Source organism: Dromiciops gliroides, chromosome 5 (assembly GCF_019393635.1).
Source record: "Dromiciops gliroides isolate mDroGli1 chromosome 5, mDroGli1.pri, whole genome shotgun sequence".
Lineage (NCBI taxonomy): Eukaryota > Metazoa > Chordata > Mammalia > Microbiotheria > Microbiotheriidae > Dromiciops > Dromiciops gliroides.
The window spans coordinates 226,258,904-226,519,390 of record NC_057865.1 but is presented as its reverse complement, the minus strand read 5'-3'; the positions used below and the strand labels follow the sequence as shown (position 1 = coordinate 226,519,390).

Here is a 260,487-nt window from a genome sequence, read left to right as displayed (position 1 = left end):
TTTTATAACAGGGTTTTTATGGAAGCACCCTTTTCATAGACTACTTCCTGACTCCTTACATTATTAATGTTTGTTATCCCTAGTTCTAGGGCAATCCAGAGTATGTTTGGATCTGTTAGCTTAATCAATAAAATTGCAACCTTTCTCATTGATTAAATCCATTAACTCAGAGTTATTCACTTAATAACCTGGAGAAACCTCTTTCCCAATAAGCAGTGGTTATATCTCTATATGTCAAAATCTCTAATTTCCTTGAGAAAAAAAAATGTTACTGACTTTATTAACAATGTAATCAATAACGACAAATATAGATTAACTACCATATTTTAGCTGTGAAAAAGATCATCTTTAAACATTACTGAAAGCTAAGATGACTTCTGAGAAACAGTTTCACCATAATAGTTTACTCAGGATACCAAACAAAGTCTCTTCTCAAGGTTTCTTTCCACCCCTTTCTCATATCTGTCCTTTTCCAATTTCTCTGAAACCATCTCCATTAATTCTCTTCTTAGTCTCCCCTAAAACCTGCCAAAATAAAATTCTCATAGGATGACAGCTAAAAAAAAAAAATATTACTTTCCAAATTTCCCTACCATTTAAAGAGACAGTAACCATAAAGATAGCCATTACAAGAGGGGTTTTTAAAAAACAGATATTACATTTCTCCCTGAGGCCAAAATATTTTGATTCCCTGAAAATTACCTGGGAGTGTACATTAAATCCTTTGATAATATCAATACAATGCACATATATGCAAAGCACCACTTTAAATTGGTTTTCTTCTCTAAGGGGGAAACCAATACAACACTAGTAATAATGATAAGCTAAAAGGAATAGTAACAATACATTAAAATTACATATAATTTAAAAAATGAATTACATGCATCTGAAGAGTAACAAATCCTGCAACATCATAATTTAAAGTATTTTATAAATTGGGTGGTTCCATTTCTTTACATTCTAAAACAAAATAATGGGGGAAAGACTCTTTAATTTAATAAGAACTTTTGAGAAAGCTAATGATAATCTATCAGAAAATTTCTTTAGACTACCATCTCACACCATAAAGCACAGCAAGTTTCCAAATAGATAAACCAGCTAAATACAAAACATTTTACTATTAAAGAGATAAAAGGGAATAATGGTAACATCCTCTCACAAGCATAGAAACAGCATGAATTTGTAATCAGCTGTTACACAGAGGATAGCATAAACGTCAAAATAGTCTACACTGGTTATACAAACATAAGAAACTTTTGCACAAATACAATAGACTGTTCTGGGGACAATGCTAAGTCTCTGATGGGAAGGCCATATTTGAAGTTCACATGGTCCTCCTCTGGCAAAGGTGGGGGAATGGGGCAGGCAGAGGGTAAGGCCCAAATTGAGCCTCTCCCCTCTCCCTCCAGATTCTTCCTCTGGGTCTTGCTCCAAGGGTTCTACTCTAAGTTTCTTTATGTTTGACTCTCCAGCCCAGAAAGTCATGCTATTTTATAGACAGTCCAAGCAAATATGACCAATTTCTTCAACCAACTGGAATGCATTTTCCTAAGTAACACTATTCTAGTTCTCCCAGTGACTTTCAGAAGCCTTTTGTACTTAGTCTAGTCTTTGAGTGAGTGAGATATGTTACTACCTGGTGAAGGTATCTTGTCACTTACTTAAAGTGAGGTATCACGTGAGAGAATAGCATCTGACTACTTACCTAAAATGGGATGGGGTGATTGAATTTTCTTGGGGAGGCAATGGGATTAAGTGATTTGCCCAGGATCACACAGCTAGTAAGTATCAAGTGTCTGAAGTCACATTTGAACTCAGGTCCTCCTGAATCCGGGGCCTGTGCTCCATCCACTGTGCCACCTAGCTACCCCACAAGGGGTGGGGTAATTGAGAGACAAACTCAAAGTCCTCCTTACCCTTATGTACAAGCATGTATTGGTAAATGTTTAAGAACAGGATCTGGGGGAAGGAGGGGCACGAAATACTAGACAAACTTTTAAGTTTAATCTGCTAATTACCATTTTCTCCATCACCTTCTTGAGTCTAGACAATCGTCAAAACAATAAATCAAGCCCTGATTTGTGGGTTTGCTGATTTCCAAGGTATAACTACTCATGGTGAAAATTTAACAATCAATGGGGCAGCTGGGTGGTGTAGTGGGTAAAGCACCGATCCCGGATTCAGGAGGATCTGAATTCAAATCCAGCCTCAGATACTTGACACTAGCTGTGTGACCCTGAGCAAGTCATTTAACCCTCATTGCCCAGTCCCCCCCCAAAAAAAATTAGCAATCAGCTCTCCTGAACCAGCTTGATCTGGTTCCAGCATACTCCTTCCTATTATATGTATACGCCTCCCTTAGATTGTAAATGAGCAGAGAATGTTTCACTTTTGTCTTTGTATCCCTAGCACCTAGCACAGTGCTACGCTATGTATCTATCTATGTACCTAAATTGATTGATGGTGTAGGTTTACTCTCAGTATCCTAAAGTCTTTGGCTTCTCTTTGTCCCAGAAGGGACTGGGAAACAAGCTGAACTTGATTTACTGTTTCTATGTAGCAGTTTCCTTTTGAACATCTTTGAGTAGTAATTTTGTAACAAATTGACACATTGTTTCTTTCTTATAAATTATAAGCCTTTGATCTACCTCACTTCCTCATTCTCTCACATTCAAGGTTTTATATCTGGTTATCAAATTTATTGAATGTCTGTTTCAAATCTGTTCAATATTATTTGTACATCAAAGTCTTTAAGCAAAACTTTATCATCTTGCTTCAATCCTTGATAACAAACTCTGGCCTCCAGCCTCAAAACATCATTTGCTTCTTAATACTGGCTCTTTGGAGGTCAGTTCTCTCTGAACAAAATGAAAATTCTCTTCCCAAATGACTTGACATATTTATGGCCATACAGTTGATTATAACAGAAAAGAGTTCTACTTTTCTAGCTATATCCTGGCAGTGGTATTCTTGTATCAGATTGATGGAACCCACTGATAATGAGATCATTCTTGATATTTTGGAGATGAAAGACTGCTTCCATATCAGGCTCCATCACTGTTTTCTTTTTTTTTTTTTTAATCCTGAGAATGACCTGTTTATTATAAACAAATTAGCATAGCACAGACAACAGGATCCATCTTTAGGTGGATAGACCAAATAGCTGTACACAGTCCAGTAAAATGGCAGTCACTGATGGTCAAAGTAATCCCTGAATCATGGAGATCCATAGATATAATTTAGTCCAACTTGATGAGGCCAATGTCTCGCATAGTGATGAAAGCACTGGCAGCACACGTTTAGACTGTAATTTCAGATCAGGCCATGCAGGTTCGAACACACTCAGCACGACCGAGACCCCTGGCCAAATTTGCGAAGGTGGCTCCAGTAGAGCTGCTGGTAACCCATGGCACTGCTGGCAAAGACTTGAGAAGAGAGCTCCATCATTGTTTTCTGAAGATGATTCTTTGGAACTTGGTTTCTCACACACCAACTAGGTATTCCTCTTTTGAATGCATTCATCACTCTTATGTTCATCCAGGTCACAGTTGTAATAGAAAATAATTCTGACAACCACATAAAAATGGTCCAAATAACTATTAACAAGAGAAATGCTAATTAAACAACCCTGAGAATAGACCAACACCTTACACAGCATACCAAAATAAGGTCAAGATGGGAGCATAATTTAGATGTAAAGGGTGATACCATAGGCAAATTAGGAGGGGGAAGGAATAGTTTTTACCTGTCAGTCTATGGAGAAGGGAAGAATTTATAACCAAACAAGAGATAGAGAACATTATGAAATGCAAACTGGATCCATTTTATTACACTAAATCAAAAAGGGTTTGCACAAACAAAACGAAATCAATGCAACAAAGATGAGAAGGAAAGCAATAAGCTGGGAAACAATGTTCATAGTCAATATTTCTAATAAAGGCCTCATTTCTAAAATATATAGAGAACTGGGGCAGCTAGGTAGCACAGTGGATAGAGCACTGGCCCTGGATTCAGGAGGACCTGAGTTCAAATACAGCCTCAGACACTTGACACTTACAAGCTGTGTGACTCTGGGCAAGTCACTTAATCCCAATTGCCTCACCAAAAAAACAAACAAACATATATATGTGCATATATATATATATATATACATATATATATGTATATATATATATATATACATAGAGAGAGAGAGGGAGAGAGAGAGAGAACTGAATCAAATTTATTAGAATGAAAGTCATTCCCCAATCGATAATTGGTAAATATATATATTATATGAACCGACAGTTTTCAGATGAAGAAATTAAAGCTATATTATCATTAGAGAAAGGCAAATTAAAACAACTCTGAGGAGCCACCTCACACCTATCAGATTGGCTAATGTGACAAAAAAGGAAAATGATAAATGTTGGAGAAATGTGGGAAAATTGAAAACACTAATACATTTTTGGTGGAGTTGTGAACTGATCCAACCATTTCTGGAGAACAATTTGGAACTATGCCAAAGGGCTATAAAATTGTGCATACCCTTTGACCCAGCAATACCACTACTAGGTCTGTATCTCAAAGATATCATAAAAAAGGGGAAAAAGGACCCGCATGTACAAAAATATTTATAACTCCTCTTTTTGTGGTGGCAAAGAATTGGAAATTGAAGAGATGCCCCTTCAATTGCAGAATGGCTGAACAAGTTGTGGTATATGAATGTAATAGAATTCTATTGTGCTATAAGAAATGATGAGAAGGCAGATTTCAGAAAAACCTGGGAAGATTTACATGAACTAATGCTGAGTGAAGTGAGCAGAACCAGGAGAACATTGTACACAGTAAAAGCAATATTGTATGATGATTAACTGTGAAAGGCTTAGCTCTTCTCAGCAATGCAATGATCCAAGGCAATTCCAAAAGACTTAGAAGGAAAATGCTCTCCACATCAAGAGAACGAACTGTGGAGTCTCCAATGCAGATCAAGTATACTATTTTTCACTTTATTGTTATTATTTTTTCTTTTCTCATGTTTTTTCCCCTTTTGTTCTGATTCTTCTTTTACATCAGGACTAATATGGAAAATATGTATAACATGATTGTATAACCTATATCTGATTGCTTGCCCTCTTGGAGAGGGCAGAGAGGCAGAAGGGAGAGAGGGAAAAAAAAATTGGAACTCAAAATCTTGCAAAATGAATGTTGAAAACAATTTTTACATGTGATGGGGGAAAAAAACACACTCCCATATCCTACAAACTGACAAAATGACAAAAAATGGCAAACAGTCAATGTTGAAGGGTTGTGAAAGATAGGCACACTAATATATTGCGTTGGAATTGTGGAATATTACATTTCAAAAAGCAATTTAGAATTATGCAATAAAGTGACTCAAATGTCCAATACTCTTTGAAGAAGAGATTCCTTTATTGGGTTTAACCCCCAGGGAACACATTGATAAGAAAAAGTCCTGAGGCGGCTAGATGGCACAATGGATAAAGCAAGGCCCTGGATTCAGGAGGACCTGAGTTCAAATTCAGGCCCTCAGACACTTGACACTTACTAGCTGTGTGACCCTGGGCAAGTCACTTAACCCCCATTGCCCTGCAAAAGAAAAAGAAAAAGAAAAAGTCTCCATATACTCCAAAATGTTTATAGCAAACTTTTATGACGCCAAGAATTGGAGCTTTCCTCAAAAAAATGCTGCTATGAAATACTTTGTAATAGCTAAGAATTGGAAGGGTAGCTAGGTGGTGAAGTAGATAGAATACCAGGCCTAGAATCAAGAAGACTCATTTTCCTGAGTTCAAATGTGGCCTCAAGACACTATTACTGTGTGCAAGTCTCTTAATTCATTTTGCCTCGGTTCTCTCATCTATAAAATAAACTGGAGAAGGAAATGACAAACCACTCTAATATCTTTGCTAGGATAATTCCAAACAGAGGCACAAAGAGTTGGACACAACTGAAACAGATGAACAACAAAAGAATTGGAAACAAAGTATATCCCATCAACTGGGGGAATGACTAAACAAATGGCTGTGCTGTAAGTATGATATACATGATGAATACAGAGAAACATGGATCTATGTGAACTCATATAGAGTAAAGTAAGCAGAGCAAGATATATAGTAACTAGGAAAAACATAAATGGAAAGAACAACACACCAAAGGAAAAAAAATCAAAAGTAAATGTAACGAGTTAGGGGTGGTACAGTGGATAGAGCACCGCACTGGAGTCAGAAGTCCTAAAGTTCAAATCTGGCCTCAGACACTTGGCATGTACTAGCTGTGTGACCCTAGGTAAGTCACTTAACCACCAATTGCCTCAAAATAAAAAGTCAATGTAACAAAACTATAAAGATCAAACAGGACAAGCAAGATAAGAATGGGGGGGGGCAGCTAGGTGGCACAGTGGATAAAGCACAGGTCTTGGATTCAGGAGGACCTGAGTTCAAATCCAGCCTCAGACACTTGACACTTACTAGCTGTGTGACCCTGGGCAAGGTCACTTAACCCCAAATGCTCACCAAAAAAAAAAAAAGAAGAAAGAAAAAAGGAAAGAGAACATTTTTTCCTTTCTTTGTATCCTTGGCAATTAGACAGTGCCTGGCACCTGGTAAGCACTTAATAAATGGGTTTTTGATTGCTTGACACTTAAGAAATGATGTTCTAGAGTAAGGGTTCTTAACCTAGGGTCCATGGACAATCTGAAATGTCAGTCCATGAATTTGGATCAGAAAAAAATATTTATCTTTATTGCTATATGATTGGTTTCTTTTGCAATCCTGTGTATTTCATTTTATTTTATTAAAATTCATTTAACATTTAAAACACTAGTCTGACAAGGGGTCTATAGGCTTTAGCAGGCTGACAAAGGCATCTAAGACACAAAAAGGTTAAGAAACCTAGCTCTAGAAGGGTCCCTCCATTGGTAATCCTTTTCAGGAATAAACCTATACTTAGATTCTTCTACAAGTAGTACTTTTCTGTCCTACTCTGATGATCTAGCACTTGCCTTACCCCCAGATAAATCCTCTCCTTTTGCTTCTTTCTGTTCTCTCTCAACTGAGCTTTCCATTTCTGACTCACATCTTTTTTCAGCCTCCTTTGCTATTAGGCCTTCTTTCCTCAGTAGGGCCTCTATTTTCTTGACCAACTCTTCCTCTGTCTCAAAAGGAGGTGTGAAAATCAGCTTCAGGTTTGATTCTCTACTGCCAGTGTATCTGGTATTATTGAATAATCCAACAGATTGGGAAAGGCAAAGAGTACTTAAAGAAGTAGATCTACCTTACTAAGAATTACCTTGCAATCTCCCAATCCTTTGACCTTGTTCTACACCCCACTCCCTGGAATATTCTTACTATGTTTTTCTTTTTATCCTCTGGATTCACTCCAAAAATTAAAGGATTCCTATTAATTTCCATGGCAGCTAGGTAGCACAGTGGATAGAGCACCAGGCCTGGGGTCAGGAAGACCCAAGTTCAAATCCAGCCTCAGCTGGATTTACTAGTAGTGTGACCCTGGGCAAATCACTTAACCCTATTGGCCTCAATTTCCTCATCTGTAAAGTGAGCTGGAGAAAGAAATGGCAAACTACTACTGTATCTTTGCCAAGAAAATCCCAAATAGGGTCACAGAGTCAAACACAGTTGAAATGACTAAATAACAACAAATGATTACCTAGTGCAAAAAATTCACCATGTATACAAAATATAACATTTCTATTTTTAAAGTAGTGATAATATAAAATTTATATTTAGTCAATGTTGTAATACTAATCTTGACATGTGAAGTCAATGTAGTAATAAACAATGAAGCCATTATATAAAATTAATATATATCAAACGAAATAGTAAAACATGCAGGCTAATGTTATTAATCATCAGGAATACTGTTCAATACTTCAAATTATAGATTCTAGGATAAAATACTTATAGGAAAGAAGGGAAAATTCAAAAGTCTTCAGACATGGGCTGCCCATATCATTTTCTCATTTTTAAAAAATTTCATGTTTCCAATGAACAAAAATCTATCATCTCTCCCTACCACCTTCCTATACTCCCTGAAAATGAAAGAAAAGTAAAAACACTTATAACAAATATGCATAGTCAAACAAAAAAAATTCCCTACAGTCACAATTTTCAAAAATATTTGTCCTCAAACGCACCCCTGATTCTATTTTCTCTGTTGGGAGGTAGATAGTATGCTTTTTCATAGGTTCTCTAGAATCATGATTGGTCATGGCATGGATCACAGTTCTTTGAGCATTTAAAGTTGTTTAATGTTGTTATTGGTTTTTTTGTAAAAGTAATTAATTTATTTAAGTTTTCAACCTTGTTTAGATAAGATTTCCAATTTCAAATTTTTTCTCCCTCCCTCCCCTCACCTAGACAGCAGGTAATCTGATATATAACATTAAACATATTTCTGCATTAATCATGTTATAACAAGAAGAATCAGAGCTAAGAAGAAAACCTCAAAGAAGAAAAACAACAGCACCAAAAACAAAAGAGATAGTATGGTCCAATCAGCGCCCATATCCACAGTTCTTTTTTTTTAATCTGGATTTGGAGAGCCTTTCCATCATGAGTCCTTTGGAACCTTTCATGTACCATTGGATTGGTGAGAAGAAATCTGTTCTATCATAGTTGATCAACACACAGTGTTGATGATACTGTGCCACAATGTTCTCCTGGTTCTGCTTGTCATGGGGTGCAGAGCACCCCAGAAGTTCTCTGGGGCACATCAAGGAATCTTCTCCTTGAGAAACTAAACCAGAGGACAGATACGTCTTAGAGAGATAAGCGGAACCAAATCGGACTGAGCTAGCTTCGGAATCTCCACCTTCATTCCGGTCTCCCTTGCCCTGGGGAGATAAATTTGGGATGTGGCTTCGGCCTAGTGTCCGGAAAAAGAGATCCGGTAGCCACCCCTCACCCAAATTCCACAGTCCACTACCAGTGGGGGATGGTCCTCCCTCACTAAAGGAACTTTCCACAGGCATATGGTCCACCCCCATCAGTCCTCTATAAAAGTACCTGCCCAGTCTCCTGCTTGAGGAGACTGGTACTTCTGAGCCACGTGCCTTTGTGCCTATCTCCCCATGAGAAGTCCAAGGATTTCTTTCATGGTTTTCCCTCTCCCCCCCCCTTCCCTTCCCTTGCCCCTAAATAACTACCATCTTATTTTAACTACTTTTGTGTGCAAGAGGTGTAATTCTTTTAAAGAGGAATTCCTAAGAACCCCAACCCCTAACCCAAACCCGTACCCCATTACCCCCCATTACATGCTCATCTCACTTATCATCTGCCCATGGCAAGATCCTCAGGTTTCTCTGAACTCCTCCTCGTCATCTAACGTTGTTATTGTGGAAATTGACCTTTTTGTTCAAAGATGATTGTGCACTCATTATACATTGATCAAAGCTAATTGGTTAGCATCATTCAATTCCATTGGTTGATGTGACGAGTACATTAAAATGAACTCTACAAGTGAGATCAAGGAGAAGAATTTAAAAGACCCTCGAAATAGAGTAAAGATAAAGTCCATTATCTAGGTGTGGTTTGATTCCCTCAGTCCTTCAATGAGGTAAACAAAATATCTCCATTTTCTTTGTTCCCTTGGGCTCTTCCCAAATAAGGTTTGCTGAAATTTCTCCAGAACTGGACTTTCTGAGTGGGGACTGGGTGTGAAGGTGGGGAGAAAGGACTGAGAAACTGATCTCTGGGTCCCCCCACCGCTTGAAAAAAAATTCATTATCAATTTTTTTTTTCCCACAGCCCAACTTGTGGTAGAGCTTTTTAAGCTCATATTAGTCTGATCAGCCACAGTTGGACACACTGTACATTGACCCTGAAATCATGATGTCATTATGGTCTTCTTAAAGCATGAAGGTCAAACAATATTGTGTAAACTGTTCTCCTGATTCTGTTCACTTCGTTCTGTTTCAATTCATCCAAGTCTTCCTAGGTTTCTCTGAAACTGTTCCCTTCATAATTTTCTTTCTTTCTTTCTTTCTTTCTTTCTTTCTTTCTTTCTTTCTTTCTTTCTTTCTTTCTTTCTTTCTTTCTTTCTTTCTTTTTTTGTCAGGGCAATGAGAGTTAAGTTACTTGCCCAGGGTCACACAGCTACTAAGTGTCAAGTGTTTGAGGCCAGATTTGAACTCAGCTCTTCCTGAATCTAGGGCCAGAGCTTTATCCACCATGCCACCTAGCTGCCCCACCCCTTCACTGTTTCTTAGATGTTCCACTATATCCCTATCCCATGAATTTGTTCAACCATTCCCCAACCCTTTTAGTTCTCAGTTATTTGCCACCACAAAAAAAGAAAAAAGAAAAAAAAGTAACAGGGTTTTTGTGTATGTTCATCTCACTTTGTAAATTACCCCTCAGCCTGACATTTGATTTGTTACCATATTCTCATCAACCCTATTTCTAGTATAATCCAGGAGTATATATGGTTTGTTGTTGTTCAGTCATGTCTTCATGCTTGGTCCTTTTATCTTCCCCTATCTCTCAGTTTGTCCAAGTTCATTTTCATTGCTTCCATGACACTATCTATTTATTTATTTAGAATTTCTCCCACCATACATGTAAAAACAAATTGTAACATCGATTTTTAAAACTTTGTGTTCCAGATTCTCATCCTTCCTCCCTAATCTTCCCTTAAGAACTCAAGCAATTCGATATGTTATACATGTGCAGTTGTGCAAAACATAGCAGACAAAAAAACATTAGAAAAAGGAACTAACAGCCACAACAAAATATACTTCCACCTGTATTCAGGTACCATCAGTTCTTTCTCTGTAGATGGATTGCATTTTCCATAAGTCCTTCAGAGTTGTTCCATGACACTATCTATCCCTCTCATCCTCTGCCATCCCCTTTTCCTTCTGCCTTCAGTCTTTCCCAACATCAGAGTCTTTTCCCAATGAGTCCCATCTTCTCATTATGTGGCCAAAGTATTTAAGCTTCAGCTTCAGTATTTGACCTTCCAACTAATAACCTGAATTAATTTATTTAAGTATCGTTTCAAGTAAATTAGTAAAGTTTCAACCTCTCAATCATTAATTAATTAACCAACTTGAAGTCCCCACCCCAGTGAGGCAGCTAGGTGGTGCAGTGGATAAAATACCCGCCCTGGATTCAGGAGGACCTGAGTTCAAATTTGGACTGACACTTGACACTAGCTGTTGTGACCCTGGGCAAATCACTTAACCCTCATTGCCCCAACCCCCCAAAAAAGTTGGAAAACTTTTATAAATAATAAATTACAAGGGGCAGCTAGGTGGTGCAGTGGATAAAGCACCAGCCCTGGATTCAGGAGGACCTGAGTTCAAATCCAGCCTCAGACACTTGATACTTACTAGCTATGTGACCCCGGGCAAGTCACTTAACTCTCATTGCCCTGCAAATAATAATAACAATAAATTACAATATTTTGGCTGTGAGAGTGATCACAGCTAAAACATATTTATCTTTATGTTATAATTGTTTACATGGTTAATAAATTGTATAGTTAGTAACAAATATGTATTTATGTCTAGGAGAATAGGGGTTTTGATTTACAGAGAAATATGTGTATATGGGAAAATGTTTCTCTTTTTTATTAATTATAATTATGTAAATTGTGGAATAAAATAGAGGTGATGACTTGGAGCTAGTTGATTAATGTGATGTTAATTAATTAATTAATAAGATGTTACTATTTTAGTCATGAATAAGGAAATATCCAAACATACCCCCTGGATTATCCTGTAATTCTGGACAAGGATGAATGATAATGGGTCAAGTAACAGACAGATAGGTGACCCCTCTAAATTTGAAAGAGGATCAGAAAAAGCCTCCTGTAATTTGTTGGCCCCTGAGATGGGCCTTGAAGGAAGTCAGAGATTCTAAGAGGCAGAACCAAGAAGAGAAAGCATTCCTGGTATCATAGACAGCTTGTACAATTAGTAGTCCCGTTCGTCTAGAATTTAAGAGATGTTGATGGGGAGTGATAGACTGTCATGTCATTGTGCCAGATCACAAATATGCCTCAGCTTCATCTCATTTGCAAAGAAGGGCAATCTCTAGGGTCCCTTTCAGCTCTATATCCCATGATCCCATAAAAGAAACCCAAGTTGGGGCAGCTAGGTGTCGAAGTGGATAGAGCACCGGTCCTGGAGTCAGGAGTACCTGTGTTCGAATCCAGCCTCAGACACTTGACACTTACTAGCTGTGTGACCCTGGGCAAGTCACTTAACCCTCATTGCCCTGCCCCCCCCCCCAAAAAAGAGGCCCGAGTCATGGTTTGTTAAAAGCACGGCTAGGATTTCAACCAAAGTCCAACTCTAGTGTACTTTCTACCACTGCAAAAAAGATTCAGTTAGAAATTAGGTATAGTCAGGGACAGCTAGGTGGTAAAGTGGATAGAGAGCACCAGTCCTGGATTCAGGAGGACCTGAGCTCAAATCCAGCTTCAGACACTTCACACTTACTAACTGTGTAATCTTGGGCAAGTCACTTAACCCTCATTGCCCTCCTCCAAAAAAGAAATTAGGTATAGTCAGAAGTACCACCAGAAAGAAGGTAACTAAAGCAATTAGTTTAATTTGATTAATTAAAAGAATTTAATTGATTAATAGAACTTTAATCTCATACTAGGATGGGGGAGGGGGGTTGGAGGGAGGAAGAGATCTTATTGCATTTAGTTAACAAGCTATTTCTCTAGGCTGGAACAACTTAACCAAACACAAGGTAGGGAGGGGAGATGGAGAAAAACAAGGCACAGAGATGAGGAACATTGAGAAGGGAAGGAAGTGGGAATCAAATGAATATCATGCAAATATATTATGCAAATAACCTCTCTTCCTTTGGATCCCAAGCTGATTCCCAAAAGAGATAGAGAGGATTGGGGGGAAAGGTTGCCCCAATTTTATAAGTGGAAATAACTAAGGGTCAATAATGATTCAGCCAGTTGATGTAGAATCCTAGAGACCTAGCCCAGCCCTCTGGTCACATGGTGGGGGAAGGGAGTGGATTATCTGATGTCACAGCCGGTGGGGACCTTGGTCACCTCCTCATACAACCAGGCTGTAAATCTAAGACGGTGTAGAGGAAGCCGAGACAAAAAAGGGGAAAAAAGGAGTAGGCCAGGTAAGGAGGGGGAAGAAAAAGCAGACTATAGATTTGGGTTAAAGCATATCAAAAGTGCAGGTTGTGCCAGAGAGAAAGCTATCTTTCTCCTTTGGGGGATTTTGAGGAATACATTCTTTTACTTTGTATAAGTCAGATGCTGGCTCCCTGATAATCTACTGGGGACTGAGAGTCCTAGAAAGGTTTCTCAGTCCAAGAAACCATATTCTGAGAGAATCTGGAACCCCTGTCTCTATATGCTTCTGTAGTTTTCTCGCAGTCTCTCTAGCCTTTTTTTTTTTAAATCTATTTCTCTGTCTCTAAAATTCAAAGGCAGCACAGGAAACAGGCAGCCTTAAGTATGAAATGATCAGTGGGGGAAAAAAAACAACACTTCAATGTATGTATGTCTTTAGCTCAGTCATTTTCTCTTTATTTCCTGGTACCTCTCTGTTTGACCTCTGACCCGATCCAGACCTTTTCTCCTTCTCTCCCCAGTGCAGGCTGTGGGAACCAAGGATCAATGACTCTTCAATACTGGATACAATGGGCCCTGAAAGATACACAAGGGAAGAAATAACAGCTAAGGTTGCTCCTATGATTTCCTGTCCCTGTCAGTCACTCAGGCCCTGACCCAGCCCTCTGACCACATCCTCTCTCACCTCAGGCATATACTCCTCTGACACACACATCAGTCAACTGGTCTTGGGCTTAGAAGTTCTCTACCAAGAACCTCTCACAAAATCCCATCATCCTTTCATACTCTGAGAACTACCATGGTATAAGAGAGCTGTTATCAGCTCTTCACCCTCATTCCCTGACCTTCTATCCTGCAATTTTTGGTCTCTACCTCACTCTTAGGTATCTGATGCCTCCTCCCCTCCACAGGTGACCAGGGGCTTCTAATTGCCATGTTCTCTGGCAAATGGTGGCCAGGGACCAGGGCCCCCTTGGGGGTAGGGACCCAGGGTCCATCCCGGGGAGCCCACCTCCACATCTTATATGGCTTCACCTACATGGGAGCAGATGGCCAGCAAGTGTCTCTGGCTGAAGGTGACCGATTCCTCCTGCTTCGGAAGACCAACCCAGACTGGTGGTTGGTAAGGCCTCTGGGAGCACCTCGAAACACTCGACCCCTTTTTGTCCCTGCTGCATATGTGGCTGAGGAGTCCACACCCACTCGGAGGGCTTCTGCCACTGTGACTAGCCAATCCCTCTGTGTCCCTAGTAAGTGAAACCCTTTTCTCACTCAGCCCTACCTCCTCTCAATAAGTCCCTATCCATTACCCATATTGCCCATCTCCCTTGTTTCTTGTCATGCCCCTAATTATTAATGAATGATCCTTACTTCAACTGGCCTTTCATGGGTTTTTAGCAATACCTTTCCCCAAATGATCCCCATATCTCTAATAAACTGCTCCAACTTTCCCCATTAATCTCTCTCTCCCCAGGCCTCTAGCATTTCAAATCCCATCAATCCTAATTTACCACCGTGTTCCCTCTCTGTCTTCTGCCTTTCCATTGCCCATCCCCAGTTAATTGGATTCCCAGAATAATGAGGCCACCCAAAATTTAGGAGGCTACATATCTATTTTCCCTCCTCCATTCTCTGTCACCAGAACCAAATCGGTTTCACTCCTCCCTGGAAGAATTGTCCGTGCCTCAGTCATTACAGGGTAAACCCCCAAGCCTGTCTTGGCAGCCTCCTCTTCCACCAAGAATGCGAAGAAGTCTAAGTGCAACTGGGCTGAGTCCTAGCCCATTGCAAACCCCTCCTCAGATGGACTGACTGGCAGTTGCACTTTCAAGGAGACCTGAGAAACCGGACCATACCAACACAGTGAGAAATTCCCCTTTTTCTCCCAAATCATTCCAATTAACTGAGTCTTGTTCTGAACAAGCTCCTTCCTTACCTTTTCTGTGCACTCCTGAAAGAACAAATAGCCCAGTTCCCTTGCAACATCCCCCCACCCTAAAGCCTCAGGTCATTGGAATATCCCGTCTTCTCTGAGGTCTACACCTCTCACCTCCCACTGGAGGCTCAGTCTCTCCGCACTCACTCCGTCCTCTTTGGGAACCGAAAATGTCCCTTCTTTTTAGAACTCGAAGTTAGGGAGTTCTGTTTAAATTTTCTCTTCTATGAGAGTAGGCGGGATGTGTGGGCGGAGCCCCAAGCTCCTCCCCACCCCGCCCCACCCCCCCAAGCAGGCAGCATGTTCCCCTTTCCTTTAGCCTTGGGGTTAGGGTTGTGTATTGGGGGGGAAGTTGGCAACAGGAAGCCAGTAGGAGTAAAGTTAAGAGGAGGGGAGCAAGAGGATTAGAAACGGCTGAAGACAGCTCTACCAGCACCTGGGGCACCCCAATCAGGGGCTGGTGGTAAGAAGGGAGTTGGGGATTGGAGTGGGGAAACGCTGTGAGTGGCCCGGGGCAAGGAGGAAAGAGCTATCGGGGTTGTGGAGAAGAGGAAACAAAATTAAGGAGGCGTTTGGGTTAGCATCCTGTTATCGTTCCCCCCCACTTCCCAGCAGTCGGGACCCTGGCCCCCCATGTCCGAGCCCCCTCTGTACTGTAACCTGGTGGACCTGCGCCGCTCCTCCCAGACACCACCCCCAGGCCCCACTCGGCCCCCACTACAGCGGCTGGACTGCTGGGAACAGCATCTGGACCTCGACTCTGGTCGCTGTTTCTACGTGCACTCATTGACTGGACAGGCGTCCTGGAAGCCTCCCCGAAGAGCTCGTGAAAAGGTGAGACCTTTCATCTGTGAAAAGGGAAGGCCTTCCTCTTTGGAGTCCAATGCTACCCCTTCTCTCGTTCCCGACACCTCATTCACTCATCTTCGCCCCTCCCCCTTCTAGTCTCCGAGGTATTCCCACATCCCTCCCAATTGTGGGATGGAGAGCTTGAGGGTCTGTGGAGGACCCTCTAAAGCAGAAGGGTTCTAAAGATTTATTGTGTCATTGTTCCCGTCAGCAATCTGGGGAAACCTATGGGCCTCTTCTCAGATCACGTTTTCAGATGCAGAAAATAAACGACATAAGATGACAAGGGAAACAATTATAAATCACATAGCAAAAAAGTTATCAAAATTAAAAAGAATAAGTTCCTGGGGCGCGGGTTAAGAACCCCTTCTTTAAAGTGAAGAGATTGGGGAGGCTGTTTCGTAAAGTCATTTAGTTTCGGTTGTTCCCCTTGCTTTCACACGACCAGACTCCGGACTCCATGGAAGGGACTCCGCACCTGGGGAGAGATGCCCAAGCCCCGAAGGCTGAGAAGGGTGCGGGACCCTACAATCAGGTGTCAGAGACCAAGGAGACACTCGCCACTCAAGTGAGATCTTTGATTCCCTCATCTGCACACCAGAAAAGATGCTTAGTCCTCTCTTTGCTCTGGGAGCCTACCCCACCCAAGAAACTCCCCTACTGCCCCCAAAACACTCACCCCACCTTGGTTGCCCCCGCGGTTGATCTCTCCTTTCTAGTTCGCGGTTTCCTTTGTTCCCCGCCCACCGCCTGTTTCTCAGAGGTACTCTCTCCTTTCCCCTTCCGCGGGACTCCGGCGTAGAGTTGGGAAGGCTTCTATGCCCACGGTTCCCATCTCTTCTCCCAGTCCTCACTTCTTACCGGCTCCTGCTCCCAGACTTCCAGTTCGGACAACTCCCGAGGATCCCTGGCCCCTAGATCCCAGCCTCAGCTCCTAGATGACCCTCACGTGAGTCTTTCTTTTCCCCCTTAACTATCCTGTGTCCTCGGGGTTTCCGGAATCCTGTCCAATCTTTTCTCTAAAACCCTCTCTCCACTTCCACTTCTGGGGGAGAAAGTGTTCTCTCCCTCCTTGAATACTCGAATTATTCATAGAGCACTTTGTTGGGCCTCGCTAAAGTCTTCAAAAGATACTTATCAGTCTGTCTTTTTGTCATACTCAGCCACTCCCCCTACCCCTTAGTAGAAAATAAGCCGGGACTGTGCTATTTGCCGGTCCCCACATCCCTCCCGCCCCCAAGCATAATAAATGTTTGCTCACTTGAATACGGACCCACCCTCCCCTTCTCCCAAAATATCCACCCATCCCGTCTTCTCGAGACGGTTCCTGGGCTTCAGGAATGTCTAAGCAAATAAACCGAACCTTCTTGGGATAACTCCTGAGCCCCTGGAACACACCTCTCTGGGGTCTAATGCTAACTTTTCTATCTTCCCTCACACAGGAGGTGGAGAAGTCTGGCATGCTGAACAAAACAAAGATCGCTGAGGGGGGACGGAAGCTCAGGTGAGGACTGTGGAGTAGGTCACGGGAAATGGGAACTGAAAGATAAGGGCAGATCTGAGACCCTCTTTTGGTTCCTGGAGCCCTTGACAGTGTGGTGAAGCCTATGAACCCTTTCTCACAATCACGCTTTTAAATGCTTAAAATGAAATACATAGGATTACAAAAGGAACCGAAGGTCAGTGAAAAAGATAGAATGTGGGGTGGGTTCTTTTCTCCTCAATCATGTTCATGGATTCCCAAAATCTATCGTTAAGAATGATCTAGGAGGGGCCCCTAGATGGCGCAGTGGTTAAAGCACCGGCCCTGGATTCAGGAGTACCTGAGTTCAAATCCGGCCTCACACTTGACACTTACTAGCTGTGTGACCGTGGGCAAGTCACTTAACCCCCATTGCCTAAAAAAAAAAAAAAAAAAAAAAAAGAATGATCTAGGAGAGGGGGCAGCTAGATGGCGCAGTGGTTAAAGCGCTGGCCCTGGATTCAGGAGTACCTGAGTTCAAGTCAGGCCTCAGACACTTGACACTTGCTAGCTGTGTGACCCTAGGCAAGTCACTTAACCCCCATTGCCCCGCAAAACAAAACAAAACAAAAAAGAATGATCTAGGAGATAGGGTGTTGATAAGGAGAATTATCTCCCTGGGGTGTGATGATCTTCCAAATGTTCCCTACAGGAAGAACTGGGGTTCATCCTGGGTGGTATTGGCAGGAAATAGCTTGGTGTTCTACAAAGTTCCTCCAACTTCAATTCCTGCTGGATGGGTGAGAGTTCTGTGTGCTGGGGAAAGGGGTGTTGCAGTAGAGGGTCTGCATAGTGAGGAAGGGAGGAGAGGGATGTCCAGTGGGGAATATATTTCTCTCCCTATTTGTCCATTGGTTTGGAGAACTGAGAGGGGTGGCTTAGTGGTGAAGATAGTCAGGAGGTCAGGGAGAAAGTATAAGGGGAGTTGGGAGGAGCCTACTACCATTCCACCTTTCCCATGCTCTTAGGTGGGGAAGTAGTAATGGCCCCAATATTCTCTCCTGACCCTACCCCCATGCAGGGTCCAGCTGGCAGCCGGCCAGAGAGTAGTGTGGACTTAAGAGGGGCAGCTCTAGCCCATGGTAGACATCTGTCCAGTCGCCAGAATGTCCTGCATGTGAGTGACCATCCATCCCACTCCCTTCCCAGGCAACATACATTACTGTCCTGGTCCTCTGCTTGCTGTCTCTGCCCAGCATCTCTCCACTTCCAGAAGCCAGACCCCACATATTTCCCAAATATCTGCCCTTCCCCAAGTCACATCTTCCCTCCACTAAACCTTTCCCTTGGGACTGACCCTTAGGTGCGTACTGTCCCTGGACACGAGTTCCTGCTGCAATCTGATGATGAGACAGAGTTCCGAGCCTGGCACCGGGCACTTCGGGAGGTCATCGACCGACTGGTCAGAGAGCCAAGACCCCAGGGTGAAGGGCCTGGGAGGGAAATCCAGGGATAAGTTTGGGCAGAGGGGCTTGGTCAAACAAAAAGGTTTTGAGGAGTGAGGGTATGGGGGAAAGTGTGAGACTAACATTGGAGCCAAGGGGTTAAATGAGAACATGACAAAAGCCTGGGATCTCTGCATCAGGGTTGGGGACTAAGGAAAACCAGCAGTCTCTCCCTCCCTCTCCACTCCCTATCTCCCCCCGAGCAGTATAGTTCATGGACCCCCTCTGCACCCCAATACCAAACTCTGCCTGATTCCAGGAGCGTGAGAACCCTCTGGAACTGCGACTATCTGGGTCTGGGCCAGCCGAGCTTGAGGAATTGAGCCAGGGCGAAGAAGATGAGGAGCCAGAGCCGAAGTCTCTGCTAGGGCGCCGAGGAGGAAGCCGAAGGATCTCTTGTAAGAAACTGGATTTAATGGGACAGCCTGAGGTAGGAGGCAGAGCGAGGCCCAGATGGAAGGGAATGAGTTGAGTTGGGCCAGAACCACTGTGACTAAGGCTCAATTAGGGATGGGTCCCAGGATGCTCAAGGAAGTCTTAGGTCTCTCTCAGCTTCCTCCCCAGCTTTCTACCCAAACCCTACACTTACTTCCTCAGGTCGGGGGCCTGAAGAACAGAATCGAGTGAGGAACAAGCTGAAGCGGCTGATAGCAAAGAGACCTCCCTTGCAGAGTCTACAGGAGCGGGGACTGCTTCGAGGTGAGGGGTGGGAGAAAAGGCATATTAGATCTGAGTTCAGTGGGTAAAGGCTTCTCCAAGATCTACGTGGTTTGGAGGAGGCTGCTCACTTCAAGTTGAGGGGTGGGGGAAGGAACAGAGGAGATTTATATTTAGGATCAACTTCCCGGACTAATAGGAACCTCTTCTTTTCTCCTGCCCCTCCCAGACCAGGTGTTTGGCTGCCACTTGGAGTCTCTGTGTGAGAGGGAAGGGAGTACTGTGCCGAATTTTTTCAGGCTCTGCATAGATACTGTGGACAAGAGAGGTGACTTTCTTATAGAGTCCCAGCCTCCCTCCCTTCTCTACTCTACCATCATACACTAACTTCCTTTAACTCCTAATTCTTCCCCAAATCCTCTCTGTAGCCTTTGTTCCCAACCACCTAAACTGTCCAGCCTTCTGCCCACCCACCCCAGGCCCTTCACATGCTTCCCAGACACATTTCCTAGATTCTTTTTTACACTTTCCCAGTAGTGAAGGAGGGAAAGGCAAATAGTACTTCCTGATGGAAAGTGACACTTGAGTTGGGCCTTGAAGGAAAAAAGCAAGTTCAACTGAGGGCAAAGGAATGGAGTCATCTATTGTAATTATGAACCACAGCTTGAACAACGACCCAAGACAGAAGGCAGAACAAAATGGAGGGGACAATATTTTAATTTGACTGTGACTTGGACATGTGAAAGAGAGTAACATAAGGTTGGAATAGGAGGCAGACTTTAGGAGAATTTGGATGACAGGCTCAGGAATTTATACTTTTAGGAGGTAGATATTGAAAGTCTCTGAAGGGTTTTGAATACTGAAATTATATGATTGGAACAGTAGATGTGGGCAGCTATGTGAAGACTGTATTGGAGAAAGGGTAATGATCTTCACTCCTTGCCTTGTGTTATCCCCCCTTTAGGTCTGGATGTGGATGGTATTTACAGAGTCAGTGGGAATTTGGCTATAATCCAGAAACTCCGGTTCCTGGTGGACAGAGGTAGGAGGGATGAAAGTTAAATATTGGTGCTGATATGTGAGGGATTGGGGAGGGATAGCAGGACCCAGTTGGAAAGTTTGAGGGATGGAGAAATATCCTGACTCTGATTAGGAGGAATGATTGTTGGCAACCTGGATATTGGCACTGACCTTTCTCTCCCCCTGTATCTGGCAGAACGAGCAGTCACCTCTGATGGAAGATACCTGTTCCCTGAGCAGCCAGGACAAGGTACTTACATGGGGCTTCGATTCCCTCAATTTTTCCACATCTTCTGAGTGTTCCATATTCTCCCTGCTTCACCCCTCCCCCAGAAAGCAATCTAAACCTGAATGGGTTGTCTCCAACCTCTTTACTCCATGTGTTAAGCTCCAGGATACCCTATGCTTGTGTCCTCCTCCTAATCCCTAAACTCCTCATCTATTCTGTGCCCTTCCCAATCTATCCTGTGTCCTTCTCTGCACACCTACATCCTTCTACCCACAGAGGGCCGCCTGGATCTGGACAGTGCAGAATGGGATGATATCCACGTCATTACTGGAGCATTGAAGCTTTTTCTTCGGGAACTTCCTCAGCCCCTGGTCCCTCCATCACTGCTGCCACCCCTTCGAGAAGCCCTTGGTAGGGGGTGGGGATTTAGAAGGACTTTTGATTTGAGGGTAAATGGGAGGTAAGAAACAGGGGACCTTAGCTCCTGGGTAGGAGAAGGAGATTATGCCCTTTAGTGTGGGAAAGAAATGCCAAATTTCAAATTACTGAGCAGAAGGCTCAGAAAGGTCTTTCCCTAAGTCGACCCCATCCTAAACATAGGTTTCTAGTACTTCTCCATCCCTACTTCTATTACCCTCTCTCTCTAGCACTTCCTGAATCAGAGCAGCGCTTATCCCGGGTACAGGAGCTCATAGGCTCAATGCCAAAACCTAATCAAGACACACTTCGGTGCCTCTTGGAACATCTATGCAGGTAATGTTGGAGGAACACCTGTGTGAGAGGGAAGGGGCTAGGGGGAAAACTCCTTGCAAATGGAGAGGTCCAGGTAAAAGCTGGCCTAGGGTGAAGACATATGTCCTTCAGGAAGGAGCATCTGTGTTTGTAGGAAAAGGAAAAATGACAATTAGAGCTATACTTAGGGTCTGATTATTAGGGAAGGGAAGAAGCATTTATTAAAATGTACTAAATTCTGGCTGTGTGACCCTGGGCAAGTCACTTAACCCCAATTGCCTCACTTAAAAAAAGTACTAAGTGCTTTATAATTTATCTCTTTTATTTGTTTCATTAGCAAAAGTCACTAGGGGTCAAGGACAAGAGAAAAATGGTGGCAAGATAGGGGAGGCTGGGCTAGGGACCTAAGGAAAGTCATAGCTTTCCTTTCTTTTTCCTCCTTCCTTTCTTCCTTCCTTCTGCTCTCCCACCCCAAAGTGGCTTGTGCTTATATAATATGGAGAGTAATACACATTATCCCTCTGACTTTGATCCCCAGGGTGATAGCACATGCAGACAAGAACCGAATGACCCCACACAACTTGGGTATTGTGTTTGGACCAACATTGCTACGACCAGAGCAAGAGACCTCTGACCCAACAGCCCATGTCTTCTATCCTGGACAGCTGGTTCAGTTACTGCTGAATGACTTCAACAGTCTCTTCCCTAACCCATAAATCCTGGACTCTGCCCTGCACAAGGTTGTTGAGCTGCCCTCAACTTTGAAAAGGGGACAGGAGGGACCTCTATGTGTTAGCCATAACATTTGGGTAAAACCTCCATTTGTTAAACGCCTTTTTTTTTTTTTTTTTTGCGGGGCAATGGGGGTTAAGTGACTTGCCCAGGGTCACACAGCTAGTAAGTGTTAAGTGTCTGAGGCTGGATTTGAACTCAGGTACTCCTGAATCCAGGGCCAGCGCTTTAACCACTGCGCCATCTAGCTGCCCCCCCTGTTAAATGCCTTTTAAGAAGAATGTGTTTCAATGGGTGATTTCCATTTTAAAGATTTCCCCAAATAGGGGAACCTGTGATCTTTTTTTTTTAGTAAGGAAGGAGGTTCTTTGTTGGGGGAGTCTATTTGGAATGTTATACCCTTTAAATTTTGTATCACTTTATGTATTAGGGAGGGTTATCAGAGTTACTTTCAATAAGGAAGGACTCACATAGAGCCGAGATTCATCCTGGGGGTGCCCTGACCCCAAAGAAAGGAGATCACATTTCCTTCATCACTCTGACTCATTGTGCCCCCATCAAGGACTAGAACTCTGAGGAAATCTATTAAATAAAGCTTAAGTTTGGCTCCCCCAAAGTTGAGCAAGAGAGTCCCTTCCAGAAAAGGTACTTAATTTACAAAATAGGTAGCAGGTATAGGACAGCTATTTCTTTTCACTTGAGTAGCTACTGAAGTTGCTGTTACAGTTAAAATACAAAAGACTCATGATGTATTAACAAATGCTTAAAAAATAAAGCAATGACATACCACAGCTGTTATAGAATCCCCAAGAGGTAAAGGCATTTTATAGGACTACTGCTGCTGAACAAATATTTCACATTCAACTTGGAACTGTATTATCCAAGCAATTGAAAAGGCTCTAATCTTCTGGGCCAACCAGGTATGGCTCTTTATTCCTAGTTTCAGGATGAATCCTGTGATCATCTCTTTTTTTTTTTCCTGGAGAAGCTATGTTAGTTGCTGGAAACATCTTGCATCAGTCAACCATCACCAACTCAAAAACTCAGGAACTTCTAAACTTGTGAAGCAGTCACCAAGGTTGGAAAGGATCAATCTCAGGATCTATGGTTGTGGGTAGCAGACCTGCACTCAAGGAAGAAAGACAAAACAGTAGAGACAACAAGGCATTTAAAGTTCAGTCTCAGGTTCAAGTTGCTGCCATGTACTTACATAGCCACCATTGCCACTACAGGTGAAGATGGGAGAGAAATCCACTTCCCTCTTCATTGAAAGTTCAAGGTAGAGCTGTCAAAGTCCCAAAGCAATATACTCAAAAGAGAGAGTCGGGGCAGCTAGGTGGCACAGTGGATAAAGCACTGGCCCTGGATTCAGGAGGACCTGAGTTCAAATCTGGTCTCAGACACTTAACACTTACTGGCTGTGTGACCCTGGGCAAGTCGCTTAACCCCAATTGCCTCACCAAAAAAAAAAGAGAGAGAGAGAGACTGAGAGTGAAGCCTTTCTACCACCTGCTGAGGGAGAACTTCCTCCTGACTCAATTGGCAGTCATCTTCAGCAACACTCTAAGGAACCAATAAGGAGTTTCTGGTTGGGCATGTCCCTTAGGAAGAGAGAGTGGCTTAAGTTTATGCCCCACAAAAAAGGGCTAGAGAAGTTCCTTGGTCCAGCAGATTTGTGGGCTTCCTTGTTTATTCCTCTTATATTCATTTCTGTGATTCTGGATTGAAAGGCCAGGGCACAGCCTTAGATGGTAGTGTAACGATTGGAATGACGCCACCTCCTGGAGACTTACTGTAGAAGAGTTCCACCCATGAAGTGAAGGTCTTTGAGGGCAAGACCAGGAGTCTTTTCTTTGGAAAAGGAAGTGACGCGGGCTAGTGGGAGGAGGAAGGAAGAGACTGGCGCTCAGTCTTGCGCTCTTCCCTTTGGACTCTGGTGGAGAGCGGAGCTAGAAATGTGCTCTCCCTTTAATAGATAGGAATCTAGGCCTTTCTCTCTCTTTACCAAAATTCTTATTCTCCTTAATAAATGCTTAAAACTCTAACTCTTGCTAAAGCTTATAATTTATTGGCGACCACTCACTAGATATTTTAGACAGACTAGCTAGAATTTTAGCCCTTAACAGTAGAGTAGAATCAACCACCCATATTTACTTTCCCAACATTCCCCTCCAGACAACTTTAAAATAATACTTCAAATCGAATTCTAGAATGGTAGAGCCAACAAAAGGTCAAGGAGAGACATTTTTCCAGCCTAAGACAATTTAGGAGATTGGCAGGAGAGATCTATGATGCTGGGGTGGGACCCAACCTGAAGCATACTCAACGGCAACCCCAACAACAGCAGTGGACCTTGGAGCCTGCTACAACAGCAACAGCAGGAGTTTTGGGAGCTCTCAGCCCAGAGATGGTAAGAGGGTCAAACAACTGGTCACAAAGAGATTAAAGTTCCAGGGCAGAGAAGAGCATTTGTGGTAAGTCACAAAAGAGAAGGGGGCCTGTCATAGTTCCAGGACCAAAAGGAGTGCTAGTACTCATGGCTACAGGCTAAAAGGGCCCTTCCTAGGGAAAGACCAGAGCTCAGACTAGGAGAGCAGTGACTACACCTTTTCCCAGATCATACCACCTTGTGTTAAGGGCTAAAATTCTAGCTAGTCTGTCTAAAATATCTAATGAGTGGTCGCCAATAAATTATAAGCTTTAGCAAGAGTTAGGCTTTTAAGCATTTATTAAAGAAAACAAGAGTTTGGTAAAGAGAGAAGAAAAAGGCCTAGATTCCTATCTATTAAAGGGAGAGCACATTTCTAGCTCCGCTCTCCACCAGAGTCCAAAGGAAAGAGAGCGAGAATGAGCGCCAGTCTCTTCCTTCCTCCTCCCACTAGTCCGCGTCACTTCCTGACGCCAAAGAAAAGACTCCTGGTCTTGCCCTCAAAGACCTTTGTTTCATGGGCGGAACTCTTCTACAGTAAGTCTCCAGCAGGTGGCATCATTCCAATCATTACACTTGGAACCACCAAAAACTCATAGACTCCCCTCCCCAGAACTGCTCTGAAAATAGTAGTACAAAAAAACCTGAAGCTTGGGACAGTGCTATCCTACCCCCAAGTGAACAGAACTCAACTTTAACATAAAGTCCAAAGTCAAGAAATAGGCTGAGGAAAATGAGAAACAACAAAAAAGAAGCTGACCATAAAAAGCTACTATGGTGACAGAGAAGATAAAGACACAAACTCAGAAGAAGAAAACAATAAGAAAACAGTTACAACCAAAGTCTCCAAGAAAAAAAATGCTAATTAGACAAAAGCCCAATAAGGATTTCCAGAAAAGTTAAAGAGAGATGAGTAGTAGAAGAAAAAATGGGGAAAGGAATGAGAGTGATGTAAGACAATTATGAAAAGAGAATTAACATCTTGGTAAAAGAGAATAACACCTTAAAAAACATAATTGGCCTAATGGTAAAAAAGGCACAACAATTCACTTAAGAGAAGAATTCCTTAAAAAGCAGACTAGGGGGGGCAGCTAGGTGGCAAAGTGGATAGAGCACCGGCCCTGGATTCAGGAGGACCTGAGTTCAAATCTGGCCTCAGACACTTAACACTTACTAGCTGTGTGACCCTGGGCAAGTCACTTAACCCTCATTGCCCTGAAAAAAAAAAAGAAAAGAAAAGAAAAAACAAACATTAGCATTAAAATGTAAACATGAAAGAATAATCATGAGACTCAATAAAGCTAAACTGTTTATATTCCTATATGAGAAGATAATTCCTATAACTCCTAATAACTTTATCATTATTAGGGTAGTCAGGAGTCTACATAGACAGAGGACACAGGTTTGAGTTGGTTATGTTGGGGTGATCTAATAAAAGGGGTGAGAAAAAGGAATGTACTGGGAAAAGGAGGAAAGGAGAGGTAGAATGGGGGAAATTATCTCACAAAAAGAGGTACACAAGGAAGAACTTTTATAGTGAAGGGGGAAATGGAGGGGTGTTAAGCAGGCAATGCTTGAATCTCACTTTCATTAGAATGGGTTCAAAGAGGGAAGACTATATATTGGGTATAGAAATCATACCCAACAGGGAAATAAACTTTTGAAGAGATACAGGTTAAAAAGAGAAGAAAAAAGGATGAAAGGAAAAGCACAGTAATTATAACTGTGAATGGGAATGGAATGAGCTCACCTGTGAAATGGAAGTAGAAGAATGGATTAGAAATTTGTTGGATTAGAATTCAAGAATTTGTTGTTTACAAAAGACACACTTGAAACAGAAAGACATACAGAGTTGAAATAAGGGGCCAGAGCAGAATCTATTATGCTTCAGTTGAAGTAAAAAAGACAGGACTAACCATCATGATCTCACACAAAGCAAAAACAAAAATAGACTGAATTAAAAGAAATAATCAGGGAAACTACATTTTACTAAAAGGTAATATAGCCAATGAGTAATATCAATTTTCTATAGCTAATTTCTCTGATAAAGGCCTTGTTTCTCAAATATGTAGGGAACTGGGTCAAATTTATAAAAATAAGAGCCATTCCCCAATTGATAAATGGTCAAAGGATATGAACAGGTATTTTTCAGATGAAGAAATCAAAGCTATCTATGGCCATATGAAAAAATGTTCTAAATCAACATTGATTAGAGAAAGGCAAATTAAAACAACTCTGAGGTACCACCTCATGCCTATCAGAAATAATAAATGCTAGAGGGGATGAGAGGAAATAGGTACATTAATGAACTGTTGTGGAGCTGAGAACTTGTCCAACCATTCAGGAGAACAATTTGGAATTGTGCCTGAAGGACTATAAAATTGTGCATACCTTTTGACCCAGCAATGTCACTACTAGGTCTATACCCCAAAAAGATCAAAGAAAAAGGAAAACAGGAGACACAGTAGTAAATGACACTAGTAATGTAGTGTTTGATAAACCCAAAGACTCCAGCTTCTGGGATAGGAACTCAGTATTTGACAAAAACTGCTGGGAAAACTGGAAGATAGTATGGCAAAAATTAGGCATAGACCAACATCTTACACCTTATACTAAAACAAGGTCAAAATGGGTACATGATTTAGACATAAGAGGTGATACCATAGGTAAATTAGGAGAGGAAGGAATAGTCTGCCTTTCAGATCTTTGGAAAGGAGAACAGTTTATGACCAAAGAAGAGATAGAGAATATTATGAAATGAAAAATGGATGATTTTTATTACATTAAATTTAAAAGGTTTTGTACAAACAGAAGCAATGCATCCAAAATTAGAAGGGATGCAGAAAGCTGGGAAACAATTTTTATGGCCAGTACTTCTGATAAAGGCTTCATTTCTAAAATGTATAGGGAACTAAATCAAATTTATAAGAACCCAAGTCATTCCCCAATTGAGAAATGGTCAAAGGATATGAACGGGCAGTTTTCTGATGAAGAAATCAAAGCTATCTATTCCCATATGAAAAAATGCTCTAAATCATTATTGATTAGAGAGATGCAAATTAAAACAATTCTGAGGAACCACCTGGTACCTATCAGATTGTCTAAAATGACAAAAAAGGAAAATAATAAATGTTGGAGAAGCTGTGGAAAAATTGGAACACTAATGCATTGTTGGTGGAGCTGTGAACTGATCCAACCATTCTGGAAAGCAATTTGGAATTATGCCCAAAGGGCTATAAAGCTGTGCATACCCTTTGGCCCAGCAATACCACTTTTGGTCTTTTTCCCAAGGAGATCATAGAAAAGGGAAAAGAACCTACATGTTCAAAAATATTTATAGCTGCTCTTTTTGTGGTGGCAAGGAATTGGAAATTGAGGGGTTGCTCATCAGTTGGGGAACGGCTGAACAAGTTGTGCTATATGAATGTAATGGAATTCTATTGTGCTGTAAGAAACAATGAGCAGGAGGAGTTCAGAGAAACCTGGAAGGACTTGCATGCACTGATGATGAGTGAGATGAGCAGAACCAGAAGAACATTATACACAGTATCACATTATGTGTTGATCAGCTGTGATAGACTGGATTCTTCTCACCAATCCAGTGGTACAAGAAAGTTCCAGGGGACTCATAATGGAAAAGGCTCTCTAAATCCAGAAAAAACACTGTGGAATGTGGATGCTGATTGAACCATACTATTTCTTTTGTTTTTGTTGCTGTTGTTTTTCTATTTTGAGGTTTTTCCTTATTGCTCTGATTCTTCTCTTATAGCATGACTGATGCAGAAATATGTTTAATGTTGTTATGTATATGTAGGTGTATATATATGTGTGTGTATACACACACACATATATGTATGTATATATGTATATATATGTGTGTGTGTGTATATATATATATATATATATATATATTTATGATCACCTGCTGTCTAGGGGAGGGGAAGAGGGAGGGGAGGGAGGGAGAAAAATTTGAAATTGGAAATCTTACATAAACAAATGCTGAAAACTATCTCTACATGAAACTGGAAAATAATAAAATACTTCTATTTTTAAAAAAAAAGAAAAAAGGAAAAGGAAAAGCACTAGTGTGTACAAAAACTATTTTTTTTTTTTGTTGGCAAAGAATTAGGAATCGAGGGGATGCCCATCAATTGGGGAATGGCTGAACAAATTGTGATATATGATTGTGATGGAGAACTATTGTGCTATAAGAAAGGACAAGGAGGATGGTCTCAGAAAAGCATTGCAAGATCTTTATGAACTGATGCAAAGTGAAATAAGCAGAACCAGATCATTGTACACAGTAACAGCAATATTGTAATGGGGATTAACTGTGAAAGACTGAGATACTCTGATCAACACAATGATCTGACATAATTCCAAAGAACTCAAGATGAAGAATGCTATCTACTTCCAGAAAGAGAACTTACAAACTCTGAGTGTGAATTGAACTATAATTTTCTCATTTTCTTTTTTTTCCTTGCTTTTCTTGTGATATGGCTATTATGAATGTTTTGCATGATTTCACATGTATCATATTGCTTGCCTTCTCAGTGGGTAAGGAAGAGATGAGAGAGAGAGAGAGAGAGAGAGAATTTGGAACTCATTTTTTTTTAATTGCTAAAAATAAATAAATAATACAGTTGAAAAAAAGAAAGGAAAAAGAAAAGAGAAAGGCTAGGACAAGCCACCCTCCAACTCTTGTCTCCCACAGGTATTATTCTGTCACTCCCCTACTCAAGAAGCCCCAGTGGCCCTATTGCCTCTAAGATAAAACTCCTCCATTTGGCATTTAATGTCCTTTGCAATCTTGTTCCAACCTATTTTCCTAGACTGATTCATGCTACTTCCCCTAATTCCTTCCACATTCCAGACAATCCGGCCTTTTGACTATTCCCCATCCTCAGCATTCCATGTTCTATGTCTGCATCTTTGTACAGGCTGCCCGCCATTTCTTCCTCCTCCCTGCCTCACAGAATCCTTCGTTTTCTTCCAAGCCCAGCTCAAATACCTCCTACAGGGAGCCTTTTCATATTCCTCTTCCCCAACCTCTTCCCATCATGGTCCACCTTCCTGGAGCCCATGTTACTTCGGATTTCACTTGCAGAAACTTAGCACTTCTTTGTGAACATATTATTTCTCCCCTATGGAATGGAAGCACCTTCAGAGGAGGGACTCTTCTTTTTCTTTGTAACCCCCAGCACCTAGCATGATACCTGCTGGATAACAAGAACATAATCGATGCCTATGAAATCGAATTGAATTCTCCATATCACCCTGCTCCTCCTCTTCCCTACAATAACACTGGAGGCCCAGGATCCTTCTTAAACAGTTTCTTTATTATCAGGAAATTGTAGCGTTATTCAATTCAAGGAGAATCCTCCCTAAAATATATACAGACTTTATACAGTCTTCCAGTCCAGTTCTCTGTGCTGGCATCTTCTAATAGAAAAGGAATGTAGCCTCCAGATTCTCTATAACAGAGACCCTTTTAAGAATAGAGGCCTCTTAGGCAGTAGAATTGAGGAACTGCGTCTCTCCAGGCAAGGACCCCAATAATACACTCATGTTACCCACAGTCATGTTGGGAAGCACAGTGGAATGTGGGGGGTGAGGGGTACTACCCTCAGGATGGGGAGATAAATGGTTCAGACCCTCGGTCTCATCCAGAATGGCCACAAAGTCCAGTTGTGTGTTATCCAGGTCAAGGGAGTCGAGAGGGTTGCATAGCTGTCCCTCTGGAGGAGGGCACAAGGTGGGACCCCCATCTAATCCCCCTACCTCTGGGTGACCACAGCTGGGGTTGCTGGTCCCTGCTTTCAGGGACCCATAGCAAGTGGGCAGAGGAGGCAGAAATCGAGGCGGTACTGCCTTCTGGGGACTCCTCTCCCCTGCCACCCCAAAATTCCCCTGGCATGAGGGGAAAGTAGAATATGCTCCTGATTTGTGAGGGAGCAAGGTAGGAGTCAAGCCAGAAGTGTACATGTTCATTGAGTGCTTGGCATGATCTGAACTAACTTGGGGCCTCCCAAGGAATTTGGGGCTCCAATAAGGAAGGTCCTGGTCTGAGGTGTCTTCTCTCCTTCCACCCTCCCACAGAAGTGCCTGTTGAGATTGTACATAGCTACAGACAAGCTGAGTCTTGAGTTGCCCCGTGGAGCTGGGGGAGGTCACAAAATCAAGGTCAGCCTGGGATTCTGAAGAATTAATAGGGGGTGCTTGGGCATAGGAAGATGGTTGGGTGTAGTTGGAGAGAGGGAGCTGGGAGAATGAGGAATGTGGGAGTGAGGGACTTCGAGCAGAGTGAACATTGAGACAAGGGGACAAGCCTGGGGGGACAGTGTCCATCGGGCACTCCTGCTCCGGCTTGACATGAACTTGTCCAAAAGGTCCAAGCTGTGGGCACTGATTGTACTCCCCTCCACTGCCTAATGTGGCTTTGGGGGCTGGGTAGAGCCTTGTCGGGGAGGTGAACTCACCCCATGTTCCTGGGGGAGGGTTGGAGTAGGGCATAGATTGAGGGCAAGAGCTAGAAGCATAATCATCAGGGGGACCAAGACCCCTGGGTCCATAAGATTCAGATGTCATCCCCTCAAGTGCCCCATAACCTAGGGGGTCAGCTGGGGAGAAGTCCACATAGGGCTGTAAGCCACTGCTCATCAGAGGATGCCCATTTTCTGGTTGCTCACTCATCCCTAGAGTTTCCATGACAACATTCTCCGTGATGCTAGGAGGTCTAGGGGAGTAGACTGAGGAGGACTGGTGCAGTTCAAAGTTATGTCCCATGCTAGCCCCAGAGGCTGGGGTATGAACACAGCCCAAGCTTTTGAATCGCTGTACTCTGGCTGGCATTGGTGGCCCAGCAGATCTGGCAGGGTCACTGGCTCTCCGAGTCATCCCTGCACCAGGGCCATAACCAGGATATTCAGCACCAATCCTCCATGAGGGACCTGGGAGCCCCCCTCCCCTCTCCAAACTGGGAGTCGAGGACAGCAGCGCACTCCCTCCTCTGGATGGGCCATATCGAGCATGGAGCAGGTAGTTCTGGGCAGGAGGAAGGCCTTGGCGAGGCACAGGATGCTCTGGGGGTGATGCAGGAGGAAAGGTGGAGGAGTGGTGGTTGACAGAGTAGGCAGGACTGATGCTGCTGGAGTTACTGCTTCTGTAATCAGAAGAGCATGGGGGGCCCAGGCGACCAGCCATGGAAGAGCCTAGGGTAAAAGAGAAAAAAAATGGGAACAATAAAGGGGTCTCCTCCATTTCTCTTTGCCCATCAGCCCCAAAGACTGCCTTTGCTAATTCTAACAAGAAGCCTTGTTTCTAGGAATGAATTCTGGGAAAACCCCCCTCGCCCAACCCAAACAATCTCCTCTCCAAGAATCAGAAGGGACCTCTCCCCCCATCCAGATTTCCTCCCTCACCCCAGGGGTCTCACCAGTGGCTGTCAGGCTGGGCAGTTTAAGACCACGAGATGCTGACCGGAGCTGATCCAACCTCAGATTCTCTAGCCGTCGAAGGGTCGATAGGCTGGGAGGTCCAGGCTCCAAACCCCCAGCCCCACCAGCGCCACTTGCCCCTGGGCCTTCATCCAAGCTATACAGGTCTTCAGTGCTGCCCCCCAGAGTTCCAGCCATATCCACACCACTATCTGTGTTGGTCACACTACCTAGTGGGGAATGATCACTGCTACAAGATGACTGTGCTCCTGGACTTGGCTGTGGCTTCTGAAGGGAACATAAGAGGTAGATAGAGGGTCACTGCCTATTCCCTTCCCTTCCTTTATCTCTATAAACTGGTACCTTTTCTATGAGAGACACAGGAGGCCCTGTGTCCACTTCAGCATCTAGGAATCTTGAGGATGGGGTTAGGGAAGACCTAGGGATGAAAAGGATGCTGGGATAGCTGGAAGAACTGAGGAAAGTTCTGGAAAGGAAAAAAAACCCTCATCTAATTAGAGTTCCTAGCTGCTAGGGTGGGAGGTGGAGGTGAGTCTGAAAGGGGGGATCTGAAGGAAAAATCTTTAAACTCTAAAATCCATTCCTATCCCTAGGGGAGAAGGAATAAGGGAGAAGACAAAGGGCTGAAACTGCATCAGGAGGGGAGGAAGAAAAATACCTAGAAACCTTCCTAGCGACTTCTTTGGGGGGGGGCAATGAGGGTTAAGTGACTTGCCCAGGGTCATACAGCTAGTTAGTGTCAAGTGTCTGAGGCTGGATTTGAACTCAGGTTCTCCTGAATCCAGGGCTGGTGCTTCATCCACTGCACCACCTAGCTGCCCCGCCCCCCCCCCCCCCGCAGTGAATTCTTGTTGTTCATTCATGTCCGACTCTTCATGACCCCATTTGGCAAAGATACTGGAGTGGCTTGCCATTTCCTTCTCCAGCTCATTTTATAAATGAGGAAACTGAGGCAAATAGGGTTAAGGTACTTGCCCAGGGTTCTTCCTGACTCGAGGCCTGGCACTTTATCCACTGCAATACCTAGTTGCCTCAAATGATCAAGTATAAACAAAAAATGGTAGATCTCCGGATTTGGAAAAGTCATGGGGATCTCATCTTTTCACTTCTTTTTTTTTTTTTTTTTGGCATGGCGCAATGAGTGTTAAGTGACTTGCCCAGAGTCACACAGCTAGTAAGTGTCAAGTGTCTGAGGCTGGATTTGAACTCAGATTCTCCTGAATCCAGGGCCAGTGCTTTATCCACTGCACCACGTAGCTGCCCCTCATCTTTTCACTTCTTAATAATGGGGGTTATGTATGCATGGGATGGGGATGATATATAGGAAGAAGGAAGAGAGATGAATTGGGTCCTACTCATGTATGCATGTGATTGGGTGGGAGAGAATGGCAGGAAAAGGTTGCCAGTAATGATTCCCATCCCAGTGGATCCCAGTTACAGAAGCAGAGGAACAACCAACGTGGCTCACCAGAGCAGCATCAGGCACTGTTAATTTGCCCTCATCCCAGACAGGACCCCCTTCTCTCTCCCTTTTGAGATCCAAGCTTGTAAGAGCCAGCACCCGGGGTGGGGGACCATCTCCTCGGTGCCTCTTGGTCACGTGTGCATCTGGGCCATGTACTGTCTTGACGTGTTTTCGGAGGGAGCTGGGATCTGTGTAACGCTTGGTGCAGCCGGGTAATTTACAAACATACGGCTTCTGGTGGGTTGAAAAATGAAGAATGAGAAGTGTGATAGGGATGGAGTGGAAATATGGTGTAGTAGAAGAGGAACATGGGCGGAGGAAGAGGTAGAAAACACACAGGGAGATGAAGAAAACCTGGAGGAATACATTACGGGTCAGGAATCAAGTTGGGGAACACACAGGTATGGGAAAATGCAGAAGAAATAGAGGTCAGCCTGAGTCATAGGAGGCATGAAGGAATAAATGGTCATGGAGAAGACATAATAAGTCCCTAGGAGTAAAAGGGGAGGTGAGAGTAACAGGAGTGACATGAATTTTAGGAGAGACAGAGGGAAGACAGGGATCGGGAGGGCAGAAAAATCATTTGTTGTTGTTCAGTTGTTCAGTCGTGTCCTATTTTCTGTGACCCCCATCTGGGGTTTTCTTGGCAAAGATACTGGGGTGGTTTGCCATTTTCTTCTCCAGTTCATTTCACAAATGAGGAAACTGAGGCAAAGAGGGTGAAGTGACTTGCCCAGGGTCACACAGATAAGTAAGTGTCTGAGGCTGGATTTGAATTTGGGAAAATGAGTCTTTCTGACTACAGGCTGGGCACTCTATCCATTGTGCCACCTAGCTGTCCAGAAAAACCATAGGGCAGTGTTTGGTCAGAGCAAATAAGGGACATAAGGAAATATGGGTGTTGAGGTACACAGAAGAGGCATGTGGGAGGTGGAGGGTGACAGAAAAAGAAGTAAAGAACTTGATTTCTGGGCCTGCCCCATTTTGACCATTGCTCCAACTTACTCATCCCCTATGTCATAAAGGATGGTGGTTGGGGCAGCACAATAACTTTTGCTGCCAAGATGGGGTTGGACAGCTCTGACCAGTGTGAAACTTCAATATGTGGAGAAGCCGGAGAAACTGAAGAGGAGCATGAAAGTTTCCCTAGGGTGGGGAGACCTCTGGGGAGGGTCTCATTTGTGTGCTTAGCTATTTGACTTTGTGGCCTGCAGGGATTGGTGAGGTGTGGGAACAATTGTCATTGTGGGGCATATTCCTGCATAGGGAGAATAGCTGATATATATGTGTATATATATATATATATATATATATATATATATATATATATATATATATATATATATATATAGTGCTTTTACCAAGTATGTCTGCTTGGGTGAGGGGGAGGATTGGTAGGGTCTCTCTGGGTTGGGTTGGGTGGGACTGTATGTGTCATGGGGAAGGGGTCTTCTGAACTGGGAGTGAAGAGATGCCCTAGGATTGGGATGGGGGCACTAGCTCCAAGTGACCCAGATAAGAAAATCCTCTGTATGTTTGTATTGGAAGAGTTTTGCCTGGGTTGGGAGTTAGCAGGGTCTCACCTCACTAGAATGGGTCCGGTTTTGGTGTTTGGCCCGGTCACTGGCATTGCTGAAGGCCTTGCTGCAGCCTTCATGCTCGCACATGTATGGCTTCTCGCCTGTGTGTGAACGAAGGTGGGTCTTCAAGTTCTCAAGCCTCGAATAGGACTTCCGACACCCCTCAAACTGAGAGGATATAAAGGGTCAGAGTGTGCTCTCAAATTGGAGGGACAGGGAGGCTTTTAAACTAGGGACATATAAGAAAGCCCCTCTAAGGGGAACATGGATCAGGAAGCATTTTTTGGGGGTAGGAAGCATTTCTTAAAATGAGATAAGATAACAGGGGAATCGAGGGAGTCCCCCAAATTGGGAATATGTGATAGCAACAGTTAGGGAGGAAATATGGGGCTTGGGCGATGGTCTCAGTTTGAATAGACATGGCTATGAAGAAGAGAATGCCTCTCAAGTGTTTCAGAGGGGGAGGTCTGGGGGATTTCCAGTTTGGAAGATGGTCTTGTGGGTGGGATTGCTGAAGGGGATTCTTTCATTGTGTCTCCATGTGGGATTGGAGAGCCCTGGATAAAGGCTATAACCCTGAGTTGTGGTATGCTCCATGGTTATGAGCAGGAGTGGCATCTCACCGTGCATTTATGGGGCTTTTCCCCTGTATGTCTTCGCATGTGAACCACCAGCATATACTGTGCCTTAAATGGTCTCTGTTCTCGGGAGCATCCTCCCCAGTGACAGACAAATTCCTTTCTTTCGCCATGGATGTGCTCACTATTGATGTGCTGGGGACGGAGGCAGGACAAGTTTCAAGGGAGAAATATGAGGAAGAGTAAACTTCTTCCCCTCCTGAGAACCCAACTCAGATCTTACTTCACTAAAACTCCCTATCCCAGACCTCCCCTTTCCTTGCCCCCTTTCCCCCCACCTCAGAAGCACCACTCCCATTTCTCATGGTGGAGGGTAGGGTGTGAGAAGCAGAGCTGGAGGAAAATCATGCTATACTTCTCAGATTTCCACTCCCTTAATATTCTTATCAATATTTAGGTCTTGCTCCTCTTGTCTTCCTTCCCTTATCCCTTACTACACTTAAAAAATATTTAATTAATTAATTAATTAATTTTTTTTTTTTGGTGGGGCAATGAGGGCTAAGTGACTTGCCCAGGGTCATACAACTGGTAAGTGCCAAGGGTCTGAGATCAGATTCAAACTCAGGTCCTCCTGAATTCAAGGCTGGTGCTTAATCCACTGCGCCACCTAGCTGCACCCCTTACTCCACTTTTTTTTTTTTTTACGGGGCAATGGGGCTAAGTGACTTGCCCAGGGTCACACAGCTAGTAAGTGTCAAGTGTCTGAGTCCAGACCCGAACTCAGGAACTCCTGAATCCAGGGCCGGTGCTTCATCCACTGCGCCACCTAGCCACCCCCCTTACTCCACTTTTAAACCCTTGTCCTGGAATAAAAATAACTGTCCCCTGACACCTTCCACCATTTGCCCCACTCCCTCTCCCATGAGCCTCCACAAGCTCAGGAGAGAAGTCTCCCCCAAACCACCTGAACACTCCTATCTCCCCAAATCATCACTCACATGAACCAGCTGCTCCTGTGATTCAAATTCAAGGTTGCAGCCATTCCAACGACAATCAGTCTCATACACACATTCAGGCTCTGGCTTTTCCTCTTTCTCCAGTTCTTCTCTCCCATCCAATAATCCCAAGAGAGCATCCTGGAGCAAGGGAGGCAAAGGATCCACCACTCCTAAGCCCTCTAGCATGAGTCCCCAGCCCTTCCCTTCATTTTTTCCCCCTTAAACCGAGGAACAATAGGATGAAGAGAATCTAATCCAAAGCCTTCATTTGACAAGTGAGGCAATAGAGGCCCAGAGAGATGGGATTTGCCCTAGGTCGTACAGCCGGGGACAAAGCTGGGAACTAGGACCTAGGTCTTCTGACTCCAAGTCCAGAATTCTTTCTACTATGTCATCAACCTCACTGCCCCAGATACAGGGCAAAGGTTATGGGGGCGGAGGAGATGGACATTCATTCCCATGACACTACCACTCCTCCTCCCCCTTTACCTGTGTGCCAGTGGAGTTGGGACTGGAGACATTGCCATCAGATGGCTCCTCAGTACGTTTGCTGACCAGCATGTTCAGTTCAGATTTCAGCTTCCCCATTGAGGAAAGAATAACAAGAATGAGAGCGCTCCAAGGGAAGAGCCTCCTCTGTTTCCCAGAGACTGTTGACCTCTCTCCCCAAATATTCAATAAGTAACTTGAAGTTATCCATGTGGAGGCCAACCTCCTTCTCAGGTACTTCTTCCCAGCATCACTGGGGGTCATGGTGTTGGTAGGAACAGAGGTTGTGGTGGAGTAAGGGTTCACAGACACAACTAGGGGTGCCTCATTCACTTCCCAAAGAACAACGACTTCAAAATTCCATACTTCTCTTCTCCCCTTCTGGACTAACATCATTTTACATTCTCTTTCTTTTTTTTCACCTTCTCCTTCTGCTCTTCTGAAGGAGGGGTTTAGGCTGAGAGAGGGTGAGTTGGAGGAATAAGATGAAGGCTCTTACCTGGTAGTTCTGGAGGGGCCCCCTGGATTGGAGAGGTGGCCTCAGCCTGCCCTGGGTGGGGTCATGAGGGCCACAGGGTGGGGCCATGAAGGATGGAGCAGCCCTTTTTTGGTGATTCATCGGGGGTGGGAATCCCAGAGATGGGCTGTGGAAGGGGGAGGGGTTAGGGTTAAGATCTCAGGACACCTCTAGGGAGTTTGGAGGGGCTGTTTGGAGGGGTCTCTGGGAGTCTTAGGGAAGGCCAGGAGAGTTGGAAGGGTATTTGGGGAACTGTTGAGGGAGTTGTCAAATGCCTTTGGAATGGTTCAAATCAGGATCTTGGAGGGGAGGGTTGGCAATTTTTGGTGGGAATCAGTGGGGCCCCTTGCCCCAGAGCTGCCTGCACCTGATGGTGCCGATGGAGAGGTGCCCATAGGACCCCCCCTGGGGGGCACAGCTTGAGTTGATGAAGGCAACAAGGGAGCTGGGTGAAGTTCGAATGACGGTCTGCAGGTCCAGGCTGGCGTCTGACAGTGGTGAGATGGACAGTGCCCTCTTCTTGGTCAGCTTGACTGCATTCCGGGTTGGGGGAAAGATGGGGGCTGGGGCAGGGGACATTGAGGGGGGATGGGTATAGCAGAGTGGGGTGAGGTGGGGTTTGGGGTATCTTCCCCTGTCCCCAACCCAAGGGTCTCAACTCTCTAGAAAAATCACCCACTGACCCTACTCTGACCCTCCAGTCACCCCTTCCCCACTCTTGACCTCCTGATTCCATCTTTAACCCAATCATCCCATTTGGAATTTCCTAAACCCACCTCTGACCCCGCCTAACCCACCCTCATCAGATCAGGACTTTAGCCCTTATGTTCTCTCCTGGGACTGGGATGGGTGAGTTTGTCCTTTAGGGAAGAACATGTGTAGGGCCTCACCCTCAGTACTGCTGCTGATCTCTCGAGCTGGCCCATAGCTGTGGGGACTAGACATGAAACTGGTTTGATGGCAGAAGGAGAGGCCAGTCAGTCCTGGAGAAGAATGCCAGGTGAGAGCAAAGAGGTGGTGAACGAGGCCATACTTCTCCCCCACCCCAAAATCTTCCTCCTTCTGGGGTAAAAACCTCCTTTAACACCATATAATACCTTCCACATATTAAGTGCTTAATAAATGCTTCATTCATTGATTCATATATTTGAACATGTGCAGCAGTTTTCAACAAGCTTTCACAATGTCTTATTTCATCATCTCAACAACCTTGTGAGGCAGTTAGGGTAAACATCATTTCTGTTTGATCGATGAAGAGACTGAAGTTGAGAGAAGCAAAGAGCATAGCCCAGGGTACAGAGTTATGGTCCCTCCAACCAAAATTACAGCTCAAGACCATGGCCAACCTAGTGAGTACCCTTACACATAGGAAAACAGAGGCCTGGCATGGCAGTGGCTTCAATCCAGATCTCTGGGTCTGGATTGGGTGTGTTTTCCAACTAGCTATAGATCTAAGGTGTTTTGCACTGACCTTCTGAGCCCATGCTCTGGGCACCCTGACTAGGGAGCGATGGTAGACAGCAAGACTCTCCATAGCTACTGATGGCAGAAGGGGTAATGGAGTTGAACATGGTGCCTCAGGTGAAGAGCAGGTGAAGGAAAGCTGAGGGGAGAGAGACCTGCAAAACATAAAGAAGGAAAGGGAACCAGATGTCCCTAGTAACTATAGGGCTCTGGGCAAACTACCCAGTATGACCACTTTGCAAAAGAGAATCCTTGCCAGTAAAAATCAGGATCAAATGAAAACCAAGGATGTATAGGAAAGATATAGCTGATATCCATATAGCATTTTTTTTTTAGTGAGGCAATTGGGGTTAAGTGACTTGCCCAGGGTCACACAGCTAGTAAGTGTTAAGTGTCTGAGGCTGGATTTGAACTCAGGTACTCCTGACTCCAGGGCTGGTCCTCTATCCACTGAGCCACATAGTTGCCCCATCCATATAGCATTTTGCTAAATGTTTTCATTTCACACTAAAGACCTATGTGGTAGGTATTATTAGACTTATTTTACTGTTAAGAAAACAGAGGGAAAAAGAAAAGAAAACAGAGGCACAGACAGGTTAGGAGATTTGTCCATGGTCAGCTGTAAGTGTCTGAGACAGGATTAAAATCCCCTTAGATTCTCTTTGACACTCTTTCTACTGTCCCACTTTGCCCCTAACTAGGAAAGTCAGAACACAGGAATGAAGAGAACCACGAAGGAGTGTGCGTGGAAGCAAGTTGTCATAGTGCCACTCGATTTCCAGAGGTGATTAAGTGAGGGGCATCTGGGTGATGCAGTGGCTAGAGTCCTCCTGATTCTCACTCAGAAGGACTTGAATTCAAATCCTGTTTCATACACTTCCTAGCTTGGTACCTTTGGGAAAATCTCTTAGCCTGTTTCCTCATTTGAAAATGTGTATTATAATAGCACCTACCTCACAGGATTGTTGTGAGGTTCGTATGAGATGAAACAAAGCTTACAGCGCCCTATCAATACTATTGTTGTTTATATACGTAGATACACACAGACATATGGATAATTGTTCTTAGCACCACATGTCGAAGTCACCGAAGTCCTTCTTTCTCACGCACTTGCCTGCTTTCTCAAACACTAGCAGCGATAGAGTAAATAGGAGGGTACGAAACTGTATGATTTTTCCCCAATTTAATGGACCCCAACTTTTCTCTCCCAAATTTTTCTCCCGTTCTCCCCCTCCTTGGTCCCCTGCTGAGCAGATTGCAGTAGTTCTAGTGCTCAGCAGAGGGAGCCCTCGCGATCGTCCCGGAGAACAGACTGTTTGTTGGTCCACAGTGGGAGGCGCAGCTGCTCCCCCTCTTTCTTTCCCTACCGCCTGGCTCCGGGGCGGCGGGACGGAGGGGGACAGAGAAGACAATCTCAGGGGAGTCAGACACTGCCGGGAGGCAGGGGTAAAGGAAGAAGAGGCGGAGCCACAGGAGTTTTTACTTAGGTAGTGTGCTGCCTGCCTGGGAGAAATAGAGATCCTTTTTACCCCTACCTCCCCACTCACCCCTTGTCTCGGGGTAGGGAGAGGAGAGAAGGAGAAGGGATAAGAGATATAGAGTTAAAAGCGAAAGGGGAGGAGAGGAAGGGACAGAGAGACAGACGGCGGAGAGAGACAGAGACAGAGATAGGGAGAAGGAGGACTGGGGGAAGGAAGAAAGAGAAAGAGAAATACTGAGAACCAATTTCCCTTCGCAAATTACTCCACTCACAGATTCGGTTCCATTTGGAATCCACTCCACGTTTCTCAGACTCCCGGGGAATGAGGGTGGGGTGTGGTAGGGTGGGAAGGGGAGCTGGAGGCATCGCGGTGGGTGATCCCGGGATGTTGGGATTTAGACTGAGGGAGGGAGAAGACGAGGCGGGGAGCACGAACCCCACAACTCAACTCTAGCTCCCCTATCCATTATGGATCATGGCCCCTCCCTTTCCAGCCCCATTTCTGCTTGCAAGACCCCCCACTTGACCCTGGCATTCAGTCGAGGTGGGTGGTGGGCACAGCTGGCTGGCAGCTGGCTGGGGTGGGGTAGGGGGCTCTTTTCCTGACTCCTCCCTCTGTGACTCACCCGGTTGAAGGAAGCAGTTTCACAGCTCCTCCCTCCCCCGGCACCCCATCCCTCCAGACTGGAGACAGCAGCCCTCCCTGCCAAAACTGCATCCCATCCATTCTGTTGTCATTCCTCTTTTGGTGCCCTCTGCCTGGGACCTGGAAGCCATGTGGAGATGGAGGGTACCTCTCCCTTCAACCTTGGGCTATCCCTGTTCCCTCTTCACATGAGTGTAGGGAAAAGTTCCCCAACTTTTTTAACTTCAGCAAAGTTTGCCTGGACGAAGAAGAAGTTCCTGAACTTCGGATCCCCACTCCCTTGATGTCCCTAATTTCCCACTCCCTTTCCTCAACTCCAGGGAGTAAGCGCCGCCCCCTCCTCCGGACCCGCCTTCCCAGGGCTTCAGTCCCTCCTCGGCCCACCCAAGTTGAGGCCGCCCGACTCTAGCTGCAGACGGCTCAGCTCCCTCCTGCCACCCCCCTCCCCTCCCAGAGATCCCGGCCAAGAGGCTGGGAGGGGGTTGGGGAGGAGGAAAGGGAGGGCGTTGAGGGGCGGGGCGCATTCCACCCTCCTCACTGCTTCTCCGCCAGAAACCGGGCGGCAGAGCCCCTGGTTGCAATGGGGGTGTCTAAATATAGAAGCCGGGGGTCCTGTGGCAAGTGAGAAATCTCGTCAGCTGGAGGGGTGATATGGGAAGCTCACTCAGAAAGGAGAGGGACAGGGAACTACTTGAGTTCTAGGAAAAGGAAGATGGGAGCAATAACTAGAGGAGTGGGATCAGATGTGGGGGAGCAGGGAATCCCAAGGTCCCCGGTTTCCCCGTTTGGTGTCCTAAGGGTTAAACCCTCCCCCCCCGGGAACCCCCAAGTGACGTAAGGGGCGGGGCTTGGCATCTTGGCGGGGATGCCGGACCGTAAGGTAGTGTTGGTGGGGGGCTCCGAGTCCCACCTCTTAGGGAAAACCACCCGCCGCCTCTCCCCATCCACACGGGAAAATCGCCCCCGGCCTCGTCCTTTAGCAAAAGAATAGTGACCCTGGGACCTCTGCTTCACATTCCATTGTAGAGACCCCAGCCCCCCAAAACCCTAGTTCCTCTTCCAGCCCCCTACGGGGCCCTAATCCGGACCAAGGAGCCAGCTGCGGGCTGAAAGATTGTTTCGGGGTCATGGGACCTGAAAGAGGCTACAGGGCAGGCAGGGTGGTCTGGGCAGAAGGAGGGGGCTTTATAGTCCCCGGGCCTTCTTTGGGCGGGGAACTGGACGGAAGGGATGAGGAATAGGTCCAAGACCAGCCCCACAGGGGTCTCCCCGGTCTATCCTCAGCGCCCTGGTGGTCCTGAGGTCAGAGGGTAGAGGGAAAGTCTCCCTGGAGATTCTCTCTCCCCTCCCCCGACCCCTCCCCACCTCCACGCATTTTGGAAGCCAGGAGAATAACCTGGGGATAAGGTCACCAGAGGTGTGGGGCCTAAAGCCGACATTAGGAGCTAAAGGGACAACCCCACAGTCCTACCTGTCCAATCTAGGAGACATTAATTACCCCCATCCCAAACCAAGCAAAGAAATTAATTTCTCATACACAGACTGGGGTACAAACTCAGACAACACTTCCCTCTTTTCACATATGCCCAACCCCTGAAGTTCTGGGGTTATGAGGAACCAAGCCGCTGCCCTCGGATTCGGGACATCAAGACACCTGAGACTCCTTTCCAACTGTCTAAACCTTTCACCTAAGATCTCTCCAACGCTACCAAATGAATGATAGGAAATATTTCTAATATACACGGACGACAGAGACAAAGAGACAAAGTGATGACTGAAACAGAAAGGGACAGAAGCAGACGAAGACAGAGGAGCTACAAACTTTCTCATCTCTCCACAGAGAGCTCCCCCACACTTTGCCCTGTTCCCGAGATTTCTATCACGGCGTGGGTGGTTTGAGGTGAGAGTGTCGGGGAATCCCTCTAAACCAGTGCCCCCCTCCTCAACCCCCTCCCCCATGGCTCCCAGGTGGTCCTTGACCTGGCCCCTTTCTCACCTCCATCGGGGCTCGGGACGCGGGATGCGCAGTCCAGGGCTGGAGTCGGGGCTGGGGGGTGTGCAGTGGGGAGCTGGGGGGGGAGGGGGGGACGGGCAGGGCCACAGCGGCGCAGCCTCAGTGCCGCCCCCGCCCCCCCAACCCGGCCCCCCCGCCCCGCCTGCCGGGCCGGGAGCCTGGACCACCCGCAAGACGCGCAAACTTTTTTTTCCTTTTTGCAAAAACTTTTTCTCCTTCTAGCGCTGTTGGCGCGCTGTCCCCCTCACACCTCCCCTCCCCTCCCATTACCCTCCCTCGTGCTGTTCTGGTGAACTAGGCTTGGGGGCTACAGGAAGGAAAGAGGGGGATGTCAGACTTGTTGTACCCCCGGACTACTGGAATCCTCCCCTTTTTAGGAGGGACCCTTTCCCCTAACCCTCAACTACAGCTCTAGGACTGAGCACGCTGCCCTCGGCTAGCGGAAAATCCCGGCCTGGAAATTCGGGATCGTCTCTCAGTGACAGAGAGGTAGCCAGAGACAGAAAACCCTAGAAGCCGAGAAAGACAATAAAGTCCGAAGTGGAGAGAATTCGTGGGGTGGGGGTGTGTGCTCAGGGGGAGGAGGGTATCTTAAGCAAAACTAGAACTCAGTTCTCTCCCTTTTTATGTGGATACCGCCCTCCTCTGGCCATGCAGGAATTGGGATGGGGTAAAGGACCCCGGGAACTAGGGTAGCAAAAAAGCAAGGCAAGTACTTGGGGGTGTTAAGAAGAAGAGAAGCCGACCAAGGCTGTGGAACCGTGGGAATGGGGGACTGAAAGGCAATAGCAAACGAGAGAGACAAAAGCTGGCAGCTTTGGGGTAGGTTGTCTGGGTTTGGAAGGCCCAGTTTGGGTATATAGAACCCTAGGACGGCAACACTGATCCTCTTCAACCGTCCCGCCCTGCTTTTCCTATGTCCATAGGTTTTGGAGATGTCAGCCATCCTGCGATAGTACCTTTCCCCTCTCCCCTCTCTCTTCTTCGTTGCTCCTTGCTCCCTCTGCTGGCCCCCCCGATGAACATCACCTTAGCCTGAACCTGTCTAAAGACACAGATGTATGATTATGGTGGTAGTGGGGACCTTGGGAGGAAGGGACAATGAAAGAAGCTCTCTGTACTCCCAAACGCCAGTATTGTGAGAGCCAAGAGAGTGTGAGTATACCAAGAGAAAGTGAGAGATGGAGATATAAATGGATACACGGACTCGGGGGAAATGCAGTCAGAAACAGGTAAAGGGTTCTGTGTATAGAAAGGAAGACTGCTCTTGTCCCCTGTCCCTCAGTGTCCTGTTGGCTCTCTTGTTGCCATGGAGACAGGATGCAGGGGAAGGGTCAACTATTTCAGTCTCTGATGGGGGAGGGGAAAAGAATGATGTGGGGGGGTGTAGAGGGTTGGGGAACAAGGTCATGACCAGGAACCTGAAGAATGCCCCTTTCTAATTATCTTTGTTACTTCTCTTTTACCTCCTCCACAAGCCCCCAATTTCCCTCCCTTCGTTATATCTTGGAACATGCTCCAAAGTATTTCTTGGGAAGTCAGGGAGAAGGGTCAGTGGATCAACTGCTTGTTTGGGGGGAAACACAGGACAAAGGTAGAGCTAGTGAAAAGTTGGGCACAGCATACCCCCCAACTTAAATTACTAAGGGACAAAAGGAGATAAGGAGCCAGGGTGAAGATCCTCCTCCTCCTCCTCCTCCTCCTCCTCCTCCTCCTCCCTCCCCCACTTGGCATCGACCACTTCCAGAGGGTCAGGGACATAGATCAGCCTGGTCAGACTGATAGTCACCTGGTACAAAGAAACTCCACACGTGGTTCTTTTCCAGACCCATCCACATGTCATTGTCCTGCAGAGCATTTTACCTTTAGGACATGCTCCCCCTTCCCATCCCAGTCCTTGAGTCTCCCCCAAACCCTATAGCAAGACACACACACGCACCTGTGACTTTTTCTTCTCATTTTTATTAGGAAAATATAAAAATGTCTCTGTCTCCCCAGCAGGGCCTCACCCCTGCCAAAAGTAGAGGGTGATCCTCTCTGAGGCTCATCAGCTTCTCCAAGCTCCTATCTCTAAGTCCCTCCCAGACTCCTTCCCTGGGCCCATCTCCCTCTTAGCAGTTCCCACAAAGCACTTCACTAACCCCTTTTCCTATTATATATCTCCCCTACACGACACTCTCCCATGCCCTAATTAACTACCCTTTCCTCTATTTGCCGGGAAGTTCTCTCTCTGAAGGCATGAGCAACTTTTCTGACCCCTCCCTCCCCACCCCTTAACCATCTCTTCTATGGAGTGTTTAGGGTAGGAATCTTCTTCTATCAAGAACCATTTAGAGGAATGCCCTACCCATCTCCCCATTCTCCAACCAGCCTGAAACTGACTGGACACTAAAGTCCCAGGTCAGACTCATCAGGGTTAGCCCATGGGGCCAGACTACCAGGTCAACTGGGGAGGGGATGTCAGGAATTAGACAGTCTCAGCCATTGACCTGCTGACCCCCTTCTTCTGTGGACCAACACTATTCACACTCTCCCTAGCTCTTAATCCCTTGAACCCCCTTGCTAACTGCAGCCACAGGCTTCTACTACCATATCAGGTACATCAGTCTTGACTACATTGCCATTTTGGTCAAGATAGAGGAGGGACAGTGGCCGACGGGCTGTGGGAACACAACAAGAGGGGCCAGACGGCCAGGGACTATTGGCTTTGAGAAGGTTGAAGACAGCAGAATGGAAAGAGGCAGTAATGCCTGGGCTGCCAGCCAGGTGGGGCGGGCACTGTCCACTACAATAATTTAGCTGGTACCCCTCAGGCTGCAAGATCCAATCTTGCCAGCCCAGTTCATGAAAGTCTACATAGTGGTCCCGCTTGCAGCATAGAAGGCTCCCAGGCTCACATGTAGGGGTCCTCCTCTTGGCCCGATCCCCCCCAGGTGCTCTGGCTTGGGTCTTAATCACCAGGAAGGGCTGGTGGTGTCCAGCTGTATCCAGAAGTAAGTGCCTTGCAGCTGTGGCATTGCCTACATGAGGCCTGCAGACCAACTTGAATTTCAGAACACCAGAGCCAGTGCTTTCCAGTGCTTGAGAAGGCAGGGTCAGAGCATTCCATCCTTGAGTGGTCATTCGATGCTCAGCCAGCAGAGTTTGGTTTCCCTGGACCTCTCTCTCCAAACCCCACTGGAAGATTTGAATGGAGGGGGTACCAGCTAGCGTGGGCTGCAAGTGCAGCCAAAGACGGATGTGGTATGGAGGTAGGTGCAAAGGAGTGGAGAGATGGAAGCTGAGGATGGATCCACAGGCTGGAGTGGAGAAGGAGTCTGTGGGAAAAGAGTGGTGGTTCATGAGAATGTGAGAGCACTGGGTTTTCGGTGGGGGAGTTACATTCTTCTCTCATCCCTTTTTCAAATCCCTTTTCTTTTCTACCCTAACTTAAGAGACAAGGGCTTCAGGACATCAGCTCCCAACCCCACCTCTCCCACCTTCTCCCTGCAACCGCATCCCTCTTTGGGCTGTATTCCTCCTGTCTCTGTCTCCCTTTGGGTCTTTCCCTGCTAGGCTTGTCCTCTCTTTCACCTACCTGTTTCTGCCGCAAAGCTGATGGTCTCCACCTGGTTCATCTGAGCCACCTTCTTAGACTGCAGTCTCCTTAAGGCTCTGGCCAGGACTGCAGGGTGGGGAGGATGGGATATGCTTGGACGACTGGTTAGTTGTAGCCCCTCCAAGATCTGTTGCTTGGCCAGCTCCAGGACTAGGGCCCTCTCTTCCTGGGGTTGTAGTGTGGGTAAGCCACATGACGGGCACCGAGGTCCTGCTCTCTGAGCCCCTGCTAGTGCCCATAGCAGTACCAGTAGGAGCCAGGCATCTGGGTACCCCATTCTCCCTGTGGCTATCCTAGGTGCAGGCCAGGGGGAAAATAGGGTCTACTAGGCACAGGCTACAAACTTACCCCCTGCAGAAGGGAGAGGCAGGTATCTCCTGTTCTCGTACCCTGGAAACAAAAACAACAACAAAAAACCCCAAAACAAAAACAAAAAAACTGTCCGATGAAAAGTGGGGTATGCAGAGTTGTCTCCCTGGTCGATCCACTCAGCTTACTGACCCAGGGCCTCTTTTGAGCTGTCAGCCTGGGGCTCCCCGACCCAGTGGTCAATAGGCAGACCCACCTCCTGAGCACCAGGATTGGCCAGTTCTCCTGTCAATCAGGTCCCTGGTGGGGGGGAGTGGAAGATCCCCCACCCCTCCCAGAGCTCAAGTTTCACCAAGCTGGCTGTGGTGACAGGCTTGGGGAAGGGGTATGTGGGGGTGGGGGTTGGGGGGAGACGTGGACAAGAATGATGCAAGAAAGAGGATGATTTCACAGACTCCGATCCCAGGGTCCAGGAGAGGGGGAGGGGATACCATGTGAGCCAGGTAAAGGAGTGGTGCTCGTCATACAGTTCTCCCCAATACCTTCCACTTTCAGCTTTTCTAGTTTCCCCTAAAGCAGTTAGACTTAACAGAGAGTAGACTGTTGAGACTTTAGTGCCTCCTGCTTTGGAGGGGCCAGGCCAGAAAGGGAATCCAAGACTTCATCCCCCTAACAGTGAACAGGGTGGCTGAAAGTGCAGCAGCAACAGAGTTCTCAAGGCCAAGCCTAGGTGGCAGGTGCCACGGGGTACCTAGAAGTCACCCCTTGTCCCCTACGTGTGCTGGCTGCCCAGAGTCCAGTTGGACATGAGCACATTGTGGGGGAGGGAGAGGACTGGTGGTGAGGTGGAGAGGTGTGTGACTGGGATGAATGGGGAAACCCAGAGGTAAGGGAGGTGGGAAGGGTGATGCAATTGTGGAGCTCGGGCAGAGTCCATCACAGCTGGCAGAAGGGCATGGCACTTAGGAGGGCCCGGTGCCCAGCTCTTGGATTGGGCACTGCCACTTGATCTAATCTCCTTTATGGTGATGAGAAGAGCATAGAATTGTTAGCGTACTAAAAGCAGGCCTGCTTTGCTAACACCTCTCTTTTTTCAGGTTGTGGTATGAGGGAGGAAGACTGGGACTTTGGAGTGCAATGGCTCAGCTCCTCCAATCACTTTCCCTCTAGCTCTGGACAGGTCGGGCTTAGTAGGAGAGGAGTAAGCATTTGGCCCAGTCTCCTCTCAATCTACTATAACAATTTCCCAACAATTTGGACCTCCAGAGTAGAGGCTTCAGGGGGCAGCTAGGTGGCACAGTGGATAAAGCACCGGCCCTGGATTCAGGAGGACCTGAGTTCAAATCCAGCCTCAGACACTTTGTACTTACTAGCTGTGTGACCCTGGGCAAGTCACTTAACCCTCATTGCCCTGAAAAAAAAAATGCTACCTGCAGAGTAGAGGCTTCTATGGCCCAGGACATCTCAACTTCCCAGCCTAATGACACTAGCTATTGTCTATTTGCTGCTTTAAGCAAATGTATATTATCTGATTCAAGCCTCCTAACAGCCCTTGTAAAGTAGGTGCTATTGTTATTCCATTTCACACACTGAACTGAAGCTAAGGAAGGTTAGGCGGTTTGCCCAGGGCTACAGTAACAGCTAATTAGCCTAGAAGCAAGATCAGAATATTGTACTGATGAGTACAGCTCTCTATGCCTTGGTTTCCCCACAAAATGATGGTATGGGGGTGGTGAGGATAGAAAGAGCTGTTACTCAGAGTAGCTTTGACTTTTTGGCAACCCATGACATTTTTTTTTTTTACCCTGAAGCCCCATGACCCACCTTAACGCTCTCCTTATTAGGCCCTGCACTGGGTATGCACTGCATATGGGTACTACTGTCACCAACTAGGAGGCATGTAATCCTACCCCATCCTCCTCATGCACAGTGGTTAAGCCACAATACCCTTGGCCACCACCATGTGGCAGTACAAGGCCACTGGACAACATGTGGTCCAGAGATGACCAGTTTCCCCCAAGGAAGTGACTTCTCTAGGGAAAGAGAACAGGAAGTGTTTTGTGGAAGACTTTTTTGCTCCTCCTTAGTTACCCAGTACTGGGCTCCTTCACCCAAATGCTCAGTCTGAGCTCTGAAAGATGGTGAGACTAATCTCTTCCTCCCTCCCCCCTCCCCCATAACCCTCTTTGGTAATGATAAAAGAACCAGGGACCTATCTTTGCCACAATGTTGCTACAAGGCTCTGACATCTGTCTTTGTTGGTGCCCAGGGGCACATATTGGTTCCCAAAGCTGGGAGAGGGGCCAGAGAGAGTCATGAGAAGCAGCTGGGGGTGGCCTCTGACCCATATCCCCTCCCCACCCCCAGCAAGTGCCCCCAGTTGCCAGCTCCACCCGCCCCATCTCTCCTGCGCCTGGTCTGGTCCTACCTCCCCATTGACACTTACGTCAGAACTCAGTTAAAAATACTTTCCCAGCATCTTAGTCACTTTTCCCAAGAAGTGCTCCCGGTTTATAAATACCCTAGCCATCTGCCTTGCTGCCTGCCCCTTCACCAACTGAGGGATGGGTTAGACTGGGGAGAAGGGGGAAAGAACTGAAGGAGCTATAATCTAACCACTAGAAAAGAAGACTGTTGGGTGGTGGGGAGGCAGGTATGGAGCCTGGGGTTAGGAAACTGAAGAAGAGTTATATAGAGGAGGAGAACCCATGCTCCACATCCCAGGGAAGAGCTCCAGCCAAAAAGGGAAAGGGCAGACTCTATAAGCAGGAAGGAGAAAAACTCAAACTTAAGGGGAAATTTCAGATAGGAAAAGACACCAGGCTATCTGGATGTTCCAGCTGAGTTCTCATTTCCCCAAATATACCACACCCTAGAGGGCCCCTTTCTATTTCTTCTGGGGTTCCCTCCAATTCCTCCCCTCCACCCCCACTTGCCCAGGAAGTGATTGTTGGCTAAGCAAATACAGACAATTCATTCCCCAAATGGCAACATCTAGCTTTGCGCAAACTCGACCTTGGGCACCAGACTATATCGACCTCTTAGTACAGAGCTATCCAGCCAGGGGGAGGAGTCAGTGGGGGAAGGAGGGCAAGGGTCCAGAGGGGATTGTGACAGGATAAAAGGATCCACCTCGTTGTTCGTCCTTCGTTTCCAAGAGGACCAATGACATCACAGGCTGATGTCTTGACTTGGGCTTCTTTCAGGACTCCCTTTCCTTTCCTTCTTCCAATTCTCAAGTCCACTCACCTGGCTCCTGCCTCCTATCAGGGCTCCAAAATTGTAGATAAGGGAGGAGGGAACAAGACTCAGACCCTTTGATTCTTCCCAGGCTTATGTTGCAGGCGAGTGCTTCTCAACCTGTATGAGCATGAGGACCCCTTTTTAATAGCAAAACATTTCTCAGATCCTCCACTCCAGCCTGATAGTAATTGTGCTACTACCTATTAGCATCTGTGGATTAAGAAAATACATGGGGGGCAGCTAGGTGGCGCAGTAGATAAAGCACCGGCCCTGGATTCAGGAGGACCTGAGTTCAAATCCGGCCTCAGACACTTGATACTTACTAGCTGTGTGACCCTAGGCAAGTCACTTAACCCCCATTGCCCTGCAATAAAAACCAAAAAAACAAACAAACAAACAAAAGAAAATACATGGCAGGGGGCAGCTGGATGGCACAGTAGAAAAAGCACTGGCCCTGGATTCAGGAGGACCTGAGTTCAAATCTGATCTCAGACACTTGACACTAGCTGTGTGACCCTGGACAAGTCAACTAACCCTCATTGCCCTGCAAAAAAAAGAAAGAAAGAAAATACATGACAAAAAGCTACTATGATTTAGTAATATGACATGAATTTCTATTTTATTAATCACCAAGTAGTTACATACATTTGAAAAGAAGTAATACATATGTGTAAGATGAAAATTATTCTGTCTTCACAAGGTATGTTTGCTTATCTATTATTCTGAGTCATTTAATGAGATGGTCCTCTTGCAATAGCTAGGTGATCTTCCAGGGGTCCGCAACCCACATCTTGGTAACCCCCACTCTGAGCCATGTCCAACAGAATGTGAATGCACAATAGGTCATCATTCATTCATTGATCAAGCAATTGATTAACCTGCAAAGTTCTGTATGTTAGGGCAAATCACAAAGGGAAGAAGAGGCAGCAGATACCTGTCTATTAGATATTTCTATTTTAGGGCCTTTCTATTAGGAAGTCTCACCTCCCTCTCACCTTTACTCCTCACAGTTCAAGATAATGGGAAGACAGTTCATTATAAGGATGTGAATTCAGAAGGAAGAGTTAAGCATCAATTAAGGGGCCTCAAAACTTTCACTGTTTCTGCTTTTACTAGTATCCAGCAACAAGATCAGTGATGTCTGAATGGAATAGGGAGAAGGACCCAAGAAAATCATTGGGGAGCAGGTAGAAAGGAAAGAAAGTATGTTGTATGGTAGAAAGCACAAGTAGCTTTTCCCGGGAGAGAGGATTTATATGGGGCAGGAGAGTCACAGATAGGTTGGAAAGCAGGCATGTCAAGGACTTGGCAGGTGGACAGAGAGAAGGAAAAGAGAAAGGAAGGAAGCTAGGGATGTGATGGGCAAGGAAAAGAGAAGAACCTCGACTAGGAGGAATTTTTAGGAGATAGGAGATATCTAGATATCAAAAGGAGTTATAGATAGAACTATGCTTTTCAAGACCCCAGGCCCATCTGTACCTTCTTTCCATCCTCAGAAAGGAGGGAAGAGTCTGGGTCAACTCATTTTGGGGCAGTGGTCCTCTATGAAGCTGCTTAGGCAACCACTGAGTTATGAAGGATAATATAATCTCTGTCTGGAATGGGACTCCCTGGTATGGGAGAGGGAAGTTTCTGAGGTGGGGATGCAGGAGTCGCCTTCTTTAAGATAGGCTGAAAAGTGGAATAGCACTCTAGTTATGGAGACAAATGGATATCCCTATCATTGGATGGACATGATGGGTCTTTTTGGCTGGGTACGTAGGGGAAGAGGGTCTCTTAAATGAGAGTTCTGAGCATGGATGGTGTCTGTGAGTTGAAAATGTGTTAGCATGAGGGTAGAATAGAATAGAAATTGGAATCATTTAGTCCATACCCTAAACTACCCTCTTCTTCTTCTTCTTCTTCTTCTTCTTCTTCTTCTTCTTCTTCTTCTTCTTCTTCTTCTTCTTCTTCTTCTTCTTCTTCTTCTTCTTCTTCTTCTTCTTCTTCTTCTTCTTCTTCTTCTTCTTCTTCTTCGGAGCAATGAGGGTAAAGTGACTTGCCCAAGGTCACATAGCTAGTAAGTATCAAGTGTCTGAAGCCAGATTTGAACTCAGGTACTCCTGACTCCAGGGCCGGTGCTCTATCCACTGTGCCACCTAGCTGCCCCCCCCCCAGCTATCTTCTGAAGAAGGTAATGAATTGATTTTCAAGGGGTGATAATGTGAGTGAATAGGGAAGGGAAAAGGAAAGAATATGCATTTTTATAGCTCCTACTATGTGTCAAGTATTATGCTAAACACTTTTTACAAACATCTCATCTGATCCTCACAAGAACCCTATGAGATAGGTACTATTATTATCCCCATTTTATAGTTGAGGAACCCCAGAAAGATTAAGTAATTTGCTCAGTCACACAGATAGTAAGTGTCTGAGGCCAGATTTGAACTCAGTCTTCCTGACTCAAGGTCTAGTGCTCTATGCACTGTACCACCAGCTGCCTCAATAGAATACCCAGGGTGAGAGTGGAAAGATTTCCAGGATTGTTTTGGGAAAGATGAATCTCCATCTTGGGTTGGGGCAGGAATTTGTGAGCAACCTGCCTGAGGTAAGAAGGGAATCTTTATGTGAGTACTCCCTTCTCCATGTCCTCCTCCCCCTTCATCCACATTAACTACAGCCACAGGCCTCCACCACCATATCGGGGATGTCGGTCTTGACAATGTTGCTATCACGGTCATAGTAGAGAAGGGACAAAGGGCGGCGGGCAGTAGGCACACAGCATGAGCCTCCTCCAGCTGTTCCTGAAGCCCCATTAGCCTTGAGCAAGTTGAGCACAGCAGTGTGAAAAGAGGCAGCGATTCCTGGCATACCTGCCACGTGTAGTGGGCACTGTCCTGTACAGAAGTTCATAGCATAACCTTCAGGCTGAATGATCCAGTCGTGCCAGCCAATCTCCCGGAAATCTACAAAGAACTCTTGTCGACAACACATCTGGGACCCATCTTGGCACTCAATGCCTCGACGACGAATTCGGTGTTTTTCTCCTGTTCTCACCTGAGCTATTATAAAGGGCTGATGGACATCCTTGTCCAAGACAATGGGGCTTTGGGCTCCCCAGCCTTTGGGTTCCAACTCTAGGGTTAGGTGTCCCTTACTATAAGCAGCTTGGGCCTCAGGCCCCAGGAGGAACTGGTACCAGCCACTGGAATCCACTTCTAATTGATGCCAGGTGGTCAAAGTGAGGTTGGTGTCCTGTAACCCAGGCATGAGGACCCTCACATGCATACTCCATGTGCCATTGGGAGGAATCTGCAAAAAGAAACCCAGCCTGGCTTGGAGGACCTTCAAGCTAGCACTGGTTTGATCCGGGGAGAGTTGGAAGTCCAGCACCGTCCTGTTGGCAATGGAATGCCCTATAGACATAGAGAACAGAAGTCATCATGGTTGTCCTACTAACTCATTAAAGAATGAGCGCTTTCTTTCTGACCATGCTTTCTGTGTGTTTCCCTCCTTCACTTATTCCAGGTAAGGAACAAGTGAGATAATGGCAAAGAGCTTTATAAATGCTAAAGCTTTCTATATGTGTCAGCTATTTCAGAATAGCCCATTTCTTCCCAGTCTTTTCTTCAGTAGTTTTGATCTCTCTACTTCCCCTTCCCTCTCTTATTGTCTACAAGTCTCCCCAATCAGATGACATTTTCTCCTGAGGTCTAACCGAAGTCTTTTTGCTATAGGCTCACCTTTTATTCTCTTCTTTGAGGGGGCAGCTAGATGGCGCAGTGGTTAAAGCACTGGCCCTGGATTCAGGAGGACCTGAGTTCAAAGTCAGCCTCAGGCACTTGACACTTGCTAGCTGTGTGACCCTGGGCAAGTCACTTAACCCCCATTGCCCCGCCAAAAAAAAAATAAATAAATATTCTCTTCTTTGTGGGGGATGGGACACCCATCCTTTTCTTAAAAAACAAAACAAAACAAAAAACTTCAAGTTTATCTAGTCCAACCAAATCATTTAACACAGAAATTGCCTTGCAAAGTCCTGACCTTTTGTCCAACACCTTGCTGGACAGATATCACTGCCATGACAAATGCTATCACCAAAGTCCCTTCATTGTGCTGTTCCTACCCTGGAGAATTATCACTCAGTTTTGGTCTGAGCTATTCTGAATGGTGGGTGAGTGAAAACTTACTTAACTTACTATATCTAGCTGGTCCCACACCATTTACATCCCATCCAATTGTCTACTCGGAAACCTGGGCCTGCGTAGTGCAAGTATCTTGCCATCTCTCCCTCTTCCCACCTCCAACTCTTGCTCTTGTGGACCGAACCTTAGGCTCAATGAAAGGAACTGACCTGCTGGATCAAGATGCTCCCCTTCTACCCTTGACCCTGACTTCGGAAAGGGGCTGGAGGGAATAAGAAGCAGGAAAGCCAGCCCAAGCTGATAAATGTCAGCAAATGGCCTTGGGGAGCAGTTGCTAAAAGATAAGTCATGAGGACCTGCTGGAAAATCGGTCTAGCATGAAGGGGAGCCATGGCTAGAAGGATCACAGATAGTGGGGACTGGATTGATCCTGGCCTGGGAGTGGGTAATTCCTTCTTCTCCTGGAGAAAGTTGCCTATCCCCTTTCTAGTTACCTATTTTGTATTTATAAACATATATATAAATATTTCTATTTATAGGTATTTCTATACCTATATATTTCTTTTTTTTTTTTCAGGGCAATGGGGGTTAAGTGACTTGCCCAGGGTCACACAGCTAGTGTCAAGTGTCTGAGGCTGGATTTGAACTCAGGTACTCCTGAATCCAGGCCCAGTGCTATATCCACTGTGCCACCTAGCTGCCCCTCTACATATTTCTATACCTGTATTATCTGGGCATGTATAAGTTAGTTAGTTCCTTACCTGTTGCTTTCAATTTAGATTTTTTTTTTAATGTGCTTCTCATAAAATGCACTAAACAGTGGTCTAAATTATTGAAATTTTTGTAAACTTAATTTGGAGTTCGCTATGGCAAACTGGCTGGGAGTTCGGAGCCACACACTTAATAGAGATTTATTTATTTGGTTTCTTAGACTGTCTTAATGTCTAGAATGAAACAAAAGAGGCTATCACCAGAGGATACTGCTCATAAATTCAAGCTAGTATAGTCCTAGAGGTAGGGTGGGGGAGAAACAGATGGGTGGGCAGCAATTCTTCTTCCCCTAGAAGGCACAGTGAGTTTGAAAGGAAAGCCATGCCCCAGAAGAGGAGTGAGTTCTCAGGTAAGCCCTGTCCACACAAGGGGATGGGGGAGGAGTTTCCCTGCTAGGCCAAACTATACCCTAAGCTCATTGGTGTTTGACAGCTCAACCTGTTTTACCTGGTCATACTCGTGTTCTAGGAAAAGGAAAAGGATAATCACATTAATACCACCAATATGTCTTTTCTAGTAAAAGGGATGTGACTGTTGACTGCCCTTTGGCTCAACTAATAATTGTCACTTCCCAAACCAAATTCTTTTCCCTGGCTCCTGCTCCCTTTTTCTTTCTTAGGATTCTTTTTCCTCTGTCTCCACACTCCACACCTTGATTCTGAAAGAGGAAGAAGGACAGTGGTTTTCCCCAATTCTTATATTCCAAAGTCTCCTAAAACCTGCCTGTTTAGCCAATAGTTGGTTACCTGAGGTAACCTGAGGCTCATTTTAGGCTACAGAGTGGGCTAACCCATACATGAGTTACCAGACCTATTTCATAGGAATTCATAGGATTTAGAATTGTAAGAGACTTTAATAAGCATGGAGTCAAACTCCTTAATTTTTTTTTTTTGGCAGGGCAATGAGGGTTAAGTGACTTGCCCAGGGTCACACAGCTAGTAAATGTCAAGTGTCTGAGTCCGGATTTGAACTCAAGTCCTCCTGAATCCAGGGCCAGTGCTTTATCCACTGCGCCACTTAGCTGCCCCCCAACCTCCTTAATTTTAAAGATTTGGAATCTGAGATCCAGAAAAGTGAAGTGATTTTCCCCAAGGCTAGATAGATACTAAGTATCAGGGCTGAGATTTCCACCTAGATCTTCTAACACCAAATCTAGTGGTTTTTATTTCATTGCCATCCCAATTCTCAAGCCTAAAGTTCAGCCTGGTATTACAATAACCTCCTTTAACAGCAGGCAGCTAGAGAGAGCATCACTGGGGTCTCTGTCTCCTGGATCCTAGATAGACTCCTAAAATCACTAAGGTATGGGAGTGACTCTACCCTCTCCTCTTCTGGTTTCTTTGTCTCTTCTCAAAGGGTCCTATCATACCACCCAAAGAGATTTAACACCCCTAGCTTTCTGCCTGTTCAAGTTCTCCTAGGAACTGGAGGCTGAGGGTCCAGGACTGTCAAGGGGTCCAGGGATTAGGACATGGAGTGGGCAGAGTAAGGATGGAGCAGATGAAGTAGAGAGAATTCTGGGTGTTGACCTCTCCCTCTTTTTTTTTTTTTTTGGCCAGATTTGGGAGTGGCAGGTAGGTTGTATTAAATGAGGTTCCCCACAGGAAAAAGGAAAGGGTTGGTGAAGGTGAGATGGCTGAATTGTTAGAGGGACTATTCTCTACAAGAGATTGTATATCTTGGTTCCCACACCTACCTGTCTCAGCAAAGCTGATGATCTCATACTCCTGTTCCTCAACTCCAATCCCAGAACCCCCTAACCTGCTACCAGACAGAATCTTTCCTCGGGGACCTTGGAGGCGCCGGAGTGCAGTCCTCAGGGTGGCTCTGGACACAGGCTGGATCAATGTCGGGCGCTGAGTTAAGTGCAGTTTATCCAGGATACTTTGCTTTGCCAGATTGAGTAGCAGTTCCCGCTGCCCGTCAAGATCTGAACCGGGCACTCCACATGCTGGACATTGACTACCACCCCATTTCGTGCCTGTTGTAGTTGGAATCAGGAACAGGAGACCCAGGAACAGAGTGGAGGCCATTGTCTTCTGGGGCCTTCCAGAAGAAACACCTTAAATCTGGGTCTCAGGGCTTCAGCAACAGTGAAACTTGAGTTTTAAATGCTAGGGTCCACAGCAAAGGGTGTGTGTCCAGCTGGCATGACTCTTTGCTGCAGAGGAGACAGTGGCCACACATCTGGCTTGAGAAGGAAAAGATCAACACTAGGACCTGTCAGATGTTGCCAACTGATAAGTTGCTAAAGTACAAAGCAGGGACTGGGGGTGGTGGTGGGGGGGTTAGTTTGTTTGGGAAGAATGAAAGTTCCATCAGCCAATTTTGGAAGGCAGACAATTTCCATTTATGTCAGCTGCCTGCTCTGGGAGCAAAGGTTAGAGGTGAAATTCTCCTCTATTGCAAAGTACTCAGAGAAATGAGAAAGGGAGGTTGGATCCAAGCCCTCTAGTGATAGATTACTTTAAGGATTGACCCTCAAATAAAAAATTCTAATTCAATTTAACAAGCATTTAGATATTTTTTCTCAATTACACTTAAAAAATTTAACATTCATTTAAAAAAAATTGTTGAGTTCCAAATTCTCTTCCTTCCCTTGAGAAAGCAAAGAATTTGATATAGATTGTACATGTGAAGTCATGGAAAACATTTCCATATCAGTCATGTTGCAAAAGGAAACAGACCAAAAACAAACAAGAAAAATAAAGTTTAAAAAATAATGCTTCAGGGACAGCCAGGTGGTGCAGTGGATAGAGCACCGGCCCTGGATTCAGGAGGACCTGAGTTTAAATCCAGCCTCAGACTTTAACATTTACTCGATTTGTGAACCTGGGCAAGTCATTTAACCCCAATTGCCTCACCAAAACAAACAAGCAAACAAAACTACGCTTCAATCTGAATTCAGACTCCTTCAATTCTTTTCCTGGAGGTGGATAGCATTTTTCATCATTAGTCCTTTGGAATTGTCTTGGATCATTGTATTGATGAGAATAACTAAGTCATTCAGAGTTGATCACTGCTCAAAATTGCTGTTACTATGTACACTATTCTTTTGGTTCTGCTCACTTCACTCTGCATCAGTTCATGTAAGTTTTCCCAGGTTTTTCTGCTCATCATTTCATATCCTGCTCATCATTTCTTACTGTAGGAGTATCTCCCACTGTGCAGCCAACAGTGAATGGTGAATCCAGGAGTGGCTCATTTCTTGAACTCAAAAGACTGCCTCTAACTCTGGAAATGTCCATCTCAGGATGGATGTTCTGTGGCTTATGCTCAAGAAAGAAATGCAAGACAGGAGAGGAAGCTAGGGCTTTGAGATCTCAAGCTCACCTGGGTCAATTTGTATATTAGTTGCCATGTGAAAGTATTTTAAGACACCCGAGGTGAGGAGTGGGGCAGGAAGAGTGAGACAAAGACATCAGAGCACCAGGGGGCAAAGTCCCTTCTTGAGTTGGTGGCTCTTACTGGTTCAATCCTTTCTGAGAAATATTTGAATTCTCTCCTTTTAACTTTCAAATGAGAATATCGACTGAGGAGTTAGAACTGGGGAAAGATGGGGGTGGGGAAACCAATCAGGGTTTGCTGCATCATTCCAATGTACGGAGCCTTTTAGCACTGAGCCACACATGTCTCTGGAAGTTGCCAGGAGGGCTCATTGAATAATGATGATGATAATGATGATGGTAGCTGACATTTATGTGGTGCTTACTATGTTTCAGGTATTGTGCTAAGTGCTTTATTATCTCATTTGATACTTAAAACAACCCTGGGAAGTAGGTGCTGCTATTACCCCAATTTTACATATGAGGCAACTGAGACAAACAGATTTTTAAATGACTTGCCCAGGGTCATACATCTGGTAAGTATCTGAGGCTGGATGGGAAATCAGGATTGCCTGACTTCATGCCCAGTGTTCTATCCACTGTGCCACCTTGCTGTCCAAGTGATGGTCTGCCCATTCTCACACATGCTCCTTCAGGTGAAAGACAATAATTCAAACCAACCCCTGCTACACATTTCAGTATTTACATGTTGTTTCCACTGACAGCTCCTTGAGGATGGGAAGTATTTAGTCTTTGTCTTTCTATCCCCAGTGCCTGGCGCATAGTAGGCACTTTGTAAATGCTTTTCGAATGATTAATGGATTTATTGTGAAAGAGAATGAAATAACTATGGCAAGATAGAGGCTTCACACGTCAAGCTGAGGAATTTCTATTTCATCCTAGAAGTGATAGGGAGCTACTAAGCAGCCAGGTGGCACAGTGGATGGAGGGTTGGGCTTTGGAGGCAGGAAAACTCATCTTTGTGAGTTCAAATCTTGCCCCAGACAATAGCTGTGTGACCCTGGGCAAGTTACCTGACCCTGTTTGCTTCAGTTTCCTCATTTGTAAAATGAGTTGGAGAAGGAAATGGCAAACCACTCCAGTATCTTCGCCAAGAAAACACCAAATGGGGTCACAAAGAGTTGAACATGACTGAAAATGACAGAATGCGGTAGAAGGCAGTTAATAAATGTTTGTTTATTTGACTTGTGATTTAATATAAGGTGTGATGCAGTGGATAGAGTGACAGGCCTGGGGTCAGGAAGACCTGAATCAAATCTGGCCTCAGAAACTTACTGGCTGTGTTACTGTGGACAAGTTACTTAACCCTATTTACCTCAATTTCCTCATCTGTAAAATGAGCTGGAGAAGGAAATGAGAAGCCACCCCAAATGGGATCACAAAGAATTGAACACCACCACCAACAAAGTTTCCTAAGCAGAGGAATAACTTGATCAGACCTATGATTTAGGACGATTATTTTGTCAGTTTATAAGAATCATCCACACAAGTATTAATGACATCCTCAGTGCAGGTATTCCATCTTTACCATAAAACAATCGACTGAAAGATATAGAGAATACAAGATCCCACAGTGCTTATTATTTTTTAATTATGAAAATATCCATTTGATTTTGAATTCAATAGAGTAAAACACTGCCCTAAAGGTTCTCTTTCTTTCTTTTCTTTTTTTTTTTAGTGAGGCAATTGGGGTTAAGTGACTTGCCCAGGGTCACACAGCTAGTAAGTGTTAAGTGTCTGAGGCCGGATTTGAACCCAGGTACTCCTGACTCCAGGGCCGGTGCTCTATCCACTGCACCACCTAGCTGCCCCAAAGGTTCTCTTTCAATACAATGGCTTCTACCCTATAATTCAAGATTTCTTGAAAGGTATAACAGATATAACCATGTTCAGTGACCCACTGATGATAAACATGAGGCAAGGCATAAAACAGGAAGATATATGTGCATAGTATTTGGCACTGTGAAGGAGGAGATACAGTGTAGAGTCCAAGGTGAAGAGAACTCTCAATGGATGGTGAAGTCCTCTATATTTCCCTTTTTGTCTCATTTTCCTCATCTGTAGAATGGGGATGATAATAATAGTACCTACTTCTCAGAGTTGTTGTGAATATCAAATGACATAATCATGAAGTACTTGGCACATAGTAAATGCTATATAAATTTTATCTATCATAATTAAAACTAATCATCATCATTATTATTTGTGGATGACGTTATACCATTTGCATCAGGATTCAGGTTATTGAAGAGCCTCTTGTAGGAATTCTGTAATCATTCAAAAGAGTTTGGCCTGATCATCAATACAGGAAAGACCAAGTGGATGAAGAATGTCTTTTGCTCAAATTATGGCAAAAAGTTGGATAGACAATCCAATGACTTTGTCCGTCAGTATTTATATCTAGGATAGACGGTACAAATAGTAGATAAATTGGGCCCAGAACTAAACAGGAAGAAAAGACCAGGCTGGATTGCCTTTAGGAGAACATAAAGCTCTTTTAATGACCCCAAACTTCTCCTAGAATCAAAGATCACCTTTTAAATATTAATATTCTACCTGCTATTGTATAGGTATAAGATGTGGAACAACAGTATCTGAAGTATAAAAATGAATATCACACAGAAGGCAATGGAGGTCATAATGGGTATGAGTTGTCTTCAATAGAGAATAAATGAGAAAATTTGGAGAATAGAAGTAAGAGGCATCAAAGAAGAAAGGATATGTAAGATGTTATTAAGGAAATAAAAGAAGTTGGGGGGCAGCTAGGTGGCACAGTGGATAAAGCACTGGCCTTGGATTCAGGAGTACCTGAGTTCAAATCCAGCCTCAGACACTTGACAGTTACTAGCTGTGTGAGCCTAGGCAAGTCACTTAACCCTCATTGCCCCTCCAAAAAAAAAAAAAGAAGAAGTTGGATTAGTCACATGTTAAGGGTGAGAGAAAGAAAAACCTGAGTTTGACATCCTCTCAATGTTAGGACAAAGTGAATAAAATTTCCAGAATGCTGGGTGGGCTCTCTGTGCCTATTTGTGAGAAGACTTGTACAAAGGTCCCATAGGATGGGCCTACATGGACGGGTCTACAATGCTGCACCAGTGGAGGAGACATCCAAATCACTGGGATCACTGATCCATTTGGGTATTTTGAATATTTGAGTGGAAGATGGATTGGAGACAGGAGAGCCTGAAACAGGGAAATCAATTAGAAAACAATTGTAATAGGCCATAAGAGAAGCATTTCTTTACTTTTAATGAACTGTTAAAATGTTTCCTTATCACTTCTCATCTTTGCTTCTCTTCCCCATCCTTTAACCCTATCCTCTCACTCTGACTCATTCTCCAAGTATTCCTAATCTCTGTTGTAGTTTGAGCTTTTCTGGAAAGAATACTTAAGCACTGGTCAGGTGTTTCTGAAGTGGGCTAGTTTTCAAAAGCATCGGAGAAGAGAGAAGGCTAAGCAGCAAATGTCTCAGGTAAGGCATCTGTGTGCTAGGAAAGAGGTTTTTACGTTGGGGATGGCTCACACTTAGGGATTACCCTGCTTAGGTTACAGGACTACTAGCAATGAGATTTATTCTTCTCTTACCTTCCTACACACACACAAACACACACACACACACACACACACACACGCACACTCAAGCACAGCCAGAGCTGTAACTAGAATGGTCTGACTGAGATTTAGCTTCAGGGAACCAAAATGGGGTGAGGATTCATTGGACCCACTGGTCCTTTACCATGAGGGATATGCTCAAGCCTCCTCCCTTGCAGATTGCCTGGCAAAAGAGAGCAGACTTTCCTCTGTACTCCTCCCCTGTCTGCCTCTCATTCAATTGAATTTTTTTTTCTGGACTTAGAATTCCTCACTACTTAACAAGTTTAGAGAAGCCTTCCCACTTCTAATGTCTATTGAACTTGACCACAACCCAGCAACATAGGCAAAGATAGGTCATTTTACAGGTGAGAAAGCTACAGCTGAAAGATGAAGACTTGCCCAAGGTCACACAACTAGTAAGCAGTAGAAAAGGCAGAGTAGGGGCATGGGTGAGTTAGAATCTAGGTCTTGTTCCTTTGGTACAATTTTGTATTATTTCATCCTGCCGTCTCTCAAGAGAAATGAAAATAGTGGAGGTAGAGACAGCGGGGGACCTGTTCCTACCACACAGGATCAATAGAGATCATGCAAGGAAAGCATTTTGCAAACCAAAAAGCCTATGCTGGTCCCCATGACTGTTAATGCCCTCCCTCTGAGCTTATCTCCAAGTTATCTTGTATGCAACTTGTTTCTACACAGGTGTTTGAATGTTGCTTCCTTAATTAGTCTGTGAGCTCCTTTAGGGCAGGGGCACTTTTTGCCTATCTTTTTATCTTCTTGCAATAAACACAGTGCCTAGGACACAGTACATGCTTAATAAATATTTGTTGACTTAACTTAAAGATATATATATATACATATATATATGTACATATATAGTTATATAAAGTCAAGTAATATTATTTCTTTTTTTAAAGTAGTATTTTTTTCAATTACATGTAAAGATACTTTCAACATTCATTTTTGTGAGATTTTGAGTTCCAAATTTTTCTTCCTCCCTCCCTTCCCTCCCCCCTCCTGAAGCCAGCAAGCAATCTAATCAAGGTTATACATTACAATAGTGTTAAACACATTTCCACATTAGTCATGTTTGAGAGAAGAATCAGAAATGGGAAAAACCATAAGAAAGAAGAAACAAAACAACAACAGCAAAAGTGAAAATAGTCTGCTTTGATCTGCATTCAGATCCCGCAGTTCTTTTTCTGAATGTCGAGAGCATTTTCTATCATAAGTCTTGGAATTGTCTTGGATCATCGTATTGCTGAAAAAAGCTGTCTATTACAGATGATCACACAACGTTGCTGTTACTGTGTACAATGTTCTCTTGGTTCAGCATCCGTTCATGCTTGTCTTTCCAGGTTTTTCTGCTCATCAGGTTTTCTGCACATTTCTTACAACACAATAATATTCCATTACATTAATATACCACAATTTGTTCAGCCACTTGGTACTATTATTTCTACTATTCTACAGCAGTATTTTTCCTATTCATTCCTTCCTCCATTGGAAGGCATTGGATTTGGAGGAGTTAAGGCAAAAAGTAAGAGACGAGTCAACAAGTCAAATCAACAGGCATTTATTAATGACTACAGTGTGCCAAGCCCAGTCCAGGCAAAACCCAATCCCTGTCCTCAAGGAACTCACATTCTAATGGGAGAGACGATAAATATATGCGAATATGATAAACATAGGATAAGTAGGAGGTAAACTCTAAGGAGGGGCACCAAGATTAAAGAGGACTGGAAAAGGTTTTTAACAGAAGGTGGGATTTTAGCTGAGACTCGAAGTGAGTTAGCCAATAAACTTTTATTGAGCGCCTCGTATGTGCTAAGAGATGGGAATACAAAGAAAAGAGAAAAGACAGTGCTAGCGTTCAAGGAGTTGACAATCCAGTGGAGGAGATAACGTGCGAACAAGTAATGTATAAACGAGTTATATACGGGATAAATAGGAGACAATCGAAAGAAGTGGGCACTAGAATTAAAGGAGATCGGGAAAGGCTTTCAGTAGGTGGGAGTTTAGCTGGGACTTGAAGGCGGAGACTTGAAGGGAGTCAGGGGAGTACGGAGAGAAAGCCAAGAGTACCAGGGCCAAAGGAGCATCAGTCTTTATGGGGCAGACCTTGGACGGACGGATCTTGGTGGGAAAAGGACCACGGCTTTGGAAGAGAGGGGAATAAACGTGGAGCCAAAGAGCCTGGCGATCCAGGGGTCCTTGTGGGTTTAAGTGCTTGGGAGGTCCCTGGGACCCCAGTGCACTTATTAAAGTGGAGCAAGGGAGCTTCGCCTGACTCCCACCGTTCCCAAGGCAACGCCTGGGTAGGAAAAGGGGTCGGCGCCGTGGAGGCTGGAGCAGGTGTGCTAATGTGAGCATGGTGCCTGGGGGGGGGCGCCGAAAGGAGGGATACGCAGGCCGCGGTGACGCGCGGACCGCAGGCCGCGGTGACGAGGACGCACAGCGCGGTGACGTAGCGCGCAGGCCGCAGCGGGGGGGAGGGGGCGGACTCTGGGCCTTTCTTCCCCTTCTGGTTTTTCCCCCCCCTTTTCTCCCCTTTCCGGGTTTGGTTTCTCCCCTTTTCTCCCCCTTCTTCCCCTCCCCCCTTTTCCCCCAGCCCCTTCCCCCTCCCCCCCTCCCCGGCCGGGCCTGGCCCGGCCCCCTCCCCCCGCCCCGGGCCCCGGGGGAAACCCCGCTAAGAAGAACCCGCCCCCGGGAGCGCGCCGCCCGGACGGGCCGGAGCCGGAGCCCGGTGAGGAGGCAGGCAGGGCCGGGGCCCGAGTGAGGGGAGGGACGAGGAGGGGACCTGAGCGGGGCGAAGGGGAGGGAGCAGACAGGAGGAGTGGGGAGGGGGGCGGCGCAGCGCATTCCCCTCCCCCAGGGGAGAGTGAGTAAGCGTGAGGGGTAGCGCGCGCGGCCCCTGGGGCCACAACAGTGAGGGAGGGGGTCCCCGAGGGAGGGCAGGGCACAGGCGGAGCCCGAGGGGGCACGGGGGGGGGCTGGACCCTCGAGAGGGGCAGATGAGGACAGGGACACCCGAAGGGGACAGACCCTGGCACCCGGGAGGGGGCACAGGAGGTCGGCCGCGAGTAGGGGGCGCCCCTCGGGTTGGAAGGAGGCCTCGGGTACCAGGTCTCTCTCGTGTGTGTGTGTGTGTGTGTGTGTGTGTGTGTGTGTGTGTGTGTGTGTGTGAGAGAGAGAGAGAGAGAGAGAGGGGTACCAGGTCGTGTGTGTGTGTGTGTGTGTGTGTGTGTGTGTGTGTGTGTGTGTGTGTGTGTGTGTGTGTGTGTGTGAGTGTGTGAGAGAGAGAGAGAGAGAGAGAGAGAGAGCGAGCGAGCGAGAGCGAGCCACCTGTGGCTGGACATGCGGGTTTGGAAAAGTGTCTTTCCCTCGTGAATAGCTATGATAGGGGTGGGGGGAGGGGGTCGTGGACATGCTGTCTGGGGTTCTTTTTTCCTTGTCTTGTTCCCACTCGGGCAGAGCTTAGGAAAAATCTCGAGTGAGAGGGGGTGAACTGTTTTAAACTCCACCAATGTCAGTGAGTTTCTAAACTGGTGTTTTCAGATAGGCAGGGTGGCATTTCCAGGGTAGAAAAAGCTGCATCTACGCTTGCCCAGTGATTCCGGGTTGGTCTTGATAATCGAAAAGGCCCCTTCCAGCTTGGTGAATTCACTTTTGGGCCCCTGAAAACATTTCTTTGCCCTCCAGGGTCAAAAGTGAGTTAAGTATTCACCACAAGTTATTTCTACAGCTTAAGTCAATGTAATAGTAATATGGTATAAGTTACAGAGAGAAATCGCTAACTTCTGAGGTATAATAAAGACATTGTAACTCTGAAGATATTTTAAAATTCATATCTAAATTGGATTAAAGCTAGTGTTTTCTTCCTGTAGATCTGATTAAAGATTGGGGAAATCTCTCTGATTCTTGACTGATGATAGTAGGCAACAAGAAAACGATGGAGGCGAGAGATGACACATTAAGCTTTAATAAAATGTAGGGGATCCCAGAGTCTATATCCCTTTTATTGAGACTTGTGGAGTCCCAGTAAAATTTCGAGTAGTTTGGTTATTTTGATAGCATATATGTGGGATAGGCAGCTCGTGGTACTACTGGTGCCACAAAATATAATTGTTGGTGACTTTTCATTACTTCTCATCATGTACTCTTCATCCCTCCCTGTGTCTTAGACCCATTAATGGCACTTGTGGTGTGCAAAAGATTAAAAAGGTTGTGGTGGAAACTGGTTGTATTAATACATGTTTCAGTTGCATTTTTCCCTTTTTGCTGTCCTCAGTGGATGGGGAGGACGGAATCTTTAGTTACTAGACTGATATCCCAACTGCTTGTGTTTGACAATAAGAGCCATTCATATATGTGTTCAGTAAACATTTATTAATGCTTACTATGCATAGTGGAGGTGAATCCACAAACTTTTTTCCCTTAGGAGTAAGCAGTTTTGAAAATTTTACCTAAGTCCATATGTAGGTTTGCTGCTGTTATGTAGGAATCTAACAACAAAAGACAAATTGATCCAAATGTATAAAAATGAGTTCTCTTCAACTCTAGTCATGAGATTGAAATCTTGGGCTGCTAGTGTAAAGAATAGGTTACCAGTATTAGTGTTACAGGTGCTTTCAGATCCTTGAATGAAGTCTACTTTAAAGGAGCTGGAATGATGGGTCAAAGAAGTATGAAAGTGGTGGTGTTCTTAGGGGCAGAATGCTTTCCATCACTCAAGGTCTGGAACTGTACTCCTAGTTTCAGGGTCTTAACTTGAACCTTGCTGGATTCTCTAATAAGAAAAATGAGTTTCTTCTACTTCCTGGTGGGGGAAGGGTATGGGGTGATGGTGGTAGTGATGATGATGGTGGTGTTTGGTGAATACTGTTCAGTAAGGCTGATTTGATTTCTAGAACTTGGGTTTTCTAATAGAAGGAAAGTGTGTAAGTTTCTAGTGCACCATGTAATATGTTAGTCCTTTTAAGGCTCATTTGGAGGCAATTGCTCACAAACTCTTAAGCTTCCTCCCTCATTTCCCCTAGCCCCTTATCTCTTGAGGACAGCTTTCCCTAAAAGTACCAGGATGAATGGATTTCGAGCAATTTTGGCTTTTCTCTCATTTTCCCACTCTCCTCTTCCCCCCTTTTTTATGTTTTATAAACACCTTCCATTCAGTTTATATTTAAAAGTGGAAAGAAGAGGCTTCCAGAGTACTGTGGGTTATCCTGAATTTAGTTTTTTATTTCTTGGCTCTCGTTTAGGACCTCTGTTACCTTTTATTGGACCTGACTAGAGTGGAGTTAATGGGATAGTTCTTGGGGACAGTCATTACCTTAACCATTCCTCCTTCAGCTGAAGGAAGCAGCTTTTGTTACTTTGTAGAGATGCTGGGAGTGGAGTTGAGACTATTGCAGTAACTTCTTCGGGACATGGAAGACTGTTTGTGATATGAGAATAGGATTTGTGGGATGTAATGAGAATTGGCCATTTAAAGAGTTTTCAGGAGAAAGTATGTTTTAAGGAAGAGCAAGGAAAGTTGTATATTAGAGACCACATAGTCCAAACAATTTTGAGATCACTGATTTTTTTTGGATTAAGTCTATCCTAGGATAGTGATGAGATATGATATTCCCATGGAAGGTGAAATAAGACCATGAACTTTAATTCTTATATTTTTGTCGATTCAGTTCAGCCATCTTTTTTTTTTTTTTTTTTTGGCAGGGCAATAAGGGTTAAGTGACTTGCCCAGGGTCACACAGCTAGTTAAGTGTCAACTGTCTGAGGCTGGATTTGAACTCAGGTCCTCCTGAATCCAAGGCCAGTGCTTTATCCACTGCGCCACCTAGCTGCCCTGTGTATAGTTTTATTTTTGATAAATAATTTTACCATTCTCTTGACTGTGTGACCCTGGGCAAGTCACTAGAGAGTCAGTGCTAGAATCAGTCTCCAAGGCTTTAAGTTGAAGACGAGATTGTTTGTAGCATTTATCCAGGAATTCCCTGTCGGTAAAATGACATATGTAGATCCTGTCTTTGTTGTAAAGAGGAGGCATGTGTTGTCAAGTGGTTAGAGTACTGGGCTTGGGGTCAGGTGTGTTCATTTTCAGATTTCATGCCGTGGAAATGTGGGTAAGTCATTTAATCATTCTGTGAACTTCTTTTCTTTTCTGTAAAATGGGGATAATCATGATTCCAGCACCTCATAGGGCTGTTTTGAGGCTCAAGTGAGCTGAGTGTGTGTGGTGCCTTGTAGACTTTAAAGTGGTTTATTTATTTATTTAAGTGGTTTATTTATAAGCATTATTACCATGTGCAGATTTTCTTTTAATATAGAGCAAGTGATAACCAGTAGATAATCTTTATGGGTCATTGTTATCTGTGTAATGTCTGGTGAACTAAAAGATGGTCCGAAGCATGTTGAGTGGATCTCCCCTATAGAGGATATGAATAAAAGTCAAAGAGAATTAGAAAACATAGATTGTGATCTGCATCTTTTTAGAGAATATCCCTATTGGCGAAATAATAAATTCATTTAAATACTAAAGTGATGTAAGAGAACATCAGCACATTGTTATAATTCCTAAGAATGTTTTAATTAACTAATTAATTGATGAAAATGAATGGGAATTTCTTTCTAGCTTGCTTTCCATTGGAACTAAGCGTTAGGGGTTGGTTAAAGTACCTTAAAGTACCACATCATATGCAATTTAATTTCTTTACTCCATAATCAAATTTGCTTAAAAAGACATTTCTGTTCTTTTTAGTACAGATAGTACTTTTTGGCCTGTTTTCATTTAGCCCTTGCTTATCCAAACCAGAAGTGAAAGGTTGTGTAAGTGTTCAAGGTAAAGTCTGAAGATGTTATGGGAAAGGTACCCAGTAACTCTGTACTTAGAGTCAGTTTGAGTCTTGGCTTTCTCATTTATTAGTAGCTATATGACTTTATGCTTCCTGTGTACCTCAGTTTTCTCATTTGTAGAGTGGGTTGGAAGAGTTTGTAACTGGTGGTATCTGTAATCTGGGGAGTAATACCATTTGTGTTGTATACCAATTGTTGGGAAAGGGAAGAGTAGTGGAGTTGTGTGTAATATGTGCAAAAACAGTTGGTGAGTCTAATTTTAGAAACTCTCCTCATACCCATTGGTTTTGGTGTGTTCCTTCAACTACCTCTTCAACACCCATTTAAAAAAATTCCCCTTAAATTCCATTAGTGACTAGCCTTAATTCTTGCCGTTGTTGCCAACTCAGTCTTATGGCACCTATTCTGAGATTTTTATTCTTTTCTTCATCAGAGGTCCTTTGTGAGTTAATTTATTTCTTTTTAAAAATATTATATATAATATATTTTTTTTCAGTGAGCAAAAATCTGCCTTTTCTACCTCTCACCTCAACTCCCCACCCAAATTGAGGGCACTCTTATTTTGCACTCTGCATCCTTTACCTTCCTCTCAGGAGGTGGGTGGGCAGCATGTTTCATTATTAGTCTTCTGGAATTATGGATGGTCATTACACCAAACAGAATTCTTAATTTTTTCAAAGTAGTTTGTCTTTACCATGTTATTGTAATTGTATAATCTGTTCTCTTTCTGTTCATTTCCCTTTGCATCAATTCATATGTCTTCGCAGGTTTCTTTGAAACCATCCCCTTTATTATTTCTTATATCCGCAATAGTATTCCCTCACATTTCCGTACCATAACTTGTTCATTAGTTCCTCATTTGATGGGTATCTCTTCATATTCCCATTCTTTCTACCTACAAAAGAGCTAGAAATGCTTTTTGTACATTCTTAGAATTTGCTTTTAGGACTAATTCCTCCCTTAATTTGCCTTTCCTCTAATTCTGATTTCCCTTTCTTTTTTGTCCCATTTCCCTCTTATTTCTCCGTTGCATGAAATGTATTTCTGTACCCAACTCTATATGTGTATGTGTATTTTTCCCTACTTTGACTTATTCATATGAGAGGAAAGTTCAAGTGTCACCTGCTGCCTTCTGCCCCTTCTTGTTGTGCACCCTGATCACTTGGGATAATTTCCCGTAACATTCCTTGCCCATCCTCCCATCCCAGTGTATTCTTTTTTTTTTTTTTTAAGTGAGGCAATTGGGGTTAAGTGACTTACCCAGGGTCACACAGCTAGTAAGTGTTAAGTGTCTGAGGCCGGATTTGAACTCAGGTACTCCTGACTCCAGGGCTGGTGCTCTATCCACTGCACCATCTAGCTGCCCCCCCCCCCCCCCCCCCCAGTGTATTCTTCCTTCCTTTCCATTATTCTCTTAAGACCATGAAGACATAAAACCTTTCCCAGGCCTTTTCTAATTTGATTCCCTTTGTCACCTTGATGTTCAAACTACTCTTGTATGTGTGTCTACAGATTCCTTGGTATGGATCTGGGGATAGCCAGACCCCATCCCCAGCATTCACAGACTTCTCTGTCTTCTTGTGTTGACCTGGGCTAGAAGAATGACTCACTGCCTTTTTCTTGGATTTCTTCACTAGAATTCGATGTGGTGTATTTTCTTCCCTCCCTCTGTCCCTCCCTTCCTCCCTCCCTTCCTTCCTTCCTTGTTAAGTGACTTACCCAGGGTCACACAACCAGTAAATGTCTGTAGCTGAATCTGAACTTAAGTCCTCCTGACTCCAGGGCCTGTGTTCTATCCACTGTGCCATCTAACTACTTCTCTATGGTGCATTTTCTAAGTGTGTTGGTGAAGTTTGGGGGTGAATCTTTGTTGCTTCCTGCTTGACTCTGCTTCCCAATTCCTTAAAACAGCTTTGGACAGAAAAGATCCTTTACATCCTAATTCTTTCTTTCTTTTTCTTTTTCTTTTTTTTTTTTTTGGTGAGGCAATTGGGATTAAGTGACTTGCCTAGGGTCACACAGCTAGTAAGTGTTAAGTGTCTGAGGTCGGCTTTGAACTCAGGTCCTCCTGACTCCAGGGCTGGTGCTCTATCCACTGCGCCACCTAGCTGCCCCTCTTTACATCCTAATTCAATCAGTTTTGACATCTTTTTGAGTTGTTAGATTTTCTCAGCATTCATCTTTCCTCCAACACTTAAAACCTTTCACATTGATAGCCCTTAACTAAAAAAACCTCCTGAGGTCTTTTTAGCTCCTCTTCTTGAGGTTATGCTTATAAAAGGGAAAATTGTGGATTCTACCTAAATCCAGATGTACTTTGTGTATCTCTGCATCTCATCTCTAAAGTCTCTTGTGTTGTTGTCTGGGCCATTTGAAATTTTCCAGATGGTTATCCCAGCTCTGTGTTTCTTCTGGTCTCTTTGCTGGTGTCTTTCCCCATGCTTTTGAAGGAACTTAGGAGCCTGGGAACCTGAACTCAAAGAGAAAGGCTATGGTTGACCATTGATGCCTCAAGCTAGTGATTTGCAGTAGTCACACTAGCTTCACCTGGATTTAAATCATACAGGTAGGTATCCAGATTTGGGACTGTTGTGTACTGGAACAAGTGCTAGACCAAGAGACAGAATGCAGTTCAGTTGTTGCTGCTCTCATTTATTTCTGTTGTGACGTTGGGCTGCCTATTTCCTCAGCTATGAAATGAGGGGACTGGATTTAGATTATTTTTTAATTTTAACAATTCTGAACTTAATAAATAAAATGTACATATCCATATACATTGTAGCACAAAAGTAGGACATTGTACATACCACTGAATTTCTTTTCTGTTTAAGTACATAATACATTTGTCATGTAAAACTTTCAAAGCTGTCCTGCTTGTCTGTGATTCCTCTTGGCTTTCCTTCTGTTTTCTCCTCATTTTTCTTTTTTTGAAACACTGTTGTGATGGAATGCTATTCAGGTCTTTTTATTTCATCCCGAGGGCTTGGTAAAGGAGCAAGACTGCCAAAAGAATTGGGAACTGAGGGGATGCCCATCAATTGGGAAATGGCTGAACAAGTTATAGTACATAATTGCGACAGAGTACTATTATGCTGTAAGAAATGATGAAGGTAATGGTTTCAGAAAAACTTGGGAATTTTTATATGAACTGATGAAGAGTGAAGTGAGTAGAACTAGGACAACAATATACATAGTAACAGCAACATTGTAATGTTAATCAACTGTGAAAAACTTAGTCATTCTGACCCGTACAGTGACCTGTGACAGTTCCGAAGGACTGATGATGAAAAAGTTTGCCCACCTTGAAACCCAGAACTGATGGACTCAGAGTGTAGATTAAAGCATTTTTCCCCCCTCTTTATTTCCCTTGCCTTTTTCCCCCTCAACTTGGCTGATGTGCAAATACGTATTTCATGACTTCATATTTACACATATGGTATTATATGTCTTTCCTCAATGGGTGGGGGAGAGGTGGAGGGAGGGAGAAAATTTGAAAATAAAATTTTTTTTAAAATGAAAGGAATAAGGTTGCCTCTTTATGTGAGGTAAGAGTGAACCATCATAATAGTTATGTGATTTTTTTCTCTCCCTATGATCAGCAGCATGTGTATAGAAGTGAAGGTGTCAAATGGTGGGAGCCATCCAAGGCTGATGCTTGACCTAGCACAATCAGGAATATCATAAGGGGTCCAGAGATTGAGAAGAGAACAGTGTAGAATTAAAAAAATTTTTTTTTTGGTGAGGCAATTGGGGTTAAGTGACTTGCCCAGGGTCACACAGCTAGTAAGTGTTAAGTGTCTGAGGCCGGATTTGAACTCAGGTTCTCCTGAATCCAGGGCCGGTGCTCTATCCACTGCGCCACCTAGCTGCCCCCAACAGTGTAGAATTGAACTGATTCACTGAGGGCTCAGGATGTGGAAAAGAGGAGAGAGTGCGTGGTGCAGGCTAGATGGCCTGGGAGAGAACTGACTAGAGGGCAAAGGAAAGCAGAGAGAGGTGGAAAACAAACAGATTATGGTCAAGTCTGGGGATTTGGAAATGCTTGAACTTGGGGGTGTGATACATTTGTGGATGAAGGTGAGATCAAGGGTGTGACCATCTTTGTGTGTGGCTAAGGTCGGGTGGAGGAGTCATTTTGGGGAACTTTAGTGATTTTTGGCACGCTAGTCCAGACTACTTTTCAGAATGGCTAGATTGAGTCACAGCTTCATTCAGAGGTGGGTTAATGTTCCTGTTTTCCCACAACCCCTCCATTTATCACATTCCTTTGTTATCATCTTTGCCAATCTGATGCTGTAAAGTAGAATTTTAGAATTATTTAGTCTGCATTTCTTTAATTATAAGGGATTTGAAGCATTTTTTTCACATTGCTATTGATTGATAGCTTATATTTCTTCCTTTGAATACTTACAGAATTCATGTCCTGTAACCATTTATTAATTGCGGAAGTATTAGGTAGATTGTTTCTAAGACCCATTTCTTGCTCCAAATCTGTGATCCTAGATCATGACATTTTAGATTTCAGTTTTAAAAACCATTTGCACCAGCCTCCAAAATTTTCCAGATGAGGAAATAGAGAGACTGAGACTTTTCCTCAGGTTATGATCTGTTAGTGAAGGAGCCAAATCTTTTTCGACTCCTAATCTAGTGATCTTTTCACTCTACCATACTCTATTATGTCTTTTTTTTTTTTTTTTGTGAGTCAATTGGGGTTAAGTGACTTGCCCAGGGTAACACAGCTAGTGTTAAGTGTCTGAGGCCGGATTGATGTTCTTAATTTTTAGATTTCATAAATCTTTGCTTACCTGTCAGGCTATGACCCTTCTGAAGTGTAGAATTCTTACATTCTCTTGAAACAATTTTCAATAGCAAAATGTTACTGAAAATGTAAAATGAAACTAGCTGTTTAATGCTTCAGGAATGTCCAAATCCAAAATCCTTACAGGTTTTTTTAAAAAATAAAATTTTATTGATATCTTTTCATTTAGCTTTACCTATATCACCCACATTTTATACTATATCTCTCCTCCAGCCCCTCCCAGACAACCATCCCCTTATTTATTTATTTCTCTCTCTCTCTCTCTCTTTCTCTCTCTCTCTTTTTTTTTTTTTGGTGGGGCAATGGGAGTTAAGTGACTTGCCCAGGGTCACACAGCTAGTAAGTGTCAAGTGTCTGAGGTGGCATTTGAACTCAGGTACTCCTGAATCCAGGGCCGGTGCTTTATCCACTGTGCCACCCAGCTGCCTCCCAACCATCCCTTTATAATAATGAATAAAGAAGAAGAAAAAATTTCAGCAAAACTGTTAGTTTTGCTGAAAAAAATTTGCTGTCATAGACAGTACTCCCACATGGTTCCCCTGCAGATTTTAATATTAGGAATTTAGTTTCTTTCATGATTTCTGGCTCTATTTTATTAGCTGGGTAGGGTCTAGATCTCTCAGCTCATGATCTTACTGCCCACAGCCTTTTAAGAAGGAAAGATCAGAGACTTAAAAGAACTTGGTTATTTGCCTATTGTGTGTTGATGAATGAGTTTGTGATGGTGAGGAAAAGAAGAATTTTATCAATATTCCACTTGGTCAGGACACCACTTGAACGATACTGTTTTGACTGGAAGTTGGCTACTACCATACAATTTTCTTCTAATTTACAGAATGGAGAGAGATTGAAAAGAAAGGAAATTAACTGAGCTCCTCAACCACATCATCATAATTTCATTGTAATGTTTAAAAATAATATATCTCAATCATATTTTTCATTTACAGAGCACTTTTGCTTTTTTCCCCTTAAGATAGTACAATTGATCCTATTAGATGATTAGCTTTTCCAGGTCCAAAAGTTAGTTTTTTTCTACTTTTCTGACAACTGAAGATTAACTGTGGAAGGAGATATAATTTGGTTGTGTTATGTTTTGTTTTATTTTGTTTTTTTGACCTGCAGATAACAGTTCTGTTATGGGTGAGTTTTACTTGGTGGAGGCATGTGAGAATTGTTGAGCAACGTAGTGGCAGCCTTCAGTTCCACATGTCAAGGAAAATCAACTCATTTAATTTTGGACTACTATGCCATAGTTTGCTGTTTTTTCTCTAGGAGCTATCTTTATTTTTGTCTCTTGTGCGTCTCTCTTGTTTTCGGAGTTCTTTTATTCTGGGTTCTACCTTTGTATTTCCATTCCCATCATATTTCCTTCTGTTTATTTTGTTCCAAGTTAAAATTTCATTCTGAAATAAACTTTACTAAGATTATGGTCTCTTCACTGAGAAACGACAGTACCCTGGTATCTCTGATTCTTCCCAAATTCCTCTATTAGTAGTAAGGAGAAAAGAATGAAAGGAAAGAAAAGTAAAGACTTTCTTGAAGACAGTGCTCCACATAATGATTCTGCAACTTATGTTTTGCTTTTTGACTAACCCTATACCTACCATAAATTTCTACTTTGGATTAGGGGCAGTGAGGTGGTATAGTGGATGTAGTGCAAGGCCTGTAGTCAGGAGTTCAAATATGGCTTCTCACAATTACTAGCTATGGGACCCTGGGCAAGTCACTTAACCTCTTTCTGCCTCAGTTTTCTTATCTGTAAAATGGGGAAAACATCATCTACTTCCCAGGGTTATTGTGAGGATCAAATGAGATAATACAAGTACTTTGCATATTTTAAAGTGTTATATAAATGTTAGCTATTATTATTCCTTATTTGAGCTTAATTTTCATTAGGCCAGTAACAATTTCTGGACTATAAGAAGTCACTTTTGGACCTATCCTGTCTCATATATTTTAATATAAAATATGTAATACGAATATTTAATATGTTATATATTCCCATCTATTATGTTATTTTGTACCTTTAAAAACTGTACAGCTAAGATTGCGTGTCTCCCTCTATGGAAAATCCAGTTAACACTAAAAGATGGGATACAGTCAGGATAGCACAAAATGCTTTTATCTTCTCAGTCCTTTCTCTTCTCAGTTCCTTTGATTTCCCTTGAGAGTGTTCTAACTCCTGATGCCTGATGCTCTAGCCCTAGGCTCTTGTCAAGATTTCTGGCCATGAAGAAATGGTGACAGTTTTCCTTGGGGAACAGGCTGAGAGGCTTGGCTAATTGTTTAATTGCCCCAAGTCATAGTGATGTTGGGTGAGTGCATGGTTGCCTTTCTTTTCCTTCCCTCCACATCTGACTGTTGAGGTCAGAGTTTGCTTCTAGGAGCACTAACCCTTGTTGAGGAGGTAAATTCAAAGCTCAGAACTGGGAAATCTCAGTGTACTAATCTTTCCCGTGCTGAATTCACTATTGCCCAAGTTCATAGGATAATCTAACTTCTCTGGATCAATTCTTCCATCCATAAAATGGAGGGAGTACCATTTATCTTGTCTTTTGTTCCCATCTGTATTGTGAGGGCTTGATTAACATACAGCAGAACTTCTCAAAGAGATACAGTATGGCAGCAGGCTAAATATAGAAGTGTTTCTTGAAACATCTATTGATTTTCAATGTAAACACTTTATATTTGAAGTTGCACGTAATGGATTCTTAGATTGGATCCAGTATTTTGTTTTGGCTGTTTTTTAGCAGAAGTAATTCAGAAAAGTATAATCCTCTCCCTTCTCCCTAGATATTTGCAGATATTGAGTACAGTTTCCATGTCACTGGACTGCATTTACATCTGTTTTGTGGATGCTACTCCAAGAAGAACATCCTATATTACACATTCTCAGATTACTCGTCCCCTTTAATAATGTTCTGTCGCACTGAATGCAGCTTCATAATTAATGTTAGCTATAGAGAGATGGAAGTGCTTTATTTCTCTCTGTTCTACTTTACCCCCACCCCCTACCCTTTTTTCCCTTTTCAATAAATGTTGCTCTTGGTAACCATTTTCTATCTCTTAGTTTTCCATAAGTTAGAAAATGGAGATCATTTTCTCTTTTTCCTTTTTCCTTTTACTCTCTTTGGTGGGCTGGGGAGATTTAGCTAGTGATTTGGTTAATTTGTATTTTATTGGTTATAGAACTGAATATGAATGTTTTTATGCCCTTTTTTGCATCCAGTTTTATAAATATTGATTCACTTTTTTTTGTTTTTAGTGAGGCAATGGGGGTTAAGTGACTTGCCCAGGGTCACACAACTAGTAAGTGTTAAGTGTCTGAGGCCGGATTTGAACTCAGGTACTCCTGACTCCAGGGCCGGTGCTCTATCCACTGCGCCATCTAGCTGCCCCCCAGTATTGATTCACTTTTCAGGAGTGGGGGACATACAAACATAGCTGTTCAGTTTAAAAATCATTTCATATTTTTATTGATACCTTTTTAAATATCACATTCATTTTGGAATACATCTCCTCCCTCTCCTATCCAGCAAGACATACCTTGTAACAAAGATTAAAAAAAAAAAAGATTGAAAAAGCAGTTCAGTAAAAAACCAACCAATCACATAAGCCATGCCTGTCAATATATGCCACAACCAAAGTCTTCTACATCTCCAGAGAAGGCCGAAAAGTTCAGCTGTACAGTTTTACTGGTGTCCCGTGCCATGAGTCTGCCAGGTGAGGCCCACGTTAAGATTCTTGATTTTGGGGGGGTTAGGTATTGAATCTACCTACTTACTCTTAGTTCTTCACCTGCTCAGCTGTATTTACATAATACTGTTAAGGCCGGTGACACCTGTGACTAATCTCTGGTGCATCTTCCCACTAGTTTCCAAGATATTGTCCTCTTATTTTTAATCTTAGCTGTTTCAAGGTTCAGCATTACAGTGGAAAGTGTCAGCAGTTGTTTTTCCCATTGACATGTCTCTGTTAGAAGATCCTATTAGTTTTGTCATGTATTTTTCTTGGCTCAATAGAAAAAGCAAGATTTTTCAAGTCACATAATAAAACCACTTCCAGAGGGACTCTTGCGTGGGAGGGCAAGTAGGGATGGGGGAGGAGGGAGGAATGACTATGGGATTACTGAACTTTAGTAGGGGACACAGAATGATAGAGTGGAGAGGGTACTGACCTTGCAGTCAGGAGAGACTTAAATTGGAACCCCATCTTTAACACAATATTGGCTGTGTGACCCAACCTCTCTGATTCTGTTTCCTCTTTTTATAAAATAGGCATAATAATACTTGTACCTCTATCATAGGGAAGTTAATTGTGAATGTCAGATAAGTTATATGGTGTATGATAGAAAGAATTTAGATTTAGAATTGGATTTAGAGTCAAAAGACCAGTTGTTTAGATCCTAGCCCTACATTTACTACCTATTAATACCACAGTCGAGTCACTTCATCTATTTGGGTCTCAGTTTCCTCATAAGTAAAATAATGAGGTTGAATAGCCTCTGAGATACCTTCAGGCTCTAAATCAATCTATGATCCTATTGTATATAAAATGCTTTGAAAACTTTACTGTTGTAAAAATATCAGCTTTTCCTAGTACTAGGAAAGTCAATTTTTGAAGTTGATGACACCCAGCATGGTAACCTGAAAAGTGGCCTTGGATTTAATGTATGTTATTTTCTTTCTTTTAAATAGTATTTTATTTTTTCCAATTACTTGTAAAGACAATTTTTAACATTCTTGGGGGGGGGGCAATGAGCGTTAAGTGACTTGCCCAGGGTCACACAGCTAGTAAGTGTCTGAGGGCAGATTTGAAGTCAGATCCTCCTGAATCTAGGGCTGGTGCTTTATCCATTGTGCCACCTAGCTGCCCCCGCTTGTCTTTTCTTATAGCACAATAGTATTCCATTTTAATGTATATGATTTTTTAAAAAAAGTATTATCGATGCCTTTCGCTTTTCACATTATATTAATTTCTGAATATATAGCTCCTTCTTCCCCTGGCCTGAGGGAGAACCTTTCTTTTTGACAAAGATTAAAAATGAAATAAAACAATTCTCCCTATCCAAAACCAGTTCAGTAAAATTAATCAATGTATCTACCATGTATATATAGTCCTGTATATATGTATATATAGTCTTGTATATATGTATATGCAGGATTCTATACCTATAGTTTCCCACCTCTTCAGTGAATGGAAGTACCTTTTCTGTTTAGGGCCAGGTGTCTCTTACGTAGCAATTAGTTTTGTTCTTGTGTTCTTTCCATTTATATTGTATATTATTCTCCTTACTTTGTATCAGTTCAGAAAAAACCTTCCCATTTTTTCTTTGTATACTTTTTTTTGATGTAGGGATTCCCAGGTGAGGAACTTCCTCTACCAATACATAGAAGCTCCTTTGCAATATATGGTCTTACACTGTTGTCTGGGAGATTGTCTCTTGCCCTGGATGGTGGAGCTAGTATGGGTCAGAGGTGCTGCTTGTCATCTTTCTTTGGATTTCTCATATTTGCTGTATCTTATAACACAGTTATAACATTCACATTCCATAATATGTTTAGCTATCACACATTTGATGGCTAAAAGTTGTTTGCTACAATACTGATGTTATGAATATTTTGGTATATATGGGGCCTTTCGTAATGCATATGATTTCAAAGAGAAAAGTAAAGCCATGAGACACTGGTAGGTTTAAGGAAAGGGCAAATATAAGCCAGAGAGCTTTTTCATCCACTGTTTAAACTACATTGTAGACTGAGTGGTGTTTTCTAAACTTTTTTGTTCATGCACCCCTAGCAATAAAAAGTGTTTGAGCATAAATACTCCAACATGTGTACATTACTTATTTGTTAATTATACTGTATTACCATACTAATACTTGTATATATTATAAAACTGACACAAAAATAGACATTAAAAGATGAGAATAGGATTAGAGATATTTTGTTGTTTGTTCTGTGTTTTGAAGAGGACCCCATGACATAAAGGGGTGATGTCTTGACTTGTGTGTGAATTGGATTTAAGTGAGGGAGAGTTGCACTAAGTCATTAGCCTCACTCTCTTTTCCTGAGTCAGTGAAGTCCAGTGGCAAGACAAAAGGCAAGATGACTGATGATGGCCCAGGATGCAGCGGATGACCATGGCATCTTAGATGTCTGACTAAGCTCTAAGCACTCCACAACACTTGCTTCAACTGCCTTGATGGTTGTTGGAACAAATTGTTCTCATCCACCCATTCCTCTGGGGGATATCTTCATATGTTTGGCTGTAGACATCCCTCTAACTCACCAACAGGTTTGAGGCCTGCTAGTTACCACTGGAGTTTGCTGAGTAGAAGTGATGTGGTCAGAGCTGAACTTTCAGAAACGTGCTTTGGCTTTATGAAGATAGGAAAATCAGAACATATACCTGTGATTGATTTGATAGAGTGGTGATTTCTTCAATGAAGTCTATGTTTTAGGGCCTAGAAGCGCCATCTATCAAAATTGATCAGCAGCTTGGCCATACTTAGCTCTTTCTCTCTCTCATCTAGGCTGAATAAATTAATTATAAAATGTTGTGTAAATAGGTTTTCATAGCTATATAAAAAGGACACTCCCAGGATTCTAGGATTCTAAAACCCTCAGCTCCTTCAGGGAGGCAGGGGGTGGCAGGCAGAGGTGTGACTCCTGAAAACCAAACCATTTTACTCACAGAGTAAACATCCTGAATGTCAGAGCATCTCCATTGAGAGAGTCAGCAGTGCTCACCAAAGGCTTTGGGACCATATTCTCTGATCCTGCTTTCAGCATAATTAAGTAGTAATTTGTTGCTTCTGGTCTCTGAGCTGTGTCAGAAATGTATAGCTAGAAGGGACCTCAGGCCATCTAATCTGACCCCTACAGATGTTGAAACTGAGGTCCAGGAAATGGAAGTGACTTTCCCAAGGTCATATATTTAAGATCAGAAGTGGGATTTGAATCTCATTCCCCTAACTTGAGTCAGTGCTTTTTCCTCTGTATTTCACTGCCTTTTTATAAAGGTTAAATAATATTTGGTCTTATAGTCAATGGGAAGCCATAAGATTTTAGCTAGAGAAGTGACGTGGTTAGACCTTGCATTTTAGAAAGATTACTGTAGCAGCTGAATGAATGATGTATTGGTTTTGGGAGAGGCTTCAGGCGGTGAGATCAGTTAGAGAACTATTGAATTATTTCACGTGAAAGATGATAAGGACGTGAACTAGGGTGGTGACTCTGAGTGTAGAGGAAAGGATATAGAGAGATATTGTGGAGATAGAAACAACAAGAGGTGAAGGAGAGTGAGGAGTTGAAGATGACACTGAAATTGCTCACCAGGATGACTGGAAGGATAATGTTGCCCTGGATAGTAACAGGGTAGTTTCAAAGAGGGTTGGGTTTGAGAGGAAAGATTATAGGAATGAGATATGTGATGAGTATCATAACTCTTGTGTGCAACTCACTGTCTCACCCAAAACAAAACAAAACAGAAAAGAAGGGAAGTGAGCTTTTAAGTCAGCAAGCATTTATTAAGTACCTACTATGTGGCAGTGAGCTTAAATCTAATGAATGAGACAGCCTGCAAACATCTTTGTACAAGCAATCTATATACAGGATAAATTAGAAATAATCGGTAGAGGAAAGTACTGGCTTTAAAGGGTATGGGGACAGACTTCTTGCAAAGGCTGGGTTTTAGCTGAGACTCGAAGGAAGCCACAGATGCCAGGAGTTGAAGACAAGGAGGAAAGCATTTTGAGCATGAGGGATAGCAACAAGGTGATCTAATTCATTAATCATTGTTCCCGAGCAAAGAGCCCACTTTCTGAGGGATACTTGTTATATGCGTTGGGGTATGGGTTGGAAGAAGAAGGAATTTTCCCATTTGTACCCGCACAGTTGCAATTGTTATAACTACCCTGAGGAGCCAGCACCAGGCCCAGAAGAGAAAACTGGGACAACTGAGGGAAGGAGTGTTGTGAAAATAAGAATTGAGTTGTAGATGAGCCCCATATCTATCTTATCTTAGTTGTAGACAAGCCCCTCCCCCCCAGGGGTCCATGGCCTCTACTTAGTAGACTGCTGTTATAGAATATGGTTGATTAAATGTTAAATGTGTTAACATCTAGTTAAATGTGCTGATAGAGTAATAGGGTAAATAATCCAAAAATAATTTTATTTGGCTTTGGAACACGTTTTTGTTTAACATATCTGTGTTGAGTAATGTGGTTAGCGGTGTGGAGTAAAGCATAAATAACTGGCTTGGGAATCAGGAAGACCTGGTTTTAAGTCCCACTTATGACCCTGGGTAATTCACTTGACCTCTCAGTACCTCTGGGAACTCTCTAAAACTATATATTACATAGTGTTTTCTGCAAGGTCTCTGTTAGTAGAGATAGTTTATCTACTAGAAATTACCTATACCAGATATGTCAAACTCATGTGCAGTCCCAACCAGATTAATATGTAATTAGGAAATGTTTAACAACAACAAAAAACCCGGTACTATATAGATAATGCAAATTTGTGGTTTTCTAAGTCAGTATATAGCCTGGAGGAATTCGTTTCCATTTGAGTTTCACACCGCTGATAAGACCATTGAAATCATAGCTCTAGTCCAAAAAACATTTGATATTTCTATCCTTTGAGAGGAAGTGATGTCACAAGGAAGTTGAAAGCATTATTTACAGTATATGGGCAAAAGTTGGCTGTATTTAGGTTCATGTTGCCTTTCTTGTGTTATCTTGGTGGCATCCACTCCAGTTTTAAAAACGCGGCAAATACCCATCTGGTTTCTTCCCGCATTTGAGTCATCATCCTATTTTCCCCTGTTTACTTTGACTTCTGTATTATCTGTGTAGTAGAATAGCAGGAAAAAGAGAAAGAAAGAGCAACTTTTTTTTACTGTGTTAGAAACTTTGCTGGCTTGCCACACAGTAGGTCCTATGTTAAGCTGGGAGGGACTTTGTGCTGATTTTCCGTATCCCTTCACTCACTTGCACTTGCAGACTGGGGTCTCCTAGAGGTTCTAGGGATGCCTGCTAACTCAGCTTATAAGAGAAACCCTTGTGGATGACTACCCTTTTAAACCTATAGCTCCTGGGCCCCTACTAGTGTGCAGTATAGTTTTCATTAACATTCAGCCAGTAGACTCAATTCTTATTTTTTAAAATGAGAATTTTTTTTTAATCAATCGTTTTTGTTTTTACATCATAAAAATTTCCCCTGTGTATCTCTCCTTGTTCTCCTCCTGGCCCTAATGTCTCTGCTCAGGAGGAGAGGGAGGTGTCTTATGTTTTTCTTTGGGGCCAGGATTATTCTTAGTATTTGCTTTCCATTGTTTTTTTTTTCCTTTTGCAACATACATTGATTTTATTTTTACCAGTTACATGTAAGGGTAGGTGTTGTTTTTTTTTTGTTTTTTTTAGTGAGGCAGCTAGTAAGTGTTAAGTGTCTGAGGTCGGATTTGAACTCAGGTACTCCTGAATCCAGAGCCGGTACTCTATCCACTGTGCCACCTAGCTGCCCCCCCTAGTAAGGGTAGTTTTTAACATTCATTTTCATAAGATTTGGAGTTCCAAATTTTTCTCCCTCCCTTTCCTTCCCCCTCTACAAGACATCAACCAATTTGATATAGGTTATATATGTATACTCCACAAGTGCTCTTTTTATCAGTTCTTTCTATGGGGGTGGATAGTATGTTTCATCGTTAGTGCCTTGGGATTGTCTTGGATCGTTGTATTGCTGAGAGTAGTTAAGTCATTCACAATTGCTTATAGAACAATACTGTTGTCACTATGCACAATGTCCTCCCAGTTCTGCTCACTTCACTATACATCAGTTAATATGAGTCTGTAAGGGCTAAACCATGAAGAGGAAAGGTGAACCTCAGTCTTCTGATCTGCTGGTTGGGTAAGAAATTCCCCCTACCCTGTCCCTTCGTGGTCGCCATCTGTAAGGGCTAAAATTCTAGCTAAACTATCTAAAATCTAATGAGTGGTTGCCAATAAATTATAAGCTTTAGCAAGAGTATTTAAATGTTTAAGTATTTATTAAAGAGCATTAGGATCAGAGAGAAAGGTAAAAATCTAACTATTTCTAAGAGACCCTGTCATCCGACCCACCATGGCGAGATCAGGAACCCCCCCAAAAAAAGAACTCCTCTGCCGGCGTCTGCTTCCTACTTCATGTCCCCCTCCCAGAAATGGGAGGCTCCTCAAGTTGACTGGCTGGTAGCCTTGATAGACAGTACCCACGAGCAAACGTCACTTCCTGATGCTAAGGACCTTGACCCCATGGCTTGCCCTCAGATGCCTTCACCTCATGGCAGAGCTTTTCTACAGTAAGTCTCTAGCAGGTGGCATCATTCCAATCGTTACAGGTTTTTCCAGGTTTTTCTGGGATCATCCTGTTTATCATTTCCTATAGCACAATACCATTCCACTACAATCATATACCACAGCTTCTTCAGTCATTCCTCAATTGATGGACATTCCCTTGATTCCCATTTCTTAGCTACCACAGAGTTGCTATAAATATTTTTGTACAATTTCCCCCCCTTTTTTCTTTTTCATGATTACTGTTGTTAACTGTTTCCCTCCATCCTATTCCCTTCCCCATGATATTTACTCTATTATCTATCTTCTTTCTTTTTTTTTTTTGCGGGGCAATGAGGGTTAAGTGACTTGCCCAGGGTCACACAGCTAGTAAGTGTGAAATGTCTGAGGCCAGATTTGAACTCAGGTCCTCCTGAATCCAGGGCTGGTGCTTTATCCACTGTGCTACCTAGCTGCCCCCATCTATCTTCTTTTACCCTATCCCTCTTCAAAAGGGATTCGCTTCTGTCTGTCCCCTCCCCCAATCTGCCTTCTTTTCTTTTGCCCCTCTCTCTTTATCCCCTTCCCCTCCTATTTTCCTTCAGGGTTAGATAGATTACTCCACCCAATTGAGTGTGTATATTATTCCTTCCTTGAGCCAATTCTGATGAGTGTTAGGCTCATTTACTGCTCAGATTAAATAGATTACTCCACCCAGTTGGGTGTGTGTGTTAATCCCTCCTAGAGCCAACTCTGATGACATTAAGTTCTTTGAGCATATTCTGATGAATGTAAAATTCATTTACTGCCCTGCTCCTCCCCCATCTCTTCCCCCACTCCATAAACCCTTTCCTTGTTTCTTTCTTGTAGGATTTCACTTCATGCTACCTCTGCCCTTCCCCTTCTTCCTCTCCCAGTGCATTCCCCTCACCCCTCAATTTAACCCTAAAGATGTCATCATGGGGCAGCTAGGTGACATAGTGGACAAAGCATCCACCCTGGACTCGGGGATCCCAGCCCAAACTGGTCCTCAGACCCAAGACAGTCACGTACTGCATGACCCCAGGTATGTCCCCCAGCTCCAATTTTTTATGGTTCTCTAGGATCTTGTATTTGAAAGTCAAATTTGCCTTTCAGGTCTTTGCAGTTCAGGTCTTTTCATCACAAATACCTGAAAGTCCCCTTTTTCATCAAAGTCCCATTTTTTTCCTCTGAAAGATTAGGATCAGTTTTGCTGGGTATGTGATTCTTGGTTGTAATCCCAATTCCTTTGCTCTCTGGAATATCATATTCCATGCCCTCTGGTCCTTTAATGTAGAAGCTGCTAGATCTTGTGCTATCCTGACTGGGGTTCCACAGTACTTGAATTCTTTCTTTTTGGCAGCTTGCAATATTTTCTCCTTGACCTGAGAGCTCTGGAATTTGGCTGTAATATTCCTAGGAGTTTTCCTTTTGGGATCTCTTTCAGGAGGTGATTGGTGGATTCTTTCAACTTCTATTTTACCTTCTGCTTCTAGAATATCAGGGCAATTTTTCCTGACAATTTCTTGGAAGATGATATCTAAGCTCTTTCCTTGATCAGATCAATAATTTTCAGGCAGACCAATAATTTTCAAATTATCTCTCCTGGACCTATTTTCCAGGTCATCAGTTTTTCCCAGAAGATATTTCACATTGCCCTCTATTTTTTTTATTCATTTGGATTTGCTTTTTTGTGTCTTGGTTTATCATAAAGTCATTAGCTTCCATTTGTTCAATCCTAATTCTTAGGCAGTTATTTTTGTCAGAGAGCTTTTGTACCTCCTTTTCCATTTGGCCAATTTGACTTTTCAAGCTGTTGACTTTTTTCTCATATCTTTCCTGCATCCCTCTCATTTCTCTTTCCATTTTTTCCTCTACCTCTCTAACTTTATCTTCAGAGTCCTTTTTGAGTACCTCTATGGCCTGAGACCAATTCATATTTTTCTTGGAAGCTTTAGATATAGGGGCCCTGATGTTGACATCTTCCTCTGAGGGTACACCTCAGTTTTCCTTGTCAGTAAAGAAACTTTCTATGGTCCTCACCTTTCTCTGGCTGCTCATCTTGCCTTTCTTTTATTTGACTTTTAGCTCCTTAAAGGGGGGCACTGTTTCCAGGCTGCAGTATCCCAAGCTTCAGAAGGTCCCAGGTGGTATGATTTAAGGAGGATCAGGTTAGTCACTTGCCTAGCCTGTTCCCTGGTCAGTAGATGACCTCAGACCAACTTTCTTTTTCTTTTTTGTGAGGCAATTGGGGTTAAGTGACTTGCCCAGGGTCACACAGCTAGTAAGTGTTAAGTGTCTGAGGCCAGATTTGAACCCAGGTACTCCTGACTCCAGGGCCGGTGCTCTATCCACTGTGCCACCTAGCTGCCCCCTCACTGATGTTTGAGATCTTTTTTGTATAGTTCTTCTTTATATTCTTGCCACCTCTTCTTTTTTTTTTTTCTTTTTTTTGGGGGCAATGAGGGTTAATTGACTTGCCCAGGATCACACAGCTAGTGTCAAGTGTCTGAGGTCAGATTTGAACTCAGGTCCTCCTGAATCCAGGGCCAGTGCTCTATCCACTGCTCCACCTAGCTGCCCCCTCTTGCCACCTCTTCTTAATCTCTTCTACTTTTGTTAAATCCTTACATTTTTGGCTTTTATAATGCCCATTTTTTCATGAAACTTGTAGCTCTAATTTTCTTGAAGAGACCTCTTGTCTTTCCCACTGTAACGATTGGAATGACGCCACCTGCTGGAGACTTACTGTAGAAAAGCTCTGCCATGAGGAGAAGGTCTCTGAGGGCAAGCCATGTGGTCAAGGTCCTTGGCGTCAGGAAGTGACGTTTGCTCGTGGGTACTGTCTATCAAGGCTACCAGCTAATCAACTTGAGGAGCCTCCCATTTCTGGGAGGGGCACACGAAGTAGGAAGCAGACACTGGCAGAGGGATTCTGTCTCTTTTTGGTTTCTGGCCTCGCCATGGTGGGTCGGATGATAGGGTCTCTTAGAAATAGTTAGATTTTTACCTTTCTCTCTGATCCTAATGCTCTTTAATAAATACTTAAACATTTAAATACTCTTGCTAAAGCTTATAATTTATTGGCGACCACTCATTAGATTTTAGATAGTTTAGCTAGAATTTTAGCCCCTTACACCATTATGTTGTTTTCTTCTATTTCTTTGCATTGCATATTTAAGAAAACCTTCTCTCTCCTTGCTGTTCTCTGGAATTCTGCATTCAGTTTGGTATATATTTCCCTTTCTCCTTTATCTTTTGCTTTCCTTCTTTTCCTCAGCTATTTGTAAAACCTCATCAGACAGCCATTTTGCTTTGTTGCTCTTCTTTTTCTTTGATATGTTTTTCATTGCTGCCTCCTTTACAGTATTGCACTGGGGATTAATATTACAAACTGTTTGCAACTCCATTCTCTCTGGACTTAAAAGATCTGATATTTTGGACATTCAGATTGGGGTTTGGGACATTAAAGTTAGATATAGCTTAATAGCTGGAGAATGTACCATCCCCTTCTACAATAATGTATGGCATTTAAGGAGAAATAGGGTAAACCTCCCTGTGTATTCTTTAAATGTGGTAACATGTAAATAATCTGGTAAGGAAGGTGATGTTATACTTTTTTTTTTGTCCAGTTATTTTTGGTTGTTGTTTTTGTTGTTTTTGTTTTTTGTGTAGGGCAATGAGGGTTAAGTGACTTGCCCAGGGTCACACAGCTAGTTAAGTGTCAAATGTCTGAGGCTGGATTTGAACTCAGGTCCTCCTGAATCCAAGGACAGTGCTTTATCCACTGCACCATCTAGCTGCTCCATGCTATACTTATTTTTTTTTTTTTTTTTTTTTTGTTTGTTTTTTTTTTTTTTAGTGAGGCAATTGGGGTTAAGTGACTTGCCCAGGATCACACAGCTAGTAAGTGTTAAGTGTCTGAGGCCGGATTTGAACCCAGGTACTCCTGACTCCAGGGCCGGTGCTCTATCCACTGCGCCACCTAGCTGCCCCCATGCTATACTTATTAAGATAGAGCTGCCTACATGTTTAAAAGCTTGTCTGTTTTTTCCTGTGAAAGAAACTTTGAGTACTGTTTTTTTCCTTTGTGAATGAAAACTCATCATGTCCAGGAGTCATGGATGTCAATCTATCAATTGATTATATCACTTTCATTTATTTATTTATTTTTGTCTATGACAATTCTATAATAACTTCAGCAATTAACTGAGTAGCAACATAAAAGTACAGGTATTAAAATGAATTGAATGCTTTCCAACTATTTCCATTATTTGACTAAATTTAGACCCAAGTAAAGCCCCAGCAGAATTGAGATCTCTGGGGACTTTTTAACAGGCAAGCCTATAATACCCATTGCTCTAGAACAGTGGAAAAGAAAGATTGTCGTCTTAAATTAGCTTTTGCATGTTACCCATATTATTTAATTGAGGTTCAAGGTCCAGAGAAAAGTCAGAACTATACTGTTTCATAAATCTGGTTCTGCAAACTGTCAGGGACCAGGGTAGGATTATGGTGGTGAAAAAGATGGCCTTTCTCTTTTGAATTGCTAGAGGATTAGGGCAGCTGGGTGGCACAATGGATAAAATACTGGCCTTGGAGTCAGGAGGACCTGGGTTCAAATCTCACCTCAGACACTTACTAGCTGTGTGAACCTGGGCAAGTCAGTCAGTTAACCCCAATTGCCTTAAACATTCAGGGCCATCCCTAGTCATCCTGATGTATATCTTGCCACTGGATCCAGATGGCTCTGGAAGAGAGTGAGGTTGGTGACCTTATGCACAGCTCTCCCTCATTTAAATCCAATTCAGTGCAAGTCATGACATTACCCTTATGTCATGGTCCTCTTTGAGAACAAAGGTCAAACCAACCGACTTTTTAAAAAGCATAAAATCAGTTGTTGGGACAACAAGGGAGAATATCCCATTTTCTTATGTTCTAGGTTTCTTCAGAATTAAATTTAGAGTTATTATAAGGTGATTGGTACTCCATGAAGGCTTGAGCTCCATGTTTCAGCCAACAGATATTGAACTCATAGACCATTATACTAAATTTGTGGAGTACAAAAGAAATATAATGGACCCAGTTCATAAGGATCTAGTTAAGTCTAGTTAAGGATGCAGTTATTTAAATGAATAATTAGAGAAGATAATATATGCTTCATTCAGCAAGCATTTTCTGTGTACCAGCTGTGTTCCAGGTTCTGTGATAGGAATTGGGGATACAAAACCAAAAATGAAAGCCCATGCTTTGACGGAAGTTACATTACATTGGGACAAAACATGAACACAGATACATAACAAAATAAAGGTCATCTACAGGAACAGCAAATTGTCCAAATCTCACTGTAACATAGCATGTGATGGGAATGACGAAGAAAGGTGGCCTAGATGCAGATTGTGTAGACCTTTAAATGTGAAATGGAGTTTTATTTGATCCTATAGACAATAAAGCACACCTAGGGCTGATAGAATATGATACTGAGTTGGTATTTGGAGAATAAACTAATTTTGTTTTATAGATAGTACTTGCAAAGCAAGGCAGAAAAAGGATAGGGGATTTTGGAAAGGCTTTATTGGCCTGGGACTTGCTTGAGCTTGATCTTGAAGAATGTTTAGAATGTCAGTGGCCAGTTTATGACAGTGGTTCCCATCTTAAACAGATTTCTTTAGGTGGGCATTATAGTGTATGTCTTTGACATACATTATCAGTGGCAGTATTTAAACTTGGGTCTTTCTGACTCCAAGTCTAACATTCCACTTAACTACCTAACTGCCTTTTTTTTTTTTTTTTTTTTTTTGGTGAGGCAGTTGGGGTTAAGTGACTTGCCCAGGGTCACACAGCTAGTAAGGGTCAAGTGTCTGAGGCAGGATTTGAAGTCAGGTCCTCCTGAATCCAGGGCCGGTGCTCTATCCATTGCGCCACTTAGCTGTCCCTAACTGCCTTTTAAAAATTCTATTTCTTCTTTTGCCTCTCTACTTTTATCCCTATTCTTTGTATTTGTATCCCTAATGTTTATTACAATCACAGTGCTAGCACACAGTTGATACTTAATACTTGTTGATTGATTGATTGACTCTCTGTCCTCACTTTGACCTCAACCCTCCACCTCTTAGTATTTTCTCAGGCTGTCACCTCTGTTCTCTGGCTACTCTTTCCTTCCTGTTCTCTATCCTTGAGCCAACCATCCAACCTCTATACTATTCCTCCACTTTCAGTTTCTTTGTTCTCTTTTCCTTTTGAAGATCATACATTGCCGAACCCCAACCAGTGTTTTTCACACCATCTGCATCCTTCGCACCTATTCGCATGCTGTTCATTGAAACTATGAGAAGTCATGAAACTGCTAACTGGATTTGCTTCAAATTTGTTAACTAATCTCAGTATAATCTTTACCACAGCGAGTCAGTCACTCTCCCTAATCGATTCTCTATCTCATTCACCATGGTAGCTGTTAGAAACCTTTACTTGTCTCTTCAAGCCTCCTGTACCACTTCTTTCCCCTACCCTCTAAGATGAGGACCTTACTTATAGACCATGTGATGAGAGTCCCTTCTTTTCCTCTTCTCATTTCATATCACTCTGACATCATCTTCCACTATCACCTTCATTTCATTCTTTTGATGAAAAGTTGGCTCAAGGGGGCAGCTAAGTGGTGCCAGTGGATAGAGCACCGGCCCTGGATTCAGGAGGACCTGAGTTCAAATCTGGCCTCAGACGCTTGACCCTTACTAGCTGTGTGACCCTGGGCAAGTCACTTAACCCTTATTGCCCTGCAAAAACAAACAAACAAAAAATTCATTAAAAAGAAAAAAGTTGGCTCTTCTTGCCAAGGCCATCCTCCTTAGATGCACGTTTGATCTCATTCCCTACTTTATTCTCCAGCAGGTTTCCCTGACTATCATATCCTCTACCATGTCTATGATCTTTAATTTCTCCATATTTATTGGTTCCTTCCCTTCTGCTTGAAAGTATGACCAAGTCTCCTCCACACTTAGAAAAACCCTCACTAGTTTTTACTAGCAGTGATAACTCTTTTTCTTTTCTCTACCACAGTTAAACTTCTTGAAAAAGCTATGATAAGTGTATTCACTCCTTTTTTAAATTATATTTTATTTTTTCAATCAGCAAGAATCTTCCTTTTCTCTCTCCTGCTTCTTGTCCCCCATGAAAGCAAAAGAAAAGAAGACTCCTTTTAGAAACATAGTCAAGCAAAACAAATGTCAGCATGGATCATGTCCAAAAAAATGTCTAATTCTGCATTCCCAGTCCTTCAGTTCTTTATCAGGAGATGGGTGGAGTGTTTCACCATTAGCTCTCAGTAAAAGTAGTTGGACATTATACTGATCAGAGAGTTGTCAATTCTGCAAATTGTTCTGCTTCTGTTCACTTTATTCTGCATCAATTTATATGACTTTTCTTAGGTTCTCTGATACCATCCTAGTTTTCATTTCTTATTGAACAATAGTAGACATTACATTTGTATTCATTCCTCAATTGATGGCCACCCCTCAGATTCCCATTCTTTGATACCTCAAAAAGAGCTATATACATTTTAAAAATACATCCTTAGAGTTTATTTTGCTTAGAACTCATTATCTTTTCCCCTAAATCCTACCCCTCTCCTACTTTCCCAGTTACTGTAGAGGGAATCACCATCCTCCCAGTCCCTCAGACTTGGAACCTTAGAGTCATCCTGGACTCCTCACCATCCCACTGCCCCATCTGGTTTTTTGGTTTTGTTTTTTTTTGGTGAGGCAATTGGGGTTAAGTGACTTGCCCAGGGTCACACAGCTAGTAAGTGTTAAGTGTCTGAGGCCGGATTTGAACTCAGGTACTCCTGACTCCAGGGCCACCACCTAGCTGCCCCTGCCCCATCTGTTTTTAAGGCCTGTCGATTTCACCTTTGTAGCATCTTTTGAATACAATCCCTTCTGTCTTCTGACTCCACCACCATTCTAATGCAGACCCTTAACACCTCACATCTGGACTATGTGATAACCTGCTGGTGAGTCTGCTGCCTTAAATCTCTCTCCACTCTAGTCCATCTTCCATTCTTCTGTTCAGTCACTAAAGTGGTTTTCCTGAAGTGTAGGTCAGCTCATGTTTTACACACACACACACACACACACACACACACACACACACTCTCTCTCTCTCTCTCTCTCTCACTCTTCCACTCAGTGAACTAACTCCATTTGCCTTCAGGATCAAATAAAAAACGCTCTAGCCCCGCTCCTATCTTTTTAGTTTTCTTATACCTTATTCTCTGACATCTAGTCTTCAATCCAGTGACATTGACCTGGCTGTTCCACAAACAAGACACTCCATCTCTCTCCATTTTGTCTGGCTGTTCCTCTTGCCTGGAATACTCTTCTTGCATATCTCTACTTACTAGTTTCCCTTGCTTCCTTCAAGTCCTAACTAAAATCCTATCTTTTACTAGAATTCTTCCCCAACTGCTCTTTAATTCTATTGCCTTCCTTCTTTTAATATACTCCTTGAGAGCAGGGATTATCTTTTTTTAGTGCTTTAAATATTTTATTAATTTTTTTATGTTTTCTATTTCTTATATCACCACAGTATCCCCTGTATTTCATAGTGTCCCCCATCCCACCGAAGACATTCTATATGACAAATAGTGTTGTTGTTTTTTTGTTGTTGTTTTTGTTTTAGAGAGGAAAAAAAAATCAGCATAACTGAGGGATACATAGAGAAAGTCTGAAACCATGTGCAGTGTGTAATACCTGTGGACCTCCCACCTCCAGTAAGGGGTAGGTTGGGCATGTCTTCTCATATCTATTCATTCCTGTTTGATCTTTATAATTTTGTTACATTTACTTTTGGGGTTTTTTTGGGTTGTAATTGTAGTTACTGTGTATATTGTTTTCTTGGCTCTGCTTATTTCATTCTGTATCAATTCACATAGAGCTTTCCATTTTCTGTAGTCATCATAATACATCATTTCTTACATTGCAGTAGTATGGATAACATATCTACCAGAATTTATTTACCCATTCCCCAGTTGATGGACTCTGTTTTCAATTCTTAGCCATAAGAAAAAGTGCTATTAAAAGTATTCTGGAATATATGGGGACCGTTTCTTTTTCTTTTGTTTTGGTTTTTGTGGGGCAATGAGGGTTAAGTGACTTGCCTAGGGTCACACAGCTAGTAAGTGTCAAGTGTCTGAGGCCAGATTTGAACTCAGTTCCTCCTGAATACAGGGCCAATGCTTTATCCACTGTACCACCTAGCAGTGCTGAGCCCCCCCCCCCCCCCCGACTTTTTCTTATTGATATCTTCCTTGGAGTATAAGCCCAGTTAATAGGGTCTCTGGTGTAGAGAGTATGAACATTTTAGTCTCTTAATTTGCATAATTCCAAATTGATTTCCAAAATGTTTGGATCATTTCACAGCTCCACTAATGTATTAGTGTGCCTGTCTTTCCACAACCTTGCCAATCTTGACTTGACATTTTTGTAATTTTTGGCAATATGTGGGCTTTGAGGTAAAACCTTAGAGTTCTTTTGACTTGTATTTCTCTGCTGCTTAGTGTTTTGGAGCATTTTTTTCATTTAGTTGTGAATGCCTTACAGTTCTTTTGATAACTCTTCATATCCTTTGATTATTTATTGGGGAATGGCTATTTTATTTATATTTATTAATTGTTTATACATTTTGGATAGCCAACCATTATCCAAGAAAATTTGATAGAAAGAATTTTTTTCTCATTGGACCACTTCCCTTCTTATCCTATACATTAATGTTGACTGGGCAGAATCTTTTCAGTTTCATTTTATCAGAGTTATTGATTTTATCTTTTGTAACAGCCTCTATCTCTTGTTTGGTTAAGATTAGATCCCTTATCTGTAGTTGTGAAAGATATATAATCTGTTTCTCTCTTTTTTTATACTATGGTTAATATTTAGGTCACATGTCCATTTAAAATGTATTATGGATTGTCATATTAGATGTTGGTCTAAGCTTAATTTCTGCCAGACTGCTCTCCAGTTTTCCCAGCAGTTTTAAAAAAAATTAAATATGGAGTTTTTGTCCAGGTAACTTAAGTCTTCTACTTTCTCAAACACTGAATAATTGAGTTCTTTTATTTCAGAATCTCCCGTGCCCATTCTGTTACACTGATCTGTCTATCAATTTTTTTAACTAATGCTAGATGGTTTTGATAACTCCCACTTTATAATATAGTATGAAGTCTGGGGGGCTATTTTTTGCCTCTTTTTGTATCTCCAGAACTTAGTAAAGTATCATGCACATAGCAGCCAATTAATAAATATTTATCAGTTGATTATCCATTAATCCATCTTCCCTTGAATTCCTCTTTTTTCTTTCTCCCTTTTCTTTCCTATTTCTCCATTAAGTGAAATGTATTTCTCTATCCAGCCTGTATGTGTGTGTATTTTACCCTCCTTTGACCAGTTTATTTGAGAAAGTCCAAGTGTCACCTGATGTACTCACCCTGTCCTGCTTTGTGTACATGTATAATTCTGTATCCACATAATTTTGTTTTGTTGTTTCATCATTTTTCAGTCGTGTCCAACTCTTTGTGACCCCTTTTGGAATTTTCTTGGCAAAGATACTGGAATAGCTTACCATTTCCTTTTCCAGTTCATTTTACAGATGAGGAAACTGAGGCAAACAAGGTTAAATGCCTTGCCCAGGGTCACACAGCTATTAAATTTCTGAGGTTGGATTTGAACTCAGGTCTTCCTGACTCCAGGACAGGAGCCACCTAGCCTTCTCAGTGCCACCTAGCCTCCCTCAAACCTCTTCCAAGCCTTAATCTGTTTACTCCCTCTGTTTTCTGATAGTTTTCTGAGAGGACACATGTATCATCTCCCCATATTTGAATGTAAGTAACTTATCCTTGTTTAGTTCCTTATGATCATTTGTATTTATCTTTTTATATTTCTCCTTATATGTTTGAACTTCAAAGTTTCTTTCTTTCTTTCTTTTTTTTGGGGTGGGGCAATGAGGGTTAAATGACTTGCCCAGGGTCACACAGCTCGTAAGTGGCAAGTGTCTGAGGCTGGATTTGAACTCAGGTCCTCCTGAATCCAAGGCCAGTGCTTTATCCATTGCGCCACCTAGTTGCCCCCAAACTTCAAAGTTTCTAAATGGCTCTGGTCTTCTTGGAAGGGCCTTTCCCCCTGTTAGGATTATAATCAGTTTTTGAGCAGAACCAGAAGGACATTATACACAGTATCATCAACATTATGTGTTGATCAATTGTGATAGACTGGATTCTTCTCACCAATACGGTGGTATAAGAAAGTTCCAGGGGACTCATGATAGAAAAGGCTCTCCAAATCCAGAAAAAAAACAAAAAACCTATGGAATATGGATGCTGATTGAACCATACTATTTCTTTTGTTTTTGTTGCTGTTGTTTTTCTATTTCGAGGTTTTTCCTTATTGTTCTGATTCTTCTCTTATAGCATGACTGATGCAGAAATAGGTTTAATGTTGTTATGTATATGTATGTGCATATATATGTGTGTGTGTATATATAAAACCTATATCGGATTGCCTGCTCTCTAGGGGAGGGAGGGAGAAAATTTTGAAATTGAAAACTTATCTCTATATGTAACTGGAAAATAATAAAATACTTTTATTTAAAAATAAAGAAAATTTTAAAAAGGATTATAATCAGTTTTGCTGAGTAAATTATTTTTGGCTGTAAGCCTATAACCTTTTTTTTTTTGGTCATACTCAATTCCAAGCTCTCTACTCCTTTATAATGGTGACTGTTAAATTGTGGGTAATCCTGACTGTGGCTCCTCAGTACTTGAATTCTTTCTTTCTGGCTGCTTGCAGTCTTTTTCTTTGATCTGGAACCTCTGGATTTAGGCAGTAATGTTTGTTGGAATTTTCATTTGGGGTTTTTCAGGAGATGACCGATGATTCTTTCTGTTCCCACCTTGCCCTCTTAAGATTTTCTTGAAGTAGGATATCTAGTCCTTTTTTTTTTTTTTGGTCCTGGCCTTCAGGTAGTACAATGATTCTTAATTTTTTCCTGCTTCTATTTTTCAGGTAAGTTCTTTTTATTATGGGTTGACTTCCATTTTCTTCAGTATTTTCATTTCAGTCTTTTGACTTTGTTTTATTATTTCTTGTTGGGTCCATTGGATGTTATTTGATCCATTTGAATTTTCAGGGAGTTTGTTGTTTGGACAAGGTTTTATACCTGTACTGCCAAGCTGTTATCTTGTAGGGTGCAAGCTGATTTAATGTTCTGTATGGAGCCCGGTTTCATTATACATTGAAAATACATATGCCCTGTGTGTGCTGATGAGTCATTGAATCTATTAAATTACTTTCATGTGATTACTGAATGTGGGCATAGGCTGAAGAGCCAATGAAGAATCTTTTTCTATTCCTTAACCCTTTTTTTTTTCAAATTGAAACTTTACGTTATTTAGAAGTGAAAAGTCTATGGAAAGGGGAAAAAAATGTTTTCCTGTTCATCATTGTCCAAAAAACAAAACCCCAACCCCAAACTGCAAAAGAGGAATGGAGGAAGGGGAGAGAGAAGGAAAGGAAGCAATTAAATAAAATTATTCAAAAGCGCACACAATACACAGTGTTCATTATCTGAAGAAGAGTGTAAGGCAACGTTCTTCATAGAAAACAGGGAAGATTAGGAGTCTGTGGTTGTATATACTTTTAAAATATAAAGTTGGAATGTGCTGGAAGAAAGTGTTTTGTTTTGGGGGGCAGGGGAGGCAGGTGTCCTTCCCACTTTCTTTGTGGGTGACTCTTGGATAGGGGCTCTGGAACCATGTCCCAGGTGTTCAGTATGTTGCTGCCATGATGCCCTCAGGTAGGAGGAGGGTATGACAGACCCACAGGAGAGAGGATGGCACAGGGGTATGCATCTCTTTTCTGGCTCCCCTGTCCTGGGCCATGTCAGTGCTGTGGGATGGGGGAGGAGAAAAGAAGGGGACTCACTTGGCTCCTCACGGAGTGAAATTCATGTTTTTCCTTTGGAAATAAAGGTTCCCACTCATCCTGGTTGAGAGTCCTGGTTGAGAACGTCTCGTTGTACATGGCCAATGTTTGGGATCTGGGCCAGGAGGTTATGGTGGAGGGAAGAGGGGCTTTTGTGGCAGCCAAATGGCTTAGGAAGGAGGAAACATGGTTATTGGAGCCCCTCTCTGCAGGGCCTCAGTCAGGGACTAAGGGGGCAGTGAGTCAGCCATGGTGCCTCTTTGACTCTGGGGGCCCCAGGCTGAATTGGAGTTGAATCTGCAGGGCCTCCAATGCCTCCTTAACCCTTTTTGATCTTCCTACCTTAAATCTTTTCTCACTCTAGTTTTTCTTCCACATAGATGCCAAAATGAATTTCCTGAAGTGCTGATCCGACTATATCACCCCTTAGTACCTTTAGAATCAAATCTAAACATTGACATTTAAAGCTCTTTGCAACTTTCTCCCTCCCTCTCTTTTCAGTCTTCTTGAACTTTACTCTTCTTGTACTGTTTGGTCCATTCATACTGTCTTATTTGATCTTCTTCCATCTCCCGTCTCTGTGACTTTGTTGTAGTTGTCTCCATGCCTAGAACGCACTTTCTCTTAGAATTCCTTCTCTAAAGACTCTGCTCAAAGGCCTTTCCTACATGTTTCTTGTATATGCCTATTTTTGTGAACATCTCCTTCTATAGAATGTAAACTCCTCAGGGTCTGTTTTTGCTTTTTCTTTGTTTCTCTGACTTTGCACTGTGTTTGGCTTTGTAGTCAATGCACAATAAATTGATGGGGGGGAAGTCCATGGTCTAGCACTCGATCAGTTCAACCATTTAGATCATGATGTCAGTCAGAAAACAGTCCTCTTGCATACCTTTTTCATGGATTGTTCAAAACAGTGCTCCAGAAACTCTTTGCATACATGTCTAAAGGCTATATTTTATTTATTTATTTATTTGGTAAGGCAATTGGGGTTAAGTGACTTGCCCAGGGTCATACAGCTAGTAAGTGTCAAGTGTCTGAGGCTGGATTTGAACTCAGGTACTCCTGAATCCAGGGCCGGTCCTTTATCCACTGCACCACTTAGCTGCCCCTATATTTATTTATTTATTGTTTTTTTTTGTTTTGTTTTTGTTTTTTTAGTGAGGCAATTGGGGTTAAGTGACTTGCCCAGGGTCACACAGCTAGTAAATGTTAAGTGTCTGAGGCCGGATTTGAACTCAGGTACTCCTGACTCCAGGGCCGGTGCTCTATCCACTGTGCCACCTAGCTGCCCCCCCATATTTATTTTAAAAAGTAAAAAAACAAAAAAGTATCAGAACTCTTCCTGTACACTGATGAGAGGCAACTTAAAAAATTATCTTGGGAGCAGTAAATGAATGAAGAGGGAGAACTTTGTATTTAGTTTTGTCTTAGCTCTACCTAACTAATTTCCTTAAGATTAGCTTTTTAAATTCCTACTTAAACATCACTGTAAGAAAACTTGACCTACTTACAGATCCTAAGATTGTAGGCATAAGTGAGGTGTTCTCTTGTAATGCTAGCTTTCTGGATTTGTGTAGGCTGAATTGAAGAATGAATTGATGGATATTTCTGAGACTTTTACTTTGTCAGAGCTTTGTCTTGTAGGGTGCAAGCTGATTTAATGTTCTGTATGGAGCCCAATTTCATTATGCATTGAAATACACATGCCATGTTTGTGCTGATGAGTCATTGAATCTATTAAATTACTTACATGTGATTAGTGAATGTGGGCATAGGCTGAAGATCCAATGAAGAATCTTTTTCTATTCATTATTATTATTATTATTATTATTCCTCTATTTAAAATTATTAAAAATTCTGAACATAAATAATAATTGCCAGCATTTCTATAGTGCTTTAAGGTCTGTGAAGCTCTTTACAAATATTATCTCATTGTATCAACACAACAATTCTGGGACGCAGGTGCTATAACTATCTCTATTTAACAGATGAAGAAACTGAGGTGGACAGGTTAAGTCATTTCCCATTTTAACAGCTAGTAAGTGTCTGAAATTAGATTTGAACTCAGATCTTCCTGACTCCAGGTCTGTCCACTCTATCCACTATGTCACCTAGCTGCCTCTAGAGGGTAAAAAAGAGCATTTCCACACACATCACAAAATACAAGAGTATTATCTATCAAACCACGAATCGCCATTTCATGTTATTTGCTTTAAAAATAGATAAAATAAATTTCAGAACTGTTCTTGTCTGTGCTTATTCTTCAATTTTCTTCTGATCTGTACATTAAAGAAAATGTTTTAGTCACTCTATTTTGTTTTTTGGCATCTTTAATGTTAACAATTAATAACTGAGAGGAAGAAACAAAAATCTTGTAACAAATAAACATCAGACAAAGAAAATCTGTATAGTTATCAAACATGTATCTCTCTTCAAATACCTGATTTCCATCCTCTTTCTTTGAGGAAGTGGGTAACATACTTCATCATAGGTACTCAGGAAACATGATTGGTCATTGCATTGATCACAGTTCTTTAGTATTTCAAAATTATTTTCATTTACTAGTGTTGATTTCCTGTTATAACTTGTTTGTTTTGTTTTTTTCATTTTGCATCAGTTCATACTACCCAGGATTCTCTGAAATCATTCTTTTTGTCATTTCTTATGGCTCAATAATATTTAAAATTTTTTTCAATAATATTAAATTACATTAATATACCATAATTTGTTCATCCAATCAATTTCCTTTTGTCTCAGAGTCGATATAACCCTCCCACCCCCACCCCAATTTCATTTTTTTTAATTCCTCCTTCAAGATCAGGACATTTCTTTTGCTTGGAGCTATTTCTTCCCTTTTTATAGTCCCATCCCTTCTTTCACATGTGTATATTCTTCTCATTTACCCTAGTTATGAGAAATACCAAGTTCTATCCCCTTCCTTTTACCTTCCCTTTTCTTTCTCCTCTTAAAAACCTCTGAACAGAATTAATCCACCCCCAGGACTTCTTTTTCTTATTTAATTCCCTTCATACCCTTTGAAGATATGAAGGTTTGGAAGGGACACTTGTTTCTTCTCTTGGCTATTAGAATGTTAGCATTATATACAATTCCTTCCAATTGCTTAAATAAATTTTCCTTTATTTTCACTCATATTTGTATTTCAGTAATTATCTAAATCTGGTCTTTTCATCAGAAAATACTTTATTTCATTGTCAAACTCAAGTAGAAAGGGGAGCCACTAAACTGTAAATAAGGATTTCTGTTGGTACACATTGACTTAGAAAACCACATATCTATATATCTGTTTTATTATATTTTATTTATTTTGTTAAATATTTTCCAATCACATTTTAATTTGGTTCAGGCCTTAGGAGATTGGAGGCCACATGTTTGACACCTTTGTTCTATTCCATTATAAACCCATTTTTTCTCTTCTCTATTTATACTTACCTTTACAAGATAAATTATTTTTTGTTGTAAGCCAGCATCTTTTGCCTTTTAAAGTATGGCCTTCCAATATTTTTTCTCATATATGAACCTGCCAGGTCTTGTGTGATCCTTATTGGTCCCTTCATTACTTGGACTGCTTTTCTCTGATGTGTGGAAGCTTTGGATTTTGGCTGTGACATTCCTGGGATTTTTTCTTTGGGAGTTTTTATTTCATGGAGTCATTTATTTTTGTTTGGCCTATTCTTGTTTTGTGAAGTCTGTTGCTTGGGTAAAGTTTAGAATTTTCTGTTCTAAGTGCTTTATTTTACTTCCAGTTTTTTCCTCCAGAACTTTTATTTCATTTTGTATCTCTTCATTTCTTCTAGGTATTCATATACGCTTACTTCTGTAAAGTATTTTTTCTTTTGAGTCTTTGCTTGCAGTTTTTATGTTATTTGTTCCTTCTTTTTGTGGGATCTCCATCTTTTCAATAATTTTTTTATTGATTGTTTTCTTTGATTTACTAATCTCTTCAGCTTTATTTCCTGAATTTAAAAAAAATGGTATTTAATTTTTTTCCAATTACGTGTAAATACAATTTTGGCGGTGGGGTGGGGCAATGAAGGTTAAGTGACTTGCCCAGGGTCACACAGCTAGTAAGTGTCAAGTGTCTAAGGCCAGATTTGAACTCAGGTCCTCCTGAATCCGGGGCTGGTGCTTCATGCACTGTGCCACCTAGCTGCCCCCATAAATACAATTTTAACATTAATTTTTTATAAGATTCTGAGTTCCAAATTTTCTCCCTCCTCCCTAGTACAGTACTTTTATATAGATTATATATGAACAATCGTGTAAGAAATTTCCACATTAGTCATGTTGTGAAGGAAGAAACACAAAAGGAAAAATTTATGAAAAAAATAAAGTGAAAGTAGTATGTATGCTTTGATCTGCATTCAGACTCCATCAGTTCTTTCTCCAGATGTGGAGAGCATTTTCCATCACGAGTCCTTTGGAATTGTCTTGGATCATTGTATTGCTTAGGAGAGCTAATTCTATCTTAGTTGATCATCACACAATGTTGCTGTTACTGTGTACAATATTCTCCTGGTTCTGCTTACTTTATTCAGTATTAGTTCATGGAAGTCTTTCTGGGTTTTTCAGAAATTCACCTGATCATCATTTCTTATAGCACAATAATAGCTCAATAATAGTTTGAATTGAGTTTTATGCAGGCTCTGGCTGTGCTTTTGGGTGAGGTCGTCTACTTTGCATGTTCTCACTCTAGGTTCCTGCACTGACCTCTGACTTCAAGACTCCTTACTATCCTTCATAGCTTCCTATGAATGTTCTACCTTGTCAATACCTTCCTAAAATGTGCTGCTCAGAGCAGCAGTCCTCTACATGGGGTCTGACCAGGGTGGGACTAGAATCTCACTTTTTGGATACAATGCTTCTGTCACCACAGCTCAAAAGTGAATTAGCTTTTTTCACTTCTGCCTCATAGAATCCAAGGGTTGGTTGGTTCCTTCTTTCTTCTTTCTTTCCTTTTTTTTTTTTTTTTTGAGGGGCAATGGGGGTTAAGTGACTTGCCAGGGTCACACAGCTAGTAAGTGTCAAGTGTCTGAGGTCGGATTTGAACTCAGGTCTTCCTGAATCTAGGGCCAGTGCTTTATCCACTTTGCCACCTAGTTGCCCCCCTCTTTCTTTCTATCTTTCTTTCTCTTCCTTAATAATATTTTTTCTTTTTTTTTCCAATTACATGTAAAGTTAGTTTTTAGCATTCATTATAGTAAGATTTTGAGTTCTAGATTTTTCTCTTTTCCTTCTCTCCTCCCTCCTGAAGCCAACAAGCAATCTGATATAGGTTATACATTATAATCATGTTAAACACATTTCAACATTAATCATGTTGTGAGAGAAGAATCAGAACAAAAGGAAAAAAAACACAAGAAAGAAGAAACAACAACAAAAGTGAAAATAGTATGCTTCAATTTGCATTCAGACTCCATTGTTCTTTTTTTGAATGTGAAGAGCATTAGCCATTGATTCTGCTCATTTCACTCAGCATCAATTCATGTGTTTCCAGGTTTTTCTGAAATCTGCTTGCTCATCATTTCTTATAGAACATTCATATTCCATTACATTCATATACCACAACTTGTTTAGCCATTCTCCAGTTGATGAGCATCCCCTCAATTTCCAATTCTTTGCCTCCACAAAAAGAGTGGATGTAAATATTTTTTCACATGTGGGTCCTTTTCCCTTTTTATGATCTCTTTGGGATATAGACCTAGTAGAGTGGTATTGCTTGGGTCAAAGGATATGCACAGTTTTATAGCCTTTTGGGCATGGTTCCAAATTGATCTCCAGCAATGGTTCTTAGTTCTTTAAAAACTAAGCTTAGGTGCCACTAACCATCTGAATCCCCTCAGTTCTAGTGCCCTCCCCTCTGAAATTTGTAGATTCAGTGTATGTATTGTTTTCTCCCATTAGGATGTCAGTTCCTTGAGAACAGGAGCTGTTTTATTTTTGTCTTTTTATCTTTAGTCCTGGCACAGTGCTGGGCACAGGCATAGTGCTTCAGAAATGCTTTCTGAATGGAATCGGCAGTCATGCCCCTCTCTTCCTATAGTTAGGCTATTAGAAAGAAGTTCACTTGATTCAAAAGGGGGGGCGGGCTGGTTGTAGGCACTTGATATTGACCAGTAATAAGCTTTTTAGCATCCTCCCTCCTCAGTGATTTTAGAAGTAATAAGACCAACATGCAGCTGTTCCTACTTCTCCAATAGAAAGATATAAATGGTTCTCTCCCCCCTCCCCCAACTATTTATATAATGGTTTTAAAGTCATAACTCTCTATAAACTGGCCTTTTGAGCTCTTTTCTTTAAGCCTTCCACAGACTTGTTTTATTTATATAGAATTACTAATCTGATTTTAAATGATAAATCACTTGTGAATTGTTTATTGTTGCCAAGGATGGAAAGGAACTACAGCAGGTCAGGGTGTCTTGGTTGCATTTGTTTTGAGTGGACACTAGTTTTAAAATAAATAAGAATCCTTGGGGCAAGGAACACCTGTCAGTAACCTGTCAACTTATCAGGGTGGATCAATAGGAAGCCTTGGTGGAGGTGACATTGTCACCACAGAGAGTCTTTTGCTTTGGATTTATTGGGCCTCTCATTAAGGGAGCTGTCATAACTGTTATCTTAGAGAAAAGTCAGACTAATGGCTTAGGATCTATATAATGTGAAAATTATTTATTTTGGAAGGGGAGTTTCCTTCTTAGCTAAGTGATCCATTGAAAATAATTCTTACTATTTTTAGATTATTGCAGTTGTTAGTATTTTAAAGTTTTGTTCTTTGGGCAACTAGAGGTTCTTGTGTTTCTTTAAGTAAGTTTAATTAATTGTCAATCTCCCCACAGGTTAATTTGTTTTAAAACTAAGGTTTCTATTTTATTTGTTTCTCAAAATGGTTTACTGTTTCAAGATTACAAAGGAAGCAGAAAACTGGGAAAGAATTTTTGAAAAAAATATCTTTGATAAAGGGTTCATTTCTCAAGTATATAGAGAACTGAGTCAAATTTATAAAAATACCAGTCATTCCCCAGTTCATAAATGGCCAAAGGATATGAACAGGCAGTTTTCAGACAAAGAAATCAAAGCTATCTATAATCATATGAAAAAACGCTCTAGATCACTAATTTTTTTGGGGGGGGCAGGGCAATGAGGGTTATGTGACTTGCCCAGGGTCACACAGCTAGTGAGTGTCAAGTGTCTGACGCTGGATTTGAACTCAGGTCCTCCTGAATCCAGGGCCTGTGCTTTATCCACTGTGCCACCTAGCTACCCCTTCTAGATCACTATTGACCAGAGAAATGCAAATTAAAACAACTCTGAAGTATCATCTCACATCTATCAGAGTGGCAAATATAACAAAAAAGAAAAACATTGGATGTTGGAAGGGATGTGGGAAAACTGGAACACTAATCCACTGTTGGAGTTGTGAAAAGACCCAACCATCATGGAGAGCAATTTGGAACTATGCCCAAAGGGCCATAGAACTGTGCATACCCTTTGGTCCAGTAGTGTAGTAGTGTCACTGCTAGGGTTATATCCCAGAGACATCCCCAAAAAGAGAAAAAGACCTATTTGTACAAAAATATTTATAGCAGCTCTTTTTGTGGTGGCTATGAATTGGAAACCAAAAGGAATGCCCATCCATTGGGGAATGGCTAAACAAGCTGTGGTATATGACTGTAATGGAATATTATTGTGCTATAAGAAATGACAAGCAGGATGATTTCATAAAGGCCTGGGAAGACTTATATGAACTGGGATATAGTGAAGAGAGCAGAAACAAGAGAACATTGTGCAGAGACAGCAATATTGTTTGATTAAGAACTGTGAAAGAGTTAACTATTCTCAGCAGTAGAATGATTTAAGACAATCCCAAAGACTGTTGATGAAACATACTATCCATCTTCAAAGAAAGAACTAATATTGATAGAACACAGACTGAAGCATATGCTATTTTCGCTTTCTTTCTTTTTTCTCCTTTTTTAAAGTTTTCTTATACAAAATGACTAATATGGTAATGTTTTACATAATTGCACATGTATAACCTATATCTGATTGCTTGTTGCCTCAGGGAGGAGTAGGGGAGGAAGGGAAGGAGGGATAAAAATTGGAACCCAAAGCTATAAATAAAATGTTTATCACTTGTTTTAAAAAGTGGTTTACTGTTTATAGGAATAAAAACCAGAGGTGTCATTCTGTTGCAAATATTAGTTTGTGAATACTATTGTTTTGTAAGGATAGGGCAAAATATCTATTCTGGGTTGTAGTATGGTTTTGTTGTTGTTGTTGTTGGTGGTGGTGGTGGGTTGTTGTTTTTTTTGGTGTGGGCAGTGAGGGTTAAGTGACTTGCCCAGGGTCACACAGCTAGTAAGTTGTCAAGTGTCTGAGGCCGAATCCGAACTCAGGTCCTCCTGAATCCAGGGCCGGTGCTTTATCCACTGCACCACCTAGCTGCCCCCTGAGTCATAGTTGATTACACCATTAATTAACGTTTTAAAGTCTTTCAGTGTTGTTTTCCTTTACAGTGTTATAGTTGTATAAACTGTTTTGGTTATTCTGACTTTATTCTAAATCAGTTCATATAAACCTTCCTAGGTTTCTTTGAATCCATCCTTTTTGTCATTTCTTACCTCTCAGTAACATTCCATTATATGTATATGCCATAATTTATTCAGTCATTTCCCAGTTGATGGGTCTTTATTTTATTTCAGTTTATTACTCCAATAAATAGTGCTTCTAGAAATATTTTGTACAAAAGGGTCCTTTGCATCTGTCTTTGATTTCTGAAGGGGTATGTATCCAGGAGTGGTATCACTGAATCAAAGGTATAATTACAGTTTAGTGTCTTTTGGAGGGTATAATTCCAAATTACTTTCCAGAACAGTTAGATCAGTTTACATTTCCATGAAATGTGCATTATCATGCTTGACCTCCTACTGCCACTCTAACAATTTAATTTTCTTTTGTTATCATCTTAGCCAACCTCATGGGTGTGAGATGAAACCTTAGAGTTATTTCAATTTGTGTTTAGTGATCAGAGCATTTTTTAAAATATAGGCATTGATAGCTTGAATTTCTTATTTTTTATTTATTTTGAATTTAAACACAGAGCAGAACACCAAGAGAGAACTGAACCTCCCTTTCATACTGCTTAATATATATTAAGTGTGTGTATAATTCCACATGTTACTTTTTAAAATATCCTGCTTATACTTTCATTTGAATCTGTTCCTTTTAATTTTTTTAAATTAAAAATTTTCCAGTGCAAATCCACTTTCTCTGCCTGCCTCCCTCCCACTTGCATTGAGAAAGAAAGAAAAATAAAGTCTCTGTTATAAATGCATAGTTAAGTAAAACAATTTCCCCCATTAATCAAGTAAAAAAAAAGTCTCAATGTGCATTCTAAGTTCATTACCTTTCTCTCTGGAAGTGGCTAACATGTTTAATCTTGAGTGCTCTGGAATCATGATTATTTATTGCATTGATTAAAATTCTAAAGTCTTTCAGAGTCTTTCCAATAATGTTGTTATATAAATTGTTCTGGTTCTGTTCACTTCACTCTTCATCAGTTCATACAAGTCTTCCCAAGTTTTCATGAAATTGCCACCTTCATCACATCTTATAGCACTGTTATGTTTTAATCTCACAATATATTTAACCATTCCCCAATTGATAAGCCTTTCAGTTTACAGTTCTTGGACGTTACAAAAAGAGCTGCTACAAATATTTTTGTATATATGGGTCCTACCTCCTTTCTTTGGAGTATAGACCTAATATTGGTATCACTGGTTGATGGGTATGGACAGTTTATTAACTTTGTTAGGCAAAGTTACAAATTGTTTATTTCTCTAATAATTAGTGATTTAGATTAAAAAAAATATATATATATAGCTAATCTGTACTTAAATGCCATTTTCTCTCAGACAGTGGGTTGTATGTTTCATCCTTGGTGTTCTGACATCCTGGCTGGTCACTGATCTCATCAGAGATCAAAGTTGTTTCTTTTCCAGTATTCTAGTCATTATATGAATTGTTCTCTTGATTCTGCTCATTTAACTCTGCATAGTTCAAACATGTTTCCTTGATTGATCTTGTATGTCATTTTTTACATCACAATAATATTCCATTACATAAATGTACTACATTTTTTTTCAATCATTCTCCAATCGATGGCATCTCCTTAGACTCTAGTTCTGATTTCTGTTTATATTGTTTGACCATTTGTCTACTAAGGAATGGCTCCTGTTCTCATAATATTTATAACAGTTACCTCTATATCTTGAGTATCTGATATTTTTTTCAGTGGAAAATCATGTAAAGATTTTTTTCCCAGTTAACTTTCCCTTCTAATTATAACTGCATTCATTTTGTTTGTGCATAAACTTTTCAGTTTTATGTAATAAAAACTACCCAATTATCCATTGATAGTTCCTCTCTGTCCCTTGTTTACTGAAGAGCTCTTTCCTATTTGCGGTTTTAAAAAGGCTCTTCTGCTTCTTTGTTTTATGATGTTACCTTTTATCTAGGTCTTGTACCCATTTGGAACTTATCGTGCCATACAGAGTGAGTTGAGTTGTTAGTCTAAACCTATTTTCTGCCAAACTACTTTATAGTTTTCCCAGCATTCTTTGTCTTTTAGTGAACTTTTATACTAGAAATTGGAATCTTTGCTTTATCAAATACTCTGCTATTTGTTGGCTTCTTTTTTCCTCCCACTTTTCCCCCCATTTTCCTTAAGATTTCATCACTTTTTCCCCTCTAGATAAATTTTATTATTTCCTTGTTCTATAAAGTAATTCTTTGGTTGTATTATTGGTATGACACTGATTCTGTAAATTAATTTTGTTTGTATTGTCATTGTTTTCATATTGGTAACCAAGGGCAATTTAACAAAGTTGTTCTCTTGATCTCTGAGGCCCTCTTCCATTTGGAATGAAGGTTAGCAAGACCTTTGAAACAGCTGCCTGAGAGAAAATTGGATTTGGGCCCCTTAGATCAAGAGTACAGTGTTGCCAGTTACATTTATCATCCCATTTTCCTGGAGCAAATGTTCAACTGTGGAAAAGGGAAAAAAAAATCCGAGAATATGTGATAAAGTGGTATAGGGAAAAAAATAGGGTCTTAGCTGATGGACATAAGAATAACTGGTGTTTATATAGTACCTGAAGATATATGTTTTTTAGTTGGTTTTTTTTTTTTAAGTTGTGTATTGCTGGGGCAGCTAGGTGGTACAGTGGTTAAAGCACTGGCCCTGGATTCAGGAGGACCTGAGTTCAAATCCGGCCTCAGACACTTGACACTCACTAGCTGTGTGACTTTGGGAAAGTCACTTAACCCTCATTGTCCTGCCAAAAAAAAAAAAAAAGAGTCTGTGTATTACTTGTGTAATAAGTTTTTTTATCATAAATTTTTAAATTATTATTTTCTAGCTACATGTAGATATAGTTTTCAACATTTGTTTTTATAAAATTTCTAGTTCCAAATTTTTCTCCCTCCCTTTTCCCCAAGATAGCAAGCAATCTGATATAGGTTATATATGTACAATCAGATTAACATATTTCTGCATTAGTCATGTTGTGAAAGAAGAATCAGAACAAAAGGTAAAAACATCAAAAAAAGAAAAACAACTCTATCACAGTTTATCCTCACACAATGTTATTGATACTGTGTTCACTGTTCTCTTGGTTCTGCTCACTTCACTCAGCATCAGTCCACTTACTTAAGTCTTTCCAGGTTTTTCTGAAATCTGCCTGCTCATCTTTTCTTACAGCACAGTAGTATTCCATTACATTCATATACCACAACTTGTTTAGCCATTCCCCAACTGATGGGAATCCCCTCAATTTCCAGTTCTTTGCCATAGTGCTTGAAGATTTGCAGAACCCTTTGAATGTTCTCATTTGATCCTCACAATAATCTTGTGAGGTAGGTACTATTTTTATTTTTATTTTTTAAATTTTAAAATTTTATTTATTTATTTATTAGTGAGGCAATTGGGGTTAAGTGACTTGCCCAGGGTCACACAGCTAGTAAGTGTTAAGTGTCTGAGGCTGGATTTGAACCTAGGTACTCTTGACTCCAGGGCCAGTGCTCTATCCACTGCGCCACCTAGCTGCCTCCAGTACTATTTTTATTCTCATGTTACAGACTGAGCAAACTGAGACTGAGAGCTAATATTACTTATCTAGGGTCACACAACCATTAAATTTAGTCCAAGGTGGGATTTGAACAACACACGTCCCGCTGTTAAAGTCCTGTTTCACTACTCCCTGTTCTATCCAGCAACAGCTGCTTTAAGTACTTACTGAAAACAATCCATTTTACTCCAGAAGGAAGCATTCAGCATTCTTTACCACTTCCCTAGCATAATTACTGAGAGAGATGAATAAACAATATGAAGATGAAGATTTCCATGTAGAGTTCTTTATTTGGGGGGGAGGTGGGGTGGGAAGGTGGAAGAAACTTGTTGCTAAGGATTTCTTCCTTTTAGTCTCCATTGTAAAAACACTCTTTTCCTTGATTCTTCTGGATTTCTCCCATGTAACCATTTTTGTTTTTGTTTTGTTTTATTTTTTTTAGGCAATGGGGGTTAAGTGACTTGCCCACAGCCACACAGCTAGTAAGTGTCAAGTGTCTGAGGCCGGATTTGAACTCAGGTACTCCTGAATCCAGGGCCGGTGCTTTAACCACTGCGCCATCTAGCTGCCCCACCATGTAACCATTTTTGATGCTACCCTTTTAAACATTCTTCCTTAGTTTTTCACCTCTCACTTAACGTTCAGAGCTCAAACTGAACATATGACCCTAAAAGAAGACAAAGCTAAGTCCTCACAAAGGATTTTAGCGTGAAAATCTGTTGGCTAAGTTTATAAAACACATAAACTAGAAGTTACTAGTAGCAGGGAGTATGAAGGTGCCTGTTTCTGCCCATTGAAAAACTTAAAAAATATAGTTATGTTATCTCTTAGATTGATTGAAAATTTTAGGAAAAATATGTTATTTCAAACATTTCTTGCTTTACAAAAGGATTTATTGTAGTGTTTCTTATATAAGCCTTTCTTTAGTGTATTTAAGTTTTAATTTTCGGTTCTCTAAGACAGGCATCGTGGTGTGGAAGAAAGAACACAGAACTTAAAAGAACTAGATTCAAGTTTTAGCTACTACTTAGGAGTTATGTAACTTGGGGAAAGTCACGGAACTTATAAACTCTTTATTTGTAAAATGGGGAATAATACTTGCCTTATTTACTTGATAAGGTTGTTAGGTGATTTTGTAGGAAGCTATTTTGTGAACTATAAAATGCTATGTGAATTACTACTGCTGCTGCTTCTGCAGTTCTTCCTTCTCTTCCTCTTTTACTGTTAACTACTACAACAAACATTGGTACATCACAGACTAGAGATCCTAAAAAGATCTTCATAGTCTAGAATGATGTGTTAAATCTAATAGATTAAATTTAATAGGGGTAAATGTAAAAAATTTTACTCCATCCAAAAAAATCAACTACATAAGTAAAAATGAGGGAGGAGTAGTTAACAAGTCATGACAATAGTTTGGTACAATCACAAAGACTGACTAAGTTTTAGAATAGACAAATAGAAATTTAGGGGCTGGAACAAAGAAGATAATTCCATTGTGTTCTGCCCTAATCAGATTACAACTAGAGTATTTTGTCTAATTTAGGTACCACATTTTGGGGGACACGGTAAGCTGGAGTACATTCAGAGGAGATTGACTTGGATAGAAAGTGAATGTTGTTCTACTATGTTGTAGAACTTGTTGAAGGAACCAGGGATTTTTAGCTTGGAAAAAAGACTAGAGCATTCATGATGGCTCTATTCAAATATCTGAAGGATTGTCATATGGAAACAAGGTTAAATTTTTTCTTTTTGGTCCTTGAAGGCATAAATAAGATTGATAGCTCAATGGTGGAGGGTGGCAGGTTTTGTTTTTAAGGCAAAAAACTTCCTTCCACTTAGAGCTGCCCAAAAGTATAGTGAATACTGCTGTAACTTTTGTTTTGAAAATGTGAATTTATTGTAATGGGATTAGTACATTAGGGAACATTTTGCAGATAGTGCTGATTTTGGTTTACTTATGCACAAATGAGAAATAGTGAGAATACAGAAAATTGCACCATTTCACAATAACTCACTAAGTTGTAATCTTTTCAGCACCTACTTCCACAAGCAAACTTCAGGTCTTTGTCAAGGTAAAGGGCAAGTAGATGGTACAGTCTGGAAGACTTGACTTCCCAAGTTTAAATATGGTCTCAGCCACTTAACATCTGTGTGACCCTGGGCAAATCACTTAACACTGTTTGCCTCATTTCCATATCTATAAAATGAGCTGGATAAAGAAATGGAAAACCACTGGAGTATCTTTGCCAAAAAAATCCCAAATAGGGTCACTAAGAGTTGACAATTGAACAACAACTGCAAGGTAAAGTACCATAACTATTTTGTATCTTCTGGTGAAGTAGGATCTGGGAGGGCTCTTCTGCTCCACACTACCATCTTCTGCCATGGCCTCTGGCCCCAAGGCCCAGAGTTGTGGCCTGCCCAACTTGCTTAAGAGATTTTGTCAGCTTGGAACTCAGGCTGAGTAGCAGCATCCTGAGTCTGAGAATACTACCACTGTTATTGTAGTATTTACATATTTCTTAACCATTTAACATGTATAATACTCTTGCCATTTTTATTAGGTTCCTATCTTTTTTTATGTGTTACTGACAAAGTTTTTAAGCATTGTATCTCTAATGCCAAAGCCTTGTGGTTTTTATAGTACAGTTTCCTATAGCATGATTCTTTTTGGGAATGCATATAAACTTATAGCAGAACTGACTGTACTTCATTAAATTACTACTGGCAATAGGGAAACTCCAGAGTGCCCGTCACTGGCCAGTGAAATCTATGAAAAATGAATATAGTATCTGTTATAATGTAAGCTAATGTAAAATAGGATTTGGCTTATGGAAATTTAGATTTCAGATAAATGTTAAAGAATATATTTATAAATAGAGTTAGTTAGGTCATTGGTCTGACTTCCTGAGAGGCCTTAGTATTTCCTGCAAACTCTACAAAAGTAAAGGTACTTTGTGCACCATCTTATCTATGCTTAAGTGGACTCAGCAGAAGTCCAATATAGTATTTTTGCTGTTCTGCTATTTCTAGTGCTTTCTTCTCTGCCCTTTTTCTTTTGTTTTAAAATTTTTCTTTGAAAAATAGCAAAAAATCTCAATGACTGCTGACTATTTTCCTATAGTTCTTTTTATTCTTAGGTGAATGGGAAAAGAAAAAGAAGGAAAAAGGAACTCAGTTCAAAAACAATCATACAGTTGTAGATTAGCACTGGGTGGAACCTTAAAGGCCACCAAGTCTACCTTTCTAATTTTACAGATGAGAAAATTGAGGCAAAGAGAGATTAAGTGCATTTCCTAGGGTCATACTTAAATTGAAACTGAGCCAAGATTTGAACCTATCTCTTCTTGTTTTCACATTCAGTATCCTATATTTCTTTTTTTTTTTTTTAGTGAGGCAATTGGGGTTAAGTGACTTGCCCAGGGTCACACAGCTAGTTAAGTGTTAAGTGTCTGAGGCCGGATTTGAACTCAGGTACTCCTGACTCCAGGGCCGGTGCTCTATCCACTGCGCCATTTAGCTGCCCCGGTTCTTTTTTTTTTTTAATAGAATTTTATTTTCCAAAATATATGTAAAAACAAATTTTAACATCAGTTTTTTTTTTTTTTAGTGAGGCAGTTGGGGTTAAGTGACTTGCCCAGGGTCACACAGCTAGTAAGTGTTAAGTGTGTGAGGCCGGATTTGAACTCAGGTCCTCCTGAATCCAGGGCCGGTGCTCTATCCACTGCGCCACTTAGCTGCCCCCAACATCAGTTTTTTAAAACTTTGTGTTCCAACTTCTCTTCCTCCCTCTATTCCCACCTCCCACCCACAAGAACTCAAGCAATTGAAAATAAGTTATACCTGAGTAGTCATGGGGAAATTCCCATATTAGCTAGTTGTGAGAGAAAACAGTCCAAAAACCCCAAAACTTCAGATTAAGGAATTGTCAAAGAGGAAAAGAAAAAATTTTAAAAAAATGTGTTTCCATCTGTTTTCAGATACTATCAGTTCTTTCTCTGCAGATGGGCTGCAATCTTCATAAGTCCTTCAGGGTTATATTGGATCATTGCCTTGCTGAAAATAACCACATGCTTCCCAGCATTTCACCCCCTACTATTGCTGTTATTTTTGTATACAGTACATTTCACTTTGCTTCAGTTCATGTAGGGGTTCTTTCTTTTTAAAATATGTAATTGTATTATTCTATAAGACAAGGAAAGCATAGGTAAAGAAGAAATGAAGTGACTGATTTTTGCATATAATATGATGGTCCAATGAGATAAAAGGATAAAATGAGATAACATATGTAGCCAGTGCATGTCACACAGTAGGCTCTTAATAAATGCTTATTTCCTCCTTCCTCCAATTTTCTGGTCTACCTAGAGATTAAATTAAAAATTAATTGAAGGGGCAGCTAGGTGGCACAGTGGATAAAGCACTGGCCCTGGATGCAGGAGTACCTGAGTTCAAATCCGGCCTCAGACACTTGACACTCACTAGCTGTGTGACCCTGGGCAAGTCACTTAACCCCCATTGCCCCACCAAAAAGGAAAAAAAAGAAAAAAAAATGAATTGAAACAATAACCAGCAAAATAGCCATTTAAAAAATGAAATGTTTATAAAATCTATTTAAATCATCAGCTTTCCTGTAATCAACAGAATATCAATAAGAGAAAGAAAAATTCCTTCTAGAATAGCTATACAATATATAAAATATTGCAGAGCTCACCTACCAAGAGACACAGGAACATTTAAATATAAATGCATTTTTTTTACTGAGATTAAGACAAACATAAGTAATTAGAAACAATAATTATTCATATTTGGGCTATGCCAATGTAATAAAAATGACAATGCTACCCAAATTAAGTTATTTCATGCCATCCCAATCAAACTACCAAAGGGTTATTTTATAGAACTAGAAAAATAACAAAATTCATCTGGAGGAACAAAAATTCAAGAATCTCAAGAAAATAATGGAAAAAGTGGGAAGGAGACGTAGCCATCATCAAAATTATTTGGTACTGATTCTGAAACAGACAAGTTGATCAGTGGAAAAGATTGGCTAGACAGCATTAAAGTAAAGGAATATGGTAGAATAGGTTTTGATAAACTCTTATCACCAGTCATCAAAAACTGCTGGGAAAATTGGAAAACAATTTGACAAAAATGAGGCCTAACTATTTCATGACAGTATGCTTCATGGCCTAGATGTAAAAGGTAATAGAGGAGCAAAGAAGGAGATACTTTTTTTTTTTTCAGGGTAGAAGGAAATACTTTTGACAGTTATAGATAAGAAAAGAGTTCTTGCCCCAACAAAATCATAGGACATAAAATGGACATTTTGTTACTGCATAAAATTGAAAACTCCTGTAGAAACATAATGCAACCAAAATTCAAAGTGGGCTACTTAATTGGGAGAAATAATTTTTATAATGAGTTTCTCTGATAATGGTTAGATATCCTAGATAGATAGATGGGTGGATGGGTGGGTGGGTAAGTCGGGTAGGTAGGTAGGAAGGTACATATAGATAGATAGGTAGACATATTAGATATAGATATCCAAGGGGTTGTGTATACACACACACATAACAATTCAAATATAAAAGAAAGAACTACTTTTCAGTAGATATATGCTCAAAGCAGATGAACAAGTTGTTATCAAAAGAACAAATGTAAATTATCAGTGGTGTATACAAAGAAAGGCTCCAAGTCACTGATAATTAGAGAAATGCAATGAAAACAATACAGAGATTCCATCATTCCATGAGATGATTTTTTAAAAAATGACAATTCTTAGAGGAGTTCTTAGAGGAGAATATTAATATATTGTTGGTGTTGATGTGAATTGTGCAACTATTCTGTAAAGTGTTTTGGAATTATATCCAAAAAGACTTTGAATTCAATTTATACTGCTTTGTCCCATTGATTCCACTGCTAGGTATATATCCCAAATTGTTTTGATGATTACAAATGTGTATAGTTTGAGATCTGGTACTGCTAGTATCCCTTCTTTTTTTCCCATTTTCCCCCCACGGATTTCTTTTATATTCTTGACCTTTTTTTTCTCCAGCTGAATTATTATTTTTTTCTAACCCAATTAAAGTAATCTGATAGTTGGATTATTGATATGGCACTGAATAAGCAAATTAATTTAAATAGTATTGTCAATTTTATTATATTGGCTCAACCTATCCATGAGCAGTTATTTAGATCTGTCTTTATTTGTGTGAAGAATGTTTTTAATTGTGTTCATAAAATTCCTGTGTGTATTGGCAGGTAGACTCCCAAGTATTTTATATTGGCCACAGTTATTTTAAATGTAATTTCTCTTTTTATCTCTTCTTGTTGGATTTTCTTTGTAACATATAATAAATGCTGATGATTTGCATGGTTTTATTTTCTGTCCTGCAATTTTGCTGCAGGTAATTGTTTCAGTCAGCTTTTTAGTTGAGAGCACCAACTAAATTTAACTTAGTGTTCTCTAAGTAAACCATTATGTCATCTGCAAAAAGTGATAGAAAAAGTTTCCCCATGGCCTATGCCCATGCCTTCGATTTCTTTTTCTTGTCTTATTGATATCATTTGTTGTTGTTGTTTGTCCTTCATTCTCGAAGAAGACCATGACAGATGTCATGACTTGGAATGAATTTGATTTAAGTGAAGAAGGGCTGTGCAAAAAGTCACCAGCCTTACTTTCTCCTCTGGAGCCATGTGGGTCCAGTGGCAAGATATGTTATTAGGACAGCTGGAGATAGCTGGAGATGGCCTCCGATGTTTGAGGCAATTGAGGTTAAGTCACTTGCCCAGGGTCACACAGCTAGTAAGTGTCTGAAGTGAGATTTGAACTCAAGTCCTCCCTACTTCAAGGCCAGTGCTTTAAGCACTGAACCATCTAGCTGCCTCTGTTGTTATAACTAGAATTTTTAATACAATATTAATTAGTAATGGTGATAACAGACATCCTTACTTCACTCCTTATCTTTTTGGAAAGGCTTCTGGCTTATTCTTATTACAGATGATACTTGTTAATGGTTGTATTTTATCAAAACCTTTTCTGCATCTATTGAAATAATCATGGTTTTTTTGGCTTTTATATTAATATGGTCAATTATGTTCATAGTTTACCTAATACTGAATCAGCCTTGCATCCTGGTGTGAATTTATATGTTCTTTCTAATATATGTTGGGGTATGGTCCTTGCTAATATTTTATTTAAAATTTTTGCATCAATATTAATAAGGGAAATTGTCCTATAATTTTCTTTTTCTGTTTTGACTCTCCCTGGTTTAGAGATCGACTTTATTTGTATCATAAAAAGAAGTTGATAGCATCCCCAATTTGCATTTTTTCCAAACTATTAAGTTTTAGAATGAATTGGTCTTTAAATGGTTGGTAAAATTCATATGTAAATCCATTTAGCCAGGGGTTTTTTCTTTGGGAGTTCATTTGTAGTTTATTCAGTTTCCTTCTAAGAAAGGATTATTAAAGGACTCTCTATTCCCTGTTAATCTGGGAAATTTATATTTTTATAAATATTCCACTTAATTCATTTAGATTGTCCATTTATTGACATATAGTTGAGAGAAATAGCCACTAATAATCACCTTTTTCCCCCTTTATTGCTGTGAATTCACATTTTTCATTTTTGGTATATGTCATTTGGGTTTTTTTTTTAAAACCAAACGAACTAATGGCTTATCTTTTTTTTTTTAAACTAGCTCTTAGTTTTATTCTGCTAATTTTCTTTTTTTACTTTACGATTTCTATTTTGTTTAATTGGGGATTTTATATTTGTGGGGTTTTTAGGTTTTTTCCAGTTATATGCCCAATTTGTTGGTCTGTTTTATTGATGTAAAAGTTTAGGAACATAAATTTTCCCCTAAGTACTATTTTGATTCTATCTCCAATTTTTGATGTTATTTCATAACTAGTTAGCAAATATTTATTAAGCACTTACTATATGATAGACATTGTGCTAAGCACTGGGGTTACAAAAAGCCAAAAGACTGTCCCAAGCCCTAAAGGCTTCACAGGCTAATGGAGGAGATAGTAAACAAATATGTACAAACAAGTTATATAAAGAAAAATAATTAAAAGAGGGAAGACATTAAAATTGAGTAGTTGGAAAATGTTTCCTGTAGAAGCTGGGATTATGGTTGGAACTTGAAGGAAGCCAGAAAGATCAGTAGGTGGGAGACCATTCTGGGCCTGGAGGTACAGCCAGAGAAAATGCTGGAAACTGAGAATGGAAAAGTAAAGGAGGGGGGCTTGAACACCAAGCAGAGGATTTTGTGTTTGATCCTGGAGGCAACAGGGAGCCACTGAAGTTCATTGAGTAGGCAAGTGGGACCTGTTCTTTAGGAAAATCACTTTGCCAGCTCAATAGAGGATGAATTGGAGTAGGGAGTGAGATGAGGAAGGCCAACCCACCAGCAGGGTGTGTTTTGTTGGTAGGTGGGGGACACATTTCCAGCTCCTGTTTTCTTTACCTCCTTTCTCCCCATTTCTGCAACTTCCCACTCTTAGAAAAGATATTGATTTACCATAGTCAATATTATTAATATGTATTTTTTTGATTCTTTAAGGTTCCTATAAGCCTTTAGCATTGTAGGACCTTGTTGCCTCTTGTTGATGATGTCATTTTATTCTTTTATCTTATTTTTTTTACCCTGTTCTTTGTCTTTTTTTTTTTCAGTTTTGCTTTGAGAATTCTGATTTCTGATCTGATTTCATTTGTAATAGCTTCTATTTGAAGTTTTATTTTGCTTTTGAATCATATTGGAGTTTATTGCTGCAATTCTATAATCTCTAGGGAGTCTGCAGAATTATCTTTTTTATCAAGGAATTTTGGTCCAAAATGAACCAAACCTCATGAAATGATACTTATTGTACTCTGACCTCTCTGAGTTTTTCCTTACTTTTCCTTCCATCTGTATTAAGGCTCTTTTTGTTTTTCTGCTTTTGAGCTAGACAATGCTTGGGCTTTCTCCTTTGGATTTTTGGTTTTTCTGCTTTTCTCTTGGATTTGTAGTAGTTTGTCTATTGTTTTTCTCTTTACTCTTTGGCCCTCCCCACCTATATCCCGGGTAGGATGCTCTCAACCTTTTTAAGATGGGTGTTGTGTGGGATCTGCCCAAATTCTGACCTAGAGTAAACTCTCAGAGAGGAAAATTGACCTGCAGATTTTTCATTCCCTTTTCTCTAGGGTCCAGAAGTTCTTTCCCTTCTGCCTGGCTCTGTGCTGCCCACACTTTGTTTTCCCTCTCACATTGCTCATTTTTCCTTTGTTTGACTGGACTAAATCACTGTACCACCTCCTCTGGCGTGTGGGTTAGACTGAGTGTCTGCCTTTGTGGGATCAGGTAAGTACTTCTACGGTTGAACACTTGAAGCACCAGCCAGAGAGGATCTTTGTAGTGATTTTATAAGCATCAGAATTTGGAGGGTGGGTATGGTGTAGAATTCTAAATATTTTAAAGTTCCCCCATGTTATTTCATGAGTTATTTTTTTAAACTTTGTGGCTTTCATCTTATTTTGTGGATTCAACTTTAGCTATTATTTATCTGATACAAAATTCTTTTTCTGAGCTTTTAGGGCTTGAAGTTTGGTTGAAAATAACTGTTGCTATCTTACTAATATTATAACCATCTTATTTTTTAGGCAGGAACACAGATTGGCTTGAGAGAAAATTGGATTCAGAAAGACATTTTGAGTCTAAAACAAGTTGTTGGGAGGATTGAGGTAGGGTTATACAACCCAGTGTGAGCTTGTTCTTTAGTAATCAATAGGGTTGAAAAATACAGGAATCCAGTAGTTAAAGAAAACTTACCATGTCCCTTCAGTCTTCTTTTATCTATCGATTCCTATCTTGTTTGGGACTTTTTAGGATTGTAGAATTTAGAGTTGAAAGGGACAGATATTATCGCTTTGATCCTCAAAACAATCCTTCAAGATAGATACTATGATTATTCCCATTTTATAATTAAGGAAGCTGAGGTAAAAAGAGGTTAACTGACTTGCCCAGGGTCACAAATCTGGGTTCTCTGACTCTATATCTAGTGCTTTTTCCACTACATAGAACCCACTTAATGTAAAGTTGCCTTATGAGTCCTCCAAAAGACCTTCCTCTACAAGATTACTTTCCATCTCCTTTTTATATATCTCTTACTTACTTAGTTATTTATATGATGTCTCTCCCTTTATACTGTATGCTGCTGCTGCTGCTTCTTTTTTTTTAGTGAGGCAATTGGGGTTAATTGACTTGCCCAGGGTCACACAGCTAGTAAGTGTTGTGTCAGGTGCCGGATTTGAACTCAGGTATTCTTGACTCCAGGGCCAGTGCTCTATCCACTGTGCCACCTAGCTGCCCCTATACTGTATGCTTCTTGAGGGCAGAGACTGTTTTGCCATACTTTAGCACAGTGCCTGCATATAGTAAGCACTTAATAAATGCTTGTTGACTGATAAACAACTCTTGAAATGAAGCCTACTACCCTGCTGTTTTTGTTATAGGTTTCTTGAAATATTGGGAGGTTGGATTATATAATCTTAGAGAACTGCAGATTTAGAACTGGAAGGGACCTTAGAGGAGGTCATCTAGACTAACCTTTTTATTTTACAGATGAGGAAATCAGTTCTAGAGAGAAGATAAGTAACTTGCTCCAGGTTATACAGTAAGTGGTAGAGCCAAGATCTTGACCAAATCCTTTGGCACCAAACCAGTTAATCTCTAGAGTCCCTTCCTCTAAATCCTCTGATTCTGTGATTATCGTCTTTCCTTTTGCTCTCCTTCTCTGTACTTGCTAAGAGGCAGAAGGATGGTAGTATGTAGGTTTACATTCACAATGGAGGTAAAGTAGTATCTCTTAGGACAAATGGTATAATAGGAATGGGAAATTGGGCTAGTCTGTGTAATTTATTACTGCAGGATCTGCTTAAATGAGTGGATCCACTTGTAAGTGGCCTTTTCTTTGTCATCTTTGAAAGTCTTATTTCATGTCTGTTTCCTGAATCTAGACATATTGGGAGTGAAGAGAGAACAGCAGAAAAAAAAATCTGTAGAGTTTCCCCTTACATCAAATAGATATTCTGGTGAGTGTGTATAAGATCAGGTTGAATGACATTGTGCAGACCCAGCCAAATGTACCATTCATGTTGAGTCTGAGACAGAAACGGTGCTACTTAAAATTGCTTATGTAACAGTTTATGATTTATATAGAGCAAGAATAAATTCTTTTTTCATTCATTTTGTTTGGTCAGAGCAAAGCAAAGTAAGCAAAAACCATGTTGTGATTTCTTTTGAAGTGTATTTTAGACTTTTATGGATAAACAAGACACCATTTGCTTCATAAATTGTTATAGATTTTCATGGCTCAGAAAAATTCTTAACCTGACAAAAATTGAGGGATGAATATGGAGAGACTTCTTGCTTGTAGAATGGTCCATTTTTCTTCATGTGGCTGGTTTTGTTATGAGATTTACTTAGGGTGATACATTTTAGTTCTGTTGATGATAGTCATTCCTTTAGGCCCTACCTCATACTGGTTCCTGAAACTAGGCATTATTGATTGGACTTGTGCATGCGCCTACTGATTCCTAGTAGTCAGATCTCCTATCAGATCTGAATTTCTCTTTGCTATGGGATAAAGTAGCAAGACCTAAATGAACCCAGGGTCCTCAGCAATACTCATGTATTATAAGCAGCTCTGTCAGATAACTTTACAAGTCTAATTTAAATCTGAGAAAGTCTTAGTCACAGCTACTGCTTTGTATCAGAGCCAGCCTTTGTGCTGAAGGATGTAAATCATGTATGTACATGTGCTGTTTCATGAGATGCAGAAAAAATGAACATACAAAATTCTGAGTGCTTATTGTACCCTCAGTGTTAGAGGCACAATACATGAATCAGGGTCTGCATTGAAGCTGGATTTAGAACTGAGTCCTGTGGAAATAGACTCTTAATTCCTTAAATAAAATACCTCCTTGTATCATTTGGGCCTGTTTTCTCTGTGGGATTTGCTCTTACCAACTACAGGACTTGATCATCAGTTCTTTCATTATCAATTAAGGCAGGTTCCTGATGTAGCCCTTTGAGAGCAGGGATGGTTTGATTTTTTTTGTTTTGTTTGTTTTTTACTAAAGCTTGCTGATTGATTGACTGAAGGATTTTTGCTTTTTGTCTAGGTAGATCATAATGCTGGCAACTGGTTTGAGTGGCGATTGCTGTAGTCACCTTGCCTGCAAGGGCTTAGGAATTTATTGACATAAATTTCATTTTCTATTGGGTTCTGATTTCACACCCAGACTCCAGCCTGCAATCTTGTCTTAAATCCTGCTGCTGCGCTCTCTATTGCGGCAGTTCTTTTCTTGAATTATTTATCATTGTTTGGAGCTGAATGGAGCTGCATGCTTTTTCCACCACAGCTCTTAGAACCCACGTGTCTGTCTTCAACTCTGTTGACAGATTTGGTTCATGTCAAATCTCACTGGCCTCTTCTTGGGAAAGTAGCAAGCATTGTGGGAACTGGGCACAGTCTCTAATAATGCAAGAGCTTTCAGACTCTTAGATTATTGTTATTTTGTTTGAGTAACAGTATGTGACTGGCGTGGGAGAGGGTTGGGATAAGAAAGAAGCAGTCATATAATCGGATTGGGAGAAAGTGCAGAAAAAAGGGATGTATCTGTCCTCCAACTCTTCTTAGAGACACATGCTGGACTTTTCAGTGAAGTTTATTTTCTTTTATGATGGCTGATGTTTTAGTGTCTCTTAGGTATATTTTTTGTTTGTTTTTTAGTGAGGCAGTTGGGGTTAAGTGACTTGCCCCCTCAGGTTATATTTTGAAGAGAGAAGGAAATAGCCATTTGATAAGTGTGGCAAAAAACAAAGTTATGGATTCATTTAGTTAGAAACACAATCCTCACTCTGAAATATTCTGAACTTCTCTGATAAAAGTTTGGGTTCTGGAGTTGCTATTCCATTTTATTGAGGGATTCCATTGTCCTTCCTTCCATCACCTTAAAGACTGTGGATCTGTGAGACAGATAATAGAATGTAGAGTTTATGCTATTGTCATTTCTCAACAATTTCTTCCAATCCCCCTCCCACCTTGTAACATAAGAAACAGTTAAGAAGATCATCTGTCATGGAACTGAATTTGCCAGTTTATGCACATTCTTTACTGAGGAGAGGGAAGTTTTGTTTTCTTTTTAGTTCTCTGTATTAAGATTAATCTGGTACATTTTAGTAATGAGTCCTGATTTATTTTAGTGTTGTTGATGTTTGCATGATTTTATTTATTGCTTCTATAATTCTTGATCAGTGGTAGTTTTCCATGTTTTCTCTAAATTTCTCAAGTTGCTTCTTTTCCCACAATATTATTTCATTTTATTCATATATCTAAATTAGTTCAGTCATTCCCTAGTCAAACGGCACTTACTTTATTTCCATGTATTTGTTACTACAAAAAATACTAAAAAAAAAAACCACTCTTCAAAATATTTGGCCTATATCAGACTTTGGCCATCTTGAAATTGTGCCCAATAGGGGATTGCTGGATCAAAGCGTATACACAGTTTAGTAATTTGTATCTCATAATTCTAAGGTTGTTTTCCACAATGATTTGATCAGTTCACAGTTCCACCAACAGTACATTAGTGTGCTGACTTCTCACAGTTCCTTTAACTCTTTCTATATTTTATCACCTTGTCAGCTTGTGATATGAGACTTCAGAGCTGATTTAATTTGTATTTTTCTTATTAGTGAACATTTTCCCCATAGTCTTATTTATAGCTTATGTTTCTTCAGAAAAGTGTTTGGTTTTTTTTTTTTTACCTTGAGTTGTATTTTTAACCTTTTTAGTCTTCATTGGGTTAAACAGTCAACATTTATTAACATATCAAAGCAGCTGCTTTTCTTTTGCTCACATTCTATATTTTTGGGGAAATCTTTATTTCTCACTTATTTCAAATTATTTATATAAAATTTGCTTGCTGTATTAGTAAGGGAAGGTGAGAAGGAAGAAGAAAAATTTGGAACTGTGACATGTAAAATTAAATGTGTGGTCACCTTATTTCTGTCCCAAGTTTAGGGAAAATTAGCAAGGGGTTGCTAATATATTTGTTACTTATAAATTAGAAGCTTTAGCACCAGTTTTGGGCATTAAGCATTTATTAAAGCATACCAAGTATTAGTAAAAAGAGAACACATGGGTAAGAAAGTTAAGAAAAGGCCTATCTAGCCTAGAGCTCCAGCCTGGCCTGGTTCTTCTTCAAGTCATCTTCCACAAGCCTGTCTGCCAGAGAAACTGCAAGTGGAAACTTTCCCTGCATCTGGAGGAGAGGCAGTCCTTACACACTGCTTCAAGCTGATTGGTTTAGCATCACCCAAATCATTGGTTCACTGGACCAATGACCGTGTTGAGGTCAGAATCCACAGCCTCTGAGAACAGACACCCTCTTGAGGGCCAGGCAGGTGTGGTTTTAATTGAATTAACTTTAAGTGAGTTAAGTCAGTCAATCTCAGTCAATCTCAGTCAATCCAATCAGTCCCCTCGAGCTGGGGCCTTTGAGCATCCCAAAACCCATTATTTTCTCACATGACTCAATTTAAAAAATTTAAATTTAAACATAAAATTTTAAAAAATGAATGTTAAAACTTGTTTTTACGTGTAATTGATAATTTTTTTAAAGGAGTTTCCTCACCTGAGAGTCACCTATAACCATTGAAATCACAGGTTCATTCTCTATTCCTATTAAAGAGCCTAGCATGTTTCCTGTGTCAGAAAGCACAGACCTTTCACCCTTAGACTTGCAAAAATTTTGGGGGTTCTTTTATAATTCATTAAATGTAGATCTTAGGCTCTATTGGCCAGGCAAGCTAAACTAAACTTTTCCATACTCTCCTACTTTTTTAATTTGCTCATTTCTTATTCCATGTAACTTATTTAACCTAAATGCTTTTCTTCTTGCCAGTCTTTGGATAACATTTCCAAAATATAGCCCCAAATTAACCTTTTCCAGGAAATTATCTCTAATTGGGGTTTATCAACTTATCACTTCTTTACTTAAGTCAAAGCATAAACATTTATTCAATTCCTACTATGTGCCAGGACTTCTAGGGATTCAAAGAAAGCCTCTTTACCAAGCAAAGCAAACTCAAAATCAAAATAGTCCCTTCTCTCAAGGAGTTCACAGGCTAATAGGGAAGACAGCGTGCATACAACTATGCAACAAAATATATTGAAGATCAACCTGAAAATAATATTTTTGCTACTTAATAGTATTTTTTCCAATTACATATAAGATTGTTTTCAACATTCATTTTTGTAAGATTTTGAGTTCCAAATTTTTCCCTCCTCCCTCCCCAAGACAGCAAGCAATCTGATATAAATTATATGTATAATCATGTTAAACACATGAAAATAATCTTAGAGTGAAGATGCTAGCATTAAAAGGGATCAGAAATGGGTTCTTATAGAATGTGGGATTTTATCTGGGAAGCAAGGGAAACTGGGAGACAGATGAGGAGGGAGAGCATTTCAGGTATGGGGGACAGCCAGTGAAAATACCAGAGTCAGGAGATGAAGTGTCCCATTTGAATGACAGCAAAGAGGCCAGTGTCATTCAATGATAGAGTATGTGGAGAAAAGTAAGGTGTGAGAAGATGGGAAAGGTAGAAAGGGGCAGGTTATGAAGCTCTTTAAAAGTTCCTGGAGGTAATGGAGCACCATTATTACAGTATATAGATACTACTTCGATATTGCTCATTGTTTTGTAAATTTTCTTAATTAATTTCATATGTGTACATTTTGTTTCCCCAAAGTGGAATACAAGATTTTCATGAGCAAGTATTCCGTTTTTTCTATCCTTTTTGATTTCCCTCTCCCTTTTTCCCCCTTTTCTCTAAGTAATACCTTCTGGTTATGCCACATAACAGTTGATTTTGTATTGGGCAGGCTCAATGGGTAACAGATTGTTAGTACAAGTGGGACAAATGCATAGTACAAAGAAATGACAGTCTAGTTTGTAGAGGTCTTTGCTGCTTTAAAGATATCTAAAATCTTAACTTATTTTTATATTAGCATAACAAAAATGGCTGTGGACAGGTTGGCTAAACTCCTTTGAGAGATTATAGATCTCTTCCTACAGTCTTAAGGGGTTTAATGCATTCAACCCAATGTTGCCCACAAAGAAGAGCATCTAGAGAGCCTCATTATTTACTGGGAATCCTACGTTGACCTGACCCCATATTGTAACTCCTTCACAGTACCAATGAGATCTCCCAGTTTTCTTCCTCAGCTGATGTTTATTATCAGAGGGTCATTGAACAAGTTATTTCTATCGTTTCATCTCCCAAGAAATCTTGATGGTCTTGATGTATGGATGGGTGTAGCTTGTTGTAAAAGAACCTGTAAGGTCATATTTTATATCACAGAATCAGGTGCTTTTGTGTAATCTACAAATAGGAAGCACCATGGGCTCTTATATTCTCTGTCATCCAGTTAATTGTGAAATGTTGAAGATGCATTCCATTGTTGATATTGCTTGAGAAAGTCTGGCTTGTTCTCTTCTAATACTTTAATCAAATATGCCTTTAGTACATTATAAATGGCTTTTAAAAGGTTTTGTATAGATAAGAGAGTAGGCATATAAGTAGGTAGTTAGCTATATATATATATATATTTTTTTTTAAGCGATATTCTTTTGCTTACTTTTTCGTATTAGTAAGGTGTCAAAATTTTCCTTCAGATACCTTATATATTGTTCCTTAAAACCCTCACAATATAACATCTCCACAAGGTCTCTATATTACTTGATTCAGTCTCTCTGCTTTTCACATCTTTGTCCTCTTTTTCTTCTATAAGCTTATCTGGAACTATAATGTTAGGGGAAAAAGTGTGGTGGTTCCTTGATAAAGAAAGCAGTTTCTTTAAAAAAAAAAAAAGACAACTTTTTTCCAAATGGATGAATATCTGTTGCCTAGATTTCAATATGCACTTTAATGGGCCTGCTTATGCAGAGCTTGTCCAGTAGTATAGAGCATGTCCAACACAGGACAGACTGGGCAGCTGGACAATAAATTGAACCCCAGTTGAACAGGAGGAAGAGAGTGGGCTGGATTGCTTTCTGGAGATTGTAAAGCTCTTTTACTGTCTTCAAATTTTCATGAAAGCAAAGAAATGTTTTGTTGGGGTTTTTTTTGAACACTAACATTTTGCTGGTGATGCTGTCTAGCTGTGAGATAGGGAACACTACTGAAGGACTAAAAATGGGTATCACATAGAAGGCAATGGAACAGGCAGGTGTAAGGAGGCTGCAGCATATATCAAACAAAGAATTCCAAAGAACAAGTGTAAAGGATGTGACTGTAAAGGCAGCATAGAGTAGTGACTAGAGTATTTGCCTTGGAGTCAGGAAGACTGGGGTTCAAATGCCGACTCAGGCACTTAACATCTGTGTAACTCATAAATCTGAATTCTGAGCAATCTATGTCCTTTGAGATTTTCAGAACCAAGGGCCCATCTGTTTACTGTCTCTTCTAAACCCATGTTACTAGGTATTTGCCTTGTGTCCTTAAACTAGAGCAAGGGTCATCAGCTTTTTGTGAGGGCAGATGAGCCATTTTTAATGTTCTCAAAACTTTGATATTTCAGATGGTATTAGGGGTATAATGACAGGGCAGTTCTGCCAACTCTGCCCTTCTTCCCTACTGAGAATCCTTGCAAATGGTAGGGATGGAGATGTAGTCTTTCTTAGAGATGTAGTGTTAAGTCTTCAGGCTCTTTCAGCAGGTTTAATTTATTGGGTAAGGACTCTTGATTGAGATCCTCCTTTTTTGGTCATTCACTACTGCTCATACTGGTTTTCTAGAATATTGAGATTAATAAGTATATTTTTCTTTGTCCCTTTAGGAGTTTTTTTCCTAATTTATTATACCCAACTCTTTAAATCCTCTACCCTGTATTGTCACTTAACTTCTCTTAGCTTTAGTTTCCTCATAAAATGAGATTACATTAGATGATCCTCAAAGATTACTTTTAGTTCTAAATTCCATGATCCCTTAGTACGTGAGCACTTTATTGAGAGAGTTAGTGAACTTTGACAAAACCCAAAGATCCTTCCCTAAGATTATTATTATTATTTTTTTTGGTGAGGCAATTGGGGTTAAGTGACTTGCCCAGGGTCACACAGCTAGTAAGTGTTAAGTGTCTGAGGCCGGATTTGAACTCAGGTCCTCCTGAATCCAGTGCCCGGTGCTCTATCCACTGCGCCGCCTAGCTGCCCCCTTCCCTAAGAGTTTTAAAGATGGGAGAGACAATATGTCAGTGTGACGCCTAGCTCGAGTGACACCTGAAAGCCTTCACTCGTCCTCCAAGTGAAAACTGACCTTTCTCTCATTTGATTTCCTGTTACTTTATAATCCATTTATGAATTTATGTTGATTATCTGTCTACATATTCTGTGTTCTTCCACTAGGCTATATCTTGAAGTAGGGACTTTATTTTCTATATCTTTGTCTCTTCTCCAATGTATAATTAGCAGTCAGCAAATTTGTGTTGACTATTTGTTGAATGAGTGAATGTGTAGGAAAAGTTCTACCTGGAAGTGATAAGGTAATTAGAAGAATTCTTAAAGTAGATTTTATGATTCTGTGAACCCACAATAGGGCTCCCTAATTTGAGGTATGACAGCTAAGTAGTTCATCTAGTGCTTTGAAGCTATCACCCCTACCTTCTTCCTTAGACTGAGGACATTCACAGTAGAAGTTGCCCCTCCCTTTCCCCAGAGGTTGTCATTACTAATAACTTTCTCATACCCCTCTCCCCAGATAACTTGCATGAACTCATATATACACATTTGTGGTGAATTTAGCTTCTTCAATATTTCAGTGGACTTTAATCTCATCATTGTGGATATTCTTCCAACAGTGGAGATGGTACTCTATTCATGCCCTTTTATTTAGTGTAACCTTGGCCATGGTGCTCCCTAAAATCTTACACAGGGAATCTATAAACATGCTTGGAGCCTTCCTTTAGTTCTCTTGACATTGTTTGAATATCCACTCTATATGTAGCCTATCTTTTAAACTCTCTCACTCTCAGTCCATCATTGGCCCAGCCTCTTTCTATGAATACTGTTTTTGGACAATATATTTTGAGTTGCTTCTACTACACAGTTAGTAGTATGCTGCAGCCCATTGGTTTCTACTCTTTTGTCTCTCCATTGACCTTTGGGTGACTTGTAATTTTGATTCTCTACGGATTGTAGTGATCCTGACTTTGGAGAGCTTCCTGGAAAAGACTGGTGATTCCTGGTCCGGAATACCTTTGTCTCCCACTTAAGGTTTTATTTGAAAGGGAGGTGGGAAAAATCGAATGACCTCAATTGATAGGTACCAAACAACAGTTGATGGCTACGAATGATTAGTATGTGCCTGTAGTTTTTTATGGTGCTTTCCACTATATATTATGGGGATAAAGTAATAGAAGTATGGGCCCTTTCCTTGAGGAATTTACAACCTAATTTATACAAGGCAGGAATGATAGCCTTTATATAGCATTTTAAGGTTTCTTAAGTGCTTTATACATGTTCTCATTTAATCCTTAGAACAACCCTATGACATAGGTGATACCTATAATGCCTAGATCGTTAACTTCATTTCCTTATTTGACAGGATTGCTAAACTAGTAGATGAGGGGAAACCTATGGCTATAGATTACCAGGGTTTAGTGAAGCTTTTCATAAATTATCTGATAGTATTCTTGTGGAGAGGATAGGAGAGATATGGATTACATGATAAGATAATAAGATGGATTGCGGTGTGATGACTGCACTCAGGTTGTAAATGGTTCATTGTCAATATGAATTACCCTAGTGATCTGTGCTTGGCTAGATTAAAAAAAAAAAACCCAAAACATTTAAAAAACATTTTTTGTTAATTGCTTGGATTAAGGCCTACATGACATGTTCATTAAGTTTGCAGAAATACCAGAGCTGGGAAGCACAAGTTAGCCCAGTGAATGGCAGAATCCAAAAGGATTTTCACAGGCAGACTATAAGATGAAATTTAATATGGGTAAATATAAAATATTGCTCTTTGATACAAAAAAAATTAACTTCACCAAGTATAAGATGGGGTTGGCATGGTTAGACAGTTTTGAAAAAAATATCTTCGAGGTTTAGTGGGCTGCAAACTCAATGTAAGTTAACAGTCTAATGTAGCAGTGTCAAAAGTTAGTCAACTTGAACAGTATTAATACAGGGATAGTTTTGAGAATCAGTTTTCAGGATTATAGAAGTGATAGTCCCACTATATGCTTTGTCCTTATCAGACCTCATCTGAAGTATTGTATTCAGGTCTGGGCGTTTTAATTTAAGAAAACTATTAATAAGTTAGAGAGTGTTCCAAAAGAGACAAACAAAATGGTAAAGAGTCACATGAATATCAGTGGAAGGAGCTGATAGTACTTATTTATTTATTTACTCATTCATTCATTTATTTATCTATTTATCTATCTATCTATTTATTTATTTATTTTTAATTAATAAAGTATTTTATTTTTTTCCCGTTACATGTAAAGATAGTTCTCAACTTTTGTTTATACAGGCTTTCCAATTTCAGATTTTTCTCTCTCCCTCCCCTCCCTCCCCCCTCCCCTAGACAGCAGGTAATCTGATATAGGTTTTTATATATATACACACACATACATAAATACATATATATACACATAATAACATTAATCCTATTTCTGCATTAGTCCTGTTATAAGAGAAAAATCAGAGCAATGATGAAAAACCTCAAAATAGAAAAAACAACAGTACCAAAACCAAAAGAAATAGTATGGTTCATTCAGCATCTATACTCCACAGTTCTTGGAGATCTTCTATCATGAGTTGCCTGGAGCTCTTCTGTACCCTTGCATTGGTGAGAAGAATCTAGTCCATCACAGTAGATCAACACTCAATGTTGATGATACTGTGTACAATGTTCTTCTGGTTCTGCTCATCTCACTCATCAGAGCTGATAGTATTTAATCTGGAGAAGAGAAGACTGGGACAGGGTAGGGTTTGAGGGAAAAGAGCATGACAGTTGTCTTTAAGTGATTAGCGTCATTCAAAAGGAGGATGGTCTCAAGTGGTGCTGGGTTCTGCTTCCTTGGAGGTTCCCAAGCAGAGGCTGGACAACCTTTTGTCACATCTATTAAAGTGAAGATTTCCTTTCATACTGAACTTGAACTAGATCCAATTTTCTCATTCTCTGATTTGTTAGGTTGCATAACATAAACAAAATTGATAAAGCAAGGATGCTCTAGGGTTCTCAGTCACTCTCTAGCCTAGGATCCAGTCCAGGAAGCTTAGTACAATCAGGTCCCCCTTTTTGGTTCTTTTGCTTGGCATCTCCAATACCTAGCAGTGACGGGCATTTTTTGGAAAAGCTGCCCTTGCTGCTTTCAGAGGCCCTAATTGTGGGGCATTCTCTTCATTTCATCTTCTTGGTCTTTCAGTAATTATCTTTTTTTTGGATTATCCAAGTACCTGTTTCTCTTCCTTTCCTTTTAGCCATGGCATTTTTTGTTATTATCTCTATCAGAGTTGAGAGGAGGAAAAGGAAAGGTGGTAGAATGCAAATCTGTCAGCTATTTTGTTCCCTATGAGCAGTTCTAGGAAAAGATCTTAGTGGGGGAGGAGGTTGAAACTCTCACCTAAAATAAAATGTTGGAGCTTTTTTCATCTGTGCACTCACAGTCTGCCATGTGCTGAAGAAACCAGCACTGTCCTACATCGCACCTACCAGCTACAGACTTCATACCATTTCCTTTTTTTGCATCTCATGGGTGTGAATGAACACACTGTTACTGCTTTTTTGGATTTACCTTGATAATGGGCTGATTCAGTTGGTTTCTTGTGCAGTGCACAATGTTTTTCTATTTGTCTGTATCATGAGGTGTTTCTAAACTCTAGCATCACTCTTATGATGCCTTATGCATCTGATTTAGTTTTCTTGCATATCAAGGTGTGGAAGAAACATTTATGGACTTAGCTGGTTTCTGAAGCCCTGGCAAAGCTCTCATTTCCTTAATATACAGAACCCTGTCTCAGGGTTGAAGCAAGGTAGGGTACAGAGGAAACATCCTTATGTGGCTTTTCTTCTAAGACTTTGAGTGATGGTTAAATGTATACTTAACCTTTGGATTTGTTTCCTTGTCTGTAAAATGGAGATAATAGGTGTTGTTATAGGCCTTTTTGTGTACCCTTGATTCTTGTAGAGAATCTTTCCTCCCCACTCACCTGAGCTTCTCAAAAATTGAATCTAAAAATCCTGAAATGTTTTTCTTATTCCATGTAAGTAAAGTATTCATCCTAGGGCAACAGATGTACCATTGCACTAGAGTTGTTTGTCATGCAAAACTGGCAGGGCTATTGATTTTATGATTAGAGTAATGATGTTTTGCTTTTGTCCATATCAGTACTTGGTAGCTTGATATGCACCCCAAAACCAAGGGCTTCCTCTGTTCCTTTGAACATATCCTTATTTCCAAAAGTTTGTGAATCAACCGATTCACATTTCATTACTTGCAATAACCCTTCTTCAGTAATAATTCTTTTTATATTTCATTAAGTGCATATTAAGGTTTGAAGAAACTTTTCAGTCCCATATTTTTCGCTTGAATATGTATATAGTTAAATATAATTAGAATAATAAAAGCTAACTTTTATGTATTGCTTTAAGGTTTTCGAAGCACTTTACAGATATTATCTGGTTTTATCCTCATAACAACTTGGAAGGTAGCTGCTGTTATTAAGCCCCATTTTATAGATGAGAAAATTGAGGCAGAATTTAAGTGACTTGTGTAGAGTTTTTAAAAGAAAGATTGACTTTATGCTTTTTTGATCTAGAAACAGTTTGTCTTATGTAGTTACATTTAGATACATACATTCCCTCCCCCACCCACCCACCCTTTTTTGTTTTTTGCTTGATTTGAGGAGTGTTCCTTTAAATTTTAGGTTAGTAAACAGAAGTCTGGATGATCCTCTTGTTATGTGTAAATCTCATTGCAAACAAGAGACACTTTTCTCCAGTTTGGGGAAGGGCATCTTTTGTGTATTTAATTTCAAATGTTCTTAATTCTGACTTTTGAGGCTATTCATTGGAACCCTACTTCAGTCCTCCATGTGTACTACAAAAATAATTTTATGATATTAACAAGGAGTGGTTAGGCCTTGATAGTTTGAAGAACAAAAAAGTATATGGATACTCTGATTCAGAAAAACTGAGCTATTGAAAAATTCATACAAAGTGAAGGTTGTGAAAGGACATTTTAAATTCCTTAAGATGTGAACATATTGGCTTTTTTAACTGCAGGAAATGTATTTCAAATCCGTGTTGGTTTGCGAAATCAGAATCCGCTGTTATATTTAAAGTCTAGTCAGTATATTCACTATATTCGTAAGGGTAGAATTAAATTGTGATTTTAGTTTACTTCCTGTGAGAAAAGTATGAAAGTATGGAAGCTAGGTAGATCCTTATTTCAAGCATTTTTTTTGTTTGTTTGAATATCCCTGTCCCCTTTCTGTAATGAACTTATTTCCTGTCCTAGTTGTGTTTTTATCAGATATCAGCATTACTCTTCAGGTACCTCTCTGGGGCAATCCAAGTGCCGTTGGTGTTCATCCTGTTCATGGTACCTATAGTATTAGTAATTCTAATAGCAACAGCAACAGAATTATTCACTTTCCCTGGCCTGCTTTTAAATTAGGACCTGAATGTTATCTCCAGACTTTCATTCCTAGAGCAGTCATGGGCTCCTATGACTACTACCATTCTTGCTTAGCAGTTCGATTTCCCATTCTGTTTTTCCATTACTCCTTCTTGTACTTTGAACCTTCTCATCTTGAACTCTCCCTTAGGATCAGTACTACCAGTAAGGTCATCAGAATTTATATTCCATTGCTCCTCAGCCACAGCTAGATCATCCCTCGTGCCTGTCGTTTTTCCAGGGCAGATGTGGGAGAAAGAAATGACAGGGCTTCTCCCCTTCTTCTTGCCTTCCACTACCCCTTTTCTAAATGAAAACAAGGATTTTTTTAAACATAGCTGAAAAAATCCCCTGCTGTTTGGATTTAGTAATTGCAGTGTTTCTCAAAGCTTTGAGCAGAGGACTGTTCCACTAGCTCCTGGTGAGGAAAGGTACAGTCGTTTGAAAGGTGACCTTTTAACTCATAGTAATCCCCCCCCCCTTATAGTCCATGAAAATAAATCTTTCATTTTCAGCAAAAAAAGGGGGGGGGTTGTTACTGTGTCTTTAAAAGCCATCTTCAGAGCTCTGTGGAGGCAGACCATACCATTGAAGTATTTGAATGAGATCGAGAGAGAAAGGGGGTGGTGGTGGTATGTGTGTGACTATTGGCAGAGCTCTGGGTGACATCTCTCGGAACAGCTGGGCCATGGTCTGTTTCTGAGCTGCTTGTCAAAGCAATTAGCTTGCTGGAGAGGCAGCAGTGAAGATCACTAACATTTCATTCAAGGGTGAAGGAGGTGGGAAAGGGGGCGGGCGGGCAGGCGGGCCGGGAGGGGGGGGTGGGAGAGAAGAGAGACAGGTTTCCCAGAAGGAATCTCTTCCGGCAAAATTCCAGCAGATCCTTACAATGAGGTCTCCATTAATAATGTGAACTAGCTGGTTGGTCTAAGTGAAGCTCCAAGGTGAGTTTTTTTTTATTTAAATTTTTCTTGTTTTTTAAAGCCATTAAAATTCACAGCTTCTGGAGGGAAGGAACTAGAGTGATTTACAAATTATAATTTTGTAAAAATTTTAGTTAATTAAGCCATCTCAGACAGGGAAAAAATTTAAAATGATTAAATATTATTTTAGGCATATGTAATGGGTTAAACATTTTTTAATAACTTAAAAGCTAGAAATTGTTGCTCTGCTCAGACCCTGCCTCTCTTGTGACCATTTCCAGCACTGCTTCATTCAGATTTTGCTCGTAGAAGCAGTGATGGTTTCTGGTTTGGGTTTTTCTTTTCTGTGGGGTTTTTTTTTTTTTTTTTGGGTGATCCTGTTGACGCACCTTTTCAGAAGGAGGGAATCCCCTGTAAACATCCTCCATGTCATTCCAGAGCTCTCTACACCAAGCAGGTGCCCTGGATATCTTTATGTAACCAGTCTCCAGCTTTTAATTGGGCAGCCAAGAAGAAAGATAGTCAGTCCCTTTGCTACATTTAGGGGGATATTTTGAATTGGAATTTCCCAAGGCATATTCTGTAAGAAATAATTCTTCTAACCATTTTACATTGGGTTCTTTTTGACATTACATTTAGATTGTCCTTTGAGTTCCTTTGGGCTTTATGTTTATTCGGTTATAATTGGCTTGCTTTTTGTTTGCTAGCCTTGGTTTCAGAAGAGTAAAGATGGGATTCCCCTCACCTCCAGTGACGTCGTGATTTTGCTTGCCGTCCTTTTCTTTTCCTGAAAGGGAGGGGGCAAGGAGGAGGCAAAACCCATTCAAAGTGGTACTTTTTGACATTTGTGACTTAATGATGGTAACTGGATGTGAATGGATGGGATTGAAATGAAAACAGAAGGTTTTAATAATAAGGATGCAATTTGATGTTTGCTTCTCTTTTTTGGAAAAAGATCTCTGCAGAGTCAGACCCGCAGAAGCACAGAGCTTGACTAACCCTGTATGTACTATTCGAAAGAATTTACATTTATTTCTTCTTCCAAAACGCTCAGGTGAATTTGAGAGAAGGGAAGGAGATTTTCCCTTAATTTTATATCAACTCATTATTCTTTCTTACCTCCTCCAAAGATTCCTCCTCTTGCACCTCTATTCTTCTGCAAACCTTGGCAATTATATGTAACATCTGAAACCCAGCAGCTATTAAAGTTGGGGTTTAATTTGTGCTTTGGGCGCAAATAATCATAAATTCACTTTTTTGTGTGTGAAGTAATCTCAGGCCCTTAGTGGTAGATGGTTGCATTTATGTCCTGCTATTCCATTTGATAATAGGAAGAATGGGGCTGTGGTGAGGCTAACGAGTGGTCATATTGGATTTTCTTTTAGATGGGGACTAAAGCCATAGTGATTCACCTTGGTTTGGTTGGAGTGCTTGGGTCTCCTGTTATTTTGTGTGCAGCACTGTCTTAACACCACAGATATTTGGGGGATTGCCTACAGAAGTCTATGATAAACTAATCAAGCTCAGGGAATCTTGGATATTGTGAGGGAGAAAGTGCTGGTGAGAGATTTTCAGAGACCTGCTATATTCCCAATTTTCTTTCCCTTCCTATTATTTTACTATTTTTTAGAATAAGACCTTATTCTTGGCCTTTTTCCTAAGATTCTGTACATGTGAGTTTGCAGTTATCTAATATGAAAAAGTATAAAGAGCCATGCACATTTTCTGGCTTCTTTAGTTTGTTAGGAAGAAGAGCTTTAATGCTTTGCAGAGTCTTCAGACAAGTAACTCGGATTGCTTCTTTTGGGAGGAGGAATAAGGGGAAAAAGATGATCTCTAAGCGTAAAGAAGAGCATCCTAGTGGAGAATCCTTGTCATTCTGGGGTTGTAAGGGTTAAGAGAAATTCCACTGCATCTCTGCATCTTGACACTGCAGCAAATACGTGGATAATTTCTTGCTAGCTTTTCAGGAAACCCCTGTGGTGGACAACCCTCATTAATCGTTGCTGGGAGACTGGTCTGACGTCACTGGCAGCAGTTCCCTGTCTGCAAGCAAAGACAGGAATAGCCTGTAAGGGGGAAAAGGAAAATTGCTTTGAAAGACATGAGATGAGAATTTGTTGACTGGTGTGTGTTTTTTCCACTTGGAATTTAGGCAGATAAATCTGAGGTCCTCATTAAATGTTTTGGGTACTATGAAGGAGGAAAGTTCTCTTAAATTTTGGGGCTTTCATTTGTGTTCATTGCCTCTGCATTTCTTACCACCCAAACATAGTTCTTTTTTCAGCCCCTAAAAAAAAGCACCAAGGTTTTTGAAAAGGTCAGTGGGAAGGAAGTCTTTTGTGAGATACTAGAGAAGTAAGATTTCATTTTATTTTTAATAGTATACTAGAATTCATAGAATCATGGGCTATTAGAGCCAGAAAGGACCTTACAGATCCTAGGACACCCTCCTGATTTTACAGATAAGGAAACTGAAGTCCATAGAGGTGAACTTCAAGGTGTCACAAGTAGTTGTAAAGCTAAGATGAAATCCCAGGTTTTCAGCCTCCTAAGTCTAACTATTATCATCATCATCCTCGCTAGCGTTTCTATAGTGTTTTAAGGTTTGCAAAGCATTTTACAAATATTCCCTCATTTGGGAATTACGTGCTACTTTACAGATTCATCCCTTTGAAGATGAGAAAACTGAGTCAGAAAGAGGTTACATGACTTGCCCAGCTAGTACGTGTCCAGGGTTCATCAGCACTTTGCCCACTGTGCCCCGTAACTGCCTCCATGATAGCTAGCATTTCTGTAGTGCTTTAAGGTTTGACCCTCACAATATCCCTGGAATGTAGGTGCTATAATTGTCCAAGCCATCTTGTAGCTTAAGTGAAATTATTTTAGGTGGGAATTCAAAAAAAAATTCAAAAAATTCAAAATCATTGGAGCACAGGTCTCTTCCCCCTCCCCCTCAAAGTGAAATGCATTTTGTCATCCAAACTATTATTTGTATTGGGAGGACCTGCAGAAAAAAACTTGTCCCCTCATTATGTAGTCCTTAAAAGTTGTTAATTCTTCCCTCCCTACTTTTGGTATGCTTCTTTCAGGGTTGTACTTAAGTCCTATAACTTCTCTATAGGAATTAAATAGGAGTGTGTTTGGTGATTTCTCATTATGTTTATGTTTGGGGGACCAGAGGAAAGTCCATATAGATTATTAATTTAAAAAAAAAAGAATTCAAGTATTATCTAAAATTTTAAACTAAAAGTGACACAATATCTCTTTATATACTGGATCTCTTCCAGCTTGATATTACAGTAAGTGCTTAATAAGTTCTTTATTTACCCATGAGTGTCTTGATTTATATTAGAAGTTCTGTCTTTCCATAGCTATCGTTCATTTCCTGGCTCAGCTTTGTATCTATTTTTAAACCATATAGACACCTTGTGTCTCTCTTTTAAAGAATTTTGTTGATTCTTTCTGTCATTACAGTATACTATATTCGTTTCTGAAAATATGCTTTCTTCTTCCCTCAGTGAATATCTTTGTAACAAAAAGTTTGTAAGGAAAGAGGCAAAAAGCAATTCAGCAGAACCAACCAATACATCATCTCTCATAGTCCATATGATATATAGTCAGCTCAGATCTCACTTTCCCAATTCCACTAATGTGAATGTCTTCTATCTACTCTACATATATCTTGTGTATATCTGGTTATTTGCATGTTTCTACCATTAGAATGTGAGCTTTTTGAGGGCAGAGACTGTTTTTGCCCTTTTCTGGTAACCCCCACACTCTGCTCAGTGCTTGGCATGTAATAAGCGCTTAATAGATGTTTGTTGACTGGCCAGCTGACTGCCAGGTACTAGACTAAATATTAGGGCTACAAAGAAAAAAGAAAAAACATTGTTTACCCTCAGACCAATTACAGTTTAATGGAAGAAACAATATGTACATAAAAAGGTACATAAAAGACATACAGAGTAGATAGAATGAATATACTTAGTAGGGAAGACATCAGCCATTTGGGGAAGTAGGAGCGGAAGATAGACAGTTGAACCAGGGAAGGCATGTTGTAAAAAGTAATTTTTGAACTTTCTGAAGTATTATGGAATGCTAAGGATTTTAGGAGGCAGCGATAAAGAAGGGAAAGTGTTTCAACAATAGGGGATAGCCAGTACTAAGGTATAGAAATGGGAGTTGGAGTATGGTTTGTGAAGAAGAGAAAGAAGGTGAGTTTGACTATATCATAGAGTTCCTGGAAGAGAGCAATTTGTAAAAAGACTGGAAAGATAGGTAGGGGCCAGGTTGTGAAGAGTTTGAAATGTCAATCATAACACTTTATATTTGATCCTAGAGATAATAGGGAACTCCTGGAATTTGATTGAGGAGGTGACATGATCAGACCTGCCTTTAGGAAAATCACTTTGAGGCAGGGAGACAAATTAGAACACTATTGCAGTAGTCCCAAGTGAGAGAGGTGATTGAGGGCCTGAACTAGTGTAGTAGTTGTGTGTGAGGTATGTATCTGTGAGATGTTGTGGAGGGTAAAAAAGAAAAATCATAATTTGACAACTGATTAGATAAATGGAGATAAATGGGAAGAATGGGGATTTGAAGATGACTTCAAGTCTGCCAAACTTGGTGACTGGAAAAGTGGTAGTGCCCTTGACAATAATGGTAAAGTTTGGAAGAGAGATAAGTTTTGGTGAAGAAAATAGTGAATTCTTTCTTTTGGGTATGTTAATTTGAGGTGTATATTGGATATCAAGTTTGAAATGTCCGATAAACAATTGACAGTGTAGGACTAGAACCCAGGAAGCTGGGCTGTCTACAAAGGTACAGGAATCATCCATAATGAGATAATGACTGAACTCATGGGTGCTAATGACACTAAGTGAGAGAGTATATAGAGAAAAGAGGGCCCAGAACAGATTCTCAGTTAATACTTAGACTTAGTGGTCATGACAGAGATAAAGAACCAGCAAAGGAAATGAAGAACAATAAGACAGCTACACATAGAATCAGGAGAGAGCAGTGCCATTAACATCTAGAGAGAGAATTCCAGGAGAAAATGTAATCAGCAGTGCCAAATTCTGCCAAGAGGTCAAGAACAGTGAGGGTTGAAAAAAGGCCATGATAATTGATGATTAAGAGATCATTAGTAACTTCAGCTGAAGCATAATATATTCTGCTCCAGCCTTTTACCTTTACTCTGTAAGTATCTGTCTGTGTTTCTTGTGAACAACATGTTGTAGGATTCTGTTTTTTTTAATCCACTCTGCTATCTGCTTCTGTTTTATAGGAGAGTTCATCCCATTCACATTCACAGTTATTATTACTAACTGTGTATTTCCCTGCATCCTATTTTTCCCCTTGTTTGTACTTTTCTCTTTCCTTTCCCCCTGTTCCTTCTCACTAGTGTTTTGTTTCTGGCCACCTCAGTCTATCCTCCCTTCTATCAGCCTGACCTCCCTTTTGTCCTTCCCCCTAGTTTGTTTTTTGTTGTTGTTGTTTGTTTGTTTGTTTGTTTTGCAGGGTAATGAGGGTTAAGTGACTTGCCCAGGGTCAGACAGCTAGTTAAGTGTCAAGTGTTTGAGGCTGGATTTGAACTCAGGTACTCCTGAATCCAGGGCTGGTGCTTTATCCACTGTACTACCTAGCTGCCCCCGCTTTTATATTCTTTTGATTCTGCTTTACTTCTTTCTGTTATTTCATTGAGTCAGTTTCCATCTGCCCAATTCTGATTCTTAAGGAATTATTTTCCCCAGTCAGCTTTTGTACCTCTTCTTCCATTTGTTCAATTGTATTTTTAAGGCATTATTTTCTTTTTCAAGCTATTGACTTTCTCTTGCATAACTCATTTTTTTCCCCAATTTTTCTTCTACCTCTCTTATTTGGTTTCTAAAATCCTTTTTGAGCTCCTCCAAGGGGGCTTTTTGGTCTTGAGACCAATTTTTCCCCTTTAAGGCTTCACTTGTAGGCATTTTATCTTTGTTGTCCTCCTCTGAGTTTGTGTTTTGATCTTCCCTTTCACCATAGCAATTGTCAATGTTGAGGGTTCTTTTTTGTTTCTTATTCATATTTTAGCCTCCTTTGTGCCTTTTGAGGTTGAGTTCTCCTCTTGCTGTACATTGTACATTGTACACTGTCCTAGGCTTCTTTTGCTGAGGGCCAGGGGTAGGGTCACCAGCTTTCTGCTTTGAGGCATCAGTAGCTTGCAGCTTGTTCACTGCACTGAAGTGGCCCAGTCTAGCTGATTCTGTTGGGTAGGTGATACCCTTAGCTGGCAGATTGCCTTCTGTGTTGGGGCTGGAGGCCTCACAATTGGCCTGCTGTGCCACTAGCTTGCTGAACTAGGACCTTTGGTCCTCAGCTGCTGATCTGTGCTGTGACTAAGAGCCTTTTGCTGGCCTGCCCAGACACCCTCTGTGCTGAGCTGTTTCCTTTTTACCCAGATGAAACAGACCTTTCCTGAAGATCTTTTAAGTTATCTTAAATCAGAAGATTGTTTCACTCCAGTTTTGTGGTTTTTTTGCAGGTTTTGCAGCTCCAGAATCTGCTGAGATGCTTAATTTAATGTTGTTTCTCTTTTTTGGGGGGGCAGGGGGCAGGGCAGTGAGGATTAAGTGACTTGACACAGCTACTGAGTGTCAAGTGTCTGAGGCCAGATTTGAACTCAGGTCCTCCTGAATCCAGAGCCAGTGCTCTATCCACTGTACTGCCTAGCTGCCCCCATTTAATGTTTCTGAGGGAAATTTGGGAAAGCTCAGGCAGCTTCCTGGTTTCACTCCACCATCTTCCATTAGTAACTTAAAAGAACAGTTTCAGTTGAATAATGAGAATGGAAACCAGATTGCAATGGGTTTGAAGACTGACAGTAGAGGATATGGAGACATCTAGTTCTGTTCTTCCTCACCCTCTCCCCTTCATAGAGAGAGATTTACTGAGTCAGTATAGCAAGGACAGAAGTACAAACATTTTCCCCCAAATATCCATGGTTATACTCTTCCTATATGGCTTTGGTCCCTAGGGAGTGTGGACTTAAACCTCAAAAGTGTTTGCTACAAAGCATTTGTCCCACCAAGTTGACTTCTAAATGCACTATAACTGACACACTGTCAATCCAGAAAGCATTGTCTCAGTTGCTTAGTCTGATTGACTAGTGGGCTGAGTTTCTTAGATACATCTTTAGGCCAATGCTGTGGATAAGTTTTGGCATGGACACCCAGCCCTAGAGCGCTGGCAACTTTCCTGACCTTTTGAGGCTTGTAGGGTTGCAGCTTAGTTTGTTCTGCCTTCAATTCCTTCACTTAAGTTAGGAAAGAATAGCTACAACAGGAACAGAAGCAACAACAAGGTCATGGGCTTGGGTAGGGAAAGTTGACCTCTGGTTCTAACTCTCTGTCCTCACCAGAATGCTTGCAGCAGCCCTAAACTCAGCCAGTTGTGTAGATGACTTTCTTAAAGAGTTTAGCTAAGACAAGAAGAGAGGAAATAGCTAGCAGGTATGGGAGGATTAAGTGAGGGTTTTTTTTTTTTTGTGTGTGTGTGTGTGTGTGTTTTGTTTTGTTTTGTTTTTACAAGTTGGGAAGGAACTAATAAATAGAGATTAACAATTAGAAAAATAGAAGTGATGATAAGGAGGGGGCAATCTATTGGAGGATGGAGGAGAGGACAGGATCAGGAGTGCATCTAGAGGTGTTTTTAGCTGGGAGGTGGGCCACCCCTTCATCAGAGACTAGAGTGAAGATAGTAGGAGATGTTAGAGTAATGTGAAATGAGATGGGGAACAGAGGGGCTCTCATTGAGTGGTCGCAATTTTCTTTCTATGGGAAGTTTGAAGAGAAAAGTTTTGAACAGCTTCTGTGGTGAGTGGAATAGAGAATCAGGGAGGAGTGGTAGGATTGCCTTGTTCTAGTGAGGCCCATGTGAAATTAGGTAACAGAAGCCATACTCTTTTAACACATTTTAAAATAAAAAGGTGGGGACAGCTAGGTGGTGCAGTGGATGAAGCACTGGCCTTGGATTCAGGAGGACCTGAGTTCAAATCCGGCCTTAGACACTTGACACTTACTAGCTGTGTGACCCTGGGCAAGTCACTTAACCCTCATTGCCCCTCAAAAAAAACCCCAAAACAAACCCAACCCCAAAAAATAAAATAAAAGGGGAAAAAACAGTTAACCAAAACCAATCAACACATCAACCAAGTTTGACAGTATATATACTATTATATGGACTCATAGTCTACAGAATGAGGGGTAGAGGTGCATTTTTTCAACTCTTCTCCACTGCCAAACTTAGCAATTATAACTGCATAGTGATCAGTTTCGGTTTCGTTTTGTTTCCATTTACATTTTTATAACCATGTACCTGCATGTTGCTTTTCTATTCCTGGCTACTTTACTCTCCGTCAGTTCTGTGTTAACCTTCCCATTTTTCTCTGAATTCTACAGCATGATCATTCTCACAGCAAAGTAATATACCGTTTCATTAATGTACCATACATTGTTTAACTATTCCCCAACCAATGGACCTATACTTTGTTTCTAGTTCTTTACTAGCACAAAAAGGACAGTGTCACTATGAATATTTTGGTAATAGATGTGACATTTCTGTCTTTCTTGTAGTATATACCTAATGGTGGTGGTGGGGCGGGGGGGGGGGGGGGAACCTGGGTGGTGCAGTGGATAGAGCACTGACCCTGAAGTTGGGAGGATCTGAGTTCAGATGTCACCTCAGACACTAGCTGCGTGACCCTGGGCAAGTCACTTAAGCCCAATTGCCCTAAACATCCAGAGCCATCTCTAGTTGTCCTGATCTCGCCACTGGACCCAGATGACTCTCAAAGAGAGAGTGAGGTTGCTGAACTCACATAGCCTCCCCTCACTTAAATCTAATTCAGTGTAAATCATGACATCACCTGGATGTCCTGGTCCTCTTTGAGAATGAAGAACCAACAACAACCTAATAGTGGAATCTAAGAGTCTTAACTCTTAAATGAATTCTGGTTATGTAACATTTAGAGAGAAGAAGAAAAAGAAAGTTCACCAGGAGGTAATAATTCTGCCTTTAGACCTGGCTCCATGTGTTTTCATGTAGGAACATAAAATTATGATGTCAACAGGGCTAACCCCTCAATAGACCCTCAAATTGGTTTTCCTGTAGTTCAGAGGTTAATTAGTGTCTGCAGTGAGTTGAAACATGGAAACATTTCCAAGTCTTTTTGTTTTGCTTCTTTCAAGCCTTTGTGCTAAGATAGTTAACCTCTGTGAGTATCGTTATTTGCCTAGATCCACTGACAGAGCCACTTGCTTTCTAATATATCATATTGGTTATATACACCTTACATATCTGTGGAAAGTGTTCTGTGACCAACATTTGCAGCAGCTTCTGTGGAAATGCTATATTTAAAAAAAAAAAAGGAGGGAAAACAATCTCATCTTGCCTCTTAGTGATAGGGCCTGTTGCCATGGAGCCCTGGTTCAGATTGGCTGACCCAGGGGCCAATGAACAGATAGATCATAAACACATCATCATTTAACCTTGCAGAATGTACTTAGTCAGTGATATATGGCATTAATACCAATGCCATATATAGAACTGTGAAATGAAGTGTTCAAATAATGGTGTAAGGTTTCTTTTTTACTGTCTTAAGATTTACTGTTTAACAACATATGATAATGGGATATCAGTTTATGTGGTTTGGTAGGGGGAGAAAGGTACTGACAGCTGGGCTGATAGGATATACCTACTATCTGTTTCTAAGGTTGAGGTACCCATAATTCAACCCTGATTCCTAGATCTTTTTGTGGACTTTGATGGCTATCTCTTTAACAAATTTAGTGACCTTCAGATCCAGATCAAGTCATAGTCTGCAGGGCTTTGTGAGCTCTCCCTTTATTTCTGAACTTGTGCGGTTTAGCTCTATAACCTTAATGTTGAATCAGAAACTGGCAGTTTCTCTTCCACTTGTTTTCCCTTTATTCTCCTCCAGCTTGGATCTTGTGGTTGCCTGTGTGTACATCATGTCATTTGGTCTATCAAGAGAGGAGTGACTGGAGACAACTTCCTTGTTCTTTCTTCCCCATTCCCCCTTGGGTATCCTTATCTCTTCACTTTCCTAGTTCCTCCAGATTTCTTGAATAGGTTGCTGAACTTTCATTGTATTCATTGTTTATTTATTTAAAAATTAATTTAATTGATTATTTTTTTATTTTTTTAAGTGAGGCAATTGGGGTTAAGTGACTTGTCCAGGGTCACACAGCTAGTAAGTGTTAAGTGTCTGAGGCCGGATTTGAATTCAGGTACTCCTGACTCCAGGGCCAGTGCTCCATCCACTGTGCCACCTAGATGCCCCCATTGTTTATTTCTTATCACAGAAGGTCTTGATGTCTATCTCTTCCAACTTCCCTGCATCCTGGGGGACAAAAAATAATTCGTTCTTATATTGAAGATACCCATAACTCTTCTAGAAGTTATTTTGAATTTGGAAAAAAAAGGACTATCTATCTATCTATCTATTTTTTAAAAAACTTTTGTGCATAGCTTTAAGATTATTCTAAATACTTTGTTTATGATACTTCGGTAGATGGTGTGGAGAATACAGAAGTCTCAGTTCTCAAGGAGTAGGGAGTGCATGTTTGTATCCATGTATAACTGTACTCTGTGTGATTAAAATACATAGGCATGGGAGAGCTGCAGACAATGCTTTGCTCTGAGCAATGCTTTGCTCTGGCTTAGGGGCAGGGGCCAGGGTTGAGGTGAGGAGCAGGACATGGGCCTTGGAATGAGAAGCATTTCAGTAGGTAGTAGAAATGATAGAGAAATTGACTTCAATTATAAAGGAACCAGAGCAAAGGTACCATGAATAAAGGTACCAGAAAAAGGAAAGAGCATCTAGGTTGTGGTCAGTAAGTTCAGTTTACCCAGAGGGGTAACATATTTGAAAGGGATAATGTAAAGTAAGGCTGAAAAGGTAGCCTAAAACCCAGTGCATGGAAGGCCTGGAATATACAGCCTATAAATTAGAGTCATCGCAAGCTGTTGATAAGTATAAAGTCATGAATTAAAATTTACTTTACTTTAGCAGCGATCTAGAGGCTGGATTGCAGGTAAGAGAACAGAGTCAATTGTTCCTAGAGCAATTAGTTTAATAATTCTAGCAAAATATAAAGACGTGAACTCGGTTGGTGATAGTAGAAAGCAGTGGAGTTTAATGAAAGGAGCAGTAGTCAGAGAAATTGGATTAAAACTCAAAGTTCTTATGATCCTATGAAGTCGAAAGAACAGGTGGATACAAGAAGATTGTAGAGGTAGAATCAATAAGATGTAATGACTAAATGGATGTGAAGATGAGAGAGTCAAGGGAAGAGAGGTTTCCATTCTTGGTGACTAGGGGAACACAGTGGCATCATTATTAGAAATAGGGATGTTAGGAGGGCAGATGTTGGGACAAAGATAATAACTTTGATTTGGCTCATGTTAAGCTTAAATACTGATAGAACATTTAGGCATTATCTAGCAAGCAGTTGGACATTTAGACCTGGAGCCCAGAATAGGAGTTCAGGGCGGGAAATATAGGTTTGGTGAGTCTTTAAGGAGTCATAGTTAAAGCTAGTCATAGTTAAAGTTAAATTGGGAGTAGATGAAATCACCAGAGGAGAGAATTGGAGGGAAAAGATGCTTGAGAACAGAATGCAAGAGACCAGTGAAGCAGAAAAGCACATAAATTAAACCTATCCCTTTCCCCTCTTGTTACATTCTCATTTATACTTGGGCTTTCTGAGAATTGTTTTTAAAAATCAGAGTACCTGTGGAGGAGCCAGCGAAGGAAGAAGGAGCAGGCAAGAAATTGGAAGAGAACTAGAAGTTTCAGTGTCACTGAAACCTAGGAGGAAGGAGGGATAGGTAACAACTTTATATCATTCAAAGAGGTCAGAGTCAAAGGCCATATGTGTTCTCTTTTCATGTCTTTTAGTTCTTACCTATTTGACAAAATATGGGATCAGAAACGACCTTGGGAGGTCATCTCATCTATCCCTTTTGCTGAATGATAATCTGTGTGGGAAGGGTCTTCAGAGGTCAGCTGGAGTAGCCCAAATGCTCCCTGAATGGTAGATTTAACCATTCAAGATTTAACCCATGACAGCTCCTATAGAATGTCTTTTTGAGAGGAAACCCTACTTCTCTCTCACACACACCCACACCTCTACCACCTTATAACTCATTTGATCCATTAAATGTAAAGAGAAATATTCTGTTTCCCAAAGCATAAAATCTATTTAATGCCTGTGTGCCTGACCTTTGTTTTCAAGGATACTAGCACTGACAGTTGTCTTATCTAAAGGAAATAAAGATAATAGAGTGTGATTGGCTGTCCCTTTCCATACTGATTGGATTGGGAGTGTATTTTTTTTTTAATTAATAAAGTATTTTATTTTTTTCCCGTTACATGTAAAGATAGTTCTCAACTTTTGTTTATACAGGCTTTCCAATTTCAGATTTTTCTCCCTCCTTCCCCCTCCCCCCAGACAGCAGGTAATCTGATATAGGTTATATATATACATACATACATATATATATATACACACACATAATAACATTAATCCTATTTCTGCATTAGTCATGTTATAAGAGAAGAATCAGAGCAATGATGAAAATCCTCAAAATAGAAAAAACATCAGCACCAAAAACAAAAGAAATAGTATGGTTCATTCAGCATCTATACTCCACAGTTCTTTTTTTTTTTCTTGGATTTGGAGATCCTCTTCTATCATGAGTTCCCTGGAACTCTTCTGTACCATTGCATTGGTGAGAAGAATATAGTCCATCACAGTAGATCAACACTCAATGTTGATGATACTGTGTACAATGTTCTTTTGGTTCTGCTCATCTCACTCATCATCATCCCATGCAAGACTCTCCAGCTTTCTCTGAACTCCTCCTGCTCATCGTTTCTTACAGCACAATAGTATTCCATCGTATTCATCTACCACAACTTGTCCAGCCATTCCCCAATTGATGGGCATCCCCTCAACTTCCAATTCCTTGCCACCACATAAAGAGCAGCTATAAATATTTTTGTACATGTGGGTCCCTTTCCCCTTTCCATGATTTCTTTGGGAAAAAGACCCAAAAGTGGTATTGCTGGGTCAAAGGGTATGGACAGCTTTATCACCCTTTGGGCATAATTCCAAATTGCTCTCCAGAATGGTTGGATCAGTTCACAGCTCCACCAACAATGCATTAGTGTTCCAATTTTCCCACAGCTTCTCCAACATTTATTATCTTCCTTTTTTGTCATTTTAGCCAATCTGATAGGTGTCAGGTGGTACCTCAGAGTTGTTTTAATTTGCATTTCTCTAATCAATAGTGATTTAGAGCATTTTTTCATATGGAAATAGATAGCTTTGGTTTCTTCATCAGAAAACTGCCTGTTCATATCCCTTGACCATTTTTCAATTGGGGAATGACTTGGATTCTTAAATATTTGATTTAGTTCCCTATGTATTTTAGAGATGAGGCCTTTATCAGAAGTACTGGCCACAAAAATTGTTTCCCAGCTTTCTGCCTCGGATTGGGAGTGTATTGAGAAGAGGGGTTTGGCTGGGAGGAGACAGGGTATAAGTACACAGTAGTGACAGAAAGCATCAAAATTAAAAACCTGATTGGCCCAGCTTTTAAACTCTGATCCTGTCTGGATCAATGGTCTTTGGACCAGGTAGTTGTAGAGTGTAAGAATAGGTAGGAAAATTGTTGATTTCAAAAGACAGGTGAAAGTGATTCTGATCCTTCGGTACTACCAAGGTTTATCTGAAGGGTTTGGAACTGAAGTGGTAGGTAGTCTCAGGCCATAATCAATCTGGCATATTCTCCATGGAATTTATTATGGTATTGCTGAAATGAACTTCTCTCCCTCTGTCCCTGTCTTGTTTTTTTTCCTTTCTTCAGTCTCTCTGTTGAAGTTGTTTCTTTCAAGATTCAACTGAGATACCACATCTTCCAAAATGCCTTTTCTCATCTCTAATTCCCTAGGTTAAAGTGACTTCTCTCTCCTTACTAAAAAATTATCCTAGCCCTTTTGCCTTGACCTCTTTTGAATTTACCTTGTATCATAGTTGTGTAACTGCAAAGTTCTTGAGAGTAGGCCTGTGACCTATATATCTTTGTATCCTCAGCATTATACATAATAGACATCTTATAAATGTTAAATTCAGTATTAATTAAGCACCTGACCAGCCACACTAGAGAGCTGAGATTATGAAGTTGCCAGAGACTCCTTGGTAATAGTTTTATCCTTTAGTCTTCTTTTAGGTTGTGCCTCAAACTTAGACAACATTTTGTAAATGATTGATAATTACTTGTTTCATTTTTTCAGAATTACTATCTTTTTTGTTATTCTAATGTTATTTTCCCAATTATTAATGTAAAAATGGTTTTTAACATTCATTTTAAAAAAAATTTTTGAGTTCTGAATTCTCTCCCTTCCCTCCCTCCTTATTGAAAAGGCAAGCAATTTTTTTTTTTTTTTTTTTTAGGCAATTGGGGTTAAGTGACTTGCCCAGGGTCACACAGCTAGTAAGTATCAAGTGTCTGAGGTCGGATTTGAACTCAGGTACTCCTGAATCCAGGGCCGGTGCTTTATCCACTGCGCCACCTAGCTGCCCCCAAAGGCAAGCAATTTTGATATGGGTTATACATGTGCAGTCATGTAAAACATTTCCATATTAGCTGTGTTGTGAAAGAAATACTGACCCCCTCCCCCCAAATAATTGCTTCAATTTGCATTAAGACTGTATTAATTCTTTCTCTATAAGTGGATAGCATTTTTTTTTTTTAGTGAGGCAATTGGGGTTAAGTGACTTGCCCAGGGTCACACAGCTAGTAAGTGTTAAGTATCTGAGGCCAGATTTGAACTCATGTACTCCTGACTCCAGGGCTGGTGCTCTATCCACTGCGCCACCTAGCTGCCCCATCTAAAGTTATTTAGAGAACTTTGATGAGTCCCTGCCTTTGTCCTGCCATCTTGATTCTACCCCCTAGAATTGCCATCTTTTTTTAAAAAAGTAAAATTTTTTATGCCTTTTTAAACATTGTTTCCTCCTTAAATTCCCCACTTCCCCCTCCCAGAGAACAATTCCATAAAACGAATCACATTTTTTAAAATGTGGATTTCTTTTCTTTTTAAAAATTTTAATAAACATTTTTATTTAAAGTTTTGAGTTCCAAATTCTATTCCTTCTTCCCTCCCTCCCTTCTCCCCTCCCTGAGGCGCTAAGAAATCAAATATAGGTTATACATGTGCAATTATATAAAGCATTACTATGTTAGTCATTTTGTATAAGAAAACTAAAAAGAAATGAAAGAAAAAGAAAAATAGCATGTGTTAGTCTTTGTTCAATCAATATCAGTTATTTCTTTTGAGGTGGATAGCATGCTTCATCATAAGTCCTTTGGGATTGTCTTGGATCATTGTTTGGTTGAGAATACTTAAGTCATTCACAGTTCTTCATCAAACAATATTGCTGTCCCTGTGCACAAGGTTCTCTTGGTTCTGCTATACATCAGTTTATATAAGTCTTTCCATATACCACAGACTTGTTTAGCTGTTCCCCAATTGATGGGCATTTCTTTGATTTTCAACTCTTAGCCACCACAAAAATAGCTGTTATAAATATTTTTGTACAAATAGGTCTTTTTCTCTTTTGGGGGATGTCTTTGGAATAGTAGTGGTACTGCTGGATCAAAGGGTATGCATAATTGTATAGCCCTTTGGGCATAGTTCCAAATTGCTCTCCAGAATGGTTGAATCTGTTCACAACTGTACCAATAGTGGATTAGCATCCCAGTTTTCCCACATTCCCCCCAACAGCCAATATTTTCCTTTTTTGTTATATTAGCCACTCATGATAGGTGTGAGGTGGTACCTGAGAGTTATTTTAATGTGCATTTCTCTGATCAATAGTGATTTAGAGCATTTTTTCCCATGATTATAGATAGCTTTGATTTCATTGTCTGAAAACTACTTGTTCATAGCCCATGACCATTTATGAATTGGGGAATGACTTGTATTTTTATAAATTTGACTCACTTCTCTATATATTTGAGAAACAAAGCCTTTATCAGAGATACTTCTAAATAAATAACATTTTAAAAAGAAGAGAAAAGCAGAACTGTTCAATACATTGAAAAAGTCTGAAGCTTTATGCATTGTGGGCCTCCCATTTCAGCAAAGGAATAGGGTGAGGATGTCTTCTCATATCTCTTGTTTGGAGTCATGTTTGTTCTTTGTAGTTTTGCAACATTCACATTTGATGGTTATTTGGTTGTTCTTTCCATTTACATTATAATCATTTTGTACTGTTTCCTTGGCTTTGCATGTATCAGTTCATAAAAATCTTTTCTTGCGTCTCTATATTCATCCTATTCATAATTTTTATAGCACAATGATAATTACATTCATATACCATCACAAAAATTGCTGCTATAAATAGTTTGGTGTTCGTGGGGCCTTTCTTATTAATGACTTTCTCAAGGTATAAGCCTAGTAGTGTAATCTCTGGGTTAGAGGATACGGACATGTTAGCTACTTTATTTGCCTAATTCTAAATTGCTTTTCAAAAAGATTGTCACAGTTCCACTAACAGTGAAGTAGTGTGTCTCATCTTTCTATTTACCACCTCTCCAACTATTACTGTCTTTTGCTAAACTTTCAAAGTCAAGAAATACATATATAAATAGACTTACAAAGTCCTCCTGAAGGAAATAAAGAACAACTTAAATAGCTGGAGGAAAATTCAAGGCTCCTAACTGGGTCATGCCAATGTAATAAAAATACTACCAAAGGTAATTCACAGTTTTAATACTATTCCAATCAAACTTTCAAAGGTATATTTTACATAACTCAATAAAATAACAAAATTCATTCAGAAAAATAAAAGATCTAGAACATTAAGGAGACTAGAATAAGAGGTAGGAATGAAGGGAAAATAGTACTTGCAGACTTAAAAACATATCAAGTAGCAGTGCTCAAAATAATTTGGCATTGGTTAAAAAAGAGAGGTAAATCAATGAAACAGATTATGCAAATGAAAATGAGAAAAAATGGAGCACTCAGTCCAGTGTTCTATAAACTGTAAAACATAAATTACCTAGGAAAGTTTAATTTGATAAAAACTGCTGGGAAACTGAAAAAAATCTGGCTGAAATTAGACTTAGACCAACACCTTACACTATATTCCGCAATAAATTCTAAAAGAACTTAGAACCTTAATATTAAAGAAGAGAAGTAGACTGTATAGCTTTCACAGATATGGGTAGGAGTTGTTGTTTTTTTTAATGTTAATAGTAGTTTTTTTCTAGTTACATGTAAAGATAGTTTTGAACAGTAGTTTTTATAAGATTTTTGAGTTGCAAATTTTTCTCCCTCCTTCCCTTTTCTCCCCCCTTACCCAAGGTAGAAAGCAATCTGATATAGGTTATATATATATATATATATATATATATATATATATATATATATATATATATATATATAATCACATTAAACATATTTCTGCATTAGTCATGTTGTGAAAAAAGAATCGGAACAAAAAGGAAAAAACCTCAAAAAAGAAAAAAACACACAAAAAAAGTAGAAATAGTATGGTTCAATCTGCATTCAGATTCCACTGTTCTTTTTTCTGGATGTGGAGAGCATTTACCATCATGAATCCTTTGGAATTGGCTTGGATCATTGTATTTCTGAGAGGAGCTAAGTTTATCACAGTTGATCATCTGCACAATGTTGCTGTTACTGTGTACAGTGTTCTCCTGGTTCTGCTTACTTCACTCATCATGAGTCTACTTAAGTCTTTCCAGGTTTTTCTGAAATCTGCCTGCTCATAATTTCTTATAGCACAATCGTATTCCATTACATTCATATACCACAACTTAGGGGCAGCTAGGTGGCGTAGTGGATAGAGCACCGGCCCTGGATTCAGGAGGACCTGAGTTCAAATGCGGCCTCAGACACTTAACAATTACTAGCTGTGTGACCCTGGGCAAGTCACTTAACCCCAATTGCCTCACCAAAAAACAAACAAACATATACCACAACTTATTCAGTCATTCTCCAGTTGATGGGCATCCCCTCAATTTCCAATTCTTTGCCACCACAAAGAGAGCTACTATAAATATTTTTGTACATATGGATCCTTTTCCCTTTTTAATAATCTCTTTGGTATTACTGGGTCAAAAGGTATGCACAGCCCCATAACCCTTTGGGCATAGTTCCAAATTGCTCTCCAGAATGGCTGGATCACTTCACAACTCCACCATGCAATTAGTGTTCCAGTTTTTCCACAGCTTCTTCAAGGAGTTGTATTCTTAACCAGAGACAGTGGTAAATAACAAAGATAAAATTGATAAATTTGTTTACATTGAAACTGGAAGACTTCTGCACAAACAAAATTAATGAACCTGACCATAAGAAGGGAAGGCATCAAATGGGGAGGGGGAATCTTTGTATCAAATTCAGGGTTTGGTATCTAAAATATTTAAACAAGTAACAAATAATATATATGATCAAAAGTCATGCCCCAACAGATAAGCAGTGCAAGAAGATGAACACTATTTTTAAAAAAATTAATAAAGTATTTTATTTTTTTCCCTTTACATGTAAAGATAGTTCTCAACTTCTGTTTATACAAGCTTTACAATCTCAGATTTTTCTCCCTCCCCCCCTCCCCTAGACAGCAGGTAATCTGATATAGGTTTTATATACACACACACACACACACACACACACACAACATTAAACATATTTCTGCATTAGTCATGTTATAAGAGAAAAATCAGAGCAATGACAAAAAACCTCAAAATAGAAAAACATCAGCACCAAAAACAAAAGAAATAGTATGGTTCATTCAGCATCTATACTCCACAGTTCTTTAAAGATGAAGACTATTGATAACCATATGGAAGAAGGTTTGAATAGATTGATTTCTTTTTGTTTGTTTGTTTATCCCTATTCCATTACTTTTTCAGCCCCAAGATCATGATAGCCTTTTCCCCTCCATGTTGCTACCAATCCTTACCTTAGACCCAGATACATAGGCATGGATTAATGATGTTATTGAGCCATGTTTTGCTTATGAGAATTTGGGGGTTTGTGGAATTGTTATAAGATATCAAGTCAGTCTTGCACAGTCATTAAAAGTCTCCAAATCTGTTTAAAAAAAACAAAACAAAACACACACCACTGGGGGCAACTAGGTGGCACAGTGGATAAAGCACAGACCCTGGATTCAGAAGGACCTGAGTTCAAACCCAGCCTCAGACACTTGACACTTGCTAGTTGTGTGACCCTGGGCAAGTCACTTAACCCTCATTGCCCCACCAAAAAACCCCAAAAAACCCAACACACCACTAACCTATACTTATAATTTCACAACCCTGACTATACTGCTGTTTGCTGTGTTATGTTCTGACCTAGTTAATATCCTTGAGAGTTTCAAAAATATTAAAATAATTTTTTTATTCTTTTCTCTCTTTTATTCTCACTCCTTTCCTTTCTTCACTTCTTTGTAATCTAGTTTTCACACTCATTACTCAGCTGAAATTGTTTTCTCCAAAGTTACCAGTGTTCACTTAATTACCAAATCTTATGGTCTTTTCTCGGTCTTCATTCTTCTTAACCATTCATTCTGCAGCATTTGGCATTGTGGACCACCTTCTTCCCCTAGATCATTTCTCCTTTCTGGCCTTCTTTCTTAGTTCCTTAGTTCCTTCTCAGCATTCTTTCTGAATCATTTTAGATATTCCTTTTAACTATGAGTATGCCCCTAAACTAAGACTCTATCTTGGACCTTCTGTTCTCTCTCTGGACTCTCCTAGGACCTTAACAGTTACTTTGGGTTCATCTTTAGCCAGATGACCCCTTATATCTTATAGATCCGGTCCTGATCTCTTTCTTGAGCACCATTCATAAGATCAATGATTGACTATTAGACATTTCAGATGGCCTATACACATCTCTTACTCAAAAAGTCCAAAACAGAACTCGTTATCCCTTCCCTGCTTAGTTTTTGTATTTCTGTTGAGGACACTACCATTCTTAAATTCACCCAGGTTTGCAACCTTGGAATCATTCTTGACTTCTTACTTTCCTTTTCCTCACGTGTCAAGTCTACCTCCATCTCTATCCCCTTGGTTCTGTTCTTAGGATTTGAAGAGACAAGGAAGTGTAAAAGGAGAAATATGCTGATGTAGAAAGGAGAAAGAAGGTGGTAGAATTAAGTGGGGATGGGGAGTAGCTGGGTGGAGCTGCACTAAGAGAGAAGATAATACTGGGGAGCAAATAGCCACAAGCATTTTGGCCTTGAAGGAGAAATTAAAAAGGGGGACCCCCCGGACTAGAATACAAGTGGGTGCCTTAGATTACCTCTGTGTTATGTGAATGCAATGGAATATTGTTAATGTACCATAAGAAATGCTGAGGCAAATAGCAGAGTATCTTGGGTAGTAGGAGCTAATGCTGAGTTGAAGTAGAACAATTTCTATATGGAAAGAAATGTTGTAAAGAAAAAAATGTGAAAGACTTAAAAGAACTCTGAGCAGTGCAGTGACCAACTATGTTTCCAGAAGACCTGTGATGAAACATGTTGATCATCTCTTAACAGGTGATGGAAAAGGGTACAGAAGGAGATTAATTGTGAATATGGCCACTGTGTGGATTAGGTTTGCTTGGCTGTGTTTATTTGTTGCAATAGTTGTTTTGTTTTTTTCTTCCTTTGTCTCAGTTTTTAATGGGGTTAAGGTAGGAGGGAGCAGGAAGTTAGCAATAACATACCAATAAGAGAAGGCTATTGAAACTTTTTTGGTTTGGTTTTGTTTTGTTTTTTTGGGTGAGGTAATTGGGGGTAAGTGATTTGCTCAAGGTCACACGGCTAGTAAGTGTCAAGTGTCTGAAGTCAGGTTTGAACTCAGGTCCTCCTGAATCCAGGGCCAGTGCTTTATCCACTGCGCCACCTAGCTGCCTCCTTGAAACTTTTTAAAATGGACAGAAGAGACTTAAAGGAAATTCAGCACAAGAATCGTATAACCAAGGCAGTTTTAAAATAATGTGTGGAATTTGTCACATAATTTCACCTTTTTCTTTTTTTTTGGTGAGGCAATTGGGGTTAAGTAACTTGCCCAGGGTCACACAGCTAGTGTTAAGTGTCTGAGGCCGGATTTGAACTCAGGTACTCCTGAATCCAGGGCGGGTGCTTTATCCACTGCACCATATAGCTGCCCCCCCTTTTTTTTTTTGGTGAGGCAATTGAGGTTAAGTGACTTGCCCAGGGTCACACAGCTAATAAGTGTCAAGTATCTGAGGCTGGATTTGAACTCAGGTACTCCTGAATCCAGGGCCAGTGCTCTACCACTGTGTCACTTAGCTGCCCCTGTCACATACTTTCAAAAAGAAAGAGCAATTGGTATGAAGTGGAGATTCATGATTTCATATGTAATCCTCTTTGTGTTCTGTGTGTGTAATGCTTGGAGTTTTCAGATTTTTTTTTTTAATTTAAATTTTAAAAAATTTACCTCTGTGATCATTTGGCTATCATCACCCCTCTTCTGGAATATTGCATTGATCTAATGAGTCTCCCTGCTCCAAGTCTTTCTCTTCTGTAATCCATACTTCACCGGGCTGTAATACTCATATTCCTAAAGCACAATTGTGACCAGTTCACTTATCTGTTCAATCAAGTCCACTGTGGCTTCCTCCTAACTCTAGAATCATATACAAACTCTTCTGTTTGGTATTTAAAGCCCTTCACAACCTGCTTCCAGCCACCCTAATTATATGTTATTCCCTTTCATGTATTCATTGGTCCAGCCAAACTGGGCTTCTTGCTATTTGTCAATGACATTATATACCTCAGTGCCTTTGCCCGTGCTTGTTTCCCATGCCTAGAATTCACTCCTTCCTCTCCTGTGCATTATAGAACCCCTAGTTTCCTTCAAAGCTTAATTCAACAGATGCCCTTTTCCCCAGTTGCTAGTGTTCTGCCCTGCAGTTAACCTTTTATTTACTTTATATGTCCTTATGTATGTGTATGTTGTTTTCCCCAATTTCAGGTAAGCTCATTGAGAGAAGGAACTGTTTTTATCTTTGAAGCCCCAATTTCTTGAGGCCTGGCATGTAAGTGGTGTTTAATAAATGCTTTTTGATCGATTGGTTTGTTGTGCTGGATTATTATAAGGCTGTCTCTACTTCAGATACGGTTACTTGAATGATAGATACTGATATACCTATGATATTGGTTAATAAGAAAAGAGTAGGAGGGATTAGACTTAAATACACTGTGAAATGTATGTTAGCTACAAAGAGCATCCTGACCATGCTATGAAAGATAAGGTGGTGATGTAGTCTTCTCTAGTTAGTTTGTTAGTACAGTAAGATTCTTTGGGAAGGATGGGAGAGATCCTTTTAAGATCCTTTCCACTCCTGTGATTCTGTGTCTTTTCTTTATTCTGGGATTCTTTGAATGAATCAATAGAAATAGAAGCAGCATAGAAAAAAAAAACATCTCTGGTGCTTTGTCTATGCGGGAGGTGAAAGTTTGATCCCTTTTGCTTAAGGAAGTGAATAATGCAATTTTGGCCAGCAGTGCATAGAGCTTGTCAGAAACTGCAGTAAAGCTCAATGGATGTGTCAGTCTATTAAGCAAGGCACCTGCACTTCTCATTTCAGGCTAAGCATAGCCATAGCAGATATTGAGGAAGAAAGTAGGTACATTTCTAGAACATTTTAATGGAGGTACTCCCTCTTCATTCCTTTCTGAAGAATTGCCATGGATAAAAACTAGCACCTGTGGGCTTTTCCTACAACTTAGTGATTGCAGCCACAGAGAAGGATGTTTTTTGTTTTTGTGATTTGAAATTGGGACCATCATCAACACCAGTTGAGTGAGTGCTAACAAAGTCTATTTTGGTTCATTCTTATAGACCCCAAGGGGTTGGCACGTGTTCCAACTGACCCTGTTCCATTAGTATTCTATATTCCAATACACTACTCCTTACCAAATTTTATTCCCTTTCAGAACTTTGAAGTGAAAAAGGACCCAAAAGGAACTTCCCTTTTTCAGTTATTTCCTATAGTCACATAACCCATGGACTAAACAGAAACTACCTCTCGAGGTTTGGGGTATTCATAATGCTTCTTGGTCCTCCTGTATTCTGTCTCTAGGATTAAGGTCTATATGAGAATGGGTTTTGGTGACATAGTTTTTACATTCTTCTCCCTTTAACATGGTGACTAGTTGGGAAATAGTCTCCACTTGTTTTAAAAAGATTATAGTGAAGTGTAAGGCCTTTATATTGCCATAGCTCATTTAGTAGAATAGGACAGGTGGGATTTTTTTGTTATTTTGTGTGTGGGGTTTTTTTTTTGTTTTTTTTTTTTTAGCATCAAGTAACTATTCTTGTCTTCCTCTTGGTACTCTCCTTCCTACTTGGTACTTGGCACATACAGACCATATGGTCTATAGACATAAGCAAACAATTCTATACCATCCTTACTATCCCCAAGAATCTCCTGTGTAATGTCCTTTTGGCTCAGTGCCTAGAAAGTTGCTTATAGAGTTGATGGAAGGCTATATAATCTCATTCTGCTCTAGAATGCATTTACTGTGGCAGACCAGAAATTTATAGGGAATATGCAGCAGTCTCCCTGACAAGACTGCTATATCTTGGCTTCTGATCACCTACCCGCTTTTCATCCCATCTTCTGTCCCCAGCAGTCTGACAGTCCCTTGTGAGCAGCTTTGAGCTGCTGAGTGTCCTCGGGAGACATTCTGCTTTAGAAACTGTACTGCTTTCCTGGCTGAAGTGTTAAATGTGCATAAAATAGGATGCAAGTGGCACATATATAGGCTCTCATGGGGGCTTCATAGCTATGCATTATTGCTGTTGTGGTGCATTTTATTTAGTCTCATTTCCCTGTCAGAACCACTCTTCTCCACCCTATCCTCCTTTGCCTCACTAATAGGCCCTAAAGCTTGAAAAGAATTTCTTTGTATTTTGACCCTTCTTTTAGTTTTCCTATCTTTTTCCAAAGAATTATCTTTTGAATAATAACCTATGTTATTTCCTAGATGCAGCTTTAAGGTATAACTTTCAGTTTTGTTTTAATGCTGAGAGATTATACCAGCAAGTTTTAAGCACTCATATACCAGGGGTGAGGTGGGAACTGTAGAAAAGAAAGTTCTGAGCTAAAAATGGCATTGGTTAGCATAGCATAAGCAGGCTTAACAGGATGGGTCTTCTGACCAGGGTAGCCCTTAAGGACACAGTTGGATACAGTCTTTTTTAACTAACTGATCGCTATAGACAAACCTCCTAGATTCTGGGTGGTTGTTTTTGAGAAGAATTTGTTTTTGAGGCCTTTAGTTTTCTTGGTATCCTTGATGGATGCTGACTAACTCATATGGGCTTTCCTAATATTACATTTTTCTCTATTGCTTCCTTCTCAAGAGTGATTATCCTTGCTTTGGGGGTTGTGGAATTTTTGGGAAACCAGTAGTTCTTTGGAAGCAACTTTGTGTAGTCCCAGAAATAGGTAGATCTGCTTAGTTTTCCTGTTGCCCATGAGAAGGAAGGCAGAATAAGAACTCTTGGAATCTGGAGTTGGAGTCGATGGCAATATCCCACCTTTTTTTTTTCTCCTTTTCTTTTTGTATGTGGAACTAGAAGAGAGGAGTAAACAAAATGCAACCTTCATGATAGACTAGTGCATAGGCATCAATCTCCACCATAATGTCATACCAGGTATCTGGATTGTTGATCCTTTTCTGGACCATAGGAGAAGAAGAAAATGTACTACAAAGTAGATTTCCATACTTATTTGACAGTTCAGCTACCAATAAATAAATAAATAAATGACTGACTGACTGACTGACTGACTGACTGACTGAATGAATGAATAAATAAATAAATGAATGAATGAATGAATGAATGAATGAATAAATAAATAAATTAAAGCTGCTTTGTGTTTTTTCTCGCTGCCCTCAGTTTTTGAAATAGCAGTCTAAGGAAAAGATACTTGGGATGAGGAAACATGATTGCTGTTTTCAAATATCTAACTGACTGCTATGTAGAAAAGGGCTCTAGACTTATTTGTTGTTGCTCTAGAAAGTTAGAACTAGGGATAATGGGTAGAAGTTAAAGAGCGCTGTATTTTGGTTCTATAAAAAAGGATTTTCTAACAATTTGAGCCATCAGTGGAAGGGGCTGTCACAAAGTAGTGAGCCGTGTGTCTTGGGAGTTCAAGAAGATACTGACCATCTTTAGAAATATCATTAGAAGGGCAGCTAGGTGGTGCAGAGGATAGAGCACTGGCCCTGGATTCAGGAGTACCTGAGTTCAAATCCAGCCTCAGACTCTTGACACTTACTAGCTGTGTGACCCTGGGCAAGTCACTTAACCCCAATTGCCTTACCAAAAAAAAAGAAAAGAAAAGAAAAGAAAAAAGAAATATCATTAGAAGAATTCCTGAACTGAAAAGGACATTGAATTAGATGGCCTTTAAGGTTTCTTTCCAATCTTAGGTTTTATTCATTCAAAATATGTTAATCGATCATCTCATGTATGGAAACCACCTTACTAGATACTAAAGGGGAATACAAAGATGAGTTAAAATGTGGTCCCTGACCATAAAGTGTTCAGTATTTAATAGGAAAGCTATGTATACAAACAAGTATAACAAAAGAATTTGAGTGAACACAGATGGATGATACAAAGTGCTATGATTCTTTGTCTCTGTTAAGGTAGCCCAGGTAAGAATTGCCACTGATGGCCTGCATTTCAGGTTTTACTAGTTCTTCAGATTGAGAGCGCCAGTCAGTTTGGATTCACATCTTAGCAACTTCTGTGCGTAACCCCTGTCTCAAACAAATGGAAACACTGGCCTTTTTTCTCCTCAGTTCTTTTTTTTTTAAGTCTTTCACTTTTTGATTGGGATTCTGAACACAAAACGCTGGCTCAGGTAGCTTCGGCTAGTTTCTGGAAGCTAGGATCTCAAGCATTCTGAGGATGTGTGCTTCCTAGGTCACAGTGAACAACAAAAGCAGTAAACTCTTAGATAAACACATGCAACACTGAATCTTCTTACCCATTTCTTAAGAATCACCTGTATCTTCTCCTCCAAATTGATCTAAGAAGGAAAGGGAGTGTCTTTGATGGCTGTTGACAGGAAATATTGTCACCCTCTGGTATGTTCTGTTTCCAGGGCTATACTGGGGACAGATGTGGAATTTGAGAGTTTCTAAACTTGCCTTTTCAGAAGAAGAGTAATTAGATCTAAGGTACAGTTAGTGATCTATGAGAAGAGAGGGAAAAGGTTTCTAAACCATTTTTGATGCCAAGCATGTTTGACTTTTAAGTGTTGCTTTGGAGAGAAGAAATCTGGAGTCTTTATGCAAAGTGATATTATCTACTTCTGGTTGTGTGCGTGTGCAGCAGTGCACACTGAACAGTGCAACTGTTCCACTGATGGTGGTTAGTCCCTGTTATGTACATGCGGTGAGCCACTGCGGGGTGGGAGGGTGCCAAAGTATATTCTCCTCCTCCCCCCAGGGCATGAAGCAAGTGGAGCAACCCAGTCCTGATGCTGCACATCTTACCTGAGTGCAGCAAGAGCCTTCTGTGGAGAACTGAGGGGCTGGGAAGACTTTCATGAGAGGAAACTCAGGAAACTCCCTGAGCCAGTGCTTTGTGTTCAGAAGAAATGAGACACCAGAATATGAAATGCAGATTTTTATGAGGGGAATTTGTCTCAAACCCTTGCTTTCTTTATGCTTGCTATTCCCATAGGTGTCTGTAGACGCTGCTATATTCTATTGAAGATGTCTAACAGTAACACTACTCAAGAGACCTTGGAAATAATGAAAGAATCAGAAAAAAAGCTGGTGGAAGAGTCTGTAAGCAAGAATAAGTTTGTATCCAAGTCACCAAGTAAGGAAGAGATTGAGAAGGAGGCCGAGGATACTAGTGTTCGGCAGGAGACACAGGTAAGGGACCAGTAAAGTATACAGTGACTTTTACCTGGAAGGGTCCCAGTTGGACGCCAGAAGAATCTATAAGATGTTTGGCCACATGTATCAAAGGTCTCAAACTTCTCTTTTTTTAATTTCAGTTTCACTTGCTTTCAAAGGCTCTCCTTTTAAAATAATAAGATCCACACAGAAGTTTGTAAAGAGAGTAAAACCTAATTCCTGATCTCAGATTCCTTGTGCATGCATATGGCTTAACTACTCTCATCTAGATCATAGGCCCAAGTTACTAGCCATATTCTAATATGCTTCAAATTTTTCAGAAGAGAAAAAGAAAAAGAGAATCACAAGCATGTGATAGGATAAGTCATGAAATGTCGCAGTCATTAAAATCTCGCAACCAAAACTGTGCATCTGTCCTAATGCACAGTGTTAAAATTCATATCCTGGTTGTGTTAAAGCAATCAGCATTTACTGGGTCAAAAATAGGTTCTGAAATTGCCACTTGGTGTAGGTGATTGAGCATTGTTTCACACCTTGGCTGCCATGTTGTTTTCTGCCCAAATCAGGACTGCAGAGCCAAGAAGAGAAGAGGGCAGTTCTGTGACCACAGAGTACTTTTCCCTCCAAGATTTCTATTTTCTTCCACTAACTTACCTGGTCTCAGAACCAATTTCGGTCTAACCCGACTGTTCTTCTCTTCCCCTAAAAAGAATAATCCTAAATTTCAGCAACAATATTGCTTCAAAAAACTTGGCCTAGGGGCAGCTAGGTGGCACAGTGGATAGAGCACTGGCCCTGGAGTCAGGAGTACCTGAGTTCAAATCCGGCCTCAGACACGTAACACTTACTAGCTGTGTGACCCTGGGCAAGTCACTTAACCCCAATTGCCTCACTAAAAAACAAAACAAAACAAAAAAAACTTGGCCTTCTAGTTCTTCAGTTTCCTCCTCTCCCATGACCTGCACTGTCACCACCCCTCAGTCAAACACAGGGACGACCGCCTCTTTGATCTCATTGACCAGTTCTGTTTCCATGTTCAGGAATTCTGAAAATGTACTCTCAGACCATAACCTATGAGCATTCCTTACCATCCTGCTCCTGATTATTCCTAATCCTATTTTTTATCTTCAATATCTCACTATCCTCTTTCATTTCCTTTTCCTCTCATCCCCATTTGAGAAGTAAACCAGTTCAGCATTAAACTGTTCTCTTGCTCTAAAGTCCCTTGCCTAGTTTTCCTGTCATCGCTCAGGCCGTGTCAAACCACATCCCTGTATTAACTCCCACTATCTGCCTCATCTATTCTAAATCCTGTGCTGTTGAACAGCTCTGGAAAAAGTTAGACAAGTGTGCTGACTGGGTCTGTTACAATTTTATATAATATAACTTCTACTGGGCCATAATAGCAGTGAGACATTTCTTTTACTCCTCCCTAATTGATTCTCTGTCGTGCCTTATAGCAGCCTTATTCCAGACTTTTGCTCCCCAAATATCCCACATCAACCACACTCTCTCAGGAATTTGCTTCATAATTTACTAAGAAGATAGAGACTGTTCACAGAGACCTCTTCTCCCCTAAATGTCTCCTATTCTTTTTTTCTCTTTCTTTCTTTCTTTCTTTCTTTCTTTCTTTCTTTCTTTCTTTCTTTCTTTCTTTCTTTCTTTCTTTCTTTCTTTCTTCCTTTCTTCCTTTCTTCCTTTCTTCCTTTCTTCCTTTCTTCCTTTCTTCCTTTCTTCCTTTCTTCCTTTCTTCCTTTCTTCCTTTCTTCCTTTCTTCCTTTCTTCCTTTCTTCCTTTCTTCCTTTCTTCCTTTCTTACTTTCTTACTTTCGTCCTTTCTTCCTTTCTTCCTTTCTTCCTTTCTTCCTTTCTTCCTTCCTTCCTTCCTTCCTTTCTTCCTTTCTTTCTTCCTTCCTTCCTTCCTTCCTTCCTTCCTTCCTTCCTTCCTTCCTTCCTTCCTTCCTTCCTTCCTTCCTTCCTTCCTTCCTTCTTTCCTTCCTTCCTTCCTTCCTTCCTTCCTTCCTTCCTTCCTTCCTTCCTTCCTTCCTTCCTTCCTTCCTTCCTTCCTTCCTTCCTTCCTTCCTTCCTTCCTTCCTTCCTTCCTTCCTTCCTTCCTTCCTTCCTTTTGGTGGGGCAATGAGGGTTAAGTGACTCGTCCAGGGTCACACAGCTAGTAAGTGTCAAGTGTCTGAGGCTGGATTTGAACTCAGGTCCTTCTGAATCCAAGGCCAGTGCTTTATCCACTGTGCCACCTAGCTGCCCCCTAAATGTCCCCTATTCTTGCCATCACCTCCCATTTTCTCCTCCAGTATTTGATGTAGTCGTCCTTTTCCTCACCTTGGCCAATCCATCTGTTTGTGTCCTTGATCCAGGCCCCTCTTCTTTCACTCTTGGATTGTTTGATCACCCTCTTCTCTCTAGGTTTTCAGGCCACCACACTCTTGATTTTCCTCCTATCTAACTACTCCTCAGTCTCCTTTACTAGATCCTCATCTAGGTCCTGTTCTCTAACGATAGCTGTGCTATAGGGTTCTGTCTTGGGCCTTTTCTCTTCTCCCTCTATACTACTTTACTTGGCAGTCTCATCAGCTCCCATGGATCTAATGACCATTTCTTTTTCTTTTTCTTTTTTTTTCATGTCACTTGTTTAATTATAAGACCTTAATTTTTTCATTACATGTGAATTTGAGATATATTTCAAATACATCCCATTGAGTTCATCAACAAAAGCTCCTGGGAAAGAAGGAAAATCAGGCAGTGTGAGAAGTTTCAGCGAACTGGATAAAATTCTTCAAAGATTTCAGCATAAGTTTTCTTTTCTTTTTCTATGAAATCTTCTGGATGCAATTTCATATACTTAAACATATCACAGTCCCTTTGAGCATACTTAAAGTCTTGACGTTTAGTAAGGTTATATCCCACAAAATAGAATGAAGTAACATACAGAAGCTGGAGATGCATACCAGTGGACACCACCAGCCAGCGGTGCAGCAGGTTATCCAGCAGTGTGGCGCAGTAGCCCATGAAGCCAGAGTAGAGGACCAGCAGATCCATCAGCTTCGAGTCTCATCGGGCGGGAACTGCAACGGAATGGAATTGGGCCTCACACTCATCTTGCCTACACTGCTGCCACCGCCTCTTTTGGCTGAGGTGAAGAGCACTGCGCGGTGCCTTAATGACCATTTCTATGCTGATGATTCTCAAATATATTCATCTTCCTCCCTTCTCTCAGCTGATTTCCAATCTCACATCTCCAGCTGCCTTTCATATATCTCTGATTGGACTTTCAATCGATATCTTAAACATGTTCAAAATGGAATTCTTTCCTCTTAAACCCTTCCCCTTATAATGATTGGAATGATGCCACCTGCTGGAGACTTACTGCAGAAGAGTTCTGCCCATGAAGCGAAGGTCTTTGAGGGCAAGACCAGGAGTCTTTTCTTTGGCGTCAGGAAGTGACGTTGGCTAGTGGGAGGAAGAAGGAAGAGGCTGGCGCTCAGTCTCTCTCTTTCCTGGGGACTCTGGCGGAGAAGGGAGCTAGAAATGTGCTCTCCCTTTAATAGATAGGAATCTTGGCCTTTTCTTCTCTCTTTACCAAATTCTTATTCTCCTTAATAAATGCTTAAAAATCTAACTCTTGCTAAAGCTTATAATTTATTGGCGACCACTCATTAGATATTTTAGACAGTTTGGCTAGAATTTTAGCCCCTTAACACCCTCCACCACCTCCCTGTTAGGGTGGAGGGCAGTACCATCCTCCTAGTTCCTCATGCTCATAGCCTAGATGTTATCCTTGACTCCTTACTTTTTATTGCCAAGGATTGTTGATTTCACCTTTGTAACATTTGTTTTAAGATATCCCCTTTTCTCTTCTGATATGCCACCATCCTTGTACAAAGCCCTCATCAGCTTATATTTGGACTATTGCAATATCCTACAGGTAGATCTGCTTACAAGTCTCTGCCCACTCCAAACCATCTTTTGTTCCACCACCAGTGATTTTCCTAAAGCTCAGATCCAGCTATGTCACCACTGCTCTCCCCTCTACTCCAGTGGCTTCCATATTGCCTCTAGGATCAAATAAAAAAATCCTGTTTGTAATTCAAAGCCCCTTCACAACTTTAACCTTCCTCCCTTCCAGTCTTCTTATACCTTATTCTCTGAAACGTACTCTTCGATCCAGTGACACTGGCGTCCTTGCTGTTCCTTAAACAAGGCACTTCATCACTCAGCTCCAGGCATTTCCTCTGATCTGTCCCCATGCTTGAAATTCTCTCACTCCTCATCTCTACTCGTTGGCTTCTCTGGCTTCCATTAAGTCCTAACTAAAAATCCCATTTTCTACCAGAAGTTTTTCCCAACACCTCTTAATACTAGTCCCTTCCCTCTTTTCATTATTTATCCTTTGTATATGTCTTACTTGTTTGCTTATTGTCTCTCCCATTAGATTGTGCGCTCCTCGTTGGCAAAGACTGTATTTTGCCTCTTTTTGTATTCCCAGTAGTTAGAGTACCTGGTACATCATTGGTGCTTAATAAATGTGTGTTGACTGGCTGACTGAATCTCTCCTTATATTTTGGCTCTTCCTCTGATAACTCCAAACATGCTGAAATTGTCTCTAGGTCTAAAAATTTCCTGTCATCTTGTTAAGCTGTCATCCTATACCTTTCTTTCCTTTCACAGCCATACTTATAGAAAAAAATTCTCCTTTCTATATCCTCTCCTAACTCTCTTCTCAACCCCTTGCAAATCCTGGCTTCCAACCTCAGCATTCACCTGAAATTGCTCCAAAATTACCAATGTTCACTTAATTAGCAAATTTCATGGCCTGTTTTCCCTTTACCCTGCTCTTCCCCTGGGTACTTTTCTCTTTTCTGGATTTTTGTGATTATTTTTCTTAGTTATTCTCCTGCCTGTCTGGCTGATTCTTCTTAGCATTCTTTTTGAATCATTGTCAATATATTCCTCCCTTTAACTGTGAGTATGCCCCTAGGCTCTGTCCTGGGCTTTTTCTTCTTTCTATATACTCTTTTCAGGGACCTTATGGGTTCATCTCTCTTTCTTGAACTCCATTCATAGGATCACAGATGACTATTGGATATTTCAAAGTAGATGTCCTATAAGGTATTTCTAATTCAAGAAGTCCAAAACAGAACTCATTATCTTCAACTGCTCCTCCCTCAACCTTTTTCCCCCCAAATTTTTGTATTGCTGTTGATGACACCACCATTCTTAAATTCCTATGGTTCACAATCTTGGAATCATCCATGAGTCCTTGCTTTCCCTCATCTTGATGTAGAATATCACATATAGCCTCGGATCTTGTCTATCTCAAACAGACCCTGACCTTGCTATGTTCCAAACTGCAGCTGCAGTCTGTAATCTCTGCTTTCCGACCTTGCTGTCTCAGACAGGCTCTGGCCTTGAGATACCCCAGCTACAATGCCAAGCCTCCCTTAACCCTCCCTTAACAGTACCCCAGCTGCAATGCCAAGCCTCCCCTAACCACTAGGCGCCACTATGCATCCTTTGTTCAGTGAATAACTGACCTCAACTTCCTTTGATAAACTTGCTACTATACCACGCCTGGTCTTTTTGTATATAACCAGGTGGGCTACAAGACTCACTGCCCATTATTGGAGGGATGGAATCCCCGCCCCCACCTTGGGTCTGCACGTTATAAACTTTCTCTCCACCTCAAGTACCTGGCTGAGTATTTTCTGTGTCAGTTGTGCTGTAACAATCTCATTTAGCTTATCAGTTGTCAAATCTTATTGTTTCTACCTCCATAACTTCTCTTATATCTGGCCTTTTGTGTCTGCTCACATGGCTGTCACCCTTATTCAGGCCCTTATCACTTTTCTTCTGGGCTATTAAAATAGTCTTTTCTTTTTTTTTAAGTGAGGCAATTGGGGTTAAGTGACTTGCTCAGGGTCACACAGCTAGTAAGTGTTAAGTGTCTGAGACCAGATTTGAACTCAGGTACTCCTGACTCCAGGGCTGGTGCTCTATCCACTGCGCCACCTAGCTGCCCCTGAAATAGTCTTTTAATGGGTCTACCTGCCTTAAGTCTTTACCCTCCCCAGTCTATACTCCAGAGTGCTTAATTAAATCCATTGGTTTCCCGTTATGTTTATAATCACATACAGACTCCTTGGCTGTTTAAAGTCCTTCACAACCTGCCTCCAACCAGCCTAATTATACATTACTCCCTTTCATATACTCATTGGTCCAACCAAACTGGGCTTCTTGCTATTTCTCAATGACATTATATACCTCAGTACTTTTGTCCATGCTTATTTTCCATACCTAGAATACACTCCTTCCTTCCCTTGGCATTGTAGAATTCCTAGTTTCTTTCAAAACTTGGTACAAGAGCTGTTCCCTTTTCCATTTACTAGTGTTTCCTTCCTAGAATTACCTTTTATTTACTTTGTATATCCTTATGTGTGTATGTGTTGTTTTTCCCAATTTAAGGTGAGCTTGTTGAGGTCAGGGACAGTTTTATTTTTGTCTTTGTAGTCCTAAAATCAAGCCTGGCATGTAAGTAGTATTTAATAAATGCTTCTTGATTGTTTGGCCAAGCCCAACTAAAATCAGACATTTCCTTTAATGCCTGGGGAAAATATTGGCCTTTTCTCTAATAAGGAGAACTAACTTCTAATACTATTTAAAATTAAGAAAAAGGGAGGAATGTATTCAACCTTCTAGAAGTACTAAGATTGTCTATAGAAACATAATTTCTATGGATATTTATAAAAGACTAAGTTTATCCTTGAAGATATTTTGTTTAACGAGCTTTTCCCCTCTTTTATGCTTTACAGAATTAAAGAATTTCAGATTTGTACGGAACTTCAGTGGCTAATCCAATTAATACTTAAAAAAAGAGGACTTTGGGGCAGCTAGGTGGCACAGTGGATAGAGCACCGGCCCTGGAGTTAGGAGTACCTGAGTTCAAATCCGGCCTCAGACACTTAACACTTACTAGCTGTGTGACCCTGGGCAAGTCACTTAACCCCAACTGCCTCACTAAAAAAAAAAAATTAATAATAATATATATTTTTATTTAAAGTTTTGAATTCCAAATTCTGTCCCTCCTCCCCTCCCTCCCCTTGTCCCTCCCTGAGGTGGTAAGCAATCAGATATAGGTTATATGTGTGCAGTTATGTGAAACATTACCATATTAGTCATTTTGTATTAAAAAAACAAATAAAAAAATGAAAGAAAGTAAAAGCATGCTTTAGTCTGTTCAATCAATATCAGTTTTTTCTTTGGAAGTGGATGGTATGCTTCATCAACAGTCCTTTGGGATTGTCTTTTTTTATTTGTTTGTTTGTTTGTTTGGGTTTTTTTGCAGGGCAATGGGGGTTAAGTGACTTGCCCAGGGTCACACAGCTAGTAAGTGTCAAGTGTCCCAGGCTGGATTTGAACTCAGGTACTCCTGAATCCAGGGTCGGTGCTTTATCCACTGTGCCACCTAGCTGCCCCCGAGATTGTCTTAAATCATTCTTTTGCTGAGAATAGTTAAGTCATTCACAGTTCTTCATCAAACAATATTGCTGTCACTGTGCACAAGGTTCTCCTGGTTCTGCTCACTTCACTGTACATCAGTTCATATAAGTCTTCTCAGGCCTTTCTGAAATCATCCTGCTTGTCATTTCTTATAGCACAATAATATTCCATCATCATCATATACCACAGCTTGTTTAGCCATTCTGCAATGGATGGGCATCCCTTTGGTTTCCAATTTGTAGCCACCACAAAAAGAGCTGCTATCAATATTTTTGTACAAATAGGTCTTTTTCTCTTTGGGGGCCTGTCTTTGGGCTATAAACCAAAAGACTACTTTCTTTCTCACAAGTGCTTTTACCCAGTTTTTCCAGAGCACCTTAAGTGATAGGATTGCTTGGCCTTAGAGGCCACTAGATGACGCAGTGGATAGAGGGCTACTCAAGAGTATCTGAGGTCTGATCTAGCCTCAGACACTAGCTGTGGGATCCTGGGCAAGGGATTCCACTTGCTTCAGCCTCCAGTATTTCCATCTGTGAGAGGGGAATAATAATAGTATCTATCACCCAGGGTCATTGTGGGAATACAATGATATTGTAAAAGTGCTTTAAGAATTGTAAAGCGCTGTATAGATGCTAGCTTTTAATATGGTTGCCTTCTTAGGCACCCCATTTTACTGTTGAATAGGTCTAATTATGTATCTGTACATCAAACCTAAATTGCCTCTTTACAGCTTCCTGTCCATTGTTCTTTTTTCTGCCTATTTGAATTAAACAGAACAAGAAATACTTTTTCCACTTGACAATACTTTAGATACTTAGAGAACTACTCTTAGGTTTCCCTTCTGTCTTCTTATCTCCAGGCTAAAAATTACCCATTCTTTCAACTGCTTTTCATATGATACAAACTTGAAGCCCTTTACAATCCTATTTGCACTACCGAAAACACCAAGGCTACTAGTTTCCTTCCTAAAATGTGGTTCCCAGAGCCAAATTGAATACTCCATGTGTGATCTGACCTTTTTATTAATATAAACTGTACCTCTCTTATTGCATTCTAAAATAACACAAGCTTTCTTGTCTGTAATATCATTGTTGCCTCATATTGAGTTTATTGGCCACCAAGACATCCTGATCTTTTTCTAGCTACACCTCTCCCCTCTTATGAAGTTGATGAAAACTTTACATTTACACTTATGAAATTACCTGATATGGGCCAGGACCCCATACAGGTTCCTTACTTTATTCTCCTTTTGTCTTCCTTCCCCCTTCTCCGTTCTCTGTTCCTTCTCTCCTCTCTCACTGTGGTAATAAAGACAAATTCCATGTCAGCAAATATTCACCTATTTTTCTGGTCACTGACTCGGGATACCATTAATGAATTTTGACTCCTTAAGATAAATAAGCAGTGAATGCCTAATTATGTCTTGTCATGTAACAGTGAAAGGTATAATTACGTTAGCTTTTATGACCAAGTTATTCTGTTCCCAAGAGATCCTTGTAAACAATGCTAGACTCTTTATTATGTGGGCATAGGAAGCAAGCATAGCGGGTAGAGTTTGTGTCATCTTTTCCTTAAAAAATCCATCATGGGGGGCAGCTAGATGGCGCAGTGGATAGAGCACCGGCCCTGGAGTCAGGAGTACCTGAGTTCAAATCCGGCCTCAGACACTTAATACTTAACTAGCTGTGTGACCCTGGGCAAGTCACTTAACCCCAATTGCCTCACTAAAAAAAAAATAATAATGTAATAAAATAATAATAATGTAATAAAAAAATCCATCATGTACAATATACATATAAGCAGATACTGCAGCCTCTTCACATGACTTCAGTGGGGACTCTCCTGTTGTGGAAGCTGCAGAAACTTTTGTATCAATACCATTTTCATTGCTTCTTTTTTTTTCCTTTTTTTTTTTTTTAAGTGAGGCAGTCGGGGTTAAGTGACTTGTCCAGGGTCACACAGCTAGTAAGTGTTAAGTGTCTGAGGCCGGATTTGAACTCAGGTACTCCTGACTCCAGGGCCGGTGCTCTATCCACTGCGCCACCTAGCTGCCCCATTTTCATTGCTTCTTGAGGGAACCACTACCACTCAGGAGCCTGCGTTCCTGTGGGAGTCACTGCTTATGGGGACTTCCCATAAACATCAGAACCTTTGTGGGAGGAGCCCCTGTCTTTTCTACCTTGTTAGCCCTTATAGGAGCCATTACGGTACAGAGGGTGAAAAATGGGGTAGCACCTCTTGGCTCTTAGACTGTTTCTGGCATCTCTCTTTGAAATACCAAGGGTACTTTTAAGAGAATTGTTTCTTTGCCACCATCTCAGTTCCATTGACCCTGTAAGATTCTATACCTCAGTCCTCAGTCCCACTACATTTTAAAGATACCACCTTTATTCCCAAATACACCCTTCCCAATATGCCCTTTCCCAGAAATACAGCCTTTGTAATAAATTATTTAAAAAGGAAAAAATTCAGCAAAATTAGGCAACACATAACCTTAATCAGACTGTATTTGCAACATTTCATAACCACAGTCCTCAGCCTCTTCACTAAAGGAAAGGGAAGTACATTTTCTTAACTTCTCTAGGGCCAAGTTTGGTCATTTCAGTTACTCAGCATTCAGTGTAATTTTATTGTTCTTTCAATTTATATTGCAGTGAATGTGTATAATATTTTTCTGCTTCTTCTTCCTTCACTTTGTATCAGTTCACCTAAGTCTTCCTATGTTTCTCTGAATTCTTTATCTTTGTTATTTTTTATAGCAAAGTAATATTCTGAGTACCAGTTTATTTAGCTGTTCTGCCATGGATGGACACCTACTTTGTTTTCTTTTATTTTCTACTCTACAAAAGTTTGCCCATAGAAAACACTGCCATAATTGTTGGTTATTTGTACTGTACTTCAGTTACATTATAAGATAAAAAAATAGACTTTTATAGACTGGCGTAATACCATTGTTTCTATGGAAAAATACATTTCAAGTTTTAAACAAATGTTTTGTAATCATTGATAGGTCAGGATCTACCAAACCAAATGGGCCCCCTGAAAGATGAGTCTTATTTTCAATGACCTAGTCAAAATAATACAACCTCATATTTAGGAATGGATAATGTAGAAGATAAAATGGACAATTTTGATTACATAAAAATCTCATTTATATAGTTTTTTAAAGTTTATAAAAATATTTGGCCAAAATAAATCTGTGAGGTAGGTCATATAAGTACTATTTCTTTTTTATAGCCGTGGAATCTCAGACTTCAGAGACGTTAAATGACTTTTTCATAATTGTTGGAGCCAAGGAATGGCTATTTGACTTACATAATCTTATTTGAACCTCACAGTAACCATCTAAGGAAGGTGCAGTGGTAGGCAAATTAACTGAAACAAAGTAAAGTAAGTGTATTTCTTTATAAACTTTCTGATTTTATAACTTAAAAAACTTTTTATCATACACTATGACTTCCTTTTGCTATACTTATTTTATTCTTTTGATTTAATTTTTTAAAATAAAAATTCATTTTCTTTCCTTTCCACCTCCCCCAAGCCTTTCGATAAAAAAGAAAAATAAGGCCCTTATAACAAATATGATTAGTCGAAAACTCCCAAATTCTGTCATTGGCCATGTCTTTTTTATACACACACATATGCACACACACACAATATCTTTACTCCAGTATCTCTGTCTAGGGTTGGTTTATGATCATTCTTGGAATTGTGGTTAGTTAATGTGTTAATAATTGTTCTTAAGTCTTTCAGAGTTGTTTTGTCTTTAAAATGTTGTTATTGTATAAATAATTCTCCTAGTTAGGCTTGTTACTTTGCATCAGTTCATATGAGTCTTATCAGGTTTCTTTGAAACTATTTTACAACTTTTTGTTTTTGTTTTGTTGTTGTTGTTGGTGGTGGTGGTGGTGGTGGTGGTGGTGGGTTCTTTTTTTGGTGAGGCAGTTGGGGTTAAGTGACTTTCCCAAGGTCACACAGCTAGTAAGGGTCAAGTGTCTGAGGTCAGGTTGAACTCAGGTCCTCCTGACTCCAGGGCCAGTGCTCTATCCACTGTGCCACCTAGCTACCCCTATCTTATAACTTTTTATGATATAATAGTGTTGTTAAATTGACATGTACCCAGTTCTTTGATACCATGAAAAGAGTTGCTATAAAAATTTTTGTACCTAAGGATCCTATTCTTTTTTTTTTTTTAATTTCCTTAAGGTTAAGGTATAGGTAGAAACCAGTAGTGGTATCTCTAGGGCAAAGTATGGCAACTTTTTGGATATAGTTCTAAATAGCTTTGTAGAATGGCTAGACTAATTCATAGCTCCACTATGAGTGTATTGATATGCCTGTTTTTCCATAGCCCCTCCAAAATTTGTTATTTTTTGGTCAATTTTACCAATCTTATGTGGAACCTCAGAGTTGCTTTAACTTGTATTCCTTTAATTGTCAGTGATTTGGAGCATTTAAAAAAAATATGGCTTTTGATATCTAGGATTTCTTCCTTTGAAAACTGCCTATTCATATCCTTTAACTATTTGTCAGTCGGAAAAAGACTTTTATTTTTACAAATTTGAATCCATTCAATGTGTTTTATATGATCTGCCATTAAATGTACTTTTCCAGGTCTGGCTTTGATTATTGTAGTTCATAAGTTTTCAATGGGGTTTAAATTAGATTTATTTCCAGGACATTAAAACATTTATCTTCATCATTTGTGTAAATTTTTAAATCTTTCATGCTGTATGACATGGTTGATTGCCATGATGTAGTCCATTTCAATTTGGGAATTTATGTAGTTCTGTAACAAGTCTGCTTCTCAGTATATCAATATATTTATCATAGTTATTTTTCTCAATGGGGACAAGATTTCTAGGGCCACCAAATATTTTTAAAAAAACAAACCCAAAACATTTTCAGAGTATGTGCGAATGTTTTATGATCTGATGTTAAACCTAGATCTTATAGGTTCACCTGCACTACTCTTCACAATGATGGTGTCAGACTGAATTTTTAAAAATTAGTTTTGTCAGTAAAAATTACATTTTTTTTGTTTTCAGTGCTTCAGTTTTTGTATCGTCTTACCCATGACAAGCATTTTTTTTTTCACAGTAGTATCAAACGACCTTTTTTTTTTTTTTTTAAACTGTTCTTCGTGTTCTTTCACCTTCAGGGACCCTACATAGTATTGTAGAGGAAGCAGGAATGGCCTCTTCAGCTGTCAGAACCCTCAGAAGGTCTTTATTTTCTGAGGTTTAATTAAGCTATTTTATAGCAGTTGTTTTTCAGTCCTTGGCATTGTATCTACCCCCTTTCCCATTTCTCCACCCCCTATTTTTGACCACACTTTCTTCTCTGATTCAGTTCAGCTATTTCTGTCTCATTGTTGGCTTGAATGATACTTGAGCTTGACTTTTCCCACACCAGCAGCTGCAGCAATATCTAACAGTCATTAAAGTTGCTATTTTAGAGCAACACCTTTTATAAATTTCCTTGGATTAATATTCTTAAAAACCATAGAATTTTAAAAATTATGACAGGAAGCAATGAAACATGTATTTGGTATGAAAGCCAGCTGGGGAAACCAGCTCAGTTCAGTTTTGTCTGGTCAGGGTTGGATGTTCTGGGTCAGTTGGGTGGAAGCATGCATGCCTGGCCATCACTACCATGCTAATCCCAGGTGGTCTGTGGACTACTGTAGTATGGTTAACATCATTATTATTCCTCTTATACACAGATGAAACTTCAAGTTCTGACAGGTTAAAGCATAGCTGGTCATTTTTGGCGTTCAGGGTAGCCAGTCAGCTCTGGCTGTTACTGTTTCAGCAGTGCAATTGTAGTTTTGGAGAGTGTGCTAAAAGCTATCATTCTAATATCTCTGACTCTCGTGATGGCCTAGGTACTTCTTGAATAGTTCACACAGCGATAGAATTTCTCGATTGAGCCAGAAGATGATGACCCAATTGTTGGGTTTTCCCCTGCTTTTAATGGTTTCTTTCCCCTTTTTTGCAGAGACGGGCTTCCAACCACGGGCATGCCAGAAAAAGAGCCAAGGTGAGAGAGCCACAATTATACCCTCTACCCAGGGACATTGATCACCATTACTGTCATTCAACTCATCACAACTATCTAGTTTTATCAGTTGACATGGGTAAAGATCTCTCATGATATTTTCTCTAAGGTTACCCAAGTATCCCCAGCCAAGTCCTTAAGTTCCTTTTATTATGCCGTGGCTCTTGCTCATTATCTATCATTGGCATAGTTAGACTATTGTTCCATTCCTGAGAGGGAGCAGCCTTCCAACAACTACTCTCCTTTGAACCAGAGTGAGTTGTGCTAGTTTTTTTGGAATTCCATCCATCAGTGGCCTTCAAGAACATGGTGGCCATGTACATTTTTCCTTGCAATAAATCATGTCCTCATTTTATAAGAGTCAGTGACTTTGAATGCCTAATGATATAGAGGCTGGTATCATTTTGAATTAAGTGATTTAAAAAATTAATATTTTAGAAGAATACTATAAAGATAATTTTAGGGAAAGATAGATGTCAAGGAGGCAAGTATGGTGTTAGCAAAAGAACAATTTAGTCATTAGTTGGGGGAGCAGTCAGAGACAAGATTATCTCCTGCAGTAGAAACGGTTATCACTGTATTGCTTATCTCTGCCCAAAGAAATACCTGGTTTAGAAAAGCTGTAGGGATGTGTGTGTGTCTGATATGCTATGTGGGGAAGAAGAGTGTGTAGTGTGTTGTGTGTGCATGTGAATAGGATACATACTGTGAGCCAGTCGTGTGATGACTCTGTCACTTACTCAACTGTGATGGTAAAGGTCATGACAGATTTTCCTCCTACCAGCTTTCAGCTAACAATCATCTGGATGTGCTTGCAGCTTTTCATAGGTTTGTCCTATTTTCCATATAATCGTAAGCTTCTCAAGAGCAAAGACCATGGCTGTGCTTCTCTTCTTATGCACTACAACACCTAGCTCTATGCACACAATAGATGATAAGATCATAGATTTAAAACTTGGACCTCCGAAGTCATCTAGTCCAACTCTCTCATTGTACAGATAAAAGTTACTTTTAATTAATTTAAATAATTCACATCATAAGAAGCAAAACGGTACAGAAGACCCAAGTTTAAGTCCCACCTCTGACACATATTGGCTGTGTGACCTGGGCAAGCCATTTAATCTTTTATACCATAAGTATTAATATTAATCTTTTAATACTATAAATTTCATAATAGCTGCTTATTTCCATCGTTAGAGGTAATTTCCTCATGCAAAATTCCCTTAATTAATGAAATTATAGGTCCTGGCCATAAACAAAGCAAAATAAAACAACCTCCAACCTCATGGTCCTTAATATGTTGCATGAACAAGTAGAAAAGATGCTAAAGAAAACAGAAAGAATTAGCTTAGTATACTTAAAGGAAATCTTGGTGCAAGTGACACATTTTTGACAATGCCGAGGAATTGATTTGCAAGATATCTAAAAGAGAAAAGGATACAAACATGGGCATCCATTGCTAGTGCTGAAAAAGGCAATTGAGAAAATACAACTCTAACCTTATATGCCTACTTTCTTTTTTCTACCAACATTGTGAAAATAATTGGTACACAACACTTTGTAGTAGCAAAAAACCAAACAAGCAAAAAACACCACAAAACCTCGAATAAACAAAACCCAGCAGGTTCCTGTTGATTGGGGAATGATTTGACAAACTGCAGCATATGAATGTTAATGTAGTATTTTTACTTCTTAAGAGATTATGAATGGTTCAAGGAAACTCAGGAGGGGCAGATCAAAGAAAGATTAACCAAGGGAACATATACATATTGTTGACACAATATTGTAAATGATTATATCAAGAAGTAGGTTCAGTCTTCATTATTGATTTCAGGGGCACAGATGACAAAATGCCACTTTCTTTTTAATATATGCTGAGTATTGGATAGGATGTCAAGCTAGTTTGATATATTAGTTGGTTTTATTTAACTGTTTGGCTTTGTTATAAGGGGGTATTCTGGGTTTGGGAATTGAATTAGATAAGGAATTGACTGGTATGGAATGAAGAGATGTTAGCAAACCTTTCTTTAAGAAGAAAATGTTAATGCAAAATAAACTTAAAAGTATATTGTGGGGGCAGTTAGATGGCACAGTGGATAGAGCACTGGCCCTGGAGTCAGGAGTACCTGAGTTCAAATCCGGCCTCAGACACTTGACACTTAGTAGCTGTGTGACCCTGGGCAAGTCACTTAACCCTCATTGCCTGCAAAAAACAAAAAAAAACAAACAAAAAAGTATACTGTGCATACATTTAGGGGGAAAGGACAGAAACAGTTGTGAAACTTTTATTAGCATACCCCTGGATATGTCTTCTTATAGCCAGTATGTGTTAAAAGACAAGACCTGGACCTGGACTTTCCTGACTTCAATCAAAACTGCTCCTCCATCCGCAGCATGACATCTTAGGGTTGTGCAGTTACTGGAATGCTCAATTTCCACCTTGCTTTTTGTCAGTTATAAAAAATCATTTGATTCAGTAGAGCAAATTTTGCTTTAAAGTCTCTACTCCAACAGGATATCTCCCATTGTTACATTAAAAACAGAAATAGTTTTTGATCAGGAGTTCTGATTGTCAGGTGAGCTTTACATGTTGAAGGTATTTGCCATGTTACAGGGACATCTAACAGTACAAATAGATGAGAGATTTCCTATAGATGATAAGATTTTCCAGGTATTCTTCCAGATGATATCACATTCTCTTCCCCCCCCTCCCCCCATCATGGCCTCTGTCTGGTAACCACTCTTGAATTTGACATAAGTATCTACACAGGAAAAACTAAGTAGATGACGAATCGATGCTTGATATCCAGATGATGATATGCCATTGGAGGGACAACTTGTAAAACCATGTACAGACTGGGTAGATGTATTATGAATTATACCGTATATGGACATTGAACTAGGCCTAGAATTGAATAGGAGAGGAGAAAGGAGAATAGCATTTAGGAAACTATGTAGTGCTTTTATGACTCCCAGGTTCTTCTTAAAACAGAACCTTGTTTTTTTTAACAATGGTATTTTTCTAGTGATGGCATGTGATTTTAAGCATGGAATGACAAAGTTAATGAAGAATGAATTCCAAATCACCCAAAGGAGAGTGGAGAAACACTTGCTAGGCATGAGTAGTCTACAGAATCTTATCATTGAAGAATTGTTCAAAAGTGACTTAAAAGTTATCAAAGAAACGTATGTCTGAAAAGGGAGGTGGGCTACACTGGATTTTGGAACATGGTGTAAAGACCTTGATTCATCCCTTGAGAGTGTGCTTCAAGGCTACTGACTGTCCTGGTATTCCTCCTGAAACTCCCCAAGGATTCTGTCAGTCTGGATCAGCTAGTATCTGGTTTTCCCTCTAAATCCAGCTCAGGTTTCTCCCTCTTTTCCCCAATAACCTCACAGTTAAATGACCATCTGGCTCCAGACATAAATCTTTTTTTTGTGTGTGTATGGATTCTTTATTTACTTTTTTTAATTATAAAAAGTATTTTATTACTTTCCAGTTACATGTAGAGAGTTTTCAACATTTGTTTTTATAAAATTTCTAATTTCAAATTTTTCTCCCTCCCTTCCCAAGACAGCAGGTAATCTGATATAGGTTACATATGTACAATAACAATAAACATATTTCTGCATTAGTCATGTATAAGAGAAGAATCAGAGAAAAAAGGAAAAACCTCAAAAAAGAAAAACAACAGCACCAAAAACAAAAGAAATAGTATGGTTCAATCTGCATCCATATTCCTCAGTTCTTTTTTTTTTTTCTGGATTTGGAGAGCCTTTTCCACCACACATACACCTTAACAGAACCTTCACCTCCCCTTTATTAGCTAACCTTGAATAAACCCAAGAACTTTCCAGGCCCACATACTCATCTCCTTCAAAGATACCAAATCATAGCTGAAAATTAGAGGTAGTAGGTCCTCATGGACAACCATCCTGAAATTCCTAAAAAGGAGGGGCATTTCTAATGCATGTTAAAGATGAGGCTTTTCATATACAAAAAGGGAAGGTTTGGGAAGCCATCTTTGAAGTTGCCCAAAGAAGGAAGGAAACAAAACAAGCTACCACAACTATGCTAAGTGATTTACAAATACCTCATTTGATCCTCAAAACAAGGTTGTCATCCCCATTTTACAGTTGAGGAAACTGAGGCAGACTGAAATGACTTACCTAGGGTCACATGGCTAGTAAGTTTCTCAGGCAGAATTTGAACTCAGGTCCTCCTGACTCCCTGTCTACTGCTCTACCCATTGTGCCACTTAGCTGCCTATAGGTAGGAACTGTCAACAGCTTTGTACCAATCAGTATGCAGTTTTGGAGGCCAGAAGTATCTTATTCTTATCTCCATCAAAAGAAGATTCTTCTTTCAGTCTCTTTTGGATATGTGTGGGTTTCCATTTCCTATCCTAGTGTACATGCTTAAATTACCACATAATAACTCATTTCCATTTTATGCACGTCCTGCTGATACTAAGAGATATTATTCTGAAATAACACTTTCAGCCCTGAAGGGGAAAAAAAAAAGTATTTGCCACTAAATGGAAGAATTGGAATAGGTTGAAGAAACTGATCTGCACTCCTCATTTTTTAATTCCTTATTTCCAGGGGCTCCTCATTCTAATCACTATAATAAGTGGCTCTAATTTACTTCTCTCTCAAATTATTTTCTATTTATTTTGTGTATATTTTGTATTTACTTCTTTGTGTACATGCTGTGTTTCTTTCCCCCCACCTCTCACAACGTAAGTTCCTTGAGGGCAGGGATTGTTATGTTTTTATTTTTCTATCCCTACAGCTTAATACTGTGTCCCAAATAGAATGAGGTCTTAATAGTGCTTATTGACCTGAATTGAATTGGGTGGATCCCTTTTTTCAGATTTGCAAAAGAAAATGGGGGCAGCTAGGTGGCGCAGTGGATAGAGCCCTGGAGTCAGGAGGACCTGGATTCAAATCTGACCTCAGACAATTGACACACTTACTAGCTGTGTGACCCTGGGCAAGTCACTTAACCCCAATTGCCTCACCAAAAAAAAGAAAGAAAATGAACAAATGACAGAATGAAATGGATTGAGAAAGGATGAACAGATTGCTATCTAAAGTATCTTAAGTAGAGCTTGCTTCAAATGGGCCCTGCTCCAGTTTTCTTGCTGAGGATCCAAAGGAGAAGAGTGGTTTACAGAAATTGTTTTCAGTTTATAAACTACCCCAGGCAGCCTTTTTGTAGCATGGCAGTGGAGTGGAGATCGTTCAGCCTTTTGCTATTCTTTCTTGTTCTGTGGTCACTTCTCAGACTTCTGTGTGTTTTTGGACTCATGTTTCTGGGCCTGGATTTGGGGCACAGATAATTAGATTAGGTTATTTCCCAACTGTTGATGTAGTAATTGCTACCAGTCTTCAAGTAGCCCTTAAAAGTAGTAAACCTGCACGGACCTGCACAAAAAGGAGTTAGTTTGGGGCGGCTAGGTGGCGCAGTGGATAGAGCACCGGCCCTGGATTCAGGAGGACCTGAGTTCAAATTCGGCCTCAGACACTTAACTTTTACTAGCTGTGTGACTTTGGACAAGTCACTTAACCCCAATTGCCTCACAAAACAAAAAACAAAAAAAAAACCAAAAAGGAGTTACTTTGTAAAACTATTTTGTCTGGTAGCTGTTTGGCAAAATCAGAAAGGATACCCCTAAATTCTCAGCTTGCATATGTCTTTATATTTTTTCTAGTCTAACTCTAAACTGAAGCTGGTGCGGAGCCTGGCAGTATGTGAAGAGTCTTCTGCCCCTTTTATTGATGGGCCACTGGAAACCCAGGTAGGTTCTTTCTAAGAAGAAGAATAGTTTCCAAATTTGGTAACTTCTTGGTTAGGCAGAGCAAGTAATAGGAACATCTAACTTGAAAGTCAGAGGGGAGAGTGGAGGAAGAAGGATATATCCTGAAGCTAGCTGCTGCAGCTATACCAAACAGATAAAATGGACCACCCAGGGTGTTCAAGTCAAGGAAATTTCAGGGATGGAGATAAGTTTTCTTGCCAACAATCTTACCCTACTCATCTGTGCAGTTGGGGCCTTTTTCATCCAATGCCATTTCCTAAGAGCAGTGTGTATAACCAGAGCTCTTCCCATAGCAGACACAGATAGCCAGTAGGAAGAATTTTGCCTCGACCCTAAGCCAAAGAGAGATTCTTTCTCAGTAGGATGAAAAAAATTTATAAACATACTCCCTCCTGTAGAAGAGAGATCACTTTCAGATTAGCTGGAGTGCCCTTTTCCTTATTGATTATCATTTTCTCATCCTTCTTCCCAGGATATAATTCAGCTGCATATCAGTTGCCCCTCTGACAAAGAGGAAGAGAAGTCCTTGAAAGATGGCTCTGAAAAGGAAGACAAAGACAAAAATAAAGAAAAGGTCCCAAGGAAAATGTTGTCTAGAGGTGAGCTGTTCCCCTTCCTTGGAAACTCCGTGAAAGCACCTTCCCCTTCACAGCTTGGGTCTTCTCTTCCAAGATCCTTGCTCTCATTGGCCTTACCTGTCCAATTTGGAGTGTCCTGCCCTCTTCATGGTTCCTTGGGAGAGGAGATGATATAGGCTACTTCCTTTTCCTTCTTACTCTATCCTACCCTTGAGTTCCAGGAGATATTCTAACTATAGTAGTACTACCTCAGAGGAGGACAATTCTGATATGTGGGGTTTTTTTTGTTTGTTTGTTTTTTTAAAGATTTTTTTTTTAGTGAGGCAATTGGGGTTAAGTGACTTGCCCAGGGTCACACAGCTAGTAAGTGTTAAGTGTCTGAGGCCAGATTTGAACTCAGGTACTCCTGACTCCAGGGCCAGTGCTCTATCCACTGTACCATCTAGCCCCATGATATGTGTTTTAATAGAAATAGCAGTAATATGAATCATGCTAGGTAATCCAGAAGTTACTTATATTTGATATTTGAATGCAGAATGAATTATATGAAACTTTAAATGCAGGGTTGCCTTCCTAATTATTCTTTTCTTTTAAACTTCTTGACTGAAGTTCCCTAGGCATGCTGAGTGACAAGAGGAAGGCGTTCAAGATTAACATTTTCCTTTGGATCCACTCTGTGAATTATCTATCTATGCACAGTTATTCAATATTGTTTATTTGCTTGGACTCTTAAATGTTGAAGCACTATCTGCTCCACCTGAGTTGGAAACAACCCATTCTGTCATGTTCAGGACATTCAGTTAAATGCTTAGATGTTTCTGTATGATACTGATACAAAACTGTGGTGTAGATTCCTAATTTTGATAATATCACAGAAAATCTAAGTGGGGATACCAAAACTTTGTATTCTTTGATTTTGATTCCTTATTGTGTGACTCCTCTTTTAGCTTAATCAAGGCTATTGGGGGGGGGTGGGCAGTGGACTGTTTCACTTATTTTGTGTTTTTGTTATTGTGATTCCAGACTCCAGTCAAGAATATACAGACTCCACTGGAATAGACCTACATGAATTTCTAGTAAATACACTGAAGAAAAACCCAAGGTAACAAATAGTGTTTAAAAATGGGGTGGAAAAAATATTTCTCCTATACCAGGAGAATAGCATCTCTAGCTATATGTTGTAGTGAAATCTCAGCTTAATTTCATTTGTCAAGTTTTCTAAAATAATCTAATGCAGAGGTGTCAAACTCATAGGCAGCATGTGGCTGACAAAACTCCCAATTATTGATAAATCAAATTAAAATGTAATTGGGAAGTTTCTAACAAAATAAATACAAATACCATACAACATTTTATAAAAAGAATGGGGTGGAGCTAAGGTAAGGGCTGGGCCATCATTGTGGAGGAAAGGTAGATCATGCCCCTGATCTCTTATTATTAAAATCCAGAGTCTCTTCAGAGTAGAGTTTGATTTTGTGAAGGATTCATATTACCAACATGAGATTTCTGATTTTGGAATCTTGGGGGAGAATTATCTATGGAGGAAGTGTGGCTGAAGAGGGAAGAGTTAAAAATAAAGGCATAGAATAAAGAACGTAGGAGTTTTAAAAAGATTATTTTATATGACAAGCTAGACCTTTTAATTGTATAAAATTCTATAGGTAACCATTAAAGCAATGTAGAACAGTGATTATAAAATAATTGAATGTGTTTATATTAATATGGCCACGAGCAAAATGTCTCCTAGAAGAACGTTAGACACATTAAAAATAAAGTGGAAGGGCAGCTAGGTGGCACAGTGGATAGAGCACCGGCCCTGGAGTCACGAGTACCTTTGTTCAAATCCGGCCTCAGACACTTAACACTTACTAGCTGTGTGACCCTGGGCAAGTCACTTAACCCCAATTGCCTCACTAAAAAAAATAAATAAAGTGGGGAAAAAAACCCTAAAAAGCGGGGGAAAGTAAACAGATTGGGTGTTTTTACTTTTGTTTTTTTTGTTTTTATTTTTATTTTTTAACACGGTAGCATAGACTGGTGAAACCTGGACAGCCTTTGTATCACCACCTGCTAAGGAGGGTTGGAAAAAATTCTTCATCTGTTATTTTGCAGGGTTGTGTTTTCATTCTTTTAAACAGTTAGGGGTACTTCTTTTTAATATCTTTTAAACAGGGACAGAATGATGCTGCTAAAGTTAGAACAGGAGATTCTGGAATTCATTAATGACAACAAGTAAGTAGCATATGTATGAAACACATTTTTCGGGGGGAGGAGGTCCTTAGAGGAAAAAAATCTTAGACCATGTCTTTGGCTAGTATATTTTTACCTTAAAATCTGAATTTCAAAGTAGGTACTCACTAGGCACCAAAAGGAGAGAAGCAGCCAAAATAGGAATCATTGTGTGTATAAGCCAAAAAAAAGTTTGTTGCTTTTTTTCCAGCTACATCATAGACCAGAAACAAAATAAGTTATTTCTTTTCAACAATCCCTGTCCTATATTCCACTGTTTCTTCATTACTTGGCTTTTCCCCTCATTTCCTGAATCCATTCTTTCTCCAGGCTTTTGCCCTAGTGAGTCCCAATCTTGAATATATTGGCACAAAGTAAAGTATCTTGGATACAAGAGGTGGAAAAGCCTGTTGGTTCATGTTGAACATCTCTTATAATGTTCCTCTTTTTCTTGGAAATTATCTGGTTCAGATATTTAAAACAAACAAACAAAAATCATCTCTCTTAAATTGATTTTATTTTTCTTTTCTACTCTTTTATTCTCTTCTCAACTTTGGGGCTGCCCCCAGTAACCAGTTCAAGAAGTTTCCTCAGATGACCTCATATCATCGGATGCTATTACACCGGGTTGCTGCCTATTTTGGAATGGACCACAATGTTGACCAAACTGGAAAGGCTGTCATCATCAACAAAACCAGTAACACAAGGATGTAAGCGAGGGAACGCAAACTCGAGAAGCTCTCCTCAACTGGGAAGATGGGTTTTGTACATTAAGGCACCTGTCACAGCAGTTCCCATGCTCCTCCTATGTTTTAGTTTTAGTTTTCAGTTGTCCTGTGTTAGTTATATTTTAAGTTCTTTAGCTACTTCAAACCCTTTTGAGAAGCAAGCAGAGTAAATAGCATAAATCGTCTTTCTGTAGAAGATGAACCCATGCCTTTCAGCTCAGATCCTCTTGAGATATTATAGGTGTAACCCTAGGTCAAGAAAAGGAATAAACAAATGGGCTCTAAATATTTTAAGGAAATCCCTGTATTTGAAGTGGTGTTACCTCCCTGGGATCACTTCTAATAAGCTCCAACTGAATCTCGAGCTGTAGACCATGAGAGAATAAACCTAGTCTGCTTTCTAACAGAAGGGTTTCTTTCTTTCCCTAACATTCTCTCACAACCCCAGCCCTGAACAGAGGTTCTCAGAGCATATCAAAGATGAGAAGAATGTAGAATTTCAACAGAGGTTCATCCTGAAGAGAGATGACACCAGCATGGATCGGGATGATAACCAGGTGAAGACTCAAGAGGGGAGGGGCAGGTCTGCCAAGAAAGTTTTCAGTGAGAGAGAAACTGGGAAGAGAGGGGAATTTTTATGAAATAGAAGAAAGATTTAGAACTTGTGTCCAGCCACATGGAGCATACCTTTACTCAGCTGTTTGACTGCATATATTGATCTGGAAGCTACCCTTTGAACCCCACAGAAACAATACTAAGGTGTACTGAACTTTCTTATTTTTTTATGAAACTCATTGTACTCTTCTCAGAGCCATCCCTATGCCCCCCCCCCCAACCCTTATTTATGGTATATGACAGAGCAAAACCCCTTCCTGCTTCTTCAGCCTCCATTCAAATCAGTATTTCTATACTAGGTGGGGGATTGTTTAGGCATCCCAAAAGCCAACCCCATCCCTCTCCCATTTGTCCACAGTCAGATATGGTCCTGAACACTAGAAAAACTAGTAGTATAATTTACCCTGTTTAAAAGTGATTCTGATCCCTTTTCTCCCAATCTTTTTGTCATTTTCTACCTCCTTCCACTCAAGGTGAGTTAGTTACATTGACTTTTGATGTTGGGTTCCACAAATAATATCCCCATTACAGCATATTCCTGTGGAGGAAGCCTGTCCTCTCCCTGCTCCAAGTTAATTTGCTCCAGGTTTCATTGACTGGCCTGGCTGCTGCTTTGACCTTGTGGTCTCCTTTAGGCAGTAATTGCTTATGCTGGGTTAGTTTTCCCTCTTCTTTCTGAGTGGATCAGTTTAGCTGAGGACTTTTTTTGATGTGGTTTCCAAAGGGTTGTAGGAAGAGAGCAAAAAAAAAAGAAAAAAAAAAAGGAAAGCTCTATGGAATTTGGAAGACCTAGCAGGCAGTGGATATAATTCTCCGCAGTGTCACATTTGTTTTCCTACCTGGGATGTAGGACACTGTGAAGAAAACAGGAAAGATTTCTGTGAGTATATTGAAGGAGATTGCTAGGTTAGAGCATCATGATGGTCGTGGACAAACTGGGCCTGGTTGGGAAAAACAAAGCACAACAGCCTTTCCATGCCAATACCCTTCTTTCCATACCTCCAGTGGCCTTTTTGTATGAAGTAGAGATTTCCAGGCCTAGAGGCCAATTGAGTTAGAAAAGACCAGGGATCTCTAACTTATCCATACCTCTCAACTATGTACTTGAGCCCTCCCTCATCTGTTGCACTTGGTGAGTAGGAATTAGACAGGTCAGAATTGGAATTGGGATCTGGTGGAGTGCAGGTTCTTAAGGAACCCGGGTTACAGAGACCCCCCAACTAGCCAAAGTGTAACTCTCCTGATGCTCACAACTACTCACTGGGGGTTGGGAGGTCAGAATGAATAGTTCACTGCAGTTGCCCTCTTCTCCAGGGTGCTTTTTATACACACACACACACACACACACACACACACACACACACACACACCTTTCAAAGCCACTGAATTAAAAGTTAGATTCTCTTAGTGGTTCCCCTCAGATATTCATGTGGCCTCTCATCTCACACAAGGTCCTTTACCTTCTAAGAGAATCTAAGAATGTATGACCTATAGTTTCCAGAATAGAATGGTGTTCATTAGTCATATTCATTACTAGACACACCGAGGCGCTGGAAAAAAGGATGGGAGATCTGACCGGAGGTGAAGAGGTGATGTTTCTGCCAAGCCTGCCCTTTACTATAAAATTAGAGTTCTTTCTGCAGTTGTAAAATTAATCTTTTCTTGGTTCTTAGCCCCTTGGGCAACACAGTGTGCGTCCTTCTCCTCTTCCAGCCCTACTTCTCTCTGTCCCTCTGCCCATCCAGCCTTCTTGTTGAACGTTCTCTTTATTCTTCTTTCTTGTTTTCCTTTGTCCTTCCCTCTTTATTTTACTATTTCTTTAACTACACACCCATGCATATATGCACATATACTAGTTTTCTATCTCTTTTCCCCCCTCTAATGGTCATAACTAACTATAAGATTAAAGAGCTTGAGTTGACAGTTGTGCTTTAGGATTCATTTTCAATGTCTTATTGCCTAAACCATGTATAGTTTACATCTTCAGGTGGAGAAAATAGTGAGTTAAAAAGGAGAGATTTAAGCTGTCCCATTATTAAAATTTTCTCCTTAATCTCTGCTAAGGATATAATTATTTCTCTTCCTTATCTGACTTCTTTTTACTCCTTGCTCTCCTTCCAAGACAGTATTTTATTTTCCAGGATTATTCTAGGCTCTCACTGGCTGGAGAGGTACCTGATTACAGAGAAGCAGCCTGACCTATAAATGGTTGCTCTTCTTGATTCTTTGGGAGGTAAAGAGAGTGCCTCTTACCATCCCTTTCCCCTCACTTCCCCTCCACCCAGATCTCTGTCTCCCAAACTGCATGGTCAGATGTACCCAGTGAAATCTGTCCAAGATTAGATTTTTTTTTTCCAATTTTTTGATGGCAACTATAAACTCTCCCGGTTTCTCTTCCTTGCTGGTGTGCAGTGAGCTTGCAGTACGAGGAGAACTTAACTAGCTTAATTCTGCTCATCGATCTAGATCAGAGTTCCATTACAGGATGGAAGGAGGAGCAAGTCAATAGAAGAGAGAGAGGAGGAATATCAAAGGGTTCGAGAGAGAATATTTGCCCGAGAGGTAAGTGTAGCTTCTGAGAGTTGTCAGCCCATAGTTCTTAGTGCTTTATCTTTGATACTGTGAATGGAATGAATCTTCCATAAATAAATGTTTAAAAAACCAACATCAACCAACTCCAGATTTGACCTCCAAAATTAAGTGTCTGTCAAAGGAGCTACAGATTTTTATCTATATTATTCTCAATGTGTATTTGTTGTACAATGGACAAGGAGAGCTGAAACTTGGAGCTGGCTGAGTTTGGTAGACCTGATAGATTGAAAATAGAATTGGTTTGAGCAGGGCATCTGGGAGGGCCCTAAACTTTGCCCATCCCACCCTTCCCACCACCCCTCCAACTTCTACTTCCCAGTTTTAGGCGTCATTGCCCCCAGGGGGCAGATTTACAATCTATGTGGCTAATACATCCATCTTGTTTAGTCACCCTAGTTTTAAGGATGTTGGTGATTTCAGAAACACGGGACTGGTGTCCATTCTCTCTGAGTTCCTTATTTCCAAAAGCCTAGAGAACACCACTGTTTCCCACTCAGTACTCCACACTGCCCTTTGGAACAAGGAGCCTCTTCCTACCTGTGTTTCTTACCTTATGCTTTTTGAAACACAGCTGGCTCCGTGGGCCTTTTGCACCTAGGGCCATGTGGGCAGCATCATTCTCTAAGGCAGCTGGGCCATGTCCATGGTTCTTGGTCCCAACGTTCTGTCAGGCTGCCTGCGTACTGGGAGAAGAGGAGGGACAGTAGGAATGTAGGAGTTTTTAGTCAAGGAAGGATAGCATTAATAGCTACCAATCAGTCATACTTAGGATGAGGAACGAACATCCCTTTCTGGTCAATAGAAGGGTCACTTAAGACATGCTTAGTTCCATTCAAAGCCTCACTTCCTGACTCCTTTCCCATCTCCTCCTAATTACCCTTCTCCCTACCCTCAAAACGCTACTTCTTACTGTCACCCAGCTCAGAGGAATGAAGTGGACTAGGGAGGACATTTCAATAAAATTGAGCTTTCTCCATTGCCTCAGAAGACCCAAGTCCTTCCACAGGACTTAATTTGGAACAATTGTGCAATAAGTTTCCTTTCCCAAAGCCCAAGGAGGAATAATCTTCTTACCTTATGCCGTAGAGGCTTTCACCTCCTGAGTTAGGATAATCCTTCAGAAATTCAGTGAACTTTCTGACTAGAGCTTGCCATCCCAACCAATGATGGAATGAAATGTAAGGAGAGCTGTCATTTGCACATGGCTGGGGTCAGTAATGTTCCTTAGTATCATATGGACAAAGCAATGATAGTATCCTTCAGTACAAAGCACCAGTGCTGACATAGGCAGCCTGACTTGATGCTGTTCCTTACCAGCCTCCAGTCCTTGTTGGCTTCATTAGCAACACAATGAGACAAGCACCCACCATGTTAGCCTCTAACAAATCAACAAACTTTTATGAAAAAATAAGCAGTTTTTCTTAATTAATTAGTGGGTCTGGTTGTCAGAAATACCTAGAAAATAGCAATGCCATGGAAACTAAGGAAAATAGTTTAGAAACTCTCTGTTCCTTTTTTCCAAAACCCCTTGTCTTTTCGTGCCTCTACTGAGGCTCAGATTCTTTGTCAGATCTCTGTGGATTTCTGAGTTTCATGTTGGATCCTCCTACTTCTGGCTGTGATGGAGGAGTTAGGAAGCTTTGAACCTCCAGACTGAGAAAGCTGGACACAGCCCAAAAGCCCCAGGAAAGAAGTTGCTTGATTCCCAATTGCAGGGGCCCCCTGACCAGCTGGGGGAGTTGGTTAAGTTGGCTTTGTGGATTCTGGTAAGGGGGAGACTCAGAATAAGAAAGTAAGGTGGCAAGAAGGCTGTTTGGATGGAAACGCTGCTGCTGCTGCTGCCGCCGCTGCTGCTGCTGCTACTGCTACCGCCTTCAACAGAGCTTCCATGCTCTAGAAAGGGAGCGCTGTCCTGCTTGGGTTTCTCTCCAGTGCCTACCCAGCTCAGTGGCTAGACATTGTTAGCACCGCTCTGTTACCACTGGTGATCACATGTCCAGAGGAGTCCACCTTGATGCTATTGATTTCATTTAGGATTTTCTCTAAATGCTAGAAAGTAACTTCTCCTTCCCCTTTTCCACTAAGCCTCTCTGGGTATCATCAGGGCCACTTTCCTTTAGGTCAATGTAGTAGATGGAGGTGCAGTGGTCATTAAGGGTGCTTCCAAATCACCTGAGTCTTCATCCATTTCTCCATAACTCACCCTAAGAAGCCAAATCCATAGTTTAGTAAGCCTTGTCTAGCCCCTGGGGATCAAGGACAAAACAAGATAGTTAGATATACCTTCCTCTTCTCCCTTTTCCCATTCCTACTCCTTACCAACCTCTAACATCAAACAAGTGCTTAGGGAAGCATTCCAGATCTTAAAACTTTTCCCTTAAAGAGCCAAAGTTAGAGTGGGTGTGTGGGTAAGGGTTCCCTTGCCCCCTTTCTCATCTAAGATCGTCCTGGTGGGGGTGAGCTCCTTTGGTTTGAGAACCTTGGGTATTCAGAGTGTCTTGGACGCCCTTTTTCAGATGTGCCATGCTGTTTTCTTATAAGTTATTTTCCGTTTTCTCCTCCCCCACCTAGACTGGCCAGAACGGATATCTAAATGACATCAGGTTAGTACCACTTAGCATGTTCCCTGCTTCACACTGAGCTTTGTCAGCAAGGATAATGTAATCCTGTAATGATGCTTTTCTTTGATGTTAACCAACAGACTCTCCAAAGAAGCCTTTTCTTCTAGCTCTCACAAAAGAAGGCAGATTTTTAGGTACCTCTGTGTGTTCCTTCCCCCCTCCCCCCCTTTTTTTGCCATAATCTGTTCAGCAGAGTGAGTTTGCACCATGCATGGCTGCTTGTGGAATTGTTCAACCTGTGGTATTTGCAGTATTGGATTCCTTCCTCTTCCTTTCTCCCTCCCCCTTCAAAAAAACCACACTGACACAATTCCTGCTAAATTATATTATTCCTGATTAAATTTTAAGCCCTGGATAGGTAGGTGAAAGGGACTGGAAGAGTCTTCTGCCTCTCTTCTGTCCCTAGAAAAGCTAATGGAATCGAGCGAACTGGATACAATTAACACATTTATTTCTTTGGGAAGGATGAAATATGTCTTCTATAGATACTGATCTTGAATTTGTGGAGTATATTGGTTCAGTAGAAGAGTAGCTTGTATAGTCTTTAAGAAGAAGAGACTCCCAAACTCTTACCTTCTAATCAGTCTGTTTGGGATTATTTGTCAATAGTTTCACCTGGAGGCAAGGGAAGACAAAATAGCCTCAGGAAGGGCCTACCTGTCGCAGGGTGGGCCCAGAGCATGTTCTTTATATGCTTCTCTTTTTCCTACGCTTCAATCGAATTTAGTGCTGGTGAATGATGCCGGATTGGCAGCCCCAGAGCCTGGTGCCCTCCCTTTGTCCTCAGAGCAGGTACAGCATGAGTTTCTCCCCTTAACTGTGGTATCTCAGTCCCAGCAGGGACCATTCATGGGTGGGGTAATGAGAGAAGCCTTTACTCTAGAGTCATGTCCCTATGTCAATGTTTTCAGATCATTTCACTTAAAGGACTGGCTACTGGATTCAGTCACTTGTTTTCGATCATTATCTTTTCTGTGGTATGTTCTCCCCATTTTATAAATGAGAAAATTTCAATATAAAGTTCAGATCACTATAAAGATAGACTTTGGGACCAGGCAATTTCCAAATGGTGGGTAGCTAAGTGGTAGATAGAGTGCCAGGCCTGGAGTCAGAAAGACTCATCTTCTTGAGTTCAAATCCACCCTCAGGCACTTACTAGCTGGGCAAGTCACTTAACCCTGTTTGCCTCAGTTTCCTCATCTGTTAAATAACCTGGAGAAGGAAATGGCAAACCATTCCAGTATCTTTGCCAAGGGAACCCCAAATGGGATCATGAAGACACAACTGAAAAATGACTGAACAACAATTTCCAAAAGGTACCTACAATTCCCCTCACCTCCATATGTAATTTCCACCCTTGATTGGCATTCAGATTAAGTCCAGGCTGCATAACCAAATGGAACCAAAGCAAATGGAATTCATATAATTGAAGTTGAATTGAAAAGGATGTGGAACTTTTCTAGACCATCCCAAGATTGCTGTGCATAGAGGTCTACCCCAAAGCTTCCATGTATAGGAAGTTTTTGAATAGTGTTGGGGATTGGGAGTGGGGTTCCTTTAGCTAGCTCCTGGTCCATTTCTATCAACTCATATTCATTAGATCCTGCATAAACCAGGTACCTACTCAAGATTATTTTTCAAAAAAAATAAGTGTGAGAGCCTCTAACTAATGATAGTTCTGGGCTTTAGAAGCCCAGAGCAACTTTTCTCAGAAGACACTGCAAATCTTTTGGACAAAATGTGGTTTAATAAAATTATCTTACATTTGTGTAGCAATGTATAATTTTCAAAATACATTAATATTGGATTTTACCAATGTTGTGAGTTAGGCAGGACAGGTAATATTATCTGCATGTTATGGGTGAGGAAACTGAGGCTCATGGAGATTAAGTGGCTTGCCTAAATTTACAGAGCCACTAAGTGGCAGAGCTGTGATTCTAACACAGATCTTCTGACTAAGATAGAGTGCTTTTTTACACTACAACATTTTGCCCTTCTCCAACCCCTCAAGTTTCCTCTTTGAGTATTCTCTATTGATACCTAAATAAGACCGACTGATTGCAACTCTACTAATTAGTACTGTGTGGCATTACAAGGTATGGAGAATAACTAGATTAATCTGGTGAGCAAGTGTAGCTCCTGACTTCCCTACCAAACCTTCTCCAGTTATAACTTTTTATCAAGAACTTTGATTCAAGAGTGACATCCTTAGGCATGTCGTTTTATGAAGTTCTGAGAAGGTGACTTCTTATCCCAGTCTGAGTAAAGCTTCTTAAACTCTGGTAACTGAATGTGGGGATCATGAAAACTTGGAGAACAGTAAAAGATTATGTATACCTATTTTACATGCCTATATACTTTGGGGTCATGTACAATTTCTCGGGTGAAAGGGGGTCAACAGTGGGAAAAGTCTAAGCAGCCCTGGTCTAGGGTATCATGAATGGTGTTCAGATCTCCAATGCTAAAGAGCTTTGGTCTGACTCAGCCTCTGTGATCTCTGTTCTCCACCAACTCCCTTCCCTATCCATACTCAAGAAAAAAAAGAAAAGAAAAGAAAAATGTTTGGGAAATAAGTGCAGAGAGACTGAAGTCTTGGATCTAGATTAACTGGGCAACTCCTGGCCAACTTCTCATCCTGACTCTGTCTAGATAATGGTTCAAGAGTTCCACCACATTCTTTATGGCTAGGGTGGAACTTGCTGGCCCTCTTCCTTTTGTTAAGGGCTAAAATTCTAGCTAAACTGTCTAAAATATCTAATGAGTGGTCGCCAATAAATTATAAACTTTAGCAAGAGTTAGACTTTTAAGCATTTATTAAGGAGAATAAGAATTTGGTAAAGTGAGAGAAAAAGGCCTAGATTCCTATCTATTAAAGGGAGAGCACATTTCTAGCTCCGCTCTCCACCAGAGTCCAGAGGAAAGAGAGTGAGACCGAGCGCCCGTCTCTTCCTTCCTCCTCCCACTAGTCCGCGTCACTTCCTGACTCCTGGTCTTGCCCTCAAAGACCTTCCCTTCATGGGCAGAACTCTTCTACAGTAAGTATCCAGCAGGTGGCGTCATTCCAATCGTTACAGTCCCCCCTGTTGTTCCTCAAGAAACAAAATGTTTCCTTGACGGAACAGTAAAAAGAATATAATAACTATTGATAACTAATAATATGTGAACAACAATATAGAAAAGGAAGAGAGGAAAGTTTTGTCCAGAGGGGGCGATTTTTTTTTGTCCTCATGAACCGACGCTTTGACATTAGTCTTGCAAAGGGAGGGCCTCTGCAGAGAATACATGTTACAGATGGTGTATATTATAACAGAAAGAGAAAAAAAACAACAAAAACAACAAATCAAAACTGTTCATTTAAAGTCTCTGAAAGTCTTTTCTCAGATGTCCTCTAGGTGTAGTCATAGAATCGAAGTCTTTTCAGGGGTTGATGTGTGGATGCTGGTAATCAGCCAGGAAAATTTCCTACAAAATTGAGCTTAACACAACTTTAAAATAGCTTTGTCAATAATCAAATCAAACAATGAAAGTTCTCAAAAACATGTCTAAGGGAATTCAGAATCTTAGTTGTTACACATGAAACATATAATAAAACAAAAATTGAAACATTCTTTAAAATTATAATATTACTATAGTCCCCCCTTATGGAGGGTAATTGAGAAGACAATTGCTGTGATATTAATTTTTTAAAATAATTTTTATCTTTGTTTCATCACTTTTTGCATCATCTGCCTAATTATCCTCATGCCATTATGAGAAATTAGAAAATCTAATATAATTGGTAACAGGTGTCAAGGCCAAATTCAACACTGTATTTATCATGACACCTGAGATAATTATGGGGGTTACCATAAAAGAACAGAGAAATGATGGGATATGCGCATTCCCACACTTGAGCAATATGTACTGCCCATACAGTATGCCAGGCTTAAAATAGGTGGATGGAATATACGTCCATGCCACCGAACATATTGGAGGAAACTGAGTCAGACTTAATCAGATGCATGGGATTGAGATGTCCATGGCATCAGGCATATAGGAGGGAGCATAGAAGCCAGGTGTAGAAGTGAGATGGGTGGGATGAATACTTCCAGCCATCTGTACAATATTGTGGGGAAAAGAGAATAAAATATTAAACCAAGAGAATCCAACCTCAACATTTGTCAAAAGCCGTTCCCTCGGCCATACCTTGACTTCATGCATGTCTCCCCTCATGTGACAGTTCAGTGTCTGCTCTTGCATGTATTCCTCTTGTGATTGGATGGCATCTTGGCCAACTGGCATCTGATAACTCAGAATAAAGGCAATTAGTGTCTTAAATGATAAGTTCCCATAATCCAAGTCTCATATGGATTTAAAAATTGAGGATAATAAATGATTGCAAAAAATGTGAATACATCTTGACTCAGAATATAATATATAATTATGCAACAATTTCAAATAATACCTTTTTTTTTACTTAGCATACAATTACTTTTTTGAAAAATCTGAACATATTTAAATACAAGTTAAAGCACAACACAATCTCAAAGACAACTTTTACAAATGTTCCCCTCTTTTTTTTTTTTTTTTTGGAATATGCTTATCAAAAATAATACTTCTAGAATCAATTTATACTTGCCATGGCAACCAATTTGCCAGGGAAATGCTTTAAAGAGTTTGATCAAATAATCAGTTGAGAAAAAATAACAAAAACAAACAACTCAGAATATGGGAGCACAATACTCCTAGAATTAACATTGTATTATGAAATCAAAACCATGTTTCAAAATTAGATAGATGAATGAATAGAAGAAAATACACGTGGAACAATAAAAGACAGTGAAATTCAAACTAAGGAAATCTAAATGAATATGAATTTAATATTAATAAGAGTATTATAAAATATAAACTTGATCACATGACTATAAAAAGCTTTTACAAATATTCTCCTTGTTTTAGAAACTAAGTATAAGACACAATCTCAAAAGCATGAAAATCTCTATGAAAATAAACCCATACCATTAATTTCAAAATGTATATATAATAGCATAGAAATACTATGTAACCTCTGAACTGACATTAATAATCTGAGTGAATTCAGAACACTCTTGATTCCAATATCTAAAATCCCCAATACTCATATCAATACCTTGCTGCTTACTTCTACATTTCTGTAAAATATATACCCTTCCATGGCAAAAGAAGCAGAATCTTGAACTATGTTGATTGTCATTCTTATTCAGCTTAAGTTTTTCTTCTTTAACCCCTCTATATTGTCTGTCGGGCTTTTCACCATACAAATGCTTTATAAGATTACTAATTAAAGACAAAAGCAGGTTAGCAAAATTATGAACAAAACGAGCATATCTGGAATTTAAAGAGTTTTCTAAGATTGTCTCAAAAGCACAGCCAGGCCAGGGAAGGGCTGAGCCTGAAGCTGCAAATGCAGGTAGAAAAAGTTGAGCATGGGCATCAGATCTCTGGACTTCCCAGGCAGGGGAAGCAATGGGCTTGGCCATGGGAGGAGTAGAGGGTGGGGTCTGGAGAGGAGGGGAGGGACCAGCACAATTTGAATCAGACTTGATTTTGAACTCAGGCCTGGATTCCTCTTCCCCCACTTTGCCTCCAGGTGCTAGGGGATTAAAAGCTTCTAGAGGGTGGGTCATTGCCTCCAGGCATGCAAAATTAAAGCAACAATTACTGTTAGAACTGGGAAAAGCAGCGGGAATCTCTTCAGGTTTCTCTGAAAAAGCATGGTTGGGAGAGGGAGAGATATTTCCTTGTGTGAGTAAGTTGCTGGCTCTTTTAACAAAAAGAAAAAGAAAAATAGAAAATCCACAAAAACAAAGCATTAACATGATCTTATCTCCCATTTGTCTGGTTAAACAGACTAAAATCAAAAATAGGCTAATTAGGGAGTTTAAAAGGTCCATTCGAAAAAATTTAAAGGGAAAACACAGCCAGTATGCCAGTACTTAGCAGTTAAAGGGAGAGGGAGGGGAAATTTCTTACCCAACCAGAAGATCAGAAGACAGGTTTAGCTTTCCTCTTCGTGGTCAGCCATCTGTTAAGGGCTAAAATTCTAGCTAAACTGTCTAAAATATCTAATGAGTGGTCGCCAATAAATTATAAGCTTTAGCAAGAGTTAGACTTTTAAGCATTTATTAAGGAGAATAAGAATTTGGTAAAGTGAGAGAAAAAGGCCTAGATTCCTATCTATTAAAGGGAGAGCACATTTCTAGCTCCGCTCTCCACCAGAGTCCAGAGGAAAGAGAGTGAGACCGAGCGCCCGTCTCTTCCTTCCTCCTCCCACTAGTCCGCGTCACTTCCTGACTCCTGGTCTTGCCCTCAAAGACCTTCCCTTCATGGGCAGAACTCTTCTACAGTAAGTATCCAGCAGGTGGCGTCATTCCAATCGTTACACTTTTGTTCCAGACACTTCCTGCACCCCACTATACTGTCCTGATTCTTTACATTAACGTTAAAAACCCATTTCTAGAAACTAAAACCAGTACCTGATTTATCTAGTCTAAAAGGAGTATGATCCCTAGTCCAGTGCTCAGAGACAATAGTATCATAGCCTAATAGCAGTCAGTTTTATTCTCTGCCCACATTTTTGATGGTGCACTGAAGTAGCAAGGATCTGCATCTGGGCCCAGTAGGAGTTAAGTTGTAGTTGGGATGGGGAGGACATTGAGAACTTGTCCTGGCCAAAATTTATTCCAGCTTCTTTGACTTTCATTGAGGTTTTGTTTATAACTCAGGTTGTCTAGCACTTATGTGCTGGGACTGCTGTTGAAAGATTATAATGATTCTGCTAAGCTTGGTTCCAAGGTCCCCCAACACTAGCTTCATTTCAGCACTCTCAAATTTTTCCTCTGGTTCTGGGTTTGATGTTCTGAGAACAGCTACACTAATTCTCCAGCTTCGTTCAGAGCAGGTAGGTGGATGGCAGAGTCGTTGCAGGAGAGGGCAGTGTTTGATTGGTTTAGATGGAAGTGGTCATGAGGGTTCTAAGGAACTCTGCCTCTATCTCTCCCCCACATTTAGACTAGACATTCTCACCCACGTGTTCTCTCTCCTCTCTGTATGTAACCATTTCTTTTTTTCCTTTCCCTCTCTTCCTTTTCTTCTACTCTCCCTCTCTTCCTTTATCCTTTTTCCTTTCCCTCTTCTCTTCCTTTATCTTTGCCTGTCCCTTTCCTTCTATCTTCCTTTCTCTCTCTCTCTCCTGTTCCTTTTCTCTTTCCCTCTTTTTCCTTTCTTCTGTGCCTCTTTCTTCTCTTTCTCTCTTCCTTTATCCTTTTCTTTCTGCTCTTTCTCCTTTTTCTTTGCCTCTCTTCCTTGCCCTCTGCCTCTTTTCCTTCCTCTCTTTCCTTTCCTTTTTTTCCCTTCTCATCTCCCTGTTTTTTCCTTTCCTTTTCCCTCTGCCTCCCTCCCCTTTCTCTTCCTTTCCCTCTTTTCATCTCTTTCTTTCCCTTTTCCTCTTTTCCTCTCCGAGCTTTCCTTCTCCCTCAATTAGGACCCTTCTTGGTCATCTTATTGCTATCGACTCCTTTTTTAGATCTGGCACTGCTGCTGTCCTTGATATGTCACTCCACACTGATTATACTTCTTTCTTGTTTCCATTCTTCCTGACTCTCCCTGGCATACATGGACATCCTATGAAAACAGAAGTGCTTCTACAATCCTTGAACGACCCTGCTCACAAGCCTGGCCCTTTGGTCAAATATTCAAGGGACGAGGCTCTTTTTTTAATCAAAAGTCTCTGAGAGAGAAAATTGTACCAGGAGCCTGTCAGTCTTTGGTGTCTGACAAGGGGTTGGATGAAGTTCTGGATACCCACTTTAATGATGACCAAGCTAAGGAAAGGACTGTTGAGCCTATTGAACATCTGGGCGGGTGAGGGGAGTTGGAGTCATTCATATAATGCTTTATAATTGAGGTTCAATGTTTTATGCCATAAGTGAGAGTTTCTTGGGTAGCAACTGATTGGAACTGTATATTTTGGTTGAGAACAGATGCCCTCCCCTTTATTCTTATTATCTGTTATTTCCAATTCAGATATACTATTAGAGATGAGATGAATATTCCTGGCACTTGATAGCCTAATGATAGGGGACCTTCAGTGGTTAGTGGGAGGTCATTAGGGAGTAGGCTTTTCAGTCTAAACTTAACAGTTTAGACTTGTAAGAAAGCCCTGCTCTTTCCATCACTTAAAGTAGAACAAAAACGAAGAAAATGCCTTTCCCCCCATAACTGTTCTTGTTCTTTTGACTGGGAATAGAGTGATGTGAATGAACATGGAGGGTGTAGACATAATGTTTCCTCTCTCTGAGTCCCACTGAGAAGTTTGATTCTCCTGGGCTGAAAGTCTTTAGAACTAATAGTGCCCAAATCTCCCTGTGTATCAAGTGCCATTAAGCAGGCTGGGCCAGGCCTCCCAGTGCCATACCTATAGGCAGCCCCCTAGCCCCTCAGAAGTGGCCATGATCTGGATCTTTGCTGTGTTTGGATCTGGGAGTTACACAGGGAATCTGCTAGAGCTTAACTGTGTTGAATCATTGTGGCTGGTCCCTCTCAAGACAGGAGAATTCTTCCCCCTTGTCCACTAGCCCATCAGTTTCTTCATATGTGGGTTCCCAGAAAGGGACAGGAGGTTGTTGAAGCCAGTCTCTGGGCTCTGTGTCCTATCCCGACCACTTTTGTTAGATCAGTCACCAGTTCTCTCTCTCTCCCAGATTTGCCCTTCTGCTCTTTGTTGCTGCTCTTGGTCTTGTTCTGTCTGCTCCCATCAAGCCTCAATCAGCTGGCCAGCTAACAAGAAATCACTGTGCCCTGTCTTCATTATTCTCAAAAGAACCGAAATAAACTCTCCCCTAGCTCTTATACCAAGGTGGTGGGGTGGGGGGCATTCTGACCGCTGTGGTCTCTGCAGGGGGAACCGTGAGGGGCTGAGCCGTACCTCAAGCAGCCGCCAGAGCAGCACAGACAGCGAGATCAAATCCCTGGAGCCCCGGCCCTGGAGCAGCACAGACTCAGATGGCTCTGTCCGTAGTATGCGGCCACCTGTTACCAAAGCCAGCAGCTTCAGTGGGATCTCCATTCTCACCCGGGGTGACAGCATTGGGAGCAATAAAGGAGGCAGTGCAGGAAGAATCTCCAGGCCAGGTACCAGTGCCGCCCTTCCCCAAGCTTCTGCACCAGAGCCAGCTCTTCTGAAAACTACCCCAGCGTCTGCCTACAGCAAAAGAGCAGCTCCAAGGCTGAAAACCTAACAGCAAGGGCTGAAGAGGCATTCCCTTTGCTTTATAACCGGCTGCCTGATTTCCTTCAGACCCTAGTCATGTGATGAATTCCAACTGCCTTGTTAGGTCCTGTTACTTTACCTGCCGTCCAAGTGAGGAGGAGCACCTCTGCTAGTCCAAGGTCCAGCTTATAAACCAAACTATGTAGGAGAGCTGGTTTGGGTTATCTTTTCATTCACTTACCATGTGTTTCTCTTGTGAGCCCTGAGATTATAGTGGCTGCATAGAAGGGGGATGGCCACAATCTCAGCTGTTTACTTTGTGACTGGTGATTGGAAGAAATAAAGCTGTTGGCACCTCAGGGAGCCCAAGCATTCATGTTCTCCGGGAGTCCTGAACATTAGGAAGAAGGAAATTTCCCTGGTGTATCCACAGCACCTATTGTGCAGGCCATGGCCATAAATGGTCCCATGGCTTTTTCTTCCGCTATTATACATTCTCCTGCCTTCTTTTCTCCCTATGTCTGTTAAGCATATAGACAAGGAGATTTAACCTTTACTACCCATTGTTCTTCTGATACCTAGCTGTCTCTGAAAAATTAAATCAACTGTGGCCTGAGATTTGTTCTCCAGGTCTTGTTTCTAGGTTAGATTCATGCCATTGAAATCTGCTGTGTTAGAGAGCTTACACCCAGACCCTTGTTATGCCACTGTATGCTAATCTGAAATGGGGAAAGAGAATTTGGAGGGGAGGGGTTGCACGCATGGATGTACCAAGAGAAGCAGACTTGCCTTCTCAGCACTTCTTTAAACAAACCTGATGCTAGAAAGGAAACTCAAGAGAGGCTGGGGCTCTCAAGGGACCAGAATTCTGGGTAATATCATTGCAGTCCTTCCCTAGACACGGGAGGGAATGGCACGTATATTCTGAGGCTGCCTAATTGCTCCTGACATCACCCACCAGCCTCACTTCTGGTTCAATCTCATAACCACACACTGATGAGGGAGCAATTCCCCTATCCTGGGAGGTGAGCGATCACTCCCTTCAGCAGGAGAGCCGAATGTGTGCCATTGCAGGGCTGTTTGCGGGAGGGATAGTGAGGCAGTGGGGTTGATGGATGAGGAGGACAGAACTTGGCAGGACTAGTTTGTGCTCATTGCGTTGTGTCTCATTTGTACTTTAGGGTTAGCACTAGGTGCCCCAGAAGTGTGCAACCAGGTCACCTCATCCCAGCCTGTCCGGGGCCTTCTCCCTTGTACTACTCAACAGCAGCAGCAGCAGCAGCAGCAGCAGCATCCAGCTCTCCCACCCACACCCCAGCAACAGCCACCCTTGAGTAATCACATGATCTCACAGGTGAGTCACCGCTTCAGTGTCAGAGGCTCTGATTGAGGCAGGCTGTGAAGGTGCAGTTGGTAATGTGGGCGGCAGGAAGGATCATTATTTGGGAAAATGTTATTCCTCTTCCTCTTTGTGTGGGGGGAGTGGGGAGGGTTGGACAGAGATCTCTGAGCCTGGTTTTTCCTGCTGCCTTGTATTTCCCTGTAGGCTTAAAGATGACATTCTTCCTTTTCATCCATTATTCCATCCTTCTCCCTCGTCCCCCTCCCCTTGTACATCAGGATGGCAGTTTGCTCATTGTAGCTAGATTTGGTGCTTGAAAGGAACGCTGTACTCCCACCTTGGCCTGGCTGAACCTCAGATTGTGTCTGTGTGGGGGAGATGAGGAGACAGCTCTAATAGAGAATACTGCAGCACCAGTGTTTTCTCAGGGTCTGCTGGTTAAGCCATGGGATCTTGGTAGCTGCTGGTATGTTAATGAGGCAGAAGAGTCAGGGAACAACTCTGTCCTGCACGCTCTAGTGTCCCCCACTTTGGGCATTCTTTTTCTTGTCTCTGTCCTTTTGCACGGCAGTGCCCCTGTTTGTTCGCCTGTCTGTTTTTATGCTGCATTTGCTTACCTATGTCCCCTTCGTCCCCAGTAGAATGGGAGCTCTTTCATGGCATGGCCAGTTTTGTATTTATCTTAGTATGACAGAAAAGCGACATAACTTAAAGATGGAGTCCTGGTCTTGGGATCAGAAAGATCTGGGTTCAGATCCCACCTCAGACAGCACCTATGAAATTCCTTGAGCTCCCTGTGCCCCAGCTTCCTCATCTATCAGATGAAGGGTTTGAGCTCTACATCCTCTTAGGATATCCTAGGATGTAATTAGGATCATTTAGAGCCTTTCCAGTTCTGAATCACTGACCCATCATTGATCCTGTGCTTACTGCTTAATAGAGAGAGGCTCTGAGAGCTCTTACCCCACAACCATTCACAGACCCACTATGTGTCCTAAATACCTGATGTTTGAACTGAATCTTAAAAGTAAGACAGATCTGGGGTCAAGATCCTGCAGTATTCTGCTAGAGTTTTCTTTTGGGGTTGGGATGTCCTGTCTGCTAGCATTTATACAGGACCTTACATATGTTATCCCATTTGATCCTCAGAAAAATCCTGGGAGGTGCTGTAATTACTCTAATTTTTCAGATAAAGAAACTAAGGCTGAGAGGGGTTAGGTGACTTACCCAGGGCCACACAACTAGGGCATATCTGAGGAAGGATTCCTGACTCCAGTGCAGTGCTCTGCCCACTGGACTACCTAGCTGCCTACATCTCCTTTTCATCTACCAGGCTTTCCACTCCTCCTATCTTCTCCACACCTAGAACCTATTTTCTTGACAGTGAAACTTGGTCTAGAGGGACAAAGATGTCACATATATGTGCTCTAGGTACTTAAAAGCAGTTCCCAGAAACTGCTCCCTCTCCCTTTTCAGGCAGCATGTAACCAAGATGTGGAATACCTAAAATCCTCTAGACTTGTTTTACTTTGTGCTAGCATGATTTGTGCTCAATCTAAGGAAGAACTAACAATTAGGACTAACTAAAACTGGATTCAGCTGCCTTGGAAGGTAGTGAGTTCCCTGGGCAAGGTCTTTAAGTGGAGACTTAATTGGCCATTGAGGGATGTTGTAGAGAGGGTCCCTTCCAACTATGAGATTCTTTGATCAGTGAACCCAAGCCTGCTGAGTTGATTGTCTAGAAAAGACCTCTCCTCCTTCTTCATGCACATTTCTGTTAGTGAGTGGTTTCAGTCTGTTCATTTTTCTCTGCTGTCTTTTTCTAGCATTGTAACGGCCTTGTTCACTTGGGCTTGCCTCATCTCACTCAGAAAAGACTCAGTATGTATGGCTTTCTGTGTGCATTCATATGTGTCCTTCACTTTATCTGGATCTGTTGAGGCATCTTTCTGTGTGTGTCTGTCCCTTTCTGTCTTCTCTTTCGATGTCTTCTATTATTGTTTATCTTTGGACAGGGTTTCCAGGTCCCCAGATCTCTAGTGTTTGTATAATTTCATCTGAAATATGTATGCTTTAATGAAATTTTATCTCCACTCATCTGCCAAAATAGAAGAAAATGGGGAGAGAGAAAGTATTAGAATATCCATGTGACTGACCCTGAATGCCAAACCTCTCTACAAGTTCTGTCCCAGCTGAGCCCTCAGAGCCAGAATTGATTCATTGATATTTACTGATTCTTCATTCTACTTCCACGTCTCTAATGTCTGTCCCTTTTCCACTACACATCTGTGACCCTAATTGAGTCTCATCTAGACTATTGCAACAGCCTCCTAATTAGATTATTAGCATTTAATCTCTCCCCTCCAATCAATACGTCTTCCACACAGCTGCCAAAATAATCTGGGGGCAGCTGTGTGGCACAATGGTTAGAGCACTGGCCCTGGAGTCTGGAGGACCTGAGGTCAGATCCAGCCTCAGATACTTACTAGCTGTATGACCCTGGGCAAGTCACTTAATCCCTATTACCTAAAAAATCAACAAAAGTAATCTTCTGAAAACACAAGTCTCACCTCCTTGCTCAAGAAACTTTAGTAACTCCCTATGATCTCCATCTCTTACTCAGGTCACAGTAATCAAATTGACATTGCTGTTGCTTTTGGGAAGAGCATGACAATCTTAACTGATTTATGGCTTCCCTGTTACTCAGAAATCCTTTCGATTCTGAGTCATAGACAACCTAGACCAAAGCTTTCTTCTATGGCCACCAGACCCTGGATGGATGGATGGATATTCTTCATATCCATCCATGCCAGCCCTATTCTTCCCAGGTCTCTATCTAGCTTTACCCTCTGATTCCACTGTACCCTGTAGAAATCTCCTTCTATTTTTAACCAATTGCCCTTCATGCTGGACCTCTTCCTCTCATGCGCTTTCCATTTCTTTGCAGTCCCAGAAACCTGACTCTCCTCTAATGACACTGCATCTCTAGCAGTCCTTTCTAGGACTTGGTGCACTTTTTCTCATGCCCTGATGCACAGGGCCAGGAAGAAAAACAGACACACTTGTTGCTCCTCACTCCCACTCCCAGGCCCTCTCCCTGCCACCTTCACTCAGCAACCTCTCCTCCTTTAAGGTTCACTCCTTCCTGTCAGATGCTGCTGGCCCCAAGATCATTTTCTCTTCTTTAGAGGTGCTCTATGTGGCTCACAGTCTTTCTCTCCACACGAAACAGTGTCCTTCTACTTCAGGACTTGTTCAGTTGAAATCCCCTCACTTCCCAGTTTATTATCCTCCTCAGCTATTGTTATCTATGCTTTTCTTCTACTTCAGCCATATGAAGGGACAGTCTTTCCCTTGCACTCCTCATCCTCACTGTCCATCCCTCTGAAATTCCCATAGCTGATCAGACAGAACCTTCTGTCCTTTAACTCTTCTTATGCCTCCTAGAACCATTCTGTGTCCTCACTTCAGTCTCCAGCAGCGCTCCTCCTCCCTGCTTTACCCTGCTCTGGCCTTACTTTCCTGCCTCCAAAATGTCCTTTCTGGTCATCCAGTTCAAGTTTATGTTGTCCTTCCTTGGCCCTGTTCTTCTGCTGTGTGACCCTGAGCAAAGTCATTTAACTCTTTGCTTCTGTTTCCTCATCTGTCAGGTGAGGAGGATAATAATACCTGCTTACCAGGGTTGTTGTGAGTCTAAATGAGAAAATATGATCCAGTGCTATATATGAGGTCATTATTGTTACCGTCATCGTCCTTCCCTCAACACTTGTTCCTTTTCATGCTCTGGTCCTAGATTCCTCAAATATCTAACTTCTTCCCTCCTGCTGAATACCTAGAGGAAGTCATACAGCCAGGCCCATTGGGTGTACTACAAACTTGTTATCTGTACCCAACTGGCTCCTCACTTCTGCACTCTAATGCATAGATTTTTCTTTGACCGACTCTATTGTATTTCCCATTGGAGATATTCCATACTTTCTTTTTTCTTCTGAAGCCATCTACTCTTCTGCTTTCCCCCTTCCTCTCTCTTCTCTGCAGAATATCTCACCTCATAATTCACTGAAAAAATTTAGGCCATTCATCGCATGTTTCCTCTTTTCCCCGGTTTCCCAATTCAAATCACCTCAGCATCATTTCCTGTCTTCTTCTCTTTCCTTGTCAGTGTCAACCCCATTATGCTCTTGATCCCATCCTTTTTGGAGTTTGCCCCTTCAATTATCCCCACTTTGTCCCTGATTTTAAATCTCGCTTTATCAGCTGGCTCCTTCTCTGCTGCCTACAAACAGGACAAGATTTCCCACCAGTCTTAAAAAAAAAAACTTCCCTTGACTCTGTCAAGCTGTCTTACTCCATTTTGTTCTATCTTTCACATTCACTCTCTTAGAAAAAACTCTACACTCATTTACCTCCACTTTCTCACCTTCTACTCACTTCTCAGCTCCTTGCAATTTGGCTTTCATTCTTCTGAAGCTGCACTCAGTAAGGCCATCCTTTTCTCAGTTCTCCACCTTCTTTCTGCATCGTTTGACATTGTTCATTACCCTATTTTCCTGCATCTTCTCTACCTCCCTGGGTTTTTATAAGACTTCTGTTGTGCTTCTCTTCCTGCCTATTGGGCATCTATGTCATGTACTCTGCTCTGGATCCTTCCTCATGGTGATCTCAGCAACTCCCATGGGTAGCATGTTGATGCAAATGACTCTCAGATTTCCATATCGAGTGCTCCAAAGCTCCAAACTTATTTCCAAGATTTGCACCTTTGCATGTGCTCTCCTCCATGCCTGGAATGCACTTCTTTACTGCCTCCTCTCTCAGCTCATGTGCCACTTAATATCAGAAACATTTCCCTTAATTGTTAGAGTTCATTCCCTTATCAGATCTTCATGTACATGTTTATCTGGTTACATAATTTATCTTCCCAATGGAATGTAAATTCCTTAAAGGCAGGAATAGTTTTTCATTTTGTTTTTTTTTATCCTCCTTGTTTGACATTTAATAGTCATTCAAGAAATGCTTGTCAGATTAGATTAGGTCTTCACTATGTATTATAAATCAGGCCTAAGAAGCCTATGGAATTTTTCCTCTGAATGGCACCTGGGACATATGTGGTATTAGCACTTTTCCTTATATGTCCTTTCTTTTACCTCTCCATTTAATTTCTGCCATCTTTCTTTTTGTTTTTTGGTGAGACAATTGGGGTTAAGTGACTTGCCCAGGGTCACACAGCTAGTAAGTGTCAAGTGTCTGAGGCCACATTTGAACTCAGGTCCTCCTGACTCCAGGGCGGGTGCTCTATCCACTGCTCCACCTAGCTGCCCCATCGCCCATTTTTCTTCTACTCTACCCACACTCCCTTCTCTCCCCCCTCTCCCCCCACTCTTTCTTGACTAGTACCCCAAGTCATTTATGTTGCTGATGATATTCAGAACTAGAGTGATTGCTGACCTTGGAATAAGTCACTGTTCCTAGTCTAACAAATGGGGGCAGCTAGGTGGTACAGTGGATAGAGCACCGGCCCTGGATTCAAGAGTACCTGAGGGGCAGCTTGGTGGCACAGTGGATAGAGCACCGGCCCTGGATTCAGGAGGACCTGAGTTCAAATCCGCCCTCAGACACTTAACACTTACCAGCTGTGTGACCCTGGGCAAGTCACTTAACCCCAATTGCCTCACTAAAAAAAAACAAAAAACAAACAACAACAACAAAAAAAAGAGTACCTGAGTTCAAATCTGGCCTCATACACTTGACACTTACTAGCTGTGTGACCCTGGGAAAGGCATTTAACCCCCCCATTGCCCCACCAAAAAAACAAACACATTTTTGAAAACCCCCAGAGTCTACCAAATGTACAATATTGCAGGTGTTTGAGGGAAAGTACATGATTCCTTGGGTTTTATTTTCATTCCCATTGACAAGTCTAGATTTGAAAAATTTTAAAGACCCTGTTGCTTCAATGAATCCATGATCTTCCTCTCAATCCATCTGCTTTCTCCTACTACTTGTTTTGTTTTGGTTTCGGGGTTTTTTTGCGGGGGGGGGGGGGCAATGAGGGTTAAGTGACTTGCCCAGGGTCACACAGCTAGTAAATCTCAAGTGTCTGAGGTCAGGTCGTCCTGAATCCAGGACCAGTGCTTTATCCACTGTGCCACCTAGCTACCCCCCTTTACACCTCTTAAACTGACAGTTTTATAATTGGTTTTCTGCTGCAGCTTAGTCACACCTACTGTGCACCTCTCCATTGTCCTTTGGGTGACTTGCAAATTTTATTCTATGGAGATTGTTGTTTTCCGTGATTTCCATATTGAATTCACCAGATCTTCAAATTAAAAAGATTGACCTTTGTTTCAGAGAGAAACTTAGTGGTCATTAAAAGCACTGTGCAACTTTTAAAATTCTGTCCAACATTCTTCTGTCCAGTTCTGGACCCAGTTCGTTGTTCATCTGTCCAAGATATCTTTATTCACAGACCGGCTCAATGAGCTCTCCATCTGACTTCATAGTGTAGCCTTGGTAAAAGCATTTTTCTCTGCTTGTGTTTTTTTGTTTGTTTGTAGATGGATAAATAGAACATTTATGAAGAGCCAGCCAAAGTGCTAAATATAAGCGGGCCTATCTATAATGTGTTCCATGTTCTTCAGATTTTCTTATAATGCCTCTTCATGTCTAGGTCATGTATCCGTTTTGACCATATCTTGGTAAATGGGGTTAAGATGTTGGTCTATTCCCAATTTCTACCACACTGCTTTCCAGTTTTCCCAACAATTTTTACTAATGAATTTTTATCCCAAAATATTACGACTTTACCCTTGTCAAATACAAGGTAACTATATTTATTTGCTGCCATAAATTATATGTCTACTCTGTTCCCATACCAGATAGTTTTGATAATTACTGCCTTGTAATATAGCTTAAGATCTGATACCTCCAAATGTCCTTCCTTTATATTTTTTCATTAGTTCCTTTGATATTCTTGACTTTTTGTTCTAGAGCAGAGTGAGGTATAAAATGGATTATTTCATTTACATTAAATTAAAAAGGTTTGTACAAAGAAAACAAATGTAGCCAAGATCAGAAGGAAAGCAGAAAATTGGAGAAAACATTTTATAGACAGTTTCTCAAATAAGTCTCATATCTTAAGTATATAAAGAACTTTATAAAATCTATCAGAATATGACTTATTCCCCAATTGATAAATGGTCAAAGGATATGAACAGACAGTTTTTCAATGAAGAACTCAAAACAATTTATAGTCCTGTGGAAAAAATACTCTAGGGGGGAGCTAGGTGGCGCAGTGGATAAAGCACTGACCCTGGATTCAGGAGGACCTGAGTTCAAATCTGGATTCAGACACTTGACACTTACTAACTGTGTGACCCTGGGCAAGTCATTTAACCCTCATTGCCCCACCTCTTAAAAAAAAAACAAAACCCACACCCAAAACTCGAAATCATTACTGATTAAAGAAATACAAATTAAAACAACCTTGAGATTACATTTTACACCTATCAGATTGACTAAAATGATTGAAGGGGAAAGCAACAAATGTTGGAGGGGATATGGAAAAATTGGTACACTAATTCACTGTTGGTGGAATTGTGAACTGATCCAACCATTTTGAAAAGTAATCTGGAATTATGCCCAGAAGAATTATTAAATTGCCTATTCCCTTTGACCTAGCACTACCTCTACTAGGTCTGTTTCCAAAGATAATTAGGGGAAAAGGAAAGGAACCTCTATGTTCTAAAATATTTATAGCAACTCTCTTTGAGGAGGCAAAGAACTGGAGATTTTGGGGCTGCTCATTAATTGAATAATGACTGAGCAAGTTATGGTTATATGATTGTGATGGAATACTACAATGTGATAAAAAATGATGAGCTCTATGATCTTAGAAAACCATGGTAGACTGGCACAAAATAATGAAGAGCCAAATGAGCAGAACCTAGACAGTGTTGTGTACAGTAAGAACAAGATTATTTTAAGAACAACTTTAAGCAAATAAGTCATTTTGACTTATAAATATCCAAAATAACTACAAAGGACATATGAAGGAAGATGCTATCTGCATCCAGAAAAAGAACTCATAAATAGAAATGTGTATAAAGTGATTTTACATATCTCTCTGTACACACACACACACACACACACACACACACACACACACACACACACTCATTCTTATTTGATGGTAGCCATTCTGTAGGATGCAAAAAAATAAAATTTACATGATAACTTGACTATATATTTAAAAGGAATAGGAATTTGTGCATAATAATTTGCAGTTTGATGTGCAATTATTTATTATACTATGTTATGGAAATGCTTGTTTTATTCCATAAATTAAAAATTAAATAAATTTAAAAAATTTTAAATACAAGCAAACAAAATAATCCATGCCCCTCCCAGAGTGTACATTTGACTGGGCAAGACAACACATGAAGAAGAGCTAAATGAGATGGGAAGAAACTCCAGGGAGATCATGGTGTGGAAATAGCCAGTAAGTGTTGTTGTGGAGGTCTGGTTCTAGGTGGGATAAGACAAAAGGATGGCTTCTCCAGGAAAAAGTCCACATTTCCCACAGCAAGTTGGAGATGATCTGAGGATGATGGTTGGAATGCAGGTGACATTCTTCCCATATTCTTTTCATTTGGGGTACTGTGTACCAATCATGAGTCAAGTCAAGTCAACAGGTATTTATTAAGGGCTGGAGATACCGAAAACCAAAAGTGGTTTCTGCTCTTGAACTTATAGTCTAATATATGGTATAACATGTAAACCATTATGTACCATAGAAAAAACATGTCAGATAAATTGGAAGATCCATTCAGAGGGAAGGCACTAATATTAAGAGGGATTGAGAGGGGGCAGCTAGGTGGTGCAGTGGATAGAGCACCGGCCCTGGAGTCAGGAGGACCTGAGTTCAAATGTGGCCTCAGACACTTGGCACTTACTAGCTGTGTGACCTTGGGCAAGTCACTTAACCCTCATTGCCCCGAAAAACAAAACGAAACAAAATCAACAACAACAAAAAAGAGGGATTGGGAAAGGTTTCTTGCAGAAGCTGTATTTTAACTAAGCCTTGAAGAAAGTCAGGAGTCAGAGACTAGAAAGGGAAGCCTTCTGAGCATGGAGGCTAGCCAGTGAAAAGCTAGTCAGGAGAGGGAAGATCTTGTACCTGGAATTGCAGAGTAGGTAGAAGGGATTAGAAAAGGATGAAGGGCTTTAAAAGCCAATGGGTTTTATATTTGATCACACAGTTAACAGGACGCCACTGGCATTCATTGAGGGGGGTGAGAATGTGCAGCACGGTCAGAGCCACGCTTGAAGAAGATCACTTCCCAAGTGTCAGCTGAATGGAGCACGGATGGAATTGGGGGGAGGGCCTGAACGCTCTACAGTGGTGGCAGTGTCAGAGGGGAAAGGGGGCATGTTTGGGCGATTGCACAAAGGTAAAACTGGCAAGCCTCAGCAAGAATATGGATATGGTGAGGAGTCCAGGATGACTGAGGGGATGGCAATGGCCTGGTCTGTGTACTATGAGCAACTACTCTATAAGCCAGGACTGAGAATGAGGGACTACAACCACTTTGGCCTTGGTGTGCTTAGAACAGAAAAAGGAGCTCTCCAGGTGGCACCTGGTGACATTAACAAGGATTCCCCAGTAGGTGGCAGGATTGTCCTCTGCATGTCTGAGATTCCCAGGATTTGGCAACTTCATTCTCTTGGGAAAGAGATGGGGTAGTCTAGAAATCGAGATACTACCAAGACCCTCTTCCTACACTTGTTTTAATCAGGAATACATAGGATTAGAGGGTAGTCCCCATCCCGTGCTTCTCTCTACCTCAAAGTTTGCAAGAGGAAGGAACTAAATGTTCCCACTGGGGCTGGAGAAGGATGTTAATTTTAAAGGATTGTGCACCAGAAGTCCTTAGTACCTGCCATGCTCAGTGCTGCTGACCCTATATTTATAATGTCTGTTGGGAAATGTCATGACGTCTGTTGGGATAGGCTGTTGAGGGGATTGTCTTTAAGGCCAGCACATATGGTTCACATAGGAGATGAAAGAGTTTTCTCCTAACCAGTTTGAGGATGAATTCTGCTTTCTTTGCAACTCATATTGGGATGCAAGCCTGTGGAGTTCCTCCCTCTATTGAGCTACTCCACTGTCCAAATACTGCCCTGCTGCTGAGAGACTTGGGGGAGGGAGGGTGGAGCATGGGAATTCTCGCTGAGACCCTTTATACGATCAGCCAACACTGAATATAGAGGCCCTTCCCTGATTCCCCCGCCCCCTTCCACAAACACATGGACACACACCCCCTTTTCACCACCGACAGCTTCATTCCCACTCTATATCATCATTACCTGGGATTGTAGCTAGAGAAACTGAAGAAATGATCAGAGCTGCTGGATGGAAAGAGAGAAAGAAGCAAGACCCATCCTTAAAGAAGTGGTTTAGAAACACAGCACGTTCCTGACAAACAAATCCCCTGATTCAAAACCAGTGAAGGTGCCGTAGGAACCAGGCTGTTGTGTGTTTTCTTCCTAGATCCCTGCTTGTGTGGTGGGGAATCTTTCACATTAACCTCCTAGGCTAGAGCACAGGGCAGCTGTGGAGAAAGAAGGGAGCAGCCTGATCCAAACATGAAATGGGTGGGTTTTTTGGGTTTTTTCCCTTCTCTGTCCTCGGGAGAGAGAGACAGTCTTTGTGAATGAGCAGATCATCCAGGAGAGCTGTGGTGTGAAATTGGGAACGCAGCAGGGGGAGCCAAGCCAGACCTCAAATGACCCCCCCCCAATCAGGCTTCCTGCTGCCACATTACAGCAGCACAAATAGGAATTTCTCCTCTGCAGAGAAGGGTTGGGAAGCGAGGTGTGTCACAGCAGTGCTCCCCAGAAATCATTTGCTTAGAAAGCTATGTATGGGGAAAAAGAAAAAGAAATTGCTGTGTGTAGTAAGAGCAGATCAGCTTCTCACCCAGGGAATCCACTCTAAAGACTGTTCGGAACAGGCATGTAGCCCAGCAGGAGTTTGGGGTGTCCGTTGAGGGGTTCCTCTGAGAAGGTAAAATTAGCTTCTTGTCACAGACACCAACTGCTCCCAGGTGCCATCTCTGATCCAGTTTGCTGCCTCCTCAGTAGCCTTGCTGTTCATTTGCAATTTCTTTTATGATTAACCTTGTTGTTCCCTCCTTTTCCATCTCCCTCCCTTTCTTCCTTTCTTTCCCTGTGCTTTCCCCACCCCCACCTGTACCCTTTTTCTTCCCTTCTCTGCATGCCTCTCTGCTGGTCCACAGCCAGTCTCAGCTCTGCAGCCCTCTCCGCAGCCTGTTCAATACTCTCCAAGCTCCTGTCCCCAAGTCCTTCTGCCAGTCTCTGCGCCCCAGCAGTACAACATGGTATACCCCATTTCCTTTTCTCATCCCTACCTGTATGTGAACATGTCTGTGTTAATGGATCAGATTCTGTACAGTTTGTGTGCACAGTCATGTGTGTGTATCTCCTTGGTTAGCACAGTGTGTTTTCTGTGCAGCAGTGTTGTTAAAAGCTATGTCTGTCCCCTTGAGGATTTGATTTGGGCCAGGCTGTATGCCAGTGGCTTCAGCCTGAACTCCTCTGCTAGAAGATGCCTGAATCTAGGACAGTGTAAAACAGGACTTGCTCCCCCTGAGCTGTGTGAGAGATGGATGGGGGGTCTGCTCCTGGGGCAGCCTCCTTTAGCTATTGTCATTTAAGCTCCTATTGTCTTACCACCTCCTCCGCCCTCCTACCATATCTGAGAGGGCCCATGGTGTCCCTTTTCTTTCTTTGGAGAGAAGACCCAACTGGGCTTTTCTGGTAACTCTCCACTCAAGAGTACAATGCTTAGTTTATATCTATCACTGTATTTGTGGGGAAGTATCAAAGAAAGTTACCCAAGGTCAGCCAGTCAGTACTAAAGTGCTCCTGTATACCAGACAAATAGAGCACATAGTTCTTGTTTCATGGACCTTGCAGTCTAGTTTAACTCCATTCCAAAGCACACTGAATTACTCAAGAACAAAGAACTTATTAACAAATACAACTGAATATAGTATAAACTGAACCTCCATCCATTCTCAGAGGAGTCAGTAAGAGGAATGTTAAGAAGGAATGGTCAGTGAGATGCAGAATGAAACACAGTTTTGGACATGACCAATATGGAAATTTGTTTTTCATGACTATGCTTATTATTACAAGCTGGTTTTTGTTTTTTTTTTGTTTTTTTGGTCAGTGAAGGAGGGATAAAAAATACTATACTTGATTACTGGGGGAAAAAAGTGTTAGGGAAAGCTTCTTTGACATTGTGAATTTGAAGTATTGAAGAATTTGAAGGAGGATCTGGCTTGATAACCGAGCCAAACCTAGAAGCCTAAACATTAAATTCATGATTTTTGTCACTGTCTCACGTTGTCTTTCTTTTGAATCCCTCTCTGTTTATAGTCTTTAACTGAAGGTAAACCCTGCCTAGGTTCTTGGGAACTCCCAGGTCCCTATTCCTGAGACCCTGGGGGTATTTATGTTAGACCAGTTCTCATCCTTCTTTCATTGCATGGTCAGCATCTCTGATTAAAGTGTTTTTACACCAACTGACCACTAGCCCTTTGAAGAGCCGGACCCTCTGAGCACTATACCCCAATTTCCCCCATCTTAGTTATGGGGGTATACTGACCCTGATTTTAATCCCATATTTCTGCTTTTTCACCAGGATCCCCTCTGTTCTTCTACCTACCTCTTCTACCTCTTCTCCTCTACCTGCCTTCTGAAAAGTCCTGGGACACAGACCTCAAACTATTGCACAGTCCCATCTTATCCTCTGGCCCATTTCCTCACAATGTGGCCTAAGGAGAGGAAGGTGGCAGGGAGAGTGAGACAGCTGAGCTGAGGATCTGAAAAGTGGGGATGAGGGGGAGGGCATTGATGTTTGGTGTCCACTGAGTTCTTCTGCGAAAGAACCCCTCCTGCTGTGTTCGTTCTCTAGCTCTGTGTGTGTGTGTGTGTGTGTGTGTGTGTGTGTGTATTTTGCATATATCAGTCTCCAGTGAACAGAAGAGAAGAGAGAGCTAGCAGCCCCTAACCTCTCACCATAATGAGAGATGTAACACTGTTGCCATTGCTGCTTAGGAAAAAAGGCTAAGAGATGAGGTCATTAGGGACTGGCCCCACCCCCGCCTCAGTCACTTGGTCTTGGCTTCCTTATGGAGGTGAGAATTGGAAGTGGCTTCCGAAGGGTAAGAAAGCAATAGGCCAGAATCAGAAAATGGAGGTGGAAATGACCACATGGGGGAGAGGGCAGCAAGGAATAGGTGTCTGCCAGCCCTTTCATGACAGGATAGGGTCAAGGTCAGTGCAAATCAGCCATCACCACCTCCTCAATGAAGTGCTAGGAGGTGATGAGATGGTTTTAAAGGTTCTAACCTTTGTAGGTTATCATCTCACAACTATCACTTGGTCTGGTTTTCACCACACATAGAAGTCTACAGCCACTGCCACCGCCCCTTACCCCCCTCCTCCCCTTGCTCCAATTCCTATTTCTACTTGTCCTGCCGTATTTATAGATTCCCTGTCCATGGTCATTGTTACTATGTATTTAGTGGGAAAGAGTAGCTCTAGGGTTGAGGGTCCTTAGTATTATTTGCAAATACCTTTTTCTTCAACATCAGTTTTTTTGGTTAAAAAGAGTTTACAATGTTTCCAGCTCTCTTGAGAGGGACCAAGTGCTGGGGAGGGGAACACAGAAACATGGTTCCTTGCAGTCTATAAAAGAAGGCAGGTAGAATAGGTTGCCCTGTGTGTGTGTGTGTCTGTCTGTCTCTCTTTCTTTCTCTGAGCCAAGGAAGAAAGACTTTGCTTGGCTTCACTCTCTGGGTCACCCACTGTCTTCACAGACGGATGATCTCAGCAACCCCTTTGGGCAGATGAGCCTTAGCCGACAAGGTTCCGCCGAGGCGGCTGATCCATCATCAGCCCTGTTCCAGCCCCCACTTCTTTCCCAACATCCTCAGCAGCCTGGCTTCATCATGGCCTCCACAGGCCAGCCTCTCCCCACCTCCAGCCATGCTCCCCCGACCCAGCAAGTCCTGCAGCCTCAGGGCTACATCCAACCCCCACAACAGGTAGGAAACCTGAAGACCTACTTTTGATCTTTAAAGCTGTTTTAGGGGTAAAAATCTTCCCTTCCTTTTCCCTCTTTTCTCCCTCCATTCCAGATGGACAGCCAGAAAGCTGTCAACATCCTTAAAGCATTCTGATAGGAAGTTCCTTATTGATAGCTTTTGCTTTTAATATCAGAATTTTTTCCCGTGTCCCTTTCCCTCCCAAAGAGCCATCCCATAAACCTGCTATAATTTAAATCTGTCTTTAGGCAGGAGGTTGACCCTCCAATTACAGACATAAAGGAAGTAGCTATTTATAGATCTCTAGCTCCCAGTCTTGACATGATGTATAATTGGTTGGGTTTGGCATTGAAGGTTTTTTTGTTTGTTTGTTTGTTTGTTTGTTTTGATAGGGGAAGGCTGGGGAAAGGACTCTGCTTATTTCCCCGTTTTCTTTTATTCAAGATACAGGTTTCTTACTACCCTCCTGGGCAGTATCCCAACTCCAACCAGCAATACCGACCTCTTTCTCACCCGGTGGCCTACAGCCCCCAGCGTGGTCAACAGCTGCCTCAGCCATCTCAGCAGCCTGGTAAGGGGAACTTCCTGTGCAGGAGACACCAAGGAGAAAACTGAGAATGAGATGGATGCTGGAGCAAGGATAGCCCTTCTCCCTCCAAATGTGCCAGGGCCAAATCAGTCCAAAGGACGCATCAGGCCCCTTGGGAAGATAGATGTAAAGAAGAGAGTGGAGGACGAGCTGCAGCCCCAAGTTAGGCACACTAACTCTAACCCCCGCTTCTCCCTTCTAGGGTTACAGCCCATAATGTCCAACCAGCAGCAGGCAGCTTACCAGGGCTTGATGGGTATCCAGCAGCCGCAGAACCAAGGCCTTCTCAGCAACCAGAGGAGCAGCATGGGGGGCCAGATGCAAGGCCTAGTGGTCCAGTATACTCCGCTACCTTCATACCAAGTGGGTATTACTCTGGGGAAGAGGAAGTACCTTATTTCCATTCCTCAGAGAGAAGTAAAAGACAGTCTTTCCCAGCATCATCCTTGCTCAGAACTTCATGACTAGTATATTAAATATTCCTCAGCCCTTTTTACAGCTTTCATTCAAGATAAGACCTGGTCTCCCCGAGATAGCCTGTTAGAGTTGATGTAAATCCTTTTTGTCCTTCATTCTGATGTAAATTATTAGGTGCTTCCAGAAAGGAGGGAAGTGGACCCAAAAGAAACAAGGAGTTGTGCTTCTCTCTCCCTTCTGGGTCAAGCCTTCATTGACACTTGGTGTCTGCAGTGGGGTGGGGAGGAGGGGGAGTGGTGAAGGTACAATTCAGCACTTTCTTCAGGCAGAAGGAGGGAGGGGTTAGATATTTCAAAGCTTATTGGTAATAAGGAGCAAGAAGGGGAAGATATAGTCTTGTTCTCTGAATGTGCCCAAAGAGAGCAAAAGAATCACAGTTAATCCCATCTCTTTCCAGGTTCCAGTGGGAAATGAGTCCCAGAATGTGGTCCAGCAGCCCTTTCAGCAACCTGTGCTGGTCCCTGCTAGCCAGTCAGTACAGGGGGGCCTACCAGCAGGGAGCATGCCTGTGTACTACAGTGTGATCCCACCAGCACAGCAGAATGGCACAAGGTGGAAGCCTTGTGGGACAAATTGAGGGTGGGGTCGGGTGGGCTGGGGCTATCGTGGAATTGGTCAGGAAGTGGAACTGAATTCTTGAAACTCAGAAGTATTCAGTTATCTCTTGTTTCTTTATATATGTTGGGATCGAAAGAAAAGATCACAAATGTATAGGATCGGGGCAGCTAGGTGGCACAGTGGATAAAGCATTGGCCCTGGATTTTGGAGGACCTGAGTTCAAATCCAGCCTCAGACACTTGACACTTACTAGCTGTGTGACCCTGGGCAAGTCACTTATCCCTCATTGCCCCCCCACCCCCAAAATGTATACAAATGTATAGGATCTTACATTCTCTACCTTGGTCCAAAAGTAGTAGACATGGTTGGGTATCATTCTCTGTATCATAGACCTTACCAGCAGGAAAGATGACGAAATTAGAACTCAGGTCTCCTAAACTTCAGCTTTGTGCTCTTTCAATATCGATCTGCATCTGTTTCTCTGTATCTCTAGATATTTATATGTGTATCTCCATCTTTGTCTGTCTTTCTCTCCAAACGACAAACTGTCAAAGTGAGACAATACATCAGTAGACATGTCTGTGTGTCTGCAGCTCTCTGCCTCCTGATATCTCTATGGTTTTATCACTCCTTGCCCCTGTGTATGGGTCTTTGAGTGTTTCCAAGCTTCTGGGAAGAGCATGTGTCACTAACATTCCATCTGTAGCACTGATTAGCAGCCTCCTAATTGAAAGATGATCAAGTACAAATATATATAATTAACTTTGAACTGATGAGTGATTTTAGAAATTGCATGGCAAATTGGTCTGGGGATAGCTTGGAGCTGCTGCTGCTTCCCGTAGGGGGAGGATCAGGGAATCACAGCTGTTTGGTTTGCCAGGAGCTGTGTTCCCTCTCCCCTACCATTTTTCTCTCTTCTGTCTCTCCAGCCCTTCGGTAGGGTTTCTGCAGCCCCCTGGCTCTGAGCAGTACCAGATGCCTCAGTCTCCTTCCCCTTGCAGCCCACCACAGATGTCACAACAGTACTCAGGTAAGAGGCTGGCTAAGGAGCAGGGGAGAAGCCGTAGGCATGGGGGAGGGACAGACAGTAAGAAGGAAGACTGCTTAGGGCCTCTTCCTACCATTACTGCAGCAGACCAGGGCCTAGGCATGTGAGCTTGGTTTCCAAAGGGTCTGCAGTCCTGCATCTCATTCAAAGGGTGTGAGCTCAAGATCAGCATCCAGGCCAGGAGAGCTCCCTCTTTGGTTAGTTTCCATATTTAACTCCTCTGAGCCTTAATTTCTTCATCTAATAAATATGAGAGTAATTCTTAAACTATCATGCTTACAGTGAAGGAAAAATAACCTGTAATGAGTCATGTGAATGTGAATGATGATTATTACTGTTACCTTAGGGCAGGTAGGTGGGGAAGTGGATAAAGCACTGGCCCTGGAGTGAGGAGGACCAGAGTTCAAATCTCACCCCAGACACTTACTAGCTGTGTAACCCTGGGCAAGTCACTTAACTCTAATTGCTTTCAACATCCAGGGCTATCTCCAGTCGTGCAGATAGATATAGGTATAGGTATAGGTATAGATATAGATATCTTGCTATTGGACCCAGATGAGTCTGGAGGAGAGAGTGAGGTTGGTGACCTTGCACAACCCTCTCTCACTTTTGGGGGTTTTTTTTGTTTGTTGGTTTTTTTTGTTTTGTTTTGTTTTCAGGGCAATGAGGGTTAAGTGATTTGCCCAGAGTCACACAGCTAATAAGTGTCAGGTGTCTGAGGCCAGATTTGAACTCAGGTCCTCCTGAATCCAGGGCCGGTGCTTTATCTACTATGCCACCTAGCTGTCCCAACCCTCTCTCACTTAAAGCCAATTCACTGTAAGTCATGACATCACCCTGATATCACGGTCTTCTTCAGGATCGAGGACAAACAACAATAGCTTTGGTATGAAAAGTGGCCAGAGACTTCATTTACTCCACTCAGCTTCTATAACAAATTCCCCCTCCCCCTCAGGATTCTTACCTCCAATCATACCAAGTGTCCCTTGTATGGGAGCTATAGAAAATGAGAAAGGAGAAAAACATCCCAGGTGCTAAATTCATGCCACAGTGGGCAGGCATGATAGTGAGAGGCCATGAGGCAATGCTGTGAATAGACTGCTAGACCTGGAACCAGAAGGACTTGAGTTCAAATCCCACCTTACTAACTGTATGATCCTGGACAAGTCACTTCACCGCTTTCTGCTTCGGTTCCCTCATATATAAAATGGGGTGAGTATTAGCCAGCCAGGGTTGTGAGGATAAAATGAGATCATATTTGTAAATCCCTCTATAAATGCTAGCTACTAGGCAGTCTGCCCTATGCTGTGGCAAAGATGGCCTTTCTGATGCTGGATAAGTTCACCTTGTTTTGTTCCCATTCTACCCTGATATCCTCTGCTTGAGGAAGAAGCCTTCCTATTACATTCCATTTTAGGGATGTTAGAGTGCCCTCTCCTGGTGATAGGAAGGCATCTCCACAGTTTTTCCATTTAGAATTGGAATATTTTTCATAATCTTGTCATCCCTGTCTCTATTGCAACTATTCTATAGTAATGCATTGCTGCCTTCTACCTCCACCTGGCTCAAATGAGCAGGGGTAGTTCCTGGACTGAAATCCCAAATCCTCCAGTATTTTTCCATTTCTCGTCTCAACTAACTGTTTCTCCCAAGTGTCAGCCAGGGGCATTTAGCCTCAAATTTCCCAGTGGGGTTATGGAAATTGGAAAAACCTGCTGTGGCAGCCAGTGTAGCCTGTGGTGGTTGTTGGAACCTCAGGGCATTTCTTCTCCTCTTTGCTAGCATTTGTATGTATATACACGCACACTCATGCCTACCTGAATGTATGTCCTTTTGTGTGTCTGTTAGCTATTTATGTGCAGATGAATCTGGGTGTGTATTTTAGAATTAGAAACAAATTCATCAAGTATTTGAGAGGGCTTGCTATATTATATACTCCTAGACCTAGACTAGACTAGTGAGGGACATCAGGGGAAGTCTAAGAGTTGGCAGAAGGAAGAGACTGTAATCAAGGCTCTTCCAAAGGCAGCCTGACAAAAACAGGCAAACCTATGGGGTAACTGATGGGGCTTCCCCATTAGTTCTCTTGGAAATTTCTATATTGTGTCCTTTTCTTTCCCCATTTGCCTTGATTCTAGACTTCTGTTCAGTTTGGCTATTTACCAGATGGAAGAAGCTGGTCCATCTATAATATATCTACCGTACCTCCAGAGACCTGTGTTGTGGGTCCTCAATAGAAAACCACTGAGAGTTATCTCCATTGATTGATTGATTGATTGATGTGACAAAGGCTCTTTTATTTCCTTCTTGTGAAAAGGAGGCACCTTAGTGTGCAGCTAGTGGGTCTCCATTTATTTATTTATTTATTTATTTATTTATTTATTAGTGAGGCAATTGGGGTTAAGTAACTTGCCCAGGGTCACACAGCTAGTAAGTGTTAAGTGTCTGAGGCCGGATTTGAACTCAGGTACTCCTGACTCCAGGGCCGGTGCTCTATCCACTGCGCCACCTAGCTGCCCCCTCCATTTATTTTTAAAACAATGAATTCTAAGCATGGAACTCAAAACCAAGTGGAATTGTAGGACCCAGAGTTATCTCCCTGCTCTTGGCCTCCTTATTTCTTAAGTGGAGTAGTACAGTCACTTTTCAAAAAATATCAGAAACTGGGACTGACTATATTTGAAAACATCCATCCTGGTTTGTTACAGACTTCAGAAATCTCAAATCATTTCACGACTTAGATCTTACAATCATCACTTCTTACCCCATCCCTTGTCGGGGACTTAAACTCTGGTGATTTTCTCTGCTTTCCTTCTCTGAAAGGATGCTTTAGGGGCAGCTAGGTGGCACAGTGGATAGAGCACCGGCCCTGGAGTCGGGAAGACCTGAGTTCAAATCCAGCCTCAGACACTTAACATTTACTGGCTGTGTGACCCTGGGCAAGTCATTTAACCTCAATTACCTCACCGAAAAAAAGAAAAGAAAAAGAAAGGATGCTTTAGATACCTTTGGAGGGATTGTCTCTCTTCCTGTAGCACTGTAATTGTAGAGGGAGGTGTGTAGGAACATAAACATATAAACAGTGTGACAACAGTGTGTTCATCTGTCCACAGATAAACACGAGGAAGACACAAACACAGAACATTTTCTCACATACTTTTACTTTGTTACCAAGAATTTTACAAAGCTGTGGGGTGGGTAGATCACTACCATCCTCCTCAACATATGCACACCAAAAAGAAGCAAATGGGGGAGGCCTGGTCAGTAGTGGCCGGAGAGGGTTCTGTGGCCTTTGCTGTGGGCTTAGTGTCTGGGACCTGGGAGAAAACCTTTTAGCCTTAGAGCTTTGCCATCTTAGTGATTTCTTTTTGGAACCAATTTCACCAAACATAAACGTCGTCTGTTTGTATTTATGCAGCTTGCTCTGCCCCATCGACCTCCCTGCCCGAGTTTAATGATGCCACTTAAAAAGCCATTCACATGTCCTCTCTCCTATCAGGGCTTTCAATCTGAAATTGATTTCCCTATCCTCGGCACCCCCCCCCCCACACACACACACAAACACAGACTTCCCCTAGACCCCCTCTTCCAACTTGATTAGATCCTGTAGCTTGGCGGTAAGGGTTTTATTTTATTTATTTTTTTTATTGCTGTGTCCATTAAGAAGTAGCGACAGTTCAGCTGCTAACGGATGCCACCTGCTTTTGGCTTGAGGAAGGGAAGCATAAAAATCAGCTCATCAGCAGAGCTGGACTCCGTGTCCTCGGCTGAGTGAAGGAACAATGCTTGGGGCTAGCGAGGAAGGGCTGTGGGGGGAGCACAGGACAGAGGCATCAACTGAAAAACTGGGCTGTTTTTCTGGGGGATTAGGTGTGATAGGTGTCTGTCTTTTCCTTTCACAACAATCTCCTACTTTCAAGTTGGTTGTGGGAATAGCTCACTTCCATATACTTTTTCTCCCACACTGAGAAAGACAGACATTCTCTTTCTCTCTCTCCCCTTCCCTCCCTCCCTCCCTCTCCATTTGGCCTAGGGCATTCAGCACAGATTATGAGCCATCCTCCCTGTAAAGCCATAGATTTGATTCCTTGCCCTGGCCCCTAAGGTAGCAGTGGGATGTTTGAATAAGGTCAGTTGCAATTTTGTTGGAAGGTGGAGGGTGGGGAAAAGAGGGTTTAAAATGGGGTGTGAAATGCCTAAAGCTACTGTGGCAAGGGGGGCATCACTCCATGTACCACATGAGGCAATTCCAGTAGTTCTCCAAACTGTCCCCCTCTAAATCCTGTGTAGGAATCCAGGGGAGACACAAACCCATCACTGTGCCATGTGGCTTTTGGTTTAGGTCAGCCCAGGAGGGTTCGGAGCAGATTGCATCTTCATCGCTCTATCTTCTGAGCCTTTCTGCTTGGCCCCCCTCAATTCCCTCTCCTCTCTGGTTAAAACTACGCAAGAAACTATCACATTCCCTTCACAGCATGACTGGTGCCCGGGGCAGAGGCTTCAACAGTTTCCGTCATGGAGAAAGATGTGATGGCAAAAGCAGCAGCAGGCCCCAGAGCACTGAGCCATGATAATGGCTGCCTTCTGACTCGTTTGTACTCCTTTCTTATTCTTCCCCTTCTCAGCGTCAACCCCTCAGGCACTGGAAAAAACACACACACACACACACACACACACACACACACACACAGAGTCTATCATGCCAGAGGGAGCTGGGCCTGAGGTCAGGGACAAGCCTTCATCCAGGACAGTCTCCTGCTAGGGGGCTTGGCTCCTGTAGATGCCTTGGCCATCCGTACCAGCAGGGCCTGTCTGTCAGATGGCCCCTCCCCTCTTTCAGGCTTATGAACTGTTCTTCCTGTTCTTCTTCATGATATTAGCCCCCTCCCCCCAACTTTGCTTCCCTTGAGATGGTAAAGCCCCTGAGCTGCTTGAGATTCCTTCTTTAAAACAAAACAAAACCAAGCTGGGTTTTCTGCATCTGATTTGGGGGTGCCGGGTGCATAGAACCCCTCAGCTCCTGCCAGGGACCACTGGCCAATCAAGAGATCCCTTTTTTGAGTAAGGTGCTGTGCTAGGCCCTGTAGAACATATAAAAGAGGGGTGTTTTTCATGAGTTTCCGGTTGAATGGAAACAGTAGATGACTACAGTGCAACAGGGCATAGTATCTAAAAGTCCAGAGTGGGAGGGAGGGGATGATTTCCACTTGATGTCTTCAGACATTTTCAGGGTTCCACCATCCTGGCCTCATGCTGCCCTTTGAGACTCAGAGACTCGCATCATTCTGCTGTGATGCAGTAGAGCCTTTCTCTCCTTGGACTGACTCCTGAAGTACTCCCCATCAGCCCTGACTTCCAGAACAAGTTCAACATGTAGAGGGAAGGAGGGGTCCAAAACCAGTCATCGTTGTCTTCAATCTCTAGCAGAACAGTGTATGAGGGAGCCTGGGGCTGGTGGTTGGCTCCTTCCCTGGCTTTGTCATGTAGTGCTTGGCTAGGAGGGCCAGCAAAGAGCTTGTGCTCAGGAGTCCGTTGCTTTCCCCATCTCAGGAGTGTCCCCATCCGGAGCAGGTGTGGTAGTCATGCAGCTGAATGTTCCCAGTGTTCCCAATGGTTCCCAGGCCCCACAGACCCCATCCATGGTTCAGTGGAGCCACTGTAAATACTACAGCATGGACCAGAGGGGGCAGAAGCCGGGAGACCTGTACAACCCTGAGAGCAGCCCACAGGTGAGCTCCCCACCCAGCCTCTTGGGGGAGGGGAGGCCAGAGACAGACGAGTACACTAAAAGCGGCATTCTGGCCCAAAACCCTGTCGTGCTCTTTTGACCAATTGTCTGTTTTGTCATTGTTCCTCCGAAACCACACCAGCTCAGTGCGGTATCAGAGCTTGGCTTGAGCGTCACAGAACCTGGATTCAGATCCTGCTTTACTGCTTTGTGTTGTCTGTATATCCTCAAACCAGTCAGTTAGCTTCTCTAGGCCTCAATTCCCTCATCTGCAAAGTAAAAGGTTTGGATTAGATGACTTCTAAGCATACGCATTTATGGCCATTTCAACTAAAATGGTGCCATAACACCAGTTAATAACATTAAGCAGGGTGTGCCTGTGCCGACAGCTGGCAATTAATGTAACTGAAATTGATTTTCTGAATGCTTAGGCGTTACAGAGTAGAGTCGTACTCAGATTTGGTGGGTGGAGTTTGATAGGAAGACCTTCCTGGAGACGTTTTGAGCCAGTCTTAGCATCAGGCTTTGGTTCTTGAGCAGTGTGTGATGTGCTTTTCTTTCCCCTACAGGCCAATACACAGATGAATAGCCCTATCACATCTCCCACTCAGTCCCCCACCCCATCTCCCGTCACCAGCCTCAGCAGCGTCTGCACAGGACTCAGCCCTCTTCCTGTCCTTACACAGTTCCCCCGACCTGTTGGCCCCGCCCAGGGTAAGGACAGGAACAGGGTGACTGATTCAGCTCTCGTTTTCCCCCTGCTCATAGGGTGGGAGGTAGGAGGCAGCACTTGAGTGGGAAGAACATTGGGCTTGGAGTCAGAGGAAAGGGATTTGAATCTTGACACTGCTTCTTACCACCTATAGGACTTTGGGCAAGTCACTCAGTCTTTGCCCCTTGGTTTCCTTATCTGTAAAATGAGGGCAGTGAACTTAGAGATCCCTTCTAGCTCTACATCTCTGATCCTGTGACAGTAACTCCCCCGTGTAGTCCTAGAACTTAGCCTGGGCCTGATGTTTCTCTTCCCCTTTACTTCCCCCCCTCTGCTTCCATTGGACTCACCCTCGAGTTCCTGTAGCTACTCAGTGCCCAGTCATTGACGGGTCCTAAGGGGTCATTGGCTGGAGGATGGGATAAGGAAGCTGAATGGACTTAGGAACAACAAAAAAGTACTTTTTTCCTTGGAATGTGAGAAACGTTCCCCTCTGATTTCTCAGACTGTCATTCTGACCCTCATAGACTAGAAGAATGTACCCCACAAGAAGTCTGTATAAGAAAAGGGTTACTAAGGGGATGTTCCCTTTACAACTTAGCTTCTTTCCTAGGCTCTTTTTTCTCCCCCCACCCCCCACACACCAATAAAGAGAATTCTTCCCATGTAGAGCCAACCGATTCCATGCTAGTGACCATGGATTCTCTGTAGAAGACCACTGAGAGCAGAGAGAATTTGCAGGGAGGGCCCGGCTCTAAAAATCAGACTCCAGTGGAGTCCGTATTGCTGGCACCTACTTTGTCCAGATGCTTTGCACTTCCCTGGAAGCCACACCAGATGTGATCCTCCCTCCTTTAAGCCTCCAGAAAACTTGCTCTTCCTACTCTCCAGGTGATGGGCGCTACTCCCTCCTGGGCCAGCCATTACAGTACAATCTGTCCATCTGTCCTCCCCTCCTCCACGGCCAGTCCACTTACACAGCACACCAGGTAAGTGTCTTTCTACTGTACCCTTCTGTTCTTTAATGGTCCTTGGGATTTCCTGTTTAGGTGCCTTGCTCCTAGTTACCAGCCTCCACCAGCTTATCTGTGGTCAAGGGTGACAATTTGGGATGGGATCTTTGGAGTCAGGATGGTTTGGGGGGGGACTAGAAGGGCCTTGATGAGTCATCACCTATTTGCTACCTACTCTAGTGATCTCAGAAACTTTGCCCAGTCTGACTAACAGCTAGGGTTCAGGGAAGGTCCTCAGAGTTGGGTGCTATTCCATTGACCCCTTTCAGGGGTCCAGAAAATACTGGGGGAGGGAATAGCTAGTTACTTGGAATGTACATTGGCTCTTTAATGTTGAAGGGACAGACTGGAATGAAGCATGGAAACCGGGGGAAGAGGCAGGCACTCAAATCTGCCTCCACCGACCTGGGGACCGCAGATGTTGGTAAGTGTCTGTATGCTGGGGAAGAACCCCCTAGCAAGGCCTGCCATCCTTGCAAGCCTCGTGAGGGTGACTAGACTCCAGTAGCAAGGGAGGTGGGAGGGGAGCTTCTACATCCATGGTAACCATCCTGCCCACAGTCAAGGCGGAGACAAAGGAGAGATGGAATGTCTTGGTTTCCCTCTTTACCTAGCTGCCCCAGATGCCAGGAAAGGTGGTGGTCAAGGCTAATGTTAACAAAAAAAAAAATCTTCTGAGGTACAACCCCTGCCCACACCTTTGGATAGTACGGAGGCTAGAGGTGGGGAAAAATAAGTGGGGAATTTTGGAGAATGGTTTCCCCCCTTCCTTTGAGGCTTTTAGGGCCTGGTTTCCCCACTTGGAGGAGTTTGGCAGATTTATGAAGGGAACCAAGTATCCAAAGTGATGGGAAGAAAAATCTTTTGAAAACAGTTCCCTGGGCAGGGAAGGAGGATTCTGTCCAGCAGATTCAAGGTTGAAAACCTATCTGTTGATACCATCCTCTAAGAATCAGCTAGTGTTATGTCAACATGTAAAGACTGTATGTCTCTACCCCAAATAGCCCCAGATTGTCATAAATAAATTTAAAAAGAAACACCAGTATACCTAAGATTCCTTCAAGAGAGGGTCACCCAAGGAAAGGTATAGGTTCCTGGGTCAGTCCATACCTAGTTAATCTTAATGGTCCTTTTCTCTCACACCTATCTGGGAGGAAAAGGTTAATTTGTTTTTATTTGTTTTATTTATTTCTTTTTGCTGCCCTAAGTCAGAGGCTGGGGAGAGAGGATGAAGTGAGAGTGGGAGGGCAGATAGGAAGATTGGGTAGGAATAGAGGTGAGGGGGAGGTGGGGCTTCTAGGAATAGTATATGTGGACTTGGTCAGTTGGATCCTTCTCTGCCAGGACACTGTCCAGTCCCCGCCTCCTTCTGCCCCCTCCACCCCTCACAGCCACATCCTCTCTCCCCCTTCCAGTCCTGGGGCGGGTGTTGGAGGTGACAGATCTCCCTGAGGGCATCACCCGCACAGAGGCCGACAAACTCTTCACGCAGCTCGCCATGTCCGGCGCCAAGATCCAGTGGCTCAAGGACGCTCAGGGGCTGCCAGGCGGCGGGGGCGGGGGCAGTGGGGGGGGCGGGGGGGACAACAACGGGACTGCTGAGAATGGCCGGCACACAGACCTCGCTGCCTTATACACCATCGTGGCTGTGTTCCCCAGCCCCCTGGCGGCCCAGAATGCCTCCCTCCGCCTCAACAACTCCGTGAGTCGCTTCAAACTTCGAGTGGCCAAAAAGAACTATGACCTGAGGATCCTGGAGCGGGCCAGCTCCCAATAGGCAGAGGAGGGGAAGAGGCCAGCACCGTGGATTGGGGCAGGGTGGTGTGGGCAAGGGATGCAGAAAAGGCACAGATAGAGATGCTGATCCAGACAAACATGGAAACATCCACGGAGCTAGGGAGCCCGACAGAAACGGAGGCTGAGACTAGAGACAGTGAAACAGGCAGACCCCCCCCCCCCACATACACACACAGAAGACTCAGTCTGGGGTTTTCTTTGCCACCTTTCCCCTCTCTTTCTCTGGGTGGCTCCTCTCCCCTCTGCCTCCTCCCTCCAGTCCTTTCCTTCCTTTTTTGGACATCCCCTTTTCCCCATCCTCGCCCCCAGTGCATTTCTTTCATTTTGGGGGGGTTGGTATGGAGGGATCCTACACTCTCCCATTCCTCCCCTTCTCCTGCCACCCCATCTCCTCCTCCTCTTTTTGGTCTTTATGAATATATTTATATGGACAGAATTAAGAAGAAAAAAATAAATTGATTTTCCCCTACCTTTCACTTCCCTCCATCTTGTCTCCCCTATCCCATGAGTTAAAACCTGTGCCTACCCCTCCTCTATTCACCCCAGCCCCCCAGAACACTTGTATATTGTTTGTTTGAGGTTCGTGCCGCAGTAACAGACACAGTATTTAATTGCACATACAGATGTTTGCTGGGTATGTTCACTGTAATTTTTATTTAATCCGGGTTTTTTGTTTGTTTTGGGGGGTTGTTTGGGGGGTTTTATTTTATTTTATTTTTGTTTCATTTTTAAATATAAAAAAAAATCATCTGTCACTGGACGTCAGTCCTGGTTTCTCTGTTCCTGCCCTTGGGAGGGGGTTGCAGGGAAGGATTTGGGATAGAGTGGAGTGGGGCTGCCTTCCAATGGGATGTGACCCTGCCCCCCTCTTCAGTCTCCCCTCAATCCTCCACCTGTTCCTGTAGGTGGCTGAACCTTCTGCTTCAGGGCCTTGCTGGGGCAGGTATGGAGTGAGGATGTGATGCAACTGAGTTACTGGCCCAGCCCCATCTTCTGCTTTCCCCCTGAAGTCTTTTTTAATTCTGTACTGGCAGGGAATAGGGAGTAAGTGTTCCCTGCAATAAAAGCTGCACTTGCAGGACCTGCGGTATTTTGACTCCCTCTATCAGCCAGGATAGTTTCAGCACCCCCTTTCCTACATCCAGAAGTGAGAGAACAATCACACCTAACAGATTAGCCTCCACTGCTTCCCCAGGCACCCCCTTCTTGGCCATTGTACCTCTCAACAAATCTCACTGTCCTCAGGTTGCCCTCGATTCTAAGATGCCCAAGAACCCAGATGCCTACAAGTAGATCCACCTTCAAGTCCATCCTCCACAGCACTTTACTGCCCAGAAGCTTATTGGTGCTCTGGGACCCCACGGGACCCCATGTTGAAGAGCCTGACCTTAGGTTGAGTCAGGAGTTTCCCTTGGGGCTGGGTAGCTGCCATCATTCGGAGCTTCCTCCAGTCTGATCCTACTGCTAGAGGGTCTCCATACTTGGATACGTTGGAATTGGTCATTAACAGCTTGTTCTCTGCCGTGGTAGGAGTATCTCCCCACCCAACCTAATAGAAGAGGGCTGGCCTGGTGCAGTTGGGAAGGCCCTGGACTCAAAGGCAGAGGCCCTGGGTTGGAAACCCAGCTCTGCCATCTCTGTTACTCTCTGCATGACCTTGGGCAAGTCACAAGGTCTCTGGGTATCAGTGGCCTCATCTGTCAAAGGAAACCTTCCAGGGCTCTTCCAGTGTTAGAAATCTGTTATCTTATGACCCTATGGAATTCACCTCAGGTACACATTGGTCACATTTGTCAAGTCCACCTTCTGGGGCATCCACATGTCAGGGAGGGGGAATGGGAAGGGCCGGAAATAGAGGGCCAGTGATATACTGGTCATGATGACTTTTTCCTAAGGAGCAGAAACCATCTCTCCATTGTTATTTGTTGTAAACATGTAGACATCTTCCCTCTTCTCCCTCTCCCTTTGTCTGGTCATTGGCTTGTTGATATTCTTAGTTCCCCTTCCACATGTGGATATTGCCTTTAGTGAGCCAATCACACAGCATAGTTGGTGTGGGAGGCTGAAGGGAATGTCCAGAGGTGATTCAAGAAAGGGGACCATGTTAGATTGCCCAGTCCTTTGCAAGACAGGGAAGCTATCCCCTTCCCCCCACCAGAGATGAGGAAGCAGCCGTGTCTCGTTGAGAAGTAATCCTGCAGTACTTCAGTTGTCTTTCTCTATCCCCCTCCCCAGTTCTCATCCTAGAGTTACATCTGCCTGAAGTCTTCATAAAGAGACAAAAAACCACAATTGGTCTTTCACACTGTAGGTGCCCTACAAAGACTCGGGAAAGGATGATGCGAATAGGTGTAGTTGAAGCCTGTGGCTTCTCAGGGCGGGTCTGGACGAGACAGAAATGAGGTAGAATCTGGCTTCCAGAGTGGAGGAGGGGCAGGTTGTAGCCTTTATTCCAATCAGCCTTCCAAAATCTCTTCTCCCCACCCCCCACCCCAAGCGAGCAGAATTGCCCTCCTGTAGACATTTGGCCACCACTATACTGAACCTAGGTGAAAGGGTGGGGATGGGCAGCTGTTACCTCAGCCAGTTGTGGCTGAAGAGATTTGGGGGAGGGAGGGCAGGGTCCAGCCCTGCCCCAGGCCTTTTCGTTTCCAATTTCTCTGTGTCAGCTGTGTTGCTCAGCTGTCCACTCTCCTCTAGCCCTGTCACTTAAGCTGTGACGCTGAAGGGAGAGGCTAGGACTGCACACATCAGCTGGGGCGACGTGAGGACCAAGGGGGTTTGGGGGGTAATAACCCCCCAGGCAAGAGGACAGAGAACTTCCTTTTGCATTCCCATCCAACGCCACCACCAAGCCTCCTAACCTGGCATCCATCCTCTTTCCTCCACTGGCTGGGCACTGACGTAGGGAACCCCAGACGTAAGTTGCCTTTTCTTACTAGTTTCCAGACCCTGGCTGCTTAGGCTCCCATCCCCCTCTGCCAGTTCACCTCTCCCATTAGCCTCCCTTGGCTGTTAAGTAGTTTGGGGTGTACAGGTTCCAGTCTTTTCTTTCCCTGAAGAAAGGGCCAGGATCAGGAAAGAGGTTGGGGAATTAATGTCCATGGAATAGAGTAGTAGAGAAGGGAGGTCATATTACACTGAAAACTTAAAAATAGCCACCCCCAAGGCAGGCTGGGACAGGGCCTGACGTAGAGGTGGGGTTAAACCCACTCACACCCCCAGGCTTGCAGAAGAGCAGCAGCCCCGAGTTGAGGGGAGCTGGGATCCTCTACCTGTCTACTCCAAAGTGAGAATTTGGGGGAGGGGGAAAAGGAATCCGGGGTCGTATACTGCCTGTGGCCTTGAAGAAAAGAGCCAGTCTCTCGGAGTCTCTGACCCACCCCCAACTGAGAAGTCTGTCTTGGACCTTCTACGAAGAAATCAAGGTAGCCGTCCTGTTGGTGTCTTCTGTAGGCCCACCTCTGTCATCTCCCAGGCTGGGCCCTTTCACTGAGTCTTATTGTTTAGGCTCCTTTGGTTAATCTCTCATTCTAGAAGAGGGGGCTAGAGACCCTCTTTGTGTGTCTCTCAGCTTAAGAGCCCTGCGGTTCTCTTCCCAACGCTCTATTTGTCCTACCCTGCAAGGTGAGTCCCTAGGGAGGGGGGAGGGGAGGCGAGGAAGGATGAAGTATCCACCGTGGGATCCCCACTCTTACAGGATGACAGAAAAAGAGGTTCTGGATTCCCCCAAATCCTTCACAGCAGAAACACCAAAGAGTGGGGTGAGTTTGAGCCTCTGACATAGGGCTTTGATAGGTGGGAGGGCACGCTACAACCTGGGAAAAGTACCTGAGTTGATGGCTACAGAACCAGGGGCTTTGGGGCTCATTTCAGTTATATGTAATTCATTTAAGGTATAGTGCCCACCCCCATCTCTCCCCTTTAGGAAACATCCTGTCCCTCAACTCAGAACGTTTCCCAGGTGGTTTTAGCCTAATGAAGTAGAACTGTTGTCTGAACCTTCCCTCTGCTCCTCCTTAGCTACAGAGGCTGAAGCAGTTATTCAGGAAGGAGACTATAGAAAGAAAGGAGATGGAGCTACCCCCTGAGCCCCAGGCCAATGGGGAAGCAGTAGGGGCTCAAGGGGGACCCATCTACTACATCTATGAGGATGATGATGAGGAAGAAGAGGAGGAGGAGGAGAAGGAGCCACCCCCTGAACCCCCTAAGCCTGTCAATGACAAACCCCACAAGTTCAAAGATCATTTTTTCAAGAAGCCCAAATTCTGTGATGTCTGTGCCAGAATGATTGTTCGTGAGTCTGGAAAATGGAGAAAGATGGGATGAGTAGAGTGTCATGGGATTATAGGTTGAAGGGACTGAGAGAGAGATCAATATTGCACACATTTAGATTAAGGTGGGTATTGGTGATGGATGTAGTTAAGAGAAGCGTGGATAGATTGAAGAAATCTAAGAAAAGTAAGAAATCACTAGGGAACGGGGTGATTCTGGCACTAGGAGTAGAGAAAGGTTTTGGGATCTCACCCAAATGTTTTTTCCCTCTACCAAGTTAACAACAAATTTGGGCTACGATGCAAGAACTGCAAAACCAATATCCATGAACACTGCCAGTCCTTTGTGGAGATGCAGAGATGCTTTGGCAAGATTGTAAGTTAGGTCTTCGAGCATGAGCGGGGAGGGTAAATGCTTCACGACTTACTCCTGATTCGTTCCTTGGTATGTGCTTCCCCAGCCTCAGTCTTATAGGACAAGACCTCCCTGAATAGAGGAGGAAGGCTCTTAGGTCCAGAGCCCTGTCTCCCTGTCATTCACCTTCCTATCTCCCTGACAGCCCCCCGGTTTCCGCCGTGCCTACAGTTCTCCACTCTATAGCGACCAGCAGTACGCCTGCGTCAAGGACCTAGTCTGTAAGTGTCCTTCATTCCTCCACCCAAGCTGGGCTACAGGACTTGTGATTGAGGGAGTTGTGGCAGGGAGGTCGAATGTTTCTGCAGTCTGGAGGCCTGCACTACTTCTGGGAAGCTGAAATGTGAGACTTTGAAGTCTCTTGGTGCCTGAGTTCTAGAAACCCTGCTTTTATTCTCAGACTGAAATTTTTAGCCACTCTGGCTTGTAGATTCTTGGAAGGAATCTACACCTATCTTGACTGCCAGCCCTGTGCTTCTAGGCTCAAGTCTCCTTGAGTTCTAAGTAGAAAGTAAAGCTTTTCTGCTCCCTCGTTAGGTTCTCAGACCCTCAATCCTGCTCTTCTACAGAGGAAGACCCTCTCTTCCTGTAAGCCCTTCTTTAACTTCAGTAATGTTTCCTGTTCTTTTCTATGCCCCCTTTACTCCTAGCCAACCGAAATGATCCTGTTTTTGAGACACTTCGAACTGGAGTGATCATGGCAAACAAAGAGCGGAAGAAGGGACAAGCAGACAAGAAGAATGTGAGCCCCTTCTGCCCCCACTTCCCAAAAGACCTTCTTAAAAACTTCCAAAGGTTGTTCTTCAAATATCATCATTCCCAGAAACACTTAGTAATACTAGTAATAACAGCATTTCTATAGAACTTTAAGGTGTGCAAAGCCCTTTACAAATATCTCCTTCTATCCCTACAACATCCGTGGAAGGTAGGCGATAGTATCACCATCCCAATTTTATAGATGAAGAAACAGAAGCAAGAAAAGACTTGCCCAGGGTCACACAGCTAAGTGTCTGAGGTCACATTTGAACTCAGATTTTCCTGACTATGCCACCAAGCTATCCTAGATTCTCCAGATTATCCCTTAGAACTACCCTGAGGGACTAGAACCACTTCCAGTTGGGGGCAAGGCAACAGTAGTCGGGCATTATGATGAGGTTATCAGGTAAGATGCTTCTAGGAAGAGGAAAATTTATTCCTGCTAAACTAACCTTGTTTCACTTTCCGGTAAAGCCACATGACTAATGGATCAGGAAAGTGTTGATTGTGCCTCCACTGGAGCAAGGCATTGCTGAATTCTCTGAAAAGCACACTCTTGTGAAGTGCCCAGGTGCTCTGGCATAGGCCTTGCCCTGAACAACATGTTTGTCAAGTTTCTTGATGCTGTGAAGCAGGGAGGGATAACTAATATGCTAGCTGACAGAATTAGAATTTTAAAACTTCTTTGAGGGCTGGAAAGATAGGCAGAAACTAACAAGATGAAACCTAATAGGAACAAATGTACCTTTGGTTACCTCTTTTATATCGACTTGATCCTGTCCCTTTCCTATTTTACCTCATTTGAAAGTTCACATACAAGGAGAGACCCTTAAGAAGAAAGACTTTTTATCAGAACCTAGATGAGCTAAGAGCATATTTTGTCAAGTGAAAGGTAGGTGGTGCAGTAAAAAACCTGGACGGCCTGTGTTCAAATTCTGCCTTAGACACTGAGTCCCTGGGCAAATCACTTACCCTCCCAGGCTCAGTTTCCTCATCGGTAAAATGAGGATAATAATAGCACTTACCTCACAGGGTCGCCTTTGAGGTTAAATGATTTAAGACAAAGCCCTATGGGGGTGGCTAGGTGGTGAAGTGGATAAAGCACCGGACCTGGATTCAGGAGTACCTGAGTTCAAATCCGGCCTCAGACACTTGACACTTACTAGCTGTGTGACCCTGGGCAAGTCACTTAACCCCCATTGCCCTGCCAAAAAAAAAAAAAAAGACAAAGCCCTTTGCAAACCTCGAACTTCCTCCTAAATGCTAGCCATTATTAAGGGGACTTGAAGCCATTTCCTACGAGGGGAAAGGACAAGATCTAATTAAAGTATAATCACTATATTCAGATGTTCGAGGGGTTGTCCTATGGAAGATGGGCTTCTTCTACCTGGTCCCAGGAAATAGAACTAGAATTGTGAATGAATGAAAAGCATTTAAGTGTTTACTATGTGCCAGGCACTATGCTAAGCACGATATCAAATGGAGACAGTCCCTGAACTCGTTAGCTTGTATTCTAACCAGGGGAGACAACACATTTAGAGGGGTGTGGTATCCAGGGAAGGGAGTTATGGTTCTGGAAGTCACAGAAATGGTTAATGGAACAACAGGGCAGGCCCTTTCTAGAGGCTGTGGTGGTAATGATTTGATTACAGTTCTCAGAGAAAGAGGTGGAAAGGGAGGTTATTTGCTCAGAGGCAGGGCATAAATGGTCAGAGTGAAAATGAAGATGCACAGCCACTTCAATGGCCATCTGACCTGGTTCCTCCCAGGCATGGCCCTGGGTCCACTTTGGGGAGAGGAACTACAGCAGCAATAGCAATTTCAGTTCCTTTCACGTTTATTAATGAGGGGATACAAACATGGAAAATTACATAGTCCTTGCCCTCCAGAAGCTAACATTTTTATACTAGGGAGCAAAGACACAAGCAAATAGGCCTGCTCATGGGAGTGATATGATGTGGTCAGATCTGTAAATTAGAATGAATGTATGTTCTCTGACTCAGGGAGTTGGGGGAAAGGAGATTTTGGCTCATTAGTAGGGAAAACTTCAGCATTTAGAACCTGTTCACATTAATATGGGCCTTGTGATTGGATTGGATATCCTGTCGAGGATATAGAAGAGACTTCTTCATTGGGTAGGAAATGGTACTGGATGACTTCTAGGTTCCCCCCAAAACTTGGGCTTTAGGTTAAGGATAAAGGGAAGAATCTGACTCCCTTCTTTCACTCCTCAACTCTGCATCTCTCTTTAGCCCCTAGCAGCTATGATGGAAGAGGAGCCAGAAGCCCCTAAAACTGGGAATGGAAAACCCCAGGCTGGTGAGTAAAAACCTATCTTCCATAGGGGTGGGTTTGGTCTGGGATGGAGTAATAACTGTGGACCAGGTTGTTGGTGGAGGTAAGAAAAGGGGCAGCCAGGCAGAGCTGGAAGAGACACTTGAATTGGCAGTAAAATTGAAAGGGTGATGCTCTCCTGGATTCAAGATATCTGTCCCCAACTTCAGGAAATCCAGAGGGAGACAAGAAGACTGATAAAAAGACATCTGAGGACAAAGTAAGGATTTTTCTCTATTCTTCCACAACCAGTGCTGCTCATCCCTCCCACCCCATCCATAATGATTAGTCCATGCCCACTAGCTCTGATGGTGACACTCCCTAATTAGTACATCCTGCCCCTGTTCCTTGACACACACAACTCTGAAACTGGAGGCTTTGTGAGAAGTTAAAATGTGAACGACTTTGTTGGGGGAGATCCCTGGTTTGGAGTCCTTATCATTTGGATTAAAATAGTCCTGGATTAAATAGGATTGAAATTAATTATGTCCTTCTGGCCTGTGCTCCCCAGAACAAGCAGCCCGGATTCCAGCAGTCTCACTACTTTGTGGCCCTCTATCGGTTTAAGGCTTTGGAAAAGGATGATCTGGACTTCCCGTGAGAACAAAGGAGGGGAGAGAGAAAACAGTAGATATTTATATGCAAGGGAAGAGGGGGAGCTTGGGTAGGATTCAGTCATCATCATCCCAGACCTGCAAAGTGTAGCTCAAGGGATGGAGGACAGGAGAATGTCTTTTGGGGTGCCATATATTTAAGTGGCAGACTCCCTTATCTCACGACCTTTTCTGGTTTATTCTAGCCCCGGAGAGAAGATCACAGTCATTGATGACTCTAACGAGGAGTGGTGGCGGGTGAGAGGGGACATAGGTTGGGATGGTTATAGAGGGTGGGGCTGTCTTCACCTTCTATCTCTTACCAGTTTCCAGGGGTTATGATCAGGACCTGTCTCTCCCCCCTTCCCAATGCTTCTTATCCTTCCCCTCAGGGTAAAATTGGGGAGAAGGTTGGATTTTTTCCCCAGAACTTCATCATCCGAGTCAGGGCTGGTGAGCGTGTGCACCGGGTGACTAGATCCTTTGTGGGAAACCGTGAAATTGGGCAGATAACCCTCAAGAAGGACCAGGTGACCCTCCCTTAACACAACGACTATCTCCTGTTCCTTCTCCACCAATTGCCTGTTAACCCAGAACCCTTTCAGTTTGGGAACCCCTGGGAATCCTAACCCCTGAAGTACCCTGTCCCTGTTTCTAATCCCAAATCCTAATCCCCTTCTCTGACTCCTCCTCCTCCAGATTGTGGTACAGAAAGGGGATGAAGCTGGTGGCTATGTCAAAGTCTACACTGGTCGAAAAGTGGGGCTATTTCCCACTGACTTCCTGGAGGAAATTTAGGGGTACGGGCACCCCAATTAATCCAGGATCATGTTACTCAGTGCCTACTATGTACCAGGCACTGTGTGATTTACAAAGACAAAAAAACAGTTCCTGCCCTCAGGGAGCTTACTTTCTGTCTAGGAGAGAACAGTCTGGCACTCCACTCTGGTCTGAATTGTGGGGAGGGGCGACTGGGCAGCTCAGTGCCAGCTGGGGCTGTATTCGAAGAGGGCTGGTTCCCCCTTAAACTCATCTCCCTAGTGTGAGACTTGCAGTACTGGGCATGCAGGGGCGCCTTTCCCCGAACAAGAATACCGCCCCTGCTTCTTCCCTGAACACACAGAAAGTGGTTGTGGGGGAGAAGTAGGAGAGGCCTCCTTTAGGTCTGGGGAGGGGGGGCATCGCAGGAGGCTAAGTGGTAGGCAGAGGCCTTAGCTCATTACAGTTTTGTGGGGAAAGGGTTGGAAACATTTGTTTCTTTAAATTTAGGGTATTTTTTTCTCTTTAAAAAAAAAATCTTTGTTACAAGGCAAGACTTGCCTGAAAGGGGAATAGGAATTTATTTAGAAATGAAGTTGTAAAAAAAGACAAAACAAGGAATACATTAAAAACAGTTTTCAAAAAGTTGAACTGGCAGCTTAAAAAATAAATTTGAAAGTGAAAAAAAACCTACTGAACAGCTACTCTCTAGCTCTCTCCTAAGTGATATGTTGGGGGATAAAGAGAAGTATCAGGCAGGGTCTCTGCTCTCCCAGCGGTCCAGTCCAGCAGGAGATTAAAAAGTCAAATAATGCCTGAGGGTTGGCCACATGAGAGTTATCGAACCACAGCTGGCCGTTCTGTTCTGTTTGTTGAGTGAATGCATCATGCTTTTTTTTTTTTTAAGTGGGGGTGTTGTAGCTAAGTAAACTGATTGCTTACATACCCGCTCCCCCAGAAGCAGGGAGACCCTAGGGTGGGGGAGCAAGACTGGGGTGGTTTTCCAGCGAAAGGGAATGTAAGGGCTTCACAGACACAGTAGTGTGTGGCCTGGGGGGTCCACCCGGCTCTGCGTCCCACCCCGGGCTTAGGGCCAGGAGAGGCCGCCAGGGGGAGGTAGAAGATCTCCGTTAGAGAGAGTGTGTCAGGGGGTGGAGAGGGAGACCTACAGTCTCTGAAACCCCGGTGGGTGAGAGTGGGAGAGAGAGAGAGAGAGAGAGAGAGAGAGAGAGAGAGAGTGTGTGTGTGTAAGGGGGGTGGGGCGTGCTGTTTCCATAGCAACTGCAACCTGCGTCCTGAGGGAACGGAGCTACGGAGCTTGGCCGGGGCAGATGAAGGGCGGAGTTGGGGGGGGTGCTCCTGGTCCCCACCTCGAAAGCTTCCCGGACAGGGGAGGGTTGGGTGTGAGAGAGAGCGAGAGCTCACTCCCGGTCTGGACCTTCTTCCCGTGGTGTGCCGTATGCAAATGTTATGATTTACATATGCAAATATGCAAATATGCCAGGCCGGGTCACAGCGGCAGGTGGCGGGGACTGAAAAGGTAAAGGGAGGGGGAGGATAGGGGGGTAGGAATTTTAATTTGGGTCGAGGAATAGTTGGAGAGAGAATACTGAGGTAGGCTTTAGAATATGGGGGGGGGGAGGAGTCTGAGTCCTAAGAAAAAAGGTGTGGGTCAGCCTGAGATTCTTTTCTGTCCAGCCTCTGTTAGGCTTGAGGTTGGCACCGTTTGGCAAGGTTGGCAGCGGGAGCCTGGGTACCATCTGCTGCTGGTGGCAAGGAAGGCGGGGAAAGAAGAGGCTCAGCTGGGCTGGAGGAGGGAGGGACCCTGGGACATATTTAGGGAGCCCCCTCCCATAAATGAAAGTGGGGGAATACCGTGAAGTAGATCCTGGAATCAGGGGGCTGGGTTCTTAGAGCCCTCCAACTCCGCACACACTTGAGGGAGAAGACCCAAGGGCCAACGTCCTGAGGAAGGCCCCATCTCACCCCCTTCCCGTATCTGTTAAGTCAGGATGATGAGGCCGGAGGGGGGTTCTGAGGAGTCCAGCCTCCCAACACGAAGTTCTCCAGTCCAGATCCCTTCTGCTCCTTCCCTTCCCACTGCTCCTGATACCCAGAGGATGCTCCAAGTCCGTTATCGGGATTCACTCCTGCACTGGGAAAAAGGCGTGGGAAGTAGAAATGACATCGGGTTGGCCACTGCTTCTCCCAACCCCAACCCCCTCCTCCACACAAACTCTTGTCCCTATCTCTGCGAAGAATAAATTGTGGGAGTCAGAGCAGACCCGAGGGAAGTCCTAGAGAATGGGGTGGGGGGAGAGATATCTCCCACCCCCTTACTACAGTGAAGCGAAACCAATTTGCCGGCTCATTTGCCGCGATGCTGGGGGGTCGGGAAACCCGGGAGGGCTGCTGTTCTCCACTCTCCCCCCTCACCCGCTTACACACACAAGGGGGGGGGGGCGCTCTTCCCTCTCGGAGCCGGCAGCTGTCCCTAATTAGAGCGGAGGTTTAATTGGATTTATCAGCAGTTAATAGGAAATTAAGCAAAGGGCCCGAGAGGCGGAGGGGAGGGGGTGGGGAGAATACAAATTGGGAGGCGGGGTGGGGTTTAGGGTGGGAGGGTGCGTGTGTTTTTTTGGGGGGGGGGTAAGGTCATCGAGGTCAACTGCAGAAACTAGGAAGGAGGAAAGCAATAGTATATGCCGGGATCCCCCCTCATTGACCCCAAATCGCAACCACACTCTTCTTGGCAGGCGGAGACCCTTACCAAGTCGCAACCCCCTGAGGCTCCAGGATCAGAATGCGAAACTAGCCTCCTGGAGGAGCATGTGAGGAAGGGACTGGTGGAGCTAGTGAGTCCCAGACTTCCCAGACCATCCCCTCCCTCGTAGCTATGATGAATGATTCGGCTTCCAGCAAAGGTCAAGAAGTCTAGCCCAGAAAGCGGACTGAATTGAAAACAGGCTGGGGTTAGGGCGGGCCTATTGTGACCACTAGGCCCTTGATGGACGGAAACCAGCTGTGTCCCACCCTCCCTCCGAAGTTAAACAAAAAAATGCGACTTGCCATGGTAGGAGGAACACTTGATTTGGGAGTCAGGGCACCTGAGTTCGAATCCCAGCCCTAGCTGAACAGCTTTGGACAAGAAACTTTGTAGCTTAGTTTCTTTAGCTGCGAAATTAAGGGGTCAAACTAGATGACCTCTAAAATCTCTACCAGCTATGATATTCCATAATTCTAACCCTGAGCTTCAACCTCTCCTCCCCCAACCCCTCCCACCACAAGAAAAATGAAAAGCCGATTTGGTAAAGTCGGGGAGCTGAGCAAGAGTATTGGAGACTATGAAGAGGCGTCAGGACTCGTCTAGGGGTCGTACTCCCTCAGTTATTCGATGCTTCTCCCCCTAGACCAGCTGTCTCCCCAATTCTTGCCTTCCACTCTAGTTCTACTCCACTTTGGACCAAGGATACTGGGCTTCTCCCTAAATCTCTTAAGTGGTTCCTTTCGTTTGCATAAACCCAATTAGCATAATGTTGCAGCTCCCCTACAAGGCCTGCTTGGGGATTGGGAAGGAGGGGGTTTGTGGCGCGGAAGGGACCCAGGGGTTCCTGCAGACGTTCGCCCATTTGCATTATGGACGGCAGCTACCACTCTGTGTTCCCTGAAGATAAGCCCTATTCCCACCCCAGGGAGGTTACTCAATGATTTCACTCCCTCCTCCTCCACTGTCTAGGGAGGGGGTTCCCCCCCTCCCCAGAAGAGACGGACAGAAACTCAAGGGGCTGAAGCTCTTGGGGCCCTTCGAGCAAGGGGAAGCTCAAAATGTGGCTTCGGCCCTCCAGGACCCCCAGGAGCCTGGAGCTAAGCTGGGGCTGTAGGAAGCTGTTGAGTCAACAGCCGGAGGCACCTCGTGTCACCACGACCTCATTACACCACTAACAAGGCCAAGATCCCATGAGAGCCCCAACCTGACCCCCTCCTCTGCCTATTTGCCTGGCGATCTGCGAAGGGTTGGATTGAGGAATTGAGGGAAGGGCTGACAGACATTGTATTATGTGCATAAGAGCGCGTCTTCGCGTCTGGCTGTGACTGTATGTGTGTGTCCTTTTGTCTATCTGTCTCGATGTGTCGTGTGAGCCTCTGTGTATGAGAGATTCGGGGTGTGTTTGTGTCTTGGTGACAGTGCGTGGGTGTGTGCCTGGGTGTGAGACGCGCTGTATGTGTCCGTGTGACAAAGTGACGGGAGTGTGCGTGTGTGTGTGTGTGTGTGTGTGTGTGTGTGTGTGTATCTAGCCCCCTCCTATTTCCTCTTCTTCCCTATTTCTATTCCTCTCTCCTCTCCCGGCCTGGCTCCCGGCTCCGCTGCCTCCATCATCTCCATCCATTATTGAAGAAACAGCCGCGTCCGCTCCAATCACATCAACAAATCCCCATCACCACCGACACCCCCCACCCCACCCCCACCCCCCTCACCAGGGGCGCAGGAGGGGGAGTCAAGGAGTTAGGGGGGATCAAAGACGTGCTGTGTGGGGAAGGGGGAGCAAGGGCTGGGGGAATACAGCTCACGACCTCATGCCCTGAGCCGAAGGGGAGGAGGGCTGGGACCGCGGGCCGGGATGCCTGGGTCCCCCAGCGGGAGAGCGCTTTGCATAAACAGATGGTGCGGATGTCTTTGTCTCTCTCGCTCTCCGTCTCCGCTCCTGTCTGGCTGATGCAATAATGCACATCTCGGAGCCTCGGGACCCAGCTCCCTTAATAGCGGGAGAGGGGGGTCAGGGAGAGGGGGACGGCGGGGTGGGGGGGGGGCGGGGAACTGCTACAGAGCAGATACTGATTTGTCTTCCTTCCTGGACACCACCTCCTCCCTACAGCTGCAGCGGGAAAAACTGAGACCATACAGGAGCTGAGATTATGAAGGGAAAAGGGGGATAAGGCCCCAGGGATGTTCTCGGGAGTGCTGCAACCCCGGGGTCCTAATGTCGGAATGGGAGGGGGAAGTAGGGTGGGAGGGAAAGAGAGGCAGAGACAGATGGGCAGAGATAAGAAAGGTAAGATCTGGTCGGTTAGAGGACTTGGAGATGAAGATCGTGGAGCAAAATGTCAGGACCTTGGATAGAGCCCTAGAGGGAGGAGTCGGAAGGGGGGGGGCGGCATAGATAAAAGGGGGGATTGAATGCCATAGTTTTCTCCATTACCTGCCCTGCTATCCACACCCAACGTGCCCCTGCCCAGCCACTTCTCCCCACTGACGAGTTTGGCAGAACTCTCCAGAACTGGCGGGGTCAGCGTTAGCCACGGGGCCCAAATGCCTAGGGAGCCCCAACTTCTAAGTCGGGCCTCCTCAGTGTTCCGGAGATCTGCCAGGGCCGCCCCTGAGTGCATTCCCATATTATCACTTTAGGCCCCAAGATGCACACACGCTCCCTTACCTCCCCCCACCAAATGAACAGGGGTGGGTGACTGAGCTGAAGTGACCTTGTTCTTGTCCTTGTCAAGAATTGTTAGCCCCTGGACTTCAAAAGGCCCTTTTCTGTAGTCAGGAACTCCCGGGAGGGAGGCTTCCACCTGGCCCAGCAGGTGGAGCTCTGAGGCTTTTCTGCACAGCTTCTCCTAATGCTGAGCAACTCGGACCTAAAGCCTGGAGTGGGGACCCACACGGAGCTTGGTCCAGTACCCTCGGGATCTCCCCAGTGGGTCCAATTCATTTTAATATGCAGCTGGGAGGACTGGTTGGATTAGAACGTGCCCAACCAACGATAATTAGGCAGATTGAGTCGTCGGAGTACAGTCCCCCACCCCCCTCCCGAGTTTCCCCAGCTAATCCACAACTAATGACTCCTTAGGACCCGAGTCCTGTCCCCTAGTTGGCAATCTGCTTCCCCAGTGCTGGGACTAGGGGGAGGAGGAGCTGTTAGCCCTGGGGCCAGAGAAAGAGAAAGACTCAGGGTCAGAGACAAGAATAAAAGGGGAAAAAAATTGAAACATACAGCAGAGACAGACAAAAAAATATTGAAGAGAGGAAGAAAGGGGCAGGAAGAGACAAAGAAAAGTCGAGGGAGCGGCAGATAGCTAGAGAAGACCCGGGGTGGAGGGGTGGGGGGAGACAGAGACAGAGACAGAGAAGACAGACTGAGAGATGACAGAGGCCAAGAAAGAGATGAAGAGAAAAAGAAGAGCCCCCCCCACCCCAGTCAAGGAGAGATGAAGACAAGTTCTTTTTTCCCCTTGGGGGGGGGAGTAGAGCTAGAGAGATGGGCAAAGAAAATCATATAGGGATGAGGGAGAGAGAAGGAAAGAACCCTGAGCTTCCTGTGAGACAGGTGGATGATAGAAAAGGGTGGGGGAAGAAAAGAGATAAAGAAACTGAGGGGAAATGGTTGCAGACATGTAAGGGATCTTCTCTGAGCTCTTCCTGAGATTGACCAGGAAGGAAGATGCTGAGAGAGGGAGGCCAGAATAGAGGAAAGCAAAAGTCAGAGCTAGAGAGAAAAAACTGGTCTAGGGCTCAACAACTGAGAAATAGGAAGCAGGAAAGGAGGCTTGGCTATACTGGATCCTTCTGGCTTCATCATATTCTGCCCCTGAATTAGAATAAGTAGTGATCTTCCTTCCTCAGAAGCTTAACATAACACATTCCCTTTGGCTGTTTTTTTTTTCTTTTCCTAAGTCCCTTTTCCATGATAGGATTGTGGGGGGGGGGGAAGAGGAATTCCACATTCCAGGGTCACCCTCTTTCTTTCCCCCACATTGGCACCCCCTCCATTCCCCCAGCTGTGGGACATACCAGAGCCAGATGTGCAGTCCAGCTGTGGCAGAGGCAAGAATAGGATGTTTGATTTTTTTTTTCTTCTTAGACATGGGGATTGGTGGTAGGAGGAGGGAGGGAGGGAAAGGAGGATGTGGGAGTGAAGGAGAGCAGGAACTGGGGGTACTGGCCAGTGGCATCTGATCTTAGAGACCCTTGGATGAAATGTGAAGCTCAACACCACCCCTTACCCTGACTACATAAGGAGACTAGGATCAGAGGAGAGAGATATATTCTCATTCTCTCTCTCTCTCTCTCTCTCTCTCTCTCTCTCTCTCTCTCTCTCTCTCTCTCTCTCATCTCTTTGTTCTCTGTGTCTCTGACATTTTATCTCATTATCTTCTGGGGAGGCTGAGAGAACCGGACCCCTCAGCCTAATTACCTAGTAGCCTAGCTGCTGTCATTGACAAGAAGGGTGAGGGTGGTGGGGAGAGGAAGGAAGTTGTCAGTAGAGTTGCGGGTGGTGTGGGGTGAGGAGAAGCAGGTGCTGGTGGGCTGATGGGGGTGTGGAGAGTAGGAATCCCAAAGGAAAAGGGATTATTGGAGGATGCATTGTCAACCATTGGGGGTGTGATCCCTGTAATGGGGGGCAGGCACAGGGACTACTCTCCGATGAAGGAACTCAGCAGTGTGTCTCTGAAGTAGGAGACTATCCCCTAACAATGAACCCACGAAGACTGAGGTTTCCTACTTGTACCAAGACAGTGTCCATCCACCTTTCCCTAGCTTGACCTGGCTTGCAGTGTCTGCATCCGAGTCTCAGCAGCAGTGTGTCCAAGGGCAGTTCGAGGAGGGGCCATTTCTCACAACACACGATCCACCCAAAATGTAGAGACTGAAGCGAAGAGAGTCTCTCCCTCCCACTCCCCTCAGAAACACTTCCCACCGGCACCGTACACCCACAGGTGGCCTGCACACAAAGCTATTGTTTGTAGGTATCTCTGACCGGCTCAATTCTTTAGCTGTTGTTTCCTATGCATGTGTCTACTCTCTAATCGCTAGTGTGAATTCTTCTGTCACTCTGTTTTCTTCCCCCTCCTGTCATCCTGTTCTCCCTTTCTTTTCCCTCTCCCTTTCCCTTCTTCCCTGTTAGCATGACTTCCCCCCTTCCCCCACCCCGTCCCTTCTTCCCCTATTCCCCCTTTATCCCTTTCCTTTCCCCTTCTCATCTTCACAAGAGGGAAGAGAGTGGATGGTATACTTCCCCTGCTCGATACATTGGTTCCCCTATTCTTCATTCCAACACCCCTGATGTTGGGGATGGGCTGTTTCTGACCAAAAAAAAAAAAAGATCCCTAAACTGAATCTGAACCTATAAGTCCAACTGGATTTCAAATCTGTGTGAGAATCCAGATCCATGAGCCAAAACTAGAATTTGAATGTGGTTTCCCAGAATCAGACTTCTCCCACCTAGAAGGGTCCTGGACCCACCAGGTATAAGGGGTTTTCTATACTTTCTGGGACCCATTCCTTTAAAAAAGGGGAGCTTCCCCAGCCTTATTACCAGATCTCCCAAACTGGCCCAACCTCCTTGCAGACTAGCTTTTTAGGAGAGGGGAGAGGATTGGGAGGGGAAGATTTTGCCCTTCTGTCTCCCTATCATGTCTCTGGTGACAATGTTGCTGAGCAATTAGTTTAACAAGTGTGTGAGGGTGGGGGTGGCTCTCATCCCAGTGTCCCTGGCTTTGATTCCAAGCCTGATCCAATGGGAGCTAAGAAGGGGAGCAATGAGATGGTGGTGGAGAGAGACATAGTCTCTGAATTTCACAGAACGATCACAAGACCCCAGCCTTTAACTCTAAGGCCTCCAAAACCAGACATCTCTACTCCTTTCCCCCAGACTCCCAGGTCTCTGGGCCCTGTTGCAGATGTCCTGGGCCATGTCACAGAACCTATACCCCTGCCAATTATTCTTGGGAGGGGCTCCAATGTTGAGTAATCCTGGGCCAACTCTTTGTTCTTGCTGGTCCGGAGGGTCACCTCTCCCAAAGAGGGTCTATGGACCCCAGAGGAGCCCTTGTATAGATTTCAAGGGAGTCATTTAATTGGATGGGAAAACAATTACATCTTTATTTTCACCAACCTTTAAATGACTTTATGTTTCCTTCAATTATGGATTTTTAAGAACCCCTTTATTCTGAGAAGGGATGTGTGGGTTTCAATCGATTGTCAAAGGTGGTCGTGATACAAAAAAAAAAGTTAAAACCCCTGATCTAGTTGAACGGGGTTCAAAGCTGGAACTGACTGGGAGACAAAAATTCCTGTATCCAATCCTCAACTCATCGACTCTGCTTCAATTCGACCTCCCTCTTTCGGTTCTCCTGGCTCGAAGAGGGACTTCCTGCTCCACACCCTCCCCGACTTCTTCCAAGCCTCAATTCTCAAAAATACTTTGGCGATCTGCGGGTACGTTGGGGGAGGGGGTTCGTGAAGGTTATTACTATATTGCTCAGAATGTGAGCGGCCTGGGCTCGGGCTGAATTGGGCAGGGGTATATTCTTGTCCTAGGAAGTGTGGGAGGTGGCATCCCATTGCAGACGCCAGCCCCCAAACCCTATTCCGAGGCTTTCCCCAGTTCCGCCGCTGGAGGAGAGAGGAGGCGAAGTGGAAGAGGTGGAGGCAAACTCAGGGCTGGGCTGAGCTGACCCCTCCCAGAGCCCCAGGCAAATGGGATGGGGGAGAGGTGGTAACCCTGGAGGAGAAAAAGAGTGGAACTGGAAGAGGAGGAGGAGAAGGAGAAGACGACGGGAGAATACAGAAGCAACATGTTGGGAAGCAAATTTTGGGACCGTTTCATCCGGCAGATCAAGAGAAACCCCGGAGTGAGTCCCATTCCCGCCATGGGCCCCCGTCTTTGCCTCTCTCCTTCTAGTTCTCCATTTCTGCTTCTCTATCCCAATACTCACCTAGTTCTTGCCCTGCTATCCCAGTATTTTAGTTACTGCCCATCCCCGTTCTCTTCTTCACTCCTTTCCCCCCTCCCTTGCTGTAGCCTAACTGGGCGTTAGGAAATGGGCCTATGCTTGCAAGGGAAGAGAGCAGTCTTGTTGGGGCAGGGGGTCGCCCAGAGGGTTAGGACAAGTGCGGAGTCAAGAGATCTAGAGAAGGAATCTGAAAATGGAGCCCCCAGATCCCTCAGGGCCTCTTATTAATGAGGAGGCTGGGGAGGTGGGGAGTAACCCTTCTCTGTGAAATGCGCCCTTTGGGGGTTGTGGGGTACAGAGAGAAGTTGAGGGAACCTCAGAGACAGGAATAAGGGGTCCCATTCTCCTTGAGGGTCAGAGAAAATAGGCAACTTCTCAAAATCTCCCACATTAACGCCCTCATCCCTTTCCATCCCCCACGCCAGCTTATCCCGCTAATCAGCTTCATTGGCCTGGGCATGGGCAGCGCTGCACTTTACCTGCTTAGACTCGCCTTACGCAGCCCCGACGTCAGGTAAGGGCCTAAGGGAGCCAACAGGGACGACAGACAGAAGGCTTGGGTTTGGACTGGGAAGTGGGGGCGAAAGGGGGAGAAAGAACACTCTGGGGATGATGGAGATATTGCACACGCGATGCAGCAGCTGCGGGGTTCCCCGAACTGGACTTGCCTTCGGATATCCCACCCCACCCACCCATCGGTCCTCGGACTGTAGCACTCCCTGCGTCCTTCCCCCGCCCACGTCATCCAACATAAGCCTTGGGCCCAGCTCAGGTGGTCCGGGTGACCGCGCTGAGCTCCCTGCCCGGTTGCCATGGCGACGCCACTCTGCCCGCGGCCCGGCGTTAGGGCTGGCGGCTGAATTGCCGCCGCGGGGGATGGGACCCTTCCTCACTCCGAGAAGCAAGCTGGGGGCAGATCCAGCCCGTTTCCTGGCCCCGGCCCTAACTCGCAGCCTCGTTTCCTACTCCCGCACCCCAAGCCCTAGACACCGCCTCCAGAGAGCCTTCAAGGCTCCCCCTTAAATCCTCATTATGCTTCCCCTAAATCCACAACATCTCCCCAGTAGCCCTAATATCCTCCTCCTGAGCTACCACACCCTCAATTTGGCCACGGATACCCCCCCCCTCTTTCCAGCAATCTTATCCCCTCCCCCAGCACTCCCCGCCCGTCCCTTCACCCCAGCCCGGCACTGTTTTGCTAAACGTGTAGTGAAGGGCTTGGAGAGGTGTCCCTGAGCTAGAAGGAGGAGGGGGCGGCAGGGGGGCTGAGCTGTCAGCTACCAGCCCCACGCTGACAGCGGTGACAGGCTGCCTGTCGCCCGCCCTGTCAGCTTCTTCTAACGTTGTGCCCCTCCCCCAACCTCCTACCCCCGTAGATCAGTCTCTGTCAGGGAAAACAGCCCCTCCCTTACCCGATCCCCTAGGAGGGGGGGGGGGACCCTGAGGCAAAGAGAGGGGGAAGGAGTCAGGGCTTCCGCAGAAGGGACCCTTTATTTACTCAGCCCCTTCTCCGCCCCCACCCCAGCTGGGACAGAAAAAACAACCCAGAACCTTGGAATCGCCTGAACCCCAATGACCAGTACAAGGTAACAATCACCTCTCCCCATCTTTCGCCTGAGTCCCCTGCCCCTCGCCCACAAGTATCCTGACGCTTGATACGTTGCAGACTTGGAGTTTTAGTATTCACAACTGGCATCCCCGTACCCTCGGGCTCCTCCCTCCCTCCCTCCCTCCACCTATCTCAGGGCCCCTTTGCTTAAAGTGGGGGGTTAGGCCTGGGGGCTGGGTTGGGGGGGTGGCCCAGGCTAAACATCCTTCCTTTCTGCCCCTCCTGCTTCCCTGCAGTTCCTCGCAGTCTCCATGGACTACAAGAAACTGAAGAAGGATCGGCCGGACTTCTGAAGTGGGGGCCCTTAAGAGGGTGTGTGTATGTGTAGGGGGGTGGGGGTGGTTCTTGCTGTGGGGCACCGGTGCCTGTGACCGAGTGGAGTTGGGGCCGAGGGGTGAGGGATAGCAGACTGGGTGTCTCGATGCCAATAAACACCAGAAAAGACCGACGTCTAAGAAGCGGAGTATGGGTCCTGGGCTCCTTCCTGTCCGGGCCTGGCTTCTATCGGGAGCACTTCACTGTCAGAGGTCCTGACAGTTAGACCTAGGTTCCCACGCTCGGGGTGGGGGATGGGGGGGACTGGTCTTCCCTACACACACACACATCTCCCCCCATGTTCCGGACAGCGGAAGCACCTCTGACACAGGCCAAATCCCAGGCGGTGGAAAGGGAGGGGAAGTATCAGCATCCCCGCCCCCTTCGGGGGCTAGGGAAAGAGGGAGGAATCAGAGATGAAGGGACACAGCAGGCACCCAGTCTGAGGCCGGAGGGCAGAGCCTAGTTCGCTCCCCGAGGCACGGAGCCAGAAGCTTGCGTGTCAGACGTGCACCAGAGGCCCGAGCTGGCGCCGCTTCTCCCCTGGGCTCAGGCTCAGGGGGTGGACCCAGCTGGCTTTCTTTAGCCCCACCCTCACCAGGGCAGGCAGTACGTGCCAACCCCCCTCCCTTCTCCACTTCGTAACTTCGAGGTGGCCAAGGAAGGAATGCCCAGAGTCGGTAGGTACCCAACACCTTGCCACAGGCTAGACCCACAGCTTCTGAGTAGCTTCCCGACCCAGCCCCCCACCTCATGCCTCACAAGTGGATCACCCGGGGGATATCTCCCACATCTCCTCATCCACTCCCAGTCCCCTCCCTTCCCCCAAACCCCAACCAGTCTCGGGGGATCTAACAGAGGCAGCCGTGGGCAAAATACAATTTCATTTAACAAATTGAATTTGCTGCGCCTGCTAATCACGTCTGGTGTCGGCTCTGATCAGTCAGAGGGAGGCCGACCAAGCCCCATGGCCTCATGCCCCCAGGGAGGGAATACTGAGTATGAAGGAGTGGGGGAAGCGCCATCCCGTTCCCCATCTTTTCCTGTTCCCCCTCAACTGAAAGACAGGAGATAGTTGCAGCATTTTTATTGGATTTTTTTTTAAAGAGGCAGGTCTATTTTTGAGCCCTCCCACCCCCCTCCAATCAGCTTGTCTGCCCCTCTTCCAACTCTGTAGAAAAGCAAGGGGAAGCCTAGAATAAGGTGATTTTAACTAATATAAGTTAGGGGAAAGAGGGAGGTGAGAGGATACATCATATCTACCTTATCCCAAACTTTCAAAGAGTATTAGAAAACTCAGCTACAAACTTAGTGGGCTGGAGAGAAAGTCCACTCTTGGGACCAAGTGCTCTCTTCTCCCTCCAGAGAAAAACAGGAGTAAGGAGGTCCTTCCTCTCCCCATATCTGCCTAGCAGGAAGGGATAGGCACCATCCAGTCCTTTGAAGCAGAGACATGGCATGGCCTCTTAGTGCTCCTCAAAGCCAGGCATGGGAAAGGTCCTGGCAAAATCTTCCACTCTTTGCCTGAGACTGGCCAGGCGCTGTCTTGTTTCGGGATCATTCAGGAGAAAGGATTTGAAATCTTGGAGCTTCCCTGGAGGGTGGGAAGGAGACGGTAAAGGGGAGGAAAGGGCAAGAAAGGTGAGAGAAATGGGCTAGAATTTAGGGTTACTACCTGGTCCCCCTCTCCCAAAAACCAGCCTGACTCAGGGGCCCTGGAAGAACAGTAGATTGTTGGGTGAGCAGCTCTCAGGGGGCGACAAAAGGGGAAGAGAAAGAGTGACCATTCTGAGGATGGATTGTGGGCAATCTGGGTCCCGTAGCCTGAGCCCTCACCTGTCTTGTTCTTCACATCCAGTCCAATGTGAACACCCTCATCGATAAAGTTCACAACCCGCCGGAAGTCATCTTCTCGAAAGTGCCGGGATGTTAGAGCCGGGGCTCCTGTTTAGCAGGAAAGCCTATCAGAGTGCTGGCACAGCCACGCTCCTAATCACAGGCTTATGTCCCATGACTGGATGGGTGAGGGGAGGGCCTCTTTTGATTCACATATTTATTCAGTGCCTACAGGCCTAGGCAAGAAGGGCACAAAGAAGAGGCATAAGCCTTCTCTGGGTGACTCCCTCTCCCCACATACCAAGTCTGAGTCCCCCTGGAGTGACGGCGCTCCGGTCCCCTGGACAGGTGTTCTTGTTGGCAGTGATAGACACAAGTTCTAGAACTCGCTCGGCCCTAGCTCCATCCAGCCCTTTGGGCCGAAGGTCGACGAGAACTAAGTGATTGTCAGTGCCGCCTGAAAGAGGAAATCAGAGGGGTCAGACTGGGAAGCGGGGGTGTCGTTAATATCCTCCCAGGACCCCCAACCACCCTTGTTGGAGAATGAGCAATGAGAGTCTCTCAAGCGCCCCAGTGCACCCTAAGAGTGACTCCCAGGGTCCTCACCAGACACCAAGGAGTAGCCCTTCTGGAGAAGTGCATCCGCCATGGCTCGAGCATTCCGAAGGACCTGCTGGCAGTACTCCCGGAACATTGGGGTGTTGGCCTAGAAAGGGCACAGAGGAGATCCACATGGCATCCATGAGACACCTGCATTCATACCTACCCCCTGACTTCTGAGAACAGCAGGGTCTAGGATCAGACCAAGAGCCAGAAGAGAACCTCTAGTTGGGGCTTCTGATTTTGGGGGTCCAAGAATTTTTTTTTTTGCAGAGCAGTGAGGGTTAAGTGACTTTCCCAGGGTGACACAGCTAGTGTCAAGTGTCTGAGGTCAGATTTTAACTCAGGCCCTCTTGAATACAGGGTGGGTGCTTTATCTACTGCACCACCTAGCTGCCCCCCAAGAATTTTTTTTTTCAGGGCTATGGGGGTTAAGTGACTTGCCCAGGGTCACACAGCTAGTAAGTGTCAAGTGTCTGAGGCTGCATCTGAACTCAGGTACTCCTGAATCCAGGGCCGGTGCTTTACCACTACACCACCTAGCTGCCCCCCTGTCCCCCAAGAATTAAAAAAAATACTTTTGAATGGTATTTCAGGACAACTGGTATCTTTTGTAGTCCTAAGCATTTGCTTAATGCATTGTCCACCAGTCTGCCAAAGGGGTTCAGGACACAAAAAAGGTTAAAAATCCCTATCTAGAACAACATCCTGTCTTTTATAGGTGAGGAAAGTACCCTCAAGTTCACAAAGTTACCAACACTTGTATGATGGGGCCCTCCCAACAGCAAGAGCTCCCTCCTAGCCCTCCTACAATACAAACAAACCAGTGTAGTTCATTACTTTCCCCTAATCCCGGAGGCTTTACATCCTGTCCCGACCTTATATACCTCCCTAACAGATACACCTCTTTATTTCTCCCTTCTCCCTCCACGGCCACTCCAGCAGTAATAAGAGATGAAAAATATATGACTCCGGCATAACACCCCCTTTTCCCCACTGCCGTACAATCAATCTAGTCCTATAGCACCCAAGCTGCCATTCCAAGGAGCCATGCTGGGTTGATACTACCCGCCTCTGGCTCATTCATTCATTCCAACCCAACCCTTCCCATCAGGGCCAACCCCTCTCCCCCCCACCTGCTTGAGGGCCACAGCCACAGCTGCGATGGCGTGGTTATGGGGCCCGCCCTGCAGGGAGGGGAACACAGCAAAGTTGATTCGGTCCTCAAATGTGTAGGGGATCTCTCGCCCAGTTTTGGGGTCCACAGACTGTACCCCTTTACGAAAGAAAATGAGTCCTGACCTATGAGGAGAGAGGAGAAAATGAGGTCAGGAGACTGGCCTGTGTGGAATTTGGGGTTGTGGGAGAAATGAAAGGGTTGACTGGGGGAGATAGCAGGCAATTGGGAAGGACAAAATGGGAAGAGTCTGGCTCTTGTTGAACCTAAGGTGATCTGAGGTCAGGGTTTCTTATGCAGGTTAGATTCACAATGGGATTAGGCTAGGGGAGGCAGGGCAGACAGATGGGGTCAATTCTAGTTATTGTTGATTGATTGGCTGTAGGAAAAGAGTAGGGGACCCAAAAAAGGGCATTATCCTGGGATTTTAAAATGAAGACAAAAGGGCTCAAGAGGAGGATACCTGGGAGAAAAGAAATAAGAATCTTCTGGGCAGACCCTTTCCCTTTCCTAATTCTCAAGTAGATCCTCAAAACGGTTTTCCTATCCTTTTAAAAAAATCCTGTCAGACAGTTGTTCATAATAGGGTTTAGAGGGAGGGTGTGTGTGTGTGTGTGTGTGTCTGTCTGTCTGTCTGTCTGTCTACAGAAATGTAGAGAAGGGAAGAAGAGCTTTGAAGAGCTCCCAGCACAGTGGATTGTCCAGTGGCAAGCCCTGACCTGGCCCCACGCAAGGTCTTGTGGGTGGTGGTTGTGACGATATCTGCGTGGTCGAAAGGAGAAGGAATGACCTTGGCAGCCACCAGGCCACTGATGTGTGCCATGTCAGCCAGCAGATAGGCTTTGACCTCGTCACACACCTAGATGAAGAACAGAAGTGGAGTGGGAGAGTTACTTAAGTCTGACCCAACTTAGGATATTTCCATAAGGGGCCCAACCCACCCCAAGCTGGTCTGTGACTCACCTCCCTCATTCGGGCATAATCAATGAGACGAGCGTAGGCACTGGTGCCCGCGATGATAAGCCGTGGCCGGAACAGCCGGGCAGTGACGGCCAGCTGGTCGTAGTCAATGAGGCCAGTTGAAGGCTGAACAGATGGACAAATGGATAATTGAGACTCTGGGAGTGAGAAAGAGAATAGCAGTTCTCTCCTCGGCTCAACCCGAGGGGCCTCGGAGGTGAAACCTCTCCTGTCTTCCATCCTGCCTCCAATATCCCATACTTCCTTCACCCTGGTCACTCACATTCAGTTTATATGGCATTGACTCAAAGAAGATGGATGTGGCTGAGATCCGCTTGACATTAGACATGTAACCATGAGTCAGGCTGGGGAAGAGAAAGAGAAAGAGAAGCCAAGGAGATCTCAGAAGACGGGGAAAGAAAACCCCAAACCCAGGTTCCCTATCCCCATATGCCCAAATTCCTTTCATTGCTTGTGTCCTAAAATCTCGTCCTCAAATCAGGTCCTCATTTCCTCTCCCCAATTCCAGGGAAATTTTGCTTAAGCAAACCTCCCCTATAGCTTTCTCGATCTAATTTCTGAGCCCTTGGCCCTAGCTCGTCCTAGCTGTTTCCTCCCTCCTCTCCCCTCTTCCACAGCTCCCTGCAAACTCACTGGCCTCCATCAGGCAGATCCAGACCCATGATCCTGTCGTGGGGCTGGAGGACAGCTGTATAGGCAGCCAGATTGGCTGGAGACCCTGAATATGGCTGGACATTGACTCCCCATCTGTCAGGGTCAAGGTCAAAGGCCTCCAAGGCACGTTGCTGGCATAACAGCTCAATCTCATCGACCACCTCTGCTCCCCCATAGTACCTGTCATTGAGGAGGGGGAAGAAATGAAAGGGTTGAGCTTGAATACAACAGGGTGCTTTAGCCTATTGGTGAAAGGGTGTTATACCCCCTTTGATTTACCTACTTCGAATGAAACAGCAAGCAAAAAGAGCTAGAGAGAGATAAAGAGAGATTGAGAGAGATCAGAGAGAGAAGGAGAATGAATGAATATAAGGGGCAGGGTTCTCTGAAGGGCTAGGCTCACTCCATCCCCCCTCCCCCAGCTCCATCTTTCAACTGGCCCTGGCACCCCCATCTCACCTCTTGCCAGGGTAGCCCTCTGAATACTTGTTGTTTAGACAGGATCCCAAAGCCTCCAGGGCTGCTCGGCTACAGAAGTTCTGAGATGAGGGTAATGACAGACATGGGGAGAAGGTGTTATAAGGGAGCACCCCACCTCATCCCAGTTCCCTAAAATGACGATGCCAGGCCAGCCTGGTCCTTCCTACCACTCCAGCCAGTGCTATACCAAGGAGAAAAAGTACAGCTATCCCTTCCACACTGCGACTTTCCCCACCGCAGTTTCAGTATATTGAGGGTCAGCATAAGAAATTAAATGGGAATTTTGGGGGGAGTTTGCGGAAGCTAAAGACAACACAGAAAAAGTTTAGAGGGGCAGCTAGGTGGCACAGTAGATAGAGCACTGGTCCTTGAGTCTGAAGTTCAAATCAGGCCTCAGACAGTCGATACTTCCTAGCTGTGTGCCCCTGGGCAAGTCACTTAACCCCTACTCCCTTGATAAAAAAAAAAGTTTGGAAACTCAGAAATGCATAAAATGTATATATAATATCAACATATTTTATCTTTTATACCATAATAATTCAAATTTCTCTGGTATGAAGAGAGGGCCAAAAATTTTACTTGAATTTTTCCAGATTGTGGGGGCAACCGTACCCCTAGCCCCACAATGTGGAAGGGATAACTGTAGTAGCTAAGCTGTTTCCTCTAGAGAAGAGATGTCAAACTCAGGCCTGCAAAACTCCTAAAGATAATTCAGAAATGTTTAACAAAATAAATGACAATACAATACAACACAGATAATGTTAGTTTATGGCTTTCTAAGTCAAATGCTTCCTGCAGGCATGAAAGGATCCATTTCTATTTGAGTATGACACCACCGTTCTTACAGTCAGAGAGAGACCCTGCCAGCATCCACCCTGCCCCAACCCAGAAATATCCCTGCCCCCATGGTGCTCCTACCTCGGAGGCAATGAGCTCTAGGCCCCGACACTGTCTATCCTTCTCCTTCTGTAGGAGTGCCCACATCTCAGGGTCACTGTCTGACAGGCTTTCCTGGCCTGTCCAGCCTCTGGAGGCCTCTCCAGCCTGGGCTTTGGCTGCCTCTCCATGCTGGGCCCGAAGAGCCACCTGAAACAGCTGACTGCATCTCTGGAGGGGCTGCCAAGGCAGAGAGAAATCACATACATATACCCACAGACTCGACAACTTCTGCCCCGCCCCCAGTATCTGGCTCTGGTCAGCTCAGCCAGGCCATTATTGAGGGCAGTTTTAGAGGCCAAAGCTCAGAAGAAAGTCCAGGGGGGGTGGCTCTGATTGGATACACTTCTCTCAGCTAGGGGTGGGAAGGAGGAGGGCTTCCCACAATGGGGCAAAGTCCAGAGTCAGGACTTCTAGAACCATAGGAATTCAACTGCCTCAGGGCCTTGCTATTCCAACCTTCTGCCCGGGGAACTCTCCCTAAATCCTACCTAAATGAAGGAAGCCTGGTCCCTACAGTAACATCAGGGAGAGTAAGGACGACGACCAAAGGGGAAGCCCAGTGTTCTAAGTATGAGGCCACAGAGGCAGGGCTGATGTTAAAGTCGAAGACTGAATTGCTGGTCTCCACTGTGATAGGCATTGTTAATCTCTGAAGAACTGGAGATCCAGACAAGACAAGCAGACCGTGGACCACATCCTGCCCCTGTCAGCTCTATCCCACCCACTCTTCCTTCCCTCCTTGATGCAACAAGCCCAGGGCAGTTGCATCATCTGCTAATGAGGGATGGCTTTATTTTGACTACTGCTGTTGGCTGTGGATGGTTGGGATGAACTGTTCACCCATGTCCCCGCAGGCTAAGGGGATCTCTTACTTGGGCTATAGAAAACAAAACGGGGGGGGGGGGGAGAGGAGGAGGAACCGGGGAGCAGAAATCTCAAGTTTGCCCTGTACAGGGGGCAGCTAGGTGGTGCAGTGGATAAAGCACCTGCCCTGGATTCAGGAGGACCAGAGTTCAAATCTGGCCTCAGACACTTGACAAGTACTTTAAAAAAAAATGTTATGGCAAAGAATAACTTTTGGTTGGGGCAGCTAGGTGGTGCAGTGGATAAAACACCTGCCCTGGATTCAGAAGGACTTGAGTTCAAATATGGCCTCAGACTGTGATGGGGCACATCAAAGAATCTTCTCCTTGAGAAACTAAACCAGAGGACAGATACGCCTAGAGAGATAAGGGGAACCAGATTGGACTGAGCTAGCTGGACAGAGCTAGCTTCAGGACCTCCACCCTTCATTCTGGTCTCCTTTATCCCTGGGGAGATAAATTTGGGTGTGGCTGCTGCCTTTGTGTACTGAAGAGAGAGATAGCTAGAGAGATCCATAGCCATCCCTCACCCAATTCCTCTAGTCACTACCAGTGGGGGATGGTCCTCCTCCCTCACTAAAGGAACTTTCCACAGTCAGATGGTCACCACCACCACCAGTCCTCTATAAAAGTACCTGCCAGTCTCCTGTTCAAGGAGATTGGTATCTCAAAGCTGCATGCTTTGTCCCATACCTCTCTCCCCAGGAGAAGTCCAAGGATTTCTTTCATGGTTTCCCTTCCCCTCCCTTCCCTTGCCTAGAAATAGACTACCATCTTATTTTAACTGCTTTTGTGTGCAAGAGGGTGTAATTCTTTAAAGAGGAATTCCTAAGAACCCCAAACCCCATAATCCATTTCCCCCCCCAAAGCAAGACGCTTGACACTTACTAGCTGTGTAACCTTGAGCAAGTCACTTAACCCTTATTGCCCTGCAAAAAAAATGTTATGGCAAAGAACAACTTTTGGGGCAGCTAGGTGGCAGTGGATATAGCACCTGCCCTGGATTCAAAAGGACCTGAGTTCAAATATGCTCTCAGACACTTGACACTTAATAGCTGTGTGACCTTGAGCAAGTCACTTAACCCTCACTGCCCCGCAAAAAAAATTAAAATAAAAAAAGTTTGTCCCATACAACTGAGTGGGCTACAATTACTGATCTCTTCTTTCCCATCTCTTCCTCACTCCCTCCCCTCCAAAACACCTGTAACTAGGCAGGCCTCCACCCATCTGCTCCTCCTGACTGGGGCGGGGGTGGGGGTGGGGGGAGAACTCCATGTCCCTCCCCCTCTTTTGCTCTAGTGCTAGTCTGGAAAGTGAGGGGTCCTGGAAGTTGGGGTACTCCAATGACTGAGTTCTGTCCACATAGCGGAGCGCCCCCCCAATGCCACGTGACCATAACAGAGGGGGAGCAGGACCCCAAGCTACACATTCCTGGGGAGAGAAGAAAGAGCTCTCAGTGCTCAAGAGTGCTGGGCCTTCCCTCCCCCTTTTCCTCCCTTTCCCAGCCCCCCCCCCTCCCGGCCCCCACCTCAACCCCCGGCCGCGGGCCATGCGCTAGAAAGTGCTGGGCAACAGCTTCAGGCCTTAAGGCAAGCCCACCTAGGGGGAGGGAAAGTGTGTGCCGTGTCAACCTGCCTCCAAGGCCCGGCCACCCCTGGCCTTACCCGGAATGCACGAAGCAAGGGGAGTTGCAACATCGCGACTCAGTAGCTCTGGCCAGGTACTCAGGACCCCAGCAGCTCGGAAAAAGAGAGAGAGAGGCAAGAGCGCATGCGCTTAAAAAGGAGCCGCTCGTAGCTCCCGGCTTTAAGATAAGGCGGTGCTCGCACATGCGCAGAAGAGCTTCGTTATGGTCTTCTGGGAATTGTAGTTTTGTAGGCGTCTTCCGTTCTTGTTTCCAGCCAAGAGGAACTTAGTTGGGGAAGAAGGGGGTTGTGGCGAGAAATATCGCGTATTGGGTCTCCCCGCCTTAGGGAGAAGTTACAGTATTAAATTCTTCCTTCGGAGATTTATATCTGGTTGTACATGCTCGTTTGCATGTTGTATGCTTCGCTCCCCCCCTCACCATTAGACTGGGAGCTCTTTGAGGGGAGGAATTGCTTTGCCTTTGAATCCCCCAAACTTTGCACTGTGTCTGGCACATAGTAGGCACTTAATAATTGCTTGTTGACGGACTGCTGGCTCCATATTTATAGCCCTAATTCACAGCAGGGCCACAGAGGAGATTCAAACTTGGGGCTTCTAATTCCCACAGAACTTTTAATTGTACACCCCTCCAACTTTTCCCTCCCCACCCCCGTCCCTTATCTTCACTTTCCCTGTAGGAACTCCCCGGATTTTTTTTACCTCCTTTCTATAAACATGCACAAGTCTTCCCCATCCTTAAATAATCTTCACTAGACCCTACCACAAGCTATGATCCCTACGACCTATGACCCTATAGCTTTCCTCCCCTTCTCAGATAAACTCCAAGAAAAGGCTATTTCCACCCTTTGCCTCATCTCTCTTCTCACTCTTAACCTTTTTCAATTTGGCTTCCAGACTCATTACTCAACCGTAACTGCCCTTGAAAACATCACTAATGAACTCTTAACTGTCCAATCTGAAGGTCTTTTCTCAATTCTTATTCTTCTTGACTTCTTGGAAACATTTGACACAACTGACCATCCTTTCTGAGTTTTTGTGACACCTTCTCTTACTTGCTTCTCCTACTCATTTGATTTCTCCTTTTTAGTTTCCCTTCAGAATCATCACTCATATCCTGCTCCCTAACTGAGGGTGTATACCAAGACTTGTCCTGGACCCTCTCTCTCTCTCTCTCTCTCTCTCTCTCTCTCTCTCTCTCTCCCTCTCCATCTCTCTCTCTCTCCCTCTCCATCTCTCTCTCTCCCCCTCTCCATCTCTCTCTCTCTCCCCCTCTCCATCTCTCTCTCTCCCCCTCTCCATCTCTCTCTCTCCCCCTCTCCATCTCTCTCATTCATCCCCTTGGGTTTAATTATGATCTCTATACCAATAACTTTCAAATCTATCTTTTCAGTATGATAGAGTGGATTGGGAGTTCCTCCTATTAATGCAATTATAGGTCTAGTTCCTAACTAATCTAGTGCTGTTGGGGAGTAGATTTGAAGTTAGGAAGATTGAGGTTGAAATCTCACCTCAGATCCTTACTAGCTATGATCCTTTCCAAGTCTTTAACCAATCCGTGCTTCTTTTTCCTTATCTGTAAAATGATGGGGTTGAACCAATTCTAAATCAGCTACCCTGACGTTAATTAAGTCCACCATCATCATGAAACTGAACTCTTTCCCTCAAAACCGACTCCTTTTCTGAACTTTGCTGTTTCTGTTTAGGGGGCTGCCACCACCTTTGCAGTCACTGAGATTTGCAACCTTTGTATCATCCTGAACTTGTCACTCGGACTCACCCTGAGCGATCACTCATTTGCCAGATCTTGTTATTTCTACTTCCTTAAAGCTTCTGACATCTTTCCCCTCCTCTCTGCTTACACAGCCACTTCCCTACCATAGTTCTTCATCACTTCTTACCTAGACTAATGCAATAACTTTCTAAATGGTCTCCGACTCATACCTGTTCTTAGTCTAATCCATTCTCTACAAAATTACCAAAGTGACTTTCCTAAATTCAGGTTGAATCATATCAACAAACTTCCTTGGCTCCCTAGTACCACTAGGAGCAAATATAAATGCATTTGATTGGCATTTAAAGTCCTTCACAATCTAGCTCCAAATTACCTTTTCAGCTTTATTACACATCACTCATTGCCATAAACACTATGGTCCAGGCAAACTGAAGCTCTTATATGATGATCCATCTACTGCCTCTATACCTTTGCAATGGTTATTGTCTCTCTTCACATCTCTTCCTCAGAATGAAACTTTTCTTTATTCCCCAGATGCTAGTGCCCTTCCTTCCCAATTTTCCTTTGTGGATATCTTGTATATAGCTATATATGTATACACTATCTCCCTCAGCTAGTATTCTAAGCTTGTAGACAATAGGGACCATTCCCCATAGCCCAACACAGTGCCTGGCTTATAGTAGGTTTTGTTTGTTTGTTTGTTTGTTTTTTGCAGGGCGATGAGGGTTAAGTGACTTGCCCAGGGTCACACAGCTAGTAAGTGTCAAGTGTCTGAGGCTGGATTTGAACTCAGGTCCTCCTGAATCCAGGGCTGGTGCTTTATCCACTGTGCCACCTGGCTGCCCCCTTATAGTAGGTGCTTAATAAATGCTTGCTGATTCTCTCTTTTGATTACATCCTCTGTCTCCATTTCTATCTAGCTTCCTCATCCATAAAATTATGGGGTCAGAATAGATGATCTCTTAGGGTTCCTTTCAACTGTGATAGTCTATAGAGCAGCCCAACAGAGGAATGGGTTGTTTGTGGAAGTAATGAGCTCTCCATCACTGGAGGTGTTCAAGCAAAGGCTGAACCACTTTTCAGGGATGTTGTAGAAGGATGCTGATGATTCTGGTACCCAAGTAGACTAAATGACCCTGGAGGTCCCTTTCACTCCAGAATTCTGTGATTTTTTCCAGCTCTGAAGTTCTATGGCCATCAAAGGTCCTGTGACCATCAAAGGTAGCCTGAAAATGGAAAAGAAATAATAAAAGGACAATGATGGGGCATGTAAAAAGGGGGTGGCTAGAACAATCTCCTGCTTTGATGGGAATTTTTTTTTTGCAGGAGACACTGGGGATAGAAGCCACAGATGCTGCTCCTCTTTCCCCTCAGGTGAAAGTATTATTCTCTTTTCATATTTCTCATAGCTCTTTGTCTGGCTCTCCTTTGCTCCTCCTATCACTTTATGATTTGTATCATACTTGTTTGTAAGTACCCGGCACCTCCTCCTGTTAGACTGTAAGTTTCTTGAGGGCAGGGACTGTGTCATTTTTCAGCTTTGTATGCCCACCATTTAGCACAGGACAGGTACTTCATAAATCCTTGGGTCACTTGTTTAGGACCAACTGGGGAAGCCACTTCCCCCAACCTACTCCACATTCTTCAGTCACTTCAAGTTGCCTCCGTGAAGGTAAAAATGTATAGACAGACCTTGAGTATATGAAGTAGTCCCTGCCTTTGGGGAACCTAGAAACAACATGTATTATGATCTCCAGGAGAAAGATGTTGCTGTGGTAGCAGTTCCTATCATTATCCTCAGTTTTAATCTCTTTCTCTCTCTGTCTCTCTCTGTCCCTGTCTGTCTCTGTGTCTCTTTCTGTCTTTGTATCTCTCTGTGTATCTGTCCCTGTCTCTCTCGTTGTCTTTCTCTGCCTGTTTTTTGTCTCTGTCTCTCTCCCTGTCTCTGTGTCCCTGCTCTCTCTGTGTCACTGTCTCTGTCTATCTCTCTCTGTCTCTTTCTCTTTGTGTTCGTCTTTCTGTGTCTGCCCGTCTCTCTCTGTCTCTGTCTGTCTATCTGTCTCTGTCTGTCTGTCTCTTTTCCTTTCTCCCAATGCAGTCTAAGACTCTCCTCCATCTCCTGGCCCTTCATCTCTATGACCACGGAGAAACAAATCTCTCTACCTTCCTCCCCTCCCCCCCCCCATACAGCAGAATTGATCTTCAAAGCCTCCAAGCTAGGGACACCGGGTACGTAGGCCTCCCTTATACTGTCTCCCCAGAGCTCCCATCTGCACCAGGTCCTTTCCTTATCAAGATGG

The 260,487-nt window shown here is 42.5% G+C and overlaps 8 protein-coding genes across 27 annotated transcripts; 4 read left to right on the top strand and 4 right to left on the bottom strand.

Moving 5' to 3' along the window:
* Positions 1–15,414: 15,414 nt before the first annotated feature.
* ARHGAP9 (Rho GTPase activating protein 9) lies at positions 15,415–24,030 on the top strand. The gene is made up of 16 exons (XM_043967381.1): positions 15,415–15,479; positions 15,629–15,850; positions 16,314–16,433; positions 16,713–16,814; positions 17,308–17,369; positions 18,040–18,127; positions 18,409–18,504; positions 18,691–18,789; positions 19,092–19,230; positions 19,430–19,531; positions 19,719–19,817; positions 20,454–20,531; positions 20,706–20,759; positions 21,015–21,149; positions 21,386–21,491; positions 22,009–24,030. Exons 2-16 carry the CDS (start codon positions 15,650–15,652, stop codon positions 22,184–22,186), a joined length of 1,659 nt encoding a protein of 552 aa, XP_043823316.1. The 5' UTR covers positions 15,415–15,479; positions 15,629–15,649; the 3' UTR covers positions 22,187–24,030.
* A 6,108-nt stretch (positions 24,031–30,138) lies between these two features.
* Positions 30,139–39,285, bottom strand: GLI1 (GLI family zinc finger 1). Of its 2 annotated transcripts, XM_043968829.1 has the most exons (11): positions 39,186–39,285; positions 38,605–38,697; positions 38,082–38,277; positions 37,697–37,841; positions 37,198–37,287; positions 36,709–36,846; positions 35,756–35,905; positions 35,136–35,300; positions 33,556–33,786; positions 32,066–32,354; positions 30,139–31,841 (listed from the first exon to the last, which is right to left on the bottom strand). In XM_043968829.1, exons 1-11 carry the CDS (start codon positions 39,283–39,285, stop codon positions 30,139–30,141), a joined length of 3,300 nt encoding a protein of 1,099 aa, XP_043824764.1. The 2 variants fall into 2 exon arrangements, with proteins under 2 accessions (XP_043824764.1, XP_043824767.1); XM_043968832.1 differs by lacking the exon at positions 38,605–38,697 and having other exon boundaries at positions 38,082–38,247.
* A 5,979-nt stretch (positions 39,286–45,264) lies between these two features.
* Positions 45,265–47,820, bottom strand: INHBE (inhibin subunit beta E). Its single transcript, XM_043965316.1, has 2 exons — positions 46,896–47,820; positions 45,265–46,635 (listed from the first exon to the last, which is right to left on the bottom strand). The coding sequence occupies exons 1-2, from the start codon at positions 47,191–47,193 to the stop codon at positions 45,881–45,883; spliced, it is 1,053 nt and encodes a 350-aa protein (XP_043821251.1). The 5' UTR covers positions 47,194–47,820; the 3' UTR covers positions 45,265–45,880.
* A 5,031-nt stretch (positions 47,821–52,851) lies between these two features.
* Positions 52,852–57,576, bottom strand: INHBC (inhibin subunit beta C). The gene is made up of 2 exons (XM_043965313.1): positions 57,060–57,576; positions 52,852–53,863 (listed from the first exon to the last, which is right to left on the bottom strand). The coding sequence occupies exons 1-2, from the start codon at positions 57,394–57,396 to the stop codon at positions 53,118–53,120; spliced, it is 1,083 nt and encodes a 360-aa protein (XP_043821248.1). The 5' UTR covers positions 57,397–57,576; the 3' UTR covers positions 52,852–53,117.
* A 7,345-nt stretch (positions 57,577–64,921) lies between these two features.
* Positions 64,922–226,656, top strand: R3HDM2 (R3H domain containing 2). Of its 11 annotated transcripts, XM_043968796.1 has the most exons (26): positions 64,944–65,050; positions 92,991–93,088; positions 160,923–161,119; positions 174,616–174,657; positions 180,393–180,479; positions 180,973–181,099; positions 182,102–182,180; positions 183,251–183,310; positions 183,877–184,017; positions 184,484–184,592; positions 187,117–187,212; positions 189,814–189,845; positions 189,944–189,997; positions 198,781–199,013; positions 200,274–200,446; positions 211,732–211,833; positions 214,342–214,569; positions 215,014–215,140; positions 215,361–215,521; positions 216,033–216,187; positions 217,123–217,223; positions 222,792–222,970; positions 223,539–223,683; positions 224,573–224,670; positions 225,034–225,118; positions 226,110–226,656. In XM_043968796.1, exons 3-26 carry the CDS (start codon positions 160,955–160,957, stop codon positions 226,469–226,471), a joined length of 3,141 nt encoding a protein of 1,046 aa, XP_043824731.1. In that variant the 5' UTR covers positions 64,944–65,050; positions 92,991–93,088; positions 160,923–160,954; the 3' UTR covers positions 226,472–226,656. The 11 variants fall into 11 exon arrangements, with proteins under 11 accessions (XP_043824730.1, XP_043824734.1, XP_043824736.1 ...); XM_043968795.1 differs by lacking the exon at positions 92,991–93,088 and having other exon boundaries at positions 64,922–65,050; XM_043968797.1 differs by lacking the exons at positions 64,944–65,050; positions 92,991–93,088 and adding an exon at positions 133,997–134,117.
* Positions 226,657–227,391: 735 nt separating this feature from the next.
* STAC3 (SH3 and cysteine rich domain 3) lies at positions 227,392–236,343 on the top strand. 7 transcript variants are annotated; one of them, XM_043968811.1, is made up of 13 exons: positions 227,392–229,411; positions 230,066–230,118; positions 230,192–230,255; positions 230,515–230,788; positions 231,044–231,141; positions 231,326–231,401; positions 231,831–231,922; positions 234,189–234,255; positions 234,441–234,490; positions 234,782–234,867; positions 235,070–235,121; positions 235,256–235,393; positions 235,563–236,342. In XM_043968811.1, the coding sequence occupies exons 3-13, from the start codon at positions 230,193–230,195 to the stop codon at positions 235,659–235,661; spliced, it is 1,095 nt and encodes a 364-aa protein (XP_043824746.1). In that variant the 5' UTR covers positions 227,392–229,411; positions 230,066–230,118; position 230,192; the 3' UTR covers positions 235,662–236,342. The 7 variants fall into 7 exon arrangements, with proteins under 7 accessions (XP_043824746.1, XP_043824744.1, XP_043824743.1 ...); XM_043968809.1 differs by having other exon boundaries at positions 230,029–230,118; XM_043968808.1 differs by having other exon boundaries at positions 229,717–230,118.
* A 7,583-nt stretch (positions 236,344–243,926) lies between these two features.
* NDUFA4L2 (NDUFA4 mitochondrial complex associated like 2) lies at positions 243,927–247,400 on the top strand. The gene is made up of 4 exons (XM_043968327.1): positions 243,927–245,252; positions 245,780–245,868; positions 246,880–246,940; positions 247,200–247,400. Exons 1-4 carry the CDS (start codon positions 245,196–245,198, stop codon positions 247,254–247,256), a joined length of 264 nt encoding a protein of 87 aa, XP_043824262.1. The 5' UTR covers positions 243,927–245,195; the 3' UTR covers positions 247,257–247,400.
* Positions 247,401–248,358: 958 nt separating this feature from the next.
* On the bottom strand, positions 248,359–256,647 carry SHMT2 (serine hydroxymethyltransferase 2). Of its 3 annotated transcripts, XM_043968563.1 has the most exons (13): positions 256,473–256,626; positions 253,925–254,122; positions 252,986–253,065; positions 252,810–252,836; positions 252,506–252,706; positions 252,135–252,216; positions 251,855–251,977; positions 251,611–251,750; positions 250,851–251,016; positions 249,721–249,820; positions 249,416–249,571; positions 249,115–249,222; positions 248,359–248,872 (listed from the first exon to the last, which is right to left on the bottom strand). In XM_043968563.1, the coding sequence occupies exons 1-13, from the start codon at positions 256,503–256,505 to the stop codon at positions 248,745–248,747; spliced, it is 1,542 nt and encodes a 513-aa protein (XP_043824498.1). In that variant the 5' UTR covers positions 256,506–256,626; the 3' UTR covers positions 248,359–248,744. The 3 variants fall into 3 exon arrangements, with proteins under 3 accessions (XP_043824498.1, XP_043824499.1, XP_043824500.1); XM_043968564.1 differs by lacking the exon at positions 252,810–252,836; XM_043968565.1 differs by lacking the exons at positions 252,810–252,836; positions 252,986–253,065; positions 253,925–254,122 and having other exon boundaries at positions 256,473–256,647.
* Between the last annotated feature and the right edge of the window lie 3,840 nt (positions 256,648–260,487).

Coding starts and splice junctions, on each gene's coding strand:
- NDUFA4L2 (XM_043968327.1), top strand. CDS start 245,196: ATGTTGGGAAGCAAATTTTGGGACCGTTTCATCCGGCAGATCAAGAGA. Junction 245,869..246,879: donor TTACGCAGCCCCGACGTCAG/GTAAGGGCCTAA, acceptor CCCCCACCCCAG/CTGGGACAGAAAAAACAACC. Junction 246,941..247,199: donor ACCCCAATGACCAGTACAAG/GTAACAATCACC, acceptor GCTTCCCTGCAG/TTCCTCGCAGTCTCCATGGA.
- R3HDM2 (XM_043968795.1), top strand. CDS start 160,955: ATGTCTAACAGTAACACTACTCAAGAGACCTTGGAAATAATGAAAGAA. Junction 184,018..184,483: donor AAAACCAGTAACACAAGGAT/GTAAGCGAGGGA, acceptor TCACAACCCCAG/CCCTGAACAGAGGTTCTCAG. Junction 189,998..198,780: donor AAAAGAAGGCAGATTTTTAG/GTACCTCTGTGT, acceptor TGGTCTCTGCAG/GGGGAACCGTGAGGGGCTGA.
- GLI1 (XM_043968829.1), bottom strand. CDS start 39,285: ATGTTCAACTCCATTACCCCTTCTGCCATCAGTAGCTATGGAGAGTCT. Junction 35,301..35,755: donor AAAAGCCCCATAAATGCACG/GTGAGATGCCAC, acceptor ATATCCTCTCAG/TTTGAGGGGTGTCGGAAGTC. Junction 31,842..32,065: donor GCCCAGCCTGACAGCCACTG/GTGAGACCCCTG, acceptor CTTTTACCCTAG/GCTCTTCCATGGCTGGTCGC.
- INHBE (XM_043965316.1), bottom strand. CDS start 47,193: ATGGGGTACCCAGATGCCTGGCTCCTACTGGTACTGCTATGGGCACTA. Junction 46,636..46,895: donor CAGCTTTGCGGCAGAAACAG/GTAGGTGAAAGA, acceptor CTTTTCCCACAG/ACTCCTTCTCCACTCCAGCC.
- SHMT2 (XM_043968563.1), bottom strand. CDS start 256,505: ATGTTGCAACTCCCCTTGCTTCGTGCATTCCGG. Junction 253,066..253,924: donor TAGAGCTCATTGCCTCCGAG/GTAGGAGCACCA, acceptor CCCTCATCTCAG/AACTTCTGTAGCCGAGCAGC. Junction 251,017..251,610: donor AAGACCTTGCGTGGGGCCAG/GTCAGGGCTTGC, acceptor CTCTCCTCATAG/GTCAGGACTCATTTTCTTTC.
- INHBC (XM_043965313.1), bottom strand. CDS start 57,396: ATGGCCTCCACTCTGTTCCTGGGTCTCCTGTTCCTGATTCCAACTACA. Junction 53,864..57,059: donor CATCAGCTTTGCTGAGACAG/GTAGGTGTGGGA, acceptor CTATGTCTATAG/GGCATTCCATTGCCAACAGG.
- ARHGAP9 (XM_043967381.1), top strand. CDS start 15,650: ATGTCCGAGCCCCCTCTGTACTGTAACCTGGTGGACCTGCGCCGCTCC. Junction 20,532..20,705: donor CCGGTTCCTGGTGGACAGAG/GTAGGAGGGATG, acceptor TGTATCTGGCAG/AACGAGCAGTCACCTCTGAT. Junction 20,760..21,014: donor CCCTGAGCAGCCAGGACAAG/GTACTTACATGG, acceptor TTCTACCCACAG/AGGGCCGCCTGGATCTGGAC.
- STAC3 (XM_043968807.1), top strand. CDS start 230,157: ATGAAGTATCCACCGTGGGATCCCCACTCTTACAGGATGACAGAAAAA. Junction 234,491..234,781: donor AAAAGACATCTGAGGACAAA/GTAAGGATTTTT, acceptor TGTGCTCCCCAG/AACAAGCAGCCCGGATTCCA. Junction 235,394..235,562: donor TAACCCTCAAGAAGGACCAG/GTGACCCTCCCT, acceptor CTCCTCCTCCAG/ATTGTGGTACAGAAAGGGGA.